This window comes from Gavia stellata, chromosome 12, assembly GCF_030936135.1.
Source record: "Gavia stellata isolate bGavSte3 chromosome 12, bGavSte3.hap2, whole genome shotgun sequence".
NCBI classification, from domain to species: Eukaryota; Metazoa; Chordata; class Aves; order Gaviiformes; family Gaviidae; genus Gavia; species Gavia stellata.
Genome location: NC_082605.1, coordinates 24,925,631 through 25,210,028, shown reverse-complemented (window position 1 = coordinate 25,210,028; position 284,398 = coordinate 24,925,631). Strand labels below are relative to the sequence as shown.

Here is a 284,398-nt window from a genome sequence, read left to right as displayed (position 1 = left end):
CAGTGAAATGAATGCTTCTGAGGAGGCCATGATTTCAGCATTACCAATTTTTAGTTCCAGAGTCATCTTTTGAAGGCATTTTGGAGATCTCTAAGCATCAGAACTAAGAAAGAAGAATTTTTACAGTGGAAATGCAGGTATTTCCAAGGCACAACACTATACCTCTACATCGAAGTTAGTCATGTCAGCTTTCCACTGGAAGTGCTCCTGCACAGCTCCGCCGAAGTCTCTTGCAGCCTCGTTTGATGTGAAACTGTGCTTGTCTCCTGCTCTATTGCACGTAACACGGAACTTCAACACCTTCGCCTCTCCTTCGCTTGTCTTGCCGTCGCTAGCCTTGGTCTCGCTCCCAGAACCCACCTGCAATTCGTCTTTAGCATCTGATTGTTCATTATCATCCTCCTCCTCCTCCCCGTTTCGGGATGCCACTCCTTGTGTCTTTTCTGTATCCTGGCTGCCAGCGGCTTCCACCCCTGCAGCATTTTGGGCACAGTCCTCCTGTTTACTAGCATCTTTTTGATCTGTTCTTTCCTCTTCTCCATCGTCATTCAACTTCTCTTTGCTTGCAGTGCTCTGCAGATTATGTTTTTTGCGTTTTGTCTTTTTCTTTTTTAAGCTGTTGTTCAGCTCCCAAACTTTCAACGGATCAGTCCAAGGCAGTTTTTTAACCAAATCTTCCAAATCCTTTAGAGCATCTTCCTTTAAAAAACAAAAAAAGTTGTGCTTTGAAGTAATTCCCTCCCTTTAAAAGCTACCCTTTTTTTAAGTCTCTCAAATTAGTTTCCTAAACATGTAACCCACTACACATTTAAGCAAAGCTTACAGCTTTTTGTGCAATTTTTGCCATAACTAAACTGAACTGCACTTTAAGTCACAGGACCCATAGTATTTCATCATTTATCTTGTCAAATAAACAGCTGACACTAAATTAAGTGACCGAAGCGATACTTTACTGTCCTGTGTCTAAGTGCGACCTACAAGCGTGGTACCAGCTCTCATCCTAGATTTTGCCTATGCAATGTATATAACTGAAAAAATTATGTCAGACAACACAACTGCACTTCCATTTTAAAAGCCAGCAAAGAGGAACCAGGATAGTATCACAAATAAAATAAAAAACCCTTGTTGATGAAACAGGAATACTTCCTGAGACTAATCTGAAATCAAAAAACCACTCCAGAACCCGTAACTGATTGAAAAATGAGAAGTAACTCACCTTGTTTTCTTTGAATTGATAGTCTTTGAACTCCCGAACAACAACAAATAAATTATCCACCGATCTTAGACGATGGACCTAGAGGAAATGAGAAGTCACAGCATTATGTTACTAACCGTGCATGGCTAGGGGATTGTGTTTATTGTAATTAGAATTTTGTCATCTTACATCTGGATTTCAGAAAGCACGTTTTTCCACTTTTTTTGTTTGTAAGGGGGTTATCGCTTCACACGCAAAGCCAGAAGAAAGAGTTCTTTGCACTGACTTAAGCTCTCCGTCTTTAACTTCATCTACCCTTGCACACGCAAAATACATCTGGATATAGCTCTTGAAACCAAGACAGCCGGAGCAGAATTTTGACCGTTTTTCGCGACGACTGCCTTTGAACGGAAGTGTTTCGCTCACGATGGGCTACTTTACTGTTATTCACATTAAAACCACCGCTAGCCTAGTCACGGCCACAGCCGCGAGGGCGGCGAGGCCGCCAGGCGCGGCCGGGCCGCTGCACCACAGCGGACACGACCGCCCCGGCGCCATCCACGGCCTCAGCCACGGCCCCGCCGGCGGGCGGGCGGGGGAGCGGGGCCGGCCGGGGAGCGGGCGGGGGAGCGGGGCCGGCCGGGGAGCGGGCGGGGGAGCGGGGCCGGCCGGGGCCGGCGGGGAGCGGGGCGGGGGCAGGGGCGGGCAGCCCGCGCGGACCTGCGGCAGGCCCCGGGCCGGGACCTCGAAGTAGATCTTCCCCCGGTCCCTGCTGATCCTGGAGGCCGAGCCCAGCTTCTCCTGCACCTCCTCGGCCGCCGTCAGCTCGAAGCCGGTGGGCACGGTGGCGCCGATAACGGCCGCGAGCTCCGCGCCCTCCTCGGCCGGGCTCGGGCTCTTGCTCGCCTCCGCTTCCGCCATGCCCCGCCGCCGAGGGACGCCGGCGGCCGATGACCGCCGGGGCCTCCCGCCGCCCGCCCGGCACCCGCAGCACCACGCGCCGCCGCCGCCCGCCCCTTCCGCTTCCGGGCCGAGCGCCACGCACCGCGCCTGCGCACTGCCGTCAGCGCAACAGCGCCACCTGCTGTCCCGCGGCGGGGCCCGCGACCCCGCTGCTCGCGGCGGGCGGGAGGCGGCGCCCCGGCCCCGCGCCCCGGGCGGTGAGGGGGGGGGGGCGCGGCCCCGCTCGGCCCCCCGGAGCGCGGAGCCAGCTGCGGCGGTGCGGAGGAGCCCGTCGCCATGGCCCCTCGCCGGCCGCTTCTCTCTGCCCAGGCTCAGGGAAGCGGCTGTCCCTGCGCCTGTCGCCCAGGAAAGGTCCCTGCCGGGCGCGGGCCGGTGTGTGACAGCAGGCCGCGGGAAAAGAGGGGGCCGGTCTGTGTCCCGGTGGGCCGCGGACAGGCAGCGGTAACCAAGACTTGCGGGGAAAGGAAGAAGGATCCGTGAAGGCCGTGGGTCTTCTGCTCTTCCGAGGGCTTATGTTTTCCGCGAGGGGCGTTAACAGAGCGGGGCAGCCGCAGGTCACGAACCCCGCAGCAGGCCCTGGTCACGAACCCCGCAGCAGGCCCTGGTCCCGGGGTGCGCGGGTGGCCGACGGCTCCCCTCGCCCCCCGAAGCCCCTCGGGACCTGGTGCTGTGCTCAGTGCCGGAACGTTCCTGCTGAGTGCGTTGGGCTGCACCGCGTCTCGGCGGAGCTGTCGACGTGCTCCGCCAGCCAAGCACCTACACGGCACGGGAGCCGCGGCTGCCGCGAGAGTTCATTTGCCTTTGGGTGGCAAACCATGGGTGGCCGTTTCCTTGTTTCTTCCTTGTTATAAAAAGTACTGAATTCCCTTGGTCTTCTGGTTACTGCCTTTGGCATGTTTCCAGCACTAGAATTGATTGTTAATTTGAAAAAAAACCAGAGCTACTAAATGTTTTTTCCGGAGGCACAGAAAGAAAGAGAGACAGGCCACCCTAAATATCTTCCATGACCATGACTGCGTCAGTGTGACAAAGCATGAACCGCATGAAGTCGCAGAGGCGCTATTTTCTCTCCTCCTCTCTTCTCCAAATCCCTTAGTCTTTACCTTTTCCCAGCATTGGATTTATACGTGTAAACACTGCTTGTCCCTGCAGCTTGTTCTTCCGCAGTTGCGGCGCGTACTGGCAACAGCACTGTTTGTTTTCATTTTCCTATGTACGTTCTGATTCCTCTGTGACATTTTAATAACAAGCAGGATGCCTGAAGCACTGCTCTTGCCATTAAGCCTTCTGAAGCATCGCTTTGCTTTCACATGAGAAGTATGTGTGTGAGAGTGTGTCTCAGAGAGGGAAGGTGTGGGTTTTATTCCATCAGTTTATTTTTAACTTGTGATTCAAGTCTGAAAATACAGAATTAAACCCATGGAATTTGGGTCATAAACATACTGGAGAAAGTTTCTGTGAAATGGTTTCTTTGATGAGATCTTAAAAATAAGCCAAAGCAGAGAGAACCGCTTGGGCACGTTTGCATCTTGTTCTAAACCACAGCTGGCACCGCGCAAGATCTTTTCAGTGCGGTGACAGTGCCGCGATGCGGGTTGTGATGGTGGCTGCACAAATGGCATATCCCCATGCCTTATGACCCTGGCGACTGCTGAAGCAGCCCGTGACACTACACCTTTACCGCAGTATTTTCTAAGTTGGGGCTAGTGTGGTTTGCTGCCTAGTGCAATACAGCTCATCCCGCTCACAGGCTCCATGCCTGCAGAGCAGCTTCAGCATGCTGTGCACAGCGCTGACCTGACTAGCGCAGCTCCCGGCAGCAGCAGGGAACCCAAGAAGGCCAGGTCCTGGGGTGTGTGTCTTGCTGCTCACCTTGATTTTACAGATTTTGCTTAGCTCTATGCTGCCACAACACCTATAGCAAGGGAGAGCTTTGTGATTCGAGTGAGATAACGAACTCATCTTGCTGAGCTACTTTAAATAGCAGAATTTTCAGCATATTTTGGTGAAGGTGTTTGCCAGACACTTAAATTAATTCCGTATGTCTGGCCTATCAGCAGCAGCTCTGACCTTTCCCAGTTGGTCTCAGATTGAAAGGTGAGAACTGGTAACCAGCTTGCTATGCTTCAGCTCTTGAAATCTGTCCAAGCACCACTTGCAGAATTATTTCCTGCCAGTGGCCAGGTCCCACAGTAGCTGAAGACATCTGTTTGTCTAATACCCATGCAAGACTGTTTTTTAGAATAATACCACACTTCGCTTGCAGCTTTCCTCCTAAAAACTCCTGGTATGCTCTGAAAATGTAGAGCCAAAGCATCTTTCAGTTAAATAGGTGGAGATGTTACTTTTATGAATGACAGAAGCAAAACCATTTAGACCAGCGCTGCATGGCACAATACGTGACAGTGGGTGTAAGGAGAAATTTTCGCCTAAGGATTCAGGACAAACCCTCCTATGTGGGAGGCACCCTGGCAGTGTAATACGTGTAACTGCGTTAACATCTTTGTTAAGATCTTATCTTGAGAAGGGTCCCATCCAGAGAGTTAGAGGATAGTCCTCCCATGTGATCTGAAAGGTGCAGACTCAGCCGTGTGAGTGTCTGAGTGTCCTTGGCTGCCACTGAAATCGCCGTATTTGTTGAACCCTTACGAGAATTTTTCAGTTGCTTTCGGTGGGAACATGGTGATGCACTGCGGTGATGGCATCTGCTCAGCACTTTATGGGACAGAAGAGAGCTGACCCTGGCAAAAATCAGAATGGTTTCCATGGAATCTAAGGATTTTAATTCTCATTCTTTGATCAACCCTTGATTATATAAAGCTCCTGTATGTTTCAAAGCCTTCTTGAGTGACTATGAGATTAAAAAAATGGTTTTCAACTATGTATTATCTCATTTCTATCTCTCTCTGTAGAAGCGGACCATAGATATGTTGGTAGTTGGTGCTGCATAAATACATAAGCTGGGACATAGTGTCGCAAATGTAGGTGGAAAAAGGAACTCTTGCCGTGTTATTCTGCGGGAGCCAGTGGATGTTGTCAGACTGGTAGTAGCATATGTATTCTCATTTATCCAAACAGCCAATATATTTTTCCATATAGTCAATATTGGACCTGTGTTTTGGTAGGAGAGAAAAAAAAAAAACAAACCTGTCTTCAAGAGGAAACCAGAGTTGTATTTTTGCATCCATTATGAATGCACTTTCCCAGAGCCAAGAAATTGAATTGGCTCCCAGAAGAAGAAATGTTCAGTTAAAGCAAGAAGGTACCTGTTGGGTAGATCTGTTAGACTTGTTTACAGGCAATAGCAGTTCCTGATGAGCTGGCAGCATCGATTTCATGGCTGGTTTAGTACATACCTGAAGAAGAACATTGTTGACCATTTGTCTGGAAGGTTTTGTACGCCAGGTGAATTGGGTCTGTCCATTTGGAAGGCATGCTTCAAATAGCAGGCTTTATCCCAAAGGATACTGTGTTTTTCTTCACTCTTGCTCTTCAGGGTTAATCAACAGAATGATGGAAATAGGAATCATCCAACTAAAGAAAGTGTCCTGATACTATCCTGGAGTAAATTATTTGTCTCATAATAATGGCACATAACTGAAGAACATTTACAATAAACTTAACTTACTAAAACCAGTAACTTATGCTATAATTAGGACTATAGGATGAATATAAAAAAAGAATAATCTGGATTTTGCATCATCATGTACCTCAGAATAGGCATATGACTGCACAGCAGCTATATGGTTAGTTTGCCACTGACTTGCAGTGTGACTTTGGAAGAGTCACTTAAACATAATTTGCAAATTAAAAAAAAAAAAAAAAGCATGGTTTGGATCACTATATGATGAATTGGTGTTTTCTTTTAATTTTTGTTACTAACTTTCCACATGAGAAAATTCTGGGTTTCTGGCTTTTTTGGGTGTTCGGGTTTTTTTGAAGGTGACGTGTTAGACAACGGGATAGATTCTTTCAGTTCATACATAAATAAGGCAACCTGGGTGACAAATCTTTCAGAAATGTACGATTTTCCAAATATGTCGTTTGACTATAGATAGCGAAGCAAGCAAACAAACAAAAAATCCAGAAGCCTCAAACAACTCAACCAAGTACTTTCCTTTCTCAAAAGTTCAGTTGCCACTTTCGGACTGGTTTTGTGCCACCATTCCCCTATTTTGCAGGATTAGAGTTTTCTCCAGAAAGTCTGTGGAGTCCTTTGGTGAACATTCCCGAATTTCAGAAGTAAAAATCAAGCAAATGAGTCCTGGGCTGGCTCCAGGACAATGTGAGAAGGGTGCACTGTGTTGGGACAAGGTGCACTGTGGCAAGTCAAATTTCAGCAAATCCCATGGGGCTGGAGGAGTTTTTAGCATGGGCTGTGATGCGCTGAAATAACTGTGTGTTTGCGAATGGCTGTCAGTCAGCTTGCAAGAGCAGGTTCCTCTCTGTGCCGGCGGTGAGGGGCAGGCATGCTTCAGTTTACCCTTGGAGCAGTTGGAACTGCAGTGCCAGCCTTCTAGCGAGCCAGAGAAGAGCCAGCTCTTGTGAACAGGAGTACTGGGCAGCGCGGCAGACAGAGCGATGGTCTGGGGTGTTGAGGCCTTGTGGCTTTTCTTCCTGTCAGAGGAGGCTGGTAGAGCAGTGGGTGGGGAGGCAGAACTGATAAGCCGTTCAGCAGCAGCGTTCTTCATGGCCATAGCCAGAAAAGGTGTGAACTGAGCCTAGCAGGTGATAAGCCAAGACAAATAGTAAACAACATAAAGTGAGAAATTGTACGGCAAACCCTTATTACTGTCGGTGTTTTGTTAACAAGGGGACCGTCCGCCTTTCCTGTCCCCAGCAGATTTTGCACATGAACAAATAAGCCACGATTAGCAACTTCTGTATGGGCAGCATGGGTGGTTGCAGAGCTGTGTGCTCTGGAATGTCAGGTGAGTGATAAGGCGATACAAGAATGAGAAGCTCATACTACAAAACGTAAAAGATGTGCTTAACATGTCAGACCAATCAAGCCATTCAGTACTGGGCCACGTACGTCTTGTCCCAGAGAAACCAAGCTTTGTCCTCTGTAAGGTTAATTAAATGAAAACTCTGCTGATGGAGCCTCATCTAGCAAGAAACCTAACGTGCACATAGAACTTTACACCACTAACAGTTTGATGAAAACAGCGAAAGGTGTTCAAAGATCTTGCTTAATTTGGACCAGAGTAACTGAAATTAATTTCTTGGATTGGTTTAATTAATTTGGTAGGGCATAAACAAGTTTAGAGATGGGATTTAATTTTCAATAATGAAGCACAAAGTTATGTCTGCACCTGCCTTGCCTGAAGAAACTGCTTATACTGAGTTAATTTCAGAACTGTAGAATTAATTTGGTGTGAACCGGTATGGTTTGTCTTGCAGTAACAGGGTTTGTCTTGCAGTATACAACAGTGTTGTATAAATCCCATCCAGCACTTGGTTTTGCGAGGGTTAAAGTTCTTTGAGCAAGGAAATATGTTTTCTTCCAAATCAGCCCCTCAACATACAGTTGCAAAGCCTGTGCCTCCTAGGGAGGAGCCTGGTCTTCATCAGGAGGAAAACACAAGTGGGGCTCCTCGGAGCAGCCCAGTTTTTTAAGAAAGCGTTAAGGAGTGCTGGGATCCCTAAATATTCAGGCCATCATGGAAAAGCTGGAGGATATGAAGATCTAATATCCATGATATATCATCCTAAGAAATCTGCATCAAAGAAAACCTTTGGAGTGAGACAGCTGATTTTTTTCAGTGTCTGGATTTTGCTTCACACCATCTCAGCTTTTACTTTGGACTGAAAAACATCACGATTAATCCAAATCCTTGGCATCAGCCTTCATAGCAACGTCCCATGTAAGCTGCCACGTGTCACTCCAGATGTGTTGGTCGTTCAGTCAAGCGAAAGCCTGTCTACATTAATGACGTGCAGCCAGCACTTCTCTGATGTCCCTTGTCCAAAGATCTCCTGGGCTTTATGTCGTAGCAGCAGCCTGTGTTGGGTCTGGCAGAGTGATCTGGGTGTTGCTCAGCTTTCATGGTCTCTGGGTTCACCTGTCCTTGAGTCCCGTCATGCTCTTGGAGGCTGTTGGGAAGGATGAAGTGGTCAGGGTTTTCCGGGTCCTGCCTGTGGGCAGCCTGGAGTGCCTGGTGGAAAAAACAAGCATCCTTGGTTCTGGGCATACTGCAGCTAACTTAATGAGTAGAGGAACTATTATCTTCACTCGTTTATTTGAGGTAGTTTGTGAAGACTTTATAAGTTAAACCTCAGGGCCACTGGAGTTGATTACCTGAAATGTCCTTGAATGGGAAGAAGCATTTCAACCATCCTAGAAAGGATTCTTGGGCAGAATGGCTGAGGAGGAACCACAGTAACAATGCCAATTAGACAGTGCAGAAGGAAAACATAAACAGATTAGAAGTACTGACTTCAGGTAGGATCAGGACTCTCAAAACAGTCATCACTCTTGTCTTTCTGGGAATTACCAGGTAACTGCAAATGACTTTTTTGTACCCTGTAGAAGAAGCATGCTAATCGACACTGCTAGCACTAGCACCACACTGTTGCCTTTATTCTGTGCTGTAGAGGAAGCTGAGTAGATCTTACCTGGATTCAGTACAAGTCTATTCTGCGTGGGTTTTTTCCTCCAACTTGGTGCTGCATGAGACCTTTTTTGTTTCTGGCAAGTCACAAATATTTAACATCTTCCAGCTGTCTCTCTGTCCTTGTACTAGCATGCCACGCTGCAGGACAGAGCAGGATTATCTCTTGGTTGTGGTGACAAAACATTTTAGGTCCGAATTTGTGAACAGCTAAAACACAGTTCCACACATTTTCTTGTGGATATGAAGAAAATCACACATTTATGTAAGAATGACTGGCTTTCTATATTCTGCTTATTTAGCCATAGCTTCTTCTAAAATACATATAAAAATAGTAGAGTGAATTAATTTCTGGGATCATCTCATTGGCTTCACTAGATACGTTTGAGGCTCATCTCAAGGTAATCCTGGGTTCACTGTGATAATCACAATCAGAAGAAACTCAAGAAATAGTAGTCTTTTGCTCTGTTTACATCTCTTCCTACATTCAAACAGCATTCTCCCTCTGGTGAGCTATCTTAGATCTCCATATCGGAGATCGTATCAGCTTACCGTTAATGAAAGCTAATGCACTGCAGACCACCAATGAAGCCCTATATATGGGTCTTGCGTGTGGACAGGGAATTACTGCACTGTGTGTGTGGCTGTTAAGAGAAATGCCAACAAAATTAATATTCATATAATGCTGAATGTTACTAAAAATGGGTTCCCAAGGTATTCCAGACTTGTGCAGATTTTTATAGACCATTGCTCCATTCAGCAGTGAGAGGGTTAAAAGGAGGGGTGGTTGAAAAGCTGTAGTCACAGGTAGCTGAAGCCTTATTTGATGACGGGTGAGCAAGATCCCATTATTGTTAAGTTTCCCTTTGATTTTGAATGAATATATATTTTAGAAAATTAAATTATTTGAAAAGCACATTCAGGAAAACAGTTGCCTGTTATTTCAGCTAATACAGATCTGGATTGTGTTTTTTGCTTTTGGCAAATGGATTGGGCTGGTCTTTGGTTCAGAGAAGAACAGGGCAGTGTTAACTCCCAGCTCCAGCCACGTGGTCTCAAAGTCCTGAGCAACCGTTTTCCTTCTCTGTGGATGTGTGCAAGTCCATTGTTAGGCATCCAAATCCAGTTGTCAGGTACCTCCAGCAACTGAAAAGTCTTGCCCAATCTTGTAGGTACCTAAAAGCCACGGATACCTCACGGCTGGCATTTAGGGCAAAGCGGCCGTGGGTATCTCCTGTGAACAGCCATGATTTCCGCGTGTCCTACCTTTCTGTGCAGCCCGAAGCTAAAAGCGAATCACCGGCACCTCAGCTGGACAACACTTGGAGCGTTTAAGTGAGCTCGTGCTCTCGCAGAGCCTTATATTAAAGCCTGGCGCCGTCTGAAGTCCTGCCCCAGGAGAGGCGTGCGCTGAGGGGAGGCACTGCGGGGTCACCCCTGCGCCCCTGCAGCGGTCCGACATCTCAGGAGGTGCCGAGGCTGTAGGGACACCCATCCCCATCCCCATCCCCATCCCCATTCCCATCCCCATCCCTGGGGTCTGCACTGGAGCAGTGGTGGTGGCACTTCCCTGTGCCCAGTGAGCTGTTCATCCACAGCTCCGCTAAGACGCAGCAATTAGGCTGATGTAATAGCCATCAGATGCTAATTGCTCCACTTATTCATCACTAAAGATCTGATGATTAGCAGGTGAAGAGCCCACTGAGATGAATTCAGCTTTGACAGGAGGAAGGATACTTCCTGCTTCCTTTAGGGAAAATTACACTAGCTGGTAATAGGACTGGATTTAATTGGATCAGGCTTGTTTTGTTGGGAATGGAAAGCAAACCAACACCAGTTAGAGAAGAAATTTCAGAATTGAAATGGGGTTTGATCAGCAGTTTCAAATGCGATTTAGTAGATTTCTTTTCCTAAAAGTTAATGCCAAACACTGTGTTCTGCTTCCTAGCAGTTTTTCCTTTCTTCCTACTGCAGGCAGCCTGCGTGCTCCTTGCCGTAAACCCGTGACCTGAGGAAGGATCTGAGCTGCTCTGGCTGTTGGTTTATGGGCTCAGTCCTCAACAAGCACAATAATTTAGAAGAACTTGGAGAAGGTGAGTTTGATTTCCAGCACTACCAAATCCATCTCTGAGGACTTGTAACCATTGGCCTCAGAGAGAGAATTTTCAGAAATATGGAGTAGATTGTCTGTGGCTTCGAATTTGTTCTCTTGAAGCCATATGTGATGTCTCAAAGGGCTGTCTCCTGGCTCCGGAGGGTGCTTTTTTAAAAATATGTTTATGTTTTAACAGCTTGAATCTATTTAAATAGGTAGTGTGAGCTGGGCTTTTCATTCTTTCAAAGCAACACCTACACTGGTCCATTACTGACGTCAGAAACTGGCACAGCGTGCTCCTCCTCAAACCACCTAATTGGGGCTCTTGCTAGCTAACTGGAAAGTAGGTGTTGAATTAGCATAGTGCTGGAAGGACAATTCAATGCATGGATGTAAGAGAATAGGTTCTTTCAGTTTGTATTCTGACAGAATAGATCCCTTAGCCATTTATCTTTATGTGATCCTTCGTGACACTGAGAATGAGAACCGTGTGGGATCTTTCAGACAAAAATCAAGTTCCTTCACTACTGAGATGAGATCCTGATATATTTTACAACTGTGTGGGTTTGGCATACTACATTAAAAACAATGTAAAATCCTTTGAACTTCAGTTTTAAGGACGGAGCCATTTTTGTGACTTCTGGTCAGGTCTGTTACATGAAGCTTTACTCAATAATTCCTGCATCCAGCCTGTATCTTCTATTTGCCTATAGCATAGTTTTGAAAAAATGACCTTTACATAAAGCGATCAACTGGTAGAGAATCCTTCATGTGCAAGTTAAACTGCTCCCATGATTAATTATTCTTACTGATTTTTTACAAGGAACCAGTATTTTATAGGTCTGTTAAACACAGTGCATGCCTGATGTTACTTTCCAGAGCTTTGGAGCCGAGTTCTTTCTTGTATCTTGCTGGGTAGAGTCCAAGTTGTCTCCTTGAGCAGTGATTTTATATAAAAAGGAGAATGTTCCAGCCAGAAAAGCCACCCCCTGGATTAAGACCGCAGAATTCCTGATACTGGATCAGGTTATTGGCCCTGATAAGTCAGATCTTTTATACAGAGGAACAGCTGATACAGCAGAATATTTGTTCTCATTCCCCGTATGACTATATCTCCAGGCCCTGACACGTGGCAGAGATTTCTTTCTTCCAGCTTCTGCAGCTGATCAGATTACAAGTTTAAACCTGAGGTAAAACTCGATTATTGCTTCACATCCACCAATGTTTCTAGTACTAGGGAACACTACTAGGCCAGTTTTGGAGAAGGACATTCTGGATGTTACTGGACTCTAGTTCCTTGTATTTCATGTAACCTGTCAGTGCCTTCCATCCATCCCTTCCTTGGCTGAGGAGAGCTTTGCTGTGCGTTCCGTCATTGTGATCAATAATTTTCACGTAGCTGCTTATTTGGAACAGGAAAGTTCTCTGCAGCAACAGCAATAGTAATAGTAATACCCACAATGAGACTGGGAGTGCGGAGGGGAGATGAAAATACGGAAGGGGACGTTCTGCACAGTGAGAAAGTCTGACATAGAAGTAATACTAATTAGGATATGAGAGAGCAGAAGTAACAAATTGGCAGCAGAGGACTGTTGGACCTCGTAGAGGACAATGGACAGACGTTTCCTTTGATTGATGTTTTGTGTAGTCGTATGTGGAGAGGCGACAGAGCGCTGCCATGCCGGTCTAGTGGAGATGTGTACAGTTTGCACTGCCTGTGACACGGAGGGAATCAAACAAGATAGGTCTTAAGAGTGAAAGCAGTGACTCACGGGCTAGTCACTTAACTTCCCTTGCGTTTGTAAATGCGAGTGATTCATTAGACCAAAACTTAAGCTTGAGTAATTGGTAGTAAAGAATGGCAGTTTTCTAAGATGAAATGGACAATGGTAGTATCTTCATTACTAAACAGAGGAGGGGAGAGTAGCAAAAAGCCCCAACACCATGCTCTGCTGGGACCAAGTTGAGATGTCCTAGTCTTCTTTTTGAAATAAGGTCTGTTTTTCTGAACAGGAAGACTGTGAAAGGAAATCAGAAGCTAAACTTTACTTGTAGCTTCTTGTACAGTAAGTTAGTAGCTAAATCAAAAGCTGTCTTTATTGCTATGACATTGATTTATTGATGTATAAACCAAAAACATTATTTCCCTCTTTCTTCCATTCCTTAATAGCTAAGATGTCTTCAAAAGAAGCAATCAAAGTCTTCAGAGTGTTCTAGGTCCCTTATTAGAAACTGCCTGGCTGGTCTCTGCATGTTGATGGATCAGAGTTGCCCCCAGGTCTTGGCCAAGGCTTGAGTGTTTCGAGACCTGCTGAAGATCATACAACATACCAACAACAAAGCTGAGAAAAGGACCCTGGAGTTGTGGCTTTCCCAGTTTCCTTGCTTGAATCACTTCAAATGTTCTCACTTGTATCCTTTCTGATGAATTTATTAAGTTGCAGTCTCTTTATGAGAAAGTTTTCATCAGTGGACAAGCCTCCCCAAAAAGGTTTTTACCTAGTTTGATTTGTATAGCAGTTCTAGGGCACCTAGAGAGTTATGCCAGCCTCCTGGAGGCAGCGTTCATGGTACGGATGCTCCTACTAGGAATGGCCAGGGGTGCAGATGTGTAGTTTCCTTAGGTGGGGAACTGCTCACCTAGAAAGGAGACCTTGAGACTCACAGATTAGTTTACTCAGATATGGTGATTAAATGCCTCTTTGTAAATGACAGTATGAAGGCTCCTTAAGAAGGCCTAGCACCATGGTTTTCTGACCTCTGGATCAGGTTTTTTGCTCCGATTGTTGCTTCTGGGGTATCGTGAATGACTGACAAGTGATAGGACAAGTGGAAATGGCCTCAGGTTGCACCAGGGGAGGTTCAGGCTGGATATTGGGAAAAATTTCTTTCCTGAGAGAGTGGTGAAGCACTGGAAGAGGCTGCCCAGGGAGGTGGTGGAGTCACCATCACTGGAGGTGTTCAAAAAACGTGTGGACGTGGCACTTCGGGACATGGTTTAATGGGCATGGTGGTGTTGGGTTGGTGGTTGGACTTGATGATCTTACAGGTCTTTTCCAACCTTAGTGATTCTGTGATTCGAGAATTAAATCCTGTATTAAACTTCCTGTCACTTCTTCACTCCCAGCCCTTTAATCACTGGTAGCGCACATCTCTGGTGGATCTTCAGTGGTTGCTCTGCTGTGGTGTGTGTGAGTTGCCAACTGCCTTTAGAAACAAGCTGGCTGAACAGCGCTGATCTATGCGCTGTCATTCTTTGTTGCTCTGATTCCTTCTGGAGTAGTAGCAAACTTGCCGGGCACCTGGTTTTGTATTTAAATTTTATATATATTTAAACATATGCATTGAGAAGTGAAATCAAAAGTTTGCTCTTCCAATATAAAAATGTTATGAGCAGTACAGAAAGCTTTTCGGTGAAAAATGCATGTGAGGGTGCAGGCTCCTTCCTTCTGTAACCACTTTAAGAAAGTACTGCTTTGAGGGGACTTTGGGTGACAGCTTTACCACTTCCTCTTCAAACGTCACTCTTGCTGCGTGCTTTTTGGTACTGGTTTTACTGCCTCTTCCGCGGTACTTCACTGCTACACAGAAAGTTGCCATGGAGGTGTGAGGGTTAAGTATTGGGATTTGTTCAGATAACCTTTTAACTTACAAGCGTCTACTTCCTAACTGACTGTCAAGTTAGAAAAGAGAAGATTCTTACACACACATAAATTAAAAAGAAGGCAAAGATGAAGTAGTTTACAATTCAAAAATTTTCATGGGATTTTAACCTCAAATGGTGCTGGTAAACATCTGAATGAAGTGTGGATAGAGAGCCTGTGGTGTAAGCTGCAAACCAGTCAGACAGGTCTAATGGGATCCATCCCTTTGTGCTGTCTCAGTGGCCGGTGTGGGGAAGAGAAGAAGTTGCAAAGTTGAGGAGCTCTTGCTCTTCCAGTCGGGGATACAACTGCATGGTCTTGAATCCGCTCTGACATTCAGAAAAGGGGATTTGCCAAAGTGCCTGCTGAGCTAGCATAAGCTTTAAGGATTGGAAAACTAATAATCCCTAAACTTATTTTTAACAGCTCTGGAAGCAAAACCACATGTGTTTTTAATATTTTCTGTCTTTGTACCTGGGCTTGCTTTCCTTGGGGAAGAGAAAGGGGGAAGGAAAGGTATACACGAATACATTTGTCTCTTGTGATAAGACACGCTGTGGTAGGATCTTTGAGTAAACAGGGTCATTCATACACCATCTTTCAAAACCCAATGCAGGTTTGTGCAATGTTCGATCCATCTGTTTTTGAAGTTGCCTTCACTGGACAACAGCTCTGATGGCTTCCCTGATGGCGATGATGCAGAATGAAAGTTCCTCTGCATAAATTACCATAAAACATACACAGGCTTCACTGTTGTCAGTAGAGGAGGTCATTAAATTACTGCAGTGGATCTGCCGTGCCACTGTCAGGACTTGCCTGTATTTATAAAACATCCTCTGTTAATGATAGAAGTTTGTCTCCTTAGGAGTTTTAATGGAAACAGCAAAGCGTCATCAGGTGGCTGCTACGAGAAGCAGTTCCTAGTTTTGCTGGGTTGTCACATCCTTCCATCAACAGTCAAAACTTCCCCGTATGACCAGGACACGTGGCTGGGAAAAAAACAGTATTTGAAATTGGTGCGTTCCTTTAAATGGCGTTACGCTAGCTACAGCATTGTCCACAGCACTCAGAATTTATTAAACATGCTGTGTAAATTTGCTGATGCTTTCATCAGGAGACTGTTGAAGTCTCCTGTTGGTGCTGGGTTTATGTGCTACTGGACTTGCGGCAAAGTCGTGGCTTTGTGCACCTGAGTGTGTGCAGGGTAGCAGCACGTCGCGGTGCAGAGGTGAAGGTGCGGTGCCGGTGCACAGAGCACATCCACGGGGCCTCGGTCAGAGATTCAGCCCAAAGTGCCGGACCCGGTGGCTCAGCCCACGCAGACCGTGGATATCACATCTTCCACTTCTCTCTGAATGGACAGACAGGTTCCCCCCACAGCGGGGCTGGGGGAATGCGCTCTCAGCACGCCGCCTCTGCTTCCACCAGAAGGTGATTTGGCCATACCGGCTAGCTGGTTTTCATTTCCATGTGTGGGAGTGCCTGTGTGGAGTAAAAAGTTGCCTCCTGCTGAGAGGCCTGAGTCAGAAGGACTTTCGCATCCTTCCTGCGGCTGAGGGTTTTTCGTGTGTTTCAGCTTCAGTCGGCATTTCAGGCGGAGCAGGCTGCGTTCGCGTGTTTTAAATAATGCCGCTTGATCAAGGAGACCACACGCAAGAGAAGGGCTGCAGAAAGAGGCCATTACCACCACGATGGATAATGTAAAGGAAACAAGTCTTCTGCTTTCTCTCTGCTACGTTAAGAAGGTTGTTTAATTGAAAGGGAATTGTAATACTGAGACCCTAAAATGGAGATGTGCCTGTCCCAGTCACCGCTGTTCAAATCGCAGCCTCTGGCTGTTGTAATGAATGTACTGTCACAGGATACGTACATTTCCGGAGCTGAAATCTGTTTAATTCTTTTATGAGGTGAAGTTTGAAGGCAAAATATTATCTTTTGGTCTAATCATAGCTGTAGTGGGAGGAGAGGGGAATAAACCCCATGGAAACTTTTTGTTCTGAATTTTATCCCCTGCCCCTTCTGCCCTCTAACGAAAGAAATCCTGCTAAACTTCAACCTTTACAGCTCCATCTTTCCTCCAACTTTACTGCTAGCTCTTCTGCGGCTTTCTGCAGCTCGGTGAGGATATGGTGTTTTGGCAGTTTGACGTTGTGGTTGCCTAAGCCATCGAAGGTGCTGTGTCAGGTGTGCCGCATGGGCGCAGGAGATAACCACGGGGCCGTGCAGCCCGTGTGAAGCGGCAGTCCCGGCACCCGGCCATCCTGCCTTCGCCCACTCTGGGGAAACAGAGGCACTGAAAGTTCTTCCCAGTGATGACGGACGTGTCTGCCTCTCCCAGGCTGTGCTGGCATAGCCAAGGCAGTGGAGCTGGACTGCCAGGCTCTCCCAGAGGAGACTGTTGTGTGTTTTTAGGAGAGAAATGAACTGTTTTGGGAAAACCCCCAAACAAACAGTTCCCTGGACGTCATAGCAAAGGTCTTTTCATGGATAGAAATGATTTGTGTCAGTGGTGGGTTAGGTATACCCGTTAGGGATATCTTTCCCCATCCTGAGTGAAATAACCTTATTCAAGTGTAAACCAAGCTTGGACGATTTCTCCTCACTGAAACAGTCTGGTCCTACGTGAACTTTCTGAATCGCTCAGTCACTGTAAACTTCTTTAGCGACCAGAACTGGATGATTCTGTAGCAGGCCAGGAAGCCTCACAGTTGTTACTGATTAGGTTGATTTCAGCCACAAAGCATGAAATTTAGTCTCTTTTTTAGCATCCACTTTTATTTTTCCTTCTGGTCTTTTTATTCCAATAAATTATTTTGAGTTTTGCTGAGATTTTTCTCCTCTGATGTCCTTTGACAATACTTTCCTCAGCCTGATTACATATTAAGGGGGTAGGGAGCACATTTTTTAATGGCTGTTGAAATTTACCACTATTATTATTTATTTATTTCTTATTTATTTGTTGCTTTTGTGGCTGCCAACATCACGAGCTTCTCTTCTGCCCATCATTGTCTCTGGAATGTTTTTTTAATATATTTTTGTAACATACCTTCTTTGTTTGCTGCTGAGGATAAACAGTCCCATTTTTGTCGGTTCTTCTAATCTCTCCTTGCCTCTTTCTGAGTCCCCCGACTCTTACGACGCTCCAGGAAACAAGCTGCCCCGAGCACGTGTGTTGCACTAGGTTCGTGTTCCTAACCTGTGACCCACAGGCGCGATCTGAACTCCTGAACACGTTACTTTGGCCTGAAACCTGCTCCTGGTTCTCCCATCCCCAGGGCGCTTCTGCTGCTCAGTGATCCCAGAGCAGGCGTCCCGCGTTACGGGATAAGAAATGCGAATGCTTTGTGTGTTGGTGTGGCTGGTGTAGCCTAATCCGGTGGCGAGGGCACTGTCCTTGTCTGTCCCGCGGTAGACACGTGAAAATCGCGTGGCCGGGGACGGGTTGTATTGTACGGGCACCAGCTACAGAGGCTACGTGACCCCGCACGGCTGCAGGGTGGGGATGCATACGTGAGGTTACTCCATCCATTTGTGTGATGACCCAGCGTAGCCTGCATCATTCTCCATCCCTGTTATGTGGCATCCCACAATCACACCCTTCTGCCTTGCTAGCTCTGTTCAGTATTTTCATTGATGGTTTGGGCGATAGACTAGAGAAAAGGCTTTACTAGGTTTGCAGATAACGCTGGGCTTGAAGGGATGCCAGGAGCATTGGAGGAGAGGACTAGGATTTGAAATGAACCGAACACCAGAACGCTGGTCAGCAGCGGTGAGCGCAAGGTGCGCTCTTCTTGAGTGAGGAAATACAGCCGCAGCAGCGCAGGATGCAGTCGCGGGCTAGCACTGCTGGAAGGAACCCGGGGACTAGAGCGGATCACAAGCTGGCTGCGAGTCAACAGTGTCGTGTTGTGAAAAAAGGCGGTCCTGAGGCTGGGGTGATGAACAGGAGGGTATGAGCTGCAAGCAGACGATGCAGTCTGCCGGCTCGTACCGGCTCTAACAGGGCATGGGCTGTTTCTAGTGTTGAGCATTGCACTTCCGAAAAATGGAGAGTATTCAAAAGGTGAAAGGAGCATGGTCTAAAAAGCATGGCTTCTAAGAGAATTTGACCAAACTGGAAGTGTCTTTTCTTAAAAAACATGGGAGAAGGAAATGAGGCAGGTGTGTGCAAGGATAACACAATTTAAAAATACTGTAAGGCTAAGAGCGAAGGAACCATCGTTTGCCTTTGTCCATGGCACAAAGGTCAAAACATTATTTCCTTTAAACTGCAGCTATGAATACTGAGGTTAAATGCCAGAAGTTTGTTCCCCACTCTTCAACCGTGCTAAGGCTAAAGGAGCATGGGATGGAGGAGACTTTCCTGACGGGCAGGTATTTAAACTCCTCTTGCTGACACAGGACCTGTGAAGCAGGAGGTCCCTACTAGTCCCATTCCTCATTCTTAATTCAGAATTCCATAACTGTCATAATTCAGAAGGCGGGGGGGGAGGGCGGATAATGTCATTGTGCCCCCGCAATGTGCACTGTAGTGTTTTCTGTTACACCTGACGTGTTAAATTAGTTCCTAACAGTGCAAAAGGATACTGATGCTACAAGAATGTACAATTTCTGTGTGATACCACGGATACTGATGAACATCTTCATAGTTTGCATTTGTGTTTTACCAATACCTTTCATGTGAAGCTTTGTTTTCCTAACAGCTAATTTATTAGCGAGTAAATTGAGGCTTTCATATTAAAAGACCTGCCAAATATCACTTAGGGGCTAGAATAGACTCTAATAGAATTATAAAGTATCCTTTTTTTTTTTTTTCCAGAAAAGCTATCTTATAAAGTCTTTATAATTATTCTCTAGGATGGAATCTTAGAAGATCTAGAATGTATTGCAATATCAAAAGAGTTCTATTCATTTACCTGCCGTTAAACTCCCTGTGACCCTGCTGCGGGGATGCAAGGATTCGTAAGACTCCTAGCTGTTGTTCTAATGTGTGTCATGTTAAACCATACATTCAAAAGATGTATTAGATGCTCAGCAGTCCTGCTATCTCTGATATTTTGAGCTGAGAAAAATCAGTTCCAGCCTCTTTTCTGTAGAACCAGGCTATTGTATTCAAAGTGGTGGCGGCACATATGTGCTTTGACCTCTTTCTCTGAAGTCATTGTAAAACAGTAAAAACTGTCCATACATGAAAGCTGTGGTTTCAGACCTTTGTTCATGGCTAGTGAATTGTTTCCAACTCATCGTTAGTCGTTTTGGTAGTAGAAAAGCAAAATTATTTTCGTGCATTTTGAATAGACTACACTGACGTTTGAGGTGATGAATGTATTAGTAAGTACTGTGTACTACGTATAGCGGCGTGCGTGGTGCAGTGAGGCTCCATTGGCTTTACTGGGAAGTTACAACTTCTTAAACAGCAGAAGCTGGCGAAAGTTTGAGTGTCCTTTGTGACACTGACCCTGCTGGGAATTATCTTAGCCTGCATATAACCTGTGTGGGCACTGCAGCTCAGTACAACTGTGAACAGTTTAGCTTAATCATAATGTGATTTCTTCAAATATGTCGTACATAGAAGATTTAAATTATGTTACTAAATGGAAATCCTTCTGTTAAGACTATTCAAAAGAAGACTGGCACACACTAACATACTTAAAAGACCCTTTGGGGAGCCTGGGGTTTTGTTTTTTCTTTTTTAAAGTCTATTAAACTGATCTAGTAGTAAAAATTCATTTCTATTTTAAACATAACTGCTTTTAAGTGGGAAGCTGGCACTGTCTTTTAACATGTGAAACAAACAGTTTAATCACCTTCCTGAATTTATTTTGCACAAAAATGTACCTTTGGAATCGTATCCCTGTGCTTTTGATTTCGCAGAGTAGAAGAACTGCTCAGAAGTGACCATGACAGGAGTTTGTGTTGACAGGAAGCTGGTCCTGCTGTGAGTCACTCGGAAGGGGGGTTTCCAGGAATGAAATGACTGAATCTTACTTACTTTTTGTGAGTCTATGTAACACACATAAAGAAACTAGATAACAACATTTGTAGTGCAAGATCTGTCCAAATTCATCTATGCCTTTCAATGGGATATGGCAAGTACTTAATTCGGTCCAGTGGACTATGTTCATTTGCCAACAGAGTTGTTTTCACCTCTAGCAGCACTAGCACGTACCAATCTGAAATCTCATTTAGAAAGGTGCATTTCAAGAGAAAACATCATCTGGACAGTGAGAGGTCTGAATGCTGCGGATGTGTGAAAGAGAGAACGTAACCAAGGTGTGAACAGCGTGCGATGAAAAGACTTGCATGAGGGTCCCATCACATCTGCATTAACTTGGAGCCGGCGTTCCTTTGTGCTTTGAGATTGCTGGATGAAAAAATTCATGTCTTCTTCACAAACAATTCAGGGTAGTGAAAGCTTTATCATGATTCAGGTGATGCTTCCATTTGCACTTCACTATTTGCACTTCACTATTATGTGGAGAGAATACTTGACTCCTGCACATGAAAAGACAATTGGAAGAGAGTAAGACGTGGAAAACCATCTGTGTGCTTCCCCTTCGCTAGGGAACGTGAGACGGAAGAAGAGGAACAGCATGTGGGGTTCTGAGGATTCAAAATGGTGATATTACAAGAAATTTCTGTTCTACATCTGGTCACAATAAAAAGAGGAGCTGGTAAGAGATTTAGCTGACTTTGTGACCGCTGCCAGGTGGGCAGAATGGAAACATGGGCACGAACTGCTGCAGTGTTTGGGCTGATTGAATGGGAGTGGCTCAATGGGCAACGAGCTTCTGCTGTCCAAGAGAAATAGGAAGAGTGGGGTTTCAGGTCATTTGTAAACCAAAGTGTTCTAATGCTGCCTGTTCATTAGATCTAGCTGGAAAATTTAGCACTTCTGAACAATTCTGAAAACATTCTGAAAAAAAAGGTTCAGTACCTTCACCCCCATTTTAAAGACAGAGAGAACAGGGGAAATTACCATTTTAAATAAAAAAAAAATAATTGTGATATCTTTCTTGGTTTTTTTTTAAAAAAAACACCACCCACACATGCGAATGGTTTTGGAGTCTGCCTGTGTTTGCTCTGAGTTTGACCACGTCTGTTACAGTGGTATTCCTCTTCTCGGCCACTGCTTCTACAGCAACACAAGGACTTTGCAACTGTGCTCTCTGCTTGTGTTTTTTATTAACAGCTTTGAATTACTGCTATGTAAATGTGGGCTTAAACCAATTAAAAAACCCAAAGAAGGAGTTCAGACCTCGATTGCCTCCTCCTGAGCGCTTGACCGTAAACAGAACAGACAGCCCGTCCGAGAGCCGGGCGCCCAGGACAGTTGCTGTTTAACCTCCTTGGGGCGGCCGGGGAGGAGGGAGGACGCAGCCCTTCTGCAGCGCGGGCTGGGGATCTGCCTGCCAGATGGGAGCTGCCCGCAAGGCCCAGCTGGAAAGCTTTTGGAGCAGTTGAGGAGAATCTGTGACTTTTTGTCCCCTCCCATTCCCTCTCCGCTGTGTTTATTCTACATTCTGGCAGTTGCTGCTTGAATCCGTGGCTTGACTCGTTGCACGTGCCTTGCCACCGGACTCTCCTCTCCCTCCCCGTGCAGGCTGAGTGACCTTTTTATCAATCCTGTGTTTAATACTGGTATCGGGAAGGTGCCCGCTTGCAATGTGGTCCCCTTCGCTTTTGGAAGTGTCGTGCAGGGAGCATCCTGATGAGAAACAGCAATGTGTAAACACTGCATTTTCTACTCTCCGTTCTTCTGCCAAACGCAGCAGTTCCTTCGGCCCTCGGTGCTTGCATAGTTCACGCGGTGACTTGTAGAGAATTATACGTGTTTCATATTTCTGTGGGTGCACAGACCTTCCTCTTCTAAGGAAAGAATTAAACCTGAATAACATGTATGCTTACAACTACACCCTCATCCTAAAGAATTTTAAAAAGATGGTGTAAGTAAGTAAGATGAAAACTCAGATTCACAATTAAGTTTCCATTCCAAACCGACAGTCGCCATCGGGGTCTCACGAAGCACCACCGAGCTGTACGAATTCTTCACACATTCATGTGCTCTTTTAGGCCAGAAACAAACCCCTTGCATGTTCTGGTTTACATATGAAATTTTCAGTATTATTGCACTGTGATGAATGTTCTTTTTAAGCAGATATCTGACTGATTACTTAGCAGCTTCTACAGCACTGCATTTTTAAGAGGCTGAGAGGAGATGCCTTCTGAGTTAGATATCGTTGAACTCAATCTGTGAAATCAACTGTGGAGAATCCAGACTTCATTTCAGCCCCAGCTATTGGCATTAATTTATGAAGGTATTTTAAAGTGAAACTGGGAAAGTTGCGCAACTCCGCAGGGAGCAGAGTCTAGAGCAAACCCCAGGTTTAAATTTTCTCACTGTTTTTCTGCAAGCTAGTGATTTGTTTGTTCTATATCCATGACTACGTAGCTGTTAGAAGCAGACTTTTTTCATCAAATGTGGCTCATATGAAATACTTGCAGTCGTCAGAGTAATTCCTAGTTCATTAGTCTCCTGGACGGTGGATACCAATCCTCTGGCAAGGCAGTCTTGCTTTCTAATGCTGCCCCACCAGCGTGCCTCGCCCTGTGCTTGGGGGAATCTCCTCAGCGCAAGATTTGTCTTAGCTACAAAACAATGAAGCCAGAGAATCAAGACTTGTTATTTTGGAATTCTGAAACATGACGGATCATCAAACTCGTTTCTTAGGGCCAGAGGTTGACCCTTTTGGAGAAATGAATGCAACTTACTGCTGATACAGGTCATTCGCCCAAATTCCTATCTGTAAGATTTTGTTTCGGAGGGCGTAAAAATCCCTCCGTAGAGTTACACCCGTTACCCATGTGTGTTCATTGCTTTTATAGTTTGCCTTGGTAGCAAGCTATACTTGTGACATCTTACATATGTTTTATTTAATGTATGTGTGTTAGTTTCCAGGGGACCAACTTACCTGCACTCTGGTGAAGTCTGCAGTGAAAAACCACCTGCAGTGTTACGCTACAGTATGTCAGATGTGGCTCCCGAAAGGGAGTGAAACGTGTTGTTCAATCAGTTGTGGGTTATTTTATGGGGTAAATCAGGATGTAGAAGGGAACTTCAGGAAGGCGCCAGTCTTGCCGAATTTGCAGCTTTCCTTGCACAGCGGCTCCCTATGCTTTCACGTCGCAGGAGAGTATGGAGGTGTCAGTCACTATTTCTGCTGACCTGGTTCTTCTTTTTTAACCTGGATACTCTGTGAACTGGAGCTGTTTTGGATGAGAAGTGGCAGCTGAGGGAACAGGGAGCAACAACTCTTCCCCCATGTTCACACCTGAACCGCACTTACGTAGCAAGCCATTTGTGGATTAGTGGTATTCAATTTTGTGCAGAATATGTTAAAGCAAAAATCTTGTAGTGTTAATGCAGGGCTTTTGTAGCATTTTTAAAACATTTGCAGTTGAAGGACTGCGGTGTTTTGCATGCTGTTCTTCTATGGCCTGGCTCAAGTTTGCTGGTTATGAAATGAGTGACATTGCTGGGTGATGTTCTCAGGAAATAGTGCTCCCTCTGCTCTGGCGCGGGTCTGTGCGTGTACAGCATATTCTCTTCTAGGCTGCAGCAGACTCTGCTGCTGGTGTCAGCTCAATTTCCTCCTCTTAAGTGCATGCCAAGGGCTAGATGCCAAAAGCTGGCAATGAAACAGCTCTGGGAAGAACCTAGAGCAGGAGCGAAAGGGGACGTGGGAAGGATGCCAAGGCTTACAGAAACAAGAGACAGCAACTGCCAGCGACTGAGAAAGGACCACATCTCCCAGCACTGTTTTCCTTAGTCCAGCAGAAGGGAAAGGAGCTGTTAATGCTAGAGACAACTTGTAGTCTTCTGTAAATATTTCTGGGCTATCTGCGTATCTGCCTGGGGAAAAAACTAACCAAAATCACAGACAAAACCTCGTGGAAACACCCTGTTCCACACATACTTGTAAGTGAAAAGAGAATAAGAAGATGAGCAAATATTAGATGAGAGGGTTGGTGGTTCTGTTCAGTGACTGTAGAACGGGGCTGCTGACGTGGTCGTGAGGATGCTGTGAGCTCCTGCATGGCTTGGGTCACGCTGCCCGGGAACAGGAGGCTTGAAACTTGTTTGTAAAGAGAAAAGGGGGGGGGATTGAACAGGTCCTTCAGCCTGTGACATGAAAAGAGCTATACAAGTAGCACTTTTTGAGTTATTTGAGAGAGTGAGAGTGAGTGAGTGTGTGTGAGAGAGGGTGGAAAAAACAATACCCTGGGTACAGGTAAATCAGCATCTTGTGACAAGAATGAGGTGTGGGCTTACATGTATGACTTGGTTGACATTTGATGTGTCATACAGAAAGTCAGGCTGCAAGCATTAGAAAATCAGGAGTTAGTCCTTGAAAACCGTGAGGCTTCCTTTAGAATAATGACATTACAATTAAAGCAACAGCAGCTCAGGATATTGCTTGTCTTTGACTTTTGAGCCTTTACTATGCTCTCGGATTATATTTTTCAGGATTTTTCTCTGCAGCTTTGAGGCAGGGGAGCTTAATTAAAAAGCGAAAGGAAAGATTAATTTGTTATCACTGACCGCCAAGGTCCGCCTCAGCCTTGGTCCCGGGGCCACCCGGCCGGAGGCCGGCGCGCTGTGCGGTGCCTGCTCTCCGCAGCGGGCAGCACCACGCTTTCCGCTGGCAGGTCGCCGCGTCTCGCTGTGTGTCCTGGGCGGTGCGAGGTGCCACCCGCTCCCTGGCCTGGCTGGTGCACCGAGCAGCTCCGCGCTAGCCACCGGTGAGGCCGCTGTGGAAGGCAGACTGGCCTGGCCTTCTAGCTGGTGTCTAAATAGGTGCAGATAAATCGGTGTACATGCCTTGTTCGACGCTTGCTGCCGTGCTGGGACTCAGTGGGCGAGCGCACGCCAAGTGCCGCCTGCCCCGGACAGCCTGAAGCGGGCGGTGTGGACGGGGGAGCAGGGGATCTGGGACCCGTTTGGGGCTGTGCTGGCGATGCTCTGTGTGATTTCTATTGAGTTTTTTGCCTTTGTTTCCTCCAACCTCATCCTGTCTGTTCTGATTTTCACTTTGTCAGGACAGGATTATCAGGATTATCTCTTTCTCAAGAGCTAAATGCCTCTTTGAAGTATTCTAAATTAAAAAAAGAAAGAGCTCTTCTCTCTTCACTCCAGCCTTTAAAGTAATTTAAAATTAAAATCTCCAAAATGTTGCCTCTCATTCAAATGATGCTGGCCTTGAGTCCCTGTGAGCAAGCAGGCTACGTTGTCATTTGTATTACTGTTGAGGTTTCCAGTCAGATCTGAGAGCAACATTTTGCACCGACTCTGGACAGCTGGCAGAGCGCTGGTGAATTCCTGCTTTACACATGTGGTTTACTCTTCAAATTTTGGAGCTGTTGCAGCCCATGCGCATCCCTGAAATGCCAGTGCTTTGGAACAGCTGCCCCAAGATGTGGGGTGATGTCCTTATGAAAAGGGATGTGGTTTTACAGTGAGAGCTAACTGGGTATCACACCTCTGCAGTGCTGTGAAATTCCAGTCCAAGAGGACATCGATCCTTCTTAAACCCGATGCAGGTAGTCAAGGTCACTGCCATGTCTTCTAGTAGTGAAATTAATAAAAAAGCCCATCTGGCTGTTGGAGAAATTGAAACCCAAAATATGTAGGCTGCATCTCCACTTTGCCTTTGGAGACAGTTAACTGGAGCTTTCTCTCTTGATTTTCAGAGAGGACAGCGCCTTGATTCCTGGGCTGTGTTTTTGGAGAGCCCTAAGTAAATGGAAGTTTTCCTTTTTAGAGGAGTGTAGTCCTGAGAGGTCTTCTGTGCCTTGGGAACACTGCCACTGGTGTACATACCTTGTTACTTCCCACTTCAGGGGATCTTTAACTTGGGGAATTAAAAAATTGCAGCACATTTTTGGGTGGGTTCAGTCCTCGGCCAGAGCAGCACGGTGAGCTGGGTCGCTGCGCTGCGCGTGGTGCCAGCTGGAGGAAGAGGATGGTGGGGAGGCCGCAGGGCACCTCGACCCTCTCGGCAGTGGTGTGATGGTAGGTTGCTTAAGCCCGGTGTGAAGCCATGCTGAGGGTCTGCTGGTTCCGGCAGCTCAGCCCCAAGCAGGGATTTGCTCACGTACATCTTGTTAAGTAACAGCACCTTTGTTTTGCCAGGGGAATAATTAACAGCGCTGTTCTGAGCCCCTGTGCTCCTGCACCCTGCTGTTCATCGCGGCAGGTCTGGCTCAGCTTTTCATTCGTCTAGGACTGCCTCTCTGACCATCATTTTGCTTGCTTTGGGAGGGTGGACTTCTTCCTTAAGACTGAAAGACACAGACGTTAAAAGTCCGCAGTAATATTTTTTAAATGTTCTAGTATTGTTTAACCAGTAGCTTTTCTTACACCATGTACTTTTTATTGTCTTGTGACAAAATATCTTTTGTCCCCTTTTCCTTCTTGAAGCATTTGAATCTAAGTACATTTAAGCATCTATGAATCTGTGTACATTTAAATAATAGCTAATGGATATGCCACTGTCACTATAATACAGATATTTCTTACTGCAGTGATTAGGGGGAGGGCAGGAAAGGGAAATAAAATGATTGGCACATGAGAAACTGGTGCCAAATCGGTGCCAACAGTGCAGCAATTAGTACAGCTTTTTCTCCGGAAAGCCGTCGTGGCTACACTTAGAACATGCCGGGACATTCCTGATCTTGTCTAAAACAAGGGCTTCGTACGCGCCTCATCAGCTGGCATCACAGGAGGAACTGGCCCGGTCTGGGTAGCGGGGGTGTGATGCCCCGCTCTGCGTGCGTTCAGAGGACTGCTGGAACAGACCGCTGGCGACAAAGGAGCCGCTTCTCTGCCCACCTTCAAGTCTCATAGAGCTGCAAAAGCAGCACAGCCAGTCAACACATGGTGAGTTTAAAAAAAGGGAAAGGAGAAACCAAACATCAGGGTGTAACTGAACAACAGCAGGGCTGCTATTTTTGTCAGCGCTCGTCGAGCCTTCCTGACAGTCCCACACAGTTGCAGCTCTAGCGAACACAGCGCTTCCTCTTCGCATAGTGCAGCTCTCCAACCAGAAGAACCTGCTCAAATACAATCGGGTGTACTGCTGTTGTTGAAAATCCCTGCTCTCCTGGGTCTCCCTGTTGTGAAAGCTTCCCCAGTTTATCAATAGAATATCCATCCGTTACGTGACACTTGTCTTACTCTGAAGCTCTGCCAGCCGCTGCTAGGCAGCATCTCATCGCACAGTAAATCTGCATTGGAACAAAAGCCTAATGTAGTGTGCAAAATAGGGAGAGGGAGACAAAAGTGATAAAAATCAAATTGGATTCACTATGCCCACATATTTTCAAACCCAAAGCGGAGTGATGCTGGGAATAAAGGGAAGAAAACAGAGCTGTAAAAACAAGGCATAAAAGCAGACTGCTGTCCTTGCTCCACTCTGCAGTCGCTTTGCATTCTGCAGGCACAGCCCGGGGAGACCACAGTCAGGGCTTAGGCAGATGTGCCTGCAGCTAATTACTGTGGCGGTTTAAAATACTACTCCCTTTCTTCACCAACTGGCTCTTCCCATTCCCTTGGCAGAAGCAGCGTCCCCGTGGTGGTGAGTGGAGTGGGGTCTGCAAGACCTTACTCTGTGCCGGTGCGGAGCCCCATAGCTTAGCCCCAGCTGCAGCGGCTGTGAGGGTGCCAGGCTTTACAGTGAAGTGCAAGGAGCATCGATGTCCTCACAGCTGAGATAGATAGGGTCCAGTGACCCTTGTCAGAGGGTGGTAGCACATGGCTTGGTGCCGTGGTTTAAGCCCAGCCGGCATCTAAGCACCACACAGCCGCTCGCTCACTCCCCCCCGCCCCAGCGGGATGGGGGAGAGAATTGGAAAAGTAAAAGTGAGAAAGCTCATGGGTTGAGATAAGAACAGTTTAATAAATGAAATAAAATAATAATAATAAATGGTAATAAAAAGGAAAATAACAACAAAAAAAAGAGAAATGAAACCCAAGAAAGACAAGTGATGCAAATGAAAACAATTGCTCACCACCCTCCGACCGATGTCCAGCCCAAGCAGCGGTCCCCCGGCCAGCTTTCCCCCTAGTTTATATGCTGATGAACTCCTCCTTTCAGTCCTAGTCCGGCTAGCAACAAGAGGTTCCTGCTATAGCAATTCCCGTAACACACAACTCAAATCATGGATTATTTTCACCCAGAATTAAATCACCTTGAGGTACACATCATGTCCTCCCCCTGGTCACACAGGAAGAACCACAGGGTCGCACGTGGTGTGCGCCACCGGTACCCTTTCCCTTGAACAGGAAAAGGCTGACTCTTAATAGCTGAGGTCTTGGGTGGAGTGCGTGAGGAATACCTACCCTTCTCGGCTTGCTCGAACATTTTTTGGGTCAGTCCCATACTGCCTACTATGAAGAAAATTAACTCTATCCCAGCCAAAACCAGCACACTTGGGCATGGTGGCACCTTACTGCTGTGGACATCTGCCCAAGCCCTTCTGCGGGCCCCGGGAGGGCGCTTGGCCAGTTACAGGCGTGCTGATACAGTATATATTAGCAAAGTGCTTGTGTTGCTTCAGCTGTTCCAGGAAAGTTGGATTTACGCTGCTACATTAAATAGCTTTTCTTCTTGATGGGAAGGTGCGTCTCTATCAGCACGACTCCGTGGGGTTCAGGCTTTCCGTCGGCGGGGCTGTGCCGCCAGGACACGGGGCAGAGCTAGCGGGCAGTAACCGTGTAGATTAACCCTGACTCTGCTTAAAGAGGGGGGTCAGCTGCTCTAGCCCCACAGTAGCAGCTTTATTAGGACAACGAAAAAACTTTGTGCTTTCTCAGGCCCCAGTGCTTGTGGTGCAGCTTTGCTGTAGCATCACGCCAGCGCCGCTTGCAGCAGAGGCCGTGGGTTGGGGAGGCATGCCAGCAGTACCTGCAGTCGGTTGTGCACGCTGGAAGGGAGCCTGGCTTTTCTTCAGCCAGAGCCAATACTTCTGGGCTGTAGGAGCGTGTTCGATTCTCAAAGGCCCTCCTCCAAATATGTCTGAAACTGACCCAAAGCCAACTGAAATCCGTGGGAGATGATCTATTGACTTCAGTGGCTTTTGATCCAGACTCCAGCGGTGCCCTAAATGCGCTTGTCCTTGCAGTCCCACCCTGCTGCGGTTCTGTGAAAGCGTCAAGTACACAGCCTGCTGCTGGCTGCAGGTCCAGGCTCTCGCTGCACTTTCATCCACTGCTCCTCTCACGGGCATCCTTGTGGATTTTCCAATCCGGTTTTGCAGCTGCTGACGCAGAAGTTGCGAGCTGTATTGGAAACAGCCGGGCTCTCCCAGGACTCGCACAGGTTTGGTTTGGGGATGATCAATCAACAGCTGCCATTGATCATGCGATATAATTAACATTGTCCAATCTTTGCTGCTAATCATATTTGCTTTCTGCTCCTTCACTAGTGCCGGGGGGAGTTTCACCCTCCTTGCAGCTTGTTTTCGCATGCAGCTGCCTTATCTGGGCAGAGCAGCAAATGCAGTTCTGTTTAATTGTGATGAAAACCTGTGCTCAGGCAATGCTGAGGAGGGGAGGGCGGAGGGAACTCCCCGGGGACCGCACCGTCCTGTGGCTGTTGTACTACGCCCAGCCGTGGTCCAGGCTTGGCATGGGCGCAGTTGCTGCCGCAGAGGCATTTCCTTGTTGGGCAGAAGCTCTCAGTAGCTGTTACCTGTGAATGCTGTTTATTGCCAACGAAGAGGGAGCGCTAAGAAGTTCGCAGCTCTGTGTTGCGCTCAGAAAACATTCCCGGTCTCCTCAATTTAATGTTCCCCCTTGCAGATTTGTCAGGCTGGCCGACGGTCACAGCTCCCGGTTGCACCTTCGGGGTGTGAAGGCGCCGATGTGTTAACGTCGGTCTGTTTTGCTCCAGGGATGGAGTCGCAGCCAAGTGGAAGGATTAGCAAAATGTGTTAACTGGGCCCTGTGTGGGAGTTCATCGTGAAAGGCGCAGTGAAGGCTCTGGTACACCCCTGGTTCACTCCTGTTGCACGAGGGTGTGCTTCCTGCTGCGGCTGGTGGTATACGCCTGCCTGTGCCGCAGCTGCACGCTGGCACAGATCGGGGCTGTTCTGCGTTCACCCTGTGAGCGGGGCCTGTGCTGGCAGGTTTGGAGAAAGTAGCAGGTTACTTTCTGCTTTACCTCTGCCTCTCTTTTCTTCATGTTTCTTGCATTACCTCTCCCATCCTTTTCCTTCAGTGTCTCTTCTCTTCTCTTCTCTTCTCTTCTCTTCTCTTCTCTTCTCTTCTCTTCTCTTCTCTTCTCTTCTCTTCTCTTCTCTTCTCTTCTCTTCTCTTCTCTTCTCTTCTCTTCTCTTCTCTTCTCTTCTCTTCTCTTCTCTTCTCTTCTCTTTCTTCTCTTCTCTTCCCTTCTCTTCCCTTCTCTTCTCTTCCCTTCTTTTTTTCTCTCCTCTCCTCTCCTCTCCTCTCCTCTCCTCTCCTCTCCTCTCCTCTCCTCTCCTCTCCTCTCCTCTCCTCTCCTCTCCTCTCCTCTCCTCTCCTCTCCTCTCCTCTCCTCTCCTCTCCTCTCCTCTCCTCTCCTCTCCTCTCCTCTCCTCTCCTCTCCTCTCCTCTCCTCTCCTCTCCTCTCCTCTCCTCTCCTCTCCTCCCCTCCCCTCCCCTCCCCTCCCCTCCCCTCCCCTCCCCTCCCCTCCCCTCTCCTCCCCTCCCCTCCCCTCCCCTCCCCTCCCTTCCCCTCCCCTCCCCTCCTCTCCAGCTTTCCCTCTTTTTCTTATCCATAAGAAGCCTAGCAATCATAATAGTGTTCATTCTGAGACCTCACTGTGTAATAACAGTAATAATTACAAGTGTTCTCCTTTTTTCGCCATGTAACAATACAGAAGCACGTGCAGCATTATATGCCTTGTACCAAGGGTTGGCTTTACCTTACAAGCAAGTCTGGGTGTAGTCTGGGCCTTAGCAGAAGGGAATGCCTGAGGAAGCAAAAACTGCTAGAAATAGCTTGTTGCAGTGGCACAGACTGAAGTCTGCCTTGCAATGAAACCTGGGAGAGCCAGCCCTTGAATGCGCAGGCCGTTTCCCTCTTCACGCTGGCCCTTCAGCTCGTGCAGCTGTAATTATCCTAAGCTACTTTGCATTCAACTGAGTTGGTGGAGGAAATCAGAAAATCCCTGTCTGACAAATTAATACTGAAGCCAAGAACTTGGGAAGCAACTTGTAATTGGGAGTGTTGGTGCTTTCTTGTATGTGCCCAGTGGCAGATAATCCATGGGACGAAACACTCATGAATAATGCGCTGAAGCCATTCCTCTGTGCCTAGCCTGAGTTCCTAAAAAAAGCTCGTACCTCCAGGTGGGCTGCTACTAAGCAAGCAAGACCGCAGATACTGTAGTCAAACCTTTCCGTCCCTTGGAGCTGCTGCGGTGCACGGGCGGGTTATCGGGTCTCTGTGCCGCTGCTCTGTGCCAGTGCGAAGGGCGCCCATGGCTGCTGCGGCTGCTCAGCCCCTGCGCACCCACTTACCTGTCGGCACCGACTAAGCAAAGCGTGGGGCAGTGGAGAAGCGAGCCTTTACCGTGCAGTCACACATGTCAGCTGTGAGTGAGGACTTTCCAGTGGGCAGTGCGAGGGGCCAGTGTGCCTTGATTTGCTCCAGGCGGTGGAAAGGATATTCCTCTGATCACGGAGCGTGAGTGTATCTGCGCTGCAGAGGGGCACAGGTGGGCTACCTCGGACACCGTTCATCATCATCATCAGACATCGGCACAGGCTGTAAAACCTGCCTGGGACTTAGCCAGACTTACTAGGCTCTTGCACGGCTGTTCCTTGGGTGCCTTTCAGCCGCACTGAGCTCGGTGCGCTGGCCCCACTCACGGCCAAGCTGCCGTTCGCACACCGGTAGCTTAGTGCTGCATTGCGAACTGTTGTGTGTAACAGCAGAGCAGTCGTGTCCCTTGGCACAGCTTGCATCCGAGCCTCTGGGACACCTGACGGTTTCCCAATTTGCTGTTGCTCCTGGATCCTGCTAACATCAAGTTTTCTGCAGAAACTCCACTCGCACGAACACATCTAGCAGCACAGTGCACTTTGCTACAAGGAAAAGAAACGAGTGAATGCTGAAAGGATGAACACTTGTGTTCCGTCGCCTCAGTGTGCAGCTGGCAGAGGGTTTTAAATGGTGGCACTGGTAAAGATGTTTCCCTGATTGAAGACAGGAGGAGAAGCCACCGCTCCCTTGGGAAGTTGCCAGAAGAGCCCCTTGCGGGACGGGGGGTTTAGCCCGCCCCGGCTGGGGAGCAGGTGGAGGCTGCTGGAGGGGGTGCGGGGTGCGGGATGGGGATGTGGGATGTGGGATGGGGATGTGGGATATGGGATGCAGGATGTTCAGGCTGGCCCAGCTCGCCACTCCCCGAGGGGGCTGCAGCGAGCCCCCAGCCCTGCCGCTCGCTGAGCGCCTGTGCCGGCCCCGGCCTGGGGCACCCGCGGTCCCTGCGCCGGGAGCTGCTGCCTGCCTCCTCCTGGTTAGGGTTCGTTGCCGTGCAGCGGCTCCGCGTCGCTTTGGCAGCCTCAGTGCTGGCTTAAGAGAGAGGTTTGAGGGGGACGGTGCTTGGCCCTGGGAGCAGCGGAGCAGATGCCGTGGAGGTGGGAGCGGAGCTGGGAGGTGATGTGCGGGCAGTTCGGGTAGGGCTCAGGCAGAGGAGAGGTGAGAGCGTTACGTGAACCTTGTGTGATCAGTTGTGTTAACACGCGTGTGTTTACCAACCTCTTACGGTGTTTAGGTGGACAATAACGCTGAAATTTCTCATTTTGATCTCTTTCTTCTCTTTGCTGCACTTTTCTTTCTCATGTTTTGCCCTTTATCAGTGGTTTTTGCTGTCCTAAGCAGCACCGAAACCATAACAAGAATATGGTGTCGTCTGTTTTAAGAGGTGAAATTATCGTAACAATAAACAGATAAGCGAGATCCTCTGTGATCAGTCTTTCTCAGAAGAAAAAAAAGCACTGACCGCTTTCCTTCCCTCCCTGCGCAGGTTTGGAGAGCTCTGCGGCTGAGCCGTGAAGGAGGGGAAGGGCTTCCTCCTCAGGCGCGTGTTACCGAGAAGGGGTGCTTGAAAAAAAAACCCCAAAACTTTCCACTCTGTGTTTCAGGAAATGACACTGTCGTGCTGGAATTTACAATGAAGTTGTGAATGTGGCTGGAGCCCGGGGCTTCTCCGCGAGAAGGCCCCTTTGGCCAGCTGTATTCAGCCCTAATGAGAGGGCTAAATTCTCCCTGAAAGGCGTGTTTTCCATTTGGCCCCTTTTCCTTCATCAATCGCTGTCACTTCAGACAGAAGGCCCCGCATGCAGCTTCCCTTCGTCTTGTGTGCCGCTCCGGGGCCGCGCTCCGCGGAGGACAGGCTGGCCTACTAAAATGCATCTCTGAGCCCCCCGAACAATAGCTCTTTGTGTGAGCGGCACAGTGCAGTCTCAGTTTCCCAGGCTTTTCCTTTTCTCCTCTCCCCTCTCCTGCTGGAAGCCCCCGGCGATGTGGGAGCGGGCAGAGGCTGCCGCCACCGGCTGCTGAACAAAGAGGCGAGGGGCTCGGGGGTCCCCGCGCAGCGTGGCGTTCCCTCCTCCCCGGCGCCGGGGTCCAGCTGCAGGTACTCGCAGATAATTTGCCTCAAGTACGACAGACCTGAGTAATGTCAGCAAGAAATACAAACCAGGGTGCAAGCAGGGCTGCAGCCATCGCTCCAATTTCACAGGCAGGCGGGGCGCCGGGCCCCTGGGGACAGAGGATGAAGGCAGCCTGGGCTCGCTTCAGCGCCGGCGGCGTGCGGGAGCGCTGCTTACGGTCCGCTCCGGTGAGCCGCAGCATGCTGGGTGCCCCGGCAGCCCGGCCGCTCGCTGCGAGAGGCCCCCATGGCTGCAGGTGTCTCTGCTCTCCTAATACTGGGATCTGCTACTCCGCAGCACTGTTCGGGACAGATCAAGATGCTGGAGCGAGGAGCAACAGGGTAAAATAAAAACAAGCCAAACCAAAACGAAATAGGCTGAATCCCTGCAGCAAGTCGACGGTGCTCGTTGATACAGGCGGGACAGGGCTGATACCTGGCCTGCACTCGAGCTTTGCATCAACAGGCATGAGAGTCCCCCCGGAAGAAAGCAGGAAGGCTGACTCTGTTTACAGATGAAGAAACAGGCGTAAGCCCAAGACCTTGGTGTCCCAGATCAGACCCCGCTTCTGGCCCAGTGGGCCCCGTGCCCACCCTGCCTTGTGCCCCTCGCTGCTGCCAAGCGACGGAGACTGCTGTTGGAAACGGCTGGCCCCGCTGGGGCGCGGGCTCTGAAGGGGGGATGTTTATCAGCCCTTATTTTTGTGCATCGCTGGCAAATAAAACCAAGCATCACATAAGGTGGATGTGCTGTGATGTGCAGTGACTGTGTTTTGTCGCAGGGTGTTCGGGGACCTTCGCGCCCAGGCTGGGAGGGTGCTGGTCCCGCTGGGCTGAGCCGGGGGGGTGAAGGGGCCATTTCACAGGGGCATGCAGGCAGGTGAGCCCCGTCCCCGGGCAAAGCTCCTGCGCAGCTGTCCTCCGACCGTGACCGAAGCGGGTCTGGGCTTCGGCCATCCTGCGCTTACAAGTTCTGGATCCCAAAGTGCCTAAAAATGCGATTAGTGCATTTCATATTGTAGATGGAGAAACAGAGATCACATGTGACTAAATTAATTGCAAATGATAAATAGCAGTGACCCAAATGTCAGAAAGCAAGTCAGTGCCTGACAGCCACTGACACGCTGGAGTGTTTCTTCGGCTTCAGCTGGACCCGACGCACACGGCTCTGGAGGGTCTCCCTTGTGGAATGCGCCCAGAAGCTGCTGCAGTCTGCTGCTCCGTGCCCTGTCCTCATGAGCGACTGTGCTGTCTGGATCATCTAGAAAGAAAGTGATAGGAAAAGATGTTTCTTATTTGTAGGATGCGTGGTCACAAGCAGTCCTCATCTGCAAGGTGCAAAGCCACTGGAGATGTAAATGGATTGAGGAATAGCTGCCTCTTGCATGTGATAAAAATGGGCTCAATCCTACAAAAGAGAATTGCCATCGTATAACCTACAGAGAGGGGCTGAAAACAGTTCTTTGTGTGATAGGCTAATATCTGCAGATTCTGGCCTCGTATCTGTAGTCATTGATACTGCTGGATGTGACTGATTGTTCATAAACAGCAATTCAGGGATGATAAAAAGACATTGTTAAAAGAGCAGCAAGCTCCTCCTCTAGTGCAAGTTCTTTTTTTGGTCTGTTGCTACAGCAACTCTCTACTAAGAACAAAGATGACAGCAAGATATTAAATTTTGCAGCAACTCAATTGGCTCTTGATTTGCCTTCTTTTTTGCCTTCAGTAACTGAATCCTACTCCACTAATTGCCTTAGATTTCAGATAGAAATCATGCTTTCCTGTGACAAGAATTCCTGCGTTGTTTTTTCCTCCTTCCCCTTAGAAACCAATTAAATCAAATTAACTTATTTCAAGCCAGTGGGTGATTATAAGCATTAGATTTCTTGGCTTTATTTCTTTTGCATGTGGACATGATGTATTTTAAGCCACGACTCATGTTCTGTACCAAAATCCCCAAAGCCTTAATATTCTTTATAAAGAAACAAACAACTCTTGGCAAGTTCAGTTTTGGCAAAGTTCAATTTATGCCAATGGTGTAGATTGGAAATGTATAATCTAAATTACAGTGATAGAGGTCATCAGACTTTATGAATGTTAAAACTCTTTTAAAGCAATACTGTGTTTCAGCTCCTTCTCCCCCACCCCACAGTCTATTTCTTGTAGGGCAGGCCGTGAGAAGGCCACTGAATCTGTATCTGTGGGTTCACTCCTGCACACGCAAAACCACCACATTATGGTGGAACACAATTTGACGAACGACCCTCATGGTCTTTGGCAGAATTGTCATCTTCAGAGCCCCAGCCCTCCTCTGTTGGAGCTCAAGAACTTCTGCATGAACCTTTGGAGCAAATGTTGCTCTGCGTTGGACGTACTCTCGTCTGTGTGCACCATGTGCGACGGGCATGGCTCCGGATAGGGTTAACTGCGCTCATCACTGCGACAAACGGGTGCAAGGGGAAGAAAGGCCAGTGAGGTTGGTCTTAGCGCACCGCTACTAAAACTGTGATGGACTCCTGGGAGCAGGTAACCAGGGGAGGACAGCACCGTCCCGTATGAGCAAAGCATAGGTCAAACCACACCCAAACTACAAATTCAACTGCATCAGCTTACATGGGTTTGTACGGAAGCCTTGAAGCCCATGGGAAGCCAGGCTGGCAGGCGGCATGGCTGTGCCCTGCGCGGTGGAAGCTGCCAGTGCCCTGCAGGCAGGCGAGGAGACGGTGACAGTGTGGGACCACGGTGACAGTGCGGGACCGCGCTACCGTGTGGAGCTGCTTCTCCTGGGGCGCAGGGTGGGGGAATCCTCGCCGGTGGGGAGGAAGAGAATGGGGGGAAATGGAGATGGAGAGCAACAATGACATACGGGGAAAGGGGGTTGACTGTCGCACGTGAAATGTAACATACTCAGCTTTACTCTTAATTAGCGGGAGTATAAATAACAGCATAGCTCTGGCAGCTTCAGCTTCAGCACGGCGTGTACAGGCGGGACTAGCCCAAGCATAAGTCTGGGCCGCTGTGGGTTTAGAACAAGATTAGATCTAAGGAAGTAGAGCAACGGAGTGAACCAGAAACAAGGTTCCTGTCGCTTTTCCCCGAAAGCTGTTGTGCTAAAGCACTTATTTGTGGGCTTAAGTAGTGCAGGGCAAAGGACTCCAACCTGTCCTATGGATAGGACTTAAACAGCTACTTGGATTTCGAATGCACACCTTGGATATTAATATGCAAACGACAGCGCTGTACAGATGATGTCCTTCACAGAGAGCCTGGGACAATAGACTCTCCCACCTTTTGCCGGGACAGCTGTGACTATCCCTCTCTGAGAGGAAGGATGAGGGTCTGTTTGGAGGCTCCCGTGCTGAAGAAGGGTGTCTTCAGCCACCTTCCACCACCATCTGCCTCCGGAGCGGGCGCTGGGTGCCCTTTCCCTGAAGCACCAGCAGAATCTAGATCGCAGCAGAGAAACGGAAGCGCAGCTTTGACCACACGGTCTTGGTAATCTCCCTGAGGAAGTAAGAAGTAACAGATCTTTAGCAGGAAACTGTTAGCAAGAGACCTTTCACAACTGCTTAAGCAACGTGGAGTGCAACTTTGGCCTTGCGTAGTTACGCCAAATTCTGAGTAGATTGTGACTCAAATGCCTTTTACAGGAGAATTATAGCTACTGGGAAGAACTGCTGTTGCCAAGTTGTTTATCATAATACCTTGTGCTTTTAGTAACAAGTAAATATTCCTATTTCTTACAGTGACTCGAATTATTGACCAGCGTAATGCGAAATTCTACCATTACTACAAAGACTTAAAAATGGTAACCGTGAAAAAGACAGGTATCCAGATGGGCTCATATTTTTAGAGTGCTCTTTTTCTTCTCTGAATATTAATTTCTTCAAAGATACTACACTCGTATTTTTTGAAGATATCCTTCCTCTTACGACTGAACTGTTGGAAGCACAAATAAAAGAAAAATAAAAAGCAGACTTCCGGGATGCTTTACCTGAAAAGGAACACATTGGCTCCCAAATTACATCCTCCTACGCGAACTGTTTGGGAGGCAAAGAAGCCCTCTTTGCTAAGAATTCCCAGTAAAAACAGGCTTGTTACCCATGGACATTAGTGAAGGTAAACTGCAAATAACCTGTAGAATAGATGGTGGAAGCTGCTTATAGTAAATTTGCAGCACCAAGTCTTGTTTTGTACTGTCCACAGCAGATCACGTTCCCAACGGACTCCCCACGCTGCTGTGCTGGCTCAAGGCTGTTGTTGCAGGACACACAGAGAACTCCAGCACAGACAGGACACCAGCGCTGACTCTGCCACCAGCTTTATCACCGCAGCTCGTGCTAAGCATCGCTTCCAGGGCTGCTAAAGGAGGGAGTCTGGGTCACCTCCCCTTATCCTTGTAGATCTGCATTGGAAAGCCTCTGTAGTGTAAGAAAGGCCATAGAGGGAAGCGACAGCAATTGCTTCTGCTTCCCTTTCATTCCCCTTACAATTGCAGCTTTTCTTCGTTCATCACCCCATGGAGACTGCTCTCTCCCTGCTGTTTGAAGTGTGCTCTGCCTCTCGAGGATTGTAATGACGCAGTTACAGGCTTTGGGTATTTTGCTGCTTACTGTGGGGCTGCTGTGAAGGGCTATTTCCAGTCTCCTGGTGGGAAAGGGGAAGAGAAGGAATCCACAGGTTATGCCGAGGAGTCAGAGCTTTAGTCAGTGATGCAGGTTCTGAGTGTAACAGGCAGGCTATCAAGATCCTGCTGCAGTTGCAACATGAAACATGGGCAGAAAGGGGCTGCTTTTTCCTAGATCTGCTCCCTAGTTTGTTCTTCCAGCTCTCTATCTGGTGAAGGAACCACACTAGTACTATCCTAGAGAAATGCGACACATTTTTCATGTGAGCATCTCAAATGGCTCAAGAATGTCTTAAGCCTTGCAGCCTCCCAGAGTTTTCACATGGAAAACCTAAGGCATACAGAAATCAAGATTCATCTTTGGATGCAGTTATTCTGGGTGCAAAGGCAGGATACACTGATATAGCTATGTTAGTGCCAAGTTACGAAGGCACTTCACACAGGTAAGAAAGGGCACAGAGGGAGAACTAGTTCTCTTACTTGTTAATATGACAACATAACAGCACTTTGCTGGCAGGAAAGAGTATGTAAGGTTCAAAAAACCAAAGGTGATATAGTGCAGCGCAAACAGCTTCCATATTACATGTCTCCCACCAGGTTATTCTTACATTGGGAAACGTGTATATGGAAGTCTTTTTCCAGCAGTCCAGCTATGTTAGTGCCCTGGAATATCTGCAGAGCAGACACCCATCAGGGCCGGATTCTGGTTCCCTAGCTCATATTTCGTAGATTTTATTCCACAGATGATCCCACTGAAGTTGAGCACTCTCCTGTGTGAAGAATCTCTCCGAGTCTGGCTGCTCTCAGTGGTTTGCTGCAGGTCACACGAGCCCAAGGAAGAGCTCACATCTCCTGGCAGCTCCCGCGCCTAAACTGGAATAGTTGCTATCACCAAGTAGGGGTCTACAGCAGCTTCCCAGGCAGGCTGCAAAGGGTTCTGCAACACATCAAAGGTAAAGGTTGTCCCCCTTCCCCAACTCCATCAAACCACGGTATGGCATAGGGAACTCTACCTTTCGAAGATCTCAGGAAGGTGGTAAGACCAAGGAAGATCTGGGGTCAAGTAGCAGGAGCTGCCTTGCTCTGGGATGGGTAACTGGCGGCACTGCTGCAGCTGTTAATACTTGTGTAAAGTTGTGAAGGGTTTTAACAAACAGCTCCATGTCCATATCCGTTGAGGCTTGGCATGCCCACCCGCCCTGCCTCCAGCCTGCCTTTTCAAAGCCTCACTGATGTGAGAATTGGTATGACCAGAGGGTCTGCCCGACTCGTGGCGATAGCATGCGAGTATCTCTCTGGAAGCAGTATTTGCATACTCTTCTAAGGCAGCTGTGTATATGTTAAGCATATCATGAAACACTTACAGTCTGAGGCTGGAAACAAAGAGTGCAAGACAGCTTCTGCCTAAAGAATTTTCCTTAATTTAGGAATTGCTTTAAGCAAACATTACCTCTGCTTCCTGAGCACGCACAAGGCTACTGCCCTAGAAATAATCTACATTAGCCTTACTGGAGTGACCACGTTGCCATAGTTACTGTGGGTTTCTCTAGACCTCAAGCTTGAAGTATTTATTATGATTAAATCCCGTCCCATCCTGTCCTTCATTTAAAAATTCTGTGTTGAAAGTGTCACAAAGTGAATTATAATATAATCCTTCCTTTTCAAAAGCTGTTTTAAGTAGAAATTCCACAGATTATAATCTTAGACATTGATATTTATTAAAGATCATTAATTAGTGATTTGATTATTTTCCTTCAGACATCGCTGCTTCTTTATTCTTAGTGATATCTGAATAGCAGAAAATCCTGATGCTATTATATAATTTCATGATTGTTTGGGGTTTTTTTCTTTCACCACCGTATTGCGGACCATTCTGATAAAAGATGTTTAACAGCCTCAGATTCTGAACTTTGACCTGAGAGGCAGCCACATGTTTGAACCTATCTGGCAAGAAAATCAAAATCTGTCCTAACAGCTTCTTATTAGAAAATTTTGGTACTTGCTCTCCTAATACCTGTGAATGTTACAAATAACTGCTGCTGGGATTAATCTATTATAAAATGGCCTGTGCTTCTCTTTTTCTGCATGTTTGTTTTTTTTTTTTTTTGTGGAGAGTGAGCTCCGAACTGTAAGGTCCCAACCATACTGGTCTTTGCTGCAAAGGAACACAACACCGTTATCCCCATGCATTACAAGCATGTAATTGTTACGTAAGTTAGCTTTCCTTGCTTTGGGAAATTATATACTGCAGTTGTATACGGCAGATCTTTTCACGTCCCAATGGCACCCTCTCCAGAGACCTAATATTCCTGGAGGATCATTCTTTGACACCTCTCAGCTTTCCTTGGCGTCCCCTCTCCAGCACCGCTCCAAGTACAGCCCCGAGCGGTCTTTTTTCCACGAGGCTAACCCCAGGCTTGGGCTGGGACTCACACGCGGCATCCCAGACCCTTCCCAGATTCCCCTGGCAGGGAGCGCAGTCGCGTTTGTTGTCCACAGAAAGTCAGGTGTCTGCTTGCGGGGGGATAGCACCCGAGGCAGCCCTCTGCCCTGATGTGCCTGTGGGGCGCCGGCCGGGAGCGAGGGGCTTCCAGCAGCACCGCTGTCGCACCCCACCAAGCCCGACAGCTGCAGGGCTGTCACTTGGCTTGCAGAATGCTTGTTATTATTCTTCTTTCCCACTAGAGTAGTTCTGCCAAAAACTGTGGGTTTATGTAGAGCAAGATTTACTACCAGCCTTGTGCTTTTGGAGCAGCAGATAAACACTTAGTGTGAATGGTGCAGAGGAGCAGCGCATTAATGGAGAGGATTGTGCGGATTCTCTGTAGCGGACTGAGGTTTATCTCCTGAACCTTTTGTTTGATAGGTGATTTATTACGGCCACTAAATGCTCAAGACACTCCCATTTTCTCCTTTCTTCAATTACAATGACCTACTGTTTTCGTGTTTTCATGCCTGCACCCGAACACCCTGGAATTAGATCCCAGCCCTGCTCAACCTGCTCCTCTCTTAAGGTCTGTTACACGTCTGATTTTCTGGACAGAATCCCTCTCAACGAAAAATCTTGCAATGTTCCCATTCCGTACAAATTTGTGTTATTTTTCTATTTTCCTTTTTCACTGCTGCTGGGAGCTTAATAGGTCTCTGACCTCTCTTCCATTTCCCCTTGTCAGCTGTTATATTGCCCACCACCAAAAATTCCCCACCCAGCCTAAGCAAAATTTTGGAGATAAGTTCATCTTCCAGCCATCTCCCTGCACACAGCATTTTGACTCGTTCTTGTCTGCCTTCTGCATCACCCATTCAACTGAACGATAATGTGCCGTACTGCTGGCTGGCTCATTTGTCCCATCCCACCGTTCTCAGCGCTGTGAAACTGCTCAGACCAAGCTAAACTGTGTTTCAAAGATACGTTGGCACAAAACGTTAAGGCTATTGGTGAGTGATGCAAACAAAACCAGAGGGAGAGGCAGGGGCAGCATGCTCCCCGCACTGCTGAGGGCTCACAGCTGGCGGATGGGCACATCTTCGGGTAGAGTGGGCACAACTTCATGGCTTCCCCATCCCAAATGAATAGCTTCCCCCCCTTTTCTTTGTCTCAGTTCAGCAATTGCTGTTTTTTCTTCCAGACTTCCTAGTTGTCCTTAACTGAGGTGTCAACACTCCTTTGCTGATGTTTCCCTAATCTCACCCCACCTTCCTTGCTGAGACCAGGGAAGCAGGTCCTGCACCCGGGTCCCTCCTGCATCCTTTCAGTGCACCCCCAGGATTACTCTTTCTTTCTCCACTTGTTTCGTCCCGCCTCTCTTGTGCTGGCTGCGCCCAACCCTCTCCTTGTCAGATCCTTCATTCTTACGCTTTCTCCCCACTTGGCTTCCTCTGTTCACCTGTGCCTGGCTCCATCAGATCGGGGGTTCGCAGACCGCACTGCTGCTTTACCAGGGTGTGCCCGGGGCTGCCCTGCGCCCTGCTCCTCCCAGCTCGCCCCTCTACTTCTGCAGCCACTGACCTGGGGACCCTGGTTGTTCTGCGGGTCTGCACACTGGCACAAAGAGAATCCCACAGAGCAGCTCCACCAAATCGCTTGCTTGTGTGTGTCCCTGTCACTTCATGCCTTGATGGCTGCTGTCCCTGCTTGCTCACCTCCCAGAGAGGTTTGCTCCTCCAAACCCTGGGCTGTTGGAGCAGCGCATTGCTCTGCTTCATGCACGCAGCACAGCTAGTCCTAGGGACTGTCGCTAGCTCTCCGGCTGCTTCTGCCTCTGCCACAAAAAGTTGACCCATGCTCATAGCCACCGTTCCAGTGCCCTTTCCTACCCCGTGGTCTCTGGGCTCTACCTCTCCCTGTGCCCAGCGGGTGTCTAAAGCAGCTTGCTGTCCTCCCTCTGCGAAAGGCTCTGAGCCCCTCAGCCCTGATGGGAGTCAGGGAGCGATGGCTGCTCAGCCCTGCAGCCCCGAGCCTCCGCGCTCTGCAAGGGCTGCCGCTTCCCCCGGCAGCGCTTTCTTTGTCTCCCTCCTCTCTGGGTCTTTTTATGGCTGCTGGAAATGCAGAATGCTCTTCTGTGTTGCCTGCTAGGGCTAGGTAAATTATTTGTTTAATAGGCTTGGTTTATTTTTTGTAAGCTGGCAGAATAACTGTGAATCATCAAATCTCCCTGAATTCACTCCACACAAGACACCAACAAAAGGATTCATTGTGCAGAGCAGTAATCGGAGTGTAGCTGGGGCCGGACAGAGAAACCATACAGTGGGTCCGGCTTCCCAAGAGGCTGGATACGCAGGCATTGCCAGCGCAAGAACTAGTATGCGCCGCGTTGAAAACTCATTGCTGACAGAAGCATGTGGGTTTTTTCATGACACTGGGTCCCAACTACTCTTTCCTACTGAACCAGAAAAACCCTGGAAAAGAGCCTTAAATAGTATTGCTGCTTCTGCTAGAATGAACATTTTTTCCTTTTTTCCTAATTGTTAACAAAAAATGACAAATCTGTTCAAGTGCAGCCCCTCTCTCAAAACAGCTTCCGGATGAATTTGGAGAACTCATTAGGATCAGACCCTTAGTTTGCAGAGGGGTTTTCTCTCCTGTCTACCCGCTCCCTGGTCCCTCTAAGTCACACCCGGATCTTGCAAGGGGCTCTGCAGTCGACGTTTGTGTTGCGGTCACGTGCAATGCTCTGTTTCTGCAGAAATGGTACCCACACAGGAGAGGAGATTTCCCAACTTTTATGCCCCTAATTTATCTGTCTTGGATGTGAGCTTTCGGCTCCCAGCCCAGAGGGAGGGGAGGCTGCTCCCGCGGGTGGTGGGGGCCCCTGAGCTGGTGCCTGCCCTGAGCGGGCGTCGCTGCCTGGCTCCTGCGGGCCCGCAGCACCGTCTCTGCTCACCCGGCCGAGGGCAGCGAGGGACGGGGCTGCCTGGGCACCCCCTCGAGCTGCTTCGCATCTTCACTTCGAAATCTGTACCTTCGGACAGCAGTTTGGTTGGATCCCATTTGGCTTGTGGTTAGTTCTGCCACCCTAGACCACCACCCTTCCAAACCTCAGGGCGGAAAACAGTGCTGGAAAGCAGGGTTTCCAGGGGAGGATTTAAGAGAAGCGGAAGCGCTATAGCGGTGCTTGGGGAGGCTGGTCCGAACAGAGGGCATTTACAGAGCCCAGCCTTGTGCATCATACGTTTTCCAACCATGATTTGCCTAAAATACATGTATTTCAGCGATTGACCAAGGAGCCAGGGCCAGGGTTAGTGTAATAATGGATTAACAGAAGGGAGAATGAACCGCTACCTCCGCAAGGCAGCCTACAGGACTACCTGAAGCAGGAGTTTCTCTCCTCAAAATGGCCTTTTACGTGTGCGCTGGGCCCGCTCCTGGGGCTGGAAAAGCAACAGCAAACTTTTGTTTGTTGCTCTGAACAACGGGGTTTGCTGTCTTTTGGGACCTGGAGCTTTCCCAATGCAGTTTTAAAAGACGGTGCCAGTCGGAAGATATTCCAGCTTCAGCTGAATAGCCTTTGAGTTAAATTGTGTGCCATAAACCTCTCTCATGCCGCCGTGTTCATGTTTATTATTGCTTTGTGTTGGTAAATCCATTGCGGCTGAATTGTTGGCCTGTAGGTACGGCTCAGACGTGCCTTTACGGAGGTGAGGGGGAGCTGTGTGGGGCGGAGAGGACATGGGTGCCACGGAGGAGGGGTGTGCTGCCATCCTGGAGGCAGGGCCCCAGGGAGCTCCTTTCTCGTCCCGAGGAGCACGTCACCTGGGTACCTCAGCTGCCAGCCCTGCTTCCATCTCGCAATAGCTGACACTTTTGCCTTAGAGGAGCCGCTTCTGGGTGGGTGCACTTCCGCAGTGCGGAAAGCTTTTAGGACAGCGTAGGCCTTTCGCCTTCGTAGCTGTGAAGGCTCCGGGCGGCTGGAGGACGAGGCGACCGCGCAGGACCCCAGCGGCGACGTGTGGGAAACGGGGTGATCTGGCAGCCGCTGTGCAGCGGCCAGTGCCGGGTTAGCGTCGCTGGGCTTCGCCACGGCGGTGCCGGGGAACACCACGCCTGGGGAGCGCCCGCGGCCCCCGCGGAGCGGCTGCGCAGCCGGTGACAGGACGGCTTGAAGGCGCAGAGCGGCGGGCGCCAAGCGAGCCGAGCCCAGCTCCGCTCCGCTCCGCTCCGCCGGGAGCGGGGGCCGAGGACGCGGCGGGCCGGGGCTGCGCCCAGCCGGCACCTCCCTGCCGCCCTCGGCGGGGCCGCCGCCGCCCCCCTTCCCACCCGTGCCCCCCGCCTCGCCCGGGCCGGGGCACCGCGGGGCCGCCCCCCGCCCGCAGGGCCCGGCCCCTCCCGCGGGCGGCGGAGGGGGAGGAGACGGGGCGCGAGGAGGCCCGCCCCGCCCCGCCCCGCCCCGCCCCTCACGGCGGCCCCGCCCCGCCCCGCGCGCAACCTGAGCGCGGGAGCGGCGCCAGGGCCCCGCCTCGGCTGGGCTCGGCTCGGCTGGGCTCGGCTCGGCTGGGCTCGGCGCGCTCTGCTCCGCGGCCGGTGGTGCGGCGGCTCCCGGCCAGGTCCGGGCGGTGCGCGGTGTCCCCGGCGCCGCCAATGAAGGCAGCCGCGGGCGGCGGCGGGGCCGCGGCCGGGTGAGGCGGCGGTGCGGAGCGGTGCGGAGCGGAGCGGAGCGGGTGTCCCGGCGCAGCCCGCGCCCTCCCGCAAGATGTCATCGCAGGGCAAGTTCAAGAAGGACAAGGAGATCATCGCCGACTACGAGGCGCAAGTCAAAGGTGCGGGCGGGCGGCGGGGCACGGCGGCGGTGCCCGCCTTTGTGTGCGGGGCGGGGTGGGGCGGGCGGGGGCCGGGCCGGCTCCGGCTGCGGGAGCCCGCGCCGCCGCTCCCCGCGCCGCTGCCCGCGGCGCCTTCCCCTCCCCGCGCCTCTTTCCGCGGGCGCTGCGGCGGCGGCGCCGCCGGGCGGGGAGCGGCCCCGGGGCCCCGGCGGCGGCTCCGCGGAGGTACCGGCGGCGGGAGCCGCGGCCCTCCCCGCCCGGGCGCTGCTGGTCCCGGGGGGGGCGCCGGCGCCGCGCGGGAGAGGCCCCTCGGGGCGGCTGGTGCTGCCGGCCGGGGGGCGGCGCGGGGCCTGGCCTGCGCCCACCTGGGCGGCGGCGGCGGCGGGAGGGTGCGCCGGGCCCGAGCATCCTAGGCGCGGCGGCCGGAGGGAGGGTCTGCGCTGGTCGGCCTTTCTGCACAGGGCGCTGCTCGCGGCCTCCCCGGCGAGGAGGCACGTTGACCTGGCAGGTCTTACGTAAGGAACTTTGCCGTGCACCAGGCCCGGCGATTTCAAGGGGCGTAATGGTTATTGTGCGAGTCCCAGTGTTGCAGGATGAAGGGCCTTCGAAGCGGCCCGCGTTATTCCTAAATATTAGAGAAGAATGTAATTAAAGGTTATGTCTGTTGAGACCACCAAGCATCAAATATCAGGCTCCAAATTAATTTTTATTACAGTTAGAGTTATTATAGAAAAGTTGGTACCCTCTGAAACATCGCGGATGTCTGCAGCCTAGTGAAAGACGGAGTATGTTAGGGAGCGTGCGGTCAGGCAGAAAAAAATTAGTCTGTGTAGCCATCTCTCTACTAGAAAAACAGGATTTTTAGTATCAGTAGCAAACTGTATTAACCGATATTTCTGGATAACTTCAGTTTGTCAATCTACTCATTATTGCGACAATTCCCAATTCTGTTAGTTGATGACAGTTCCTTTTCCCATTTTCAGCTGGAGGATACTTTACTGCTTACTTAATGCCTTCTTATTAAGTTGCCCACCTCAAGTCCTCCTGCTATTATAGAAAATTGGCTCCCATCTCCTTTTGGTTGTTTGTTTTATATAGGTATCTGTTCACCATTTTATTGTGTCTAAGTTTCTGGTTAAGACAGAGTTAATACAAAATAGCTTTTCTGCGAATTAACCCGTGAATGTGCAAACTAAACAGCTTTCCTATTTTCTCTAGAGGTCACTTAGCGCGTTGGATCTTGAGCTCGGCTGAGGGATGTCTTATCTGCACATACAGCGCTTTGAAAAAGTAGCTGCTTAAATGCTGCAGTGCAATGCCAGATGGAAGGATTTTGGGGAAGGGGCTGTCTGTTGATTCCGTGCCATTGTTTACTTTCTTGCATTTCAGTCTTTTGTAGTTGGCTTTGAAGAGTGATGTAACAGTCACAACATGCTCTGCTCAGTGCCAATTACCTTTCTGCTTGTGTGTAATTTGGGCAAATTGATGTTATTGCACCCTGCAGTTAAGCAGATGAAATATTCTTTTAGCCTGTGGTATTGTTCTGTTTTGCAGGAGGGGATTTGCATTTATTCACAGAGGCTGTCCCGCGTTTCCGTGCTGTTCTCGAAGATGTCCTGGGCCAGGTGGTTCCTTCCTCTCGGGGCTGCAGAGGGGTAGCTGGAGGCGGGACTGGGTCTGATCTGTTCCAAAAGCTTCGCTGCAGATATCTCCAGTATTTTTTCGTGTTGCTGTTTGTAACTGGAGTACTCATTTGCCGCGATCGTTCTTGGCCAGACTTCTGTAGCCTCATGGTTTCCATATGTTAGACAGTTAATGCTGGGGTTATATATAAGGGTGTTTTATTGCATCACAGTGATCACGTTTTGGGCTGCTTTTCTGGGCAGCTGTAATGCAGACAGGGTTTGCTGATGGGCCAGTAATAATTTCCTTGATGCTATTCTGTGCCTAATTACACCTTCAGAAACATCCATTTTCTGATTTAGGGTACTCGGTCTGTATTTTCATCTGAATAAAGGTTAATTTGGATGCAGTCAGGGTTTAACTGTGCCTGAAGCTGGGGCGAGGAGGGAAGAGTCAGATCCTGATGCCTGCGTGTGCTGCCTGCCCACTGCCTTTGAGGTGGTGGCAGCTCCATCCCTGAGACACGTCAGGTCCCTCGCAGGACCGAGGTGGTCTTGGGGTGACCTCGGTGAGGTGAAGGGGCTCCGGTGCTCACGGCTGTGTCCTGACAGCTGTCACTCTCGCTGTCACCTCCCTGCGGGGACCAGGATGGCTCTGACCTTCCCGCGTTGCTAAACTGTCTGAGGAGGATAAACATCCAACCCCAGAGGAGTCGGTGCAGAGGTCTGTTGTAGCCCGTGCTTCGTCGTTGAATAGCACCAGCGGAAGAAAATGTAGCTGGGCAGAAGGGTTTAGCGAAACGTCACTGGCTGGTCATTACAGTAGCAGGGACCTGAGGAGGACCGGCTGCCGAGGCCGCTCTGCGGAGGGAATGGGGCTTTTTCTTTGATTAGTCGTGTACCGCATGTGCAAACGCAACAGATCTGTGTGTCATCGGTGCCAGCAAAGCCTGACATTGGGGAGGGTTTGTCATCATTTAAACCTTCTTCCGAGGCCGTGACAGTGACCATAAGCACCCCCCTCCACTTCTGCTCCCCTTCTGCAAGGCCTGATCTCTCTTGGCTCGACCTAAGGACTTCATGTAGGCCACCTCGTTATCCCAGATACCCTGTTTATTTCCTTCAGGGATTTAGTCATTATTCTATTCTTACCTAAACCCCTGCTACTCTGGTGAAGGATACCCGAATCTCCACAGAGGGACTAAAATAGGAAAGAAACAGTGAGGGAGAAAGAAAAAGGGGAGTGGCAGTGAGGGAGACTAATGGAAACAGAGTGTTGGCACAGAACAGCTGACATATGTAGATGATAAAGGATGAAAATCTGAAGAAGTGATGTGTTGTTATGGAGGATGGGGCTGAAATCTGAACAAAGCACAGTGGTGGTCCCCATGGCATGGTCAAGGAAATAGCAGGGAGAGAGATGGAAAACCCCGCATGTGAACTCTGGGGAATGCATCGGCATCGGTGGAGGTGAAAGTAGTTCACAGCAGAGGTGCGTTTAACACGCATTTAAAAGATGGGTGTCACGCATTTAAAAGATGGGTGTCAGAGAGGATGGAAAATAGTCAGGGCGCTGGCCAGCGTGATCTGCCAGGCAGCCTGGAAGGTGTTAGGTGTCAGCCAGCGCTTGGGGCTCTCACAAGGCAGTAACCATCTAGCAGTACTGGTTTTTTTTGTGTGCATAAAAAAAACCTCTGTTGCCCAAATATTACTAGAGGAGCCTGACAGACAACTGGGAATAACATGGTGGGGAAAAAAAAAGAAATGTTGCTTAGACTGATTTTTAGAAAGTGTTGCTGAAAGCCCTCTTGCTCAGGCAGTTGGGAACTAGAGCACAGGCCCTGAATGGTTCGGGGACAGCTCGTCAATAACTGCAGCGCGGGAGCCGAGCCCTGCCCCGACCTCCTGTGCTCCGGGGTGCTGCGGCCTTGGTTAAAAAAATCGATGAGCCCACACTTTGTGTGGGGAGCATGATTGGCGTAAGTAGAGTTTAACTGATGAATAATCTTTGTGCACAGGGGTGATTTATCAGCCATAATGACTCTGTATCTTCTTTCCCTCCCTGGAGAATTGTGTCTGCTTTTCTCATGGTGGGAAGGAGTTGTCCCTGAAATGCTTTGAAAAGATAGAGGGTGTGCGCGGGGTGTGTGCCTGCGTCTGCGCGCAGGTCTGCGTGAGTGCTGTCTGCTGCGCCCACTCTTCTTGCTGGATGTTGCAGAGAGGGCTGGGGGGGCTGATAGCTGGGGCACGGTTACGTGGTGTTGGTAGTGATGCAGGGTGCCTGAGGCTTTGGGTCGGTGCTGCTCGGTTTTTAGGCGTGGAGATACCTAATTGTTGCTGTCCGTGGCTGCTGCAGCCTGGCTGTCCTTGCAGCGCTCTGCAGCATTTGCCACCTGCCCGTGCACGGGGACCTCTCTCTGTGACCTCTCCTGAACACAAGCACTGCTGACAGGCGCCTTCCCGTGCTGTGGTCTCTCCTGTCAGTTATCGTGCCGTGGGTCCATCCCTTCCTTCTGCTGCTGATCTGCATCCTTGTTCAGCTGTCAGGAGAGGAGAGAGCTGGCTCCAGAATTGGCAGCAGATGCTTGCTTGACTGTACCAGAAAGAAAATATTAAGGATACGTTTTAGGAGGCAGGTTTTTTCATTTGTCTTTCTTAGATTTGCAGACAGGAATGGTTGCATTAAAAATAAATGCCAATAAAGATACGGCTGCATATTTACATCTGCCACTTTAAAGCTACTTGGGGAATACAGAATACAATAGATCCTTAGACGCACAATTTAAAGTGAGAGTTTTCAGATGTACAATTTTAATTGGTCTATCTGGCCAGAAAGATAAATAAATATCTCTTCCTCATTACTGTCAAATGCATGATTTGTTGCTTTAATGCAGCAAAACTAACCAGTTTTAAATATGTAGATGCAACCATCTATGCTACAGCATTGTAAATCTTGCAGAAAATTGGGCTTCCTGTTGATTGGCTGTTTAATTTCCTATTGCTTCCTGAAGCTTTTCTTTAACCCCGGCAAAATTCAGGTCATTGTATGATCTATTTGGTTATTGTTGGCAGGAAGACTGCTGTGAGTCAATAGCATCTTCTTCTGTCACACGGCTGGCAGGTGAAAAGCATCCCTGGTGATCCTAAAGACAGTAGTCTTTAAACGGTGCATCTGGCTGCACGGTGGTAAAGGGATGATTTCTTGCACTTCTAGGACTCTTAGTTGCCATGTAAATTGATAATAGAACTAGAGTTTTGATGGATTTAGCGTATAAAAACAGTAAAGAGGCTTGCAAACCTGGGGCCAAAGAAAACCAAAGTGTTTTTTTCCATCTTCATGGGAGAAATGCAGCTTAGGTTAATTTATCATTGCTTGTTAGCTTCATTTTACTTTTTCTATTGCAGTAGCTGCATTCATTCTTTATGTCTGTTCTCATTTCCTACCTGTTGCTCTCCTTCCACTTTGCTCAGAAAATTTTGGGAAAATTCCCATACCAAATCATTTTCTGGGATTATGGCTTGCTCAGGAGGGAGCTTGATTCCCAATTGGAGGAGGCATTGAGGCATGAAGCTTGACAACCCATTTAGTAAAACGTTTCTGTGCAGAAGAGAAGAAAGTTCCATCCCTTTGGATGGGCTGGTAGGAAACTGCTAAATATTAATGACAGAAACAGATATAAAATTTCCATGGGTTTAATCATCTTGCTTAACAAAATGTGGGGAAGCGTGACTCGAGGGCCAGCTAGCATGCCTTGGTGTAGCTCCGTCGGCTTCAGTGGAGTTATCTGCAAGAGATGATAGCAGATCGTGATGAATCTGATCTAGTTTCTACTGTGAGACTTGTTCGGTTGGTTCCCATAGAGATTTATTTGTTGTTATCTTCCACTTAGCCTCTGTGTTTCCTCAGTGAGGTCTGGTAGCATGGTCCTGGCAGATGGGTTTTACGTGAGATCCCCATGCGCAGGAACTGGGAGGGCCACGTGCAGAGAAAAGCAGAGAATTATATATGTGATTTATAATAAGGATTAATTGGCAGTCTCTAATGGGAACAAGTTGCATCTATCGGAGATGTTTTCTTGCTAAGCTGAAATCCTGAGCACTTTGGCAGAGGCCAGGACACTTGGCCTGAATCAGCAAGCTCCTGCACGAGACTGACCACCAGCGGCTACGTATAGGTGCTGGTGGGATGGACCTTCCTAAAATGCCTTGGATTCGGGCCCCCCCTGGGGTCAGAGGGGAGAAGGAGCCGCCAGCTTGCGGTAACGGGCCAGAAATGTGTGTACACGTGTGCTTGGGTGCCTTGCTCTGGGTCAGATGCAGCCAGTATGTGGTCCAGCGCTCTCGCCGCCAGCTCTGCGTGCCTGCTGGGGCAGGAGTGCGGGTACGGCACTGGCCGCTGCCCTGCGGGGCCGGGCGGTTGGCCTCGTGGTGCTGGTGCAGACGGCAGAAGCGGAGTGTGTCAGGGCACCATGGCTGCTATTTCTTGTCAGGACATCGCTAAACCCAAAGACTCTCTAGGTGCAGGGCCCCATTTAGATGGGGAGCTGGATGGGGGCCTGAAAGCCTGTGTGCCGTGTGTGCTGGCCTTCTAGCAGAATGTGGCATGATATTTTAAAAAAAAAAAGACAGGTGACATCACTAAAGTGTTTTTTCCTCCTAAGACACAGCTTTTTGGCCCCAGCTGAAGCTGTTTAAGCAAACACAGCAGAGTGGAGGTCCCTCTGGCAGGATAAGCAGGAAAGCATTGCTTTCCTTCTAGAGATGGAGAAGCCAGCGAAGACACTGGCCAAGGGACAAGCCGTGAACCTTTTGCAGGACTGACTTCTGCTGCTATTTTCTTTCCTGATAGCTGGCAGGTACCTGGGTGCAGCAGGCATTACTTACCAATCTACCCTTCTTCCTGATAACAGTTAAAACCTCTTACAACACTTATTCATGGCCTGTAGCTAGTCCTGGTTCCAGGTGAAGAGTTTTAAGGGCTGTTAAGAGTGCAGCACCAAATGCGCTTCAGGTGCTTAACAGATATTTATAAGCTGCTGCAAGGTGTAGTATTTTAAGTTCTGTGTGCAGTTTCAGCACCTGTCAGGAGGAGGATTTACTCTCCCCTTCTGCTGGCCCATTAAAGGTGGGGGGAACCCTTCCCATTGAGCTCTTAAATTTTCTCTTGCCTGAGTTCGGCTTTGTTTCAGCAGCTGTTTGTCAAGCTACCACCCACAGCAGCAACAGCAATCACCTTCTGAAACAGATTTACCAGCTTCAGAGGTGTTCATGCTCCTGACAGGCAGCCGGTGGCGGCGCGGTTCCAGCAGGTAATGCCTGGTGTCAGGCTTGGGGCTGGAGAGGGGCGCAGCGGCGTGTGCAGTCGTGTCCCTCATGCCACTCTCCAGCAAAACTGGCATGAAGTAATCTCCTCTTTCTTACAACCTGGGTGGCTACTGAATCCCAAATGTTGATTTAATCCCAGGAGGCTTTTGCTAAGCTGCCAGCAAACCTTCCTCGTTAAAAAAGATGAATATTTCTTACTAATAACTATTGTGTTGTGCGTGCCCCACCTCTGTGTATTCTACTGGTATGTATCATAGCAGCAAGGGAGGACACAGAAATGAGTAAATAATGTGAGCCCATGCAGCAACGGGTAATAATGGTTTGTACCTGTCACTGGTGACCTCCTTCACACAGAATCACAGAATGATAGGGGTTGGAAGGGACCTCTGGAGATCATCTAGTCCAACCCCCCCACCAGTCCTGACTTCATTCTGCTGGGAACGACACGCAGAAGCAAAGATGACAAGCCCACCACCTTAGGGCTTCCAGTCCTCACCTGGTGCTCCTGCTTTGTGCTTGTGGTTGTTGGATGAACTTTAAGCTGTTCGTGTCTCCAAGAGCCTGATTCGTAAGCTTTTCTCTGAAAAGCTGGCCAAAGATGACTTATTTTGGTGTTCCTTTTCTCACCTTTAGAAGACAGCTGCAGTGGTTTGGGAAGAGGCAGCTGCTGAACAGCGTATTGCAACGTACAGTTTTAGGAGAGGAAGTGGAGTATCAAAATAAAATTAACTGAGGGAGTTTACGTAGTTGTAGTATGAGTCCCTGGGCTGGGATTGAGTTGGTGTGATAGGGCTGATGTGTTTCTCGCTTCCACAGTGCTGTGGGATTGTTTAATAAGCGTGAGTGGTCAGCAGCTTGGTTTTAAAGTTCATGTGAAGAATGGCACCATGAACAGCACAGCAGCCCTCACGTGCCCGCCTGGGGAATATACAGCCTTGTTATTTATCCCAGTGTTGTCATTACTCATCAATGAGGAGGCAGCTGTTAGGATCCCGTCCATGGCAGGGAGGGTGAGGTTTTAAATCATCCTCTTTGTTTTAAATCATCCCCTTTGTGTTAAATCATCCTCTTTATTTTAAATCTTTCCCTTTGTTTTAAAAACAAAGATATGTCAAAAGGTGTGGTGTTATAATTCCTGTGTGGAAATCGGTGCTTCCGTCCTAGCCTCTTCTAGAAGGTGGGTCCCCAGATTTAGCTCTGTGGGTGCAGCCTCGTCAGAGGGGAGCGACAGCAGTGCCTCTTGGCTGGTATTCACATGTTTGTTCCGACGTGGCTGTGGAGCAGTGTGTCTGTCTGTACTGGCGTGAGGTCCCCAGTTTGGGAACCCCTGGCTTGGGAGGGATTGGGAGACCAGGGAGCTGGAAACTGGGAGAAAGCTATGGTTGCGAGATTCTCTTGCTTATGCATCTTGTGCTATTGAGCTGCCTTAAAACAATGTGCCTCCCAGCATGACAAAACTGTTTCTGTTAGCTTCACTGATGTCCTTTCCTGACTGCTGAAGCCAATCTGACATTCAGGGGAGGTTCTCCATGAAGACATTTGGTGCTGCAGGCTGTTAGTCTGGGATCTGGAGAGTCTGGGAAAACTATGCAGCCTCTCTGTGTCCAACAGCTTTAGAAAAGAATTTGCATTAGTGTCTATCACTCGTCTTTCCTTTGGAGTTGAAGAATAGCTTTGAAGAGGGAGAAAAAAACAAACCAGGTTTTACTTTTTCACCTAGGCCTTTGGGAGGAACAGTCATATATGTGGCAACGGATTGCAGTCACTCTGCTTCGAGAAGCAAGATGCATTAGGTCTATAAAATATTGCTCCATCTTGCAGCAATGGCAGGTGTGCAGGAAAGCTCAGTAACTTTCTGTTAGAACGATTATAGACTTAAATTGTCTACAGTTTCTTGCTTATGTCTTTATCAGACAGATGAGAGAGGAGGTTGCTCCGTAGGTGAGCATCCCTGATTTTTTTAGCTCTGTCCCTCCTGGCCTCTGAGCCTCAGTGGCCTGTCTGTAAAACAAATAGGGAAGAGGGGATGCAGCTATTTGGGTGGCTGCGAATCCTGCTGCTCTTGGGAACGCTCGGGGCTACAGCTCTCTAGGGTGAGGATTTTATCCATATGGCTCTTGCTTTGGTTATTATCCAGATAGCAAAGGTAACTGTAGAGATTAGGTGAGACTTAGTGCTGTTCTACTATCTTGCTTGTAGTGTAAGAGTAAATATTTAAAAAGAAAACAGGATACAAACCCATGTAAATGACCAGAGATCAGGAGATAGAGGTTTGGCTTTAATGATTCCCATTAAGGGAAAAGGGAGCCCTGTTTTCCACTGCCTTTTTCTGTCTGAGGTCCAACTTTGTGGAACAGTATCATGCATTGGAGGACCACAGCAGAAGTCCCTGTCATGGAATTCATGAAACAGCGGCTTCCCCTTCACCATGGAAGAGCCCTAAAGATTGGTTTTCTCTTAGATGTTGTAGCGTTGATTAGCTTTGTTTGTTTGAAGAGTTATTTGTGGTCTTGAGGCTATTCTGTGGTGTGGTTAGAGCCTGAGGTGATGTTCTGCTACTTGGAACGGCTCGTTTAGAGAAGATGACTTGAACAGATTTCTTAGCTCAAGATGACCAGTTCGATAATTTTAGGTTGCTGGCCTTGTGTGTGTGCAACATTTTTGTCTGTTAAATGCACTGATTAATCAATAGCTGTTTCATGGGAATAAAAACCTTTGCTATGGAATGAAAATGCTTTCCCCTCCGCCCAAGGTGACTAGAATTCTGCCTTACTGTATGGTGGAAGCTGACATATCCAGATCGACTAAATGCTTTACAGAAAAGCTTCTGTCTGTGTAAGCTTGCAGCCTGCCGGCAGCTGAGATCTGAGGGAACTAACAGCCATGAGTTACTTCTGATATTGATGGTGATGTTTAAAGCTTCTGGCTCAAACAAGGTCCTACTGCAATAGGTAGGACTTGCTGTCCAACATTAGTGACATAATGGCTTTAAATGAAGTGGTTTTGGGGAAGAATTGCATTTGGATATCTTCCCCCCCCCTTTTTTTTTTTTTACTTCGTGGAAATTTAACTCTGTGATGACGCTATAATGTAATCATTGACATTACAGAAGAATTCATAAAAGAGTAAGAACTAGAGATCAACCTGTTGGTGTGGCAGTCTAATGCTTTTGTGTTGGTAAAGGCTCTAGAGAGAATTCAAGATTTCCTCTGTGTGAAAAAGGGTTAACTGGTATTTGGGAAGAGCCTAAAAGATGTTTCATTCAAGACAGCTTGTTAGTGTTTGAAATTTTAAAGATACAGACTTTTATCTGATCTGGAGAGAAAAAAAATCCAGCTGTCATTTCACAGTGTTGGCAGTGTAACAGTATTAAAGCTGCAAGAGAGCTTGAAGGTTGGAGTTGCATTGCTAGACAGCGGTGATCAGGAAGCGAAGCCTCGTGCAGACGAGTCCTGTTTGGGAACGTAGCCCTGGAGTGGGAATGCAGTGTGAAGCAGGGGGCTGTAGCTGAGGACAAGATGGAAACAGTGCTGTTGACCTTTTTGCAAACCGCTTTGTGGCCTTAATGGGAAGTGATACACTAAAGCTGCACAATAGTATTGAAAGACACTGTGTTTAGCTGGGCAGTTAGTGAAGGAAGGAATACTGTCTGCAAGATTATCCTGCCAAGAGCAGAGAGTATGTTTAGCTTTTTCTTAAACTCCCCCTCTTCTGTTCTTGTTTGCCCTCAGAAGCTGATTAGTTACTCCAGATTTATGCTGGTGTTGCAGCATGTGACCCATGGTCGTTGGGGAGTTGTGTCTCCGGACCTTGTGAGCTGGATGGGAATGTCTGTTCAATGGCGCCTGTGGAAGGATGCTGTGGACCACTTATCAGCAGTGACCTCCACTGGAAGGAGATACGCTGTTAGTTGATGAAGACATATTGGGCCTTCTAAGAAAATGTTATTGTAGGCAGCTGTTTTTGCCTCTGTTATTTGGGAGGAGATGCTAACTCCTCTGGAGGGACAGCATGCCATAAATGACCGTTAAGGGATGGGAAAGTCCTGCTCTGGCCAAAAGATAGAGAGTTTTGTTTGAAAATATGGCTCGGCTGCTGTTGAACGTGGGTTTGAAGCAAGTCCTCTTGAATGGGTGGGATATCTCCCATCGACTTTGGCGTGTGTGCTTCATGCCCTTGAGATATTGTGCCAAAATCCCTGCCTGCTTGAGGGGTCGCGCAATGTACGTTGCAAGGTTAGGAAAGAGTCACACTGAATCCTTCACCTTGCTTTTCATACGGCAGTGATTGAAACCTGTCTGCATCCACCCCTCCAAAACAGGCAGTGGTGGGAAGTCTGGTGAAGGTCTCCTCTGGTGTGTCTCTTCCTGCAGGTAAAAGACCTTGTTGGGTGTCACATTGAGTACTTCAGCAGTAGTGCAGTGTACAAGAGGGTGCTAACTGCTTACTGGGTAGTTGTTTGTACGTTGCTGCTCAATAGGGTTAAACTCTACCAAGTATAGGCTGGAATATTGTGATGTGTTTTTATTTTGCAGTGTTGCCTAATGATTGTTTCTCTTTGGAGATGGGCATATTTTCAAAAGGGCTGAGTACTTTTACAGTCAATATTATGTACAGTTAAGCATGCTGAGGTCAGCACAATCAAATATCATGCTTCAGGGTGGAATGTGATTGCTACAGAGATCAGAAAACAAATTCTATCCCCGTGTAGAGCATTACACAATTGGCTGGATACGTTATAGTTTCCCCTGCAGCATCAAAGCAATGCTCTGAGAGAGGCTATTGGATTAAATAACACTGGCATTTCTGTAAATACCCACATAATAATTTCAAAGTGTTTAAGAGTATTAATGATTTTATTTTCCCAGCACTTCTGAGAGGCAGGCAGGAGCGTTCTGCCTGTTCGGCTGACGGGGAGATGCAGAGGCCCGGAGACTCTGGCAAGAGGGCGGTAGTTAGGAGTAAGAACAGAAGTCAGGTTCTTGAACTCTGCGTCTTGCACAAAGACCAGAAACTGCCTGTGCACCGGCCGTTTGCTTCGGTTGGATGTGTCTTCTGCGCTGCCACAGCGACTGGGTAGCGTGCGCACTGCGTGATTCACCTTTAACCATCAGTTTGAAGCTTCGTTGTTTTGTGAGGTCTAGAAAACCGTCTGATCGGCTGATCTGTGGCGATAAGTCACGCTGAGGTCCCTGGCCACCTCTCGCCTGTTTGCTTGACTCAACTGCCGCTTCCTGTTTTCAAGTGAGGTTGCCGGCTCCTTGCGGCAGGATGAAGTGTTCTGCTGTCTGTGGTGCAGAAATAGGGGGATCTTCACTACCATGGTGCAAGTAGTGCATAACTTCACATTTTAGAGGTGTACTGCAGCTCCAGGAGAGAGCAAGCTGCAGCCTGCGCTTATATCCATCATGGGTAGGAAAATGTGAATTATTTAGGTGTTGTACAGAAATGCTGATAACTTGAGCCAGCTAGTCTTCCTCTGTAATGGAAACCAGTTTGTTTCACACCTTAGGGGAACTGAATGGTGTTTGGTGGCTAGGACTGTGTATGTACATCAGCCAGAGAGAGATGGAGAAGACAGACTTACTGTATAGGTCATTCTGCAGCAAACGGCTTGGAAGTGCACTGTGAAGGTCTATGTACGTTCAGTGTTGCACCCAGAGGAAACTGTAAGACCATTGACATCCCAGTCGGAGCTTTTTGAAGTGACTGTAACGGTCATATACAGAAACTCTGCAAGGTTAACCTTTTATTTTGCCAGATTTTCCTTTACCCTTCTTCATTTTACTTTCCACTGAATACAGCCAGTGTTTTGTAGGGACTTTTGTATTGCCCTATTCTTTTTTACCACCAAAATGAATGGGACTTCTGCTGTTGTAATAAATGAAACTGGAAATCAGGATCGCCACTGTAATTGCATTTTTCGGGTAGTTCGGGAAAAACCTGAGGAGGTGTGGCAAAAACTGAACAAAAATAAATAGCAGTGTTGAACCAATTTTAACCTGGAGTATATCAAGTGAGTTGGTAAGCAGGCTCTCAGCAGCAGATTCTTCCAAAGCATTTTTTGTTTCTCTTAACATCCTTGCTTGATGGTGTTCTGTGTGAGTCACATTTGTAAAAGCAGTTTTTCCTGTGCGGTGCTTCTATGCTCTTGACCTACTCTTGCTAAAATCCCTAAAGAAACAATAAGCAAACATGCTGTAAGTGAAAATGTCATATTACAAACCCCTGAAAGTGAAACCATAACAAAAAGAGTACTCATGTAGTCATTGTTCTTGGGGGATGGCAGTTTGAGATACGTGAAACAGATTATTGTTATTCCAGCACTGTAAGAGGTCAGCTCAAAACTAAGGGTGAGTGGGAAGAAGAGGAAAAAAGAAATGCACGTTGTTTGCCTCTCCTCCTAATCGCATGGCGTGTTCTCATACATCTCATGGATTGTGCTGTTGATGTAGTTCCCTACTGCTTTACAAATGCTTTTCAAATGTGTGTCAGATGGGAGAGGAACGTATAGCAGATGGTGTACCTCTCCTGAGGCAGCGGGTGGAAGGAGATAATTTTGCAGGTCACAAAAACCAGAGAATAACTTCTTCAGAATAAACTTTCATTGGGGGTTTAAAAAAAATATTCAAGAAGCTTTCTTGGAAACTACTCCACACTGATAGATAGCTACAGATGTTTGTTTGCCATTTTCCATTTCCAGACCCAAACGTGCTCCCAGTCTCCTCACAAGGTATACCACCGGAGCTCTGATGGCTCGTGGCAAATGTCCTGTTTTACTCTAGATTGAAGGTAACGTGTCCAGCTAGCATCTTACTGCATCCAAACACATCATCCCTCTGGGTGCCACAGAAGTGTGGAAACGTGGGGAGCAGTGGGCACGCCTGTGGTATCTCCTTGATGTTGGAGGGCACAACAGGGACCCAGGTCTGTGCTCCTGACTCCTGTGCCAGGCTTGAGTGGACTGGTACTGTGGCTTTGAGTGGTGAGGCTTCCTTGCACCAAAGTTTGTTCACCTGGGGAACGAGGTTAATGATGCCGTCTTGCTTGAGGACTTGAGGAATGGGTGACACCTGAGGGATTTCATGAAGAGGAGTAGCATTTTGAGTGTTTAAGGCAGTGTATTAAAGATGAGGCACGCTAGCAGAACTGGCTCTTTGGTTTGAACGTGGTGAAACGGCACCCTTGTTTATCAGCCGTAGAACGCTGTCGTGGAGGTGATCCAGCTGCTCTGACAGTTAGTTTGCACAAAACTGCAAGCTCCATGAGAGAGCAGTGGTTGGTCATGGGAATAGTTACAGGTCGTCTTAGGAGTCCCGTGAGTGTGCATGAGAGCCAGGCACAAACCCCGGCTACCCCGTTGGTTCCCAGCGCATGTAGTCTCGTCAACATGCCAAGAATTCCCGTGTAGGCTGGTCATGTTGTCACTGGTGAGTGGTTGCTGCAGGGTCCTTGTCCATGGTATACCTCACAATGACAATAAAAAAAGACATTTATGGCCACCAACTAACAATATGCCTTTGAAAGAAAGAATAAAAGTCTTCAATGACCTCTTCCTTAGCTTTTTTTGGGGGTCTTTACCAGACTGCACGCGTCCAGAGCTTGCTGGAAAGAACTTAACTCCTTGTCCCTAATAGCATCTTTGTGTGAAGACTCTCAAGGTTCCCAGTAGCTTAACTGTTCCTTGTAAGCGGGTCATCCAGATGACTTGCCAAGATGGAAGGACAGCTGATCTTTGCAGGTTTTGAATTGTCAAGGTGTTTGCTGTGGCTCCACTTGCGACTTGAACGGGCACTAGACATCTAGGAGGTGGCAGAGGCTCTGCTTTCCTCTGGAATCACCCTGACAGTGCTGCTGGGTTTTCCTGGTGGCATCATAAGGGCTGTCTCAGGATGAAGCCATTTGTGTATCGTTGGTAGCACTTCCATTGCTCTCCTCCGTTTTTGTCTCTCTCTTAAAACCTGTTCAGTGTTGCACACTGTGGGAGCTCTGTGCTCTTTAATTGTTGTTTGTCATAGTGGGACTTGCTTGTTCTAAAACCAATTACAACCTGACAAAACTGATATGCTTTATTTACAAATACATCCATCTGGTTGTGGACTGCCTGGTATCACTGCCAGAATAATATGAGGCCTCTATTGCTGCTGCTGAGTTATTGAAGGGTTCCCATGCCGGCATCGTCTGGAGCCTCACAATGGCTTACTGCATGTGTGCTCTTCCTAGGACAGAAGGAATTAATGTTTCAAGTAACAAATCCTATGTAAACCGAATAGAGATAAAACATCAGGGTGCTGTGCCTCGGCATCAGCTGGTGCGGAGCCTCACGGCATGTTTGGAGTGTGTGATACGATGGAGGATGCTAATGCAGCGGCTGCAGAGCAGCTCCTCTGGGTGCTGACGCCCGATGCATCCAGCACCACGCAAGCGGGTGGGTGAGCTCTTGGCCGTGCTCGGGTGGGGACAAAGTGCGGTTGTAGCTGTTGGTGTTAGGAGGAGCACGCATACGTGTGTGCAAGAGCTGGGAAGCTGAGGAACCTGAACTGTTTGGAAGGGGCCAGCAGTAGAAACCACTCTGGTGTGTATTCTGTGCCTTTTGGCTGCTGGAACCAGGATTGCGGGCCACCTGGGGCAGAGTCTGGCTGATTCCTCATCTTCCAGAAACTCATTTGGTGACTGAGGTAGGACTAGATTCCTCCTTGGAAGCTGCAGTCTCCTGATAGGTTTCATGTAGGAAATGGGCAAGAGAAATAGGCAGGCGTCTGGGGTGCGAGACTCCTATTTCTGTGTGTGTTCCTGGAACTCAATTTTGAAAAGGCTCAAAAAAGGAGAAAAATGGATGACTGGTGTCAGGACATTGGAACTTAAAACCCATCACAACTGGTAACCAAAACCATTTCAGACTATTTTCATTTTTCTATGAATGGTCAGTTGCAGCTTAAAAAAGATCTGAGGCATTATGAATCAGTACTGATTTCACCCTCAGGCCAGCAGTTCAAAGCTGAATATAGTGAATTTTAGAAGCATTCACTAAAAGCATCTATTCCTTGTTTACTATGTGTGTTATCCACAAAGGATAGAAACCAGAGACCTACGTATGTAAACAAATTTATCATGAGGGAAACAGGGAAGAATTGCCCCCTAAATTAAGTAATTAAAATTAGCATGGCTAGGTTTCAACATATAATCATTGTGAATAATATACATGATAAATTCAGGCCTATTTTTGTTTGCGATTTGTCTAGGAATGAACTTTAACTTTTATATTTATAAATAATCACTCAGTTTTTGCTGGCTGAATAACTGAAAATTCAAAATCGGTATGAACTGGAGGTACAGAATACTGCAATCTGCATATAAAAACCTGTGTTTACATGAATTTAAGGTTTTTTTTCTATTCCCCGTCACCATAGTAACTGAATATTTTCTATAATGGTGAACTAGTCTTGCAATGTGAGTGTGAGGTAGGACGCTTTCATTTTACCTCCAGGGGCTGAGATGGTGGGCCAGATTGTCCGGGTGCCTGGTACCTGCCAGTCCCTTGACAAGAGCTGTGAAAATCGGGTGTGTGGAGTCAAAGAGGGTATTTGGTGGCACCGCAGTGAGTTGAACCCAAATCCTGCTCATCATGGGCTGGTGCTTGGGACTGTCAGTGCAAGAAAATAATTTCCAGCTGGTCGGCCAGTTAAAGGTCTGTTTGAGAAGATACATTCCTGCCATCATTTTGTGGCAGAAATGCACTGTAATGTGGTCCAGGCCAGGCAGTGGCATGTCTGGGGTGGGTGGCTCGTGAGCCGCAGCCCCGCAGTGCTACTGACTCCTCTCCTGGCATGGTGGTCCTGGTACGGTGGTCCTGGTCCACTCCGTGCTCCCCAGCTTGCTTTTAAGTGGTGCAGAGTCGCTCTGTGGGTCCTTGGTGGCTGTATATCCAAAATGGTGAAGAACTGCCCCAAGCCGCAAGCATCTTGGTACTGGCCAGCAGTAGTCTGTGGCTCGAAGTGACCGGGTCAGCAGTTTTGGTGACAGATGTTCCCCAAACGGGTCGAAGCTGCTCCTGCCCGCGGCAGCTGCTGGAGCAGGATGGGAACGGCTGCTGTGCCTGCTCTTGTGCTGCCGTGCCCCGTGCTAGCAATAATGATGGTCGTCTTTGAACCCTCTGTTTTAGCTCAGATCTTTAATATCATATCACTGTGGGCTTTTGGTGCTGGGCTTTTTGAAATTGGTAACTGCTATTGTGCCAAAACTAGTGTTTGTGTTATAACCTGTGGTTTCCCCGTCATTCTGGTGCAGTGCCTGTTTCCTGTTGCTGGCAGGACTGTTAAGAGATTTTTAATAGAATTTTTCTGAAATTTGGTAGAGACAAATAACAGCCCTTTGATTCCCTCCCGCTCTTTTTTTTTTTCTCCCGTTTAACAGGCTGTAGTTTATTGCTGAAAAATGCAGATACGATGCTCCATGGGGAAAAATTTTTTCTTTGACAAAATGATTAATGTAAATACACATGGTTTACAGTTCAGAGTGACGGTTTGCTGGTAATCTGCTGGCAGGGGTATGTTCTGCAGTCCCTCAGCCTCTCTTTCGGTCCTTTATAAATATCAATCAAATAAGAACGTACCACTGAGTACAGAGGACAGCTAAAAGCAGGAGGAGGAAATGCAGAGAGAAAGGAGAATAGCAACACGAAAAGAGAACTCGTATCATCTCTTGTAACGTGAGCTTTCAGTATGCATCAGGGCTCAGCTCCTCTGGCCGTTGCAGCTGTAAACTAACACTGTGTTTTCTGTTCCTTCTCTCTTACGAGAATCAGCGTGCCGAAAGCGGCTGTGTCCTGCGGGCAGGGTGGATAACGCTGTAAGGTGGTTATGAAGATTTTGGCTAATGTCCTGTTTCTTGGTAGCTGATCAGCACGCGTTGGCTTCGGCTGAATCCCCGCAGCCCTGCCAACGAGTGCATCTGCTTGTGCGTCTCCTCTTAAAGCAGGCCAGAAATGGGGAGATGCTCAAAAGGAGACTGAGATTGTACATTGTTATTAGCACGGGGGATTGGTTTCGTTCACTAGCTTTAAATCCAAATATCTTCATGGAAGTACGATTTTTCTTTTCCTTAAAACATAATTATAGCTCTGTATAATACAGCTGTTTTTTATCCAGCAGTTAATAAAATATCCTAGCTGGAGGTAACTTACTGGACATAATTTATGTATAAAGGGATCTTGTGACACTTTCTAGTGGGAGAGAAAATAATCCATTAACACTTACAGTAAAATTCTTAGGATAAACCCCATGCATTTAAAAAAGTTCATTTGCTTATAAATATTAATGAAATCTATGGCTAAATTTACTTCAGTATTTGCACATCGCTTAGTTTGGACAATATAACAGGACTGGACAACTTCCCTACCTTGTTTTGTTCAGTTTCAGTGTTGGTTTGAGTCAAAGGCTCAAAAGGGAGATTTTTCACTGAATTCAGGAGTTTGGAATTAATTAATTGGAATTAACCCCTAATAAGATATAGTCACATAACATACAGACTGACATTATTTCAGGGAAATATTGATATGTAACCTTCCACCTTTTCACTGAGGTGATAGTATTTTTATTCATAATTTACATTTTAAAAGCTTTCAACAAAAGTGTAGATCTCGATTTTGATCTTAAAATTACTTTACCGGTGTTGTTAGAAAAATAAGATTATTTGTAAGGGTCTCAGATGTTTTCTTTCATGTGTTCTGCCTCCCCTGGTTGATCTGTCCCCAGCCTGCTGCCTTCCTCAGCTTCAGCATATTTTACTTAATTAGTTCCCTAAAGGCCATTATATGTGATTTTTCCCAAAAAGGGAGCGAGCACAAGGCCATCAAAATGATAAAGGCCTTGAGAGCTCTGGCTGCTGCTTTGTATGCTCAGATGAAGGAGACACCCCCCCGCCTCTCCTTCTGAGAGGCAGCATGCAACTCTTGGGAGAGGTTTCATGTTTATTTCACTAAAATATAATTAGCTGTACCCTTTTTGTACTAATAACTCTTATTTTCAGGTGTTTGTGCGGAGGGGTTTGCGGCCCGCCCCGCGCTAGCTGGAGGTTCGCCGCGGTAGGCCTGCCGACATGGCGGCCAGCGCCTGCCCCCGGGGTCAGGCCGGCCTGGGGAGGATGGGGAAGGCCTTGACTGTCCCCGGCCCTGTGGCAGGGGCTGCTTGGCCAAAAAGACTTTTCAACCCTCCTCCCTTCAAACTAACACTTTATCCATCGGCTTATTAAACTGTGTAGTATTTCCGCGAAAAAACGTCTCTCCCCTGTATCTTTAGATCTTCCTGGCAGCGTAGACATCTTTGACGGATGCTCATCTAATCTGTTGATAAAAACCTGCAGTGATGGGAGATGTGACATCGTTCCTGGTTAGTCGGTTAACTGTTTCTGATTAGACTGCTTTTTTCCCAGTACTTAAACTGAATTTTATTTTGTGAAGAGAAGCTGACTTGTTCGCATGTTTCCCTCGGTGCTTACGAAGACCGATTGATCGGCCACCCTCGCACAACAGCCCCTCATGCAGGGAAGACTGTTGCCATGTCTTCCTCCAGTCCTGTCTTTCCCAGGCTGAGCAAAACTTCCCTCTTGAAAGGAAGCCATGACGCCAGAGCTGCGTTTCCACCACGCTTTACTTCTACTGGTTAGGTACACGGTGGGTCCGAGCTAAACCTGTTCTCACTCTTCCTGTAAATCAGATTGGCATCTGTACGGCCATGTGCTAAACCAAGTAGACATCCTTTGTAAAACCGAATAGTTACACGGGCTGAAGTGTTATTACTTTGCTTAGCAAAGAATTTAGAAGGTGGCATAAATCTCCTTTTATACCCATTATTGCTCCGTGAATGAGAAAGGGAAATGTGAATTGCTTTTTCTGGACCTGATGAGTGGGTTTCAGTGTGATGGATGATGGGTGACGCTTTCACAACCCATCGTTCACGGAGGTGCACAAATGGGAACGCAGTGGTGCCTTGGCTCATCAGCATATGCGTTTATCATATTGTTTAAGGCAGCCTCATTAGCTGCATCGGCTGTTGTGCTCTGTGTGCTATGGTGACTTGGTAATAAGTGATGTATGGCCTGGCCTCCACAACCGGAAATTACATTATAAAGAAAAACTGTCAGCTCGTAGACTAAGCCTGAACTTGAGTAGAGGGAAGCACCAAGACTCTAAGGAGAAAATTGCTTCAGAGAAATCATAAAACTTTTCTTAGAGTCCAGTTGTATCCTAGGTGATGAAAGCAATCATTGCGGCAATCCTCCACCTGGAATATTTGACTGATGCTTTCAAGGAAGTTGCTGCGTGTTCTGAAGTGAGTGGTTGACAGACCAGAGGGTTGTGCTGCCTTTCAGAGGGTCCTCGTCAGGCAGGAGAGACAGGCGACAGGAGTCTCGTGAAGTCCGGTAAAGGGAAGTGCCGAGTGCTGCCCGTGGGGAGGAACAACCCCAGACACCAGCGCAGGCAGGGGACCGACTGGCTGGAAAACAGCTCTGCAGAGAAGGACCTGGGGGTCCTGGTGGACAAGGGGTTGAACATGAGCCAGCAATGCACCCTTGCAGGCCAACAGCGTCCTGGCTGCGTTAAGGTCTTGTCCAGCAGGTCAAGGGCAGTGATTGTGATCACAGAATCACTAAGGTTGGAAAAGACCTGTAAGATCATCAAGTCCAACCTACAAAAAAAAAAAAAAAACAACCCACACCACACAACAACAACAAACCACAACACACCAAAAACCAACCCACCCAACACCACACAGCACCATGCCCATCAAGCTACATCCCACAATGCCACATCCACACGCTCCTTGAATACCTCCAGGGAGGGTGACTCCACCACCTCCCTGGGCAGCCTATTCCACTGTGTTACCACTCTCTCAGGAAAGACATTTTTCCTAATATCCAGCCTGAACCTCCCCTGGCGCAACATGAGGCCATTTCCTCTAGTCCTGTCACTAGTCACTTGGGAGAAGAGACCAACACCCACCTCTCTGCAACCCCCTTTCAGGCAGTTGTAGAGAGCAATAAGGTCTCCCCTCAGCCTCCTCTTCTCCAGGCTAAACAACCCTCCGCTCAGCCCCGGTGAGACACGTCTGAAGTGCCAGGTCCAGTGGTGGGTTCCCCAGGCAAGAGGCACATGGACACACCAGTGCAAGTACAGCACAGGGCCACGAAGATGACCAAGGGACTGCAGCATCTGTCACATGAGGAGAGGCTGGGAGGGCTGGGAATGTTCAGGCAGGGGAAGAAGAGGTTCAGGGGGATCTTATCCATGTGCATAAATACCTGATGGGAGGGAGTAAAGATGACTGAGCCAGACTCATCAGTGGTATCCAATAAGAGGACAAGAGGCAGTGGGCAGAAGTTGAAATACAAATTCTGCTTAAACATACAGTAAAACTTCTTTTAAACTAAGATGCTTCTTGCTTGATTGGGTTTTTGTTTTTAAATGATGATCTAACACCAACGTAGGCTGCCCGCAGGGGTTGTAAAATCTCCATCCTTGGAGATGTGCAGCACCTGGCTGGGCGCTGTCCTGGGCAGCCTGCTCGAGCTGCCCCGGCCCCCAGCAGTGGGGCTGGGCTGGTGGAGGGTCTCCAGAAGTCCCTGCCAGCCTCAGCTTTTTGGTCATTCTGAAGGCCCATGAGGTGCTCCCAGCAAGGACTTGTCAGTCTAAATGGTTGCTTGATTTCCCCTCTGCCTTCCTCTTCTGAAGACTTACGGTGGATTTCCCCCTGATCCTGTGGCTCCTCGGTCACCACACCGCATCCCCCCTGCTGAGCCCTGACCTTGGCTTCCCCACCTCTGCCAGAGCTGATACGAACAGATGCCTTGGGTCATCCGGGCCCTTCTATTTGGATATTCTGCAACTTGCACAGCAGCCGTGGCTCCCTCTGGGCAGCCCCCTCTGGCATTTGATCTTTTAAAAACAACAGCCCAAGAAGCTTCCTTGGAGAAGGAGCTGCAGTGTCCTGCTGGGTGCTGTGGATCTCCCCCTAAGCAATGTACTGGCTTGGGTGGATACCAGCATCTTCTGGCCGCCTTCACCACTCTAGGTGAGACACGTCAAAATTATGTTAAGAAGTAGCTGTGAAATGCTTTAATGCAGCTTGGAGAAGAACTCATGCTTGTTTAAAAAAAAAAATAAAAAAATCCATGCACCAAGAATACTTTTAGCGTAATAAAACCAGAAGCATTGAATCTCTGAGTAGACATGCTTTAAGCTACAAATTTGGTTAAATATATGTGTAGGGCTATAGGTGGATCTCCCTGTATAGCAGAAAGCTGTATTTATGCCTGCCACTGATAATCAGTTGTTCTTTCCTAAAGGAAATAACTACGAATGTAAAACATACTGAAATTGACTTCCTGCTTGCAGGTTTATAGCCTGATTGAGATGGTGAGTGCAAATCAGTCTGCTCAGATTCAGACTCTAACTCGCACGCTTGCAGTTTTGTAGCAGAAGGTGTGTTTTCAGGAGCTGATGTTGGAGTCCCATAGGCGAGTGGATGCTCCAGGCAGCTTCTGAGACCTTGCGCTTAGAGAAGGTAAGTGCTGGATCTTAGGTTTTACGTGTTGTGGGGGAAGCGTCTGGGGAAGGGGGAGTGCTTATGTACATATCTGGGTCACAGAGACAGAAACATGAAAACGGAGAGCACTATCGAAGAGTTTCAGCCTCTAATAAATTTAGTAATTGCTGTCTGATTAAAAAAAACCTTATAGACGAACTTGAATCTTTTTTTTTCCATCCTGCTTCTTGCTAATTTGACTGCACCGTGTTTATAATTTTCTTTGACAAGGAGATATGCATAGACAGTGCAAATGTGGAGGTTATGTGTGTGGCTTTGAATTTCTTTTTTTTCAAAAGATGGGGAAATAGCCCTTTTAGATTCATTATACTGTTACATGTTAAACTTCTTAAAGAGCACTAATAAAATAATGGTGAGCTAGATTCCAGCTGGATTTAAAATGTTTCACATAATTCACTAATGTCTTTCCCATCATGATGCCGGAATGTCTGTCATGACTTTGAGGGGGTAGCAAATGCAGTTTGGAGAGAATTCTCAACTGTTACTTATTTTAAGCAGGATCTTCTTGTGGAGCTTCCTACCGTTGCTAAGAAGGCACTTAAATGTTTCTTCTTGTTCTTGTGTGCCGTTTAATCCAATTAGTGTGCTGGAGGTTCCTCTGAATAGTGCTGTGTGAAGCTATTCAGCTTAATAAAGTTTAATGGAAATTATAAATGTTAAATGCTTGCTTGGGGCAATGTGTGGGACTGGCTGTGCAGTGCGGTGATGGAATGATGTGCTGTGGAGCACAGCCTGCAGTGTCACCTTTGGTGGCAGTGCCCAAGCTGATTCAAGCAGTTCCTGCTCCTGGCCACTTGCCCTGGCCCTGCAGGGACGCAGTGCTCGCTGGCACCGAGCTCTGCGGGGCCACGGGCGGAGCAGGACAGTGAGAGCTAATGACTAATACCTCTATGAGTACAACCTTCCGTTCTCTTCCTCTTGTTGGCAATATCTTCTTTTTCTTGGTAGTACCTTTGTCTTCCTCTTCTTGGTAATACCTTCTTCCTCTTTTTGTAGTCTCACATATCTTTAATAATATAGATTCCTATAGGATTTTGCTAAGAGAAAAGCGGCCTTTCTTTGGTAAGAACATGCTTTAGACAAAAAGCAGGAGCTATGCTTCTGTCATTCTTTGCCGTCTAGAGTAACTCCTTACTCTTACAGTAAGGATGCAGCTATCCTCCCTGTTCCTTTGGCAGTGTTCAGTAGGTGCCCTTTTACTGGAGCAGGCGTCATGAACAAGAACTGTCAGTGCTGGTAAAACTTAGCATTTTGTCCTATTTTGCATTTATTAGCATGCACTAATTATTCATAGGAATAATTACCCTTTACCAATTCACATTAATTTAGATCGCTTTTGAAAAGCAATCAAGGGGAGCAGGGAATGATAATACATCAAAGTGAATAAGGATGTGGTGCAAAAGAAATATGGTGCATTTCTGTGTAAGAGATGATGTCAAGTCACTGTCAGCTTTTTCCTTCAAATTGCAATTATTTGAACTCAATCTGACGGTTGGTGCTAAAGGCCACCCGTTAAACGTGCTCCCCACCTCAAAAGTCCATTCATGCTCTTTATCTCACTTCTGCATCTCTTCAACAAGGAAGAACATTACCTTATGGGGCGACACTACGAAAACAGACAAAAAGACATGCTAGGTCATTCTACCATTAAAAAGTTGCTTGCCTGTTCCTGAACAGGTAGGTTTAAATTCTCAAGTGCTTTTATGATCAGGGAGCATATGAAGCTTAGGCATACAACAAATTCTTGCCTGCCTTTGACCACAGGGGTGGGCACTGAAGTCTCCTTCATTGCCATGGCCAGTGTGTTTCTTCTTCTGTAGGGGTGAAGGTTTTGACAGTACAGTCAGATCTGGGTGTTTGTTTAGAGGGTCACACATCTCTGCAGTGCTGTTAAATGTTACTGCCTCTAGATCACTGTTGGTCTTTCCTGACTTTGAACTAGGCAACGAAGATGAAAAACCTAGTGTCACATGAAGCATGTGGCCTAAAAATACTAAGTTTTTTGGAAAGCCAAATGTGATGTGATGAAATAAGAGTGCCTTGGTAGTCAAAGATATTGAGTGAGTAATCCTTAGAGAAGGGCAAGAAAAGGCAAGATTAAGTTTAGGTCAGAGGACAGAATGAGCAGTGGAGTGGAGATGGAGGCTTCAATGGTCATACGCATATTGGAAGAGAAGAATAATGACCTTATATTGGTTTAGCGCTTGCTATGCTTCAGCGGTTAAAACCTTGTTTTCTCAATTCAGTGAGATAAATCTCTTCTGTTTTTCCAATGAGCTCGAAACTGCTCCTGTGTGTGATTGCTGCCCGTGTTTGATCAGCTGGTGCTGTTCTGCAGGAACAGCCTAATAGCTTCGAGTGATACTGGTCAATATTGACTGTTTGTGGCTAGTACAAATCATCTTTTATTGTGAGTGTCTGAGAAAAGGAATGATTCTTGCACAAAAAACAAATACCAGTGAGTTGTATCATATATAATTCCTGGATTATTTTGCTGATGTTGACAAAATTTTAGTAACTGAGAAGAAATCTCCTTTCAGGAGTGTTTGTCAGGGTATTGGTTACACATTTCACGTGCAGGGAAGGGTGGGTGTCAGTTTGATTAGTCTCGGATAATGTGGTGTGTCGATAGATACGGAGCTGGGATGCTGCTCAGGTTGGTTTCGTGTATTCTGCTGCAAATCATTAATACGCTGTAGCATGTTCCACATTTGTTATTGACGGTTAAATAAGTGAGTTGCCTAAGTTCATTTGTTCACTGCTTCATCTTTGTGCTGTCAGATTCAAATAAGGACACGCTCTGAATTTGTGCGCTATATCAGGACTTGTTCGACCACAGAGGTTTGTGTTAAAGGAAAAACACAGTTACTGTATGATTGTAGACTTCTGTTTATTCCTAGCACTGATGGCAGGATGTAATAATAAAATTAGGAATTAATGTGAGGAACAGTCACAGCATGTTGCCACCTTTATTTGTTTAAGATTTTATATGTAAAAAAGTCTGTATACAGCATAAGGATATGAGGAAAATACAGTTTTCTATCAAAAGTGCTTCAGTACTTAATTTGATTTATAAGTGATTTGGTAAGCATAGACGTACAATAGCAAAGAATGAATTGAAACAAAAAGATTGTGAATGTTTTCCTTTACTTTGGGATCCAAACCCATGAGATCTGCTGTCTGGGGCCTCAGGAATTCTTCCAACCGTGCAGTGTTTCCCCCTTTCTAGCAGTAGGTGCAATTCCAGTGGGTATTTCAGTCCATAAAGTGCTATCAGACACTGATGGCAAGCTGTTCACGCTGGCAGATTTTGTCTGGCATTGCCAATCAGGAGCTAGAACGCTCTTTAAAATAAATATTGCATCAGGCAAGGAAAGGCTTGTCATTATTGCTTGGTGGATTCGAGTTTGGATCACACTTCTCCTGCAGCAGTGGAAGTAAGCTGGGGCTCTTCAGGCTCCCATCCTCACACACCTAAACCAGGAGGCAAGCAGCGTGCCCGCTGCAGGCAACCCGGAGCCTGGCTGGGAGGTGCTCCAGCTCAGGCTGTCTGCTGGCCGACGGAGCCGTGGGCAGGACCCTCCTCGCTCTCCAAGACTGTCGTTAGGCTTGCTTCTGAGCCCTTTGCAACACAGACATCACAGTATTACCTTTAATCTCATTCAGGAGGCATTGGGTAATGGGTGAGATGTGAACAAAACCCCATTCTCCGAGCTGCCTGCTCTACTGGTGTTTGATATACCACGAAAGAGACTTCTGGTAGTGGCGGGACAGGAGGTTGGACAGTGCCTTTAGGAGATGGTGAAGTGCGGGTTGTGGGTGGGGGTGTGCGGCACAGAACCAGGGCTGTAGGAACAGGAGCTCAGAATAGTGAAAAGTCATTTTCAATGCTGTGCTGCTGCTGTTAGGTACGTGTGGTGGATCCTGAGATGTCGGTGTCTCTTTGCATGATGGAGACTGACAGCCTGCGGCGCAGTGCGCCCATCTCTGGCTGGCAGTGGTGGCTGGCAGCATTGAGGGGTTGCTCTTGCCTTACTCTCCGTAGTGCTGGGAAGGGATTGCTGCCTTGCCGAAGATGCTGTATAGCTTGTGTTTCTGTCCCTCTTGCCAGTTGGCTTATAGTATACCACTTAACTGGGAGAAACCTTAGATTAACAGAAACAGATACAAAGCAATTGGGTCTAAAAGGGCAGGTGGCTGCTGCTGTTAGGGGGAAAAACTCCCAGACTTGATAATTTTGATGTTCAGTCCTGATCCTAGAGCCTGTGGTGCCTGCTTTTATCGTAATGCTTCAGTACCTTACAGCCGTGGGGTTATTTGAAATAAAGACTTTTCTCTTCAGCATCCTTGATGAGAACCCATGACATTTAGGGATAAGACTATGCAGGGCTGAATTTTAAAACCAGTGCCAATTAGGGTTTTTTAAAATTTTATTTTTGATTTAGCATTGCCATATTGATGGCTGTCAGAGAACGAGCTGAGGTAGGGTGCTCTGTGGTTGGACTGACAGATCTCTCTCCCCTGAGACTTTGAGATGCCTGCTCTTTCCTGATGCTGGTCTGACAGGTACCCCTAAGTTCAGAAGCATGCCTTTGCTGTTCCCATGTGGTGCCTTGTCCATCTTGCGTCTCAGTAATACTGAAAATACTTGGGATCTGTTAGCGGTGACTTGGGTGGGAAGTGCTCTGCCTGAGTAGGCGGGGAAGCAGCACGGGGACTGCTGAACTGCACGAAGCCCTGAAGGCAGAGGGCTGGGGTCAGTGGCGTTTTGTGATATGTTTATTAGAAGATGATGCAAACCACAGGAAGAATAGTGCAGTGGAGAAGGGAGTACACGCTCCCTGCATTGGGAGCTCCAGGTCTGTGCCGAAATGGAGAAGTGACAGTTTACAGGCAGGGAGGATACGTGTGTCCCCACCGCTGCTAATGGGGAGTCTGATCTGAATCCCAAACCTGCTGGTGCCATGTGAGAGGCTGCTCTGGGGGCCCGACTCCTGCCCCTGTGCACAACGAGAGGACAGACCCACACCCACCTTCCCACGCTGCCTTTTGTCCTCCTAGACAGCTGGTTAGCTTGTCTTGCTCAAGAGACAGTCGGAGGAGGCATTTTGTACAATAACTGAATGTTGAGTGGGGAGATGATGAGATCTAGGTTTTAGTTTAGGTCTAGCTGTTGAGTGAAGAGATGGTGCTAAAGAAATTTCAAAATCACATGAATTTGGGTACGTTGATGTATGGGAGCGCATGAGAATAACACATGGAGCAAAGCAAGGAAAGGATGGCCTTACGAGGAGCCTGAAGGACACCCATTTCTTAAGAGAGTTAATCCAAGCGAGTGGTGATTGGTATCTCAAGGGCAGAGGTTAAAGGTGCTACCGGACAAGCTGATGCACTTGCTGTGAGCACTGGGGCGACGTCCTTTGTAATGCCGTTCACCAGAATAAATGACGGCAAAATGATGCACGAAGGGATCTCTGCCCCAGGAGAGAGAGGAGATGTAAGGTAGAGCCTGATGGCGGGCAGCTGCTGGCTGGCCAGGGAGGAGCACTCAGAGAAGCTCTTGTGCTGAATTCTGAAGTTTTAAGATGAGTAAAATCATGGCGGCTGCCCTCAAAACAAAGAGACCAGTTAGAGCAGAAAAGAGAACGTGTGTTTGGAGTGCTACTGATGTATAACATATTGCATAAGTATTATATAGGCTTAGGGACTAATGTTTAAAGTAGCTGAGCCTACAGGCTACTTGGACAAAACAAATATTAAAAACATTAAGTTGTCATCTTGTTAAGCTTGACTTGCTGTTGTTATTAAGGTCATTTCATTGCGTGCTTTGATAACCATGAGTACTTGTCTAACAACTTTGTACTTCAAAAAAATTTTTTACTTTAGAAGGAAAACATTTTGCTAGACTTTCCGTCAAGCTGTCAGTGGGGGTGTCATACATGCAGCAACGATGGATAGACACTTTCCAAAGTTGTTTTACTTCTTTTTCACTCTTAGGCCGACAAATCAGGAGAAGCAGCTTTTCCCTGTCACGTAGGTCAGGCAGAGAAGGAGAATGGTTTTCAGAGGGGCTACAAATGTGCTGCTCTGTCAGGAGGCGAGAGCCTCTGATCAGTCACTGCTGGGAGTGGACGGGAGAGGGTCGCTTCCTTGTGTTTTTAGAAGGCTGTTCCAGCGTCAAACCCTGTCCTAAAAAATGTCCTAGAAATTGCCTGAGGATACTGACCCCTGGAGATGATCTTGGGGCCAAGGGAAGTTTAAGATACCTGCCCAGAGAAGCTCACTATTTCAAAAGTGGGTTCTGGGAGACCTCGGAAAAAAACCTCCATATGGAGTACAGACTCATACAATAATGCATTAAAAGATGATGCATGTAAGGGAGTGCTGCTACCTAAAACCTCTATGTTTTACCTAAGTATTAATACACATACGTTCTAAATTCTGAATGCCCAGCAGTTTCTTAATAGGTGCTAGTCTGTTAGGCAAAGGTCTTCCCCAAGGTTTGGGGATTGTGCTCCAGAAAAGGAGGGTGGGTGTTTCAATCTGAACAAGACTTGTGTTGAAGAAACATCATTTCTGAACAGGCATGATTTTTGTTACCATGAATACATGGGAAATATAAATACAGATTTAAAAGAAAAAGGTATTTATCAATCAGTTCTAATTGGCCAACCTGTGGAAAATCCCTCATCTCTCTTCGTAACACGTTTCCAGTTCTGTTTGCTTTCTTTAGTCTCTTTCCAATTAGCTTAAGTTAGTGTTGGCAATATTAGCATAGGGTGAATAAGCATCCTAAGAGCAGACGAAAAGACATACAGGGGAGAGGGTTGAAAAGAAGCTGTCCATTAGCTCAAAATAGACAACAGCAGCTCAGTGGCTTTTTGCATCTCTGCTCATAAATGCCCTCTGCGTCAAACCAGGCATGTTCAGAGTTGGCTGCACTATGTGATCTCACATCTCTTGCCAAACTGGTACTATTTCTAACAGATTTAGCCAGGTTCTGTTCCTTTGAACTTCTGAAGTGGGTAGGAGGAAAGAAAGTGCACCGCAAGGAAATACCCGATACCCCTACCTGTCCGCACAAAAAGAGGCAAAGGATGTCTCTTCTGTATCAGTTTTGGGAGGGCGAAGTGTCTGAATGACATGCTTGAGCGATAAATGTGGTATTGTCAAAAGCAAATTTAGTTAAAGCAGCTTCTAAATAAGCAAGAAACAATAGTGAATCATCAGAGAGAGGGGCTATAAATACCGTAGCTGATGCAGCAGCTGCAGCTGGGATGGCAGTTAGGGGAGAAGTGAGCTGGGAGGTTCTGGGACGTACTGAGAGATCTGCAGGGTGTTTTGAGAAGCTGTCAGCTAGAAGAGAACTAGAACTGGTAATTACAAGGTGCTCTCAAGACGCATAGTGTAGAGTTAAGTGGTTGATTTCCTTTAGGTCCTCTGTTGGATTCATGAAAAAACTGAAATGGTGACTCAGACTTGTACTTCAGTTCTGCAGGTGGTGGAAGGGAGATCGTGCAGATTCACCCTGGACTTCACATGCCCTGCTGCAATGATGCTGTTGCTTTTACATTTGTATTTCCAGCACTCTGGAGGAGAGTTCACAGCAGTAAATAAGCCCTTAATTTAACAGAGTTTTAAAACAGAAAATCTGTGGTAACTAGCTGTGTGTGCTGTTTTTGAGACATGCAAAGTTTGGGGTCTCACCACCTTCAGGATGTGCTCAGCTGCACCCATGCTCACCCAGATGACTAACACCTAACGAGCAAGGTAGCAGAGGTCCAGGTAACTGTGGAATTGAACAGGTGCCTACGGGGCTGCTCCCTACTGCAAGTCTAACCTGAGTAAATGAAATAGGATAGGGAATCTTTTAATTATTCCTGACAAACAGACGAGGGTAAACGGGAGAGAAGTCAGAGAAGACTCTGCTGGGTTCCGGTGAATGTTGTTCGCTCAGCAGGACTCACGCCAGGGCAGCAGTGCTTGCAGCAGAGCTGGCCATTGGGAAATGGAGGAGAATGCAGGAGGAAATGCCAAACAGGGACGGAGGGGAAAGAGCGGGGAAGGCTGAACTCCATTCTCAGCTGAAAGGGGAGGAACGGATGGGTTAAAGGCTTGATTCCTCAGTGTTGCTGTGCACAGAGAGCACTGACAAGGCTGCCCATGTGAGTAAAGGTGGCAGGGTCAAGAATTAGTTATCTGCGTCATTGCTGCAAGGTTCCTATGGAGAGCTGCATTTTGGTGCTCGCCCGCAGCCCCTGGCAGGTCACCTGTGCAGTGTGCTGTAGATTAGGCAACAGTGATGGGAAATGTACGCATGGAAAGGAAGCCTTAAAAAATAGGAATACTTAAGTAGGGGAGAGGATTGGGGGATCCCTGAAGGCAATCTTCCAAATAAAACACAGAGCAAAACAAGGAAGTATATGGAACATGAGATAAATGGGAGTATTTTTGGCTAATCCTTAAGGGTTGGGATTTGTGTTTGCACCAAGAAGGAGCGGGGAGAAAGGAAGCGAGCTGTCAGGTCTCCTGGAAAAAGGAAATCAGGGGAAGCTGGAGGCCGGGGATGAGGCATGGCACTGCTGGGATGTGTTCCGCAGCTGTGTTCTGGTGGCTGGAGCCCTGCCCTTGGGGACAGCTCAGATTTCTGCTGTAGCAGGCTGGGGAGGCATACAAATGCTGAAATGCCTGGGGTTTTTTGTTTGTTTGTCTTTTGGAAGTGTTACGTGGTCTTAAAAACAGTAATACATAGGGTCCGAACAGCAACAGGCTTCCTAATACTTGCCAGGATCAGGGCATTAGTGGTTTTAACATGAGCCATTCTTCCAGGGAGATCTGTGCTGGGGGAGGTCAGTGGCATGAAGGGTGCAGCTAATGCAGAGGTAGATAGCATTTTCCTCCTTGGTGTACTGAATGGTTTAATTTCTAAAAACTTACCTGGAGGAGACGCTTTTCTTTACGGTGAAAGCATCTACGTTGTTTATTCTTGTGTTGTTGATTTTTCACCAACTGAATTATTTAAGAGTTGGAAGTAAAAATGCCTTGTCCTTTTGTATGGGCAGGCAGAGGGAATTCACCCAGGCAGTGACACCGGGCAGGGTGAGTGTTGCTGGCGTTGTAGGTAAGGCACGACAGTCCTGCCCTGCCGTGGCATTGCCCCTTTGCTGTACAGGTGAACTGAGTTTAGCATGAATATTTGTCAGCTCTTCCATACGTGTGAGGTGGTGTGTATGTCCATCTGTGTGCCTGCTTACGCACGCAGCAAGTGTGTTTGCCATGACTGTGCAGTAATGAAGATGTTCAAGTGTGGGACCTGATTTATGCGTACAGTTGCTCTGTACTCACTGAAGGCATAGTGTATGGATACGACTGTGCATACTTTTTGTGTAGCAAATAATTAGGAAATAAAGGGCTTATGGCTTCACGCGTGAGTTTCCCCTACCTTGACACGACAGCGAGTCTCTGGTGCATGGGAGCATTACAGAGTTTAATGAGTGTGAAACATTTTGATCCTCCTGCAGAGAGGCAGATGGGGGAATTGGTGGTATTCTTGCCTTTGAAAGCAGAGTCAAAGCAGCAATGGCTGGCAGAGGCTTTGGAGCAGTGTGCCTTAGTGCAGAATGGTGGGTGTGCATTGAAATTGTCACAGTCACAGCGGACAATTCAGAAAGATTAAAGGGAAAATAGTCTTCAATAGCAAAAGCATATCAAAACACTATCTGGTGATAAAGTAATGAAATGTGTTATATGAGATGTTTATTTGCAGGGAGATTTGTTTATGTAATTGCTTCCTTTTGCTCCTCGGAGTGGACATCTGCAGTTGTATTTTTTTTAAATGAGTGGTAGAAACCAGGGACCGAGAGGTTTAATTCACCCCACTGCTGCGGGGTTGTGCCCATCCACACGCTTCCCTGTGCTTTCCCCAGTCTGGCTTGAATGATGCAGGGATGTGGTTTCTTGCGCTTCCTTTCAGTCTTTGTTTTCAGTACTTACTTTGGGTAAAAATCCATTGCTGTATTTGGAACAGTCCCCGTGTGTCCCCTGCTCGCCGCCTCGCCCCGTCCCCTGCTAGAGCACCCCAGAGTGCTGCTGCTGCAGGGTGGGCTCACGCCTGCTGCTGCCCGGGGGACTGAGCCCTGGCCCAGCGGTCACAGGGAATCGGCTCTGCCACCGCGGCTTCTGCCGGCCAGGCTGGAGGAGAACCGCAGACAGCTGCCTGCCTGCTCCGAGACCCTCCAGGCACACGCGGGCTCTGACACAAACAGGGTGTTCTGCTGACATGCTGAAATCTGTGAATTTTGAGCTCCGTATGGAGTTCCTCCCTTTGCTCCGTGCCGTGTTGTTGGGTGCCTGACGTTTCTCTGAACCTCTAAAATGGGATTGCATCTTAAGACGGAGGGGTGTCTGCAGGGGGTGGCAGTGGCATAGTGAGGGTTGCTGGCGGCTGACTTCATGTCTGTCTTCTCCTGTGTGGTTTGCTAAAGTTTGAATTTCAGGTGGGCGGGCAATTCATTAGTCTTTCTGCAACATCTATGCAGATTGCAGTCTAAGCTTATTTTAGAAGAGCACAAATCAGGAGCAATTAGCAATCTGTTTCAGGAGGAATCTATTAAAAAAGCAGACATCAGCTCTGTCGCATGCAAAGGACCGAGCTCTTCTCTAATATCCAGCCAGCGGTAGCCTATGGGGCTGTTTGGACGTATGTCAGTGTGACATTTACGTGCAAGCATCTCTGCTGACAGCCAGCAGTTGAAATAAATAATATGGGAGTTCCTGGGTTTGCTTTTTTCCTGATTTATTTTAGGTGTAAGGTGCAGGCTCACAGTCTGTGATACAAGAAGGGAAACGTGACTGTAATGCGCTACGGGAGAGGCAGATGTGTCCGTAGCCTGAAGTTCAAACAAGGCTACCAAATCCCGCAAAGGGCCCAGGCTGCCCGAGGATGTCCCGCAGCGCCTCGTTACCCATGCCAGCAGTGGACAGCTAAGGGGGCAGTGCTGGCTTACGGGGTGGGTCAGGCAGTGGCACATTCCGGTTGACGCTGTGTAGGAGTTCTGAAGAAAGGTTAGATCTGCTTCTAGGTAGGCAGAAGTTCAAATAAATAAACAAATGAAAATCCTTATTTGCTTCACTCTGCTAGGATGACATGTTTTGGTGGTTTTTTTTGGGGGGTAAGCGAATGTCATTATTGGTACCTCAGTCAGCCTGAAAGCCCCATATTTTTGCCTTTTATGAAGGGATATGAATTCAGAGAATTGGAGAATTCTGCATATCTGAATGTGAGCAGAAAAGAAGGCAGGCATTTTTTTTTTTAACAGTGCCTTAGCAGAAGGAATGCTTACATCCAGATCTTGTTTTCCTTGCATGTGTGATAAAGGGCAAGCATGGCAGGAGAGTCCTTCAGAGACAGCACTGCAGAAATCTTGGCTGTGTGCATACCAAGGGAATAAGGTAAAATATTTGAGGGATTATTTTCTAGAAGTGATGGACATCTGCAGAGACAGCTGATTTTAGCCAGAGCTGTAGCTCCTGGGGAGCACTTTCACTTCAGATGGTGCTTCGGGAAAAGACCACGTATACTGGTGTCCATCAATTGCATTTGCCTACTGAGTCGCTGCTTCTTGTGGGCTGCCCAAGTACCTTCGTAGCACTAATGCCCTTTCTTATTTTCTGGGTGGGTATTTAACACTCCTGTCCTATGACAGGCTGTTTTTGTGTTTTCATTTGTATTGTCTATCTATAGCCATCTGGTTCTGTGCCCACTAATAAATAAAGTCTGGGATGCTGGGGAAGATGGTGAGAGGAGACAATATGCTTTACACTGATTATCCTTCCTTTAGAAGGGGGTAATGTGATCACTTCATACCAGAGGATGTGATGACTCTCACAGAAATGAAGCAAGCAAGGGTGATTATCTCTATTTTGTGGGTGGCAGCTGCACAATCCAGTGATCCCAACACGATGCATATTATTAGCCTCAAGTTGAGCTGTTGGCAGCCTGAAGCATGCTCCAGGTCTGTTGTAGATGATGGATTCATGATTTTGTGAAGTATTTGGCTGGATCCTGTCTGGTATGGAAAGCCCTTTGGAGACTGTCTCCTCACAGCTCTTGGTTTCTCCGTTGCATGTTCTTTACCTTCTGAATATTCACATGGTCCTTTGGCAGTGCAATTGTAAGATACAGCAGGTCTTTCTTCACTCTGAAACTGAATTCAATTAAAAAAAGACCAGCGTATGAGAATGGGCACCCAAACCTGGCCCGATTTTAAGAGCAAAACCACCTCATCAAATATTAAACTACTCCAGAGTGCAGGTGCTGCAGTCTGTACTGACTGCTCATTCTGGAGGAAATTTTTCCCTTCATTTAAAGGGTCTGCTGACTTACATGACTGATGGCTTTTCTTGATCCATAAACTGCATCTCTGTGATAAAGGCTGTGATTGGCAGGCCTGCGGGCTCTATTTGGTGTACGAGATATCCTTTGCCTTGCCCCTGATGTGAACGGCTGCCCAGAGCTGCCGTCGAGGATAGGAAGGGTCTCCGCTTTCACGTGGCAGTCAAGGGGCTCGCCCTGGCTCCGGCAGGGAGAGGGGCTGCTGTCCTCCCTGCACCTGAACGTGTGATGTTCATGCATGGCTTTTGGACCTTCTGGGGATTGAGCGCCCCCGGGACGAGGATTTGAAGAGGTTGGGGCCCCAATCAAACCCACATTTCATTCAGTCTTACAAGGCCCAAAGCAGGTCTCTCCCCTCCCCTCTCTCCTGTGCCAGAGCTCCCTCTGCTCCTGCAGCCTGAGGCCGGGTTTGCAGATGTCCGTCCGGGAGGGTTGTGCTGGCTCTTGCCCCTCAGAAGCACCGAAAGGTGAAATTCCTCCCTGCCTTTACACTTCCTCTCTGCAGTTTCCAAGCTGCCTGGATCCAGGGACAGACAATGTACTTTCATTGGTCACGGCATAGTTTTCCCTTGCTATTCCAATATTATGCTTTTTCCAGGAAAGGAGGAGGAGTGAAGAGGAGTGTCAGCCTTGGGCTGACGGTTGCCTGATTGCTTCTGAGGCAGAGGCTTTGGAGGAAGCAGCACCATTCATTCCCTGGCAGCAGCTGAGGCTTTCCTTGGTCGTGTGCTGATGAAGGCAGCAGGCAGAGCACGCTGTGCTTGCCCTCAACCCGTCTCTTCCATGCTGGAATTGCAAATGCACAGTGGGGATAATTAACGAAGAGGACATGGAAAAGCAGTGTTTCTAGGTGATTAGGACATGCTTCAAGTGAAGCACAGTCAGCCCCTGGAAATGCCCAGGACACTTTCATCTGGAGGCATAATTTTCTTAAACGTGTCACTTGGCATCATCCCGTCCCTGGCTTTCCCTCTGCGAGGGTCTGTGCTCAGCAGTTACGCTTCTAGGTGAATTGGCTTTACCCTTTTCCTGAGAGATACACCCATTACCTTCATTTCTAATGAGTCTGTGTTACAAAGCCACTGATTCAGGCGTTTCAGTGGGAGGTTTCACATTTTAATTGTGATTCCCGTGTAGCAGAGGAGAGAAAACCACAACCACCACCTTTGGCTGAAGGAGGAGAGCATCGCTTTGTATTCAAAGTTATTACTCTTACCACTATGTTTCCTCCAGCACAGGGTCGTAGCTGGAGAGCCTCAGGGTGATCTGGCAGCTGCTGAGGATGGGCTGGTCCCATCCTTGGCATTGATCCTGCTGGTCTCTCCTCCCAGGTGCACGCAGGCAGGGTCCCCATGCCCCAGCAGGTTCAGGACATGAACTCAGCTGATCCCACACATTGCCTTCAGCCCTTCATGGGTCATGGGATGTCGAAACTTTAAATGGGGAAACGCTTTGGTGCCCTAAGGAAAAGTTGTAACAGTCTGTGGGATGTGGATGAGCTGTGAGCTAATGCACAAGGCATCCACGCTTGCCACAGACTTGAAAACAATTGGTCTCTTGTGCAATTTGGTTAGTATTTATAGAGATAGTGTATGCGGGGTGTTCGTATGTACTCTCACTCGCTCTTTCACTTATAATGGGAAGTGTTGGGCAGCCTTAAGTGTATGTGGTGCTCCACCCACTGAGAGTGAGGGATTGTATGGAGAGGCAAGTATATAGGATATATAAATCATCTTCCCAAGAATTTCTTGTACCAGGAATCTGGAGTGCTCTGGTGGTTGGTTACTCAGTCTGACAGTTATCCTTCTCCTGGGCAGCCTTTCTCAGGCTTCTCTACTCTTCAAGGTTGCTTGAACCTTCCCTCTAACATGGCTTGCATGTTGACTTCCCCTGCTTTTTTTCTCCCTCTTTTGCAGTGCGCTGTACTCGCCTCAACCTCTGCAATGGGACCGTCACATCCACGCAGAGCAGTAGGACCAGAGCACGGCTTTGTCTGTTACGCTGCAGTGCTCTCTCCTTCTCTTGCACAGCTTCGAGGCTATTGTCTGTGACTGTTTTTCTTTAAAACTAATAAGCCTGTGCCCTAGAGAGTAAAAGCAATTGATGCCCTGCCAAACGACTGGCCCCTGAACAAATGGTGCGTGAGCTGCTTGGTAGCCTGGGGATGCCTGCGGAGGGGCTGATGTGTGCTCTGGGCGGCCTTGCCCGCTGCTCCTCCGGTGCCTGCAGCAGCTGACTCTGCTGACCCTCCCGGGTGTAAATCTGTTCTGCAGTTCGAGGAGCTGCGCTGATTTGTGAGCTGAGGATCCCATCAGCAGAGACCAGCTTGCTGGCTGCAGTAACTATTAGCTGTGACACTCACCTTGAGCACATCCACCCTTGGGCTGTAACTCATGAAACCTCACAAGCCTTTCTTAGCTAGGATTGTCCTCTTCTTGACTAACTGTGTCTGGGACCAGCTGATCTTGCTTTGGTGGGGGCAGCAGAAGAGGTAAGGTGGGCAGTCATCCGAGGCTTGTTGGGACGGCGGTCTCCATCCGTGGCCGTAGGAGGGGATGTAGGTACGACGCTCGCTGGCATTGAGCTGGCCGTGCTGGTGCTGCTGCGGAGTGCCGCACGCGTCCGTGGCGGGTGCAGTCTCTAGGGACCCTGTTGCCCATGATATTTTTAGGAACATTAAATCAAGCAAATACAAGAAATTGGGCAACTGCTGTTGTCAGACATGCCGATTTCTACACGTTCCTAAATTTGAGTCTACTGTTTTGCAATTTGTTTTTACTTGTTATTTTTTTGTGTCCTTCGCAGTTTGACCTTAGAGTGAAGTCCAAGCTCGTTTCCGCTACAGAATGGAACAGTGGGGGACAGAACAGTGGCAGAGAAGTCCAAGGAAAGACTTTTTTTAACCTATCTGTAAAATCAGTGTGGTAATCCTTCCCTCTTTCTCAGGGATTTTGAGGCTTATATGATTACAATTTATAGGATGCTTTGAGATGTTAGATGAAAAGTTCTTTAGGGAATTATTATATATTTTTAATGCATGTAGAGGTGTAAAGCATTAGCCTGGAAGATAATTGGTTCAGTGGATCCACGAATGCACAGATTTTTCAGGCCAGAAGGCACTGCTGGATTATCTGATCTGTGTATAATATTTTATCCTGTTACTGCTGGATAAGGAGCCGGGTAGCCCGTATCTAGGTGGTTAGCCAAGGCTAACTCTAGTAACTGAGTGTAAAGCTCTGCTCTCTTAATGATCTGTGAAATCTTTCCGTGTCTGGATTAAGGAATGTGAGGTGCTGGAGTGAAGCATTTAATGAGCTTCTCCTTTATTCCATTTCAGTGACTCAGGGCGTGATTCACATTCTTGCACAGCTCTCTTTCTTTCTCCGAGTTTGAATACATTCTCCTTTGCATCTTAATAGCCCCAAAACACAGAGCTCTGGTTACGTCATGTAGGGGCATTCGGCGTGTAAAAGACTCTCTCCATCCGATCCCACAGAGACAATGCCCTGCTCTGAATGTGCTGTGGGTTTCGGAGGGAGCGGGCAGATGAAGCCTCTGAGCTGATGCAGCCTGCACCGGGGGCAGCCAGAATAGCTGTTTTGTCGGGGGGGGGGGGGGGACACAGCACCATCTGTTTTTGTGAGGCTTCCTTTTGTTCTTAAATCTTGAACAACCACAACAGCAGATCTGTTTGGCTCTTTCTTTTTGATGCTTTAACTGGTTCTTATGGATTTCTTGCATCTTTCTGGTATTCCCAACAAGGAGGAATAGAGGCGGCCCAAACCCAGTGAAGCCAGCTCTTTCACTCCCCCTCTTGCTCAGCCTGTTCTGCTGAGGAAGCAGGTGGGGACAGAGCTCACTTGGGCAGAGTTCCTGGCTGTGGTGCACAAGGTGCTGCTGGAGGCGGGGATCCCCCAGAAGACACGGGCAGCAGAGGATTGCCGGCAGTGCCCAGATGCAGGAGGCTTGGAAGGGACCCTTTCCCCCCAGAGCCGGCATCATTGGCCTGGTAGATGTTTGGCTTGTTTAAAAACAATGCAAACCAAAAAAACCACCCCAAAGTCTTGTGTTGCTAAGTATTTCCTTGGGCTTGTTCCACCTTCAGTCCTATAAATTATCCCTCCCAGTCTATCAGTGTCATCAATACAGGGCCATGTAGCCCAGACAACAGGATGGATCGGGGAGTAAATGAGATTTACTCCTCCTGCGGTGCATGGGCTTTGACTTGGTGCTTCATTTTGAGAGCAGCTGACTTCTTCCTCCTAGGTGACTCTCACTGAACAATTTCTTTTATGCAGTTGCACCATTTTAACCTTCCTCTTTGCAGTAACCATCAGTTGCAAAAACAGTGGTATCAGGGTTTTGTGTAGAGCATGACACCTCCGGGCTGCTGGAGACTGCTGCTTCTCCAAAGAGTTTCCTTATTTTGTGTTCAGATATGAATCTGGGGTTGAAAATGGAAAAAGTGGGGCAAGGGAGTTTTCTGTTCATTTCCGCGTGATACCATTTTGAGTATCTCTTTGGGCGTTGTGGCCAGTGATGCTGTTGGAGCTGCAGTCCCTGCGGTGGTTGCATGCCAAGGTGTGGTAGTAGAACTGCGGAAGCAATTGATGGGAAGAAGTTAGGGACAGTCTGGGAACCAAAATGTTTCACGGTTAAATCACTGGTGATGTGAAAGGATTATTATGAATAGTGATGGCAGATAGTACTTGCTGGTTTTATGTTAATTTGGTCTTCTCTTCCCTCAGAAGACTCTCCAAAGGAAAGAAATCATCTGCTGTTAAGAGTGAGGCTGTATGTTCATGGAGAAATCATGAAGTTCATCCTAAGTATCTATGCGTGCCTAATTTTTTTTTTAGCTTTGCAACAGCAGACCTGTTTCTTTTTGTTAAATACTGCTTATCTCTACATTCAGGGGAGATTGTATGTATGCTCTTGATCCTACTTTCTTTAAAAGAAAAAAATAAATCTGAAAGTCCTGCTCTGAGTTTCCACCTTCATCTCTTACATTTAGTGTCAGGGGTCAAGGTCCTTGTGTTCATTTTTACATTTTGCAATGAATTTTGTGCGAACTGTGGCCATGTTTTTCAATGAAAAGAGCCCGCGTTTCCATTTAATTGCTTTCCATCTTCCCTGCAGACACCTCTGTTTGAGATACGGTAAAATAAGCTTTTGAGGTTTACTGACAGTGATATTCTACCAAGCTTTATGTGGCCCTTTTAAAGTTGTTAATGTGGAATGAAGACTCTTTAGAAATCAAACAAATAGAAGAAGAGAAAGGTTTGAAAACTATACTTTATCTTTATAAAAAGATATTAAAATGCCTGAGTGGAGAGACCAGTCAAACTTGGCAGTCTGACAAATGTTTCATACCCTATTTATTTTTCCGGAGGGCTGCAGCCTGTCCAGGGGTGTGCATCTGATTCCGCTCTTCCACAGAGCCGTCCCAGCCTGGCGGGGATCTAGGAGGTGCCGTGACTTGTGCCTTTGCTTTAGGGAGAGTTTCCCCATTGTTTTACCAGGGTAAACCAGAGCAGGACGCAGTGAAAGCTTCCACGTTTAATCCTCCTCTGGCATGCCTCGCTCTGCTGGTTTTCCCATTTACCTACTGGTTTTTCATTTTAGGCTTTCTTAAAAGATCCTATGAAAGACTCCATGAAGAGAAAATTTATTCTTTTTGATTGTAATGGGAAAACTTAAACTAGTTAACTGCAACTATAAATAACTTCAAGAAATAGAATGATGCTAGAATTTCAGATTAATGATGCCAACTTTTGCTTCAGGTTTAATCAGAGATGTTACATACTGTTAGCATAGAAGAAACAGCAGTGAAGGTTTTGATGTTTGATAGCAGCTTTTTGTACAGACAACAGTGGCTGAAGGGAAAGGCAACAGCAAACACAATGTGGTTACATTTTCTGTGCCCCATTACAGCTCTTCTGGCGATACCAATGTTCTTCCTTTGATCCATTGTCCACAGTCCCGACTTTGGAATTGCTTCTTGAGCTCATTCGCTCCTCTGTTGCAGCTTTTCACAGCTGTTGTGTTTAGCCGTGCATCTGTGCTGCCTGGCCGCAGGCAGTGCTCTTGCGGGGAGGATGTGGAGGGTGTCCACGGTATTCCATGGTATTGCTGGGGTCAGTGTCCCCGTGTGTTACGCGGGCTTCACCAGGAGGAAAGCTTTGAGGCTGCCGGACCCCGTTCAGCAGCAGGCAGAGGTGGGATGGGCAAGGACCAGTCCGTTGACATGAGCTTTCCTTCAGCTAAAGCAGGCGAAAGTCAAATGAAGCAGTCAAAGGGCTAGGGCAGACATGGAGCTGCTGGTGCTCCCAGGCGGCGGGCCACGGATGAGCAGCACAACGTGCCTGTGGTTGCTGTGCTTTCTGTTGCCCTGCACTTGGCAGGCAGGCGTTTTTATCGCAGCCACGGGAGAGATCTCGGCTGAGGTTCATGGGTGAGGCACCCCAAGTGGAGTGGTGTCTGACTATAACCTGCATTCTTCAGAGAGCAGCAGCAAAGCTAATCCTGCTTCTGTCTGGTCTCCTCACAAAGCTGGAGAAAACATGAAAATATGCATTTTTTCCTGCCTAAATTTAGCCCCCAAAGCTCGTCTGGTCCCAGCGGCAACTCATGGTAAACCACGGCTTGAAAGTGAGGGTCAGCCACATCTCCAACATCTCTCTGACAAGGACGAGGGTAAATACCTGCTGCAGGGACTCTGGCTGCGCACATACTTCTATTCCTGGAGAGAGGAAGGGAACGCAACCAGTTTGGGTTAATTTGCTTCATTTCTGTGGTACAGAGTGACATAAAACAGACCCTGCGCTGAGTGCCGGGCAGCGCCAGGGGTTACCCCAGGCTGGGTCTGAGAAAGCTAGCTCAGATACCGCTGCTAAATAGCCCGAAAAGTGCAATGCTCTCCTGAAAAACCACTCTGTGGAAACAGGTTCTCCTCTGTTGCTGCAGATATTTTTTTTTTGGCCAGGGCGGGCTCCTCGGACCCGATCCCCTCTGACTGCGAACCGGGGCTGGCCGGGTGCCTCCTGGCCACACAGCCGCCCGAGCTGCCAGGGCATCGCTTCCAGCAGAGCTGCAATCCGCACAGAGCCCGTGGGTTTGCTCCAGCTTCTGCACGCCAGGGCTGATTTTGCTTCTTGTTCGGTTCCCTCTTGCCTTTGCCTGTTTCTGTTTAAACAGTCGCATCTCCGCTAACATATGTTCCATACTGCTCAGAGGCGGCTATAAAAAGTAGGTGTATTTTAAGAGACTGGTTAAATGTGCTCTTGCTGCAGTTCCTTTGGGCTGGATTATACCTTCAGCAGCACTGGAGTAATCCTGGAGTAACTCCTGGTGGTGGTTTTAGGTGGGCTATATCGCATTTTTCCTGATTCTAAATGTTAGAGCCTAGCTAGTTGAAGTGGTGAGTAAGGGACTCGGGGCACTGAATTACTTATAGTGTGATTTTTGGACCTTAATTTCTATTTTTAATGCTTTCTGCCACAGCTTGTACTGATGGTGTCTGTCAAGTTCGTTACCTGGGTCTTGTGTTTTCCTTGCTTCAAATGTGTCTCTCTGGCTGTTTCATCCACTGTTATCGCTGCTGTCCCTTGCACTGCTGTGAATCTTGTATATTTGAAACCAAAGCTTCTGGAGGAGGGGGCTCTGGGGCAGCAGTCCCTGCCTGTCCCTGCCTTTGCTGGGGCATCTCGAACCGTGCTCCCGCGTGCCCGCAGCGTGCTCCTGGCGGGCCATCAGATATGGCCGTTCTGCAGCGCTGCAAGCGCTGTCCTTTCTTGCTGCGGTGGATGCCCTTCCCCACCAGATCTGCCAATCCACTGTCTGTGCTTAGGCTGTAAACCTGGTCTGTGTGCTCCGTAGGGGTCGGATGTTCTGGCTTCCTATTCCCACCACTGGAAGAAGGGACACACACACACTCACATTCAGACTCACGTGAACACGCATTGACTCTCTCTCGCTCCTACTTGCTGCATTACAGTCTGGTTTTGAGACATGCTTTCAGTGCCAGAATTTTGTTGCAGAATCCTGCATAATTTCTGGTTGACTGACATGGCAATTTTTGTTAATAAAGAATGAAAATTATGCTCTGAAAAGGGGGAAGATTATTCTACTTGGGTAATTCAGTGTCCTGACCTGTTTTTTACGGTATCATGTGGTTGGGCTTTCTGTACTGCTCAAAAAACCTTTGGCCAAAGCTTGTTAGAGACTGAAATTGAAGAGGAGGCCTTATGGTGAAGGTAAACTCATGTTACCGTACAGATTTCCACTTCTCAGTTGCGGAAAATTGCTCTTGGAAGACCTAATCTGCAGCTGAACCAGGAAGCAGAAGTTCTGCCCATCAGCCCCAGTCTGTAGGTGAGACTAAGCGTGGTGGCACCTATGTCTAGAGCTGGGCTCGTGCTGAAGTCCACGGCTGTCTCCGTTTTCATTTCTGTGGCTCTGACCGATGTCTGGTCAGAGGAGATGTGGCTGCAATGGACTTCTTGGCAATCACATGCTGAGGAAGGGGCAGTGGGGCCAAGGACGAGAAGCAATGGCGTTCACGGTGAAGGTGTGCGCCATGGCTGAGCTGGGTAATAATGCTGCAACAACCCGCGGATCAGAGCGGAGCGCTTCAGGCTGGAGACCTAGTCTCCATGAATGGGAATAAAACATGAAAGCACACTGGCAGTTTGGCTGTCTCAGCGTACAAAGCTGTATTGCCTGAAAGGACGGTGTTACTGGCCGGTGGAAGCTGAAGGTGATGGGCACGGGATGCTGCTGCTGTGGGCTGGTCTCTGGGCTGGAAGTTCACCCCTTCCAGCAGTGACTGGGCAAATTCATGAAAACATAATCTATCAAGAGTTACTGAACCAATACAGGTCTGTGCCAAAGACACCCAAACAGGGAGGAGTCGGGAAGGTGGAATCAACGGCTCCTAAATTTTGCATGAGGTCGCTGTCCAGCCTGCACCTGGCCCTCGGCATCGCTGCTAACGTGGGACCGCTTGGTCTTTGGGGCGAAGCTCTGGGTAACGAGTCCCTGCTGGGGGCAGGACAAAACCAGTTCTTTCCTTGAGGGACCAGTGAAAACCGCAGGAATCCTGTCTTGGAACAACTCTGACCCCTAAACATTTCCAACAGGAGGTTTGGATTCAAATGTGTGGACTTGGTCATTCTTCCTGTCAGTCTTGCCTGTGTCATCGTCTTGCTTTTGAAGGAAATGTCCATGGTTATCTCAACGGGACTGGGATGTTTCTTCAGTTATTGCAAGACAGGGTATTAAATGACTAAATTCTCCTCTGTTTTTCCTCTCTTCTCTAATAATGCTGAACATCTTGCCAAGTTCTTTAGAAAACACTGTAGTCATCAGTGCATTGAATTCATTAGGGGTTGGCATTTAGACAGTGTGCAAGAGCTGCTTACGCCCCATGGAAAAATTTGCAATACCTACACTTGAGGACCAGTTTTGCTTATGGATTTATCTGAGTGGTTTTTGTCCACACTTGAATTTGTTTTTCTTATTAGGAAAAGATATTTTGAGCCTGGAGTTCAGCTTTTAAAATGTATTATTATTTTTTTAAGAAATAATTTCCCTTTGCTAGTTTTTATAGTCAGTAGGCAATATCAAGAGAGCTTTTTCTCTGTGATAAAGTGTAGCAACCAGGTAGCATGAGCTGTACTGCTCCTGGCACCTCTTCTGCTTTCCGTCTTGCTTCAACAGCATGGCAGCCTTTCCTCCTCCAAGTGGGGCCTTTCTCCTGGAAGTCGGTTTGTCTTCTCCTTGGTCTTGGAAAGGAAGGACCACAGCATCCTCTGACGACACCTTGTTTCACGTCGAGAGCACCTGGGGAGGCAGCCGCTCTCTGCTGCGGTTGGTGTTCCCAAAGCGTGGGGAAGCTGCAGCCGACGGCAGAAACGCCCGTCGGTGTCTGGTCCGGGTGCTCCCGCCAGTTGGCTCTCTTGGACGCCGGGCTTATGCTTTCCATCTGGCGCGTGTGTGTGGCTTGCAGTTCTGTTTTTAAATTTAACATAATTGCAGCACACCATTATATTTGTTGTCAGACAGTCTTTATCCATGGAAAGTTTTGGTGTTGAAGCTCAGCTGAAGTTAAGAATAAACACTGTTTGGGTGTTGGGGTTTTTTTTGCTGTGGGTTTTTTAACTTTTACTGCCCGAGGAACACAGGCTGTCCTAGCAGGACAGAGCTGTCTGACCATGGCAATGCTGCATGCAAATGAAAGAAAACTGGGTCCTTTGCTTCACCCAAAACACTTATTCTTCCCTGCTGCTGGGTAGTGCCTCTGCGTGAGCCAGGCTGGCCTTTTCCAGATTGCATCCAGAGTCAGTTTGTAAGGGAAATATGCTGTCAGTAACTTCTGTAGGTTTGGATTGCAAAAGCTCATGATGAATGCTGCCACCCCATCAGCTGAAGCGGCCGCTGTTCTGTGCGTGGGTCAGAAGGAGAGGAAACAGGAGTGTGTGAAGAGCAGTGTGCAAGATCTGCTGCTGCAGTGGCTCTTGGCAGGAGAGCTTTGGCTCCTTGTTAAGTGTTTACCCAGCTTATTTTTAATTATTTCAAGACTTTGTTGTTACCACCTCAGCTTTGGTCTTTGTTCTCAGACACCTAGAAGCTGCCCTCATCTTCCTTTGCTCCTTACGTAAAACAAGGGGCTGCTTTGTGTCTCGTGCGAGGAGGATCTCCCCAGGTGAACATGGGCTGAGCATCTCCAGCGTGTTTCAGATGTGCCTAAAAAGAAGCATCGGTCCTGCTGATGCTACTGGTAGAGTGCCGTCATGATGGGGAGGAGAGGCTGATGGAAATAATTCTGTTGTTTTTGAAGACTTCTTTCACCCTACGAGCTGGAGCGTGGAAGAAACTGGGCAGACTATCTCCAGGGGACCCAGAGGGGTCCAGTGACAGTGTCTGGTGAACGCTCAGCAAAATAGTTCAACCTTGGTCGTGCTGCGGCTCAGTCGCAGTACGTTGTTTTGAGCAGAACCTTGGTTTTTCAGGAGTGTTTCTACTTCCAAAGTGATAATGTTCTGGGTACATGAACCAGGCCAGTTCTGCTGTCAGTTATTACTACGTCTGGTGAGAGGGCTTGCAGCCGGCAATCATGGTTTAAGCTGTTTCATCGCAGCAGGCAGGGCACGTTGTGTGGGACCCACCTTGCTCCGTCTAGCCTGAGCTGGGATCACCGCGTGGACTTCAGGAGCGCAGCTCAGCCTGGTGCTGTACCCGGGGTGAGGAGGTGTGGGACTGGACAGCACTGCAGGGAGCTCTCCCCTGGCCGTGCTGCCTCATGGCTGCTTTGAAATGTTCCACGGGCTTATTTACAAAACCTTTTGGCCAAAGGAAGTGGATATTACATACGTCTTAAGCCAAATTCAGTGGTCTTGTAAGTGTTGTATCTGCTTAAACCAGGACTAACTTGATCTGAGAGGTTTCTTGGGGAAAAGGTTGATGCCGTGAAATTTCCAGTATGTAGGTTGGAAAAGTTGTCCTTGCATCGGTGTTGTGTTTTTTTTACCTTTTGTTCACTGCACCACAGACTAATTGAGAAGCCACTGATGATTTTGATTACAGGTCCTGTGTAACAGCAAATGCCGGGGCGAGAAAAACCGTGCGCATATACAGTCTCCTACAGTGGGAGCTTGTGCTGTTTTAGCAGTTGCATTTTGTCTTTAATTATTTCGTGGGAGTAGGCTTGTTTGTCATCTAGGAAGATATTTTATGACCTAGAAAGATACATGAATTCTGGTGTATTGTTTCTAGTCAGATGGAATTCCCCTCTTTGAAGTGCGGGTGAACAGTAAAATGGAAATACTATGTTAGCACTAACCAGAGCGTATTGGAAGATCATAACCTATTTCTGATTAGGCTTTTTCTACTACATCTGCTTTTCTCATGAAGGATGCCTTCCTAATTTGTGCTCTTAAAGTGTAAAAGCAAAAAATGATTCAGTTTGTTTTTGAAATTTTATGATTTTTTTCATTTGCATTTTGACTATCACTGTGGAAAAAAAAAAAAAATTACCAGTGTCTTTTTAAATCTGGCCTAACCTGTTGCGCTTGCTACAATGCTTTCCTGAGAAGAGTGCTGGATGCTGTGGGGTGACTTCTGTGATCCATTTAAAAAGAATACGTGGGGGTAAGAGTTTCATTCCTAGCTGCTGTGGAGCTGGGAGAGGCTGCAACGTTGCCTTCAGAGCAGAGCAGCCACGCAGCCCTGCGAGCTGGGAGAGCCCCCTTTGAAATGAGGCATTGCCATAAATCTCTGAATGGGGTGGCCTGACCCACCTCCATGGAAGGTTTCTTCTCTCTTAGGGTCCCATTTACGTGCTGTGTTAAGGCCTCGAGGAGCTGCACATTGTGTTGTATGGCTTGAATCCTCCCTGCAGGGGGGTTGTAGGCAGTGCTGGTGGAGGAGAGGAGGTGGGACCGCTCTTCCGCTCTGGCATCCACCTCCCTGTCTCTGCTCTTTCCACGCGGTTGCTTTCTGCCGTAAGCCCCAGCACAGACCCCGTGGCCTGGAGAGGAGGAGTGGGGAGCGAGGTGGCCACAAGCAACGACTGGTGCTTCCTCCAGCTCTTGACGTTTCTCCAGACCGCTGTGCTGGTGTCTGCTCTGGTCTCTGTGGGTTCGTGGTCTGGTTTCTGCAGACTGGGGGGGGTGTAGGAAGAAGAGGCTGACTTGGCTGGCAGGCCTTTCTCCGCTGATGGCGTTTCATGTTAGGGTGCCGCTGCTTGGGAGAGCTGGAGCATCGCGATGATGGACCCTTCGGCTTGCGTTGCTTTGCAGAAAGCTGCTGCGTGTTGTCCCTGTGCAAAGGCGTTGGCTTCTCTGCCAGGGAAAGCACAAATGCCTTGCTGAACCCTTCTGACCAGTCGTTACTGGTGGTGGTGTAAAGCTTGTTCGTATTGGATAAAGGAGCCAGCAGATTTAATGGAAAGGGTAACGCCTGCTGCCCTTGCCTCAGCTTCCCTGTGTTTGGCCGAGTTCCTGTGGGGTCAGGAGGCCCCCGGTCTGCTGGGATTGCACCAGGACGCTGTTTTGGGAATGCAGTGCGGTAGACAGGATTTACGCTCCATAGAGACGGCTAGAAATCCATTATAAACCCATTTTTACCCCCACTCCCCTTGAGTCTCCTAAAGGGGATGCATGCAGAGATGGTTCTTGCAGCCACTGATATGACGGGCTGACCACGGCATTAAAATGTTAATGGAAAAAGCCTGATGAAGGACAGTAAAACACTAGACAGCACACCCTGATATGCACCTGATTGCCCTACAGTCTGTGTGTACCTGTCTTGGCCAGGGCTGCTGCGCCCAGGGAGCGGGGCCGGCGGAGAACAGCTGAACCAAATTATTTACCTGTTCATTTTTTTGCGGGTGAGTTGGGTTTTCAGGGGATGCTCATTAGAAACAAAATGTGTAGGTAACTGGAGAGAGCAGGAGGGAGGAAACTAAGCTATGAGCGGTAGATAGCGTGTTTTGGCTGCGCCGCTGCCAAAGTCAGGGGGAGAAGGCGGTAACCTCCTGCCGGGCTGGTGCATTGCTGGGAGGAGAAGCTGCGAGGGTTTCACCTTCCCCTCCCGCTGTGGCGGTGGCACGGCCATGCGCGAAGCTGTTGGGGCAATAGGCGTTTGAGTAATGCACCGCTGGGATTACGACGTGAGCCCGATGGGGCGCACGACTCCGGGCACCTCCTTTCTGGTATAACTGCTCTCAAGGGTACCAGCACAACCTGTTCATTTCTATTGCGTTGTTTCGGTTGGAGTTAATTTGAAGGGAAGGATTGCTTGTTTAAAATGATTTATGCAAATATCCCTGTAGATATGGCATTTTTCTTCATGACTTGGCTGTTTTTTCCCTGCAGGCATGGTAGGAAGCCCATCATGTGCCGGGATGCGTGGTCCAGGCTTGCAGGAAGCCCCAGGACCTGGCCATGACCCTCCCCAGGAGCGAGGGGCGAGTCAGCAGGGGTTTGGGCAGGGTCCAGAAACCGGCTTGGTTAGCAGCAAAATGAAGGTGGCATTTTTCTAACCTGGGCTGCCCTGAGTGCTAGTCAGGGCTTCCAAACCCCATATCTCCTCCCGGGGGACACTGTCCCCAGGCCCCCCCGCACTCTGCCCCGACGTCCCTCCAAGGGCAGGGGCTTTCCCAGAAGGGAAGAAGTCACCCAGTTCAAGATCTAATTTCTTACACTTTCACTTCCTTTTTTAGTAGTGACAAATTAAGAGGTTACCTTACACCCCAGCAAGTAACGATGTAAGGGCTCAGTGTGGGTACGAAGGCAAAACCGGGGCTGTTTGGTGGAAGTGCCTTGGGTTTGGCGCTGTGTCCGGGAGCAGGCTGGCTCCTGAAGCGCTCCCTTAGACTGGGGATTAAAGAAATACATGAAAAAACTGTATGAAAAAAGCCAATGCCACATGAGTTGTTTTCAGACTTGAGAGAATTGTCTTTTTCTCTTCCTTTTTTTTTTTAAATCTGAAACTAGAAGTTTTGGATAAAAGGCTTGTCTCATTCTTTGTTTTACTAAGAGCCAAATCTCTTGTCTTTTTCTAGACAGGGTTATTAATAATGACATGTAAGGGAAGGAGGGAGGCTTGTTTGCTTGCTTTGGGCCGTTTGCTCTGTTCCTTCCCTGAAGCTTTCACATGCGTTCACCACCCCAAGGGTACTCTCAGGCTGGCGCTCGGGAGATCTGCGCGGCAGGAAGGAGAAAGCGTGGCTGGTAGCTCTGTGTTTGAGATGCTCCAGTCCGTGGTCCTTGTAGCTCCTTGGCTTTTTAAGCTGAATAGTGTCACTGCTGGGGCCTGCCGAAGCCTTGGCCTGGATTCAGCCCTGGCGAGACGGATGCTCCTCTGGCACCACGTCCCTCGATTCCCTGTGCTGCTGCTGCGGAACCGTGTTGACAGCAGGAGCCGGCTGCGGAGCGGGGCGAGATGGAAAGCACCGCACCAGGGAGCGGGAGTGTCCTGTGGGCACGTCGTCCCGTGTGGGCTGTCAGGGCTCTGCCCTGCCCATCTTCGTACACGCGTACCTGTCCACGGAAGTTGAGCCCCGGCTCGCCGAGCGCCGCACCTCGGGGGGCTTCTGGCCGCTGCCTGGGCCGCGCTGGCAGCTCCTGGCCTGGGGCAGGTGGGTTTGGTCGGTGTCGTGGCCTGCTTGGCATTTTAATAACGAATGCAGGCTAGCGGTGTGTTTAGATGTGTGTGTGAGGGCTCTCTCAAGGGAGATGTTGTGTACCAGTGAAAACCAGGATGACAGAGCACTAGACACACGTAAGAGGTAATTCTGTGGTGAGGAGGGCTGGGCTTTTAGCAAAGACGGCACGTGAATAGGCTGAAGGGGGAAATAAAAGAAACTGGGAGCCAAATGGCCTTCTTAGTGTGTTCCATATTTGTAGAATTGGATTCTCCTCAGAGTCCAACTCGCCATGCTATATTTGCAATAAACTATTGGGTCTAATCCCAGTTGTGAGGAAAATAATGTTTTTTGTTGCCAAGCATATTTTCTCACTTGTCAGAAATCAGTGGGGTGAAACATATGTTAGAGGAAAGGCTGTCCTAGGCTGCCCGTTCGGAAGATCAGCTGACGACACTGTTCTCCTGGACAGATAATTCGGCATCCCCAGAGCAGCCGCTCTTGGCCCAGCCAGGGGTGCTGGGTGGGCTGCACCCAAAGCCCCGGGCTGGAGACTGGCGGCGGCGGGGCTTGGTCCCGCTCTCCCAGCTGTGCCCGGCCCGTGGGAGCGTGCGGTACCGCCGGGTGAGGAGGAGGAGGTCTCCGAAAGCTTTCATCCCTGCCCGTTGCTAGAGAAACCCCCGCTTTTGTCTGTCCCTGTCTGAGCAGCCGGAGCCTGGCCCTGGCCCAGCGGGACCCCGCGGCGGGGGACTGGGCAGCGGCGGCGTGCCAAAACCGCCATCTCCCTGAGGAGGAGGGTGCTCGCCCTCCCGGCTGGCGAGGACGCTTGCAGGGGGCCCGGCCGTGGGCCGCTGCTGGTGGGGCTGGGCTGTGCGGGGCTGGGCAGGCTCCCAGGCGGATGGGGCATCGCTGCGTCCCCCGGGCTTCAGGCTTTCCTGCTCGCTGGCGCACGCTTGGCTCCTGTGCTCTCTCGTGTTTCAATTCAGGCTACGCACCTTCACAAGACTTAACCGTCCGGGTATTTCCACTGCCTGTTTTTCACCAGTTTTGGAAAAAACAGAATTGGGTTTATTTAATAAGCCCATCCTAAACTGCTCATGCATTGCCCGTATGTGAACTTTGCAACAGGTCCAGGGGCTGGTCCTGGGTCCTGTGCATGGTCTCACCTCTTCTGGCAACAGGCTCTGCTGGGACCCAACTGAATTTTTGCTACTGAAGTGTGCTAGTTGTTGCAAAACCATGGTGTCGGGCTGCGAGTGTCATGTTGAAGGTACAGCAGCACAAAGTGCCACTGTTCGTCTCATGCAGTGCTTTGACCTATGATGGGACAAGCAAAAGTAAATGTAGCTGTGAACTCTTGCACCTTCTGCCGCTTAGCTTGCGGTTGCTTTGCTCAAACTTATTTTGTTTTTTGTTTAAGATGTTTTACAGTTTATGAAGAAAGTAATTCCTAGGGTAGCAGTACACCACTAATCAGCACTGTACTTCTGCTGGTTTGGTTTCCACTGGCATCCACTGATGCCAGTTAAGAAGCTTGGCCCTTACCAGCATTTGGGGTAAGGAGTATTGGAGCCAGGGGTTATTGGAAGAGGGGAGACTTGCAAAATAACCGCCAGAGAACAAGATTGTCTCCCTTACTCCATGTACTGCCAAAGGATGAAATCCTAGCTCCATTGAAGCTGGTGGGAGTTTTGCCACTTTCTCAGCTGGGGCCGGGATTTCAACATGGTGTTTGTAAATGCTGAAACTCAGAGATTCTCCTGCCCAGGAGAATATGTGAGCTGTATGAGAACACAAGGAATAAGTGAATAATAATAAGGAATACCACTGGTAAAAGTTGCGTTGATCTAGTGGCATTCATCTAGAGTTTAATTGTTATATTTAAAAAATGAGACCATATGGAAAACATCCTTCAGCAAGCTGAGGGTGGGACTGGTTGAAGTAGCGGAGCAGCGTGTTAATAATGAACTGGAGCTGAGCGTGCTGTCTTCTTCTTGACCTCTCCACATAAGCATGTTACTACTAATATGAGTGCTCAAATTGGCCACGGTTTGTACCAAATAATTCTGTTCTTTGTAAAGCACTGCATCATCCCTGTTGTCAGAGGTATGCTATTTGGATGTGTGTAATCGCTCTCGGGCTCTGTGCATGGCTGCCAGCATTGTCCTCACTGGAGAATGGATGAGGTGAACAGCTTAGGAGAGGAAAAAATGAGACTTACTCCGATCTGCCCACTAAACCATGTCCCGCAGTGCCACGTCCACACCTTCCTTGAACACCTCCAGTGATGGAGACTCCACCACCTCCCTGGGCAGCCTCTTCCAGTGCTTCACCACTCTCTCAGGAAAGACATTTTTCCTAATATCCAGCCTGAACCTCCCCTGGCGCAACTTGAGGCCATTTCCTCTAGTCCTGTCACTAGTCACTTGGGAGAAGAGACCAACACCCACCTCCCCACAACCCCCTTTCAGGCAGTTGTAGAGAGAGATGAGGTCTCCCCTCAGCCTCCTCTTCTCCAGACTGAACAACCCCAGCTCCCTCAGCCGCTCCTCATCAGACTTGTGTTCCAGATGTCAACATCAACCCAAACAACACTTCTCTGAAGCCTTGAAAAGGTTTGGGGAAGTGCCTTCCCTCTGACACCGGCACACCAGTGACTCTCAGTTTCCAACCCCAATGCAGAGCTCCCTCAAGGTATGAGAGTTGGTCTTGCTGTGGTGGTGATCACGCAAACTTCAGCATTTTTGAAGGTCGGTGTTTTCAGAAGTTCAGCAGAAGTACCTCTGCCCTTCAGCTCGTCTCAGTACCCTGTGTGAGCCGCCTTTGGGGACACGCTTTGTGCCATAAGCCTGAGGTTTGCTCATCGTTCTGCTGCAGTCCCCTTGTGTGGTGGGGTAACGGCTCAGCCGCAGCCGGCAGGGCGGTGGGCATGCGGGACTGGGCACAGGGTCACTGTCTCCCGCTGGCGCAGAGAGCTGCGGGTGTCCAGGGCTGGTGATGATAGGACCATTTTGGAGATTAAGAAAAAACAATCAAAAAATACCTTTCCCTGGAGATCTTTCTGGCACTTTGTGCAACAGACTTCTCCGTTGACATCAAACACTGACTTCATGTGCTGATACCACGGAGGCTGATGTCCCTCAGAAAATGCCATTTGAGCGGCTATCAATCTTCTTGTATCAGAGGAGGAACAGCACCTAACGTTACAAAACCCATATGGAAAGGATTGCTTCCTCCGTGTATCTCTTCGCAGTTTGCTGCAGCAGCACACTGTTTTGCTGCAAAGAAGACACACAGAATTTGAGTCAGGCGCAGCGTTGTAGTTGGGTTGTAGTGACCATAAAGTCAAAGCGTGCTGCCTCTGAGCCCCCTGCCCAGCCATAGGCTCCCAGGGCCGTCAGGACCGGCTGCCCAGTCATCCCACCCAACCGTTGGCCATAAGCAGCACCGTGTTACCATCTTCACGGTGTTATTGACTGCCACTGCCAGAGTAGCTACGTCTTTTCCCATGCCTCCAGCTGGCTGACCCAGAATCTTACCGATTTTTAAAATTTCCCACCTAATTTTCTTCATGGCAAGTTTACACCTATTTATCTTATGCTGATACTTCAGTTTTAAATTGCTCCTTTCTTGGGTCTGCTCCCCCATAGAGAGCAACAGTATATGCTCTCAGCTGTCATTTTCCTGACCTGGCTTTGGAGTAGCTCTGTCAAGTTTTTGGGTGGGGTTTTTTGTTTTGCTTTTTTTAACGTTGCCGTTCATTTACAAACCTGCCAAAGGTTGAATGTAAAACATTTTTCTCATCTTGATGCTGTCTCTGTAACGCTTGCGTACCGCTTGGCTGTTGGTGGTGGGAGGCTGTTTGCAGGGGGTTTATCCCCGCTCAAGCACGTCAGCCTGTGCACAGTGCTCTGTCGTGGGGCTGGCCATAGTGGTCACGCTTGCTTTTCTTCTGCATCCCCTCTGTCGCGCTCGGAAGCCTTTCTCTGGTTTGTGGAGGGATGTGAGCATTCTTGGGGGTCTTTGACTGATGAGGGACTTCTGCTATATTTGGGATCTCAGTAGCATGGATTGACGGTGGGACCCATTGTTGGGGCTCTGCGGGGCCACGCTCTCCCGCGTTGGGCCATGTTAAATGTCCTGGAGGCTGCGGTGGTTGTCATCCCGCCCGCCGCCCCGGGGAGGCTGCCGGGCCCCAGGGCTGGAGTGCATCTCCTCCGGAAATCTGATTGCTTCTGACATCTCACGTGGTTACGTGCGTGGCCTAAGAATAACGAGCAGTCATCGACTGCGATATGGGCTAATTGATTGGAAAATATTCACAAAAACCAAATCCCCAGATCTTCTGATTACGGATGTTCCCTCTCCCGGCTGGATTAGCAGTCCCGCAGCCTGTCTTGAGCTTTGTTGCTCTCCTTTGTTTGCCAAGGAATTTTGTTTTCTCCAACATTCCTGCTGCTGTGTTTCAGAAGAGCTGAGGAAATCATATTTCTTGCATTTTCTACCTCTGATTCTGCATTTTAAGTAACAGGACTGCTCACGCTGGAAGCTCCTCTCTTATGAACAGAACCAAACACACTGGGAGGAAAAAAGCAGCAAATCTTGAAAGCCAGCTGTTCAGCAGAGTTCAAGGGGACTCAAGGAGCTTTTTAGCACTCTTGTTTGCAGAATGGCTCACTCTGTTATTCTCCTTTGGCACTGTTTGAGATTTCATATACTGTGAATTAAATCAATGGAGCATTTCAGACAAACTACTGTGGAAACGTGACCAGCTACACAATTTTATTTAATGTTTTGCTTTCTGCTTTTTGGCAAATGCTTTCAGCTTTTCCTAAAGCAGTTTGGTAGGTTTTTGTTTATTGATTTCTACTAAAAGTTCCTATAAATTCCAAGTTCAGAAACACAAATTGTGAGGTGGCTGTTTTCCTTGTGTGGACCTGCGGTGTTTGTGTTCGCATCCCGATGGTGCTGGGCAGAAGCCAGAGTTGGAGAGTTTTCCTAGTGAGGTTTGTTCTTCATGGCAAGGAGCTTATTTTTGATCTAGCAAGGAAAGCTCTGAAATGGGATGTTAAAAAACCATACGTACTAGTTGAACTGAGAAAGGGTCTGAGCCCAGTTTGGGTCATTTCTTTGAGAAACCTTTAGCTTTCACAGAATAACTTGTTACTGATGCTCTCGGAGGCATCCCATTTCCTTTTAGTTTGCCAAATTATTTTTCTGCAGTGTAAATAAGGACCTGCCAAGGTTATGTGAATTCCAGGAGTTACCAGCCTGCCACTGTATAACAGTGTCTCCGATACGTGTTTCTTGAACTGTGAGTAGCAGCAGTTCCCCTATTGCTGTGACTTCTTAGTAACAGTTAGGATGAAGCAGGAAACTGGGGAGATCAGGCTGACCACAGATCGCGTGGTCAGCCTGATAGATTATAACGGCTCGTTCCAAAGCTTTGGGGAAGAGGAGTGCAAATGAGAGCGTTTGCAGTCCAAACCTGGGCCTGGGTTGTCATTTCCAGCTGCTCCCTACTTCTCTCTAATGGCCAAAGCAACCCACTCTTCTCCAGGTGCCCTTTGGAGATGCTGCAGCGCTCCACCAGCCTGTAACGGCTGACTCTCGGATCACCCGGGATGAAACACGCTGCCGGGGGTTTCTCATTTCCAGTTATTTGAGAGACAAAGCGGCTGTTTGGCCCGGTAACAGCGGTGCGGAGGCACGGGTTGTGTCCAGCTCCCCTGGGACAGTGGGCAGACATGGGATCGCTCCTGGCTGTGGTGGTGCTTGGGGTGCCGGTTCCTGCGGTGCGGGAGCGGACATGGGATCGCTCCCAGCCACGGTGGTGCTCGGGGTGCTGGTTCCTGCTGTAGGGCGTGTTGGATGAGGGTCCCTCCGGTCCACCTGGGTGGTGGGTGTTTCGTGTCCCCACGCGAGGCTGTTGGTCTCCCTCCTGCACGCAGCCGCCTGGGTGCACCAGCGGTACAGGCAGCCCTGCCGGAAACCTTTGGCTGACAGCACACCCACTGCCGGAGAGCAGGAGTGAAGGGGTTAATCCTTGAGTGATGGTGGGTGCCCATCAGGTTTTTAACAGTTTAGCTCTTTCTTTGTAGACTTTACTGTAGCCCAAGGAAGGGTGAACTGTTCTGTTCCCAATTGCCTGTGCTTTGGGCTTGTCTCACTTGTCTTTCTAAAAGCCAGTTGTCCGTGAGGCACGTCAGTGGAGTGCCTGGAGATGACTCCCCTCCCTGCAATTACAGAAACACAATTAGTGATCTTTTCCCGTCAGTGTCCTCTGCTTTCTAGCTCTGTCTTCCAGAGTGTAAGGTTTTGGGGTCAGGCGCTGAAGAGATATTTGTCTAACATTGAAAAACGTTAATTGGCACTCAGCTGAAGGTTATAATTAAAGGCCTGTTAATCCTCCCATGACGGACAGGACTGATGCAGCTCATGCTGATGCTGCTGGCCAGAAAATTGCTCGCAGCCAGACTGCGCTGGTAAAGATGGGGCAGGCTTCAGTCTGGATTGTTAGCTGGCACCCATCACGGTGGCACCCTGGACGTTCGTAGATGCCTGTTGGGTTTGGGTCCGCTGGGGATCTGCTCTCTCCGTCTCCGGTGCATGAGCAGGCTGGGTTAGAGGGAGAGGGGGAGGATGGAGGGTGTTGGGATCAAACAGTAAATGGTGGCTGCTCCAGCCCCACCAATGGTCTCCAGCTCCGCTGCGCTGGCGGGAGAAAATGGATGTCCTCTGAGGGCTCCTGCCCGTTCCCTAGGCAGCAGGCATGAAGAGCGGAAAAAGGCTTTTCTGCCTGCCTGTATTTTTTCATGATTATCTGAAAAGGCTACTTAAGAGCAAGTTCATTTTAATTGAAAGGAGGGTGCCTCTTAAACGCAGCAGCAAAGTAACTATGGAAGCAGGGGAGCGACAATGCCGGCGCTGTCGGGGGCTGTGGTTGTGAGCAGCTGACTCAGAGACCTCCGGAGCACTGAGGAATGTAGTTTTCTCTGTTATCGCTTCTGTCTTGGCATTAATGATGCCAGCAGCCCTTAATTTTGTTTTCTGCCACAAACCTTTTCCATTTAACATGCAGCAACAGCTCCTGGGGTCAGCGGCCATCTCCATTTGTTTCTGTGACTGCTCATAGCTGAGTGGCTTCAGGGTCACGGCTGGCGGGCTCTCCATGTCTGCAGAGACTGCCCTTTGCCTCTGCGCGCTTAGATGGTGCTGGCCTGGCTGAACTTCTGCAGGGAACCTTGAAAGTGTCAAAGCAACGCATTACGGGGGTGGGGGAAACAAAGAAATCCTGTTGACGAAGGTCAAAATGTGCCTTGTTGATGCCTGGGTGCCCAAGAGCGTCCTTGCCTGCCGGTGGGACTGACGGACTGACGCGCCACCGTTGCGTCCTCCTTGGTACCAGGACTCTGGGGTGAGCCAGCGCACGTGGGACGATGCGGGAGAGGGTGCTGGGCCCTGCCTGGCTGGCTGGGACCGGCGCTGGGCTCACGAGCGTGCGGCGAGTGTGCGGGAGGCGGTGACCCTCACCGAGCTCGCGGTGGGGGCTGCTGGCTGTGGCTCCGATGGGCCCAGACTGCAAATTCCTGTTACTTGGAACAGGAGGTGGTGAAAGCTACAGGAGCTTTGGCGAGTCTCTGCATTTGTTGCTGCTGTCTGAACTGCCTTGAATGACCCCCTGAGAGTTAAGGAGGTATCTTCGTGTCAGATACAGAGATCAAACGAGCAGCAGTAGCTCAGAGCTGGGAAAAAATAGGAAGAGGTAGGAAATTGAAAAGATTGGAGAAACGGTATTGATATTCCTTGTATTTCTGTGCATTGTCAGGGTTGTTAAGAGCTGTTCTGGAGACCACCTCGGGTTGTAATCCACTATGAAAAGAGAACTAGAGATCAAATCTGTGGGGATTTTTTTTTTTTAAAATCTATATCAAACTTGCTCAGGAAAGCAGAGAGCTGTAAAGCAAGCCCTGTGTTGGCACCAGCAGGAGTGGGAATGTAAAATCCATATGGGATGTAATGAAATTTCCACTGACCCTGTGTGGGAAGGAAAAGCTTGTCAGCAGGGGAACATGAAGGTTTTAAAAATGTTTTGTTATGAAACCGGTACCTTTGTGTCCTGTAGGAATGTAGCAGTGGGGTTTTAGGAGGCTTAATTCAAAGGCGGTTAGTCTTTGCCACCCTTGGCTCCAGTGAATGCCATCGTTAACTGCAGAAGTTGTGTAACGGGGACACAACTTCAAAAGGGGGTGTGCATGAAGCAGCGCGGTAACGTAGCAGGCATGCCGTACCCCGGGAAGCCGTTCTGACAAGCTCAGTGGATGACAGCAGCAGCTTGCCATCTCGCATCCTGGCTCTGCTCGGGTGGAAAGCAAAGGAGCTGTCGGAAGCCATGGCTGCGTAGGTGGTCGTCTCCTGTTGATCCCATAAGGCATCGCAGCTCTTGCACAACACAGAGCCCCTGAAGAGCAGTCTTCCTGATGAAATCAAAGCTGCAGTTCTGCGTAGACATGATCTTTCTGTAAAGCCTAGGCTATTTTTCGGCAAATGCTGGAGTCTCAGCTACCAAGGACTGGACCAGCTTTCAGGTGCGATGATCGACTAATGCTTTCTGGAAGTCCACTCAGCTTCTCCAGGCGTCCTCGTGCATCTCTGTAGGCTAAATACCACTGTGTGGCATTAAAGCATCCTTCACCTCCCCCTGGAGCAAGTGCCATTGCAAGGGGAGCAAACCTATTTTTTGCATATGAGTGCAAATGTGAAGAAGAGGGGATGGAGAAGCAGTGCTGTTGGTGAGGCGTGCAGCTCTGTGTTTTGGCGTGGTGCTGCATACCATAGGAATAGGATGCTGCTTATTTTGATGCCTGAGTAAAGACTGAGGCGCTCTGACAGGAGTCATTTTGAGACCTCATTTGCAATGAGAATTTAATTTCTTCTCCGTTCTTTTAGCAGCCGTAATGTTTTTTTAGAAAGGGTATTTCTAGCTTTGCTAATATAGGGGAATTGCCTTTCGTTTCAGGGTGTTCTGCAGCTCAGCTGTGAATGAGGGCTGATGTTTGTGTGCAGCAGATGCCCCGAGTCACAGGGGAGCCCTGACCATGCAGCGCTGCCTGGGTGGAGGCAGCAGTTGTGCTGAGCGTCCCTGCGTGTCACCCTTCCTCCTCTGCCCGGGGCCTCGGCCCTTCTGGCTCCCGTGTCCAGCGTCCTCGTGTCTGCAGGTGGGATGGATGTAGGTCAGAAACGAGTTAGAGTGCTTTGGCTACCGCAGGGATGGTTACATGGTTATCCAGGCGGACTTCAGGAACGGAAAATGGCTTTGCTAGTGGCCAAGAGCAGTGTGTTGAGTTCCTCGCCAAGGCTGTGTTTTTGTGAACAGTTGTGCTACCCTCTCATAAAGTATCATCAGCATAAAGGAAGTGCTGTAAAAGCAGCGTCCTCTTCTCTAGCCCACATAGGTGACTGATTAACTTTGGAGTTTTCAGCATTTGTTATTTCCGAGGAGCTTTTGGTTTTTAGGTGACCTTCACACATCCTGCAGCCTCCAGTCCCATTACTGCCTTCGTTAAATTACCTAGTAATGAGATTGCTGCAGGTGTCCTTGTTCCTGCAGCTCTCCGAGTTCACCTGGTGGGCTGCGAGCGGCTCACACTCACACGATTGTTGTTACACCAGGAAATGTTGAAAAATACCAGATTGCCAGATTCTTATAATGGCAATTTGAACCTCCTCCACATGGGATCCTCAGAAATTTGAGCTTGAAATTGTCCATAAATCTTTTGTGATTTATTGAAATAAATAGCGTTAGTATAGAAAAGGAAAAATAGCGTTAGTACAGAAGAGAGGGAGTTGAATTGGTGGTGCCGCCACTACTGCTAGCGTTAGGCCAGCAGTGAATTGGCACATCCTTGGGAGCCAGGGAGGGGACAACGTGGGACGGGGGCTCTCTGAGGTGTCTTTGCATGCTGCCCTGTACCACTCTGGCCCCGTTGAGCCCCGAGGGTGCATACACGGCAAAGGGGGAAGGTGTGATGCTGCGTTCCCACTGCTGAGCTTCTCCGCTGGCTTTTTTGCTAGGTATGCTTTGCACATGCGTCCTGTCGGGGTGAGGGTCAGGACTGGAGAGCCGGTCTGTCTGCTGCTTGTGGGGTGCTCGGTCTCTGCAGGAGGCAGCAGGCACCCTGGCGATGCTGCGGCAGGGCTGCGGGCTGCTCCAGGCTTCCCTCTCCCTCCTCCGCACAGGCACCCTCCGGGCACCGCAGAGCCCCTCTTCGGCAAAGGCTGCGGGGTTGTAGTGCATCCGCCACAGTGTCTGAAGGTCCTTAGGAGGAAGAAAAAAACCTGGAACAGATGAGGTCTGTGGTGTTTTATGAGGTGGAGTTTGGAGGATCTCAAAGACTTTTTAAGCCCTTGAGCCAAAAGTGAGTTTGATTTGCCAGTTAAGGTGGCAGCTCTGGGGGGACGTGGGCGAGAGGAGTATGCACTTACAGTGCCAGCCTCCCTCACGTCATCGTCAGCTGTATCCAAATGATCGTTGGTCAAGAAATAGCATGTTAGTTTATAGGCAGAGAATTCAGGATTTCAGGTAATACTAGATAAATTGAAGTATCACTTTCTAGTTTCTGAAAGGCCATTGAAAAGCTCTCAGGGTGGGTCTCTGTGTACTTCTGCAGTTGTTTGTTTTGACAAAGAACAAGGTTTTAATGTGAGACCGGTGAATGAAATTCTTCAGCTCTCACTTGGGAAAAAAAAAAATCTGTTGGCTTTAGTAAGCCTTGAGTTAACCCTGAGGCTCGTGAGGGAGCCTGCTCCAGCAGTGTCTGTGCGATTTGCTCTGAGACAAGGAAAGACAACCCTCCTGGTCAGTGTTTGTTGCTGACGTTGTATTTTCTTCTTCTCCTTTCTTGTGTGCATGCAGAAATCCGAACTCAGCTGGTCGAGCAGTTCAAATGTCTGGAGCAGCAGTCGGAGTCGCGCCTGCAACTGCTGCAGGACCTGCAGGAGTTCTTCCGCAGGAAGGCTGAGATCGAGCTGGAGTACTCCAGGAGCCTGGAGAAACTGGCTGAACGATTCTCCTCCAAGATACGCAGCTCCAGAGAGCACCAGTTCAAGTAAGCAGGCGTTTCCAGGGGCCAAGTGGTGCAAAGTGATGGGCCAGAGACTGCCTCGAACACTAGATGTTTGTTTGTTTGTTTGTAGCTGCACAGTCCGAAAGTGGAGTAAACTAAATTGCATCAGTGGTGACCTTGTCTGTCTTATCACTGTGCAGGGCTCACAAAAAGAACTAGAAAGGTCTTTTTCCAAGACTTCACCACAGCGTTACTGGCCTGTGCTGCCCGAATTAGACTTCCTATGCACTTCTTTGAGCAGTACAATAAAAATAAGAATCGGGGACTAGGAAGGAGTCAAGCACCTTGATTTTTTTTTTTTTTTTAAAGAAGCTTGAATTCAGCCACTGATTTGACTGCACAAATAATGGTAGGCCCATTTTATAAACCCTGGTTTCTGCACGTAGTCCAATCCATAGATGTCAGAGTGCTTCACGTTGCACACAGATCTGCTTACAGGCTCGGACTTGGAAGCAGTTTCTGGAAATCTGATTTATCGCAGTTTTTCAAAATGAAGTATGCATGTTTTCTGTGTACACACCGGTACAGTGTTGAAGCTAGACAAATCCATAGTGGAAATATTGTGAAACAAAGCTTTGAAATAGGAAATATGAACTGGATGCTGGAATTGTGTGAAAATCAAACTGATGATGGAAACTGTAAAATCCGTGAATGCATGAATATGTGCCAGTTTTCAAAAGCAGCCTCTTTTCAGTTTAACCACACTCTCAAATGTGGCTAAACCAAAAAAGATCTGGGGCGGGGGGGGGGGGAAGAAACAAATTTGAGGCAGAATTTGTCTGGAGGTGACTGTGTTTTGTGGTGAGGATACGTACCTTGTGCTGTTACGCTGGCTGGTTGGTGGCCGTGACTTCAAGGCTCCTGTAAACGCCACCGTGCCGTCACTGTTGGAGGAGCTGGTCCCTGCTCTCTGGGTGCACTCGAGTGTGCCCGGTCGAGGTGTCAGGCTGGGCTCCACGGGGCGATGCTCAGTGTTTGCACGTGTGTGTTGGTAGCTGTCAGGGTTTCCCTCCGTGCTGCTCGTTGCGTTTCTTGCCATGACCAGCTCTCCCCGGCGGTTTCTCAGGGCGCGGGGTCTCGCTGGGCAGCGTGAGCGGCGCTGCCGAGCGGCAACCGGCAGGGTCTGCGCCCCGAGGGCCACGCAGCAGCGCCTGCGGCATGGAGGCGGGTACCCCTCCTGGCTGCGGCCCATGCAGCACGTCAGCTGAAGTTCCTCACCTTTGCCTTCCCTGGCCATAGCATCTGTCTCTGTCTCTTCTTCTGACAGCGGTGTCCATGAAATAGTCTCTCAGCTGGGATTATGCCCTTTGCTCAAGATGAAACTAGTGTCATTCAATTCAATGGCCAAAGACTACAGCCACTGTTTAGCTCCTTTCCCAGAAAATTGAGGGTTTTGCCCGTCCGACACACTTAGCCTGGCTAGCCCCTGGCTCTTTACAGTCTTTTTCTTTCTCTAACCCCTTGTCGGGTTTTTTTCCTGTTTCAGCTGCAAGAGCAGAGATTTCTGCTGTTACGTTACTAAATCCTATTTTTTCCATATTACTAAATCCCATTTAATCTGTTTACTCGTCTCTCTAGTGAGCAAGGCTTTACTGTTGTCTTATGCAAAAGTCTGCTGAAAACGAATTGCCATTCAAATGCTATCTGTTCTTTTTGCATCTCTCTGTTGCTTGTCAGTTGTGGGGTGCCAGGCTGGTGCTGCTGTATCATGTGTTGGGGATAACTGTCCTGGGGAAGGAACTGGCCAGTATGGGCTCGGGAAGGTGCTCTTGTTCAGAGCTGGAGCCCACGAAGGCTCGGGGCGGAGGGTGTGTGTGCGCCTCTCCCATCAGCTGAGAGCAGCATTATGGCACTGCCATTGCTTATTGTGCTTACAGAATTGGAAGGGTGCTGTTGTGCAGTATTGTCAGGTGACAATGGTTCTCCACCGTTATAAAACACCTGGGCACAAGTGCCTGGTGGCTTGTGATGGTACTGATAGTGCTAATAGGGTCAGCTTGATTTCAGCGCACGCTTCTGCTGAGTCCTCACTGTCTCACTCTGTGTTGAGAGAGACTCCCTTAATATATTTTTCTTCCAGACTGCTTTGTACCTGCCCTTTATTAGGTTCATCTGCGCTGCTTCCCCAGCTTGCTCATGAATGTCATTATTCTGACGAGGCTTTTGACACTCTTAAGAAATACGGTATCTTCAGCTCTTCCTTTGTCCCTGTGTAGCCATGTGCAGCAGGCTGTGCCCAGCCCTTAATGGTGGTAATTGCCGTGGTGCTGCTGCCGGGCTGTTCATGGTGATTCTGGGCTGACGGACTCATTCATGCTTTTATATGTGGTGGTTTTGTCTGTATGTGCATGCAGAGATTTTCTGGAGTCACCGTGCCTTCCTCTCCACGGGTTCAGTGGTGAGGTGGGCTGCACCAGCCCCGGTACCACGGGTGAGAAGATTTGGATGAGGAGGAGTACGTGTGCGAGGGCTGCGGCTGCACAGCGTAGCTGTAGCCAGTGCGGGCTAGCTTTCTGGTTGTGGGACTTCTTGGGAAGGACAGTCTTTGAGCCCAGGGGTCTGAGGCCCGTCTGCATCACGGCCGTGTTGCCAGTGCTGCCGGTGTGTGCAGGCTGCCGAGCGCAGGTGTGCAGCAGACCTGGCTCCCGTGTGGGCGAAGCAGCGGGCACTCCCCAGGCAGCTTGCACATGTCTTTAGGTGCTGGGGAGGGAGAAGCCTCTGGAGCTTGAACACGTCCATCAGGCACGGCTGTCGGCACATGGGGAGGCCTGCCCAGGCAGGATGGTGTCAGGGGAGGTCTCCACCGAAAGGGGCCGTTTCTCTGGAACTGGCGTGCCTTGTAGGAAAGCGTTGGGTTGACCAGGGAAAATGCTGTGGGTGAAACATTTGGAACAAATCACTTGGTTGCCTCATTTACAGGATCTCAGCTGGACAAAGTTAAGTGTTTTGTTTCAGTTGTTTAATTTCTGGAAATTTTGATTCTCTTTTCATTAATTTGCCTTCAGTTCTAAAAGCAGTACAGGGAGAACAGTCTTTCAGCGTTGAGATGGAACATGTCAAAATTAGTTAAGCTCCAATCAAGTGTGAAATGTTTTCTGAAATTTCCCTCAAAAGAGAGTTTTTCTGACCCCTCCTGGCTTCCAGGCGAGTCAGGGTTTTGGGATGCCCCTCGGCAGGGTCTCGCCCAGCTCTGAGGATGCTGCGTGGCTGCCGGGGCCACGATGCCTGCTGCCCCGACGCCTGCTGCCCCTCACGGCAATCTCTTTGCTGTCTGCAGCATGAGTTGCATTAAGACCGTTGTAAATATTCAGCATACATGAATCTAGTCATGTTTTGCACAGACACTTTGTGTTAACGTTGGATGCAAAACATTTTTCTCTAGTACTGTTTAGTGGACTAAATGCAATACAACAGATTGTGTGGCAAATGGGCTCTTTCTGAAGTGGAAGTGACAGCCGTATTAATAGCGCAAAGTGGAGAAAAGAAGCACCACTTCCAAGTTTCCCTTGCAAAGCATTGAAGGGATTGCCAGGGATGTCTCTTGTCCTGTACCGTCTTCCAGAGTACCCAGTTTGGGAAGGGTCTGGTTAAGGGTCTGATTTGGTAAATGTGCTTGTGTGCTGCTGGACATCCCTGCAGGGAAGTGCTTGAATGACTGAAAGGAACTCTTTTAGAGGTTCCTGGAAGCTGGAGCAGAGCCACAGATGGGTTCCCAGCCTGGCTTGAGTAGGGGACCAGCTCCACGTTGTCTCCGCCTGACTTGCACGTTTTCAAGTCCTTCAGGGCTGTTGCCTGGAGTATCTGCACTGTGTTACTGTAATATTGCTAACTGACCTGTTGTAGACCACACCTTTATAAAGCATAGCTATGGAGCAGCGGACCAGAATGCCCACTGGGTGCCCCAAGACGTCGAGGTAGGGCAGAAAAAACAAGATGTGTAGGGCAGGTTGTATACAAAGATCCATATATATGTGTGTGTTGAGTGAAGCACAGGGCTGTGCCCAGGGTCAGCACCAGAGCATCCATCTCCCCTGCACAGAAAGCCTCTGTCCTGCCACCGGCAGCTGTGGGAGGCTGGTAAATAAGGATGAAACTGCAGGAGAGAGCAGCCTGGGGCAAAGAATGGGAATTCCTTGGCTTGATTGAAACCATTGTGTATAACATTTAGACTGGGAGCTTCCGTGTTGGCAGAGATAGTTAAGCACCTTTCCTGCACCGAAGAGGAGGTGCTGCTGTGGTCAGCCGGCAGGCAGGCAGCCGTGTGTCTGAGCATGGGGTGTCTGCTGGGTCACCCCACCATCCCGGCGGGGGCAGCAGCGCTGGGCCAGCACCCAGTCCTGCACTGACGACCCCGCGGTGTCCACCAAAAGGACGTGGCTCTGAGCTGACGGAGAGTCCGTAGTGCGCTGGTCGTCTCCATCGCAGAGCTGCACCGCTGCCCCAGGTGGCTGCGGCCATGGGGAGGGGGAGGCGAGGGGTGGCAGCAGCAGGAGATGCTGCGGCCGGGCGTCCTCCCCGCAGGTCAGTGGGGACAGTGCTGTCAGGAGCAGTCCGGCAGGAGACAGCCATCGTGCTCGCAGCCGTGCTGCTGGTTTCTGGGGCGGGGAGGCAGCCAAGAGATGCTCACACACTTTTCTCCAGGGCGTGATGGATTCTAGCAGATGTATGCAGTGGAGGAAGGCAACGTTAATATGCTGACAGCATTAATTTGAAAATTACGTGCCTTTTTGACTTGTTTGCTTGACCTTTTTGACTTTTTTTACAATTCCCTAGGAAAGATCAGCACCTGCTTTCCCCTGTGAACTGCTGGTACCTGGTTCTGACGCAGACCCGGCGAGAGAGCAGAGATCATGCCACCCTGAATGACATCTTCATGAACAATGTCATCGTCCGGCTGTCGCAGATCAGTGAGGATGTCATCAGGCTCTTTAAAAAGGTAACCAAAGCAGTGATGGAGAGTTCTGCCCAGTGAGGATCCATCCTTGCATTTTAGTCTGAAAAGGAAGCTTATTGTGGACTTCTACACAACTGTGCGCCCCCAAAAGTCTAAAGAGGTACAAAAAAGCCAACATTGTTAAAAAGCAGGGAAAGGTAACAAGGCTTCCTAAGAAGCACATGTCACATCTTAATGAGAAAACTGGAGAGGAGTTTGAACTTTGGACAGTGAAAATGTAAAGCCGTAGTAAGGCAGGCCAAATAAAATTCTCAGAGACAGCTTGCTGAAGACATGAAGCTAACAAAACCTTCTCCAAAATCACAAGGAAGAAACCTGCCCCAGGGTGTCGAGGAGTATAGGTGGGTGAGGTGCAAAAAGGCTACGAGGTAACAGCCAAAGGCCAACTGGCTTCTTTAGCTTGGTACTCGTTATGGAAAAACTTGGACTAGAGATTTTCTTGGGGCAATGGTGGTGTTACCAGCCTGAGGAACCTTATCCAACTGAATTGTCATTAGATGTTGCAGAGCAAATTTGTACAAGGGACTGTCACTTATAAGTCTTTCCAGATAATATTTATGCAAGAATTTTAAATAAACTGAGACATAAAACTGTCAACTGACTAGCAGTGAGGTGTGACCTGATGCTTAAACTGGCGTCAGTGCCAGAGAAGTGAAAGGTGGAAAACATGATGACTTTTTTTAAAGACTCCTGGAGGGCTTCAGAGAACAGGTCAGCCGTCTGACGTTAAAAACAGACTTGTTGGGTGAAACCTTAGTAAAAAGCAGAATGACAGGCATGTAGGCAGATACAAGAGAGGAGTCAGCATGGCTTTCTTAAGAGAAGACTCGTGCTTCATAAATCTAGTGGAGGTATTTCCAGGAGCCAGCGATCATGTGAATAAGTTGGCACAGTACCTTCAGTGTCTTACTTCGGAAAAGGTCGCTCCCTGAAGTTCTTAAAGAAAAGAAGCTGATGAAGAATAAGGAGTGGTTGTTTTCTGGATTAATGACTGGTCGAAAGACAGGGAACAAAGGTAAGGAGAACTTCAGTGGAGTTCCTAATAAATCTTTTGGAGGAAAGGATGAATAGTAAGATGACAAAGTCTGCTGATGATACAGAATTATTAATGATAACCAAATTAAAAATGAGCAACAAAGACTTGCAGGGATCTCACAGTCAGGTGGACCTGGACTCTTCAGTTGAAAATGAAGGGGGAGTGTGGAATGTGGTAAGAGCATGAAAAGTCACAGGCGGTTTGCAGGAAGTGAGTAGGAACAAGGACATTGCTGTGCCTGCTAACGTAAGCCGTGGGTGGTCAGCAGGCACCGGGCAGAGAGAGAAGGTAAAAAGGGAAGACTTCCTAACATCGTTAATACTATATATATTATAGTACATTTGCAATATTATGGGTAGCGCTACATGTTTGTTGCCTCATACCATGTTTTTGAAAGCCAGACATGTAACCTGAGTCCTCAGGCAGTCAGACGGAGGTGAAGGAGTGTTCCCTATTTGTAGCTGCCTGGCCCTGCTGCCAGCGCAACTTCGGGCTTGGGAATCGCAGCCCTGCAGCTCGTCGCATTGTGAACATGCTTGGTGGCATCACTGGTCCTCTTCCTCCCTCCACTTCTCTTCCACGCGTTTGCTAATGGGTGCCCTCAGGGGTACCATGGTGGGCTAGGTGGCCCTTTCGCCTGTGTTTATGGCTCTTGTGTTTTTCTTACTTTTTATTGCTTGTTTTCAATAGGGGTAGCTGGAGAACTGCGGTTAGCGAGCAGCATGAGCCCGTTGGCATACTTGCCTCTCCAAACAGGAAAGGGGCTCTCAAATCAGTGGTCAACTTAGCCCAGCTGGAGGGTAAATTTAATGTGATATTTTTATGGCCAGTTTCCTCTAGTTTTTAGATCTGACCTAGAAATTAAACTGCAATGTCAGTTTTTGATTTGCTGATCTTATACAGGCCATCATCCCTTTTCCTGTCCTGGCCTCCAGAAATTGGAAAGACTTGGGATATTTCAGTTAGTTCACTTCTAAGTCGGTCTCAAAATCTCCCTCCCATTTACATTTTGCTCTGAACCCGGTTTTGAGATGTGTATTAAGTCTATCCTAGGTCTGTGAACAGTATATCTCATTTTGAACCATAGGACAAACCCAGTCAATGTTCAAACAAGGGCATAAATAGAGTGTTTGAAGTGTTTTTTTCTTGTTGTAAGTCAATCCTCAGCCAGGACAAGATGATAAAGTATTTCATCCCTGCAGCAGAATTATTCCTTTGTGTTTGCTTTTTCTGTCTCTCCCTCCCTCCTCTTTTTGAATTTAAATTTTAACTTATAGCACGCTTATATTCTGTAGAAATTGTTGCTCCTTGTTTCTCCCTCCCCTGTCTTCTGCCAGGGGAGGTGAAGTAGTAATGACTCCCATCTGCAGCCTGTCAAAGCCAGCACCTGCGTTTAATCAAAAGGATGCTTTACAGTGGAGTTGTGGGGATCTGTGATTTCACTCACATTTGTCCCTTGAGGTTTAAATTGTAGCAGGACTCGCGTGTCCCTGGAAGTAATGCTCAGCTGCATCGTGGAAAAGGGTTATTTTGTGTCATCATTTGCCCTTAATGTGGATAGGGAGGCTGACACTTTTGGGGATATTCAGGTTATTTATTTTTCTTAACCTATTGCCCACTGTGCCCAAAAGGGGAACCTGGGGCTGCGCTTCCCGCTTTGCAGCAGTGTTTGGTGAGAAGTCTTAGGCACGTGTGTGGGAATACGAGCATCCTTGTAAAAGGCTTTTTAAGACATCCAGTCCAGCCTTGCAGCTGGTACGAGATTGCTCAGAGGAGGTATCTTCCACTATTTCATCTGGTCTGGTTTTGAGTATGATGAGTAAAGTGCTTGAAGCACTCCTCCTGGGGAGACCGTACAGGACTGTTGGGCTAATAAACCGGCTCCAGAAGGGTTAAAGGCATCCGCAGTTGTGGTTCAGCTGTTTGGTTTTGTTGTAGATTGCTCTTTGATGGTAAATTAGGGTAACTTTTTTTTTCCAGAGATGTCGCTTTTAATTCCTCCCATCTAGAATTTATTAATCGGTTGTGACACGCTGCGGGTAGACGGAGGAGCTGGAAGGCTTTGTGTTTTGTGCTTTCGTTATGTGAATGTAAACAATCTCAGCAAAGAAGCAGGGACCTACTATCTGGAGTACGAGGATGCGCATAATTGAGAAGCAATTGATCAGTGCGGTGGTGATCTGCCAAGAAAGATGCCAGGTGCCAAGTGGCTTCTCCCCTCGGCTTCCCTGGCTACGCTTGGCAGCAGTGGGGGTCGTTCATCAGTACATTGGGGCACTGCGGTTTGTTCATCTCCACCGAAGTGCTTTGCCCTCCCGCTGACCGGCAGCGTACGGTCCCTGGCATTCGGCTGCGGCCACTCAGACACGCCGCTCACCATGGCCGGCCAGAGAGCCCTTTGGCTCACCCGGATCCAAGAGAGAGGGCAAGTAGGAGCTAGTGGGGATTGAGTTTTTAGTGTTTGAGTTGGAGATGTTTAACTGAGCCAACTCCAGGTCTGACCTCACCTCAGCTGAGGTTAGTGACGGCTTGCACTGGCCTCAGCAGCAGGGCTTACGGGAGGTATACGTTGGTTATCAAAGGCAGAGGAGAAGCTAGATGACATTTCTTGAATCGTGGGCAAACCTGTTTCTGCAGGCTGCGGTCCAGGCTGGGGTCCCTGCTGTGGCTGCATTTGACAGAACAGCTTTGCAGGGTGTTTGTGAGCCGCAGTTGCTCCTCTGGATCGCAGCGGCACCTCGGGGCTGGCTGTTCTGCTCCCGGGGAAGCTGTGCTCTCTCCAGAGCTGAGGAGCTCGTGGCTCACGGCTGCGGGGTGAGCTGAGGGTTGGTGGCTCAGCTAAGGCTGGCGACACTTGGGTCGGGCAGTTTGCCATCTTCTGCTTGTGGATCACTTCCTTTTTGGCTTAATTAGAGGCAACTTTGTTAGCTTTGAAAGTGAGGAGGAGGCCCTGTCGGGAGACATGCAACCCCTCCTCTCGTTGTCTGTTTCTTTTTAATATCACAGAGTATTGTGAAATGGGAAAAAAGCAGACTGCAGCCAGCGAGGAGTCGAGTTAAACTGCGAGGTGCAGAAGTCTGCAGAGGACTCGGCAAGGGCTAACTTCTCAGGGTGGTGATGATAGCATTTGGGGTTTTGATGAGGTTTGGTGTGGTGGAAATGAGATATTTTCTGTGGCCAGGATTTTAAACTCCTTCCTGACAATTTTAACATGAATCAAAGAGAATTTATAAAGCCAGAAATTATGTTGGTAAATCATTGTACATCACTGAACTCAGTGGACCCACTTTGGTTGTCCATAGGCACTGCAGGCAACATATATCCAGTGTCTGAGCCAATTGTTTGGCTCAGCATACCCAAAAAGGAGAAACTCTGTGTATTTAGGGAAATAGCATCTTACCTAAGAAACATTATTTACCCAAAGTGTGTATCTTTTGGGGGGGAAGGAGAGGTTGTTAGTAAAGTGGTCGTGATACGCAGAAATAGTTTGGAATCCCAGGAGAACAGAAAACTGGAGTAAGCTGAAAAAAAACTATTGAAAATGAAAAAATGAAGCTGTAGGCCCTAAGTCATAGCTAGAAAAACCCCAGCAAAGCCAAGAAAGGAAATGGGTAAAGCTTATAATGAAAATACAAAAAAGAGATGGAGATTGAATTCCTGAAATTGGCAGATAGAGGAATTAAATACAGAAGCAACAACTTTTAGCTAAGTGTGTGTTTGTATAAAATATATGCAACAGTGCCTTCAATGCACACACATGTATATGTATGTGCATATTGAGTATATTTTTGAGACTGTGTGCTACTAAGTAATTCAGTAATGAAGTGGTGCATAGAATCATATGTAGAAAAATGTTAACTGATGTATATAAGGAAAAGCAATTTTCCAACCTGGGTGCGTAAGGCTGGGTTTTGCACTAATTTTGGGATGGGATGGTGGGGTTAAAGCATCAGGCTCTGTGAGCGTGCCAGCTCAGCACTTGCTAGCAGTCAAAAAGGAAGTCAAAAGTTAGGAACTTCTGGGAACAGAGCAGAAGACATTGTTAATCCCCTGCAAATCCACGGCATGCCCGCATCTTGAATCCCGTTGTTTTACTTTCTGCTCCTTCCTTCCCAACACCGCGGCTGTGCTTGGTGGCATCAAGTGACAGAGTGTCTCTGTGTTGTGGCACTTGCATCAATACTTAACGAGGCACACGCGGTTGGGGGGGGTCAGGCAGCAGCAGCGGGTTTGCGGTGCAAGCCCAACACGAGGGGTCTGGCTGGCGAGACCAGGCCCCTGGGTGGGGGCACGGAAGGCACCTTCTAGGGATGGGAGCTGACAGGGGCTGCTGTGCTCCGTGACGGTGGCATGTCACCCAGGATTGTCGCAGGTAGCGTGGATTTGGGAGCAGAGACTTGGAGAACCCAAAGAGAAGAAACGTGCCTGTCTGCAGGAGACTCTATAGACGGTCTTGGCATCGCTTGTGTTTAAGCACGGTGATAGATGTCAGTTAGCAATCCACAGCCCTTTTGTTGGCCTTTCAGGTGTTTTTGAATCGCGTTCAAAGGAATCCCGATTATAACTGTGGAAACTTGTCTTCTTGAATACCTGCAGAAAAAACGTACTGTGGGATTCATCCAAAGGTGGTCTCGAGGCAGAGCAAAGAGATGCTTGTAATTGATATTTGTAAAGGCAGGAACCATTTACAAAATGAGAGTCAAATCTGGATTTGGACTTTGATATAGTTCTTTTGTTACGAAATGGGCAGTTGTTCCCATCCAGTGATTTGTTTTCTTTCTTCCCTTTCCTTTTTTGCCTTTCCCAGATGTAGAATCCAGGAATTCCTGGCTTTGGTGATCTGGCTCCCTGGGGGTATGATTTGGCTCACCCCCTGAACTCACGGTGTTCAGCTGAAGCCCTGCGCACTGAAGCTATGTGATTTTACACAAACCGACCCCCCCCGTATATTTTATCCCAGCAGTTAAACTAACTGTGCATCTTTCTTCTCCTGGCAGTGCGTCAGAATTCAGTATTTAACATACCGCTACAATTGAGAGCTCCAACTGCATCCCATCGGTGTGGCTGATGTGAGGGCAGGAACAGCGGTGTAGACTGAGTGTTTTCCTGGCCCTGCTTCTCTGACCCTCTGATCTGAAGCCACAATATATATATGGCAGTTTTTGTAGTGGGAGTTTGCTGGAGCCTAGAGACCCAAGACCAACGTCTTTCATTAGCGATACCGAGGCTGGGGGCTGTACTGCTGATGGCTGTTACAGTGAAGGAGGAGCCCACGGGGATATTAAATGCGTCTCAGGATCTTTATAAAAAGATCCAGTAATGATATCATTTACTTGTTGCACTGGCTGGTTATAGTTGCAGTGACAAAGGGCAATTGTCCTCTAGTGGGTATGGCTTCTTGCTGCACAGAAACTACCGTTCTCCAAAGCAGGGTAATAAATTTCTGCAGAGATTTTCAAGGCGGGCACAATGTCGTCTGGAGATCAGGAGCTGTGTATCCAGGCTGAAAGAGAAATACAGATGTTTGCCACAGAGGTGCCATGGTGTCGCTGGTTAAATGGTTGCAGGTGCCTTTGGGGTGGACAGTCAGCATGGTTAAAAACGGGCCAAGAAATCGTCATGTCTCCTACTTCGAATCTCTCAGTACCGAGACCTGAAAGATGGGATGCATCTTCTTCACCTTCAGACTTCTGCCGTGTATTTGAGTGGGTTCTCTGAACTCATGTGGAGAGATGGGCACGTCTGAAATGCCCTCTGGTCTGTGCTAATGCCTGCCCTGGGATGGGGTGAGTTTTGTCTGTCCTGGTTCTTTGCAGCACACATGGGTAGCTCAGCTGCAGGTGTGACATTGGAGATGCCAGACTGGTGCCAGTGAAGGCCATGAAAACCTTTGCTTTTTCTCTGATTTTGTTTACCTCGGCATGCTGGGTCTCGCAGTTGGTGCCCAAGATGTTTTCCATCAGAAGAGCATCCACAAGCGCCGGGAGTGGCAGACCAGGCTGGATGAGGCTTTCTGAGCTGAGTGCTTTGAAGAGCCCAGGGGCTGAATGCAGTTCAGAGCGGCTCTGGGCGGCTTCATTTCGGTGCTGGCTCAGCCTGCAGCTCCTCCTCGCAGTCTCCCCTGGTGTCACACGTGGCTCGAAAGGTGGGTGGTTTGGGTGGGGGGTACAGAGCTGCAGGAACTCAAGAGTGGAAATTGGGAAGAACCAGCTCTTCCTGGTTCTTCAGCACAGCTACCACCGGGACTGGCTACGGAGGTGGGCTGGGGTTTGAGGGATTTCCCCTGCTCGCTGCCAGCCCTTGACCCTGACATCGAGGTAGATGTGGTGGGGAGAGCTTGGGTTGCAAACACGAAATGCAGGGAGCATCTGCCCTCTCTGGTATCGTCTCGTCTTTCCCAACAGAAGCTTTCCTGGGAAACGTAGGACCTGGAGATGGAGTGCTGATCGCTTGGGGTGAGAAACAGTCTCCCATCAGTGAGTACCCTGGAGCTGCGCAGATATTTAAGCGTATCATGGAGCTCCTGCAAAGGGGTGCTGCAGGAGGGACCTGCAGGTAGGTCAGGGAGCTCCGCAGGCGGTGCGGAGGACCGGTGTCCTCTGTCCGAGCATCCCCGGCCTGCAGCTTAGCCTGTGCAATTGCCATGAACAGCCGGCCGCCCTGCCTGGTCCGGCAGACAGGCAAGCCCGCTAATGGGGAAAGTAGAGGAAGAAAACTCAACTGAGCCAATTTCCCTGGAGCTTCCAGTGTGAGTCACGTTCCTGGCGCAGGAGGAGATTATCAAGGCAAGTGTTAGTGTTGCTAATAGGCAGGCAATAAATGGAGATGCTAAGATATGTCGCTGCAGAGATCTGCCTTAATCTGTTGTCAGAGAGAGTCTCTGTCACCATGAAATCTCACAACGTGTCCTGGCAGAGGCAAGCCCTGGGTGAGGATCGCAACGCCGGCCCACTTGGCCAGGCAGGTGTTGTCTCCTCTTTTATCTCCTGCTGTGGCAGAAGGAAAGAAGTTTGCTGCTTCTTCCAAGTATAGAATACAGGAAATTATATGCTTGACACAGAGCATTGCTATGTCCGAAATAACCATGCTGCGTGATTCCCCAGTGTGAAATTTAATTATGTTTCATGACAGTGAATTTAATTATGCCCTATACTGCAGTGCCCTGGATGGAGATTTAATGAAAAAGTGGTGTCTGTCTGGAAGGGAGTTCTTTTCTTTGTCTTTAAAATAAGCATTCTTCGTTGCCAGTAGTCCATGTTGCTTCTTCCGCTTACTTTGTCTGCAGCAGCAGGAATCTTAATAAACCTGCTAAACTGAAGCCATTGCTATCCCAGCAAGCAACTGTGTTTTTTCAGTAGGAATGGAAGCCATAAAGCAAGCGGCTAAATTAGAGTTTGGGTTTTGTGGGTGGTGCCAGGGATTTGGAATGACATTTTGGCGTTGTCTCCCATAGACACACAAATGTAATTTCTCTGTTATAAAAAGGGGAGGCAGCAAACTCGGAGGAGACGCGAGTCCTTCAGCTTGTTGCCTGCCTGTGTTTGGAAGAGGCTTCAGCATCACGAGGTTGGATGCTGCCCTCTTGGATGTCGGGAAACTTTTGGCGATGCCAGAGACTGCTCTGGTCTCCAGCAACAGGATCCAGGGCGTTTGGTGTCTAGCATCTATAAGCAAAATGGGCTTCAAATGTAGTACCCACCTGTGGTCCCCCCGTGTCGGTGTGACTCATGGGAACAGCACACTGCTGACAGCTGAGCCATTTTTTGTTGCTCTATTTAGGAGGCTAAAATTAGGTTTGAAAATTACGGCTTTGCGGACTTCCCCTCCGCCGCACAGGAAATCTGGGGCAGAGGCAAGAGCTGCAGCTGACTTTGGGCCATTGCTCCTACCACGAGCCTGTCCTCCTCCGTTTACTTTGGGCAGGCTGGGGTCGGGGCGCGGGCTTTGGCTCACGACAGCAGGGTCAGCTGGAGGGGTTGCATGCGACTCTGAACTCCTGCAGAATTGGGGCTTCTGGGGTCCAAGGCCCCCCTTTGTAGACCCTGACTTAAATAATTCACATTCTGGATGTATCTGGGAGGGATGCATGATTTAAATAGCTCTGTTGCTTATTAGCAAGCCACAGTGAGATTTTTGAGACCAGCTAGTGGCTGCCTGTGTCGTCAGGAAGGGGAGAGGGACTGGGGTTTCCAGATGGCTGGGGGTACTCGGCACCTTCTGGTAACTGGCATCTTCTTGGCACCTCACGCACGTACCAATGGGAGCAGCATGCATCGGCCACGCTTCTGAAGATGGGACTCTTCCAAATACCCTGACGCTAATTCACAGATCAACTGTAATTACTGGATATTCACTGAATGCAGAGTGCTTTTATTCTTTAGATTCCTTGCTTCACTCTTTGCATTCAATTCTAACTTTTAATAATCTAAGGTTAAACTTTTCAAGTATGTAGGTTGTCCCGTTAGCTTTGAGTAGAAGACCTCTCTGTCATGGGCTTCTTTAGCCACCCAGCCAAGAAGCTGATGGGATGTTGTTTTCCCTGGCTGTGTGCACAAAAATGCATGGAGTTATTTGAGGAAATCTGAAAGAAACTGCTCGGGTTTTTTGTTTGGTTTTTTTTGGGGGTGGGGGGTGGGGTGGAGAAGGAGGTGTCTATACTTAGTTTAAACACATCTTCAAGCTATAATGAATGTTTCTTGGCCAAGAAGATTCCACAGAGAGATTTGGGGTGTAATTACAAGGGAGGTAGGAAAGCAGTGCATGCACATCTGCAGTAGCATCCAACCGCTGGATTTCTGAGTAGGAGTTGACTTGATCTGCAGCCAAGCTTAATGTTCAGCATCTCTCCAAGCTGTGGCCTCTCCCGTGAAATGCCGTGTTCATGCTGTAGGCGGTGGGTGACTGGATCTGCTTCATCCTGCTTGGCAAGAAAAGTGGAAATACAAACTGATAATAGGATTTCAGCAGACAGGGGGGTGGAGGGGGGAAGATGCCACGAGTTTCTACACTCGCAGTGAGCTTTCTCCTAAGCTTGCTGAACTTTGGCTGTTGTGGTTGTGAAATTGGAAACTTTATTATACAACTGTGGTGTAGCTATTTCGTGATGTAATGTCCTTTTTGAGAGAGACTTTGGTTCACTCAGGTCAGAATAGTGGAAATGAGCTACTGAAGACAAATTGGGGAGGGTGGGTCATGGTCAAGGTAAACCTAAAACCTGAAATGCCCGGGCTAGGAAATGCTTCGTTCTGAAATATCAAAGTTGATTGGAAATTGCAAGTCCAGCAGCAAGTGTCTTTAAGGAATCTGTCAAATCAAGATGGATTGACGGGTGATACTGTATGACTGGAGAACGCAAATCTAAGTGATTTGGGTACCCACAAATGTTTATTGTATAATTTAAGTTATACAGGGGAGTTAATGTAGCACTAACACACAGCCAGCTCAGTGTGGAGAATGCAACAGCCACTTACCCACATCCAGTAATGCAGGTTTTGTTGAAAAACAGGTGAAGTCAAGCTATAAAACACTTCTGGCTGTGGAGCAGGCGCAGCTTTTGTGCACTCTGCCAGGCTTAACATGAAGCAGGTCCCCAAAATGGGGGAGGACGTCATGTATTAGATCCACATGGTGAGTGACTGTGGGCTGGAGATAAATACTGCCAGTGGAAGGGCAAAGTGATGTTATCTGTAATTCTAGATTCATCCCTGTGTGTTTGCAGGATAAATAAATTATGTGTGATGTTCCTCATCATGGTCTCTGAAACCCAGATTGGGTGATCCATGGACAAACATTGACCTCGAATGAAAACACAGCAATTCTGAAATAGCGTGAGGATTTGCTGTACTGTATGTGATCATGTTTATAATCACACGTTTTATTTTGTTAAGGATTTGTAGAAAATTAAAGGAAATCAAAATGCTAGTTTACTTTTAAACTTCACTGTCACAGGCAGATTGGAGGAGGAGGCCATCTGTATTTTGGTTTTAACATTTAGAAATGGAAAAAACGGAGCCCAGATGTGGATTGGCAGCCCATTTAATGATGTCTTTTCAGCTCCCGGCGCAGGAAGGATATTAGGCAGGATTTCTGAAGTGGTGTAAATAAGGGCCCTGGCACGTTTCTCCATGCTGCAGAGCTGTTTAGTTTTTTTTTAAATAATATGTAGAATTAAAATGTACATGGTTTTATTAACTCCATTGCAAAGCAAAGAACGGCAAGTCTTGTGTTTGGCAGGGGAGCCCGCAGAGGGAAGATCTCTGAGGGGGCAGAAGGTATTTAAGATGGACGATACCAGAAGCCAGCTGTGCTGCCAAGGTCCACCCACCCCATTGTCAGCTGAAAGAAGGAAAGAAAAGCCCTACAGGCATGAGAGCGATGTGAAAAATGCAGCTAGATAGCGGCAGCATAAATAGGTTGCTGTGGTTTTGTTCTCTGTGGGATGGATGTGAAAGCCTTTGCTGGGGATTATCCGCCTGGGCACAGGGGTGGAAGGGCTGGGAACAAGTACTTCTGGCTTCGGCAGGATCAGGTTGGTCACTGGGTTTAAGAAAAGAGAAGAACTCCTCACTGCTTCCCTGTCCTTCCAGCTTGCCGGTATCCCCAGACTCTGTTCCTTCTGCTGGTGCCACAGTGTCCCGTACCAGTACTCCGGCAGCACTGGAGACCTTCTGCATACCCTTGGTCAGCTAGTCAGGGAAAAAACCTGTCACCTCATTTTTTGTCCTGTAGTATTTGGAAGTCATACAGTTTTACTTTTCCCCCCACAATGTATTTTCCTTTCAGAAATGCACGTTGTGAGTGTAACAGAGTCTCCACTCTTCTTTTTTGTCTTCCAGAGTAAGGAGATTGGCCTGCAGATGCATGAAGAACTCCTGAAAGTCACCAACGAGCTTTACACGGTGAGTAATGAGCTGATCCTACCCATGTCTAGCTTGTGCAGGGAGGGGAACGGAGGCAGTGTCATTTGTTAGAATAAAATGTCTGTCCAAGGTTTCAGTGACTTGAGGAGGCTCACTCTCTGCCATCCTGCGGTGCAGCCCGTTCGTTCCTCTTGCATTTGTTAGAAATGTTTCACTCTTCACTGATTTTGACGGCAGCAGAGGAAGATTTCCCAGCGGTCCTACCGTTAAGGGTTTCTGCGGCTGCATCAGGCAGCAGATCATGCCACATAACTGTTGCACTTAAGTGTAAATGGAGATGTTTTGGGCATGATCCAGTGCGATCCCTGGTATCCATAATGCTCTCACCTGCTGGGCCCTCTACACCCTGTTGCCTTTAGGCCCATTTCAGTTTTCTCTTGGTTGGTGATTTCTGCCCGGAGCTAATGGCTCAGAAGTTGTGCTCCGAGTTGGCAGTGCCAATTTGTGGCTGAAACCTGCCCTGCTCATGTGGTGGCCGGTGGCTGATGGCTGAACATGACCTTCTGCTGAGGAACGCATAAAACTTTTAGCTGGTGTGTGCTCAGCTTCATCTCCCTGTTCCAAGGAGCACTTTGGTGGTGGAGCTGTCTCTGTGCCTCCAGGTGAAATTGTATGCTGTTATTCAGGACATTGCTCTTCAAGCAGGATTTCATAGTAGGGCAGTAAAAGTCTTTGTGTTGCTTCTGCCTCTTGCCCTGTAGCGAGTGTATTTTCTTTATTTTATTTGTGGTGTAGAATCAACAAAGAAATATAAAGTCTGTCTTGTGTTGGAAAACTGAAACGGTATATTTGCTTTCTTTGGTTGTATCTGTTACTGGTACATAAATAACACTGCAGTAGGTTTACTCCTAAACAATCATTTTATTCCATCTTTTTGAAAAATAGGCCTAAACAACAGAGCATGAATGATATGATTTGAAATTTCTGTCATAAATGTTCTCTTAACAGGTTTGTTTGTGCATTGATTGTTGAAGGATTCAGTTTTTGTGAGACCTGCAGTGTGGGTGGACAGGCAGGTTGGATTAAAAAGCCTGTGTGAGGTTTGGGAGTGCGTTGTTGATGGTTGAATGTCACAAGCTGTGTTAGGGGTGGTGACTAATTAAGAATAATTACAACAGCAGCATGACAGATGCAAACCAAGGAAAGACTAATAAGGGTAGGGCTGACCTTAATACCTGTGGACCAGTGTACTCGGAACCCAAACACGGGACAGGAGCATCACCTCAGGAATGTGGTTAGGTCAGTTTGAGGATCAGAAGTGTGCTGAGGTCTGAAGTGCGTGCAGTTGGCCAAGGAAGAGCATAGAGAGTAATTTTGCTCCTGCTGAGTCTGCGGCAAAACTCATCTTGACTGGTGCTGAGATTTCCCCCCATTCACTGCTTTCCTCCCACATGCTGAGCAGAATGTGTTTGAATGGTGAAACAGACTGGAAGGGCTGGAGGAGCTTTGTGTTTTCCTTGAAATGACCTTGCTGCTAAGATAACAAACCAACTGTGTCATCTGGCTGGGAAGAAGCAGGGAAGAGACACGCTTATTTCAGAAATGATGGTGAAACATGAAGATTAAGCAGGCCCTGTCGGGCAAACAAGATCATCTTAAATCTGTTCAGTACAAACCAGCTCCCCTCCAGTCAGTAGTTTTCTGTCCTTGAGACACCAGGTAAAACAGGCTTAATTGTATACTTGTCTTGTGGGGTGATCCAGCGTGCTGGTGGTGTTTTGGGACATCTGCAGGACTGACCTGGAGTTGGCATGTTCACTGCAACATGTTGGGTACCCAAGAGCAGCACGTTCAATAACTGGCTGCTGACAAAGTCAGATACAGCATAAGGACTGCTGACTCAAAGCACACCAAGCTGCTTCTTGTAAAACGTCATTTGTCTCCTGTCAACGTAAGGAAGTCGTTTATCTTGCCTGTGGCCAAGCTTACGTCACGGTTTAACCCCAGCCAGCAACTAAGCACCACGCAGCCACTTGCTTACTCCCCAGGGTGGGATGGGGGAGAAAATCAGAAGGGTGAAAGTGAGAAAACATGTGGGTTGAGATAAAGACAGTTTAATAAGGAAAGCAAAAGCCTTGTGTGCAAGCAAAGCAAAATAAGGGATTCATTCACTACTTCCCATCGGCAGGCAGGTGTGCAGCCATCTCCAGGAAAGCAGGGCTCCATCACACATAACGGTTACTTGGGAAGACAAACGCCATCACTCCTAATGTCCCCTCCTCCTTCTTCCCCCAGCTTTATATGCTGACCATGACATCATATGGTCTGGAATATCCCTTTGGTCATTGGGGTCAGCTGTCCCGGCCGTGTCCCCTCCCAACTCCTCGTGCCCCCCCAGCCTACTCGCTGGTGGGATGGGGGGAGAAGCAGAAGAGGCCTTGACGCTGTGTAAGCACTGCTCAGCAGTAACTAAAACACCCCTGTATTATCAACACTGTTTTCAGCAGAAATCCGGAACACAGCCCCATACTAGCTGCTATGAAGAAAATTAACTCTATTCCAGCCAAAACCAGCACACGTTGTACCCATAGTACGTCTGTGCCCTGGCTAGGCTGCTTTTTAAGACTTTCAGAGGGGAATTCTGTGCTCTGTGTGGAAACTATATAATTTTTTTACAGGCTTCTCAGGCATTCACTGTCTCAAACTTAAGCTAAATTGATTTTAATTCAGCCTTGTTGCTGTTCTGATGCAAGTCACCATGTGGACTCTCTGTGTGGAAAGAACTAAACCCCAAAACCATGCTGATTTTAATTAAAAAGGAAGTAGATGACTTTCGTTCTGAAGTAGGAGTTGCTTGTGAACAGTTTTGCACAGAAATAACTTAGCTGTGAATTAAAGTCAGCTTCATCCTTTTGATTCCTGCTTACAGACTGCAGCAGACAGATAACAACTTGGAGTCCGTAAAGGTTGGAGGTTCTTTGTTCCTCTGCTCACAGGTCCCTTTCTGTATTGTATGCATGCCTATCTGAAGAAGTCAGGCCAAAATTAGGGTAAGAAAAAAAGTAACCCCAGAGCACCATTCTGGTAGTGTTTTCTGTAAGCTCCAGCAATGATGTGCCATTTGGTGTATGGAACTAGCAGTGGGCTATTTGATATATGGGCTTTGTGTGCCATAATGCAGGGACACGGCCATAGCTGAAGGCAGTGCGTTAAAGTCCATAAAGGACTGTGATGTGAACCAGTGCGATCCTTTGTCACAAGGTATGATGGAATAGAATTAATAACTGTGAAATGAATTATATTAGAATAATATCTACAGATACATTACCCAGATTAATAATAACAATAATAGTCATTCCCTGTGTGGCAGGACATGAATTGGCTGGAGGAAATTTTCCCTGTCCATTGGGAGCGCTGCGATGGGGGAGGCCGTACCTCCGTGGCTAGCGGGTGTTTTCTGCGAGTGCCACGCTGTTGAAGTCATTGACTGTACCACACGGTAGAAACACGTTGATACGTTGCTCTGTATCACACCGTAGAAATGCTCTGAAAAGGACATGTTTGCTTTCAGGCTCCCTTAAAAGACCAGGGAGATGGAGGTGAGCGTCCATCGGCCTGATGGGTTTGTCCCTTTCTCAGACCTTACGCCATGCGTGTCCCTTAGGTTGTGCCATAGGCTCCATCCAAAGAGGAGGGGGCTGGCGTCTTCGGCTGGCTTTCACCTATGGCCATGCACATCTCTGCTTCACCCTGGGCGCTGGGCTTGTGTTTTGTGCTTAACACGGGTCACCTGGTTTCTGATCTGGCTGCTCTGCTGGGTCAGAACCTTAATGGTGAGCTGTTTACAAATACAAAGCACTTCTAGCTGAAGACAGCAAATAGTGCCGTTCATGGCTGGTATTTTGGCAATGGCCTTTATCCAGAACTTGTTATTGATATTGGAAAACACAACTTGTGTTGTTAAATAACTAATGAACATTGGAACATATTTTTCTCCCTCCACTGCAGCTAATTAACTTATTTGCAGAAAAGATCCCAGGGACACAGCTGTGGCAGTTTTCTTTATGACACAATAGCATAAGACAGGGACAGCGTGACTCGATTGCAAGCGCTGAGAAGGCACAAGGGAATTGTGGATCAAAGGGCTGATTGCTGGAGTGCAGGTAGTCCCCATTCAAAATTAAGGCAGATATTAAAACAAACAGAAATATCCCCGGAATTTCCAAGTGCGAGCTGTGCTGCATGGCAGCTGATGAGGAACACAGTCAACACAGCGAGCTGTTGAAGGCATCTGTTTCAGCAACATGGATGCTGAAGGCTGGAGAAAATATTTCAACATGATCATGTTAGGTCCTTTGCACTTTTTAAAGAGACTTTTAGAGAAGTTTTAAACCCGATTCCCATGTTACCTTTTCAGGTTTAAGCAGGGATAAATTACAGAGGAGGAAAAAGCGCCTTTGTTAGGGAAAGTTTCTCTGGTGATTAGTAAATAAGTCAGTAAGAGCCTGTGCAAAGGTACTGGACCGCAGCGGGGCTTGGACTCCCCTTGCAGCACTCTGCGGTGGAGTCCTGCTTTTCCCTCCAGCTGCCGATGTTCCCCCTGCGGCCGCGGGAGCCGTTGGAGCCAATGGGCTACAGCAGCGTGTCCCCAGGCCCGCGGCAGAGCGGCGTAGCTGTGGGTGAACGGAGACAACCGATGAATTGCACTGAAGTTTTTCTGGTTAGGTAACCTTCTCATAACCTTTAGATTTCACAAATATCGTGCAGTTTGGACCACTGTTTAATTGTTGGGCTTTTCTGTTGCATTGCGTTATGGCCTCTCTGGGTACTGGGGAAACCTCTCTCATTACTGCCTGACTGTGCTGAAGTGCAGGACTTTTCTTTTTCACTTTCCTCTGAGTTTTTCCCAAGAAGATGGAGACAGTGAAGATAAGGAGGTCTCAGTGAAGCTCTCTAGTCTTTCTCCTTAGGAAGAACCCAGAAATTGTCTGGTTTGTGTGTGTCCTCTGATGTTCACTGCAGAAACTGCAGTTTGAAATACGTGGCTTGAATCTGTGTTAGAATTTGCAGGATTTAGAAATAAAGCAGCTCACAAACAAGGCACAAGCCTTTGCTTACTATTCCTTGCAGTTGCCTAAAATTGTAACTCCCAGCGATGGCACATTTGTGCAGGCTTCGATGCGGCATTTGGAGCTCGTTTGCAGCTGACGTTTGTGCTTGGCAAGAGGAGAGATCATATGTTTCAGCCTAACCTTGTCCAAGTTAAACACTCCTCGGTTCCTGCTGACAACCACAGCTGAGGAAAACTCTGTATTTTCTTCATTAAGGCTTGTGCAAAGCTACTCTGCTTTTGTAGGTTCCTGCTCCTTTTTAACTTGTGGGCCTCGAGGTGAGCCTGTCCCCGTGCCATTGCCAGCGGTGCCCAGGCACTTCGTGTGAGACTGATCTTCAGCGAGAAGTCAGGCATCTCGAGCCTTGTCAAGGCAATGTGAAATAAAACATCCAAATCCTGAAGGGAGATGATAAAAGGGGACAACGTGACTAAAGGCATAAAGAGAGAAGAGCAGATGTGTTCCTCTTGCCAGCTCCATTAAAATGATCACAATGTGCCCTTTGGGCTTTTGTATCGGAAAGGAAAGGCAGTGGTAGAAGTTTTGCCTGCAGGAGTTTTCCTGGCAGTAGATCAGCGTCATCTATCCAGAGTCACCGATGGCGATCTTGAATTTAAAGGACTAGGTGCTGCTGCAATCCACCCTGGTGCTGACTGAGCTTACTGGTGGCACCAAGAGGACAATTAAGCGGTGACAGGAGACAAACTCCATTTCTGCTTGGAAATTGCAGCTCCTTCACCTTGAAGATGGGATCTGCTGTCAGGATGTTAGGGGTTGCACTGGTGGGTTGGCTTCGCAAGCTCAAGTGTAGGAACAGAGGGGTTGGGTCAAAAGTGACTTCAGGTTGATTTTTGGCTTCCTCACAGTCTCTTGTCATGGAGACCCTTATCCCAGCAGCAGTGCACTGGAAGTTACTTCTCATTTCCCTGTAGGAAGATACACAGTGCTCTTTGAACAGAGCTGTGTGCTGGAGGCACACCTCAGCCCGATCCTGCAATGGGACCGAGTGGGGATAACGGTTCTTACACCAGCTCGGTGCCATTTTGAAACAGGGCTAGTGACGGGGTTAATTTTAGGGGCTTAATTCCTTCCCACTTTGTTCTTTGATGCCGTAGTGGCCTCAAACAGCCCTGGCACGGCTGAGACTGCTCCACGCTGCCCACGGCTGTCACCTTCTCGTGCACTCATGCTTCTTGCGGTCATGGGGCAGGAGACTCACAAACTTCTGTTTCCTCAGGTGATGAAGACCTACCACATGTATCATGCAGAAAGCATCAGCGCCGAGAGCAAGCTGAAGGAGGCAGAGAAGCAGGAGGAAAAGCAGTTCAACAAGTCAGGGGACATCAGCGTGAACCTGCTGCGGCACGAGGACAGGCCTCAGCGGCGGAGCTCCGTCAAGAAGATTGAGAAGATGAAGGAGAAGGTGGGTGAGAGGGAAGGACGGGGGAGCCAGGCTGGAGGCAGGGCTCCCGGCAGGGGGGAGGGTTTGGCTCCGGCCCTGTCCGTTTCCGTGCAGCCGTTCCTGTATCCCTGGCAAGGGGTTAGGGGGGATGTCGACTTGTGCGTGTGGTTTGCTGAAGGGCATTCTGAGGAGGCCATAATGAGTCTCTTTACCGCTTCCTGGCTGTGGAGAAGTGCCCAAACCAGCCGGCAGCGAGGATTTGCCCCAAAGTCGGGCTGGCACTGCTCAGCCAGCAGTGGGGACGGAGACACTGGGCAGTGCAGCCTTGGAGGGGTGGTGGACCTGCACGGGAGCCATGTGGCCACCCGTGCCATCTTCCAGCAGGGAGAGCTGAGAAGGGTGGCTGGGTGGGCCTCGGAGGCCGATGGCTCCGAGAGCACACGGCGGAGACGGGTGGAGGGAGGTGCTCGTACACCAGCTGCTCGGGCGGGGGCCTGTGGGTCTCGCTGGGGGCTTGACCGTGCCCCAGCTGGGACCTGAGAGGCTGCGCTGATGCCGAGGAGAGCAGAGCCCACCGCGGTGTGCCTGGCTTGGCACAGTGATGCTTTCTGATCCAGGCATGGGATGCTGCTGTGGCGGGCTGCGGTTTCTTCGTGTCTTGTTTTCAAAAACAGCGCTTTTAACAACGAACAATAGCTGTCCCAGGGTTCCTTCAGTCAGAGGCTTGGGGGGGCAGAAAAAGGGTTGGGTATATAAAAGAACCATGTTTCTTCCTCCGCAGACTGTCTGGGAATTAAAGCGCAGCATTCAGTTGGCTTTGCTAGTCAAAACGCTTAACTCCATTCCAGCTTCAGCAAATCCCCCCAGATCTCAGGATCTCCAAAACTGTTTAAATTTTCTGTTAATTTTTGAGAATAAGCAATAGCTTCCCTACCCAGGAAGCTTTTGCATGCATGTTGACCCAGCACTGGGACATTGTCTAGTGGCAAGCCTCTTTGAAGGGTTACTCTTTTGTGCTAAACCTTTAGACTAGTGATCTGCCTGAGCAAATGCCCCAAATTTGCGCACATCTGCTTTCCTACAAAGTTTCGAATTCTGGGTCCTGTTCTAATTTTTGTAGCTTGGGCCTCTGGGCCAGATTCCACTTTGATACAGCTGCATAAATCTGGAGCAAGTCCAAATGTATGTCAGTGTATCTGGGAGGATAATTTGGCCCTCTAATTTTGATTGATGCCAAAACCTCCACGAATGCACAGATAAAGGAAGAGCAGCTGTGCTCGGGATGCACTGGGTACATCTGAGCAGAATGCGCTCGTTGTGCGTTGGCTGATGGTACTGGGGATGTTCAGATATGATCTCCTCCGTCCTGGCAAGGGTGCTTGTTTTCATACCTGATACCAAATTTTATTAATTAACACGTCACACCCAGGCTGCAGGGTGCTGTGGGGCCCTGCAGCAAGAGAAGCTGTGAAAGTAGCATCCTATTTGTGCTCTGACATGCCGTTTTGCTTTTTCAGAGACAAGCCAAATATTCTGAAAACAAGCTGAAGTGTACTAAAGCCAGGAACGACTACCTGCTGAACCTGGCAGCCACCAACGCAGCTGTCAGTAAATACTACATCCACGACGTCTCTGACCTCATCGATGTAAGTGCTTCCTCCCCCTGCGTTCATCCTGCCTGTTTTCTACTGATGAGTGTACAGCTAAATCTTAAGCATGGTTTGGTCCTTAAATACACTCTCATGTGGTGGTAACGAAAGGGGTATTTGTTGGGGCTTTAAAATTTGCTTAACTGGGGCCTGAAAATGTGCCGTAAATTTGGATTATTTTTTTTTCCCTGTGGTGTTTTTTTTCCTCCCAGCTGCACACACGCATTTGATTTTTCCCCCAGTTGATGTAGGCATATATGAGCAGAACTAGAGCTGCCGTTATATGGGAGTCATAGAATCGTAGAATGGTTTGGGTTGGAAGGGACCTTTAAAGATCATCTAGTCCAACCCCCTGCTATGGGCAGGGACACCTTTCACTGCGTCAGGTTGCTCAAAGCCCCATCCAGCCTGACCTTGAACACTTCCAATGATTGGGCATCCACAACTTCTCTGGGCAACACCCAGAACCAGCCTCCTCCGAACTTTATGGTGGCCACATGATCACACAACAAAGTAATTGATTCATATTTATGCTACATATAAACTTCCTTGATCAGTGTCTGGAAAAAAAGATGGAGTTTTTCATTATAACTGCAGGGTATGAACCAGCCTGAACCAACCGCTTTCCTGAGCGCATGAGCAGGGGAGTCTGGACTGAACTCCGTGGTTCAGGCACATCTAATATACAGCTACAAACTAGAAATTGCTTGAATATTTTCTGCGCCTTTCACACCGTATCGCAAGCATGCAAAGGTCTGGTTGTCGGTATATGTTGACTCTGCCTTCAGAACCACGCAGATGCGGTGCTTTCCTTCACGTTAAAGCAACGGCTTCATCTGCTGTGACTCCCACACAGCAGGATGTCCTGCAGCTGGAGCTGCTCAAAGTCCAGAGCCTTTGGAGGAGAATTTGCCTTGGGGCAAGCCAGGTGAGCCTGAGGTTTCCTCCTGGCCCATCGATTAGTCTGCATTTGAAACGGATAAACTCTTCTGAAGATCAGATGCATCCTCATTTTTGTTGTTGAAACAGAAGATCTTTCTTTCTACTACATGCCTCTGCAGTTGCTATCAGTATGAGCAGGCACTTAGCTCTCCTCAACTTTGGCGGCAGTTGAGCACATGTGGAAGTGCTTTCCTAGCTAGGGAAAGTGCTTGCTGAGTTGTGTCTGAAGTGCTCATTGCACGAAATAGCCTTAGGGCAGGAACTGCTGGAAGCAGGTTTCATAGTGATGGTAGGACTTGAACGCACGTGTGTATCAGCAGCTCCTACGAAGTGCTTTTAAATGATTCAAAAGAAGGGATTTCCATTTCTTCCTTTAATAGGCATCTTCACAGTGGTATAGATTGCACTGCGCAGAGCTTCTTCCTGCTAGAGGTGCTTCAATGAGCACATAAATAACTGATCCATAAGTTCCAAGTTAGTCTTCTGGCTTCATCATTACCTAAATATATGATTTAAAAATGTGCTGGAGTGTTTATCTCCTTTACTAACCCACTAACATATATTTATTCTTCTAAGCATTAATTAAAGTAAGTCTGATGCAACCCCCCTGATGATTTCAAGATTTTGAGATAAGGTAAAATATTCTTAGTATGTCCTTTTTGTTCTCTTTGCTGTTTAAGATGTATTAAGCCATATTAAAAACCTAGTAACTTGATCATGGAGACATTTGAACAGCAAGGTATGATAATACCTTGATTTATCTGTGGGGTTTCTGATTTTTTGTTGTGTATATTCTCTCTCTTTTTCATTTATTTATTTTTTTAAGCAAGAATGACTTACTTTCCTGGAGTTTTAGGGACTTTGAATTCCTGGAGAGTTGCCAAGTTCCATTTTAGTTCTGGCTGTTTATATTATTCCTCCCAACTTTATTTCCTTGCTGACACTTCCACTGGAGTAAGCAGATGGCTTTTCTTCCGCACTCCAGGAATCCCTTCAGGGGACTTCAACTAAAGTATCCTCAACTCTGTGCAGCTAAATTCCCCTAACTATGTATTCTGTTCACCAAAGAAAACAAAATATCGGATGTGTGAGCTGTACACGGGTGCCCTAATTTTAAATCCCCAAAGGAAGGGCAGTTTATTTGAACAGACTTTTGTACAAATTCAATCTATTTTGCAAAAGCATGGCAAGACGGGTTTCAGCACGCCCCAGAAGAAGGGGATCCCATTCACTGTGTCCCACTAGTACTGAAAGTGGTTGAAAGAAAAGACAGCCGTCGGATCCAACAGCGCTGGGCCTTCCATAGGCGTGTAACCCATGTAAAGGAAAATGAAGAAACCAGATATTTTTAGATGTAGTTAGAAAGTTAGTGTTTTAATCTTAGTGCATTTAACAAGGATAAGAAGACGGCGCCTTTCACTCTCAGGAATGACAGTGCCGTTTGCAAACAGGGGGCCTGTACCACGGCCGGACGCGGGCCCTCTGCCCCTTGGGGCAGCCCTGCCATTCCCTGGGACGCAGCAGAGGGGCTCTGAGCACAGAAGGTGAATTTTGCCTTTGATCGAGAGCCCGCAGAGCCCTTGGCTGCAGCAGCGTGAGCAGAGCGGGGCGATGCAGGGCCCTGGGCATCGGTGCGGGGGGAGCTGTGCCTGACGGGGGGAGCGGGTCTGCAGGAAGAGAGCGAGCATGGAGGGCCTTCATGGCCAGAACAGAGTTTTGGTTTAGCTCAAAACCTGTCTGGCTGTGCTTTAATAGGATCCTCGCAGTGTCCGTGTATTGCAGTTATGCAAATTCTCCCGGCTCTTCCACCCTGTGTCACCAAGCGGGATGATTAACGATGTACCAAGCTGTCTTTCCGGGACATGGGAGGGGTGATGGGGGGCTCTCACACACCCTTCCTATCAACCGCAAATTGCCATGTGCAGTTTTTTGATTTGTACGCAAATCTGAACCGTCAGGACACTGGAGCAGCTAATTTAGCAGCGTTTCCCCCAAATCCCAGAAGGCTCAGTGTCATCTGTTAGGCACAGCCTTGACATTTCTTGTGCCCTCAGCATCACCTCAGAATGGTGACTTTTATAACAAAGCCGTTCTGCTAATCTCCCGCTGTGGCGAGAAGGAAGGTCCCAGCTGCTCTGGGAGAGGGCAGAGAGTCCTCCCAGGGCTGCGGGTTTAATGAGAAATGTAAAACTCAATCAGAGAAGCCGTGAAGTGGCACAGAGTGCGTCTATCCCTCCTTCTGTCTCTAGTGGCCTTTTTGTTTTTTCCTTTAGAAAGGAAGAGAAGAATACAGAGACAGATCAAATTAGACTTGGACTTCAAGTACACCGTTGTGCCTCTTCCCTTGAAAGAAGCATGTGTTTATATTAAAACGCCTGGGTTCGTCTCTCATTTCTGTCATTAACTACGTGACCAAGTTAATCTCTTTGGTCACGTATGTGAAGTGGAGATAAAGCTGCTTATCCATCCCTCTGGAGTTCTGTGTGAAATGGCTGCAAAATGTTTTGAAGTGGTCACATGAAAGATATCGCTAGATTTAGCAGAGTAAAACATAGCAGTCGGTGTCAATATGTACTGATCCACCCCAACTTGTTCAGCCTCCTGCAAATCCTTTTGAAACAGCAGCTTGCTTCTCTATGGACTGGTGTGTTTGCCATATCCGAGACAAACAAGGAAGTAAAGGAAGAGAATTCTGAGGAATTTAATATTACGAGTTACTGCCAAATTGTTCAATCCCTAGAAAACTTAGCGGATAGCATTGTCTTTTTTCACTCGGTCAAGTGATGCTTAGTCACTAGGAAACAAACAGCAGTCAAAATTGTTATGCCAGAAACTTCAGTTGGCTTTACTTACCTCACAGTAAAGCTCTAGGTTTTGCAGCAATGTCAAGAGAATAGAGGCCAGGAAATATGTGTATAAATGCATAATATATGTTTAAAGAAAGAGTAAAGAAGAAATGAGGAAAAAAGGGAACAGAGCAGAGCAAATGAGAACTCTCTGTTTCCAGCTAGTGCTGGCTACTGTGGAGGACGAGGAGTTAGGCTGCTGTTAGCTGGCAAGTAAAGTGATTGATGGCAGACTACCTGGGATGCTCAGGTTTTACTCTGGGATTTGCCGCTTGCTCGGGTGAGGCATGTGGTCCTGTGCTGTGCCGACAGCCTCGGCAGTGGGACTGGCTGTGCTGGGCTGTTGGACAACGTGGCTGTATTTCATGTGCGGGGTTCAGACTCCCGAAAGAGAGGGAGACTCAAAGGTGCTGAAGCCACAGACCACTTGATTAGGATCTATTTTTAGGCATCTCTTGCAGCTCATGTCATCATTGTTTCCATCAGTGGCTAATTGCCTGGGCACATCTGTGCCTGCAGAGCCGGCGCCGGCAGCAGCTTCGCTTTGTGCGGCGCTTTAATGAAAAGGTACTGATTTATACAAGCAAAGAATCTCTTTTGGGGGTTTGCTCTGTTGTTCGAAGCAATTTTTCCAGTATAAAGAGCCTTTCAGTTCCACAAAGGCACAGAGGTTCCTCCCATGCTGTCCTTTGAGTGGGCTTTCTGCCAGATACCAAGGTCCCGCCAGCCTAAAAGCCAGGTATGTTTTATCATGGAAACCATGCAAAGCACCGCTGTGACTGCACTGTCAGGCGGAGCAGCATCTGTAACTCAAAACTTGTGCTCTCCCAGGGAGGAGTGCCTGTACTTCAGCTTACCATGCGTTGCGCCTGCACCTAGGAGATCTGGCTTCAGGGTATTTCAAATAAAGTCAACAGTGCAGCAATAAAAAGAATAAATGGCTTCCATCAGGAGCAATTAGGCTGTTTCACGAGGCTCAGTGCTCTCTACTGCATGGCTGCTGTGTCCTTGTTACCCGGTTTCCTGCAGAGGCGGCAGTTTGGGAATGCCACCAGCATCCCGCAGCACCTGAGCCGGTCAGCTCTCCCTGCCACCGGGGAGGAGGCTCTGGGAAATAGAAAATATGTGGTTTTAGGAGGTGCGGACACTAACTTTGCAGGGAGCTGTGAGCTGAGGAACTAGAGGTGCCACACAGCCACCTGAGTGCAAGTGCTTTGCTGTGGGAGGCTGCAGTGGATGCTGGTGAGCGTCCGTGACGTACGGTGGCCCTCCCATACACGCGCAGGGGATGCAGGGCTCGCTGGGGTGCCCGAGTTCCTGTAGGGTCGTGAGTCGGTGAAGAGGGAAAAACCTCAGCTGCCGTGGATGCAGAGTGAACCCTCCAGCTTTAACGGTGGGTGCGACAAAACACGCCTGAGCTTGCAGGGGGCCCCAGGCAATAGTTCTGGCATGTTGAATTGCCTAGGCAGGGCAGAGATGATCAGTGGAAATGGGTGATAAAACCAGAAATATCCATATGCCGTTAAAAGCTTCATGCATTTTAAGAGAATAAATGGAAGAAAAAGGATTAGATTTGTATGAACTTTTTCAACACAGAGCTGCTGTGGATGAAGAGAGGAGGGGCAGGAGGTGCATTTGCTTGATTTCCTTTCAGAAATTTGACATCATTTTTTCGTATACCAGTACCCTGGTTTAGTAAACTTATGTAACTCTCCTTCTATATGCAGGTTATTACTAATAGCTACCTGTTTGTAAGCAGGAACCATAAATCATGATGCTCTAATAATAATAACAATTTTTACTAAGCTGTTCTTAGAGTACTATATTAAACTGGAAGAATCCAACCAATACACATTCCTTAAATTTTGCCAGTCCTGGCTTTAATAATACGGCAAAACTACGTTTTTTGCCAAAGTTTGTATGTAGTAAACCATTTATTCCTCACGTGGATACCACAGACATTGGAATTGGCTTGCTAAATTAATTAAGCACATGTGCTGATTGTTTTATGATTTAGAATTGTCATGCAGTCTGTAAGTTTTACTGCCTGAAGACCACGAGCAGTCTTTGTCTGATAGACCTTGTTAGCTTGGTACAAAAAAGCAACAGTACTTTCCTTTAGAAAAAAGAATTTCTTCTTGATACTTCTGGCTGCTTTTCCCAGTTGCTTGGAAGAATAGCCTCAAGGTCTTAATGTCCTTTAAAAGGTTAATTTACCAATGTATTCATCTTAACAAAACCAAACCAAAACACCACCCCCTAAAGAAACAGACAAAACCCCTGACAGACAAAAACCCAAACCACCAAACAACCAAAAAAAACTGTTAAAAAAGCCCTGAGAAAATATACATGGGGGAGGGAGTTGCTATAGAGAGGCTAAGGAGAAAAAGAAAATGTGGGTTAAAAATCCTCCAGAAAGAAACCTACTCCTTAGACCATAGAGTTCAATAGCTATAGCTAGATTTTGAAAAGGACTACATAATATTTGGGTCTGTAATATTTATAGTTAAGGAACCTTTGATTAGAAATACTCAAATCTCATGCGTCAGGGCGGGAGTTAATTACTGTGAGGGTCAGGGAGGATCCTGTCCTTCCCCTGCGCTATCCACACATTGCTGCCTGTTTGGCTAGAAATAAATCGGTTGTTCAGGAGTTTTTGTCGTGGTGGCTGCCTCAGGCAGAACCCTGAGCTTGGACCAAGACTGTTGCTTTGGAAGAGATGTATGGTAACAGTCGAGCACTGCAAGCCAGGCCGGGGTGTGCATGGGGGGCCCTTCGCGCAGTTCAGGAAACACTTTAAAAACACGTGCTTGCCCATGGGCGTAGGAGAAAGCCAGCCTGGAAGCACACATCAGATCCGCTTGGCGTTACGGCACGGGCTTCCCGATTCCTGGCCTCAGACCACAAAAACCTGACAGTCCCCCGTTTAACGCGTTATGACAGCTTTCGTACTCTGTTGTAACAAGAGGCATGGTTCTGCTGTGAGTCAAAACTACGGGAACTCGTGGAGGGAATCCAGGGCCGTTTGCTCCTGCACCGTCAGAGGTGCGGGTCGCAGCCTCGCCCTGCGCGGCCGTTCCCTCGCAGTGCCGACGCCTGGAGCATCAGCTGCGGCTGAGCCCGCCTCGGCCTGGGGGGTGTCCCTGGGGGTGATGCCAGCGTGGGCATTTCACGGGCGGAGGAAGGGTTTTGCCGGGTGCCGCTGGGCCGCAGCACACCTCTGCGCGGCAAGGGGACCTGCGTTCCGGTGGCTTTCAGACTCCCTCAGCGCCCTCTTCATCCGGCAGAGGAGCTGGCACATTAGGTTTGGATAGGCCTCGAATTGCTAAAGCTTAAAAGATGGGGTCAGTCTGGGGGGTGTTGCCTTTATATGTAAAATAGTGCACTTTCGAGGGCTACAGCCACTTTTCAGTGCTGAAAAGTTCAGCGACCCTCGACCCCCCCAAGTTGCGATGCAGTGAAGTGCCTCCATCGCTGCATCTCCTCATCTCAGCACTGCCGTGCGCCTCAGCGTCCCCGACAGCCGGCTCCCACCCGGCATCAGACTTGCCGGAGAGCACTGGGGGCAATGCTCATCAAAGGGAAACAGCCCTCGCATTTATTTGCTTTTTCCCGTCTTTTCTGAGCAATTATTTGTGGCTGCTGATGCATCGCAGCCCTTTCCTGCCTTCTCCTGGTGCGGTTTAATTTCCTTTGCTGCCTGGATCCACCTTGCAGCGTGCAGAGCCTGCTTGTTGTGGTGGAGCGTTGCTTTACAAGCATTTATCGTACCTTGGTTGGAATACCTTTTGTAACTGGGTTTTGTTTCGACGCTGTTTTGCTTTGAGGGAAGTGCAGTGGCTGCAGGCTCCAAAGGTGCGACTGTTTTGTTTTTGCATTTTTAATACATAATAAATAAACATTCTCCATAAAAATGGAAGAGAACAGAAGTAGTTTGTATTCTCTTCAAACACTCCTCCTAAGATCTGAAGATACTTTCAGGCATGAGTTAGGATCTCTCGTAGTACCCAGCATTGTTATGGCCAAGCGCAAACGTTATCCCGGTAAAACATTATTTCATGCTTTGCAACAGACAGGTTAAATATCTTTTAACTGTTGAACCAGTGAGGAAATAAGACAGATGCATCAGTAGTTTGGAAAGGATTTCCTTCTCTCTGAAGCCCAGTACTGTTGCAGCCTTGCCTATGTAAAATCCCTCGGCGTTTCTGCAGAGCTCCGTCATTTGTATTTAACCCCACCAGATTCCTCGGGACGCACCAGTCGCCATCCTCACTGCCGTCATCTCTCTTGTGAGGATGATGTCTAACTCGTGGGGCTTGGAGCAGTTGGCCTTGTGCATCGGGGAGAACTGCTGTCGACCTGCCGGAATGCGCGAGGAGGGCGACCGGAGCAGCGGAGTTGTGTGGGGACGTCTGTCTGTCCTGGGGGACGGGGCAGCTCTCTGCCTGCTGCTGAGGAATGACTGAAGGTCACTGCTGGAGTGCAGAGTCGTTCGGGCTTCCCTATTTTCCACCCACGGGATGTTGCTCTGTTCTTAAAATGTTTCTTGTTTTCCTGTGCTGGTGCAGTTTGGTGCCTCGGTTGCGATCGGTGGCACGGCTTGCTTACCGCCCCGTCGGTCTAGACCATCCCCGGCCTGATTTTCACAAGAGCTCACCCGCGGCTCGGCAGCGTGACCAGGTCCCACGGAAGAGATGGCTCTCCCTTAGCTGCCTGAGGGAAGACTTTGAGATGCTCGTGCGGGGTTGGAGACTCCTCAGCTTTCCTCCTGGCTGTGGATGAACCTTTCAATATCTCTCTGTTTCCACCCCTGTGTCTAAGATGGGGTTACTGGCACTGGGGTTAATGACCACCGGTCGTCTTCTGCAGCCCCTGGCCTCTCCGCTGGTGCAGCTCTGCGGTGCAGGGGTGGGAGACACACACACAGATTCGGCCGCTTCCATGGCATTTTGGCCAAAACCAGCTTGCTTAAGCTCTGGGGCGTTGGTTTATTTCTCAAGTTGAACACTGTAATATTTCCAGCCCTTGCAGGGGTGTTACCAGACTTAATGAATTAATATACGAAGAGCTTTGAGCTCTCCAGATGAAAGGCACTGTAGAAGGGCTAAGGATTATTATTTGTGGTTCTAATTTATTTTCCATCAAAGGGATAAGAGGGGTGAGAAAATACCATTTGTTCTGGAGCTGGGAGCAGGAGTTTGAAGTATTTTTTTTTTTTCCTCTTTCTTTTTCTTTTCCCCTCCCCTTTGTGTGTTTTTCTGAGAATTTCATGGGAGTCCCTGTTCTGTCTTTTCTTCTGTGGGCACCAGCGTGTGAAGCAGCCGGCACAGTGCTAATCACCAGAGACTTCAAGGGCTGTAGCGTGTTAGGAAGGTGCCTGCCCTGGTTTTCAGTAGCAACCAATTTCTGGGCATTGCAAAAAACTGCTAGCTTCAGTGTGAGTTCAGCATTCAAAGTAAAGGGAAGATTTCGCATGGAATTTTTTCTCAAAAGCATCTGGCAATACCCTGAGCCCCGTCTCCTCAGATTCTGTGGTATTCAGTGATTTTCCTTTGTAATAGCTCAGTTTTGGATGCTTTGGGAATTCCCACCCTTGAACATTGGCAGGTATTTTCTCCTGGTATTCTTCTTTGTAGTCAAGTAGCAATAATTTCCAAGGGGGTGGGAGAATGGCAGTGATGGGCTGGAAGGTGCACTGGGAACCGGATGCAATCCTGTTTCCAGGGCACAGAACGGCGGCTGGCTGGTTGCAGCGGGAGAGCGGGTCCTCCTCCAGCATCGGCACAGGGCTCTTGGCCCTGAACCCTGCTCCACCCACGTGGCAGCCCCCTCAGCGATGGCTTGCCAGCTGCCTGTGCCAAACCGGGCGGGTTGTGGGGTCAGATCTCCGCTGATGGTCCGAGCGCAGAGCTCACTTCTCGTCCCCCGCAGCTGCCAGGGATGCCACACGCCGCTGCTCCCACGGCTGGCCCCGCCAGGGCTGCCTGTCCCTGCCTGCCGGGCACTTGGGGTGCGCCGAAACACGGCTGGGAAGAGCAGGGCAGCTGTGGTGCTGCATCGTCTTGACTCATCGGTTTCTAGGTGCAGCACTGGAGCAGTCATACAGGACTTCATGCTAAAATCGTCTCGTGGGAGAGACTCGCAGCACTAAACAAGGTTTTGCCCCAAGTAGTGTATAGAAATTCTCCCCATTTCCTCATTTTTTGTGTAACTTGCTCGTTTATGAAGGCACAGCTATACCAGTCCTTGACTGCCCGTGTCTTCAACTAATAATTAGAAGCTAAATAGCAGCAGTAAATTATTATTATTAAGCAGTGGATTATGACCATTTGATAGTTCCTGCAAAAATCCTCGTTATTGCATATGTAGTTTCACTGCTTTAAAGACTCGATGGGGACAGGTATCTGTGAGCAGGAATCGGCCCGTTGTGGTTTTACTGCTGCTTTTAGCACAGACTAAACCACATACAACTCTGTGTGTGACTTGATCTGACCTGAGGGTTGTCTCTTCAGATCTGGGGAAAGCACGAGATGACTTCTTTGGTTGGAGCTGCTTGTGGCACCAGCTGAGTTTTCATATTTCAATTCGAGTTTATCAGTACTGGTGTTCTGATGCAGAATCACTTTCTGTGCCTTTTTGCATTGGTTCAGTAATGCCTGTGGATGCTGTAGAGCTGGAGAAGGTGCCTCTGAAATGCTAGCTCCTAACAAGGAGTTCTGCTGCTGTGGAAAAGTTGATCTCATTTTGGGTCATTGGGTCATTGTCACTAGCAATCTTTCTTTTCTTTTCTGTAGCTTTTCGTACCATGCTGGTCCTCATGGCAGTGATTTTGGTGGGGCTGCACTGGGGCTGAAGCCTGCTCACCGTACGCCTGCCCATGCTGTGCCGGGGTGGTTTCGATTACAGCTCGGACAATGAGGACTTCCTACTCGTTCTTTAATCTGTGTGGCAGCAAAGCGTCTTAACTTCTGTAATACAAATTGTCCTTTGGTAGTTTTCATGTAATAAGAGTAACTCATTGGCAATGGTTAGTTTGGTGCTATGTGCCATGGGAGGCGTTTCTCATGGGGACCCTCTGTTTCTCCCATGGGGGTGTCCCTGTGACCCACAGCCCTCCTGCGCCTGGGCGTATCTCTGCAGATCGCGGTGCTTGTGTGCAGAGATACCCGAACAGCTTCAGATGCCGAGGGTACCACTCTGCTAACTGCCTGTGCTGACCAGGGTGTGCCACGCCGTGCTGTGCCAGCAGACAGGAATGAGTGCACTGGGGACATAGGATTATGAAACTCCTCACAGAGGATAAAGCCATAATTATCTAACTTTATGTCCTCTATCAGGAACTCCATCCCTCTCATGTCCCCGAAAGAGACGTGCTTGAGTTTTGGACTGCAGCTCTTCTGTTTCACTGCACTCCCCTTACAGCCCCATGAGTGTGGCTCAGGCTGATGCGTTGTGCTCCTCCTGCTTCCAGCGTCCTCTCTGTTTTGCCTTTCCCCACAGAACAACATCTGTTGGCATCCAACTTTTGGGTGCTTCTTCGGTGCCCATCCTTGCCCCCCACTCCCAGGGCCGCCTGCTCGCAGCAGAGCCAGCCGCTCGGAGTGGAGCCCTGCAGAGGTTTGTGCTGTGTCAGGGCTCCCGTTGGGGACTGGGAGGAGAGTTGCGAAGAGTTGCTCCTTGCTCAGCTGTGATTAAGCGTTCATAGCAGCAAATCCCTATGCTGTTGCTATACTTAACATGCCAAACTCAATTATATTGAGAAGAGAGTTTAAAAACAGGCTTTTGTCTAATGTACAGTATTTTGGCAGCAATTAGCTCTGAGTTTTATCATTTTCCCCAAGGTGAACATGAGAACGATCAGTTATGCATGAGAAACTGCTCCGTCGTGAGAGAGGAAGGCAGCTTCCTAGCGACGATGAAAGGGTTTGCACTTACTGCAAGGCACGTTTTTCAGTGCCACTTTGCTTGAATGTCCATCTCTATTTGATAGCTTTGGGAAATGGTTTCTTTGTGTAAAAAGTGCGTGCAGGGCAGTTCACAAGGCGAGAAGGAAATCGCTGGGGACAAGAAGTGGCACAGGCCCTCTGGCCATTTCTTTGCTGGGGGCCACTGCAGGGCGCAGGTTTTGCCACCGGCGGGGCCCCTGCGGTCACGCTGGCCCCGGGGTGGTGCTGAGCAGGTAAGCGTGCAGAACCGTGCTTTTGGGTGATTTTTTTCTTTTGTCCTGTCTGAGATGATCCTGTGCCCTTCCCAGTAAAATGAAGGGTATTAAGCCCTGGTGCTGTGGCGAGGGTCCAGCGCAGGGTCACCGTACTATCTGGCTGTTTGCTCCCTGGTACCTGTTCTTCAGTCCTCTTTCCTTCTTGCCTTTTCATATGGTATTGCACTACACTGTTAAATATACCCTGATATGACAGGGCAGATGTTTCTCTGGGACATACAATGCTTTTTGGGTGTTTAATGTACACATGACCCTCCAGAACAAGGGTGGGAGTGTTTGTGTGACCAGGCCCTTCCTCAATGTTTCTCAGTGCTGTGACCTGGGATTCCACGCCAGCCTCGCTCGGACGTTCAGGACATACCTGTCTGCCGAGTACAACCTGGAAACCTCCCGCCATGAGGGCCTGGACATCATCGAGAATGCTGTGGACAACCTGGATGCACGGAGCGACAAGCACACCATCATGGACATGTGCAACCAGGTCTTCTGCCCTCCGCTGAAGTTTGAGTTCCAGCCTCACATGGGGGATGAGGTAGTGTACTCACCCGAGGGGCTGCAGAGCTGCCTCGCCGCCTGGCCTGGGCTGGCTTCCTCCTCTTCTTAACCATCACTGTTAAATTATTTCTGACTCCTTATCCCTCTGTGCTGTCTTCACACACTGCTATTCCTGTTTCCTTTCTTAATGAGACACTTGGCTCATTAGGGCTCCTCCTTTCAGTCTGCCTCTTGCTCTGTATCTCTCCCAATTAGCAAGCCTGTGGTTTGATTCTCAGCTGAACTGCCCAACAGGTTTGTAAAGTGGAGCTTTGATTTACCTGCTGTAATTGGAAGACTTCTGAGTGCAGCTTTCAAATGCTGGGTGGAAAATGCTTTGTGCTGGCCTGAGTCCAGGGCACTGCTGATTGCAAGCTGGGCGACGCAGCCTCGCTGGAGGCTGCGAGGAGCTTGCGGGTGCTGGAGAGAATCATTTAGGTATTTAAATGTGTATGTCTGGTCAGTGCGTGACCCACTGAATACTCTCCTGTCTCCCTCTGGCACTGCTTCTGTCTCAGGTGTGTCAGGTCAGCGCCCAGCAGCCTGTGCAGACCGAGTTGCTGATGCGGTACCACCAGCTGCAGTCGCGACTAGCCACCCTCAAGATAGAGAATGAAGAGGTAAGAAGTCGCTCTGGGTCTCATGTTTGGCCTCATAGGAAGCATTGCTCAGCCTTTTGCCTGTTGCGCAGAGGGTTTCCTGGTGTGCTCAGGTGTAGAGTCCTTCCAGTGACAGTGCTGAGAGCTGCCATTGACTGCAGCTAGCGCAAGAGCAAGCCCAGTACTAAGGAGCTGTCTGTTGGCGGGTGTTTGGGCTCAAGACATGTCACTTTCCCAGTCTGCTTCAAAACCATGCTGTCTTCTATTTCTGACAGGTACGAAAAACTCTGGATGCCACAATGCAGACTTTGCAGGACATGCTGACGGTGGAAGATTTTGATGTTTCAGACGCCTTCCAGCATAGTCGCTCCACTGAGTCAGTCAAGTCAGCTGCATCAGAGACCTACATGAGTAAAATAAACATCGCCAAGAGGAGAGCCAACCAGCAGGAAACTGAAATGTTCTACTTTACAGTGAGTCTCATCTCATGCGATGCAGGACACAAAGCATTAATTGCTAGGGCTGAGTCCCATTTTAAGTGCTCATTAGTGAAGAGCAAGAACCAATTCAGTCTCTTTAAGTATTTGTCTTCTGTCTGATTTGGGGTTGGAATGCGTTTCTCAGTGGCACAGTAGTGCATAGGGACTGACAATCCAGTGTTTGCCTTGTTCTTCTTTTTGAAGGAACAACTGGAGCAACCGGTTGTGACAGAAAACTTACAGAACTCAGTAGGAGTGGCTCAGAGCTGGGCAGCAGACCAGCCGGCATCACAGCGTGTCACTGTTCAGTGGCTGTTCCTGGAGGCCTTCACAATTTTGAACCATCCATCAAGCCTTCCTTTTCTGGCCTACACAGCTAAAATCTGCCCCTGGCCCATGGGATGAACTAAACAGCCATTTGCATCTCATGCAGGGTGTTGGAGGAAGCTGCGACAGCCTGGCTTTGCGACGCCTCGCTGTTGTGTGCGTGCTGGGTAGAGGCAGCTGTGCTGTGTCTCCCCTGCAGCCTTGCTCCCATCCTTCACTTCTAGGCAGATCTAAGGTTCTCCATGACAGTGCTTGAAATATAATTAGTTCAGCAGAAGTAGCCCTCATTTAAGCATGGGTAACAGGCTAAAGTTAATAGCATCTTGTGATATATTTCATATGCATAGAAAAGCTTCTACTTTCTCTTAACGGTATTATTATTCCAATTTGGGGGGAAAAAACTTGCAGCTCTCGTTTTGAATTGTGCTTGGGGTTTTTTTAATGCTTTTTGCAAGAATTTGATCTTTCCCATTCTCTGTCTTTCATTTTCCATCTCTCTCTCCCTCACTCCTCTTATCTGTAAATTGCTTGCTCGTGAGCGTGACCGGGTGTCAAACAGTCTCACAATGAAATGAGAAGTTGTGCTGCACAGTTAGTGTTGCCCGGTGCATAAAGCATCTGATGGTTCCTGACCTGGGAAGGTCTCATGCTCTAGGAGTTCTTGCTCTGCATCACTTGTTTGTACAAAGGCAAAGCGCCTGTCAGTGGAGGGAAAGCCTCTTTGATTTTCCAGGCCATTCCCAGAAGCCTGACAGAAGAAAGCTTGCTTTCAACTCGTTTCTTTGGAGCTCCTTGCATTCCCAGGCAGTAGCTGCAGCACCAAGGAGACCAGGCTAATAAGGTATCAGGACTGTGGCTGGAGCAGTGAGAAGTGATTAGACCATGCTCAGCCCTGCGGCGCATCAGATGTCTGGTTTGTTAGAGCCTGTCAGCCTCGCCGAGCCCCCCCCAGCAGCCCCCCAGGCAAAAGCGCGCCTCAATTACGGACTATTCTTGCCAAGAGTCTTAACCCACCTTGTTTTGTTTTATTTGTAATTCCAGAAATTTAAAGAGTATTTGAATGGCAGTAACCTTATCACGAAGCTGCAGGCTAAACACGACTTGCTGAAGCAGACTCTTGGAGAAGGTGAGTGGTGGGGTTCGGTCCAGGGAGGAACCTTCCATCACCAGAGGATTTTAAACCAGGCATTATCTTTCAGTCTTACCTGCTGTCTGTGTTTTCCTGAGTGAATGATGGCTTCTGTGGTTGGCTGCTACTACTAAGTTAAACTAGTGACACGCAAAATCATTATTTCCCTGGAGTATTAGTCTTATCCCGCCTTTCTTTGGAAAGGCACATAGAGGAATTTGTTTGAATCTTATACATGTGCCAAAGTGCTGTGCTACTTCTCCAACAGCAAACAGGTTCCCACCCACTCCAACCCTGTGCCTTTGTCCTTTCCCCCTTCTTCCCCTCTTAGTGCAGCCCTGAACACACGTATTTTCTTGTCCTTGATGCTGTGCTTCTGTGTTACAGATTTGCCAGCAGCCTTGCTGATTTAATAGGCCCTTTGTCCCCTGGCCATAGGTTTTTGATTTGCTCTGAACCAGAACTGGAAAATCATCCTTGTTTTTAAAACTAATTTTTTCCATAGCAGGCTTTTGTTACCCCAGATAACTTCACAAGTTTGGTTTGGAGCACATACACACAGGCTTCATACAACAGAGGGGGCAGTCGCTTCCGAGAGAGGCAGGAATGCGTGGCTCCAGGTGGGATCTGCCACTGCTGGGGTAGTGATGTGCCACCATGTCCTGAGGAGGAGATTTTAGCTCTTTTAAAGGGTTTTAAAAAATAGCATTATTTCTAGGTTAAAGAAGATGGAGGCGAGTTAGTGTCCTGATTTTCCAACAGGAGAGAATATATTTAAATTAAAATACACAAATGGTCCATGGTCTTGTTTTAACAATACAAAAATTGGACTCCTCATATCAGAGTAAAAAAAAAAAAAAAGCTTTTTGTTGGCTATTTTGCCAAACATATTTTCTCTGCCAAATTTATTTAGCCTTAAAATCCACCTTCTAGTTAGACCCTGTGGTATGTTCCACTTGGTGAACACAGAGCCAAGTCAAGGCACAAAGCGTAAACACAAGGAAAGCTGCAAGGGTAGATGCACAGGGCTCCATTAACGTATTTCTTTTCCCAGGAGTTTCAGTGCTCCCTGTAGCTGCCTTAACCCCTTATCACCCTGCAAGAGCAGGTTGGAGGCAGCCCTTTTGCACCCTCACCGAGGCAGTCCTGTATTCCACACCAGCGTGGCAGGGGTTGTGCGGGGCTGGGTGGGTTACTGTGCGTGGGGCAGGGCTCCCAGCCGCTGGCTCTGAATTCAGGCTTTGCCACAGGCAAGGGGAATGGAGCGTGCAGTTCACAGAAATCCGACCCATCTAAGCTCTTCCCAGAGATCACAGATCTTAATACAGGAAAGAGCTCTGTTTATTGGATACAGTGCTAAGACTCCTATAGATTGGAGCAAGGAGTCATGAGTCTGTTGAAGATTAATTTGATCACCACCCTGGTCTCTCACACCAGAGCCAAATTAATGCTGTACTGAGGAGGAGGAGTGCAGGGTCAGGCATTTTAATTCTCTAGAGTTGTGCAAAAGCAGCTGTGGAAGATTTTTCACAGGAAAACTTTCTGAATTTCTCCCAGGCCATGGGATGGTCCTGCTATATAAGTGTTCAGCAAATATTTAGCCCAGAAATGCCAAATGCTGCATTTCAGCATGAGCTGATTCTCATTAGGAAGAAGTCTGGGTTTGCAAAATACTCGTGTGGAATTCTTTGCTTTTTCTGTGAGGAATTGGCTGCAAGCTTGCTTTCCACAGGTGCCAAGGGAGAGCAGGAAGGAGACGTGCAGCCAAATGCTTCCTTTTATGTGCCTTAGAAAAAGGAAGAATAAATCAGCTTTCCTGGCCTTGGGAGAAAGGCAGAAACAGCATGTGAAATTAGTTTAGTTTTTTTCAGTGGCTTGACAAATACTTTAAAAAATGAACAGATCTTATCAGTGGTGATATGCTGCCATTTATATGAAATCCAAGCACTAAAAATACACGAAGGGAATGAGAATATTGACAGCTAGAATAGAGTCTTGCCTGATCGTGATTAGATGGGCTGTTATCTCACAGAAAAAGCTGGAGAACTGAATACTCCGCTGCATTCAGGTGCTATTAGTGGTCCTCCATGAGGCAGTTGGATAATCTCAGCGGCCTCCCCGGGGGCTTCAGCCCTTATCAGACTGCCCCTTTCCTGCTTGGGTTTGGCCAATCCCCAGCTAGTGTAAATGAGCACTTATTGCAGAGAACCAGCAGCGCATCTGGTTATTTACAAGATGGGCTTCGTATTGCAAATAAACCTCCAATATCAGTGGGAATTGAAGACGCTTTCCCTCTCTTGTGGCTGAGTCTTGGACTTCTGATATGTCTTTTAGTGGCAGGGGTTTGTATAGCCACCAGCTCGGCATCTCCCCAAGCTGCGGGGCCCTCGGGCACATTCAGCTTCTTTTTGCCAGAAGCCATTAACCCAGGGCTACAGAACCAGACGTGGGTGTGTGAGTGCCTGTGCGATTGTGTTTTAACAGTCGTTTGGTGGTGACTAATGTGGAGAGATGATAGAAACTTGTGTTTCTTCATAGGTGAAAGAGCTGAATGTGGAACAACCAGGTGAGCAGTTTCTTCCACTTCATCTGCTTTTGGGAAGGGCTCTGGCAGGAGGAGGGTGGCCGTGGGAAGGGTGGTTTGCTTTGCTACTGATACAGCTTGGCGGGGTTCAGATTTAACCACCTTCCAGACACCCTGTGCCGGCAGGCCAGAGGGCAGGCAATCCCAGGCTCCCCACATCACTGCCTTGCTTCTCAGCTGCATTGCCTGAAGTGGATTAATTAGGGTGATGACAAACAGGCCCTTGTTTCTGCTGCAGTGTAATTTCTAGCTGACTGTCTCTGAAGTGCCTGGAAGCGCTGGGTCAGCACGGTGTGGTGCAGTGCCTTGTAGTGCAGCTGAGGTTGGCTGTGTTCAGACAGTGCAACACAAGGGTGTCCACCTGCTCCCTACCGTGTCCGTTCAGTTGAGGACTTTGATATGCTCCCAGAAGCCTCTCCCAGCTCTGGCTTTTTTGCCTAGGAGTGCAGAGAATGCCTGTGTTCAGACTTCCCTCCCTCTACAGCAGGAGATAGTGCTAGGGGTGAATGTAACATGGAGGAGGCTTTGATCTGTGTCCAGTCCGTAAAGCATCTCCACAGAGCTCTGGTGGCTTGCTATGAGTGTGCTGGTTTTCTGACAGTAAGACACAGGCCAGCAAAGCCTCCAAACTTCTCCCCAGAACATGTACAACCTCTTTCTGTGTTACCTTTTTACAACCCTCTTTTGGTGTTCATTAAATTTGCAATACCAGCAAAAAAAAAAAACCCATTCCCTGTTAGAAATGCTGAAGCAGATGGTGAAGCTCGTGCTGCCTTTCCAAGCAGGAAAGAGGCTGCCTTAGCAGAGGGCAGCGCGGCGGCAGGGTGCCTTGCTCTCTCGCCTTCTGGCAGGAGGGGGACTGTGCTGCCGGTGCCAGGCTGAGTGGCGTCAGGGCTGGGCACCCACCAGGGCTGCAGGGCAGGGCAGCAAGGTGCCATCAGGACACAGAGGGGCCTTCCCTGCCTCGCACAGGCCAGAGAGCGGGGACTGCATCATGTATCACTGCACTGACATGCTCCAAGAAGCTGCTCTTGACCGTGCTCCCAGGTGCCCTTCGGATCAGCTATCACAGCAGCCGGTCCCCTGCTGCAATCGCCACCTCTCCCTCTCCAGCGGGTCCCGGGAGAGCTGCCCTGCAGCACCCTGACGCCCTCGGTGCCCCGGGTGTGTTTGCATGCACACGGCTGGTGGGGGCTACAGACACAGCCTCTGGGAGGTGAGCTCTGGCCCTTTGGGTGGGCCAGGCAGGGCTCTCTGCTGAGCTGGTCGAGGAAAGCACCCCAAACGCCTAGGTAAAATCACAGGGAGAATTTGCTCTTGAGTACTTTGTTTGTCAGGAGTGGGTGCCCGTGGGGCGGTGGTGTCGCTGGCCAAAACAATCAAAGGAATGAGTAACAGCCTCCTACATGAGGGATGATGGCACAGCTCCCTGCTGCTTCTGTTTGCTTTTGTTTCAGCAGTTGCTTTTACTTCACAAAGGAAAACAAACAAGAGACAATCTCCTTGTGCGAGGCAGCGCTGTAAGTGTAGGCAGATCAACCTTCCCACCAGATGCAGCTGGAGGCCAGGCTGCCCCGGCCGCCTCGCGCCAGAGCATCCCCCTGGGAAAGGAGAATACACGGCAGCAAACAGCACTGGGTCTCTAGTCTGCGGCACAGGGCTGCTCAGCTGAGAGTCAGGCGGGCACTTGAATGGACAGCAGGCATTCCTGCTCCTCAGTTACCAGCTGAAGGAGTGGTTAGAAGCTATAGGAGTGTAGAGTCAAATTGCTTAATAAAAGGCACGTGGTTAAGGAACCAGCGGATCACAACTGTCACCTTTGCATCATACCTCTGTGTAAATTGTACATGTCGATTCGGCTCTGCTTTGTGAGAACTTTTGCATGAAGGCTCCTAGCACTCATTTTTGTTTGCAGTTGTGATCTCTCCTCTACAGACAACAATATAGCCTGGGTGTAGAGGACGGATCAGAAATCGGTTAGAGATTTTATGCTATTTTTCTCCCTTTTCTAGATCTAGGCACTTGGGTCTTAATGTCCTTCATTATCAGAAGAAGAAATCAAAATGTGAATAGTGTTAATAAAAGCAGCCCTCCAAAGACCTGATCCCTGCACTAAAATAAGGCACATGTTTCCATGGCCTCATTTCCAGAAGCAGTAGGTGTCCGTTACCCTTGCTGAAGTCAACAAGGTCTTCACAGTCACTAGCTAGTAGCGGTAGGGTCATGTCACTTCCTAATGCGCATGCCTGCCTTTTCTGCTCTTATAGAGTTGCTGGTGGGTTTGCTCATGTGCGTTGACTGGGCTCACCTTCTTGTTTGGTGGTTTGACTCTTGGAAATGTCTGCCAGAAAGATGAGAAACCATCCACATCCCTGTGAATGTCTCCCAAACAGAAGTTAGCTACAGAGAGGTGGAAGTGGTCCCACTTTCCTCTTTCTGGCCATCTATGAGCAGAATGAGGTCCATTTAGGAATAAACAGGAGTTACCCCAGTGTTTTCCAGGGGTAGCTGTGGTTTATTTTCGATATATCAAGGAATCAGTTGAACGCTTCAGCTACTCTTGGTGCTTTTTCAGGCTGACAGAGTGCTGAACTGATGGAAGTAGGAGGCAGGTGTTAAAAATCCTACTGAGCACCAGTGCCTTTGTTTTACTTCTTAAATGTTATCATAGAATCATAGAATAGTTTGGGTTGGAAGGGACCTTTAAAGGTCATCTAGTCCAACCCCCTGCCATGGGCAGGGATGTCTTCAACTAGATCAGGTTGCTCAGAGCCCCGTCCAACCTGACCTTGAATGTTCCCAGGGATGGGGCATCCACCACCTCTCTGGGCAACCTGTGCAAGTGTTTCACCACCTTTATTGTAAAAACATTCTTCCTTATATCTAGTCTAAATCTACCCTCATCCCTGGTACTAGCAGAAACACTGAGCAGCAGTTTTGATATTTGGCATCTCAGAGAGGTTTGTATCTGCAGATCGTGGGTACCAAAGACAGTTGTGTAACCAGCTGTGTTTAGCAGCTTTATTACTCTCTGGCTTGAATGAAGCAAGTTCTGCATGAAGAGCGTTCCTGATCACCCATTGTTCATTCAAGCTGTGGTTGTTGGTATAGTTACTGCTCTGACACTGTCTGATTTCTGAAGTTGACTCTCGTTTACAGTAGAAACTAGGACTCTTCAAGAAGCCCATAGCAACAGATAATTAGATTTCTGTATGTGGCTGCAGCTGAGGTTAGAGTCTGTCTGATAGGGAAATACTGGAAGATTGTGGGAATGGAAAGTAATGGGTAGTTGGCTTATTGCTGTTAAATGTTTCTATTATCAAGATTAATTTGAATGTGTTACTTAAATAAAGGTTGCAGTCTTGACCTTGACTTGAAATTATGTGTGCAGCGTATAGTCAACAGCTCTGATTTTGCTGCAGGCTGCCTACAGGTTAGCTCTGCTGCGCGTTCAGTCGCCTGCCAGCTGCACCCGGGCTCAGCCTGGCCTCTGGGGCCCGCAGAAGCGAGGCCATTGCGGCGCTGGCTCCAAAATGAGTTGGCCAAGTTCGTGCTGGGGTAGCCTGCCCCAGGCTGCTGGAAAGGGCTTTGGAGTAAGCAGAGGGCACGTCCCCAGGAGCCGTGGGCGCTGTGCGCCATGCGGAGCTGAGCTCTTTGCAGGTGCCCCGGCTCCCGGCGGAGCGGTGTCCACGGGAGGGGGGACGCAGCATCAGGGAAGCTGAAGCATGAGCAGCTGCGGAGTGCGTGGAGCTGCGTGTTGAGTCCTCACAGAGGGATTTTTCTGTTTGATTTATTTCTTATTCTCAGTCATAACCTTTGAGATCTCACCCTGTCATTGCATTTATGTTGGTGTTTTGTTGATTTCTTTTGTTCCATTTTCTCCCAGGCCCCCATGTCTTCCCCCTAAGCCACAGAAAATGAGGAGACCTAGGCCTCTCTCAGTCTATAATCATAAACTCTTTAACGGCAATATGGAAACGTTCATTAAGGTACTCGCTGGCTGACAGTAAGAGTTTATGAACGCTGTGAATGTAATGGTGGCTTTCGTGTCCTAACTGCTGGCTGCTTTCCTTCCTCGGCGGGGTCTCTCCAGTCCGCTCTGCACCCGGTTGACGTGGCCAGCGTGCGCTTTGCCTCGGTGACGATTTCTCTCCATAGCTGTCCTTGCCCCTCGTGCGTTCCTTGCGTTACCCGTCCCGTCACCACCTGCGTGCCCTGGGGCGAGGGTAGCGGTGAGGACCCTCGGGGCTGGTGGCTGTCGGCTGGCCGTGCGGCACGAGGCGCTCTTGGCTGAGCGTCCCCGTCGTCCGGCACTGCTTCCACCCATCCTGGGAGGGAAGATCAGACAGCAAGGATAACCCAGCCCAGCACCCTCAAAGGATCAACAAATGCCCCCACCTTCCCTTTTTCTGCACATTTTTGGTGGTCATCTTCCCCCGTGGCTGAGGGGGAAGGTAAAATGACTCATAAGCTCCCAGAAAGTGTCTCCCAGTTGTAAGGGCTGGCAGCCTGGAATTGAAATACCGTGCGTATGGGTGGCTGCGTGGGAGGGTAGACGTGCTATCCTCATCCTTAAACAAAATACATTAATAATGACCGGCCCAGCTGGCTCGTCTCAGCGCCAACTGCTGATAGGTGGCTGAGGCCCTCTCGTACAGCTCAGTACTTACTGGGGATCTGAAGGCCCCTTCCCGCAGCCCAAACTGGAGGAGGGTTAACCTGCAGGGAGGACAGGCGAGAGCCACGTGTCAGTGCGGAGCCACGAGCCTCTCCCGTGGGAGGCCGTTACCTCTGAATGTGCCAGGAGAGGAGATGCTGCAGCTTGCACGCTGCCTGCGACCCGTGTGGGCACCCGTCCGTGCCCGGCAAGGGCCAGGACCGTGGGCCTGGCTTCCAGCGTTGGAGCAGAGTGATTCCTAAATGGCTGCTGAGCAGTTTCCTCCAAACCATCGCTGATAACATGCAGCGTGCGGTCTTCGTAAATGTGGGCCAAAGTATTTTCTTCATTTAAGCTGGGGTGAACTCAGATTAACTCAATTAATACTAGTGCAGTCCCAGTGGAAGAGGGCATTTGGCCCTGCTCAGCCCAAGAAATTACCCAGAAGGAGAGATTCGAGGAGAAAAATGAAGAAGTGTGAACGTGGGATTTGTCCCAAAGGATACCTCCAGCTATCAAGCTGCCGATCCTTCAAAATCCAGCACTTTGCTATTGCCTGGCTGCCAGAAGGATTTCCAAGGGAAGCGATGCCGTTCCCATTGCTAAGAGTGTTTAATCCTGCACTGAAGAAAGCGTTAGTGAAAACACTGTAGGAAGCAGTAATGACAAACTGTTGGATTAGGTAAACTAATAGGCATCATCCGGCTCCGATTTATTCTCTTAGGCTCTTTCAGTGCAACCATAAGCCTGAGGGCAGTGTTCATAAACAGTGCCCTGTCACAAGTAATACACAGACCCAACTGACAAAGCTGGTAATCTCTTTAATACTTGTAATTATTCCTTACTTAAACTGATTTTTAAAAAAGTAATGCTCATTAAAGTCCAGCCTGTTCAGCACTGTGGAGGAGGAATTAGCTGCAGTGGAAGTCTGTCTGAGAGGACGGGGTGTCCTGTGCCAGCGGAGAATCCTCGGGGGACAGTGCTGTGCTGCCGGGGTTGTCCTCGAGGCTGGGGACCGCGTGCAGCCATGGGAAGCGTGCGGCCCCGTGGGGCGCAGGGCTGCAGGCGGCTGCCCAGTGCCCCCGTGCCAGGGCGGCTCTCCCCGGAGCCTCGCCTGCGCCTGGGCAGGGGCTGGTGTTGGCCTTGGGCGCCTGCGAGTGCCGCAGGTTCAGGGAGGGAAGAAATCCGAGAGGCTTTTCCTGCCGGTCTCCGAGGCCGGGTGCAGTGTGCCAGGCGGGGTTTGGGAGGGAGGGTGGACAGCCTGAAGGCCTGGGTTGGACCTTGCTAAGCTGCCATTGCATTTGAGCGTTCATGGCCTCCGAAAGAGATGCTTACCTCTAACTGAACTTATCCTTGCTTAATCTTTTCTTTTTTTCCCGCTCTGCTGCTTTTTTGTGTTCTCAGAGGAAGGAGGAATGCGCGAACGAGAAATCAGGTATTTACTGGAGGCCTGTCTAGGAGATGGAGTAAATTAACCAGAGAGATGCAACTGTACTCTACTGGAAGAAACAACCAAACAAAGCCCCTAAGGAAAATAAACATCCACTTAGGCAGTCAGACACAGCTTACCTTCCTCCTTGAGCTCTTTCCACGGGGGCCCTGGAGAGAAGCGGCTTTGAAACAAAAGCCAAAACTCCTCACAGGTTCAGATACAGGCAGTTCATTTCACACGCTGTTGTGTTTTGGGTTTGTTTTTATTTTAGCATCTGCTGACACTAGCTCTTTCTTTAGGTGGAAATATTGTTGTAAGCTCTGTTACTGGAAGCTTATTTCATCAGACAGGTATAGCACAAGTTTTATTTAGGCTCAGCATTACACCTTTGAAATGGAATAGCTGTGATCCCATTGCATCGGTCCCCTGTCTCAACCAGATAGTGAGCAGCAGTCTTTCATGCACTTTAGTGAGAGCTTTTTTTGTGCATAATTGACTGCACATAGTATATTCAGCACTTTTTCATGGCTTGATGTGTGTCTAACGCCTCCTTTTCTTGCCTGTCTTCTTACTAAACTCAATGGCACTGATTTTCAAATCTCTGTTTTTGCAATCTTTAATGCATTTCCCATGCTTTGTTATCAATAAACCAGTAATTTTTTACTTTTTTCCTTTCCTTTCATGAAGGATTCAGGACAGGCTATTCCGCTTGTAGTAGAAAGCTGCATTCGTTACATCAATTTGTATGGTAAGTTGGTTCAGTAATATCAACAGAAACTTTCTGCAAAGGAATGAAATACTTGTAGTTAGCAGTGAAATACAGTAGAGATGCCTGCAGGCATCACTATATGGACTCTGGTTATAATTACAGTGGCATTGACTGTGATGTAGCATTGGATGACTGACAGATATTTAGGTCTTGTTAGCAATTATTCAGGTTAAATTGTTCGCTCAGGCCAATGGGAACCCTTTCAGTGCTTTGATGTGGGGGGCCTTGATTGGAGAATAGGAGCAGAAATGAATCGTAGCAGGCTGTCCCCTTCCTGCTCTCTGAGCCTTTCTCTCCAGGTGTGTTGACTCCTAGTTTCTGCTGTTCTTTTCCAGAAAGTACTGCGTAACAGTTACACAACTCTTCTCTAAAATGTTGTTCCTTTCCAGGCCTTCAGCAGCAGGGCATTTTCAGAGTTCCTGGCTCCCAGGTGGAAGTCAATGACATCAAGAATTCGTTTGAGAGAGGTGCGTGGGCAGGGTGTGCTGGGACGCCGTGTCCAGGCAGAGATCGTGGAGTTTCAATGTGTGCTGGGTGCATTAGACATGGTGTAAAGCCTGTGCTAAAGGCCTTTCTGCTACGAGACGCGAGCAGGTTTTCTCCCTGCCTAGGTACCGCAGTATTGCTTCTCCAGCAGTAGCGAAGAGTCGCTTAGGGAAAGAGTGTGAGAAGTAGGGGCTGGGGAAGAGATCTTTTCCACAGTCATTGGTTAAGAGCATGAAAGCCTCAGATGAAAGCCATAAAATAGTTTGTCAGGGATCCATTTTCTTTCTTCCTGCAGCAGTTTGTCAAGGGAGGAGCAGTATTGCCACGTGTACCTGGTGGCAGCGTTGGTTGTGGAGATGCCAGTGATGCTGTTGAGAAAACAACATCGCAGATGTAAGGCTGGCAAGACAGGGCAGAGCAATCCTGCTGTCACCGAGTGAAGGTGAAGCTGTGAAAGGGACAGTCTAGATGGGGGTAATTGTCTCCATGGCATTAATCTTTGAGCAGCATGGAGGGATCAGGGTGAAGGTAGCCAGGCCAGTGAATAAGGCAGTGGTGAGATTGTCAAGGCTGGAGGATTTGCACATCCTATTTAAGAGGAATCGGTATCTAAATCCCTTAGGTTTTGAAAGCCTTTCATAGATTTAAGTCGGTACAATGCTATCCAGAACCGTTCAGCCTATTCCAGAGGCGTAATTGCATCCTCCAGCCAAGCCTGTCTTCTCAGGCTTTCACCCACCGTCGTTTAGACCTTGCTCAGCTCTCTGAGCTGTTGCCTTAAATGCAAAAATGCACTGGGCTGGAAACTGCGAAGGAAAACCAATTAATAACATCCTCATCTTCAGGAAAGGTTTAAAACCTCCACAATAAACTGGGTTTTTGTATGTAGGGCTATAGCATGTCTCAGCATGATGCTGTGTAACAGAGTACCTTATTAAACTCTCCTCTTGCTGGCAAATGCTTAACATTACCATTCCACACACAGGAGGGTTTTCTGAACTGTGGGAAATTTTGGGTTTCCACTGAGTTAGTAAAAACCACTTGTTGTGTTAGTCCAACTTGATAGTAATGCTGGAAATAAAACCTCTTCTCTGGGTAGGTGAAGATCCTCTTGCTGATGATCAAAATGAACGTGACATTAATTCAGTGGCTGGAGTCTTGAAGCTGTATTTCCGAGGACTGGAAAACCCCCTCTTTCCTAAGGAAAGGTTTCAAGATTTGATATCTACTATAAGTAAGTATGCGTGACAGCTCTTCTCGGAGAATAGGGTGGGACAAAAGAAGTAATAAACGGGGGGCAGGTACCTCTGAGTTTTGCAAATAGCAGCTTATGTTGTAAGAAGGCCTATAGGTCTGCAATGGAAGTTGTTAGGAAAAGACATTAAGAGTGTGCATGGCAGCGCTGGAGGCAAGGGAGAGGTAAAACATCTTGCTATGGCTCTTTTAAATTCTTCCTGGCATCATGAGGATCACCAGAGAGTCATCTCCAAGCTTAGGCCAGCGGGCTGCACGTGCAGCAAGCCCATGTACGCATTTGCAGCTTGCATCAGGGGGCATTAGTTGCTTGAACAGGGTCGGCTGTTGTCCTGCCCGCACAGACCTCTGTGCGGCTGACGGCAGTTCCTGTGCCTGCCCATCACGTGTCAAGCAGAATGGGGCTCCTGCGACCCAAAGGGGTTTTGCTGCTTTAGCTCAGTATCTTCTACTAAATGTAGTGAAGGTCAGTAACTTCTGGCTGCTCACAAAGCTTCTCCGACCCCTGAGGTCTGCAGAATTGCTTTCAACCTCACTCGATCAGCTCTTCTCCAGGTGTTTGCTGTGTGCGTTTCCCGTCCCAAAGAAAACCAGAAAGTGCTTGGGGATGTGAGCAGAGGTAGAAGCTGAGGGTTTTTAATCATGGAGGGTCTGGCATTGATGTCAGGGAGAGCCTGGTTGCTTCTTGTTCTGTCCTGAATTCTCCTCCCAGCTCCACTTGTTCTGCGACTGAAGAAACAGATATCCCAGCTGGGGTGTATTTCTCTCAGTACCTTGTAGTGATGACATTTATTTATTGGCAAGTCATGGAAATTACTCCCCTGGGGGAAAGGAAGAAGGCAGAATGAATTTGATGTTTCAGAGATGATGGAGGAGCGTGTTGCACACTTTGGCTGCAGGATGACTTTATTTTACAGGAGAGGCGTCGGGGTTGTTCAGGGGTTCAAGTGTCTCGGTACGTGGGTAGGTTCAGGGGGACTGGCTGGTGAACATGTGCTGAAGTCCTTCATTTGGCTTTGGCTGCTCATGGCTCCTTCCCCCGTCCTTAATGTTAATCTGCATAACTGCTAGAGATTTAGTGATGTCAAGAAAGACAGATGATACCTAGAGGGGAATGACGCAGGGATGGCCTTGTTCCAGGAGGAGAAGAATTTCCTCTTATTTTTCAAGAACAGTTGTTTTATAGAGTAGCTTTAGGAAATCTGCTGTTGCCTTTCAGTTTTGATGTGTAAAACAGTGCAGCACACCTGTAACACAGCAAGGGAAGCTGTTTCTGCAGCAGTTTCATGCCCCGGACAGGGAGTTTTAGCCTGGCTTGCAGCACTCGCTCCGGCTGCCCTCCCGGAGGGGCTTGCAGCAGGCAGAGCAGGGAGCCTGAGAGGGCACAGCCCGCAGGAAAGGGGACGAGTCCCCTCCGGTGCCAGGAAATGTTCCCGGTGCTTGGTGATGTGACTGTGTGCTTGCACATAGGCTTGTGCTTTGGAACCATCCCTAATTAATGCCAATTTACACAATTTATTAAGCTTTTGGGAGCTTTTCATTGCAAACATCATCTGTTAATTTTCTGGATAGTGTTATCTTTTCTCTTTCTTTATTTTTTTCTCATTTTAGCAAGAATCTTCCTTTTCTTTATCTTCCCTTTCTTTTCCTGCTGCTGTGGCTACCTTTCGTTTAAGGGTAGATTTCAAATGAAGTGCCTTGTTCCCATTGAAAATCTGACCTTAAGTGCATCTGACTTTCTGCCACATAAATACAGGCTGGGTAATAGTTGTTCCAACCTGAACAGATTGAAAAACCTTCTTCCTCTGAGAACCACTGCTCAGTAAAATGCCACCCTTGCTGTAGGATGGTCTGTCTCATTTTGTAATTACGGCGGAAAGGTTAAACACAGCCGAGCGGTTTGGGCTTTCCACCGCAGCGCATCACAAAGCCACCTTGATTTCCCTTGGCTCCTGGTAAGGTATTCTGAGTGAGTTTTTTGCAGCAGATGCTGCCGCGCATGTCACAGGGCCTCTGCGTGGCCCTGGAAGCTGCAGAGCCACATCATTCCCTGCCGCTGCGATGGGGGAGCCAGGCTTGCTGGTGGCAGATGGAAGGCTGGCTTTTCTTTTTGTCTTATAGGGGACTGAGAGTTTACACAGAAGCGTTTCTCAGATGCACATGGGAAATAGATGGACAGAAAAGGCACTTTTGTTTGCAGAGGTTCATTCAGGGGTGTGCCTGTATTGTCAAGTGATTGATGATTACTCCATTAATTTCTCTGAATTGCAACCAGTTGAAACATTTCTGCTATGTGAAAAAAGGCAAGTGCTTCAAGAAAATGTGTTCCTCTGGGTTTCAGAGCAGATATTGTTGTAGGTTTTTATCCAGTTCTTATTTATTTGATTTTTTTTTCCCCACAAATGTCCTCTTAAGTGAAACCAAACTGAAGAAGTAGAGAACCCAGTAAGCAATAACAGGGGATAAATACATTCCTCAAAAGGAAAAATGTCCAAAATGAAAGACTATAAAGATTTCAATCGTTGGACTGAAGCCAAATTTTGCTCAGAATTTTTGAACAAATGGCAGCCCAGCTACATGTTGTCAGTGAATTTTATTATGATTAGCAAATGTCAAAGTTTGAGCCAGCATAATAAAGTAAGCATCTCTCCACTGGTGTGGCTTATTCCATGCACCTGAGGCTGACTGCTCTCGGGAAAGCTTTGGTACTCTTTGTCTGCTTTCTGTAAAATAAAAGCCACAGGATTAGCTATCTACATAATATATTGAGCAGATACTAGCTTAAAAAAAAGAGTAGCCTTGGGGCCTGGAATGTGCTGCCAGGGGCTGCAGGACGGTGCTGAGCCCCCTCGGCGGGTGGGTGCTGGAGCAGGGCTCCTGCAGCTCTGCAGGCGAAGGAGGCTGCTGCGCGGGGGCTTCTGCGCTGTCCTGGTGCGGGGCTGCGGTGCAGGGGTCCCCGGGCGAGTGAGCTGGCCCCGAAAGCAAGACAGCTCTCAGTCACTCTCCTTCCTACAGAAGGAAGCTGGTATCCGATAGCAGCTGGGGGCTTTGTGACTGCTGTGGAGAGAAGTGAATCTTAAAGTGCTGACTCGGAACCAGTTCAGAGTAAATTCCCGTTAAGCCCAGTGGGAGACTGGAGCAGAAGGGCTCAGAAGGACCTGATGGCTAACCTGTAAGAGTAATGGGAATAAAAACCTCATTTAAAAATTGGCACTAGAAAACAAAGGAGTGCTCCATTTTCCAGTGCCATATTGACTCAAGCTTTTGAGAAGTAGAGTAGTTGTTGAGGAATGAACAAAGTAATGCATAAACAGTTATTTTAAAAATAAAACCATGGAAATGTCTTTTTTTGGTGTTTGTACTGAATCTGAACATACAAATGAATTCACCAGTGGAAGAGCACTATGCCTGATTCTCTGCTTGCATTTTGGTGCCAAACCAGTGGATCAAATCTGGAAACGGACTGTTGTTGCATAGTGGGCTACTAGATCTGCAACAAGTCCCTCTGGTGCTGTGTTGTCTGGTCCTGAGAAGGTTTAAAGGTGTGCTTTCTATCTATGTGTTCCAGAAATCGAGAACCCCACCGAGAGAGTGCACCAGATCCAGCAAATCATCATCACTCTGCCCCGGGCTGTCATCGTTGTCATGAGATATCTTTTTGCTTTCCTTAATCAGTTGAGTCTTTTTTCCTCTTTCACTGAGTTTCTCCTTCCCCTCTTTTTTTTTTTCAGGGCTTCCCTGTCTTTGTTGCATGAGTCCTTTTTGGTATTGCCATGGAGAGTTGTATTTTGCTCCTTCCTCAGCCTTGCCTAGCCACGGCTGTGCGTTCAGGGAAGGTGTACAGCTCAGCGATGATTGCTTTCTTGGGTGGTGGGGGTTTGTTGGTGGGAGGCTTTTCTGAGCGAATGGGGAAAGTCAGCACCGCACCTCCCTAATGCTTGTGCTTGCAGCTTGTCGCAGTACAGCGATGAGAACATGATGGATCCCTACAACCTGGCCATCTGCTTTGGACCAACTCTGATGCACATTCCAGATGGGCAGGATCCGGTGTCCTGCCAAGCCCATGTCAATGAGGTCATCAAAACCATCATCATCAACCACGAGGGCATCTTCCCCAGCCACAGAGAGCTGGAAGGACCTGTCTACGAGAAGTGCATGACTGGAGGGGAGGAGTACTGGTAAGGAGAGGGGGCAGGACTTCATTGTTTGCAGAACTTAAAGCCAGATCCCCTTGTTAGGGTTATCTTCTGGCACTGTGCATTAAGAGTGAGCCTGTGACAAAACGCAGGGCTTTGGCTTGGTTCCTGGTAGACAGAGAATTGACCCCAGCTCACATGAGTGTGGGAGGAAGGGCTCCTGGGAGCCGATAGATCCCCGAGGGGATGGGGTGTGAGGAGAGCTTTGGGAAGTTCAGACTTAACATTCAGGGCAGCTGAGCACGGTGCTGGGGTGAATTTGCCCCTTTGCAGAAGGGGCATGCCTTTTTGCATGTATTCCTGCTGAATGTTATAAAATAGGTGTACAAGTGGTATACATTTGATATGCTTGTGCTGTTTTACACTGGTTAAGAATCTTACTCCGTACCAGGCTGTCTGCATGGTTCTTAGTTATAAATACCTTCATAAAACTGAGATGATTTTGCACACCTAACCAATTAGTCTCTACTTGTATACATCAGTTTTGTTTTTCATTTTAGCCTTGCCAGTAAAAACAGAGGCAGTGTCACTGAGTTTTTATTTTCATTTTTCTCATGCTGACTCAGCTTTACAAACCTCAGTAGAAACTTCAGGAGAAAATTGTTTCCAATATGAATATTAATATTTATAAAAATATCTTTTAGCTGCAGATTCACAGAAGTGTGTTCAGAGCACAACAGAATTTTAGGTCAATTCTAACCAAATTCCTCTTAGGTTGGAATTTTTCAGTAAAGTCCCATAGTTCCATCATAATTTGCTAGTTGGATGAAATCCCTTAGCCCGAAGTTAACCTGAACCTTCCAGTTCCTTTTGTTTTGTCAGCATTAGAAGACAGATGAGTTTGCGTTAGCCAGGGATGGGATCAGCCGTGTGCGATTGCATTGTGTTGTGTCTTTCTGGTGCACAATTCACCCTACTTGGTATACCCAGGACAGGAAAACCCCATAAACAAACTCCCACATTAGAAGTGTAAGTGATATTACACGTTTGTCTGGAGGATGCTGGAATTCTAAACTGACATTCAGATCTGAGTTTTAACAAACCAGTATTTATAACAGACTTGAACTGAGTTGTGTGCAAGTTTTATACATTTGGGACCTAATCTTCCCTGACACTGATCACCTGCCACCATTCTTACTGATGCAAGCGGAGGATAAAATACTAAAACTCATTGTGAATGAGTGAGTGGAACATTTTAACCTGGTATCCCTTTATATTTGTTTTGCCAAATACAAGTAAGATGCATGAGCAACAGAACGTGATGTTCTGGGCCTGAAGATCGTGGTGCGAATGTCTGCTGTTCTCAAAGCAAGTTCAGAGATCTGCTGTGATTTAAAATGACCGTCTCAGTCCTGTAAAAACTAAAATCATAACTCTTTCAAGTGTCACTGGGGCAGAATTTCCCTCAACAACTTACTTTTGCTAAGTGCCTCAGGAACAGAATCTCATTCTTTCTTTGAAAGCATGGTGTATTTTGTTTCAGTGACAGCCCGCACAGCGAGCCAGGCACCATCGATGAGGTTGACCATGACAACGGCACGGAGCCACACACCAGTGATGACGGTGAGTACAGATGTGAGCACAGACAGAAGATCGGGTCTGTGTTAGAAAAGCTGTGCATGCAGGAAAGCAGTGTGCACTTTGCTCCTAGTCAGATTAGGGGCTGGACTAGCATCTGGCACTTTAGTGGGGGACACTGTTTCTGTGTGCTTGGTAATGCATATGCATATTGGTAAGTGTTGCTTACAGGTTTTCGTCGTAGGATGTGCATGGACCTTCACAGTGGTCTGACTCCATGGCAGGGTACAGGGGTTGGTTTTTTGGAGCTGTTCTATGAGATTCCATTAATCCCATATGTGACTTCTTTTTTCCCGTTTCCTTGTCATCCTTGCTTACATGCAGCCATGCGATAATGAGGACATGCTGTGTGAAATGGCTCGCAAAAACAGGAGGGGAGACAGAGGGCTGACGTGGAGGGCGGACGGGCTCTGTTCACTCTGGGCCCTTGGGTGCACTGTGGGGAAAACAGTGAATGTCAGTGGCCCGTTGGGGGCCCTCTGGAGTGGGGGGGGCTCTTAGCAGATTCCATTATGCTGTGGATCATTCCCTGTCGAGCAGCCGTCTCCTTGGCAGAAACTAAATGTCCCTGTATTCGAACGAGCTGCAGCCTGTTCTGCTTCCTTTGGTGACCAAGTACCCGCCTGCTCATTTCTGCTCGTGTCGGGCCCATGGAGCTGGCCGGCTTCGGAGGGCAAAGCAGGACGTGTTGTGAGCCAGGACCATGCGGACGGGTGCCAGCCGGGTGTGAATCCCTTGCGACTGGGTGTGTCATCAGTGTTTCATAACGCGCTGGGGCAGGCTCAGGACCAGCTCTCTGTAAGCTCGTGTCTGCCTGCACTTCCGTGTAAACCAGCTTGGAGTATCACATGCGGGCTCTCAGTAAAAGCTTTGAAGCTCATAGCAATCACAAAGGCAGGCGTGGAAACGGGGGCACTGGCAGAGCTGGGCAAGAAGCATGTTTGCTCCGGGACGCGGTACCAAAGCAGGAGGAAGCACGGTGCTTTCCGTGCCCCGGAGGCACCGGCAGCTTGGACATGGGGCGAATCTGGGAGACCCCACTGGCACTGCTGAGGGGCGGTGGACATGCAACCCCACGATACTGTTTAATGGCAGGTCTGTGCCGTGTGGAAGGACGCCAGGGAGCTGAACACCTCTTCTTCTGCTTTCCTGATGGCCGCTGTTTCCTTGGATGTGTCCTGCCCTGACAAAACACTGTCGCCTTCCGAGGCTGGCGGGTGGTGGGAGGGCTTGCCCAGCTGGCGGGCACTGCGGGGAGGGGAAGGGTGCAGCTGGGCTGGACAGCTCAGGACCTGCTTTCAGCTCCACACAGGAGCCGACAGGACTAGAAGATGTAGGAGACCAAGCTGCCATTTAGCCAATTTTATGCTTGGATGGTTACATTAATAGCTCTGATTGGAGTTTCTGGGTGATTAACTGCGGTGCAAGTGTGGAAAAGAGGAGCAGCTTTATTTTGTGAATTTACGTATTCCTTCTTTGCCTCTCCCTCGCCCCATGCACCCTCCCTGCTGGGAAACAACATTTATGAGGGCTGTGAGAGCCCTCCTGGTTGCCTCCCCCACTATGTTTCCTCCAGAGTATTCCCCATTGATCCTGCTGTAGTGCTCCCAAACACCCTGCCACTCATATTGGTGCAGATGTGTATTTTAAGCTGGGGAAAATCAGTCTGCTGAAGCGACCTGTCCTGTCCCACGTGAGGCGGGGAATAGGGCAGGGGTCTGATGCAGCATCTCCCATGTCGTCCTCCGGTATCTCCTCCTCTGTGTGGGTTTTGTTGCTGAGTAGAGTGACGGGTCGCATCCTGATTGCTGCTGATGCCGAACCTGTGGTTAGTGATGAGGCAGACGGAGCAGAGCAAGTTTCCATGTTTTAATGACAATGTGACAGATCTGGAGGAACTGGGCGGATTTGCCCTGTTTAGCTTTGTCATTGCCCATCTGCCAGTCTCCAGGTGGGGTTTAAAATGATCCGGTGTCTCAAATAATCAAGGTACATTAACCGCTTGCTTGCTGGCTCAGATAGTGGCTAGAGGTGGTTGGGTGGTGGCAGCCTGCTTTTTCAGCCCTGTCTCAGAGTGAAGTGAGGCAGAGTGCAGGTTGCTCCTGCCAGTGTGGAGAGAAACACTGTCACAGCTTTGCAATTGCTGCAGTGGTTTCTCTGGGATTCAGTGCTCCCAGCTGGAAACAGATTTGCAGAAGAGCTGGGCTCCTCCACGGCTCCTCAGTGCCAGCCAGGCTCCTCTTCGGGTGCACCAGCAGCTCCCGCTGTGATGCACTTGGCCAGGGGCTCAAAGGTTCCTGGTGTGCTCACGACCTCCCAAAGTGAAGTCCTGCCTCAGCCCTCTTGAATTTCAGGCCCTGAGCTCCCAATTTGTGAGTCCCTGGTGTTTGGTAGAGCTTAAATGAGAAAAAGTGGAGAAGTGGCGAGGTAGAGTGCTGGAAGGTCTGCAGATGTGGGGGTGTGATGCAGAGCAGCTGCCTGGCCAGAGCCAGTATCACCGTTTCTGTGGGGATCCCCAAAGGGGGATTTGTTACTCATCAGTAATTCAAGCCAAACTGTCTCCGGGATAAGGAAAGGAAGAGAAGGTAAGCGGGGCTTTGATCACAGTATCTGACACAGCTTGACGAGATCCCGGTCTGGAGGATAATGGGGTTCTGTAACTGAAGAAATCACTTTATAGTTAGAAAATGGGAGTGTGGGTGACTATGCCATATGCACACAACTACTACCCATCTGGTTTGTAGCTTTTTGTAATTGCTGGTAGTTTGTGAGGCTGTGAGAAATTCCAGGAAGGCTGGAAGAACAAGAAGAATTGATCAGTCTAAAAATAAGATGGTAGGTACTCGGTGTAAGATGCTCTTGGGAAGCTAGGGCAGCAGCATTAGTGCTGTTCTGATGAGAGGCCTCTTTCTAGGGTTTATTGTGCCTTTGTGATTGTTGAACTGAGCTTTTCTCTATCTGTGCTTCTCTCCTTTGCAGAAGTGGAGCAGATTGAAGCCATAGCAAAGTTTGACTACATTGGACGATCTCCACGAGAGCTCTCCTTTAAGAAAGGGGCCTCGCTCCTCCTGTACCATCGGGCATCAGAAGACTGGTGGGAAGGGAGACATAACGGTGTGGATGGCCTCATACCCCACCAGTACATTGTGGTGCAAGACATGTGAGTAAAGTGGCGTGTGTTGATCTAGGTTGTTAAAATCCCATACTTACATGAGGTCCATCTTTAGCCACCTAAAATGGGTGGCCAGAGTTTCCCTGCTTTAATGACTTTGGTGAGAAATCTGGATCTGTTCACACATCCCTCTCCATTTATTGGCCCAGATTGTTTCTCGTTCAAGCTGATAAAGCCAAGCACTAAATGCTGTACTTCAGCGTGTCTGAACCCTGTCTGTCATTGACTCCTCGAAGTGGCATGACCCAGGCTTGGCCCACATTGGCCTGGCCCCTGTGTACGGTGACCTGGCATTGTTCAGTGCCCACCTGGCCTGTAGGCAGCTCCCAGGGTCCTTCGCAGATGCCACGTCTGTTACAAGTAGTGTACCTGGCTTCATTAAAATGGCAACTACAGTGCAGGGGGCTATGGAGACATGCTGGTCGCTTTTTCCAAGCTCTGGGTACTGTCTGAAGTGGTGGCCTTGGTCCAGCCCTTTGTTAACAAAGTCTGGAGCTGCTGGAGTGGTGATGTTCAGATCCACGTTGTGGCTGGGCCCTAGCCTCTCTCCTGGGGCAGAGAGCCCTGTTACTGATGGGGGTTGTCTTTTCCTAGGGACGATGCGTTCTCCGACAGCCTGAGCCAGAAGGCGGACAGTGAGGCAAGCAGCGGACCGCTGCTGGACGATAAAGCCTCCTCCAAGAACGACATCCAGTCTCCAACGGATCATATTGTGGACTATGGCTTTGGGGGAGTAATGGGCCGGTAGGAAAACTCTCATTTTCCTATGAACACAGAGGTGGTCGCTGTCCCGTGCGGGGAGAGTCAGTGTGGTGTAGGGCAAGACGGAAGGGAAGGCTTCAGTAAGCGCTGCAGAATAATATGAGCATGGAGGGGGTTTTCGTGTGCATTGTTAATGTAGATCTTAGCATTGTACCTTCTTTACTTGTTGTCCCTTTCTTGGCACTGGCTAAAATGTCTGTCTTCCCTCTCGCCTTAGTCTTCTGGAGCTGAAAGGCTCGAGTTTGGTTTGATCTGAACTCTCAGAGCTGAGCAATTGTCTTACAGCATGCAACCAGACGCTTTCGATCTGACGGACAGTGACCTAGTCTTGTGATGGATTCTTTTCAGAGTGAGATTGAGGTCTGACGGTGCAGCTATCCCTCGCCGTCGAAGCGGGGGGGACACCCACAGCCCGCCCCGAGGGATGGGTCCTGGCATAGACACTCCTCCTCGAGCAGCGGCCTGCCCTAGCAGCCCCCACAAAATACCTCTTAACAGGGGCAGGATTGAGAGTCCTGAAAAGCGCAGAATGGCGACATTCGGCAGTGCAGGCAGCATCAATTTCCCAGACAGGAAGGCCTTGTCTGATGGCCACCCGCTGAGATCAACCTGTGGATCGACTAGACACAGTAGTCTCGGAGATCAGAAATCTCTAGAAGCAGAAGCACTTGCTGAGGTAAGAGGGTCGTGAAGTGGCTCTCGGTGCCCAGGGATCGAGAGGCTGTAAAATAAAAGTCACTTGGGTAGTGCCACAGAACCCCTTCCATCTCAACACCCTTCAGAATTACCATGCTGTTGTAGCTGCCATGGTTTAAAGATAAAAAAGAGCAGCCAACACCTTGCCTGCTTTTCCAGCTGTATCGGTTGGTCTAATAAAAGATACTGCCTCCTTCCACAAACCTTGTTTCTTTGAAACAATAGACAGAAACATTCGATCCACCACCAAAATGCGCTGGCAGCTCTTACCTCCCACAGGGAGGGAAGCACATTATCTTCATCTGATGGTCCATAAGAAGCTTAGATGGAGAAAACTGGATTTGCCAAATCAGAATTTGCTGCTCAGTGTTTGGAGAAAAGTGCTTCAGGTTTGTTACTAGCTGTTTGTAGCTGGGACCTCAGAATGTTAGTCTAATCCCAGTATGACACCTCCAGCTACGTAACATCACTGGCATCACACTAGGCCGTTGGCTCCATGGTGCTCGTTAAGTTCATGTTGCCTCCAGCATAGCCTGCAGGTCTCCTCTCCCTACTGCTGGCAGGGGCCCCCAGCCAGGTATCAGTCAGGTTATACCAAACCTGTTTGCATCTCAGACAATGGTCCCTTCATGGAGCAGGCTGCAGAATTCTCCAGCCTCTCGGGGACTGCGTAGTTCAGGCACAGTCCCTGTGGACGTGTCCAAACAGCCATGGGTTGGGCTGGGAGCGCTGTGGGCAGGCTGTTCAGCGTCCCCTATTTCAGCAGTTTCCCGCGGTTTGCTTCGTGCCACCCTCCGGCAGGAGCAGCAGCTGTGGGACAGCCGGTGGTGCCCAGGCGGAGGGGTGCAGCTGCTGGGGAGACTGCTGGCCGTCGCCTGGCCGCAGTTCGTGTGCCACGGGGTTTGGCAGGCTGTTACATGTTGAATCAGCTGCTCTCAGTGGGATAATTCATGATGGTTGCAGAAAGGAAGAACTCTTACTCTCCTGTTTGCTTTTCCACCAGCCACGCTCCTTGTTCTCTTCTCTGCAGCACGCTACCCAGCTTCTCTGTCCGTCAAGAGCTTGCGTTTGGTGCGATCAGTTGACAAAGTTACGGTTGTAGTGCAGTGCGTGCCCTGGGCGATGGCTCCAGCTGGGGCACCACGTCCGCCTTGGGACAGGATAACAGCATGCACGATGTCCCTGGGCTGGGCTGATGGGCAGGAGCATGGCACCCCGCAGCAGTGCCCGGGGCTGCGTTCCCCCGGTGCAGTGCAGGGCTGTGGGGTCCGGGAACCTCCAGAGGGACCGGTGGGTGCTGAAGATGGAGCACGATGTGCACAATTTTCTTGGCTTTTGGGTTGTTTTTTTTTCTTTTTAAACCTTGGAAAAGATTCTCACTCAGCTGATGTAAATAAATACTTAGCTCGAAGCCTGTAGGACTCCTGGACTTAGTAGTCTGAGACTTAGCTCTGGGAGAATATTTTCACGCATTATCTGAACAGCTTAATAGAATTAATTGGAGCTAACTTGATAATTATTTCCCTTCTGCTGATCCTCTGAACATTATCTGAGGCTCACAGAGTGTTCTGTATGCATTATAAAATTAAGGACTCGTCTACACAAGGACAGCGAGGAGAGTTAACTAGAGCTACTTTTTAAACAATTGATTCAGTTGCCTTAAATCACTTTTCAGATGGTTTCTTTCTGAGTTAGTGGCCTTAATTCAGTTAAGGTGGATTTAAGTGAAGCCAAGCTAGGCCCCTCTGTTTCTGAATGAGATGGTCAGCACTACAGTTGTAGGCAATTCAGCTAATTTCCTTTAAATGGGCACTTTTAGTTGAACTGGGTTCACTTTCCGGAGGATCTCCTTGGAGGCACCCGTGGAGGCCATGCCTAGGAGACGTGACCTGAGGGAGGCAGGCGCTGAGGGACTGGGGCTGGTCTCGCCTCGGCTGCCTCCCCACGCGCAGGGAGAGGCCCTGTCGCTGCCTCTCTTTCATTGGCGAGCTGCCATCGTGCTGCTCACTCCGAATACATCCCTCTGCGGTTCTGCCCCCCCACCTGCCACTGCCCCGTAGGCACAGGGACAGCAGAGGTCCCGTACATCTGATGGAGGCTGCAGGGCGGCTGCTTTTGGGAAAAACCAGCCTCAGTGCTGTGGGAGGGTGTGGACATACCCTGTCTCGTTGGGGATGTGGATGGGCTGGTCTTCACCCCATCACTCGTGGTGCTTGGGGTTTGCTCCCTTTGGAGCTGGTGACTGAACCCCTGTTGACTTGGGAGACACGGGGTGCCTTTGTGCGGCCGGAGTTGGGGCTTTACATCTTCTCCTAAAGCTCCTGCTTTGCCTCGAGGCCCCATCTTAGGTCAGAGACCCTCACGCACCCTTACACATACCAGGGCAGGTGGCCTCTCCACGGGGTGGGGTGCAGGAGAGCGGGGTGATGCTGTGGCACGGTACTGACATCCGTTTTTTTGGTGGCGTTTGCAGGACATCGAGAAGACCATGAGCACGGCGCTGAACGAGCTGCGGGAGCTGGAGAGGCAGAACACAGCCAAGCAGGCCCCTGACGTGGTCCTGGACACGCTGGAGCCCATGAAGAACCCCCCGATGGGCGCCGCCAACTCGGAGCCCGCCAGTCCCCTCCACACCATCCTGATCCGGGACCCCGATGCTGCCATGCGGCGCAGCAGCAGCTCCACCACGGAGATGATGACCACCTTCAAGCCGGCCCTCTCAGCCCGCCTGGCCGGGGCTCAGCTGCGGCCCCCACCCATGCGGCCGGTGCGGCCGGTGGTGCAGCACCGCTCCAGCAGCAGCAGCAGCTCGGGGGTGGGCAGCCCCGCCGTCACCCCCACCGAGAAGCTCTTCCCCAGCAGCTCGGCGGATAAATCGGGCACCATGTAGGCTGGGACGCGGGGACGGCGGCAGGGAGAGCCAGCGCCTGGACAGTGGGAGCGGGGCCAGCAAATCAGCAAAGCCTCGCTTGGCCAAGCGGGAAGTCAAAACCGTGCTCAAGAGGAAACTCTCCAAAAGGGGAACAAGTGCGTAGCCTCGGCCTGGTGGGTGATTGTACATACGTGTGTGTGTGTATGTACATATGTGTGCACACACACCCCCGTCCATGCAGAAACACTTCCCAAGCTTGCAGTCCTATGGCAGGAGGAGACGGCGGATCTACGTGTTGGCACTGGAGAATATACGCTATATGTAGAAGTATATATTAAAAAAAATAAAAGTGTACAGAATTTGGTGACTTTTTAAAAAAAGTAGATTTACCTCAGAAACTGGCTCTGAAATACTCTCTCTAGAGATGTTGGATTGATTTGGGGTTTTTCCAGGCTATTTGTGTGCGTGTGTGTGCGTGGAGGTACGTAGCAGCTGTGCGTCGAGCAATACAAGGCCAATCCTGGAATTTATTTTCTGCATCTCTTGGCATTTAAAAAAAAAAGGGGGGGGAGATACAGTGGGTTTTGTTCACTGCTGGCCTACGGAGGAGAGCTGGAAATTCATAAAGGCCAGCGTGTGTCAGGCCGGCTGGAGTGTCTTTCCAAGCTGAACCCCGAGTCGCCTTCATGTGTGCCGTGACGCCCCAGCCAGTGGCACCCGGCAGGAGTGGGGACAGAAAATGAGGTGTGCTCCATCAGCTTCACGCAGGGAGGAGGACGTTACTGCTGCACCAGGGCACAGCCCTGCCTGCACCGTGGGGTCCACAGAACTCTGATTTTCTTGACGATTTCAGAATGAACAAGGACTAGTGACAAACCTGTGGTGAAGCATAAATAGAGTAACTTAAACAGTTTTGAGATGCTTCATTTCCCTTTCCCCACACACTTCCTTCTTTTTTTTTTTTTTTTTTTTTTTAAAACCCTAATGGTATCTTGACAGATGGGACCAAACAGGCGAGGAGGCTTTGGTACAGCAGCGTTCCTTTATTTGAAGTTGCACAGCAGTACATGAGGGTCTTGATTCAGATTGTGTCCTCTTGCATGAAAAGCATGAGCCATATTTGACCATATCAGATGCGGAACCGATCTGATGGGGTGATATTTTGCACTTTCTGTACTGTACTATATAATACAACAGTTTGAGTTTATGCAAAAGAATCTACATTTTGTTTTTCCTCTGAACATTTAACCCAGAGAAAAAATATGCAGAAAGAGCTGGGGATTGCATGGTACTTTGTCTGATAATGGAGTCTCTTCTGTAAGCGCTGAATTCGAGACACTCTGTGCTTCTCCTGCAGTTTTTTTTCTTCTTGTACAGATTTCCCTGCAATGACCCGTGGTTTAATTTGGTCAATTCCACATGATCACGTACAACCCCAGCGTGAAACGGGCCATCGCGAGTCTCTCAGCTGCGTAGAAAAGCTGCACTAATGGCTTCTCACTGTTCATCCTTTCTTCCTGCCATCTCTGATGTCTGCTGTTCTGTCTGTCCCTGGGCAAAGAAGCTAGTGAGCCCTCCTGCCTCATCCAGCAGCCACCGGCCCCTGCCCAGGGCTTTTTTTTGTTCCGCCCTTCATCTTCCTCTTCTCTCCAGCACTGCTGCAGACCCCAGCTCGCAGGTGGCTGGAGCAGCAGCCTGACTTCCAGAAGGCAGCGGAGGCGCCGGCCGGGGCGGCTGAGCCCATCGGTCCTGCCGCAGCTCACGTCTCGGCTGGGGGGCTCACCCGTGATGCACCCGCGCGCGTCGGCCGCCCTGCGCCCGTGCGAGGCAGCCTGTACCCCCGTGTGCCGCGTACAAACCCAGCGGGACCGGCCCGGTGGTTGTTCCCGTGTCCAGTGCCAAGCATGTGCCCCTTCCACACCCGCTCCTGCCTCTGCCGCTCTGTGTATATATTGCTGTACTTGCTTAATAAATGCTGGAAAGTAACTGTTAACATGTAAACTGTACAAAAAATAGGCTAAGATTAGATGAAAGCCAACGCCACTCACCAAATCTTTGCACTTAGTAGGTAGCTCAATGTAAAAATAAAACCCAATAGTAATAATAAAAAAAATAAAAAACCAAGCCGCAAAGCTAACCTTTCCGTGTACAGTGGGGGAGAAGTACTGTACGTAGTGATTCTGTCATTGGTCCTCCGTATAATGCTGTAAGGGGAAATGGTGTTTATGTCCTTGTCTATTAACATTGTCGACATTTGTAATTACCACAATTGGTTCATATCGATGTTTATTTTTCTTCATAATTTCCCCCCCTTTCCTAACGTAGGCTAACCCTGAGGTCGCTGCCTCTGTCATTACGGGCAGCAGATGTTCAAACAGTCTGTCGGTCTGGTCTAGTAATGAACCGGCAAATGTGCTTTTAGGGGGAGGGAAGAAACCCATTTGGCACCAGAGCTGTCTGTTTGTTGCCAGTAATTATTTTTATTTTTTTTCCATTTAGTTCCTGGAGAACATTCACTTCGCCAATCTTCTGGGTGTTTTAAGATTCTTTCAAAGATGACTTAATAGCAAACACATGTTTATTAGGGTGGGTTTTTTTCCTCCCTTCTTACTTTTGAAGATACAGTACAAGTTCCAGTGTCTTTCTGTTAAATTATTGCCTTTCGTTTTCCTTTGGTTTGTTTTGTTGTGGGTTTTTAATACAATTGTTTTCTTATCTTTAAGTGCCTTTTTGAGCACCAGAACAAATGCTTGGAGTTAATGTCCTAGGAGCTGTACACATCATGATTTCCTTCGTACGGTTGTGTTGTGCAGGGGGTGATTGCTTTTAAAGTCCTTTTTAGTGTGTTGTGTTTTTTTTTTTTTTAAAGAAAAGACAACCAAGATGTTTTCTTGGAGAATAAACTACCCCTTTTTAATATGGTATTCAAATTGTAGTTTTAACTACTATAAATTTAAGGGAAGAAATGTATTTTTCTGTAAGGTAACTTGGCACAAAATTGAAACATGTACATCGTAGGAGTATCGTAACTGGAACCTGCTCATGTTTCATGAGTAACTTTACCCTGATCCTCGATACCTCTCTAAAGGCGTAAAGACTGTACGTAGGCTTCAGAGAGTTCGCAGAGCTTTCACTGTGAAAACCTATGGCCGAGTAGTCGAGGTGAGCGGGTGGTGGGGCCCCGTCGGGCGAGGGTCCGGAGGGACCGGTGCGGCCGCAGCCCTCCTCAGGGACGTGGCAGCCAAGAGGAGGGCGTCTCACAGAGCAGTTGTTCCTCTGCTGTGCAGAGTAAGTGCCGATCTCCAGCTCGGCTCCTCAGACCCCGCCGGGTCCCCGTGGACCTGCCCCGTCCTGTCCGCCGGTGCCACAGCCGCATCCAGGAGAGGTAGCTTGGCGCTCGCCCACCCTCCCCGGGGCACCATCACCTCCCATGGTGCTGGCTCGAAAGCAACGGCACCCACGGCCCTCTCTTCTCTGTACAGACTCTTCAGCAACGCGTGCAAGTGTGTCAGTCCCCGGGGTGGCGATGACAGTGCGCTTTCTTCCTTAGGCTGAAGTACCCCTGGTAGGTCATTTTTGTAAACCCCGGGCTGTGTTATTTAACTAGCAGTGTTGTGGTTTTCACGGTGCGGCTGTAGATGTCCTGAGCCTGATCTGCTTCCGAGTGGCTGGGCTGCGTAGTCTGGTGGGGATGAGTTTGGTTACGCCGGGAAGCCGTAGGAAACCGCTGGCTGGCTGCCCTTTGTAACGGTCGTCCTCCTCCTCTGGTGTTGTCTCTGTACCGTGTGGTGAGATGCCGTTCAGCTGGAGTGTCTGAGTGGGTCCTCTGCCGTGTATGCTGATGATGCCATGTAGATGAAGCCACTGGCTGGGTGTGGACTCATCCCGTTGAATAAAACCGCTTAACTTTTCTCAAAAACACCGCCTGTGGTTTCAGAATATTTGCTGCCTCAGGGAGCCCCGTGGGCCGGCGCCCCTGCCCGCGCCCGCGCTTAAAGCTTCCTCGTCCCCTGCCCCCCTGGTCGGAGGCAGTGGCCAGGGTGCTCGGCCAGAGCCGCTGTGCAGCATCCCGCAGCACCTTCCCCGTGCCGGCGAGCAGCGGCGGTGCCACCGGCTGCGTCTCCTGCCTGCCACCCCCCGTAGCTGCCAGCCAGGCCCGCGGTTGCTCACCATGGCTGACTTCGTGTGTTCTGCTGTGTTTGTTTTGATGAGCCGCTGAGAGCACAGATGGGCTCTTTCCTCTCAGCCCTGGGCATATGGTGAAAATACACAGGAAAGAGAGATGTAGGCCAATAAAAAAAAAAGACCCACCGCCTCCAAGGGGGTGTAAATTTGCCCATTTCCATTGGTGTGGGAGGACCTGTGCTGATCGACACCAGCCGAGAGGTATCCCGCACTTCAGAGGTGTCGTTTCTTTAAAATTTTATTTAAAATGGATTTAGGTAAAACCAACAGGAATGTTCTTCCATTTTATTTTGAACAAATCTTTGCCTTGACACTCACTGCACTGAAACTGTGGTAATTAAAGGCTGAGGAAGATGCTGTATGAGTGTGTTAAACTCCTCCCGGGGCGAGGGCTGGCAGGGAAGGGCCACTCTGCGCTCCTCCAGCCCCTGGCGCAGGAATCTCTTCCAGCCCTGGGTGCCTGCGCCCGTCTTCAGACAATTAAATACCTTTGCCATCCTCCTGCTAGGCGAGAGCACCTTTGGGTGGTTCATCGCATGCCCACGGGGGAAGGCTGCCTCGGGTGGGGAGTCGGGGTAGGTGAGGACGGCAGCCAAGGCGCTGCACTCCACGTCTGCTCCACAGTGACCTCACCTTCGCCTCGGCCTGCCTGTACCTTAGGAGTGTCAGCTCCTTAAGGCCAGGGTGATGCTGAATGGAGGCAGCGGGACGGCAGCACTGCGGGGGCCAGCGCCTGCGGCAGGGCCGTGCCCCCCCTCGTGAGCCGCCTTCGTGCGGCGGGTAGGGGCGAATGCCCAGGGGGAGCTGGGCTGAGCGCCCTCGCTGCCTCCCCCCGCTCGCCCTTCGCGCGTTTGGGGGAATCAAGACTCAACCTCCTGTCACTGCTGCCTTCCTTTTCCCCAACCTTTCACGCCGTGAGCCCCTCTCAGCGGTTCAGCGCATTAGTGCTTGCCTGTGCCGAAGCATTAGGTTAGTATTGCTCTCGAAACGTGGAGGGCTGCTTTGGCAGTGAAGCACTGAAAAAGCAGGCTTGCTTTTCTTTTCGAAAGCTCATTACGCAGACACTAATTACCACTGGAGGGGCAGAGAGGGGGACCACGGCACAGTGCTCTCACGTCCTTTGCTGCATGAGCCTATTCATGCCTGTAGGCTCTCCAGGGACAGAGATCTGCGAGGGCTCCCTTATTCTCATGTCAAAGGGAGTTGTTCTTCAGGGGTTGTTCCTCCCCTCCATTACTGGTTCCCCCGAGCGGCTCTGCCCTGGAGGGGTTTACCTGCTGTCCCCCCCACCTGCAGACGTGGCTCCCTGGTGCAGCCCCTCCAGGACGGGGGGCCCTGTGCCTCCGGCCTCTGCCCACTGCTGTTAGCCCCCTCCCCACAAACAGCCGCTGTCAGCTGCCGAGCAGCCAGAGCTGCTTCACCGGGTCCACGAGCGGTCTGCTGGAAAACTGAATCCAAGTGTTCCCCCCGCTGCTGGCAGCCCCCCATGTGGGGGCCCCCCCGGCCCTACCACGGAGGATGTGTCGCACTCGGCTCCAGGAAGGGGACGCGTGCCTGCAATGCACAAGCGATGTCAGACAAAAGCAGATGTCAAAATGAGCTTAAAACAAAGATGGTTTAGTGCTCCCTCTGTGGCAAACAGGACAAGAGCGGTCATCTCCTTCCAAAGGGAAGGAGCGAGGGGGCTTAGGGGGCCACGCAAGCCAAGGAGACGAACAGAGGCCCTTCCTGCGGTGGTGGTGGATCCCCGCCAGGCACCACAGCCTTCGGGACTGGCCCGGCATTTGCTTTTAAAGAATTAACTACAGCCAGCTAAGTGGATATGAAAATCATGGCGAGTGCAGGAGGACGTCGTCCATCGCAGCCCACTATTGTGCTTGGCTCGGCCCGCGGTGCAGCTAGCATCCTGCCGTGGAGGTGCCCGGGTGGCACAGCCCTGCCAGCTCCCAGCATCGCTCACCGCCTCACCAGTGGCCCCCAGCCACGCTGGGTCACTCCTCACCCAGGGCTCTGCACTCAGTGTGCAGCACGGCCGTTTTAACCCGTGAGACTTATTACCAGATAAAGTAAAGCAAGGTAATTAAAGAGTTTTCCTAACGCACATGTGCTGCTGGTTTCATCAAAGGTCTGTCCTGCATCCAAATTATTCTTCTGCTGGGCTCTCTCTGAGTTGAGAAGGTCCCCACAGTAACACTGGTACTTAATGAGCCAAATGAAGCCTTTGAAAGTAAATGTCAACATTATCAGTAAATTGATAATTGATTTCCAATTAAAAGTCCCTGTTCCCCACCATGCCTAACAAATACAGGCTCATGTGAAGCTATTTATCCTTTCTTCTCCTGGCAACAAGGCTTTTAGTGCCGTAACTGGGATATTAAATGGGCACTGGGAGCTGTGTCCTTCGTCACTCGGCTCCGTAGCAGGAGCTGACCTCCAAGGCCAGAGTGTGTGCTGCCTTGCATTCGGCACCTAACAACTCATTTCACGCTGGGGAACAATGTATTTTTAATGAAAAATCGAGGGTAACATCCCTAAAGATAGCTCAGGAGAGAATCGGTATGATAGGATATAGCTGTGTCTCCTTACCCCTGGGGTGGCCATCTCGACCCAGTTCTGGTTAAACTTTGAATAGAAAAGGTTACAAATTTGGGGGGGGAAGAGAGACAGAGGCAATGCCCCGCGCTGCAGCAGCCGGACATTGCCTCTCCAGCCTGGGAGAGGCGTCACACCTCATTTTATTTATCGCTTTGGAAACCTACAGGAACCAGACTAAATACCTGGAGGAAGTTGGCTTTGCAGAGGGCTTCGGCTTAATGGTTGGAATGACAAGAACACACAGAAGAAAAAAAACCTCGCAAAACAGCAACCGCAGAGGCTGCTCGTTTGCAATGCAGCGGACCGACGGGGCCAGAGGGGAGGCTGGGTCCCGCCGCGGCGGTGCAGGGCGAGCTGGCAGTTGTGTGTGCTCGTCCCTGGGGAGGGGAGGAGGGAAGGGGAGCCCCTGGTTTCCTGGTACCATGAAATCACGTCCTTAAAACATCGGACATAATGCTTTAGAAGGGGCAAACGAGGCACCTTCTGAGCAACACGGGTTATATCAGAACTGGGGCATTGCCCAGTTGTCACGTCAGGCCGCTCCTGCTGCCAGCGCTGCGCGGTGGCACAGCAAACCGGCACCACTGGCCTTTTTGGAGCTCTTCCGAGCCCTTGCTGATTCACTGCCATTTGCGTTGCCTGATGCTATGGCTCCAGGTTTAAGGTTGGACTTCAGTTCCTGGGCCGAGGTTGTAGGCAGCTTTATAACCTTGTTAAGGCTGGTTTGGAGTAACGAACCTGCCGCCGCGGTGGGGCTCACCGCAGGCTGATTTACCCAGAGCTGCTGGCGCAGCGCTGGCAGATGGGGTTCACTCCTGGGTGCCGCTCTCTCTCGGGGCTGCCTCCCGCTGCAGTTACCGTGAAGCCGGGCAGCAGCTGGCGCTGCTCTAGCAGCCGTCGGCCTGGGCGCGATCCCTCAGCCGCGTGCTGCTGTGAGGAGCACCCGGCTGTGATGGCGTTACGCTGCGGTCTGGAGAGCCAGGAGTCATTTATTTAGCCTGTGGCTTGTCTTGCACTTATGTCTTGTATGGCCTTACTCAAGCGTGCTGCCGAAGAGAGATGAGCTTGAGTGATGAGTGGCTATTAATATTTAATTTCATCCCATCCGTGTACATTCTTAATTCAGTCCTTGCTATAATTCTCCCTGATTGATTGCCACTTTGCTGACCGCTGCCTCGCATCGTTCTGCAGACATTAAGTTTCAGCCTTCATCAGTGACCGCTGTGAGGCAGAGACCATCCCACTGCCAGGCTCGGGGAGCGGCAAGGTGGGGAAGAGTCACCCCAAAGCAAGCCATGCGGCAGCCTGGGGAGACGGGGGACCCTTGGCCGCTGTCGCCAGACTCGGCCCCTCCGCGCAGCCCCTCCGGGCTCCCAGCGCAGACTGTGGAGGTGCAAAGCACTCCTGTGCGGCCAGAGCTCCCTTCCCTGCCCCATGCAGTAACACAGCCTCCTGCCCCGGGACAGCCGGGGCTCTGGGTAGTGTTTCTAGCCGTTGAGTGGATAAAAAGCTCCATATCTAAACAAACAGCTCCAGTAAAGTCAGAGTGCACTTCGCAGCTGAGCTGATGAGAGGCTGTGGCTGGCAGTTTATCCAGAGGCTGTATTATGTTTCTTTCCACTGATTTTTTTTGCTGCTCGTTTGTGGCTTCACTTTCCTCCCCGTCCTGGCAGAGCGGAGGAGCAGAGACCTCCCTGATTTCCTCAACCCATCCCTGATTTCCTCAATCCATCCCTGATTTCCTCAACCCATCCCCGATTTCCTCAACCCATCCCTGACGCGTGGCAGCTGCAGAAGCAGAGCCGGCAATGTGCAGCAGAGGTTTGCGGGGACCTTGGCGGGCGAGGGCTGGCTGGGCCGCAGGTGGGACTCGGCCTGCATCTCCCCGGGGCAGCGCGCACCCGCCCGCCCTTCCTTAATTAGCGCGGCCTTGGCCGCCCGGGGGGCTCAGCCGGGGGCGCGGGGCTCGCTGCTCTTCCTCCGGGCGGGGGCCGCTCAGCCGCCCTCTCCCCGCGCGCCCGCAGTGGCTGTACGGAGCTGGGCCCAGCGCTGGCACTCGCCAAAGGGCGCCCTGTGCCGGGGCCCGGGCACCTCCCCGGGTACGCAAAGCCCCTGGGGCCTCGGCGGGGCCCTCGGCGGGGGGGGCCGGCAGCGGCAGCGCGCAGGGGTCCTGGGTGCCCGCCGGGCTCTCGGGCGGTCGAGCGGGTGCGACACGCGTGAGGCAGCCGCGCCCCTCGTGTGCCCGCCCGCGCGGGTGGGGGGGTGTCGGCCGCGGCCGAAGGCCCGTGCGAGGCGGAGACCGCGCTGCCGCTGCGCCCTCGCCTGCTCGGGCCGCTGAGTGCCCCGGCCCCGGCGCAGCGCCCGTGCGCGGCCGCCCCGCGCCGCCAGCAGGTGGCAGCAGCCCCCGGCAGCGGCTGGGCCGGCGCACCGCGGGGGAGCGGCCGCGTCCCGCCCCTGCGGGCCCTCGGGGGGACGAAGGAGCCCCCACGGCGCGGCCCTGCCGGCCCCCGGCCCGAACCCCGCGGCCCCGCCTGCCGCTCTGCAGCGGCTGCCCGTGGCTCCGGAGGAGGGTGCTGCGAGCGGCGTGGGTAACGGAGGGCTACGGGGCGGGCTGCCCTCGGGAGGGTCCGGGCCTCCCTCAATCGCTGTGTCGTCGGTCGCTGGATGACGCTCCTGAGCGTGAAGGTTTATGCTCTTCTCTGTGTAATGCACCTGCGGTCACTCTCTTTAATAATACATGCGTGACGCTAAGTGCTTCTTCGGCAGCGTGCCGTTCAGCTGGAGCAATAGGCTCTTTCCTGGCCCGACCCCTGTTTGCGGCTGCGACGTGGGGCCGTCGTTTCAGGGCACTGTGCGCTTGGGACCGCGTCGCGCCCCGGCCGGTGTCCGGTTTGCAGAAGGAGGGCTGATGCCGAGGCCGTCAGAGGAGACCGCCACGTTCCTTCCCCGCAGCTAAGCCGTGCGTGCGTGGGGCTGGTGCGCGGGGCGGGTGTTTGCATGGGCTCCTCGGACACCTGCCCTGTGTTTTAAGCGTTAGACACCTGCCTAAAAGGCCAAGTGGCCCCATCTGAGCATATTTCTGCTTGTCTGAAAATTAAGACCCAAGTCATTTCTCTCCAACAGGTCTAGTTAACTGGCTGAAGTGGTAATAATCATTAACTTTAAATATAAACAAGACATTGAGCGTATTTCTTAATTTCTATGGGCCAAATGCAGCATTTGCATTTAAATTAACTTTCCACACTACTGCACACTAACACATGTGTTGATTTCCATCTGAAGTTAAAAATACACATCAATATATGTAAGTACTTACCAGTTTAGTGTACCAGAGCAATTACTGGACAGAGCCACTATGTTCCTCCCACCACAGGAGCATGCCAGGTCTGGGATGGTGAAGCCCATCAGAACAACGTGGGGTTTGGGACCAGGAGGAACCTATGGCTTGAAGATGCCTGTGGTGCCCTGGAAGCAGACTCGGGTGCTGGACCAGGTTGGGGCGCGCCCAGTTGCTCTGTTCCACTTTGGCATTTTGCTGCTCAGTGCGATGCTCAGGGTGTGGAGCCGGGGGCTGCCGGGAGCCCGTCCGTCCCCTCCTGAGCCGGGAACTGAGCAGCAGCTCTCCCTGGAGCTCCTGGAGCTTGGAAGGGAGGGTGGTGTCTGAGGTGGCTGCGTGGTGGGTCTTGCTGATGCACCTTGCTGGAGGATGTCATGAGGCTTTGGAGACAAGCCGCCTGATGAAAAAGGAGGTGGAGGTAAAATGACGCATCCATGACTTCCTTTCTTGGCATTCAGGTAAAAAAGAGGTTTCTGCCAGAGCTCTGCTGCGTGTAGTTTTGTGGGTCAAAACTACAGCTGACAAAATACGTCTTTGGGGACTTTCCTCCTTCTCTCCAGGAGCAGGAACTCCAGAGAAGGTTGCTTGTCCTTGTTTTGATCCTTCATTCCTCCTGTGGACTCAAGCTGGAGGGGTGGCCGGACCCACAGGCTTTGGAGGGAGCACGAGAAATTAAAAATCCACTTTTACGTGTTTCTCTGCTCTCCTGATGCAGAGCTGGTGTGTGCAGAGCCTGGCCCAGCTGAAAACCCATACAGTCTCACGGCTGAACCGGTGCAAAAACTCAGCAGCGGCCGGGCTTGTGGCTGCTTCCCCGGTCGTGTTTCCTCCCTGGTCACGTCTTCCCCATCGCGGGCTGGTCTGGGCGCAGGGGGAGCTCGGAAAAGATGTTTGTGTGTGTGTGCGCAGGTCGCGGGGTGATGCTCCCCGCCGGGAGAGGGGACAGCAGAAAGCACCTTGGGAGGCTGGCACGTGGTGGCGGCAGGGGCTGGCTGGTGGGCTTCCCCACGCCCGTCCCTGGCCAAGCGCTGAGCCTCCGGAGCGGGTTCGCTCGCTGGGTCTCTGTGACGCGGCCGAGCCAGGGAAGCGTCTGTGTGTCCTCAGCGGTGCTGGAGGTGGTGGCTGGCGATGGAAATGGGTGCATCTGGGCTGCTCCATACTGGCTGTGCCAAAGGAAAGCTCCCTGCACGCTCTGGAGCTCTGGCTGAAGATTAGATTAGCCCCAGCAGAGATTTGTTAAAGATCAGTGGCTGAGGGCCGGGGAAGTATGTGGATGTGGCTGGTGGCCTGACTCTGTCCCCGCAGGACTTGTGCCTTCCATGAGAGAAGCGCTGAGAGCCGTGGTGGTGGGCGCACGGCTGCTGCTGTGGCTTCACCTGCGCTGATTCGCGTCTATTGTGCATTTTCCCTGGCACCAACTGGAGCAGCTTTCTGCAGCGTTACAGTGTCAAAGCTGCCTGTGTTAACCAGTTAGCACAGCTTATTGCTCCCGGAGGAAAACGGTCCCGAGCAAACCCTGGAGCAGGGCCATGTCGTCTTGAAGAACTGGCTGCTGCTTCGGTCTTCTGAAACCAATGAGAGCCTTGAATTGTCCCTGTGCAGAGACGCGTTCCTGTGCCCGGTGAGAGAGAAACGTAGATGTGGGCTGCTCTGGGCTGAGATCTTTATGGGAGGGCTGGGGAAAGGTGGAAAGGAAGAGGGGAGGTTTCTGTGCTAATAACTTAGACTGGTGTCGATGAGCCCAAAGGACACAGCCCGGCCTCTGCGGGGGCAGATGAAGCCAGAACAGGGACGCTCAAGTAGAACAAAGGACTACCCCACGCAGCACTTTGGGTGGTAGGAACAGCCGTCTGGGTAGCAGGGCACAAATCCCAACCAGGCACCGCCCAAAGTGTTTTAGCCCTCTGCTCCGGTGCATGGCTGAGCCCCGTCACCTGCCACCCCGGAGCGACGGCTGCTTCTGCCCTGCCTTCCCCAGCGCACACGGACATGGGTGTGCGGGAAAACACGACAAACCTCTCCAGCGCCCCGACCTCCCTGGGCAGAGGGGCCGAGTGCCCGGTGCCGGAGCCGTGGGAGTGGCGGGGGCCGACCGGAGGGCTCCCGGCTGGGGAGGAGGGCTATGCTGTGCCAGGGCACTGCGTTATTTTCAGTTGGTATTTTCGAACTTGAAGTTGGCTGAATCATCAGGGACCACTAAGGAAGAATTCACTGCATGTTTGGGAATGCATGGTGCAATCTTGCTCTTGACTGAAGCTGGTGACACTTTTATCTGATAGGCAAGGCTTTAGGTAAAGGTTTCAAAGTGCTTTATAAGTGAGCTATAGCTGGTTTTTTGAAAGATGGGTATTTTTGTCTGCCCTTATAACCGAGAGCTGTACAAAAGTGCTATAAGAGATTTTTCTCCACCAAGATTTCTGCCAGAAAAGAAAAGGAGGGAGAAAAGTGGAGGCAAACTCACCATTTGGGTATTAAATACCACTTGACTCTTGGTATTTAGAGTCCCAGTGTGCCTTTGACTTGGTTCACTACCTCACTAGTTACCAAAAAGGACGTTAAAATGTGTATTTATGGCCTATGCATTGCACTGTAATTACCTGCCGGGTCCACTTGAGCGCTGCCTCGTGAATCTAACAGTATATGCAAATCAAAGGAGAGATGATTTGCATGCTGATATGCATATGCATGCACAGTTCCGTTTCTGGATGCAGATTGCTTGACACACAGATGGATGTGATCCACATAGCCTGAATAGTGCCCTGGCTGCGGGGGGGTAAGGAGCAACCGTGGCCGTTTGCTGTGCCGCCCCGGCACCCCATGGGCTGGGGGTCCCTGCGCCCTGCTGGGGGGGCTCGGCTGCGACCAGCCCAGGCGGGGGACACATGGGGACAAATACCTCCTCCGAGACCACCCTGCAGCTCCAGCGCTGGCCCGTCGCTGGCGAGCTTCACGAGCAGCCAGCCACCTTTTGGTCCCGGGTGCGCCTGGGTCAGGGATGTGTGCGCGTGCCTCGCTGCCGTGACCCCGGAGCAGGGCGATGCTTGTTGCTGCACCTGCCTGAGAGTTTACATGCAAAATAATAGCGTTTTAAAAAAACACCTCGTTTGGCTATTTCCAAGTATTTTGCAGTGTGTTTTTGTCCTGATGCCAGGGACACTTATTGCATTGCCCAAGAACTAAACTTGCTCCAGAACTTTTCTCCCAGCATTTCTTAATCCTGAGATTTGAGTATTTTATTAGAAGAGAAAATCAGCAAAGAAAGAAGATACGAAGAGCATGATAGCGAACCAATGATTTCTAAATAATTTTTTCCTCCAGCTTGACTCTAAATCTTACCCTAGACAGTTATTACAGCTGAAACTAACTGTCCTTGTCCCCAAGATCAGAAGTTTGATGCATTTTCAGTGGAACTAACTCAAACAATGGTGTCAATGGAGGAATGAAGCTGATCTGTATCTGGGGGGGGAAGACGATGACTTAATATATTTATTCTTTTTTAAATAGGTTGCTCTAACTGGAGCAGCCTGTCTTTTGTGAAATATGTGCATCATGGCATATCACCTCTGCTGCGATATTTTTTTCATAGAAAATTCAATGACATTACTCTTGAGCAATAATGTGGAGAGGGGCCAGGGATCGTTGCTTGGCTGAGCAGGAGCAAATGCAGTTATTTCACGGCGCACATGTGGCAGTGCCTTTGATTTGCAGTGGGACCCATTTGTTTTTTAGACAATATTGACTGGGAACGCAGCTCCCATCGATTCCTCCTCGAGGACTCTTTTGTTTTCTTCTTTTCAATAAATGGTGTTGCCTTGTAAAGCACCGACTTTTCCTGAGATAAAATAGACCTGCCTGAGGTGGCAAATGGCAGGATGAATTGAGGTGTTTCTATCTGCAGCTAACGAAGTGGCACACGGACGTAGTGCCTGCTCCGCCGGGTCAGGGGCCAGCGGAGGGTCCGGCATTGTCACCCCATGTGCTGCCCCCGAGCTCCTCTGCGCCGTGGAGCCCCGGGGCTCCCTGTCCCCCCGGTCCCAGAGCACAGCAGCACCTCCTGTACAGGTGCCGAGGGGCATTTCTCATTATCATGAGGCTCTTCAAGACTGGGAGATACGAGGTGTTAGAGGTATCGGTGATCGCGCCGCGCCGCTCTGCAGTGTTTATCGTTACGAAGCCAGGACTGCAGGGCAGCTGCCTGTCTGTGGGGTCGTGCCGGGAAGGGTCTTGGGACAGAAGCTCACCCGAGGGTGTCAGAAGACACGTATCTTCTGTCAGACCAACTGACGTACAAATGAGCTGTTGGGTGCGTGATGAGGTGAACAGCTGGCTGGGGCAACCGGGAGATTAATTCCCGGCTTGCTGGTGGTACTACTCTTAGAGCCTGACCCCCCCGCGCCGCGGGAGAACAGGGACCCCGACCCTCCACAGCCTCTGACCCGGCGGGGGCTGCAGCGAAGCACCCAGTGCCCGGCTGGGAGCGGAGCCGCACACTGCCGGGAAGCGTTCCTGGGAACCAGCATGCGCTGAACTTGCTTTCAGTACGAGGGCGTCAAGGAATAAGGTCAGAATTACGTTTAAATGCGATGAGTACATGTGCGTCCTCACTGGTTTTAAGACGCCGTGTTCTCGCAGGGTGCTGGGAGGAACAGGATGGCTCCAAAGCCTGCCGGGCAGCGGCAGGGGCAGGGCCAGCCGGGCTGTCTTCTGTTCAGTTTTGTTCTTCCGCTATTGTAGTTTTTTACGCCTGCCCCATTGCTATGTGCTTTCCTTTTATGATAGGATCATCTGCAGCAAACAACAAAGTTGTTTACAGGTATGATGAAAGGAGCAGGAGATTTCCATTACACAGTAGAATAAATGCAGAAGAATTTGTGTCCCAGAGCATCTCTTTCTGCATTCTTCCAGTTGTTGCAATTGATGCTCCTGGCTTGCTTTTGCTTCTGGCATTCACCCCCCATCATCGTAATCACACCTCCTCACACGCAGGCGGGGAGGCAGCTCCCCAGCACCCGGAGGAGCCCTACCTTGCGAGGCAGTGTTTTGCTTTCAGCTGTGACTCCCAGGCCGTTTTTGCAGTGAGGGAGGGGGTTGGTGTTGGGAGGGGTCCCCTGGCCTCTCCCCAGGCTCCGGTGGGACCTGCCAGCATCCGCCAAAGCCGAGATGTGCCCGGCACAGCCCCTAGCACTCCCCGACACAGCGCGGCTTAGCCTAGGAGGCAAATTACCAAATCTCGTGGGGAAAAAACCCAGTGCTCATCGCACTGAATTAACAACACACGTACAATAATAGGGTGAGAGCAATTTGTGAAGGGATGTGGATAATGGCTCGCTGTGAAGCACTCGGATCTACCGCGGGGCGGGAGCTCGCAGCATCTGCAGCTGCCTTTTGTGCCCCTCAAACGCCAAAACTTGGTGTCCTCGCTGCCATTTGGAGTCTTTGCCTGGGGTGGGCTGTGACTTCCCTCTGCCCATCTGGTCTGCAGTAACCCCCTTTCTTTGGGAAAACCGAGATAAAAATATCTTTTTCACTTTCTGGAACTGCCTTGGGCTTGACCCCTTGCTCAGTGTCCGCACCCACTTCCCGCTCCCTCCCTGCGTCCCGTCAGCGCCTCTTTGGCTCTTCTTGTGCCGGTTCTGGTGCTGTTCAGACCCGCCGTGGTCCAGCACCCCCCCGGCATCCCGGTGCAGTAAGAGGTGTTTCTCTGCTGGGCGCCCGGCCAGGGCTGGGCAGTGGGGAGCAGCAGAGGTTGCGGCCGCTCAGTACGGTCCAGGGCACGCGCTGCCCTTCCCCGCCCCCCGCGACACCCCGATCGGCGCGGCTGGATGGCGGCACTGGCGAGATACAGCTGTACATCACAACCCGCCTTCAGGAGTGTCTTCTCCTGTTGCTGACAATTTACCTGTTGTTCACGCTTGTGCCTTGTCCAGGTGCTTGAGGCCGGGCTGGAGCGGGGCCAATCTCCACGGCTCGTACCTCTGAACCCCGCGGGAACGCTGCCGGGGCCCTGCAGGAGCCAGGCTTGGCTGTCCCGGAGCGATGCGCCTCGGCAAGGCCCGGCACCGCGGGGGATGCTGGTGCGATGCACCAAGCAGAGATCCCAGTCGCATCGCAGCCATCCTTCGTTCCCCGGTCTGCTTTTTAATGGGCTGAGAGCAGATAAACAACTTCTCATTAGAAAAAATTAAGTGCAAACCCAGAAGAAAATGGAGAGGGCTGGGTGGAAAACACTGAACTAACTGGCCCTGTTTTCCACTGGTGAAGAGAAATAGCACAGCACTTATATTTAACTTTGTGACTGCTTCTGGAAAGATTATGCTGGTGCTGAGAGTGCGGCAGTGCCCCAACTTCGCGTCTCGGCCTCGCCAAGGACCCGATAGTTTAACATGAGACCGCTCCGTAGTGCTGAAATGAAACCTTGGCCTCCTCCGATCATCTCTCATGTAATTAATTGCCAAGGAAATGCTCAGAGGGTAATTTGCCTTTTATTTAGGTGGATTCAATAATTCAATACTTAGATGGATCCAACAACCATTCACTGTATGTGCTTTAAAGATGCAACTAAGGGCAGTCACTTGTCATGCTTGTAGCTAATGAATGAAAAAATGACATAGAAATGAAATGTAAGGGAAATGGTAGCAGAATTTAGTCATTAATGCTTTGAACCTGGACTTGAAGTGCAGCAATGCTTTCAGTCTTGCTGACTGAATTAAATAATCCAAATTAGTAATACATTTTTCCCCCCCTGTGTAAAGACATTAAAGTGCTTTTAGCAAATTAAGGTAAAGATTTTCCGTCCGTGTTTAAAACAAAACTGGAGCAGTGTGCCGTGGCATGCCCAAAGCCTGCAGCAAGCTCGTGGCATGGGCCATGCATGGCCACCCCCCCCCTCCCATGCAGCCTCTCCGGTAGCGCCCGCGAGTCCGACTGCCCCAAATGGGGCTCAGTCGGCGCTACTGGTGACAGCGGTCGCCTGCATGCAGCCACGGGTCAGGCTGTGGAGCCAGCGTCGAACCTGGGGTGGTTGTCCATCCCTCGGACAGAGGAGCATCCCCTCCCAGTGAGAGCCGGGGCCCCGTGGGATGGTCTGGGGCCGGCTGGGGGGGCAATGGCTCACCCCGAGCATCCCCGTTCGGAGGGATTTTGCAGACCCTGCTGCTGCCTTCAGCTCAGGTGTGGCTGCGGGTCCCTTCGGGCAGTGACGAGCTGCCGGTCTCTGCTCCGACCTGCCCTGTCTTGCTAGCGGCTGACGGACGCTCGATTGCATTGGCTTTGTTGATAAGGTTATATATTAATTGCGCCCTCATCGCTTGTGGCCGGACTGCATCCGCCTTGGGTCAGTTGGTGTATTTTTTTCCTCCCTGATGCCCTCTATCCAGGGCTGTCCAGCAGCTATGGCCTCTGAGGGGCTTGCTGCTGCCGGGCAGAGCACCGGGAGCAAACGCAACCGGAGTCATGTGGCGGAGATTTTCCTGAGTGGATGCGCATGTGCTTTGGAGCCATTCCCTGTGAGCATATGTTTAATTTCCTGTGGAGAGGGGAAAGGATTTGCCAGATGAGATTGATTCCTGAAACTGGCAAAGCATTTTTTAAAAAGCATATTCCCCTGGGTCTGCCTGGCGATAGATAGTCAGCATGGGGGAATCTGGCACCAGTTAGTGCCGCTGTGGTACGTGCTGGGTGTTTCAGTGCATTCTGGTTTTAGTTTTAATTTTAATATTTTTCTTTGAATGTCTCCCTTCCTGCTCCAGCACGTAACCAGAACAATATCCCCCATCTCCCTGGAGCTGCAGCCCTTCCCTTGGCTCTCCAGTGCTGACGTGTGGCGGCTGCATCTCGCGGGCGCACTGGGGAGCCCCTCTGTGTGGCGGTGCTCCCGGTGCCGCCGGCGGAGCCCCCCGGCTGCCTCCACCCTCCCTGCCCACCGGCTGGGCTCCAGCGGGACGCGGCGGCGGTGCAGGACCAGCTCTGCGGTGCCTGCTCTGGTGGGTTAGCTGTCCGTCCTCCCGGCCGGAGCAAGGCATCTCTGGCAGCCATGAAATCCTCCTCCGCAGGGACGTCTGCAGGGCAGGAGGGGGTTTCGCAGAGCCAGCCCCCAGTGCAGGGTCCGCATGGCCAAGGTGCCTACAGGACAGGTTTCGATGCTGCAGCGCATCTGCTGAAGCCCTTGCAGCCAGGTCTGAGCTTGCCTGCTCCGGTGGGGAAGTTGTAGTGTGTGCTGTGCCTGAGCTGGCTGCTCTAGCACAGGGGAAAAGAAAACTATTACTTCCCCAACTTTTGTTAACTTTCCCCCCGCTAATATACACCTACAGGCTCACTCTCTAGAGAAACATTGGAAACCAGATTTTAGCAGGCCTTAGGGATTGCAGCATTATCCATCTTCTGTAAATACTGCAGAACTGCGTGGAGTTGGAAACCTTTTTATGATTGCAGCTCGGCTGAAAAACGGCACTGCATTCCTGCTGCGCTTCAGGATCGCTTCGCTTCTCAGCCGGGTGGAAGGCAACAGCTGTTGCAGCATTTTGGTTTAAGTGTTTCATGAGAGCAAAGTGCAGGAAATGGAATTCACTGAATTTTAAATACATCATCTCATGCATCAAGATCAAAGTAAGCGTTGCAGGTAAACCAGTATTGCTCTATACCATAGCGACACCACTTCTCTCCCCAGAAATCTTTCAGAGACTTAGACTTGGAGTACTTGATGCTACAAAATCAAGGGAGGTTTGTGTCTTGGAAATGAAGCTCCAGCACTGGAGCAAAACTTATCCAAGACCTTTAAATCTAGTCATGCCCGTTGTCAGCAGCCAAAGGCCAGACACCCTCCTGACAGCTCCTAATTCCACCCCGAGTGGCCATCAGTATGAATAAGGCATGTCTCTGAGGACATGCAGATGTGTTCGGTTCTATTTAACAAAGATAAATATCTTAATTAAGATAACCAACGCCTGGGGGATTTTGAAAATTAGATGCGCGTGGGCTCCACAGTGAGAGCTTGGCGCAGATGCTTTGGCTGCCCTTGCAGAAAGCTTGAGCAGTCGCTGACGAGCGTGATGGGCTCTGCAGCTCTCGCAAGGGCCCCGTGCCACCCGGCAGGCTCCCCGTGGTGAAGGGGTGTCGCTGATGCTGGCCACCAGCCCAAGCCTTCGTACCCGGGCTCAAAGCAAACGCGCTCAATTCCCACCCTGATCCGTCTCAGCCAGCAAGCAATAAATATTCCTGACAGAGCAGCTTTAACCATCCCCTTACGTGCTGCTGGTGAAGACTCACGCAACTCGGGATGAATTTCTGTCTTCAAACTGCTGTCGTATCCATTCCGTTCTTTTTCATCCCCTTCATGAAAGCCTTTTTAAAAATTATATTTTTAATAGTGACCGAACAAGTGCTGAAGCCCGCCGGAGCCCTGGCGTGGAGCTGGGGAAGCGCTGTGCAGCTCAAAGGCAGGAACCGCGCACCGGAGACCAAGAGCACCTCCGGAGCGGGGCAGCAGCGGAGCCCTTCGCAGCCTGAGGCTGCCTTCACGGAGCCTGGCCCCGGAGAGTGGCTCTGCTGCAGGGCGGGAGGGAAACACCAGTAGAAGAAAACAGCTGCAGAGCCAGCGCTAACGGCATTTATTAACATCCTTTGGTTTATTACTGGGCCTTCAGGCACTCCACGGGGCTTGCAAAGAAGAGTGCTGTGCCCGGGTGGTCCGGCGCGGTTGGGAGAGAGACACCGGTGTGCACCGGGGTGGAAGTCGCCTCCTTTTTGCTCTCCTCACCACTTCGAAATATGAAGTTGCTTTGTGCAACATAGCTGATGCACAGTTGCGGGGAGCCCCGGCGGGGCGCCGTGCACCTTTGAACGTGTCCATCACCTCCTGAGCCCAAACCAGGGCAGGCGTTGGATCGTCTCCAAAGCCTGGTCGGGGAGAGGCTCACAAGGGTCCCCGGAGCCAAGTGTGCTCAGTCACTAAAACACGGGCTTGCACTCCGTGGCTGTGGTTTAGAAAGCTCTGCACCTTCCCTCCAGAGCAGCTCACTGTGCAACTCAGCAAAAGAAATGGAATTAGTCCTTGCAGGAGCAGAGCCCCAGCTTAGCAGCTTTCTCTGCAGTCCCGGGGCTCCCTAACTGCCCAGCCCCTGAAATGACCGAGGGAGAGGGGGCTCTCAAGAAGCCCCCAGGGTGAGATGCAGCCTATTTTTCAAAAGAAAGAAAAAAAAAGTCTTACGTAAGTCAAAACATCTGCTAATGCATGACTAATGCCTTCCCTTCTCCCTCCTCCCCTGGCATGGCAACAGAAGTTCACAGCAATTATATAAATGATTGTTTCCTGTAAAAAGTTATGCATTGTTCATAGGTCTTTTGGGGACAAACCTCGCGTTCAGCAGTCCGTGACCTTGCAGCGTTTACTAACAGCTTTGGACCCAGCTGAGGAACGCGCCCTGCTGCCCCGCTGCATTTCTGAAATGAGCCGGTAACAGCAAAGTCCCAACCGATGGTTCCCGGCCTGGCTGGTGCGAGGGTGGCTTTATTCCTGCCAAAGCCCACTTAACTGGGGCAGTTAGCTATGTTTTCAAGCGGAGGTTATTGATGCATGGCGTTGACAGCTGCATTAGCTGGGCTGCGCCGGCGCGTAACGGCGCTGGGGTGTGCGCGGCACGGTGCCCGTCGGCGTGCCCGGGGCGGCAGCCTGGGGCGGCACTGCCCGCGCCCTCCCGGGCCACCCTGCCTGAGAGCGGGGGTATTGGTGCTTCCGCAGGGAAGCGCTGACTGGCAGCGAGTACAATGACAGAACTGAGGATATGCATCTTTTTGGTTAGGGACGTGCATTGGCAAGCTCCTGGAAAATCATGTTACGGTTTGTTTGTCCTATGAAAAGCGCAAGGAAACGTTTTAAAGAGCTGACAGCTAAACCGTCCTTGAGACATTATTTCACTCAAGCTGTACTTCCCCGTTCTGGCAGTATTTCCATGCAGAATCTTCCTAACTCCTTTGCTCGCTTGTTTGCCTCTTGCCAGTTTAAACCTTTGATGGGTCCTGCTGGCCTGTGCAGCCGGAGGGCAGCAACTGGGAGGGGATGAGGGGCTCCCTGCCCATCTCTGGGGGCCGGCAGCAGCCCCAGCACCCTGCTCTGCAGTGGGAAACCTGCAAAGCCTCGTGCGGGGCAAGTGCCCTCTGCCCAGCCGAAAGCTGCCAGGCTCCCCTGCCTCCCTTCCTGCATCCCAGTGGGAGCGCTGCTGCTGCTGCCGGTCTGCCCAGTACCACCCAGTGGGGAACTGGGCTGAGTCACTTTTATGCTAAATTTCTAATGATATGTCTTGCTTGAGTTTTGTTCTTGTTTTCCTGCATGGATCTCTCCATTCTGGACATTCTGGGTCTGTATCTCTGTTTAGACTAGTGTGAGTTCCCGTGTCGCGGCAGAAGGGCTTGGGGTGCCAGCAGGGATTCCTCAGTCTGAGGTTTCAGGGTCTTTTCTGAAAACGAGCTTCTTGGCACAAAAAGCTGAAGAAAGAGAGGTGTGTATATACTGACCACTGAACTTCTTTCAGAGACAGTGACTCCACAATCTGCGTTCAGCTAGGTGATGTGACAGGACGTTCAGGCCAGACCTTTCCGTCTGGCCCCAGCACGAGGCACACCAGCACTGCTGCTCCCCGTGCTGTGGGCCGCGGTGCCCCCCGGGAGGAGCAGCGCTGCCGGCTCCGGCGGAGACGAGCGCTCCTGGCAGAAGGAGCGGGTGCCTGAGCGCCCGCAGCTCCGGCTGTCCTGGGGGGGCTGGAGCGGGGACCCTGCTGCGGCCGGGTGCGGGCAGGGCTGGGGGAGCGGGGTTGGTTTGGTTTCTTGCAGCCGATGCTTTTCTCCTGAGCACTTGTCTTCCCTCGGCCGTGGCTGAAGCAGCTGAGTGGATGCACTGTGTCTCTCTGGTTTCCAAATATTGCACCGCCCCGGGGCGTGCTCTCGGTTTCTGCTTTTCTGTGGTCTGGGAGGTAAACCGCTGCTAGCGTTACTAATGGACTTCTGCTTTTAGCCTGAGTGCCGCAGGCTTCTGTACCAAGGTAGGGATCACGGAGTGAATTAGGTAATTACCTGGTGTTTCAGCTGTCAACGTACGAGGCTCTTTTTTTTTTACCGTTGGCGTCAAACCCTACATGCGTCTTACCCCAGACTCATCAGTGATAATACAGCCAAACCGCTCTGCCCTGCGGGTTCATGGTGGAGGCACGAGGCGATGCGAGGGAGCCGGGGCACCCTCCTGCCCTTCGGAGCTCGCCCCCCCCGTAGTTGGGCTTGAGAGGTGGCACGGGGCACCGTGCCCGTCACTGCCGGCTGACGGCACCCGGCCAGCCCCTGTCCCGGTGCTTTCTGACAGGTGCCTAGTGAGACCTGGCGCAGCAGGGCCGTGCTTGCTGCTGGCGTGGAGCATCATCCCTCGGGCGGCAGAGCTGTGTGGTTGTGATGGCCGGGAGAATTTAATGTTTCAGTCCACTTCTGGACTCTTCAGAAGCATTCTGAAGGCTTTAAATCCTGAGCGTTTCATCACCGTAACAGGCCACCACTCATCACGGCGCAGTTCTGACAGAGTCACCCAGCACTGCTCACGCAAATGCAAAGTACGAGTCCCGACACTGCCAATGCTTTGGCACATTCCCGATAGGACGAACGCATCGCTGCAGAGCCGCACGGTGGGCATCTTCATGCTGTGCTGGCCAGGAGAAGGGAGACCAGAAGCAGATGTCACAGCAGATCCTGGCTGTCTATCGCTGGGTTTGCTGTCTCCGCCGTACGGAGTAGCACGGGCGGATTCACGGTGCCCGGGCAGTGCTGCCCGCACAGAGCACGCACGGGGCGCAACTGGCCCCTGGAAAGGCAACACAAAGCACTGTCTGCACGGGGCAGGAAAGTGTGGGAAGGCTTCGGAAATCCAGGTGGGAGATTACGCTTTGGAAGCGTTAATCAAAGTACATTTTCTAACAAGCTATGAGTAGTTTGTACCTCTGGCTGAAAGGCCTGTGGCATTTCACCGTGCACAGGAGCTGCCTCTTTGCTGCCGGAGCATCTGCATCCCAGCCAGCGCTGCAGAGTCCCGAGCACAAACCCTGCTCCAGCTTTTACTTTCAAAGCATTGGGATGTGTTTACACTTCAGCAAAGGGAAACGTCTCCCTGCTGTACCAACAAAAATGGTTTCATGGTTTTGGTCTTTCTCCATAGAAAAAAGTCGATCTCCCAAGTCTCCCCAGCGTTGGCAGAAGCTGTCACCTCGATCCCCAGCCGACGTGCTGGCTTGTCTCCTCGATCCCGGCTGAGGAGCTGGCCTGGACCTGGTGAGGAGGCCCATCCACCAGCGTGCCAGGACCACTCCCACCCCCCAGCAGACAGTTTTTGGGAAGGTCTCTGTCCAAGCCTTGAGCCTCCCCACTGCTCCTCGACTCCGCAACCAGCCTGACCTCCTGGCGAACGGAGCCGGCAGGTGAGCGGTCACAGCCCTTCTGGGGAGGTTTCCACGGAACCTCTCACAGCAGGTGATGCGGGTGGAAGCGGTAGCGGCGGTTTCCTACAGAAATGGGGGGCACTCGCTGGGGTTTGCAGGCTGGTGCTAAAGTAGGAAGGTGACTTGGGACCATGGAAAATGCTGGGGAGTGGCTCCAAAAGAGAGAACGTTGAAGAACGTTATTTATTTTGGGGGGGGGGGGGGGGGAAAGGGCCAGTAACAAAAATACAGATCAAAAGCTTCTTTCCGCAGTTTTATACACATGCCCACACATGTATGTGGCCATTCAACTGATCACCCCACTGCAAGCGAGCAGGGTCTGTCTTGCGCCAGAGAACACACTCCCGGGTGTATTCAGGGAAAAGTGGGACAAACGTCTGTCTGCCAGGAAGGTCCAGTCTTCAGCTTGGTTAAATCATTTAATGAAATATTTACTGACTGCTTTTGAAGTCCTGGATCTGTCTGTGACAAGTGGCCAGTTTCTGCTGTTGGTTGCGCTCGCTCTTCGTGGCACCGAGCAGGTCCCGGCAGCGTCCGGCCCCGGGCCGGGGGTGGGCTCTGGCAGCCCCCGCGGCCACGGGCTTTGCCCCGCAGCGAAGCCCTGCAGCTGAGAGCGGCCCCCCAGGCGAAGGGGGCCATCAGCCTGCAAAACCACGGAGGGTTTATGCCTGTTGTAACTTGCAGTATGGCAAGGGCTGGTGGGGATTCCTCAGCCGAGGAATAACTTATTCCGCATGTAAAAGCCCATTCTGTACAAATAACAAAATGCCTTCAGCAGCTTCAGGATTTCCCCAGGCGGGCTCTGCCCCACACCCATGGGGTGCTCAGCCAAGTGTGGGACAGCAGCGCACTCGGTGACAACGTGCTCGTCCCCCAATGTGCCCGTGTTTGATCTGATTTATGGGAAACCAGCGGAGTCTGAGTCCTGCCGTGAAGCATTTCACCTTCTCCACTGTCTGACCTTCCCGTCAGGCGTGCTGAACTGAACTGAGAGCTGCTCAGCAAAGCGGGGGGTAAGCTGGCTCTTGCTGATAACAGGGTTTTATATCACTGCCTGACTGTAGCTGAAGCGTAGGGGCTTTAAATTGCAATATTCTTTACGGTTCTTCCTCTTTCAGAAGAGAAAAATGATCCATAGAGCGCCTAGCTCCCTCCTGCTGCTGCAGCCGGTGCTGGGTACCTGCGAAGTAAAACCAGCATCACAAGGTTGGTTTGCGTTTCCCAGGAGAGGAGCAGCCGGTGAACACTGCCTGCTCCGCACGCCGGAGCCGTCTAACGTGAGACACGACTTTGTGAAGGCTCAGCGGAGCTGGTGGGGTTAATTACGACCCTGGGTGCACCTCTACATTTTGGGAAGCAAACATCACTCACCCCTCCGACACCCTGCCCAGAGGCGCGGCGTGAGCCCACCCCCGGGTGCTGGACATACTCTGGTAACTGACGGTGCAAAACCGTTCTCTGGTAGTTTCAGTCCGTTTTAGCGCGTTACGCCGTAGCTGCAAGGGGAGAAAATCAAAGCTGGGGTCCCTGGAGCACGCAGGCTCGCCACGCTTCCACGCCGCTGCTGCGATGGCCTCCAGCAGCAGGGCGGCACTTGCCAGTCCCGGCCCGTGCCGAGCTGCCGGCGTGCCGGGGTGCGGGCGGGGGGCCCTGCCGGCAAACGGGGCAGGGGCTGCGGCCCCGCCCGCGGAACCGCTGGGGGTTTCTTTCTCCTTCGCGAGCTTGCGGAAGGATCACGTCATCAGGGGCCACCAAATCAATGTGCCGCTCCGGTTAATTGTATGGTAAAATAAAAATAAAAATAATTTATCTTGCACATATTCCTTTAAACTTTTCTGCGTTAAATATATTTAGTATAATTAATGAGGATAAAAGGAAAAACACAACTCTTGAATCTTGAAATTTGGTTTTTTTGGAAACACTTAGATTTTATTTGACTTAGACTTTTTCATGACATACTTTCTTAGAACTTTGCATGAGTTCCCCTGATTTCAACCAGAGTGTCTGTATTGAAAACTTGTCACGCTGTTATTTTTTTTTCAGTGAGGAATGACACCTGCTTTTTTTTTTTTTTGAGAATTTGGGCCAAATATTATTGTCCGTTATCTGTCTCCAGCTGGCTGTTCCATGTCCTTGAATATTGATCTTTGGGGATATTGCTCATCAGAACACGGCAGTACTTCTGTGGTTTACTGTAAAACTTTTCCTTTGCAAAGCAGCTTCATAGGAAAAAGTTTGGATCATGGAGCCTTGAGAACCAATACTGCTCTGTTAAATTAAGATCGGTCTGATTGATTAGTTTACCTTCGCAGCATCCCTGTGGTGCAGTCAAGTATGGTCATCCGCTTTACAGGCAGAGATTGGTGTCACGGCGAGATGACAACCTTCGAACAGCGTTACAGAGATGCAGCAGAACTGGGGACAGCAAGTATTATCTTGCAAATCCCAGGTGAGTGCCCTAGAGAGCCTTTCTCCTTTGGAAGCAGATCCTTAAAACTTACATCCATCCATCAATTTCTCTTTATAATTTATTTTTGTTCTACATATTTCTGTGAATATGATGTTCTGATCTTTTTTTTTAAGTCTCCTTTATGTTCTACATTTATTTCCAAGTTGCGGTCTAATCAGATTTTTTTAAATTGTTTTTATTATATTAGCTGAAAAATACAGACGAACTAGAAGGTTTGAGGTTTTTTAGAGTTTTAATTTTTTAATTGTTTAGTGAAAGCTGTAGAGTAATCTCCAAATTGTCTGGAGAACGAAATAAATGTAATTGTATGGGAATAACATACAGAAGGGGATTAGAAGATTGAAGACAATTGAGAAAACGTTTTCAAATTACAACATACAGTATCTGCACAAAGCACTATCAAATTCAGAGTTTGGTTCATACAGTTTTGATTACCTTCGACAGCATTTTTTTTCCAAAAAAAGGAGAAAGTGAAGCCGTTGCGGCCGTTAGCGAGCGGCGGGCAGTGGCGGATGGGAAGGGCAGCAGCTCTGAGCAGGGGAGCAGCAAGTCGCTGTTGGCTGCCGGTGCCTGTTCGCAGCCCGGGTGCCGGGGCTGGGGGGAGCTGGCGACAGCCCCTGAGTGTCTCTGGCGATGACCTGTGCCCGTGGCTTTGCTGGTGCCCGCCGTGCGGAATCAGAGGTTATTTCAGGGAGGAGAACAGCTTTTGTGCTGTGGCTGTGGGACAGTCGCGCTGCGTTTGGTTTGCATGGGCTGCGAGATGGGACCCTGGGGAATTAAGTCCCCTCTGCTTAGAAAGATGTATTGTAAATGAATAAATGTCATACTGTCCTGCTCCTGTTTTCTCTAGCTCTTATCAGAACGAGCGCTTGAGATGCATCTCTGCAAGCCGACTCATGCTGGGTGTTATTAAAATGTCTCCTTTTGACTTGCGTGCCTGTGGCGACGGAAGGCACACAAATGGCTTGCAGGCAGCAGAGCAGAAATGACAGCCTCTGTGCAGGCAGTGTAATTCCCAGAGCCTTCCCGTGTCAGAAAAGGCGCCACGGGATGCATGCTACCATCCAGCAGCGTAAATCCGTCCGTATGGAAGGGACTCCATCTTCCCCCACCCCCTCAGTGCTAACTTCAGTGAGCCTCTTTCCGTTTTTCTTCAGCGGCTGCTGCCTGCCATCCCGCTGCCTTTCTCCCCTTAAACCCTGGCCGGAGAACTGTGATTTACTCCAAGTGAAATTTTAGTAGCAAAAAGAATAGAGTCACTCTAATTGTTTTGTCCTTTGAAAGCGGGACAGTGAGCAATATTGTTTACCAGGCTCCAGTTAATTTGGCTGTTAGTCTATTTTGCAGTCATTCACCTGCATTTCTTAACTAGGTTGTTGACTGTAGTGTTCCCTGATGTCGACACAACCCCCTGCACACAAGGTCCCCCCCACCCCGCTTCCGCGCCCCCTCGGCACGTGCTGGTCTTTGGGTGAGTGCTATTGCTGAGCCGAGGGGCTTAAACCACAGTAGCGTAGTGTGGGCTGAGACCCTGATGTCGGGAAAGAGACTTTCAGCATTTTCTGGAACAGCTTAAAGAGACAAACTAGGTTTCCACAAAACCAGTCAAATGCACCACTTCTTCCTTGAAGTTATACGGAAGAAGAAAACATCAGTAAGTATTACTAAGGAGGAGGAACCTGATTTCCTCTTTTTTTTGTCTTAGTAGCTCGCTTCTCCAAAAGAGACTTTTGATACGATAGCAAAGCATTTTATAGCAAAGAACGTTTTCTGACTACTACCACTGAGCTGATGTATGAAAAAAGAAGTGCCAGTAGTGAGGTGGATTAGCCACAATAAATTATGCAATCTAGAAAACATGTCAGCCACTGCGCGTGCAGGATGTCTGACGGGCGGAAAATCTCATTACTGAGCCGGGGACAGCGGCCAGGCGCCGTCTTACTCAAAATACAAATGTGCAAATTAGCCACGATGAAAGGCCAAGCTGTCGGAAACACGAGCTGTTTACATCTTGTTGCAAATGTGAAAGAAGAGCCCATTTCATTATAAAAGATGTCACAGGCTGAGGATTTGTACTTGAAGACGGTCTTACTTTCCCAATGGGAAATCCAGGCTTGTGGCTGTGACATCCGAGAGCGGGGGCTTGGATCCGAACCCCTCCGAGCGCAGCCAGCCTCTGCAGAGCCGGGCTGAGCGGAGCCACGGGGGCCAACAGCAGCGCAAAGGGTTTTGCTGCAAAAGACTGTGCAGGAATTTTCCATGTTGGGGTGATAATTCCTCTCCTCTGGAGCTGGGGCTAATGGACTGGCTGAAACCACCTGGTTTGTCCTCGTTTCTGCTGACTCTGGCATCTGCAGTGGCCCTGGTATATTTAGAACCAGAGTTCAAGTACTTACTGAAGAAGCGTTAGAAAAACATACACGTAGGTTTTCTGGGATTGGGTCTTTTTAGCAAATAACAACTTCACCCAGAAACAGCTTTTATCAGCCCCAAATTAGTTGTGAATTCATTTCAAAGGACCTAGACGGCACTGGTTGGGAAAAAAATTATGAATTGGTCTGTGGGGATGGTCTTCGCTGATGCAGTGTTTGAGAGGCTTTGCGCAGGGCGCTGGACACTGTGCCCTGCTCCCTGCCCTGCCTCAGGGCTGCTGGGTCCTCCTCCTCCTCCTCCTCCTCCCCGAGACACGGGGCACCCGCTGCCCTTTGCCCACGGCTGCGGGGCCAAGGCGCTCCGCGGGCAGCAGAGCCTTCACCCAGACAGCGGTGCCCGGTCGGTTTGTGCACAGCGATGCACACCCCCCCTTCCCCTACTCCCGGTTTAAGCCAGCTTTACGCCTCTCGCTCCTTTTTGCGTGTGCGGTTGTTCGGCAGCTGACTAGAGAAGAGCTTTGTGAATCCCACTTGTCGCCACTCTTCCCGTGCATCCCAAGCTATTAAATACTCGTACACCACTTTTAAGCAGTTACTTTATTTCTCCCTGGAGTCAGCTGAATTTCAGAGCTAGGAGAAGGATGACTCCTATATAAAGTTTCCATATTCAGTTAAATTTAGCAAGGAAGCTTCTATATAAATGTAAATGATATCCAGCAGTAACGCAGGAGTTCCGTGCCCTCAGGTCTGCTCTACAGGAAGAAACCAAATGGTTTCTTGGAGGCTGGTGCAGTTCTCTGTTGTGGAGCAAACACAGGAATAGCTTTCCTTTTAGTGAGAGGCGCTGAGCAATATGGAGAAAACTGGTTTAAGTAAAAAATGCAATTTTTCTTACCCTGTATTCATGCAGAGAAGGAAACACAGTTTAGCAGCTGCAAATTTATGGTGAAATTATTAAACGAGCAAGAGAACTTGGGCACAACCTCTGTGACCATCTGCCACACTGAACTTCCACTGTTTATGCTTCCAATAGATTTTTAATTAATACCATTATTTCCTTTCTTTTCTCTTCAGTAATTATAAGCAGAGCATCAACTGGCATATCGCAGAGTGCCGTGACTGCGGGAGGAGCCGCACAGCCCAGCGAGTAGAGCTCTGGGATGGGGAACAAATGTGCGGTTTAGAGTTTATGGATGCAAAAGGTAATAACACAGCAAGGTAACAACGAGAAAGAAAGAATGCGAGAGCTAGCTGTGCTTAATGGCTGGCAATGACAACGACAAGCTTTTTTTGCCTGTTAGAAGATTTCTGGGAGTCCCAGACAACATGAGACCAGAGGAGAAAACGGATGATTCTGGGACTGTATCGAAATTTGTACTGGGAGACTTCATTTAAAAGGATCTGGCGAGCGTTTTGATGGGGAAAGCGGTGACAAAGCTCTCGCTCATACAGTTGCCCAGAAGATGCACAAATAAGCAGGGAATGAGCACCTGTTTATGGCGCCGTTAAATGTTTACAGTCTCTTTGCCAAAGCCTCCGAGGGACGATGCAATTCCCTTCACTTGTGCCTCTGACAGGACTGGTGTCAAGCAGGGAAACTGGGACGGGAACCCGGTCTCAAGGAGCAGCTTCCATGGAAAAGGAAATTTTGACCACAGCCGTGTCAACGCTGGACGCCTGCGTTGTGCCGCAAGGAGCGGCACCCGCGGGGAGCAGAACGGGAGCTTGCCGCCGTGTCCGACCTCGCACGTGTCTTTGTGTGCACCCGGAGAGGGCACTGACCGTGCTGCACTGGGAGGTGCAACAGGGGAGGTCACAGCCCCTCTGCTGAGCCGCACGGCAGGATCACGATTTCCAAATCACCTGCTCTAGCTGCATATACGGCAGCTGCTTTAAAGACTACTTAAAAATCATTTTTGTTTCTTTCACCTTCTCTGTTCATAACACTTCCTGAGGCTCAGAAATACAAACTTTCTACAATGTCTCTTTTCTTTTTTTTTTTTTTACCCCGCTTTCTCCCAGGAAGGCCGGTGGGTCCCAGTGATCCTGTGTTGAGGGGCGCCCGTCGAAGAGCTGGCTGGGCATGGGTGCCCTTGCGAGAGCAGAGCAGAAATACCAGGGCCACCCACGACTCATGGTTAATAAATTTAACAATTTATGGAAGAGTTTTTTCCTACAATTAGATAGCAGGACATAAAAGCCAGGGGACAGCCGTGTCAATCGTAGCACTTCACCATTAGGTCATATGTTAGGCTATGAATATATGTCCTGCTGCTTGTTAATGCATAGATAATTAATTAGCAGAGATGTCTGATTAAATTGCAAATTAAAGAAGGGCAAATATTACACAAGTTCATACTTCGTATACTCTGGTTTCTCTTCAGATCGTATTTCAATCCCATTGAATTTGGGTCTGGAAACAGTCTTGGAATGTCAGCTCTACCCTGGGCAGGAAAAGAGTTTTCTTTGCAGGCTGAGTTATTGACCTCTATTTATCACCATCCGGAAAATAGGCTCGCTTCTGCAGTGCAAGTACCACAAAGTGGCTGGAGCTGTTTTTTCTGCAGGTGCTCTGGTTATAAATTGCTCTTTCTTTCCCTGTTTAGTTTCACTGCTAATAAATAAATCCAGGCATAAAGAGGCTAAGTTGACCGGGAGCCAAAACTGCCTGTTCATAGTTCTCTTGTTCTAGCTACTTTGCAACCCGTTTATTTGATGAGCAGCAGTTAACCCAGTCAAACGAAGAGATAAATGCCCTGTAGATGACATATAGAGCAGCTTGAGGAGCAGCTAGAGTCTTTGCTGAGGCACAGTTAGCAAAGCCGTGATTCAGGGAAGTATATCTTCAGTGGCTGCTGGAGACTCATCAGCATCTTGGCGAGACGATGCTGAAAGCGCTGGGGACCACTGGTGTTTACCAACAAGCAGGCTTGCTGGGACAAACTGCTTCAACAGCATGGGCTGGCGGGAGGGGCAGGACGGATTCATGCCCTTGGGGAGCTCCAGGAAGAAAGTCCATGATCAGCTGGGCTTGATGGCAAAAATTGTATTCCTAATTAAACCAAAGTTGGAAAGTGCTTGAGGGGGCCAGAGCCCGCTGAAAAGATAGTCACCCCTTCTTGCACTTCTTAGTAATTAATGGTGGGAAAATAAATGAATGTGTTACGGAGCGGCGGCAGGTTTGGGGAATGATGTCTTACTCAAAGTGGCCTTGCTGTCGACTCCTCCCTGCCGGAGGTGGTGGGAGAGCAGCGGAGGGGAAAGGCGGTTGGCAACAGCCCTGGGTGTTTCTGTGCACGGCTGGTGCTTCTTTACGACTCTTTTAAACATCAAAATGGTTTTGACTGAATTTCTTAACTTCTCCTACTTCTGTTTCCAGGCGTATGAACGAAATTGGAGGAAGATTCTTATGCAGAATCACTGCTCAGACACCATTATTACCCAACTGCAAAATCCAGGTACAGTTTTGAAATATCCAAGAAGTGGGAGATTTTTTGTGTAAAACAGGCTTCATTCTTGAAGCTTGTAAAACAGCTTCTTTATCCACCACCCTTTGTTCTTTGGACTGCCTTCAAGGAAAGGGAAATATAAGCCCAGAAAGCTAGAGTAGCTTGTAAAAGATTTATGCAGAATAATTTGCAGATCTGGGAGGACCCCCTGACTTTCAGTCCCTGGTTGGAGTGTCAGGCGCGTGGCTGCCGTTATTTCATCCATTTGGAGGTTTGCTGGGTGATGAGCAGGGCCAGAGCTCGAGAGAGTGTTGCCGTGGAAGACTGCAAGATAAATCTTGTAGAAACCAAAAAAGTTGATCCATTTGCTTTATTACATTACAAAAACAAGAGGTTTACTGTTGAAGATCTCTTGATGAGGATGAAGAGATTTCTGGCTTATGTGGGGAAATGGCGAAAGAACCCTTTTCCCCACTGCCATAGCAAAGGAAGCTGGTCAGAGTTGCTGTGGTTAAACAGTCCAGAAAGATATGGCACAGAGCGTTGCCTTTTAAAATTATTACTTAAACAACTCTTTCAGGGAACTTAACTGTTCCTTAATCCCCCAAACACCTACTGAGCAGAAGAGATTGGGGCTAGAGGTTTGTTTAGATTTGATTTCAAGGCTTTTCCTTTCAAAGTCACGTATTTTACTTCACTTATCTTTTGAAGTTTTTCAGTTGTGTTAGAAAGGTGACTGCTTGGCCCCTTGGACGCCGAAGGAAACCAGGACACAGACACACAACTCACGACCCTCACCAAGTCAGTGAAATTAAAACAAGCCTCTCCCCAAGCCCCCTCTCCCTTTCTGCATCCCAGAAGCAATGCAGTCTTGTTCCCAGAACGGTGGCTCAGGGATGGCTTCCGTGCTGAGCACGTCCTGGCTGCGTCACTGAAGCGTGGGGCACTGTGACCCTTTCGTACTTTTGGCTCATGAAGAAGGAGGTGGAGGGAAGGCAAGAGCCCACCCGAAGCTCTTTACTCCCAGGGGAGGGACCCACCTTACCCCTCTCTGTGTGCTAATTGAGTGCGTTTTCAATTATCCAAATTGTTCTTTCTTCCTACATAAGCTCTTTTTAAGCAGGCACTGGCGATGCTGCTGCACCGGCATCCCTGGGTGTGAGCTCTTCAGCCCTTGGGCTTCTCCCTTCAGGTCCGCACAGAATTGCACAAAGCCCCTCCTGGCTACAGCTGGCACCTTCTGTGGAACGTAAATGCCAGCTCTTGCTGAGGTCAAGCGCAGGAAATAAGATTCTCTCCCCCTCTGGTACGTTCACCCAATACAGCATTTTAGACATTGTCTTGTCTTCCTATGGAGCATCTTATTTTGGCTACCGTAAGACTGAGCTAGATGCAATACTGCTCTGCTCTGATGCAATAGTTGCCGTGTTTTCAAGGCAGAGGGGGTGTTCTTGTGCTTGCTGTGAGTATTTAAAACATAGCTGCATGGTAGAGATTGATTTCCATGGATCTTACCTTAGGGATTTACAGGATCTTCAGTAAATCTGACCCCTGGGCACAGTTCTCCCCTCCCACTCACAGCGTAATACACCACCGCATTTGTTCCCTGCCCCTGCCTGCTGCTGCTCTTGGCGTCAGCGCGGGGACGCCTGCCCGGGGCTGGGGTGCAGCCCCCCCGGGCGCTGGAGATGGAGCAGAGGGAGCTGTGCCCAGCACTGCAAGGGCTGAGAACTGCCTAATATTAACGAACGGGGGAAGGTGTCAATGAAATGATAAATACAGCAGCAGAATAAACCAAACGTAATCTTTAGCAAAAGAAAAAAGTCCCAGAGATGAGCATTTCAGTGGCAGATCAGCAGACGTGTGGCACAAGAGGCTAGAAACAATTTGTACCCAAACTCTGCTCCCAAGTCCTTCAGCTGAAAAAGGCTAAATCTGTGCAGGAGAGCTGAAATATCAACTGAGAAACACTTAAATTAATGTACTGACATTTATGCCTTCGTATTTCACCTATTTTACTAATTTTTGCCTCTGCATGGGCATGCAAAATGTTGTTTCCTATTTGATAGCTGCTGTCTGTTACCTTAATCGCAGCTCTCGCTGGGGGTGAACACAGAGCACTGAATGTTGTGCACGCCCAGAGACATGGAATAACCACATAGGAAATCACTAAAAGAAATTTAGCACTGGAAAGTAAAGTAATCTCATGCTGAGAAACAAAGGGTCTTAGCGCTGCCTTTCCTGGTGCTTGGATGCTAATTATGGGGTCTTTTTGCTGGTACTATTTCTCAAAAGCACGCAGCATCCTTGCTTTTCTATAAGTAGCTGAATTAATTTTGTTCAGCTTTTTTTTGGGGGACAAAAAGGAATTGCACCCAGGCTGAAAACCAAGCAGCCAAACAGAGACTCTAAACCAAAAAGCTGGTGAAAGAATGAGCTGTTGGAGACGATCAAATAGGATGGAAAATATTACAGACCTACCAAATGCATCTAACTGTGCACAGCTTATCAGTTTGATAGTTTTTACATTGGAATAACTCAGAGCTAGTGAGATTACTCATGATTTTCGTAACATTTACTGGATCAGCATCAGTGTCCAAATGGGAGGTATCTGCATGTGCTAGAACAACGGCTCTCTAATGTCAACAAGCATCTGCTGTGGCAGAACACCAAAATCAGCAAAGGCTAATTCATCGATGGCTTATTATTTGAATTTGTGTCCCTGTCTTGAGTCAGGTCTGCGACGGGTTTGTCTGCTGCCTCCTCTCCCCGACTGCCCGTCAAGCAGTCACTGGCATTTCATGCTGCCCTTAGGTCAGGTCCAACTCGATCAGCATCCGTTTATTATGAAATGACCAGAGTCATTTTACTCATCATGCCTGTCTCAAAACAGTTCAAGAGAAAGTTTAAATATTATTTCTGGCTCCTTCAGCCGCTAACTCTAACAGCTTTTTCATGGAAGTTTCTATGCTGCTCTGTAAAACTGTAACTTTTTTTTCCCACCTATTTACATTGGCCTAAAAGCATAGAAGTAGACTAAAAAAGAAGAAGAAAGAATTTCATTTGTGCTTTCAAGGCACTTCTGCATGAAACAACCAGATACTCATGGACCGGTGGCACAGATAAATAGCAGAAGGGAGCTGACTGCAGTTCAGTGCGGTGTTACCTACCAGTGTAACCTCCGCCGGGGGTGATAAATACGTTTCAGCACACAGGCTGTGACCATTTGGACTAATGGAAGGTTATTAGCACTTCCCTGTTGTCTTTTGTGCTTGGAAGGCAGCGACTGAAGCTCTCGGTGTTGCGGGCTGCACTGCTGCGCGCAAGGCTGCTCGCCAAGAAAATGGTCCTGGGGTGGTGGGACCATCATTAAACTGGCGGCTTTTAGCCAACAGCTAATGACATGAAGAAAAAACCAGCACCTCTGAATCAGCCTCTGCTGTCTGTTGTCTTTGAATCTCACAGTGACTTACACATGTTCAAAAAAATGACAGACACTGCAGGGCTGACCCAGCACCCCCTCGTACAGGCGCCCTGATACTCCACCCCTGTGAAATCCTCCTCCGGCTGCTGTCATCCTGTGCCTGATTTTCTCTGGCAGAGGAACGGCAACAGCAGCCGGGAGGAGAGCTCGGGCCTCCAGCTCGTCCAGCCCCGCCGCCGCCTCCCCGCGAGGTCCCCTCCGCCCGAGGGCTGGGGCAGAGCCTGGGCACCTCCCGGCACAGGGCGCTGCGCCCTCCACGCCGCCCCGCTGCTGAGCGCGCGTGGCACAAGTAGGCGAACTGCAGAGACGGATTCAGACATAAAAGTTAAGCCCAGGCTTTGCGGGGAAGGTACTCTTTGTCTCACGGAAACTTATTTCATGGCTGCTGAGGTCTCTTTTTGTAATGGCTCTTCGAAGAGTTCCTGGTTTCCCTCTTCAGCAGATGCAGCCTTCCCTGGTCCATCAAAGCAAAGGTAAGGGTCGGCTGCAAACACCAGAGCCTAATTAACAGTGCCTTTAAATCCCATTTGCTAATGGATGCTTGGCCTGATGAAGTTCTGGGAGATCTGATGCTGTGCTGAGGTGAGCGGGATCTGCTCGCCCGGTTCGAGGAGGAGGAGGAGGAGTGAGCCTGAGGGTCCTTGTTTGTGTCATGGCGGCTCCAGCGGGGGCCGAGCATCTTCTGAGCTAGAAGAGGGAGAGAAGGAGAGCCAGCGGGACTGCTGAACAGGCCCGGGGGCAGGGAGGGCCCGGGGTGGAAACGTGGACTGTCAGCAGACACGGCTGCGGTCACTTGTGTTGGCAGAGCCATGGCAGGAGGGAGCAGGGGGGCAGCGGCGCTTCGGCTGCGCCCGCTGGCTTTGCGGAGGGCAGGCCGGGGCGGGCAGAGGCGATGGCAGCCCAGCGGGCAGCAATGCCAAGAGAGGGCGAGGTCCTGCTGCTGCAGCTCCCAGCGAGCCCGGACTGCCAGCCGCACGGCCTTCATGCCGTCATCTCGCTCCCTCAAATACTTCTAAACCATTGCGCGCTCCTCCCACGTGCGTGTGAAGGACGTGCGCGCCAGCGCGGCCACTCGAGGAAGGATCCTGCTGGTATCTACAGCGGCCGAGCAGCCTGCCTGAGCTCTGCTGCGGGCAGGTCCGTCCCCCGCTGCAGCTAACGGAAAACCTGCTGTGGAAGCAGGAGCGAGCCTGGCGAGGTGCATGGCTTGCTGCGGCTCCTCACCTCTTCAGAGCCCTGTGGCAGATGGCTGCTCCCCTCCCCGACCTCCCAGGCTAGCACAGCGAGGTCAGCCTGAACGCGCTGCCCACTCCCGCCAGCGTGGGCTGGGAAAGAGAGGAATTATCATTGCGTTACGATTTAATTTGTCTGTTTGTCCTGCAAAGGTGAGGTATAATTAAAAAGAACTTTCCTAGATTTTGGGCCCTTGTGCCCTATGCAGAGAAGGGATTCTGTGTGAGTGGACTATGATATGGATCATAATCCAAATACATAATTTGCTCCTTATCTCGACTTTGGCGATCATATTTTTGACTTTTCAAAGAGATGTTACAGCATTACAACAAATTTTATTCCTTTTGAAAATGAAAAATACACATCAGGAGAACTTTTCATGGGAGGGCAATGTATGAAACGTATAATGCAGCGGTTTTGTTCTGGTTGCACGTTCAGGCATGGCAAAAATGGCAATATAAATTGTAAACACTAAAGCAGGCATTCACATGCACAGCTGTAGATGTTAAAAGCTTTACAGCAGTCATGTGAAGCCCCTGATCAGCCTAATGGATAAGGAAAGTGAGGCGCAGGGGTGGTCCTTGCCTGAAGTTGAATGAGTGGGCTTTAGAGCTGGGAATAGACCCAAACTTTCCAGAGAGACAATGCTGAACAGGGCCAGCACTGTCATCTGCCGGGGAGCAAGGAGCCGAGCAACAAACAACAGCAGCGATGCTTCAGCGGCATCTGATGGGTGTGTGCTTCGGGTTGGGTGTCGAGCACGTTGAAGTAACGGGGGGAAGCAGAAGGTCCTGGTGTTGGCAGATGGAGCCGGGCCGGTGCGTGCGCAGGATGCCCCACGCTGCCAGCCGCCGGGGAGGGCCAGGAGATGCTAACGCACCAGCGCGTCGGTCTCTGTGCCGTCTGCAGCTCGAGCAGCAGAACAGGGTCATTGCTGCCAAGGGCTGCACAGAAACCCTGAGGAAGGGAATGAGGCTGTAAAGTGCATGAGCGTCTTATAGGGCCCCAGTGTCAGCTGGAAATGCCGATCATCGATTTGTAAACTGCCACTAAAGATGAATTGCAGTTTAAATTGGATTTTGTAAAAGCAGCCATAAAACATCTTGCCACGCAATGCCATCTCCTTTATAAAGTGCCTTGTTGTGCAAAATGCCCCCAACACTGTGTGCTTCAGACAAAGCGGTGTGGATCGTTGTTATCTGGTGATTCTGTTTGCTTGCGATGCTCTAACCTGCCCAGTTCACAGCTCTCCAAGGAAATGATGGGAACACAGAATAAAACGCCCTGGTGTCAGGGGTGCCCGGGCTCTGCTTGTGCAGTTCTCTGAGGACGGGGCATGCAGAACACAGTGATTTTTGGTCAGGTTAGTATGCTGAACCAAATCGCATCAAAGACGTAGGACAGAAGTATTTCCTGACAGCCACTGCAAGGAAACAAATCAGTAGCATTCACAAAGTTTAAATTTCCATTCGGCCCCATTACTTCAAAGCTTAATTCCATCATTTAGAGGACATCAGATCGATGGTAGGAGCAGACGGCAGCATTAGCTTACGCAGCAGAACAGCCCCTTCTCTGTCTCTGCCACACTAAAGCGCTTGTTTGGTCAATATCCCTTTTGCCAAGCAGGTGGTATAGGAAGAACTAAACTATTTAATCAACAGTTAGAGGCTGTAAACTTTCAGTGAAAAGGCTTGTAATGTTTTGGTCTAATATATTAACTCATTACAAGTCTTCTATTAATTTCAGGAGGCATTTCATATACTGCTTGTTAAAAAACAGGAGGTCCACATTGGAGAAATGCCTGCAGAGCGTTTCGTGTGTTTCATTCCCTTGCCCTTTGCTGGGCTGCCAGAAACACTGTTAATGGAAAATGTTCCTGGCTCTTTCCTCTCCAGCACAAATGACTCCTCTGAGGTGAACTTCCACCGCCACAGGTCTGACTCCCCCACGCCGTTCAGTCGGTCCCGGATTTGGCTGCTTGTGCCACTGTCGTGCTACAAGCCGGTGTTCTTTCCCAGGTGAAAAGCACCACATGAGCTCCTTTTCTGTTTGCTAAGGACAATGGACCTCAAATTCATGGTAATGTACATCAACCTCCGGATTTCCTATTTATGTATTTCTTACCTTTTTTTTTTGCCTTTGCTTTCTTTAAATTAAAAAGATTGAGCAGGGTCTTTTATACCAATGTAGGCAGATTTTATTCCATACTGTTCTTCGCTACATGCTGTTCTCAGCTAAAATACTCAACAATTAAATGGCACACACTGGACAGCGGGTCCTTTTCTTACGGTGCTGGCGAGCCAAGCGCTGCCCTAACGCCCACTGCCCAAGCTGACCCATTTCACGTGTGTTCTCTTCGTTGATCCTATGAGCTGCTAACGGCCGAGCAGTGCTTAGCATCACTGGTTGACTGACAATGTTTGGTCCAAGTACTAAAACCACATCATCTCACTGCCACGAAAAATCCTTGAAGCAGAAATGTTAAATTTCTTCAGTGCCTCCTGTCTCTGAAAAGGATATGACAGAAAACAATTCTGCATAATCTTTTTAGACTAATGCTATTATTTTTAATGAACTCTTTCAGATTGTGCCTTGAAGTAAGAAGGGGAAAAAGGATACAATTTCCTGCTTCTGATAGCTCTTTCTGTCTCAGAAAAGAGAACTTTGGCACAAGCACCAGACACTTACTAGGAATTAGATGCTGACAGTGAGCAACGGAATGTCCCAGTTTTCCTGCCTGTGAAAACAGAAAATGCTGTCTCTGTTGCAGGAATATTAAGAGGACAATTACATTGATATTAGCACAGTACTTCAAATATTTATGTCCTGGTCTTGCAAGATGTTAACGTGCTGTGGTCTGCACCAGATCCTGGGAAGGTCACAGGAAAGTGTTTGTACCCCTCGGGGATGTGTGAGAAGGAAGTTCCAAGCATCGCCACGCTTATGGGAGTTTTGTTCTTACCCCATTCCAGGCCAGTCCTAAGGCTGAGTACCCTCCCGTGGTATGTGAAAGGAGAGAGAGATTTAGCTTTGTAAAATAATACCATACTTCCAGAGTGAACTTCTCAGTAAAGTAATTTATATGTCTCATTTAAACTCAACTCTTCAGCATCATGCCTGAGAAGTCTGTCTGCATTTTTTTCTAATCATCAATAGGAGTTCTTAAATGACAATCTGGATAATAGTAACTATTATTAGAAGATTAAGGCAGCCAAATTGAGTACACTCTAGAGAGACTTTTGATCCCAGCTTTATGCATTTCTTCCCATATAAAACTCTAAGAGCAGACCTTTTAAGAAGTGCTGGTAGTGTGCTTCAAAAGGGGGGGTCTGACGTACCACTGCAGCTCTCAGCCAGTTACTCGGCTAACTCCTCCTGATTCTGACGCTGTAGTGTGGATAGGCGCTCCCCAAATACCATCACAAATGAGAAGATGAGCAGTGAGTCCCTCTCGTGCTTGGTTCACCCTGGGCTTGCTCCTGGGAGCTTTCCTGCAGCCCCTCAGCCTGCACCCGGCCCAGAGCGAGGGACCCCGCTCCCCACCTGGACAGGCTCTCTTGTCTTCCTGCTTCAAAAGGCTGCAGGGAGCATTTTATGGAGGAAGGGGAAACGATGTAATTTCTTTCGGTTCTGTTGTCCTGAAAGGTCTGATTTAAAGGGAAACAGACTGCAAACAGATTCCTGAAGGAAAAAAAAAAGTGCTTAGTGCTACCAGTTACTAACGCAATAAATGTCATGGCTAGATTACATTTTACTTGAAGCATAAAACTAGAAAATGCCTAGTCTGGTAGAAACATCTTACTGGACATTGAAAATATAGCCTCTACCTCCAGCAATGACTCTGTTTAAACCCCCTGTGTTTGAACCTTTGTGACTTGCTAAATGACAAAGGTTGTATCCATTGATTAAAATATGTATGTATGTATTTGTAGCTGAAAATCTTGACTGCTTACAAAACTTTGAAAGCAGAAACAAGCCAAAATGTAAATTACTGATAACGTTCAGGTGGTATTGTTTTTTAGCTAGAACTATTTATTACAAAAAGATGATGCCAGTTGATGTGGTAGCTATCACGTAACCAACTTTGACACTAAATAGTATGCTCACGCTGCGGAGCTAAGCCTTCTCCTGTGCCCATGACTTATCCAAGGGCTGTTACACGCTACGTCTTTGCCGTGTTGCTGCAGGCTTTTCACCAATGCTGTGCATTCAGTTCGGTCCAGGAAAGAATGAGTAAAGCTCCTGGGATGAGTGCTGGGTCTTAGCTATATTTCTGGGCCAAACCTTGTCTTCGTTAACTTGTGTTGGTCTGATGGGCTGTTCAGGCTATCTGCACTGGCAGATGCTAGATCTGAAATGCTGTTATTTTGGTTGGCATGGTGAATATTTAATTCAGATTGCTATTGAAAGGATTGCTTTGACAGGGACTTTGTATAGTCCCATCTCCAGAGTTAGTACTTCATGGTGTGATTTTTTTATTCTAAAATTCTCAACATCAGACTAAATTTAGTCACGTAGAAATCAATAAATTACTGCCAACTTTAACATAAGGGCAGAGTTAGGTCCATGTTAAATGTTTTTGAACAATCTTACTCATGGTATTCAGGCTTTCTCCTCTTTAGTTGGGAATGACATGACGAGAAACTTTCCACTGCTTTAAATGTTAAGGAATCTCTGAAAATATTTAGAAACAATTAGAAATGTTCCATGCTTTGGGTTTTGATTTTATTTTCTGAAGTACAGTATGTTCTTCTGCAGATTTTCATCCAATCTACATGCTCATGTCCCAGAGGCTTGTTTCCATGGTGCATTTGTATTTCTATCACAGAATATGTCCAGTGACACATACATATGAGAGGCAGAGCTTGGTGGAGTATTTTGTTTTAAGAGCAGCCTACTAAGGGCAGCTGAAGACGAGCCGTTTGTCTGTCAGAGCACGGAGAAAAGCAGCAGTTCTGCAAGCAGCGCTGAAGCTGGAGCACTATTCAGGAACAAGCACTTTTTCCATTATTAAGTTGTGCGCAACCAGCTGAGAACTATGTAAAACTCCACTTAAATATTTCCTTTGTCGCAACAGTACATATGAAAATAAGTAGCTTTTGGAGATTTGCTTCATGTCAGGCTACTCCATCTCCTACTAAGCTTTTCCATACATTTCTCTCTGCTAAGAGAACAGGGCAGTAAGCCTACAGAAATGCAGGTTGGTACCCACTGGGATTTTAATTTAAATGAGTATTTCAGGGGGTTGGGAGCAGGGTATATCTTCTCTGTTTTGGTGTTCTGTGTATAATAACAAGTTGTAACTTGGTAGTTCAGCAAAATAAACCAGTTTAATACTGCTACACCAAAGTCCAAAGTGCCAATAAAACAGCGGGAAGCACTCCTACGGAGGAGGATAACTGTCCTCACTCCGCAGGAGTGCTTGGGTTTAAATCTGCTCCCTGGGACCCGTCACGCTCAAGCAAGCTCCAGCCGAGCAGGCGGGAGCGTTTTGCCTGACCAAATCCTCCCGGCAGTCCGGTACGGCTGGAGGGGCGCAAGAGGCTTCCCAGTGCCTCTCCCTGCGGTGGGAGAGCTGCTGCGCGACAGCCCACAGGACTGTGCCTCACAGGGAAAACACTTGTAAATAAGCATGCTTTTTCAGCTGCCAAGGCTGGGGGGGCATCCATGGCTCTGCCAGACAGAGCTCCAACTAAAATGTCCTTTGCTGCTTCCGAACAACGAGTGCCCCTCTGTGGGGTGAGACCCTCGGGTGAGATGGCCCCCAGCTCCGTCCCTGCCACCCCACTCGTGTCTCTCCAGATCCCCCGGCACAGAGCCACCACAAACCAGAGGCACTGCAGGATGGCTCTGCCAAATGCTGCCCGTGAGACAGAGCAACCCACAGCCCTGAGCTTGCCCCCTCACTGCAGGCTAAGGGGACAATGAGGCCACACTGCCTAAGAAGGTGGATGCTCTCTGAGTCGTACAGTTTTTTTGGTATAATGGAGAAGGGTTCAGGTGAAAGCACAGGTTTTCCAGTTTTTTTTATAAGGTGCTTTAACGTGGAAATAGCTGCTTTTTATTCATTCAGTAGCAGCCTTTGTGGATGGTGCTCAGCTATAAACTCATTGCCCTTTGCTATTCATCAGTCTACCAAAATAAAAAATAAACATGCTGCTGTAGTAATGAAACCCTTGTGTCCGCTCCTGGGGAGGATGAGTTAATTGCCAACCAGTAAGCTCACGTCAGAAAGTGTGTGAAGTGCAGAGTGCGTGAGGAAAGAGAAAGAACAGAAAACTGAAAAAGAACCGTAAGAGATTGATACATTAATTTTTCACAGTTCACAGAGAAAGCAGAATGAATGGATTCCTTAAGGTGAAAAGAATGGACACTTAAATGGCAATGAAATTATTCCGTAAATTCTAGCACTTTTGGCAAGTGTCAGACAGTAATCAGATCCATTTGAACATAGAAATTCAGAGATTCATAACGCGTAAGGCCAGCAGAGACCATTATGATCATTTCTTCTGACCTTCTCCACCATGTGGGTCACGGAGTGCCTTCTATATATGTGTGTAAGAATTACTGAGTGCCAGTTCATGGAGCTTGACTTTATTTTATCTGATTCAAAAAATCAGTCTAGCACAAATCAGGAGTAAGACTGTGGAAATTACACTGCCACAAAAACTCCTAGGAGAAATCAGGCATGCATGTGCACATTTGAGTCACCAGCAGCTACAAAAGTGAAGTACTTAAATTGAACCTGTGAAATGAAGGAGGCAAAGTAAGGCATTATTGTTCTGCAGACTAATATATAAAATAGTTAAATATGCATTATGTGTGCGTGTGTGTAAAAACCTCTGCTACAACAAACATAATCAACAGGAATATTTGTAACAGTGTGCAGTGTGAAGTGTATCAGTGTATTGCAGTGGCGTATCTGCAAGGGGACTGACGTCGTTCCCCTTCAGTGAGCACCATGTGCGACGAGCACGCCATGAGCACCGGCGGCATAGCCTTGGTGCAGGCCTTGGTAAATGGCTGGCTTCTGAAATGTGAATTGCACCAAGGCAGTGCAATTTGTTTTGCAATTTTAGCCTACGTGACTTTGGCAATGTGCTATGTTCCCCCAAACTCCCAGACAATTATTAAACCTTCTGAAAGCACGTCGGCAGTACTCGGCCATGATCATCGCTACCTGCCCTTTTCTTGTTTTTCATCCATAAGGCCATGTATTTTTAGCCTGGGTTTTGCGATGTCCCCTCTGCGGAATTCGAAGAGCCAGATCTGGCCATGCCCAGGACAGAGGTGATGGTGATGATGCCCATTTCCATGGCAACCCAGCACAGCCCTGTGCACGTCTCTGCAGAAGGTCGTTCCCATAGCAAAGGGCTGACGCACACCTGGACGGAGAAACGTAAACTGAAAACAGGACTGATTGTGAGGTGGTGGAGCAGGTTAACTGCGGAAGGGGAGTTAGGTAGGGGACCGTCTTTCCAAATCTCATTGACACAGTGTCTTAGATGTTTTTTAAATGAACATCTCCTGGAAGATATGGGTGAAGATGCTCACATCGAGCTTATGGGATCACTCAATGACACATTCATTTGTCACCCGAGTAAACAACTTATCACAGTGGTTGAGAATTGTATCGCATCCATAAGCTGTCCATGGGCGTTCAGTGAACATGACAAACACATAGAAATCAGTGCCATTATTTTAGCTCCTTTGGGGATGTCTGTGTTACGAGGTAACTTCCACAGGTGCAGTAGAAAGGGGAGAGGAAAGTATTGAAAACGCCCGGTAGATCACAGAATCACAGATGATGCGTTTGGTGCTGAAAAATTACTTCAGTAATAGTCATCCATAGGATTTTAAGATTTCCCAAGTAGATGTTTAATTAAACATCATTAGAAAGTGTGAATGTACATCATTAGAATGTATTCTAGCTGTGACGTGAGAAGTTTACAGGTTCGAAAGGCTACTCAGAGGCTCAGCACTGCGCTGCTGCCACGCCTGGGGGTGCGGGCCGGCACCTCTCCCAGGCCCCCGCTCTCCAAAGCCGGGGACACTGCTTCAGTCACCCCTACGGCGGGACGCCTGTTCGGCGGCGGAGGCCGAGCCCGGCAGCGCCTCACCGCCGGTGCAGGTTTTGTGTCGACACCTTCGTTTTCCACCCTTCCCCCTGCGAGCGAGGAGCTGCGGCCGGCGCGGGCCGAGCGAGCCCAGGGCTCAGGCTCGGGCTCGGGCTCGGGCTCGGGCTCGGGCCGCCCCGCCGGGCGGGGCCCGGGCTGCCCGCACAGCTGTGCGGGGAGAGGCCCTGGGAGGGCGGTGGCTGGATCTGGGGCTGGAGCGTATTGAGATTAACCAAAAGGGACTGGGGGCGCGTTGATGAGCAAGCGGCACCGGTGCAGACGGGGCAGAGGCGCCACGGGCTCCGCCGCGGCCCAGTGAGGCGCCCCGGCCCGTTCCCGGCCCGTTCCCGGCGGGGCCGCCGGACTACAGCTCCCGGCAGCCGCGGCGCCGCCGGAAGCGCGGCCCGGTGGCGGCGCGCAGGGCTTAGCGCGGGGGATTTGGACTCGCTGCCGGCCGGGCCGGGGAGGGCGTCAGGCGAGGGTCGGGGGGGCCGCGCTGCGCCGCGCCGCCATGGCCCTGGCGCTGCCGGTGCCCGAGCCGCTGTGGCCGGCGAGCCTGTCCCCGCTGAAGGTGCGTGAGGCGCGGCAGGGCCTGCTGCCGGCGCGGCGGGAGGGAGGACGGGCGAGATGGCGGCCGGGGTGTCAGCGCGGCGGCCGGGGAGCGTCCCGCGGGGTGGCCCGGCCTCAGGCGGAGCCGCGCCGGCACCGCACCCCGCCCTGCACTGCGAGGCGCGCGGCGGGCGGGGCGGGGGGGCCCCCCCTGGCTCTCCCCGGCGCGGGGCCGAGCGCCGGCCCTCAGCGGGCCCGAGCTCGGCGCGGCCCAGCCGCGGGGCAGCCTGCCGTAACGCCCTGCCGCTGAATCCGCCCTCGCCTGATGCAGGCGGTCTACCTTAACCTGTACTGCGTGAGAACATACAGCGCAAGAGTGCGTGGCTGGAAGCGTGGCTCGCCAGCGTGCCGTGCGCCTACCGTGCCCCGCCGCCAGCTATTCGGTGACCTCGGCTTTTCGTTGCAGGCGGTGGATGACTTGTTGCGCTGTGGGATATGCTTCGATTACTTCAGCATTGCGATGATCATCCCACAGTGTTCGCATAACTGTAAGTGCGGCGCAAGGAGCACGGTTACTTCTCGCGCTGGAAGTGCTGCGTGTAAATGTCTTGCTCTTGCGGGACTCATCCCACCCTACTGTCTCGAGTACCGACGCAAAACTGTTACTTCCCGTCCATTGTAAATCTCTGCCTCCTGTCCTGGGACTAACGTATTTCATGGAGGGTCAATTAATACATCACTGTTGACTTGGTGGTTGCAGTTTAAAGTTACTTGAGTTTTACCAAAAATTGCACCAAAACAGCAGTTTTAATAAAAATTGCTCGAGTAGGAGCCAAGGTAAATGAGGCATTTGTAGCAAGTCAATAAAGGGGCAGTGAGGTCATTCTCCCCTCTATCCTGTGACTTTGTGGAATTTAGAATTAACGTATTTCATGTAAGCGCACCTTGCCATACATTCCAGGGAGTACAGGGGTGGCTGGGATGGGAGCGTGTCTTGGCCCCATCACTCCATTTAAGCCTGACTTGTCATTCAGTTGACAGATTAAGGCAGACAGGTAGGGCTGAAGAAGGTGTACTCAGAGAAATTTTGAATGAGTGGTTTGGTCTTCATATATCTTTCCCAGGAAACACAAGAGTGGAGAATGACTTTGTGGGCCCTATGGGCTGGCAAAATCCTCTTGCACCTTGGCCAAGTGATAGAAAACTACTGAAAAATGTCCTCAGAAAAGAGTTTTTTCCTTTAGAGTTTTGGAGACAAGTCATCATTTGACTATTTATTATTTACTGGCATGTAGAGCAGATACGATCGGTCCTTTACTTCCTTTAGAAAACATGTAGCTCTTCTACTTGTGGCTTAGCCAGCAAGGACGTTTGGCTCTGAGGAGCTCTTTTGGATGAAAGCTGTGAAGCAGCCAGCAACCTTTGTCCGTGCAGTTACGGTTGCAACCGTAAAACACAAACACATGTCATCTGGATTAATGCACTTAAACACCACCTATTCCTACAATTCTTCATTTAAATATCTTTCATAACATCTTGAGGGTGGAACAAAATGCAAAGCTGTATGGCATAGAGCATTAAGTGTTATGAGCTAAAATTTTCCGTGCTGCTCTGTCTGCCTCAGGTTGATATCTGTTGGAACGTGGTAGCGAAGTGGTTTGCTGAAAGTCAGATTAGGGGAAAGTACATTGCCTTTTCTCACATTAAAATAAATGCTTATAATTGTTTTGTTCAGAAACTATAGCACTTCCTCTTCCTTACATGAAGGAGGACATTATAGTTTGGCAATGGAATTTAGTTTAGCTTGGCAAAACTATCACCATTGAAAACAGCATATTTATGGTGGGGAGCACTGGAAATTCTCTACAGTAGCTGGTGTTACAGCCTGCCTGTGACACAGCTGGGTTCAGAGGCCCTTAACTTCAGAAAGAATCTGTCTCCCTTCTTTTTTCACTGATTACACATTGAATTTCTGCCTGCAAATTGCAGCAAGCCTAAGTTTTCTACAATAAATCAAGATTTCTTGAAGTACTTTCTACTCGGTTGTCTCTGTATAATCTCTCCAGTCCTCTGAGATTGTACAATTGGAGCAAGTAGCTCTCTGCCATTAATGAGTAATTATTTGTGAATAGATGAAAATGAAATACTTTTGCTTGCAAAATTTTTTTCTGTTTCTCTTAATGATCTATTACAGGGCTTCTAGACGTCTCTATAATCAGTTTGCACCTATAGCCACTTGAAATTCCTCCTCTGCTTGTTCTTGGGTGACTGAGAGCATTCAATAGCTCTCTTGAACAGTAGTTGTTTAACTTCTGCAGTGCTTTGGATTGTGTCTTAGTGACAGAATGGGTGTGCCATTCGTATTTCTTTCACATCATAAAAGCGGCTGAAGATGGACATCTTCTGTAATACGGACATCTCACCAGGGGCAGAGTGAATTGTGGCCTTGAGATTTCTTATGCTTTCAGTCCAAGAGGACAAACTCAGTCAATTCAAGCTGAGGTGGTTAAGAGGTTATCAGTGCCAGGTCTCCTTCTTGCTGCCTGGTGGGCATGATCGTGGGCTCAGGGTTCTTAAAATGTGCTGCTCTCCTGAGGAGCCCAGGCAGCTGGAACCAGCCAGGGGATGGTGGCAGTGGTGGTTGAGGATAACTCAGCTTTGCGTTCTGCTGCTGCCTCGGTCAGGGCCCCGCCCTCCAGCAAGGGATGAAGCTGGTGCTGGGAGCTGGTGCTGGGAGCAGCCGCCGGCCCCCGTCAATCTGCAGTGTGCCGAAGTCAGAGCCTTTATCCCAAGCAGAGCTCAGTGAGAGTGCAGCCATGCAGCCCTGTCCTGGGGCCAGCGTAGCTTGGAATGTGGGCAGGGGAACCTGGGGCTGTTTGACTTACTCTTATAGAAGTGGCTATAGCTGTTGGAGGGAGCTCTTTTTTGTCATCCAGGGTTTTCCTTTCTTTAAATCTGTATTGAATTACTACTATGCTTCCAGCTAAGCAGGCTTCAGAATTGCTTGCTCACTTAAAAAAACACTTATGGTCTTCGATGTGTGGTGTGTAAATTGTGGCTTTACTGACTTTTCTCATGCCAGGCTTCTGTTATTCCTCTTTCTTCTCACAATCTTGCTACTTCCAGTTTAAACTCAATAGAGATTGTTATTTGCTGGCAGTGACTTGTATACTTCCACTCTGTCGTTACCATTAAGCATCCAGTGATAGTTGTCAGATTAAATTCATACTTTGGGATTCTCTTCTGTATACTGAAATACATTGCTGTGGCTGAGTCTTAAAATTAGTTTGGTAGATGCAGTTTTACAGGTGGGTTTTGTCTGTCGGTGCAAATGGAAGTGAACTTCGTGGCACCGTTTAATTCTTGGTGTGTGTGCTGTCTACAGCAGCCAGAGACCTATTTTGTTTCCCCAGGAATGGCAGGCTGAGACCTGAGCCGTGGTGGGATTAATTCTCCCGTAGGAAGAGGAGGCGAGTGGGAGAGAAGGGATGGGGACTGGGAATTGTGACGCTGTTGTCTTCTCTGCACGGGCCCAGACCCAGCCCTAGGCACAAACGTTAAGACTAAGAGCTTATGTGATTTATTATCCTCAAACATGCTTCAGCTACACTGGCTATGAGCAGTGATGGTTGCAAACATAGGTCAGTTCCATTGCTTACTGAAGGTGACTGGTTGTCGGATGTTGGCAGGCTGGATCTGTAAGTTGGTTCATATTCATTCAGTTAAAGTTCATGTCTTTTTTTCATGGATTCCTCCCCCCATATCACATCTTACTGTATAATGTAATTTTTGAGTATTCAGATGGATTTGTGGTTTTCAGTGTTGAATTAGTGCATTAATGCTCCTGCTGCTTTTCGGACTCCTTCACAGAGGGTCTTTGAAATATATCTGCGTAGGTGGCTGTTGCTAAGTGTGTTAAGTGCTGAGACTCTGACCAGTAATGATCTAGGACGTGAATGTCTGTTTTGCTGGAGAGTGATGAAAGTTTTTACTTGAAGTGGTTATGAAAGCTCATAGATAAGTAGAGAAAGTAGAATAATTTCAGGAATCTACTGCAACAAAATTAAGCTTATGCCATATTTCACCAAAGAGTCTATTGAAGCATCCTGTGATGATGATACGACTTGCTTTTCCTGGGAAACGTTTAAGCCGTCACTCAGTTAGCGTTCCAGTGCTGTTTCCCATGCTTTTTAGCCTTCTCCCTCAACAACAGGTTGGTGTTGTTTTGGAAAGGGGAAGAAACACCTGGGAAAAACAGGGGATAGAGAGTTTGTCTGGGGCCATGCAGGAAGATGAAAGTGATCCGACATTAGTCATGTCAAAAAAAAAAAAAAAAAGCGGTGGTGGGGGAGTGAGCAGCACAAACACACTGCTTTTAGTGGTGGTAGCAGACCAAGGTTTTCTTGTCCTGCATTAAAGAAACAAAAGTAAACATCTGCTTTTGACAGAGGGACTGAGGTTAAATGTTGAAAGATGCTTGCATAAAATACGGATTTTTTTTTTTTTGCTACAACGGTAATCTTAAGTCTGTGGGAAAATGGTGTATTTTCAATATTGATGTATTGTGGAATAGTTTGCCTGTATTGTAGAAAAAGAAAATATACTAGTAAGGATGTTGAATTGCATTTGGAAGAGCGCATGTTTAAAAATTATGCATTTCCTTTTTCCAGATTGTTCCCTTTGTATACGCAAGTTTTTGTCCTACAAAACTCAGTGTCCAACATGCTGTGTGGTAAGTGTTTTTATTTTCCTTGGCTTGTTTTTTATTTATTTTTCTGTGAATCTCAGGAGCTTTTCCCTTTGGACTATGCTAAATAATTAATTCTGGTCATATATTACCACCTTTCCTTTTGGTGAGCAGCTCTTTGGGCAAAGTGTGGTGCTCTTACAACTGGAATTCTCCTGCTTTAGAGCTATTCTTCTTGCCAGCATAGGCAGAAGTAGATGGAGCATCAAACCTGGGTTTTGGCTCACGGCTCTGTATACGATCTGTTGCGAAACATTTAACATTACTTCCTAATTTGTTAAAATACACCATCATTTAAAACATGAGTGCTGAAATTTAGCACTTAAATTTTCTGTGATTGAGTGGCCTCGCTTCCTGTTTCAAGGAATTTTTAGAGTGTCCACAGACCACATAGACCTAAAACTCACTGACTACTGCGTAGCCTCTTTGGGGATGAGAAGACTACGTGACGCACCCAGGAGAGGAGGTGTTTGCCATGAGAATTTGGTTAAATGTAAAAGGCACTAGAGGCGGGTTTGGCCTGTTCTGCAGGTGGGTGATTATTACGATCTGACTTGAAGGCCTTTTTTGATTAAAGAACACAGAATGCAATTTATTCTAGGCCTTAATCTAACTTTTCATCTTAAGCCAGCTGGGCTTTATTGAACTCCTAAAAATGGTGGCCTGCTTAAAAACAATGAATGGCGCTTCAGGAATATTGGCAAAATAGAAGTAATTTTCTTCTGTGTTCCTAAAGCATGACCCAGACTAGACTTTTCAAGACTGGGGAATGGATCTATCTGTAGCTTTGCCAGGTTTTAAACATTCAGAAAGTGCAGACTGCTTGATGTATGTTTCTGAGGAGTATATTGTACTACCACCTTCTTAAAAATCACGGGTATTGATATGAGCAAGACTAATAAAAGCTTTGTAAAAAAGAAGAGCAGAGAGAGACAGCCAGAGAGATAAAAATCAGAAATTGTTTAAAAAGAATGTATTGAATGCACAAGGCCATCTCATAATTCATATTTTCATTCCAAAATCACTCAAAAGATTAGTATTTCCCTTCATCAGTTTTCATGCCTTGTTGCTTAACGTTCTTATCACATTCATGGGATCCTTGGTTTGGTTTTCAGAATAATTAGAACCGGGCCACAATAAAGCATTTTTGGAGACTGGGTACACTGGATTTTGTTGCTTTAGCTTTATGCTTCATTTTTATCTATTACCTATTATTTCCCAGACTACAGTTCTTAAGCACTTACTTTAGTTTGGGATATTTTTCAGGAAAAAAATGTTTACACTTTATGCATCTTCATTCACATAGCAATTTGGGGGGGGGGGGGGTGGTTGAGGCATAGATCCAAGAAACAAATTATTGATCACTTCAACATTTTCTGGGTACCTGTTGTTTTCACTGCATTTGAATGTTTGGGGTTTTTTATTTTCCCCTTTTTCTTTCTTTCTTTCTTTCTTTCTTTTTTTTCTTTTAATAGGCAGTCTCGGAATCTGACCTGAAAAATAACCGGACATTAGATGAACTAGTAAAGAGCTTTAATTCTGCAAGGTATACTGTAATTTTATTAATACAATCTCTGGTTTGGCAGCTGGAAAGGCATGTGTGACTTTGTGTGACCAGGCCCGGAGTCCTTGTAGAGGAGCAGAGCGAGGAGCAGTGTGAGGATGGAGTGAAAAAATTGTGGTGTGACAGAAACGCTGTCAAAGACAAATGTTTATGCTTTTGGAAAAATCCTACAGTTTTCTGGCTGAAGGTTACTGTCCACTCAGGTGATGTGTTGGGGTTATTTTGGTTTTGCTTCTGGTTAGCTGCTGTGTAAGTTACAGTCTCTTCCAACATGTAGGAAGTCAAGCAGATGTGCCGGGATTCTACAGGGAAAATAATGGTAATAAAGATTTTCTAAGATTCTTCCTATGTGTGCAGGGGAAATTCTGAATAGAAAGATTTTGTCCAGTGGTAGTGGTCAACTTGCAAGAGAATTCTCTTGGTGAAGTCATTGGATGGGAAAAATGTAGGTATTGAGGGACCACAAATGTGAGTTTTCCTGGATAAGAAAAGTAATGGAGTATTGGGCTTTCACCTGGATTTCTTATCTACTTTTCTGTTCATTTTTAATTCATTTTTGATCGCCTCGTGCCTTTGAAAGACAGGAACAACAGAATAAGCACCACTTGGTGAATGTAGATACATGAGACTTCTTATATTATGTCTCTTTTCTTTTGGTTAAAAGCAACCAAGTCTCTGTGACTTGCTAGGTATTTTGTAGGTGTTCCTGTGTCTATGGGAGACAAATACATGATCATCTTTTTCTCTGAAATGAACTTGGAGCTTGAAGTCAATGAGATTCTTGTCTTCATAAGCGATAGGAAGCACAGTTCAGTTTATGGCTTTGTTTCTTGAGAGAGTTTCTCTGTGATGAAGATCAAATCTTCTGTATGACCACTATTAGATTGAATTGATTTTATTTGAAGAATTGAAATTGTACAGTTTCATTATTTTAGCCTGAACTCTATCTTTGCTGCTTCCTAGTGATAAACGGATTACTATTTTTTTTGTTTTTTGGCAATGTCTAATTTTGTAGGGAACAAGTAGTGCTGACTTGGATCCATTATGGTATTGAATCTAAAATGTTAATTTGTTTTGACTCCTTTAATGGATCAGTATAAATCTTACCAGTCAGAGTAGTTTAATAATCTTTCCTTTTGTGACTTGGAGTTCAATCAATTTCTCAACATGAAGTTAGATCAGTAAGACAATAACTGTAGTGTCCTGTTCTGCACTGGGTGGGGAGTGAGGTGGGAGAGAGCCAGTGCTGGCTTCTTTCTGGATCTCGGTGAGGAAGGCGCAACAACAAATGGCTTACTAAGATAACTGCTTTAATAAGACAGACTCATAAGAGGAATATAGATAGTGAGTAAATCTTGCGTCACTTCAGATGCTGGGCACCCCGTGTTCATGCCTCTTAGCTTGGGATCGTGTTTACTCTGCAGATGGTCCTCAGTTTGAGGGAGCACTACTTGCCTGGAGAGTCTTACGTGATACGAGTATCATTAAAGCATAAGAGCATTGCTGGTTTCCGCCCCAGCGATGTTGGTAGAGGACAGATCTTCTGTTTCCCCATCTCCTTTCCCATCTGCTTTGTTTCCTTTTTGCCCTCCCCGACACAAACACAAAGTCCAGGGGTTGATTTTTGAAACCTGCTAAGCTCTTCCAGTCCATCCTGACTTGACTTTTGAGCCTCAGGTAGTTTAGTGTTCATGAAAATTAGGCCTTAAATCTTTTCAGTATTTCACCAAATGCAAACACATTTCTTAAGTCAGGCCTGCAGGGAAAGAAAATGTTAATGTTGGTAGTACTTAGCAAAGTAAAAGCTGTGCTCCAAGGTCAGTGTGTGCATGGAATGGAAATAATTCTAAATAGACTGGAGTGCTGATCCCATTTATACTTCTGCTCAATATTTAGCTCATGCACGAGTGTGCAGAATTGGAGCCTTCATGATAATTTATGCTCAGTGTTGCCTTGGGAATCCTGCTTTCTCCCCGTAGAAGTGGTGGACTCTGATGTTTCCCAGTAGAAGTGAAGGTGTTGTGTCATTCATTACAGCCCATTAATGTTACATTCTGTGTGAAAGGGTAGAGGAGCAGTTTTGAATAGGCTTTAATAAGTCTGAATTCCCGTTGTCTGCCCTTGTGTTCTGGTGCACACGAAGATCCTGAGCAGTGGAGGAGTTAAGGGAGCGCATTGCTCGGATCAGTCGCGCTCATGTCAGGGTGAGAGCAACCTTTGCTCAGCTTTCTCTCTGCTGCTGTGCTGTACTTTGTAGGCAGAATTCATCGCTCTGACCAGGTCAGGAGAGCAAGATGGGGAGTGCTGTCTGTGCCATCTTTCCTTTACGAACAACATTTTTATCAGTTGCAGTGAGGCCACTGTCTTCCAAAATAGTAAGTGTAAAGCTTTGGGGTTGTTTTGAAATTAATTTCATTGTCCTCTAATAAAGAGATTATTTTGATAAAAATGGTCAGTTTCTGCGTCACCTAGTTAGAAAATTTAGCAATGGAAATTAGAATTCTACTTGCATAAGCAGAAAACTAGTCCTTGCTGAAAATGATCTGTGGTTTTTTTCATACGTAGGGAAGAAAAATATGTTTTTACTTTCACAATTATACCTTAGTTTCCTAATCAGGGTTACCTGACAGCTAGTGAGTCAGAGGTATAAACACGTCCGCTCTGAGTTCTTGAGAGAGCAGGTACTGTCATTTCTAATACACTGACTAAACTTCCAGGAGGACTGCAGAAGGAATCTCAAGGAGAGAGACTGTCCTTTAGTACAGTTGGGAGTGTCCTGTGTGAGCTGTTCCTTGGAAGATTCACAAACCCATCTCTTCCCCGGTATTTATTTATGTGGAAGCATTAGATTCCCACCTGCTTTCTCTGCTTCGTAGCTGCTTTGGCAAGGGAGAAGTAAACGGACCATAATATGGGAGCCAGGATCTCGATGAAGGAGGACACTGCAATTCTTTTTGCAGGTCTTGCAGATCTGAAGAAAAAAAATTTTGCAAGATGTTTATACTGTTATTAAAGCACACCTGGCAGAGAGAGTGTGCTGTATACAGCATATTAACACGACTGTCCATTTTTAGTTAAAGAAGCGTAACTCCCTGTCCTAACCTGAGCCAGCGACTAAAGACGATGGGTCTCGGAGGATTTGTGTAGTGGTTATAACAGTGCATGTTAGAACTTGCTAACATCTTGTTGATTCATCTTTCAGCCTTTAAAGGGTGCCTGTGCTCTTAAACTGAGGTTTTTCAGCTGTAATGCATTTACTGCTTTTGTGCCAGGAAGGTAAAATTGTATCTGCTAAAGCCTTTCGGAACTGATAGTAGTCTGTGTTAAATTCTTAAGAGTATAATAGAAAATGTTGAAAACTGCATGCAAATCACAGAGCTTTTTGAAAATTGTGTTGTCCTGAGGTTTACCAGTAGAATCAGTTTCTAGGTGAGCCAGCCAGTCTGGCAATGATAGAGGGTGGACTTCTCCATCACCTGCATGCCTTCTCTTGACTCTGCTGTCCGTCTCTGAGTGACGGATGAATCTTCCACTCTAGTCATGCCTGTCCGAATCGCTCCAATAACAACTATCAGAATTCCTGTGAATAATGAGAAATTTGAGTAATTTGCTCTGGTCTTGAGGCAGGGGAGTGGCAGTTGATAAAGGTACTGTCGGAGAGCCCAGGGCTGTGCAAGGGGTGCCGGCGGTGCTCCAGCTCTTCCATCCCTGGGGTGCCTGGCTTTGGGGTGCCTGGCTTTGGGGTGCCTGGCTTTGGGGTGCCGGTTGGCGGGGCGCAGGTCCGGCAGGGCCACTAGATGTCATCACACGCCGGTGAAGCTGCTCAGCGGGCCCAAAATTCCGTGTTCTGGGAAAAGCCAGTCTGGGACTTCTCTCCTCTTTTGAATTTAGTACTAGCATTTTCTGTATTTTCCTGCCAGAAAAAAAAAAGCATACAGAGATTTCATGTGTGTTTTGGCAAACAAGTTTTCATATTCTAGTCCTAGTGTTCTTTCCATTGATTCTGTGCCAAGATAAGATCCCTTTGGAAAGTCTATTCAGAAGTCTTTATCCTTCAATATGAGGAAAAACTCTGTATGATTATTTGTAGACCAATGGTGTAATTAAAGCAACCTTTATTATGAACTTAGTGTTAGGATAGGTTTTGGTTTTTTGTATTGTTTTTCCAGTTTTCTCTCTCTGTTTTATACCAGACCATATTTTATTGAGACAGCTGTTACTACAGAATCTGAAATTTATGTTCAGAAAATGTCTCTATTTTGGCTGTCTTCATGCAAATATTAACAAGTTGCATTTGAAATGAGATGGTCTTTCATCTGAGTAGTCTGTCTTGTCAACTCTGGAGCGACTCTCCTGAGTTCAGAAGTCTATCCTTTTGTACAGGACTCATTGTAAAAATGCCGAGCTTTGTGCTCTGAGCCTTTTGCTGTGTGTCTGCTGCCTGCTTCCGCGGCCTTCCTCCCTCCAGCTCTACCTTCAGCCTTTATCGGGCTTGCTCACCTGCCCCTTGCTGGGGTTTGCAGCCTGTCTCGGGTCCAGGCCCACCTCCAAACATGCGTTTTGGCCTGATAGCCTTCCTGAGGGATAAATCAGACTACTGAAGTCTCTCCTTCGGAGAATTTGAGGTACTATAAGCTGTACTATTGTGATACTTCCTGAGAAAGGAATGTTGAGGAAAAGATATACAAAACACTCTTCAGTCTGGTGAAAAGATAAACTGATGTGATATTTGACTTCTAGGAGTGTTGTCAGCTAATGGGAACACATTGGGAAATACACTTTAGCTAGTGAATACCTGTTGTGGAAAAGTAAACAGACATAACTGGTGCTTACAAATAGTAGAATGTCTTACTTTGACAAGAGGAGGAGCTCTCAGCAATAGAAAATGCACTGAAAAGATGAGGGAGATCAGCTGCACTCTCTATATGAAGACAGTGAATATAGGCAACTGGCTAATTGTTCAGATATTTTTGCCTTTTAGGGCTGTATCGTTTTTTATTTTATGGGAAAATTAAACTGATACGATGCCAAATTACTGCATTTATGGATCTATTTTATGTTAACTGAGTCATGCAGAATTTAGCTTGCTGTAGCATAGGATGCTGGGCTTTTGTGTAAAAATGGTTGCTTAACAGCCAAAAGAATAATATGATAAGACTATGTTTTGACTTTGATTAGCTACTTTAATGGTAGGCTGCCTGTATGAAAAGCTGGGGGAGCCTGAAGAAATAGACCTTTTTTACATAACCGAAAGATAAATTCCGTGTTCAAAAAGGGGAGAAAAAAGTTTAAAAAAAAGTACATCTGTGGTAGAACACCCAGCTGCATCCTTTTGAGGATTAAACTTTGCCTAAGTGTATTAGGAATAAAAAGCAACTAATTTGTTTGCTTTTGAACCTGATAGTAGCATAAACCATTTGTGATGTGACGAGTCTTCTGAGGCTATAGTTTGTTACCTTTAAGTTGAAGAATACTGTGCATTTATCTGCAGTAAGATGAGATACTTTGTCTGCCAGTTATTGCTGCTAATGGCTGTGTTGAGCAGCGATACATCGTCAGACCTTTCTGATGCTTCTGGATGAAATATACCCCTTGTAAACAGCAAATGTGAAGCAGGAGTGGGACTGGGCTGCGTGAAGGCACTCTATTTATGTTCCTATTAACTGGCTCCTGAGTTCCCCGTGAAGTTGATCCTGCGCCAACAGTAGCTAGACCATTCTGTGTCTGTGTCAGCTGGGGAATTAACCTCCTTAAAAACTTCCAGTCCATATCTAGGCATAAGCAGGCAGAAAAACATAGTTTTGCTGCCACACTTAATTGCACTTGTTTGCACTGCAGAAAGTTAGAGTGTCTTGGGACAGATGTGAATTGCCACTGACAGATGTGGTCATTATATCCAGTAATCCAGGAAACTTAAACTCCAACTTGGGCTTCTGAATCTGGCTTGAATATAACCAGTGCAAAAGCGTTCAGTGTGCTGAGCTGGTTGTTCTGGTTGTTCACCAGGAACCTAACTTAAACTAGTATAATTGTGGGGTCACCTGGTGACGTATGTATCTTTTAAAAACATGTTTATATATACAGACAGTTCCTAATTAGTTGCCCTTCTCAGACGTGAAAAATCTTTATCTTAAAAAACTGAAAAGTCTTCCAAGTAGTTACCCAATGCTGAACTGTCTTCAGCGCAGTATGGATTGGGGAGGTGGAGGCACAGGGGCACGTGACGTATACCGTGCCTTTTGGTGTGGGGGCTCTTAGACTCCTCAGCATCCTCAAAAGGTATCCCTGTTCCCATCCTTTCCTCTTTGTGTTATTCTGCTATAAAGAGAAGCGAAAGGGAGGTCGTCCCTACCCTGCTTAGCAAGTGGGGACAGAGTATCTCTAAGAGGTGAACCCATCTCCTCCAGTTGCTATTAGATGCTTCATTTCCTTTAAGATTTTCCATTTTTTGTAAGCTGTCCCAGTTTGTCAGAGCTTGTAGATGGTAAAGCTTTTTTTGTAATTGCCTTTTTTTTTGGGTAGGACTTCTGAGGATGCAGCAGGCTGGGGCTTGGCAGGGGGTGGTTGTGAGAATGGCAGCAAGTCAGGAAGAAAGCTAACAAACACCTGGGCAGCTGTGCAGGCTTTGCACTCTTGGAGAGCTCAAGTGAATGGTGTGCAGGTTGCCAAGGGCTGATGGAGTAGTGAATTAAAGAGGAATAGGTTAATGACTGCATGTGTACTTCTGCTGGCTGTTTTTTGGCTGGATGATATGAACTTTGTTGTGACCCTCAGATTGTGGAGGACTCTTGTCAAAATAGTAGTGGGTAAGAGTGGGACATGTGGTTTGTCCATCGTTGACGTTAGCTGGGAAAGCCTTCCCTCCACCTGTGATGATACAGGAGTGAAAGTGAACCACAAGGTATGCGGGCAGTCTAGACAGCTGCATTGCTATGCTGTCTCCCTGCCAAGGATGCAGTCTCTGGCTTAATGTATCTTAGCTCGAGCTGTATAAAATACATGGTAAAATAAACAGGATTCTGCAAAAACCCCTGGGGCAGGGGTAGGAATAAAACATGTCTTTAAGATCTTACGCAATTGCCTGAGTAGGACAACCGTGACTTTGTAATTCTTTGTATTGCCTCAAAGCTAAAAGTACTAGTGAGACAGACAGGAGAATGAGCCTTCTGCTGCTACCGTGTTCCTACCAATAAAATACAAGTTTATTTCTTTGAAAAGAGACTTCTGTTTAACTCACATCTTGACATTTGCTAGCCCTGAGGAGGGTAGGGAGTGCAAGTTGGGGGTTAAAGCATATGTAGATGGGTGGTAAACGTTCTGGTGGAGACTGAGGTGGGCTGTTCTTGAGGGCGGTTATGTTTTTCCCTGTACCTTATATTAGCAAAGAATGGAAGGTTTGCGCTCTTTGGCTGATCATCGATGAAATGTGACCGAAATAGTTTGGATTACCTGACACAAAATCTCAAGAGCTGACAAGCATGCAGTTATCTCTTGGTGGGGTTCTGCTCAGCTGGGTAGGCAGTGAGTGGCTGTACTAAGGACACCCACAGTAAGGAGGGACAGAAGGAATATGACAACGCTTTCTGCTCAGCTCGTTGGTTTCAGGAGCCTCTGTCACAGCTATGTGATGCAGTGCTTGAAGTATGGTCATCTGTCATCTTCAAGTAAGGGGGAAAACTTTTTGTTCTTTATTGTGTTCCATGTGATGTTTTGAGAGACGTTTTATTACGTTTGCAAAATGTAATTTATTTTGTTTGAAAATCGGGAAGATAATTCTTAGATTCTGCAGAGCGTGATGAGGCTTAGCTGGCATGCTCCTGCTCCTGGTTTGCGTGGGCTAGCCAGTTCCCAAGTGCTGCATGCAAGCAAGGGGGAGAGGGAGGAAGGAAGGGAGGAAAAGCTCCATCTGTTTTCATTCTGGTTTCTTCTCAAAGAAAAAGCTAATGCTGTCCAATGTCGCTAACGGCATGTTGTCTTCTGGATGCTTCTAGACAACAGCTGTTCCAGTTGGTCTTGGATACTCCACTGATTTCATCTCCATTGGCCTGTAGCAGGCATTCAGCTGGCAAAAGCCACGTTAGGAGTCCTGCTTCTTGGCCAGTTTTAAAAGAAGAGGTGCCAGTGATTGACAGTTTCTTGAGAGAGGAAAAAGTTTGCACCTCGACAAATGCAGATGGCCTGGCAGGAACAGATCAGAAGATTTTCAAAACTGAGGAACACCATGATGTTTACAGCAGTTCTGCAGAGGTTGATGGTAAAGCCAATGAAGTGGGATCACGAGAGAGTTCTGAGTGCACCAAAAGTCATGAAAAGCCTTCTACATCTGTGGTAAAAGTAGTCAAGAAAGGTGAGATGCTTAATTTTTGTTTTTGTCCTGTTCTCTTCCCGAAGTCCGTGGCTATGTTTGGCTGTATGCATTAGAGCACCTTCAGTACGTGGCATTCATCTCATTTCTCTGCATTGTTCGGATCTGCGTTGGCATGTTCAGATGCTTCCCGTTTAACTGGACTATGCTTCATTCAGATTACTGCTTATGTGGGACAGCTCTGCTACAAGCATATTCTCAATGAGGAATTTTGGGCTGATGCCGAGTAATTAAATGGAGTTCAACGCTTACAGATTCCTTTGCTTTGAGTAACAACTCTGAAACACAATACTTGCACAACAGACTTACTCAGTAAAAAATGAAGTAATTTTCTCTTCTCCTTCCCCTTAATGACTAAACAGACAACATCGACATTCATTCTGCTCTCATAGCCTTAAGTAATCAGAAGCAAGATATTTTATAATGTGTTTGTTATTTGAGGGGTACACCCACAATCAAAATTATCATGGTTTCGGTTTTCTTAATATTCCTATTCATACAACCTCCAGAAGAAAGTAATCTGCTTTATTCTTCTGTAATTCTACAGTGTTAAAATTTAATTTATTTTGAAGCATGAAAATGCCCATTTATATGAATCAACTACAATAAAATGACAGAATCCTCTTAGGATGGCTGCCATCATGTCAAAACTATTGACCTAATTAAAAACCTAAATTAAAATAAAAGACCATGTAGGAGTAAAACAGTGATTCTTATTAGTTCCTATTTATGTGTTCTTTTGTTTAACAATTTATTCAGCTGGAACTCTGAAGTTCATATTTATTCATTAGCTGGGTAAATACTGCTTAAAGAGGTAATACAGCCAGAAAAGTAGCCATATGAAAATGGCATCAATTTAGCCAGAAGTTACATTTCCTAGTTTTATGCATCAAACTTGCTTGCATTAGTAATTTAAAACTCATATGAAATTTTACTGCTCATTTATTTTTGAGCAATTGGGACTTTCACTTGCTTACCATTTTATGACCTTATTAAATCCTCGAGCATGCGTTACATTGAAATTATTTCCACAAATGCAAAATAGTTGGTCAAACAATATAAATGAAAGACTTGAAATGAGGCAATGCTGAAGTGGTTTTAGTAAGTATTGTTTGTTCCTGTGTTAAGAATTGAAATGTTAACTTCAAATACAATAATAGACTGCTCGGAACTATTGTGGTATGTTACTGTCCCAACTTTTTTTAGCCTTTGACTAGAATATGATGTCATGGGAGTCAGGAATTGCAAAGCAGTGTTACCAGATAACTCTCTCTCAATTCCCACAACATTTCAGTGTTTCTCATAGGTTGGTTTTTTTGTCTTTTAAATCAAAACCTACTTCCTTCATACTAATACAGAAAATGTCAGTTAAAGAATCTCTTTGTCATACTGTTCATTTAGAGTTAGCCTTTTGTTTTTGACATAATGTGATTGCTAAAGACAAATACTTTAAGTCTGTGTTTTTTGACTGTCTTTACAGGTAATGTTTGTAGGTGCTTCTTGAAAACATGATGCAAGAAGATTTCTGGGTTGGGTGGGACCATGCTATGGGGCGTTCGTGAGCCTCTGAGCCCAAGTCACAAAATCTAGTTATCTGTACTAAGAAATGAGTATGAGGCATGGTTGGATCATAGGATTCCTGTGAGGCTGAGTTAACTCATGTATTGACAGTCCTGTTGAGAGCCATAGACTGGGAACACTATGTTAATATGAATAAAGTTTGTGCTATATTGTTTTATCAACATGAAGCAGCTTCCTTTATTTAGGAGTGGAATACTGCAAAAGTGAAAGACATTAGCACGGAAATATGCTTATTGTTTATATTAGCCCCTAGGTTTCTGTGGAGTATGTCTGTTATTCTGGATTTTTATTAAGAGATTTCATTCCATCTGTCTGCAGGGAAGATGAGAGCCATTCTGACATTACATAGAGAGGGAAATAAGTGTTCTGGAATGAAAATGAGAGTGAAAAATGAAGATTCTGGATAGACACACCAGATCTTTTTTAAAAAAATAAATCTGGAATTCTGGATTTTCATTTTCTTCAATCAAAAATTAGTTTTTCAGATGAAAACATTTGCTTTTTGCTATAATATATATGTTAGTAAATTCCTTCTTCCTTTCTTTCAGTGGATTGTCCTGTTTGTGAGGTTGCTATTCCAGAGCAATATATAAACAAACATCTGGATAGCTGCTTGACAAGAGAAGAGAAGAAGGACAGCCTCAGAAGGTAAGAAACAACTCTAAGAACTTTTATATGCATGTAGCCATTTTTCTGCACTGCTGAAATAAGAAATATTAGTTGATGAATTATAATACAGTGGATTGTGTTTTTCTTGGTTACCCGCTGTATAGATCACTCTAAAATCACTGTATAAATATGATAGTGGTGATTTTCCTCTCTCAAGAAAGTATGTGGATTGCCAGCAGAACTCCTTTTTGGCTTTTAGTGGCAAGAAAACACTGGACAATGTTTTAAAGAACTCAACACAGGGAGTAAAACTTAGTCTGTACATTATTCTTGTCGCGTTTCTGCTCACTAGCATTAAAATTCTATTCAGATAACACTCACTACTATTTTTCACTTGGTGAATGAATTGCTTACCTCAATTCAGATGGGCCACAAGACAGTTGTTTCACCAGCTGTCAAGTTAAAAAATAAAAATTACACCTTACTCTGCTCACTGTGGTTCTTTTCAAGTTGCCCCAGTCAAGGTTGTTTCTTTGAGATCTCAATTTCCGTAAGATTAATGCATGCCTTTGACTTTATTCCTCCGCCCTAGAATTTGTGACGGTCGCCACATTCACATCAGAAGTGTAGATTTCAGTTTATTTTACTTACTAGCATAAATTTAGGCCATTATTATTTCTAACTGATCAGACTTAGGAACTGTGAGGGATGTTTGCTGCATGTGGTTTTACTGCATGTTTGTATTTCCAACTCCTCTGAACCTTGAATTAGAAAGTAAATTTATGTTAAAGCTCTTATTTTGCCCAGTCATTCTTAGAGTGTGATCTATAAGCTAAAGGGCTTTTGAAGATGAATAAATGGTAAATTAATACTGAAATCTGATGTTACATTTTAATTTTCATTTGGGATGTTTTCAGTGTTTTCTCTGTTCTTAATGAATGGAAATAAAAGGCAGATCTTTCTTTGGTGTCAAGCCCGTGTCCCTAACAGAATTTTAAATTTTGCTTACTCTATCTAGACTGCTTGGATCTTAAAGTATCACGCAAGATACTTCTCCTTAGGGACTGGCTATTATGTATTAAATGCTGGCTTTTTGTCAATGTACTTATTTTACGGCAGTGTTGTTTGGGTTTCAGTAACAGCACATCTCTAGTTCTTTTCTGAGGAATTTTAGCTCTGTTTATTCTCAAATTAGGAGCACATGGCATGCTATGTTAACAGTTGAGCAGTGTTTCAGCGGAACTGATAATTTAGTCCCCAAAACCTGCACAGGAGTAATTAGAACAGGTAATTGTATGTTCACAAAGAACACCACATTTCTCAACGATGGGGAAAAAAACCTCACCAACATTAAGATTCGAAACTGTTGTGAGTTGTTTTCATGTAGCTGTCTGCTCGCAAATCTGTCATCACTCTTGTAAGTCATGCTGCTTGTGAATTACAATACATACAAAGCTTTTTCAGGACTTTCAAAGGTTTAATTATTCAATGAAAATTTTTATATTTCCCAAAAGAATCTGAAAAGAGTCTTTTTCCGAGAAGTGTGTTGTGGTAATGCATCTTTTTTTGCCAGCTAGGCTACAGCGCCTATCTGAGAGTAAATGAATTAATGACAATTTTTGTGTAAGCCTTTTTTATTATTTTTTTTTTAGCTTTGAAATTTATTTTCAATGTGATAAGTTGAAAATGCTGAATACAGTTTTCAAATAAGTCTCTTGCTTTCACAATGGAAAGCTGATAACTTCTCTGTAATTCAGAGCAGTGCAGCTGAACTTTATTTTGCTGCAGGAAGAAAAGTGTCTCTAAATGCTGTTCTTCTATAACTAATAAATTATTTAAGTTGAAGATGAGCGAGGCAGTGGATGGATTTTGGTACCTTTGTTGGCTCGTTTGAGTGTATTTCACTAGGAGGTGTAGGGAAGACTGAGCTAATTTGTGCAGAAGGAAAATGTTCTGCTAATTTTAGGTGACAAAAGTTGTAGTAGGACTTGAATTTTCTATGGCATTTTCCTGTAATTAAGAGGTTTTCCCTAGTTATGCCAGGAACGTTGAGTTCTTCTGACATAAGGCAGTGTGAAGGAGTAAATTTTGGTTTTAGATGTTGCTCATCTGAGAGCACTATTAATTCCCTTTAATGTCACTTTCTGTATTACCAAATTACCCTTCTGTTAGATGGGAACTACAGATTTGCTTTCAGGTGCATGACTGTATCTTTTTCAAAGTAATTTTCCTAGAAAACTGAAAAATCTCCTAATTCAAGTTTTGGCTTGCAGTTTTAATGCTTTTAAAACTTCATCAACCGATTTAGGTAAGACAAGGCCAGTACTTAGGTGGAAAACCTGTGTTTCAGCAGTCTGAATCCAGTACACTTCCTTTTGAGTTCAGAGTGAATGGAGGCTTGAGCCTGATGAAGACGAACAATACTGTGTTTGCTGATGTGATTTCGAAGCCTTTGCTGTAGATACTAAAAATGGAGCTGCAGTACTTGTTACATGAGCAGTGTTTGTATTATTTCCTAAAGAAAATCAGACTAGACCTATTGCTTTCTGCATGTTTGAAATTTTCTTTGTGGTAGATGGAAAAAGTGTTCTGGCTTCCTCGAGCTGTTGCTGTTGCATCTGTGATACCCTGTGTAATTGGTTGTGTGCCTGTCATGGCTGAAATTACTCTTTCAGGTTTTTCTTACCCCGAGTGGGTGAAATACCCTGTAAAAATGTGTGTCAGTATTTTGATTTTCATAGGAGTATTAATTAAAAACAGTTTGTTTCCTTTTCCTTTTGCAGTTCTGCTCACAAAAGGAAGCCTATGTCTAAAGTTGTTTACAACTTGCTCTCTGATCGTGATTTGAAGAAGAAACTAAAGGAACATGGTCTGTCTACCCACGGGACTCGACAACAGCTCATTAAAAGACACCAAGAATTTGTGCACATGTATAATGCTCAATGTGATTCTCTAAATCCCAAATCAGGTAAGTTAGAAATTCTAGGAAAGTTGTTACCATTGCAAACTATTTGTATGCATTTCTCCTTCTCTTAATTCTCAGGGTAGGCATAAGGCTGGTTTGAATATTTGGGCAAACTGGAGCTGGAAGAATTTATCTTATATAAATAAAGATTAATGCAAAAAAAGGAAATTTAATGAAAACCAGAAATGTGTTGCTATACTCTGCAAGTATCCAGCAAGGATGTAAATTTGTGTCGAAATTCTTTGATACTTCCTGGCTTACTAACCCTGTTCTGAAAAATGTTCTCTGTTTTTATTGACTTTGCTTTTTAACGAATGCCTCCAAATTAGACTCCGAGGCTTTTAGTAAAAAAATTGGAAATACCTGAGGTTCGTAGTAAGTGAAGGGATTATTAATTTATCTTTTGCTCTGAATTTGTTCTCTTTCTCCTATACTCTGAGACTTTTATATTTTTATTGGATTTAATTTCAAAATCTCCTTTTGGAGATGATAGGTAGAGGTAGAATGAATTAATAAGAAAGTGTTAATGTTTTGCTGGAGTTTATATCAATTTAGGTGTTTCGCAGCAATTTGTACAATTAAACTCAGACTATATATAGCATTGAACAGCTGTATGGGATAAGGAGAATATTGTGTTTTAGTCTCTAATGTGAGTGCCAGATACACTTCTTTCAACAGCAGTCTATTGTTTGCATGTGCTCAGTCTGGATGCTTGGAAAATGCCAGGGCTGGAACCGGGAGGATGAGATCCCAGTGGGGTATTTGTGCTGCCTAGTTTTGTGTGGCCATTTTTTAAATTTTGAATAGCACGTATGAGCTGGAGGGAGAATTGTCCCAGCTCATCTTGTTATATTCTATTTTATACAAGATGAAAACATGCATCTTTTTTATAGATGTCATTTGTCATCTCTCAATTCAATTCTGCAAGTGATACAAGTAACAGCACAACTACACTGGCATGTGTGGGTGAGAGATAGACATCAGATTTATAGTTATTCTTTATTTGATTAGAAGCTTATAGCAAACAGTCCTTTTAAAGGAATTTCTAACAGGATCATGTTCTGATACTACTCTCCTGGGAGCTGCACAGCTGTTAGTGTCCTGGAAATTCTCATCTAGCTGGTATTGTATTTTCTGCACTGGTTTCAGGATGTAGCTTGCTGTCTGCTAGGTCTGTAGCGTAGGTCAGTCCTGCTGCTGGCAAGAGCTGGTCTCAGTTACTTCAGAGGTAGAGAGATGAGAAATATTGTTTCTCACCCTCAGTTTGATCTCTTTAATCTTCATGTTTACAGAGAGACTTAAGTCCGGAAGCACAAGCTCACTATTTATTCCAGAAATTGTAAACAATTCTGAATATTTTTGTGTGTATTGAAGGGCTCAGAAACTATTTGGACCAGTTAAATTTTTGGTCTTGCTGGCAGCGGGGCTGTCGGGAACTGAATGTGCGGGCAGGGCAGGGCAGCGCAGGGCATTGAGCTGGGTGCTGAGGAGCTGCTCGTGCAGAGCTGGGTTCAGCATCTCTGTGGGTCAGACAGCATGCATACCGCTGCAGGCGCACAGCGAAACTTTACAGCTAAACTTCTCATTTGCTGTTTGTTCCTTATGTATAACGTGATACTTTGGGGCCGAGAGTGAGAAGTACCCTTTGAGAAGGCTGCCAAATTTAAACACAGTAAAAACCACTTCATTTTTCAGTTATCACTTAACAAGTTTGACAGTATAGGGGAGTATTTATTTCAAGTGAATATTAAAAGCTCATATGTTAACTGCATGCACACGTGGTTTTATGTGTGATCAGACAGTTGGAAATACTGAATATCCACAACTTCTACTGTGGCATTTCAAAAATAAAGTATGTTTTTGGTGTTCACCTCCTTTATTAAACAGGCAGTACCACCAGCTGTGGTGCTTTTTGAAAAATAAAGTCAGTCACTGAGGACTATAAATATGAATTTAGCAGCCAAACTTTAGGCTTCTGCTTTTTGAAATCTTGATTTTCCCTTGCCAGCTCTTGGCTTGGATTGTGGGAGCAAGTGTATGAGAAAAGCGAGTTTGCAACCAACACTATTTGCTTTTTCATTTTGCTCCTTTAACCGTTTTAAGAACTTGACTAAGAAGGTTAAGTGCCTAAGTGATTTAGGTGCCAAGTGTCACCGCTTAGTTTGTGCCTAAGAACTTTGGAAAATAAACAGATGCTTTCAAAATTTGTTCTCTAGGACTTCAGAAAGTTTCTGGGATGAGGACCGGCACACAGTTAAGATCGTGTTTGACTTCAGCAACGATAGCGGTTTAGGAAGTTTGTTGTTTAAGTCTGCAAGAACAGTGCTGGCATCAGAATTTCACTCATGCTATGATTTACGTTAACGTTGGAAATTTACGTTAACGTTGGAAATTTACGTTAACGTTGGAAATTTACGTTAACGTTGGAAATTTAATTAAATGCTCTCAAGGCTTCTTTCTGAGTTCCCTCAGCAGCAGGAGCAGACATAAAGCTGCTGTAGGTCATGGAGGTAGGCTGTTGTCTTATGGCTAAACAGCAGCGGAGCAGTTTTGAAGTAAAGTGAGGAGTGGGCTGGTCAGGAGCTGTGGGTGCTCCGGATGAGGGCGAAGGAAGGGTCGCAGGGTTGGGCGTGCACTGCTGCCCTTACGTGTGAGAAGTGGATGCTGGTTCGACTGGAGCCTCATGTCTGCTCAAGGCGTGCTAGAACTGATGCTGTGCAGAACAGGTGGTTCTCTGTTACCCTTTAAAGTGCTGGGAGGTACTTGGCTGTCAGAGCGATTCTTCACTTGATGCTTATGAAGTAGCACCAAGTCGCTGCCTGCGTTGTTCATTCAAGCTAGCTAAATGAAGAGTTTCAGTGTGCTGCAGTGTACTTTTAGCTAGTCTGCCCTAAATACTGCAAAACTTCTATTGAGTTCTGGCTCAACACCTATTTATAAAGGGTGAATTATTAAACTAGCACTTAAGATGCAGACATGCATTTTCAGCGGTGGCAGTGAACCTAAGGTCGCTATATAATACTAATAGCTGAGCTTCTGAGGAAGCACAGGTGCCAAATTCCTGGGTTTTGCTTAAACCAGTTTTGAACCGGTTTTATTCCTTCACAGCCTAATAAGCTGCTTGTTCTCTGCCTACTTTACTGTCTAGTGAAAGTGTTTGTTTTAATAAATACCCATAGCTACCTAGTAGCTCTGTGAAAATGGTAAGTGCAGAAACAGATTTGTAAATGTCAAAATAAACCTGCATTGCTGTAGTTCTAGTTAAAACGTTAGCAAACACAGTTATGTCTGTTTATATGCTTTTGAGGTGTCTGACTTAATCGTTAGAGTAGGTTGTAATTCATCTTTGGAGTATGGGTTTTGGATATAAGCCTGCAGACAGTTCTGTGTTGCCTTGGAAGGTAGTCCTTGGAGGTAAAAGTAAGATAAACAGTAGATGTCATTATTTTCTCTTCCGTTTAAATATACATTATAAAATGGAAACTCTTTTTTATAAAAGATATGCCTGTGTGCCACAGAAACACTATAGTATGCTAATATGGTTTGAAAAGACTGCATTTTCCCATGAATTTAATGCAAAGGAAATGAGAGCATCGGCCCAGGAGGTGGCTGAGAGCCAGCTGCCGGCAAGCACCGCGGGGCTGCTGCAAGGCGCCTCGGCCAAGGCCCACGGCGCCCGGCCCTGCCTCCTGGTCCCGAGTCTCGGGCACTACCTCTGCTGCTTGGCCGCTGCAGATGGGAGCAGTTCCTCTGCATGAGCAAACACCCGCTGAGCAGTGGTGTAAAACCATGCCACTTGGATTTGCTGGGGATTGGAGTCTGAGTTTTCACTGTTGGCGAGCTAATGCCAGTTTGTCTCCTTGTGATTTTAATTCGTGGTAGTTTTGTTCAGTGCTGTTACATCTTTTTATTTAACAGCTCCTGTTTTAGTGAACTCTTTCTTGTATTTTCAAACAGTTGCAGAGGTTGTTAAAGAGCTGGAAAAGAACGAGAAGATTCGGGTTCAGCTTGAATTTAATAAAACTGGTGAAAATGTAAGCTAATTATCTTTGTTCTCAAAGGGGGGATGGCTAGGAGAAATTGCAGAGTGGGCACTGAACATGTTTGTCTATCACTTTACTACGGGAATTCCCAGGTTGCATGTTGGAATTTGTGTATACTGTCTTATAATCAACATGATCTTCTCATAACCACTCATTTGTCATGGGCAGTTCTTCGCGTACTGCTGATGTTTCTATGTCCAAACCATTTAAGTAGGAGCATCTTTTTGATTGCAATAAAAATTCTTGAGAAATGTTCTCCTTGGTCATATTGGAGGATTCTGACCCTCCATGGCAGTGTGGGGAATATATTGCTTCCTAGAATTCTCTAGGATTTAGCTAGCAAATTCCTTGCTTCCATATCAGCAATAGTGCCTGTTCTTTTCCCATGACATATGATACTTTTGTGACTTTTGGAGCATGTTTGTTGCACAGTATTAGGAAATATTTTTATGGTCCACACATGCTGGGCGTTATATGGGGTGGCTTGGCTTAGTCCTGTTGACTTTGTGAAGGCAAAGCAAGACAGCATGTGTACGTACTTTAAATATATATTACTGTCTGTGAATGAGATAGTAAGAGGTGGTGGGGGAAAAACAGATGGCTGATCCTTCTACCAGTTTTAAGTCTCTACTTTTAAAGTATGCAGCTTTATCATCCTTTTGTTTCAGTAAATAAACATTTGTGTGATTTCTGTAGAGCTTGACCTTCACAAAGGACCAGACAGAGGAAGAAATAGATGAGATCCACACTGATTATCGTAAGTAATATGCAAGTTTCACTTCATTTTGCTTTTAAATTCCCCTTCTTTTCCTTTGTACTAAAATATACTCACAAAAGTGATGCTTTTCATGTGTGTGTGCTTCCCCCGCCCCCCATTTAATAAATCAAAGCTGGAAGTTCTCAGTCTCTGTTAAGCACTGATGTTTGACGAAACTCACTGCCAGGGCTGGATAAGATTGAGATGGAAGCTGATTGCCTCCGTAGCAGATCTCTGTTTGTGCACTTTCTACTTACCTCATTAATGGTCCTCTTATGTTTGTTGGACATACAGAATAGCAGAGTTTTTCTGTCTCCTGTGCTGGGTGTGCGATGCGTAGTTGTACGATTTCACAGGGAACCCTCAGGTGGAAAGCAGGACCAGAACTTCTCTGAAAGGACTCCCTGAGACCCCAGCAGTGCTGGGCGTGCGTGCCGGCCATATCCCGTCGAGCTGCCTGGGCTGCTGGCTGTCATGTGGAGGGGGAGCTCTGTTTCAGTGTCCTGCTATGTGTGAGATTCTCCATGCAATTCTTATGATGCTGGTTTTGAACAGAAGTGCAGTTGTGACTGCGGTGAAAGCTGATTGTACTTTGCTTGTGAGATTTCACCCTTCCTTGCCCTGGATTTTTTGGCATGTTCTGTGATAATAATCTGAATTACTCAGAGGTTCGTGTAAATTGATTAATTAGTTTGCCAGTCCTATATTTCATTAAAACTTGGGCTTGCAGCATATGAATCTGCGTGTATTAAGTCACTCGCTGATTGTTAAACAAGCAAACAAAATAACCCAAGCCTGTGAACAACGAGATGCACTCCTGAGTATTTTTATACATACAGAATTTTCTCAGCTTCAGGTTTGATATTGTTTTCTCCCTTTTTGAGGTTCTGGGCACTGTATGATTTCTGCTCTGCAGGCAGCTCTGCTGGCTGCGAGCCCTCCAGGAGCACCAGCCTGGCTCAGGCATTGCTGGACCACTCCAGAGGGAGGCATCTCTGCCGACAAGGAGTGTGTGGACCTGGCAAGGTGGGGTGAATGCTGGCTGTCTTGGCCCTGTACTCACCAGCATACCCAGTAATGCAGATACTGAGTTTTTCCATTACTCAGGATATTCCCTCCTCCCCTCTACTCTTAACGATTGGACACTGGCTTTATTTAAAATGTGCCTGCATTCTGGGTGGTTGTTGGTCTTCCCGAGTCCTCTAACTTATCCTGTAGCAGATAAGTTTGTATAAATTTACTCTTTCTATATGTTATTTTTCTAGGTTTGCTGTCCAGTGCGGAGTGATATTAACTGACAAGCAATGTAACCACAGTAGTTTATATTTAATATGGCATTTCCAAAATACTTTATGGCTGCATGTTTCTTCAACCGTGTGTTTTTTTACACTTCTACAGTTGTCAAACAAAGGGGCCCTTACTGCTAAAAAGTATGTTTTAACTGAGCCAAAAATGCTTTTTCCGTATTTTATTTGTATACTGTGATCCTCAAATTATCCAGGGTTTCAGTGCTCCTTGCATTCGCTCCCTTCCTTCATACCCCTGTCCGCAAGCACTCGCGCATTCCTGTCTCCTTCCTGCATCCTCTTCTACTTTCCCCTCCTGTCCAGCTCTGTGATTTTGAAGTGATCTTTTAAAAAGAATACTCTCCTCATTTGCTGACCTCTTCCCCTCTATCCTGTGCCGGCAACTGGGATTCAGTGCAAACTGGGTGATTTTTTTTTTTTCTGTTTTTGTTGTTACTGTTTGTTTCATTTTTTACAGTGAGTCCCCTCTGTTTGTGCAAGAGGCTGGTGCCTGTGTTGGTTATTAAATCTGCTTCTGCCCTGACAGAATAACAGCATTTGTTTTGGGACGTGTAACTGGAATAAATATTTAAAGGAAAGAAGAGAAGAGACAAAAAATAAGAAAAATATCACAGGGAGAGCTCTAGTTCAATGATACAATTTTGTTTGGGTTTTTTGGTGTGTTTTCTGGGTTTTTTTGGTGTGTTTGTTTTTCAACAGAGAACTGATTCCTGCTTAACTTGACCCTGGGAAAGCACAGTATTTTAAACTGTCTTTCTCCTTACTGTGTGCTTAAAGTTGAGAATAGTGTTTTCTCTCTCCATGGAACCATCCAACCATCTTTATGGTTAGTTTAGAAGCAAACGTTCTTGTGAGAGTTAAAGATTGCGGGACTTGCATCCTGTTGTAGTAATTTAGTACAGAAATGGCTAATGTAGACTGATTTTTACAGATGATTTCCTGACCCTTCTGCGTGTGTTTGTACATCAGGTTTTAAATAGCATTACTTTGTACTTAGCTCCCTAGTGGTGTTTTATTATTCCCAATTTCTTTCCTGTTGTTTCCCACTCATTTCGCTTCACCTGTGCTCTGCTTGCACACTCAAACATGGTAGTTAGCCCTGTAATGCTGAAACAATAGTCAATGAACACTGAACTTCTCTGCTTTCAGCCACAGAGGAGCAAAGCGATGAAGGGACAGCTTGTTCTGATTATACTTAAGGGTGTATTTAAATCTGCAATATGGTCATATTTCCTGTGTTTCCTTGCGTTGCTTCAGGCATATCAATTATTCCATAATGCAGCTAGATTTAGCCTTGTTGATTTTAGTTGGGTTTCTGTGAAGGCTAAATAAGGCCCTAAATCTTTAGCAAATTTTTCCCTTGCTTTTTGTTTCTGTTCCTGAGAGTATATATTTTTTTAAGTGTAATGCACTGTTTGTGGTTTTGAATATTAAGCGTTCTTCTCTAATTCCAAGTAACTGGTTAATAATTACTCTCTTGCCATGCAGAAATCTCTAGCAATACAATGCAGCAAAAAATAAAAAGTAAAGTAATTTAAAAAGTATTAATCACAAATTGGGTATTTTCCCTCACAAGGCTTTAGTATCTCTGTAAAGAACAAATCCAAAGTTCAGGAGGGCCCCCAGAGCAGAGCAAATGCCTTGTAACTAGCCGTTAGTGCTCTGCTCGTTAGCGTTCTGCTAGACGTGGACAGTGAGTCTGAACAAAAGCTGTCCGAGGAAGGTACCTGAATTCAGTCAGCTGTAAGCGTGTTCACCCCGATCCTTATCCCCGCAGACGGGGAATGTTTGGGGGTGGCAGGGCTGGCATGGAGTAACCCAGGAGCGAAGGGCTGCTGAGGGCATGTGCCACTCCGGTGCGGTGCCCGCACAGCTCTTTGTAGCGGGGTGCTGTCACCAGAGAACTGAGCCTATGCTAGAAACCCACTTAACTCGCTTGTTTTAGATTTTGGATGTGCACAAATTCCTTGTAAAGCTGGATCCCGGGTTGCGTTCGCGTTGCAACCTTGCCAACAGTTGTACTGCATGACTGGGGTGGGGTGTGGAAACTGCCAGTTCTGCGCCAGGCTGCTGCGTGCTGCTGGCGGTGGCCACAGGGGACTGGCACTGCCGGTCCTTCCTTTTATTGTCTCAATCTGTGGTACATGTTTTAGAACAAGAAGATATTAAATGCCATCTTAATTTTCCAAAACCAGGTATTTTATTGAGTTTATATTGTTAAAAGGGTATGGTTCGAAATTATCAAGATCACCAAGTGAATAAATCAGCCTCAGGCAGCTTAATTGAACATTTAAAAGTCCTAAAACAAAAAAAGTGAGAGAGGAAAAAAGATTAAAAAAATATTTTAATGGGAACATATGGCTTTAAAATTAATAAAAAGTGATGACCGAAGAGGTAAATGTTAACTAGTGTCAGCAAATTATTTCTCATAAAAGCAATAGGGAAGAAATCATAAGCATGAAAAAAGAATTGTACATTAAAATAAGAGGACTGTTAGAGATTAAAAGAACTTTCATCAAATGCCTTTTTTTCACTGTAGCACAGGTGGACTTTAAAAAGCTTTATTATACAGTGAAGGTGTTTTCCTTTTGATTTACAACATTTGCACCCTAGGTCCCTATTTCATAGCTGAATTAATGAATTAATTAACTCTGGCATAAGTTCTGAATAAAAAAACCCAACCATATACTTTTTGTTCCGTATTTCGATATGACACACAACACAGTGGAGCTATGTAACAGCCTTGTTGAAAAGTAAGATAAACCAGCTGTGATTAAAACCCTTTTTTTTTTCTTCTTACGTTCTTCACAATTTCCTATGCTCTTGGCAAATTGAAAATTACACTGTTAGTATTTTTTTTGCTTTTTTTGTGTGAAGTGTTTTTGAAATACCAGTTAATATTTTGGCTTGATGAACCTGAGGCTGGTTCTAGCTGGAAGCTCTGCTTGAGCAGCCGCCAGAGTCTGTGCCTGGGAGGTGCAATTAAATACACTGTCCCCTGCAGTAGCTTCCGTCTGCTCCTCGGGAACTCGGTGATACCCTCAACCTGGTGTCAACCTCATTCTGCTTTTTTCATGGTCAGGCCTTTATTTAAAGAGTTAAAAAAAATCTACAGGGGAAAAAGTACATTTGTTCAAAAAATTTTATTCTGTCGCTCTTTCTTTTTATAAATCTTTTAACTTGCAATGTTATTCAGAGGCCTACCGATTTTTGGTTTGTGTTTTAAATACTTGTAATTATATCTGCGGTTGTTTTATTATTGAAGTGCCTGTAGTTTTATGAAATGTGCATGGTATGTTGTTTCAGCACAGTGGTGATTTACAGTGTATCCGAATAGTGCCTTGCTTTGCCAGGACATTTCTTTTTTAGTTGAGAAGCTTTGTAGTTACACCATAAAACAAAACAACAAAAAATAGTACTACTGGAAAAACTGAATCGCCAAAGGAATTACGTAATGAATGTGCAGCGGCTCAAACACAAGCATCTGGACAAGAACTTTCTTTTTATTAAAGGAGTTGTTGACCTTATGTGGCGTTTTCAGCTACGCAGGGAGAGGGAGTTGGTTTTAAATCTGTTTCCTTCTGTGCAGCAGAACTTGATATGATTTTATCTTGGCTTTTCCCCCCTCCTGTCACTGCAGCAGGACGTACATCTGGGTTAGGTGCAGCGATGACTTGAACGTGCCGTACCCCATGCAGTGCTCAGCAAGGGGTGTCCATTCCTTGAGGTGCTGGACCACCCTGTCTCCACCGCCGCACGCGTCCTGGGCTGGTGTCGGGTGCCCTGGTCATGCCGAGCGGGATGCCGAGGCCAAGCGGTGCTGTGAGAAGATGTGTCGTGGTTGAGGAGGAGGTCTGGGCTGTTCACGGGGGAAGCCAGACCCCACCATCGACCCAGGACCGGGAGGGATGGGGGAGTGTGGGGAGCAGGAAGGGAAGAAGATGGAGAGCCACTGGTGCATGCAGAGGAGCGTGGGGTGATGGGGAGATGTGGGTTGGAAACCCGGGGACTGCCCGCGCTGCCCCCGCAGCTGTGGGGAAGGTCGGGGTTGTTCCTGCCTCTCCCCCTCCCTACCCCACGGAGGAAAAAGAAGGTAATTCAGAGACTGATTTGAAAAAAGAAAACAAAAGAAACACAAAGCAGAAAAGTTATGAGGGAGTTCTGTGTTTCAGCTGGGCTCGAAGTTGATTTCTAAGTACCGCGGTTCACCAGGACATTTGCTTTGCTGTCATGAGTTAGTGCTCTCGGGACTTGTGTGTGAGGCTTGAGCGTGCACCCCCAGTGCAAGGGGGTGCTGGGGGGGTTGGCTGCACGCGGCAGGACAGGCCAGGTCTGCAGTGCCAGCAGGCTGGGCGGCAGGTGGCCCGGTTTGCCCATCACTAGCCCTCGGCTCTCGTTTGTCCTGAGGATTCCCGTTCGCTTTTCTGCCCATCCTCTGTGCTGGGGTTTGTCTTAGTCTTTCCTGCAAGTGTAACTTGGGCAGCGTGTGGCTTTTACAGAGCAGAGACTTTGAACAACATGCAGTTCTGTGTGTGCAAAGAGAGAAAAAAGGCTGCGTGTGCGCAGTGGTGTGTGTGAGACAAGGTGCACTCTTGTCTCAGGAGCTGCTTTATTTAGTCTGTCGCTATATTGCGATTGCTGGGAAACTTCCCTTGCAGATGGCGTGCACGCGCTGCCAGCCTTCCGCTGTCGGCAGAGGAGGGAGCGTGGTGGTCCCCTGCCGCTGCGCAGAGTCCTGCTCCCTGCAAGGATGGATCGGAAAATACTCTGGCTGGGAGCTGGGATTTTGTTGCATGTGGGACCTCTGAAGTCTCCACGAGCTGTTTGTCCGGACACTGTTGGGAGAGGCAGTACGGAGCCCAGAGGAAGGGTTGTGGGTGCTTCACCTTCTCATGCTGTTACAAATGGTTGCTTTGCCCCGGGGACATTACGGATGTACATCGAGCCTTCCTTCCTCTGACACAGAAAACATTTTGAATGCTTTTTCTGTAGGCTAAAAATTAGGCTAAAGGTTTTAGCTGCAATACTTTATTTGTCTCAAAAGGACAAATCTGTTTCTGAGAGTGACTTTTTGTTGAATGTCCTTCCATATAAAGGAAATTCATGTTTGCTGCCTTCACTGTAACACATCAATATAAGGCCATGTGTATGGACTGATAGGCTTTCATGCTGTGCTAACTGTGGGTGGCTGCACCAAACATGCTGTTTCAGTAGAAGTTGGTGCATTCTGTAGGGAAAAACACCGTGTTCCCTTCATACCCAGCGAGGGTTAGGTAATCCGCATCGTCTGTCTGAGGAGACCGGGTATTTTCCCAGCCTCTGAGTAAAGAATTTGAAGTATCTAGATTAAAAAACAACGTTGCTTTGACTGAATATCAGAGGATTGCTTAAAGCATACTAAGTGATTGAAAGTGCAAAGAGTGTGCCAAAGAGCAATTAACTGTGATTTAGAGAATCTGGATTAAAACACTATAATAAGCGTGACACAAAGGCTTTCGACATTGCTTTACTGCAGAAGTGGGGGGGAAAACGCAAGGCAACATTAAAGCAATTTGCAGACTAGGCGTGAGATTTTACTCTTTCTCTCTAGCAGTGTGCTCCTTGCAGGACTACTTAGAATGAAACCGCAGGACTACCTAGAATGAAACCATATGACTAAGAGCATCGTGGAGATGCTTCTTGAACTCTGACAGGCTTGGTGCCGTGGCTACTATATTAAACGTTGTCACAATGGTAGTTGCAATGCTTAACAAGTTTAGGGTAAAAAAAGACGTAATATAAAGAAGAAACAAGCACAGTTCTTCTGTGCAAAAATGAAGTTTTCATCTGTGCAAGTGTTCTTGACTACTGGGTAACTCTGTAAAAGCATAGACACAGATTTGGATCGTTAATAGAATATGGAACATATTGCAGTGACGAGTTGGCTTTCATTTGCTGTAACAAAAATGTTTTTAGTTCAGTATTTTGTGTTCGTTTCTGTTCACATCCTTTTTACTTTTTATGGCGTACATTAAGAGTCCTGTGGCAATGATCAGTAATACACTGTTACATTTCAGGAAACAAACACAGAAGTGAATTTCAATTTTTGGTGGATCAAGTAAATAATCGGTGGAAGAAAAGTGGTAAGAAGAAAACAGAAAGTGCTCAAAACAAAGAAGAAATCAGTGTCAAAGAATTGCCAGCGGCCACAGGTTAGTAATGTTGCTTAATATAGTCCTCCTCTTCAAGCCGCAGTAATAAGTGGGGGGTTTCCCAAAGAAATGTTCTTTCCTCCCATTGTTCTTCTCCTACTGTCCTTAAGGGGGAAAAGCAGCGTAAAAATCAAACAGACCCTAAAAAGATTGACTGCCATTGATTTTAGTGTGATACATAAGCATGACCCGTAATAAATATAAGATTTGCTTGATTTTAGTGGGATTGCGTATAGATGTGCTTCATTTCGGTGCCTGTTTGAATTAGCTGGTTGAAATGGGATCTTAGGTTCCAATCCAAATCTACTGAAGTTGCCGAGAGTGGGCATCTGACAATCTGTGTCCTTGAAATAAAGGTGATCATGGGTATTGCTTGCTGGGTTTCAGCTTTTCTGTATCATTAATACGATAGGGAGTTGGTAACTGGGAACTCCAAAGACGTTTGTGTGGATTGGAACAAGTATTTATTTGTCCTGAGGTTGAAGCAATAAAAAACAACTTCTTTTAGACTGTTTATACAGTATGTTGCCTCTCTTTTTTTAATTTGCTTCATTATGTGTTTCTATACTTCAACACAGTGAAAAGTGGGAACGCACAACTGCAGTTACTCAGTCCTTTATGAGTTAGGAACAACATCCAGCACATGTTTGTTATCCTCACTACCCACAAGATCAAAGAAATACTCATGTGTGCTTTTAACTAGTTCCCTACTAGCTTGTTCAGTTTCGTTTGGTTTATGTTACTGGTTGCTTTGGCAGTGCACATACATCTTTGAATGCGTGATTTAGAAGAGCATTCCTCAACCTAATATAACTTGTGGAGTTATAATCTATTCAAGATACTGAATTTTGGAGAGAATGCCATTGACCAGAATTGGATGCGCTGTTGTCTGTATCCTTGGGAAAACATGGCAGTTTAGTTTGCATCAGCTCTCACAAATCCCTGCTCTCTTGAGTCGAGCTGAACTAATCTTTGGCTGTCTCTTGCGCTGTCTCCTCTAGCAGAGCTCTCAAGAATAAAAATAAGTGAAAATACCAACATAATGGTATGAATTTTATTCTTATCGTTTCATGCAGACCTTGATGCAGTGCAAAATCCTTTCCATGTGAAGGGTAAAAATTAAGGAATCTCGGGGATAAAGTTTATCTTGTTTGACATAACTTACAGTGATGTTCCTCTTCTGTAGCAGAGACAGAAGCAATGTGTTATTAGATAATGGATCACAGACTTTGAAATACTAATTTCTAGCTATGCTCTGTGGACAGATTGGCTACTGTGGATTACTGGGTTTCTATCTTCTGTGTAAGCTTTTTCTTTGTGCGCTGGACCGCAGACTTTGAGAAGCTGAAGTAAGGCCATATAGTTTTTCCAAAAGAGTGCTCAGGTAGAAAATAACTTATATCAGGTGTATCAACCTGTATCGTGTTGACCTAAGTATATGATACCACCTCGTCTGGTTCTGACAAACCTGCAAAATATTCACTATGCTTTTTGTGCACTGAGCATTCAATAATCTTTGACATTTCAGTTTCTAGTTTTATGCCAAACATCTGCACCTGGTTGACTGTTTGTAAACCATCTAAAAAACAAAACAAAGAATATTTATGGGTGAAGGAACAAATGCCTAAAGCCTGTTTTCTGGGTGTTCTTATAAACAGCAATTACCTTTTTATAAAACTGGAGATTATAATATGTGAAAGGAAGAACACCAGCAGTGGTCTGATGACTTGCCATTTGAAAGCATAACTGCTGAGAAGAGCAAAGGCTTTGTGTGCATTCCTTACCCACTTTATTCAGGTTCTCATGGAAGTAGTGGAATTGTACAGAATTAAAACATACTTTCTTTTTAAAAAACCCAAACCCTTCATATCTCCCATTGTCCTCTACTGTAGTATTGGTTGATGTAACTTAAACCTCTCTGAAAACTCCCTCTGTTTTTGGTGGTTTTAATCATCCCTTCCTGTTTTACATCGTCTTGTTTTGTGTCTTTAAACTCAATGTTTGATTTCCAGCCTTTATATTTTATAACTTTTAAAACATAGGTTTTTGCTTTGCCTAAGGGGAAGGGTGGTAAGAATTTGATAAATATTTGTGATACACCTCTTCTGGGTTGCCTTATTGCACAGGGTCTTTTGCTATTTTTAACCTGTTAATTTCAGAGTTATGTTTCATTAGTTGGACAACTGACTCACTGTAATCTGCTGGTTGTTTTCAACAGACAAAAATATGCTCCTGATATTTAATTTTAGCAGAAGGGAAAGGGCAAACTGTAGCCAAATTCAAACATCATGTAGCTCTTCCACACTCTAATTACCGTTCTGTATGGTCATTTCTGTCAAAATCACTTCTGGAGGCGTAGAAAAGTCGAAGTGGTTTGAGCAGGGGTATAGCTTGGTTCACGAGGGTGGACAGAACACTTCTGTGAATGGCCATAATAAGGATGATTAATGAGATGAGTTTCAGTATGGCTCTAATGTCCCATGCAACTTTCTAGTTAAATAACTCATTTGAAAATATTTGTGGGTATGGCATAAGAGTAGTTTATCTTCACATACCGTACTTTCTAGTCTATATTTGCTTTCTCTTTAGAGAGGTAGAAGGTATCTTTTGAGATAACTGTTAATCTTTTTATAGATAGAAACATTTAACACAAAAATAATGGAATGGTTTTACAATTTGTGTCTGATACGTTTTGTCTAGAAATGATTTTTCCTATTAAAAAAAGGAAATGTCAATTATCTAGATTGACATTGTCTTTCTTAAATGCATAAGGAAATAAATCGTAATGCTTCTCTTATTGAAAACAAGCATATTAACTCGATCTGTAAAACTTCAAAGCTATCAAGCTGTCTCATGCAGTGGATGAAGTGAATTGGTAGCAAGAAGCAGAGAACCACGCTGTCTGATTAAGTGTTTGCTAATTTCTGAAATAAAGTTTCATCGTATGAAATGTGACAAATATCCTTACCCTTTATTTCTCTCCTTGTTTGTGTTTGAAACTCATAACAACGTAACGTTCCTGTTTCAGTCTCTGGTTCCTAGAGAGTGGGGTTTTTTTACTGTGCAGGAAAAGAAATTAAACCTTTGAAACTGTGAGAGTTTCGAGAAGCAAGTAAGCGGGAATGAGGTGGTGGTATTTAACTATTTTGAAACTGTTATTTCTTAAAAATCTATCTCTAAGTTGCAAAAATTTAAACAATAGTATTTTGCTTTGTCATTCTTGCTAATCTCTGCCTTTCTTCATGGTAGAACATACAGAAGAGCATCACACAGCTATTGTCCTTGGAAAAGCCCAGATACTCAAAACACAAACTCCTGATGGCCAAAGAAGTGAATCTCATTCCTTGGAGGAAGTCCAGAGATCCGTCTCTCCTGCATTCTCACTGTCATCTGGATCAACAAGCAGGTTAGTGAAGAAGAGTCTCTTCTCGCTGGTTTGTACCAGATTAGATCAAACATGGAAAATCTTTGCCAGTAACCTCGAGCAATATATCTATATCTATCTCCTACTTCACAGGATAGGTTCCTAAACTGTGGTTACTGATTCATTCTCCTCCATGTTTCTGGCTGCTCAGTTCCTCGAGGGATGGAGCTGAAATACATTTAGAATTCACTTAATAGTTTTGTAATGACTTGATGGGTGGGTGACAGGGTAAATGTTCCTTCTGATACAGAAACAGTGAGCTGTGGAACGAGGAGAACGTTTGGTGTTTCTCTTCCACTGCATCATCTTCCCTTCTGTTTGAGGTTTTATTCAGAGAGGTCCAAAAATTGATATAGCCTGAGTCTGTTAATAGCTTTTTAAGTATTGCTGTGAGAAACAGAATTTAAATGACCCATTATTTGCAGTCAGTGGGTGGTAGGATGCCACTGAACCTTGAAGTCCTGGCAGCCGTTCACTTTCTTCAGGCATTTAGTTTTGCTTCCTGAATTTGCCTTATTTGTTTTCAGAAAATGAAGGATCAAGGAAGGCTTTATAAATATTGTTAGATTTTATGCTTTTGATAGTTCGATGATAATTTTATTGGAAGGAGACTCAGCTGTTTTTGCTGATAAGATCTATCTAGTTTTTGAAGGTAGAGTTTGTATCTGTTGAAGATATTTACTTCATGGATCATAATTTGCTATCTACTACTGATCAATTGTCAAAGATGACAACGATGAATACTTAGATAAATATCCTATTGCAATACTGATTGCTGTGGCCCCAGTTTCTGGAGGAGAGGTGAAAAAGTCATTGAAAACAAATACAGAATAACTGGTTTTTGATATGCGTCTAAAAGCAGGAGAGCTAATCTTTATAATAATCTTGCTGTCTTGTTGGTAACAGAAAGGAGAGGAGAAGGCACCCTTTGGAGGTCTGCGTTACTAGGAAGAAAAAGGCTTCCTATGTTTAGAAGTGGGAGATAATCAGAGGAAGTAGCTGAAGGTCAGGCAGCAGATCAACAGCTGAGCTAGGAGTAACATTTCTTAGTTTTCCACCCACTACACCCATAGTATGTGTCTCTTCCTCCTTGTTTTGCAAATATTAACAATAATGTAGTGCTTGGCTTCATCATCATTTATTAAAAGAACAACTTAGTTGTTGAAAAGTTTAACAGAAACAAATTTTTCTAAATTAATGTTGGTTCACAAAGCGTTTTTGGAAGTCAGCATGGGCATTAAAGATGCTGCCTTTCAGAGAGGTAAATATTAAATGGTGAGTGAAAGCCTAGCAAGACATAGGAAAGAGGAGATCAACTCCAGGGGATTAGAGAGCATCAAATGTTAAATGTCTTTGTTTTTGTATGGTCAGGTTTTGCTGCCTGTTTCCATTTACTTGATCTAAATGGGAGCACATAGAAAATGTTTGTCTGTAAACAGCAATATGCTGGCTGGGCAGACCACTTACGTGGAGGCAGAAAGGGTCTTTGTTGCTGTTTCGAAATATCATTACATTTTTGTTTGGCTTCAAACTTGCATTATATACCAATAAAGACATTCCCCTCCCGGTGGCCTTTCCCCTCTTTAGTGTATGTGTCTTCCTGCCTGAATTGTTACTGTAAAATTGATAAACGTAGCATATCATTGTACTTGCTATTTAATGTGTAACAAACCTATTAAGATTACTGATGTACTAGTTTTATCTAAGTTTTGCAGATTGTCATGCAAATGAAGATAGTTTTTCCTTCCCTGTGATGCAGGTAACTGTTGTCTTGGTAATTTCTTTACTTTTAAAATAGGCTCCAGTGCCCTGGACTCATGATGAGACTTGCACATTGTAATACCCAATATTTGAGTATCTTATTTTCAGGTCTGTGGTCTTCAGAGCAGAATCCACAGATCTCAGTAGGACATGATGAATCAGAGAGGCTGGGCCACTCTCCGGAGATCGTGTAGTCCAACCCTGCGCAGAGGAGGGTCAGCTGGAGCAGGCTGCTCAGGGCCTTGTCCAGTCGGGTTTTGATATATCCAGGGATGGAGACTCCATACCCTCTCTGGGCAACCCGCTGCAGGGTTTGACCGCCCCCATAGTACAAAGGCTTTTTGTTATGTTTTGAGGGAATTTCCTGTGTTTCAGGTTGTGCCCGTTGTCTCTTGTTCCGTCACTGGGTACCACTGAGAATAGACTGTCGTCTTCACTCCCTCTCATCAGGTATTGCTACATATTGTTAAGATTCCCTTGAGCCTTCTCTTCTGGAGGCTAAACAGTCCCACCTCTCTCAGCCTCTCCTCTTAAATCTCAGAAGAATGAAGAGTTAAGAATTAAGGGCTTCAGAATTAGTTTTGTGTGAAGCAGCGTGCTGAGCGGTGAGTTGTAAGAACTTACCAGTGGACAGCACAGGTCAGAGTGTCTTTGAAGTCGGCCGTTGGCAGCGTGCAGATGCCTGGCTTAGCAGTGTTGCCTTGTGATTCACAGCCGGAGCCCTCCTGATTTTAAACACTGAAGCCCTTTTAGAAATGGACCAAGAACTAAGCCCTAAACTGGAGGGGGAGATGTGCCCCCTAAAAGGCCCTTGCAGGCTTGCACTGTTCTGGGTTGTGACCGTCTCTTCTTGAAGCTGCTCCACTCAGGGTCTGTACTGAAAGATGAAGTGGGCCAGGGAAGACAACTCTTCAGCACTCACTTAGGGAAGAAACTGGCCCTGTGGCTTTGTTCCAGAGACTGGTTTTATGTGCCTGAAGCCTCAGCTTTCCAGTTTTCATCTTGGGCCACGGCTGCTCTGCTGCTGACAGGCAGTTCTGGGGAAGCGTGTGGCAGCAAGAACCTGATGTTTGGTTTGTGTAGCGGTGGCAGGCAGGAACCCAGGCAGAGGCTCTCCCCCAGGGCTCATGCAAGGCCAACTCTGGCAGATTTGTACACGATGTCACTTTTGACAGGTGTGCAGATGATAGATGGAGCTGCTTCATCCTCACTGTGCCTGCTGTTGCAGTTGCCCTAGAGCTCTGATTGTTATTTTAGTTCCACAAAGTAAATGCCTTCAGCTTGGCTCTTCATCCAGAATTTAAATGAGGTGTTCCTGTTCTTCCCTATTTTATTTAATTATTTTTTTTATTACAAATTAACCTTTTGGCCTTAAGGACCTTGGAAAATTTGGAATTTTAATCTTACAGAGTGAGTTCTTGGGAGGTATAATGGGCTTGTATTAGCTTATCCAAGGTATCATGAAATCTCTGTTTCACTGCCAATTTGGTGTGTGAATTGATGTTATGAATGATTCTCCCCATGGCCTTTGATGTAAAAGTTAAACTTTTATTCTTTACCTTTTTCTGTCTGCAGGCTTGTATATATCAACTTAAAGTCTGGATGAAAGTATGTCTAAGAGACTGTAAGAAAGTTTGCTAAAGGATATTAGCATGTGGCAGTTACTAATGATCTGAATGTGCTTTCATGAACAAGTTGGCAGATTTTGTTGGAAAGTGTGCATTTGTTTGCATTATGTCTGGCTCAAGGCAGAGTTGTTTATTCCTTCTTTTTATGCATTCAGTCTTTCCAAATGAAATATTTCCATAGACTTCTTGAGTGAGACACAGAATCTCTCAGTTGCACAGACCAGTAGGTATGCATCACAGATATTTGGACCTTCTTCTAAAAAAACATGCTTAATAGCTCCCTGTGGTTTACTCTTAAATTCAGCTCCTGTGGAACAGGAACAGAATTACTAAGAGTCTGCACAGAACTGTTTTTTCAGAATCTCTCTGGGAGTTTCTCTTCACTTTCCTACTTTGTGCATAACCCCTGTTTTGTATGTGTGGTGTGTTTTTTATTTATTTTTCTTTAAATATAGGAGAGTTTGCTTAACCTTAAAAGCTAGCTACTGCACTGGTCAAGAAGTTCAACCAAGTGGTGGGTAGTTTTGTTGTTTGGTTTTTTGTTCTTCCCACCCCCATTAGGTCATGTATTAAACTCAACTGCTTGGCAGTTGGGCTCTGGAGTGTGCTGTAGGGCATTACACACTGTAGTTTCTCATCCTTTACATCCAAACTCCCATTTTTAAACTCTGCTCAAAAAGAGGCAAAACCAGCAATAATAACACTAAGTGCTACACCGCTTAGACACCCACAAGTCTATGGGACCAGATGGGATCCACCCAAGGGTACTGAGGGAGCTGGCGGAAGCGCTCACCAAACCACTTTCCATCATTTACCAGCAGTCCTGGCTAACCGGGGAGGTCCCAGTTGACCGGAGGTTAGCAAATGTGACGCCCATCTTCAAGAAGGGCTGGAAGGAGGATCCGGGGAGCTACAGGCCTCGGTGCTGGGAAAGATTATGGAGCAGATCATATTGAGTGCCATCACGTGGCATGTACAGGACAACCAGGTGATCAGGGCCAGTCAACATGGGTTTATGAAAGGCAGGTCCTGCCTGACTAACCTGGTTCCTTCTATGACAAGGTGACCCGCTTAGTGGATGAGGGAGAGGCTGTGGATGTAGTCTACCTGGACTTTAGTAAAGCCTTTGACACCGTTCCCCACAGCATTCTCCTGGAGAAACTGATTGCTCGTGGCTTGGATGAGTGCAGTCTTCGCTGGCTGGGTGGCCGGGCCCAAAGGGTTGTGGTGAATGGAGTTAAATCCAGTTGGCGGCCGGTCACAAGCGGTGCTCCCCAGGGCTCAGTACTGGGACTGGTCTTGTTTGATATCTTTATCAACGATCTGGATGAGAGGATTGAGTGCACCCTCAGCAAGTCTGCAGATGACATAAAGTTGGGCGGGAGTGTTGATCTGCTGGAGGGTCGGAAGGCTCTGCAGAGGGATCTGGCCAGGCTGGATCAATGGGCTGAGGGCAATTGTGTGAGGTTCAACAAGGCCAAGTGCCGGGTCCTGCACTTGGGTCACAACATGCAATGCTACAGGCTTGGGGACGAGTGGCTGGAAAGCTGCCCGGCGGAAAAGGACCTGGGGGTGTTGGTCGACAGCCGGCTGAATATGAGCCAGCAGTGTGCCCAGGTGGCCAAGAAGGCCAACGGCATCCTGGCCTGTATCAGAAATGGTGTGGCAGCAGGAGTAGGGAGGTGATCGTGCCCCTGTACTCAGCGTTGGTGAGGCCACACCTCGAATGCTGTGTTCAGTTTTGGTCCCCTCACTCCAAGAAGGACATTGAGGTGCTGGAGCGTGTCCAGAGAAGGGTGACGGAGCTGGTGGGGGGTCTGGAGCACAAGTCTGATGAGGAGCGGCTGAGGGAGCTGGGGGTGTTCAGTCTGGAGAAGAGGAGGCTGAGGGGAGACCTCATCGCTCTCTACAACTGCCTGAAAGGGGGTTGTGGGGAGGTGGGTGTTGGTCTCTTCTCCCAAGTGACTAGCGATAGGACAAGAGGAAATGGCCTCAAGTTGCACCAGGGGAGGTTTAGGCTGGATATTAGGAAAAATTTCTTTCCTGAGAGAGTGGTGAAGCACTGGAAGAGGCTGCCCAGGGAGGTGGTGGAGTCACCATCGCTGGGGGTATTTAAAAGATGTATGGATGAGGCGCTTTGGGACATGGTTTAGGGATGGACTTAGCAGGGTTAGGGTTACAGTTGGACTTGATTATCTTACAGGTGTTTTCCAACCTAAATGATTCTATGAATACAGTGAAAGCTTAGCTAAAGTGACACATGATGCCTTGTGATGCATGGAGGGCCGCTCTCATTTGACTGCAATGTTCCTCGTGCCAAACCGTACCTTTCTGAAGAACACTCCGGTGTGTTTTTCTGGTGTTTTTGGGGAAACAAACAAAGGTTACACGGATCACCCCTCTCCAAATACTGATGGGGGGAACACTTATCAAAAAAAATTAAATGTGCTTTTTGTCCTTACTGTTTCTGTTCCTGATACCTACTCTGAAAAAACAGCAGGTCTGATGTGCCGGTGCAATACCCAGGTCTTTGTTTGGCCCTTGGAGACATCTCAGGTTCTGCAGGCTAGCTTTGGACTACAGGTTTCTGGCCTCTCTCTTTCGGTTTGCCAGGTATCAGGGAGGTATAAAAGTGCCAGGTGTATGTTGAGCTGTGGCTTATGTTCCCAGTACACTGCTTCCACATTTCTGGTAATTAAAATGGACCTGAATTATGGCAAGGTTTTCAGAGATTGTAGAAAGTAGGTCTAGTCATATAAACTGCATGAAATAAAGTGATATATTTTGTCACTCTCTGGTTACCGTGGGGTTAATGTTTTGTGCCATATTTATTTCACTACACTTAAAACAAAAAGGAATGATTTAGATTTTGAGGCTTTAAGTAGCATTGTGCTATTGTACCAAGTCATGGTTTTCTGAGGCTTGCATTTTATTTCTGATAATAAGAGGATATCCTTTGACAAGGGTAAATGTTTTTCACATTGAAATGTCAAAACTTGAAATATGTTTGGAAGTCCAAATCTGCATGCTGTGTTGTTATGAAGAGAACACTTCTAAATGGAGGGCTGATATTATGATAGATTAAAAGAAAATTAGGATTTTGAGCAGCGTATAGAATATAACAAAGCAATCTTGGAGAGTTGAAATGTTTGCTCTGTAAAAAGATGCTGCAAGTAAATTAATGATTTTTTACGTTTTCTCCTTCATAAGAACATCTGCCTTCTGTCAATCTGATATCAGTATTTGCTAAGGGAGCAGTTGGTCAATACTAGAAATTCATACACTGTACAAGAATCACTGGTGTACTGATATTATTCAGAAGTTGATACTTCAGTTGAGGAAAATAAAAATTTTACACCTGCTGGAAAAAAGATATAGGCCATGCATGGAGGTTATAGCATTGACCCGAACATGTTTGGTCTTTCCAGAAATTGATGATCCCACCAAGAGAGCAAAATGTGCATATCATAAACACCAAAACAAAGGATTACTTTTAAAGGATAATTTTTCAAAGCTATGAAGTCATACATAAAGCTTTCACAGAACTTTAATACTCCATATAAATAGTCCCATTGCGTTCTTTTACTTTCTGGGACTGAAGCCAAATTTTATGCAACTACTTAAACAATAGGAAAATTAGAAAAGAAACTAGGTGGGACAATGATAAGCCAGTTAATGAACTATGTAGAGGAAATACTCTATTAAAAGTATTTTATATAATGGGGATAATAATCAGTTATTTAAACAAATTATTTCTCTTTAAAACTTCATGTTAGAAGAAAATGTCAGTTCGTGATGACTAGATTGAAAGACTTGCAACAGCAGACAATATATATTGTTGGCCTCATCTGAGATATTAAGGTGTACACTGAAACACAGTGACTCAATTTTGAAATCCTGGTGGAAAAGTGCTATATCTGCAGCTTGCATAAATCTCTCTGCCATTGGAATACACGGGGTGACTGCAGTGTCTGCCAGGTGAGAGTTGTGCCCAAGCAAGGGGCCTCATTTGCAGTAAGTGGGGCTTTTTGGCATTAGGTTTAGGAGCTATTTATCAGGATCCAAGATCTGGATTTAGCTGGTCACTTATTCTTGGATTTATGTGCTTTGCAGGATTTGGGCTTTAATTCATCAGCTAAAGCAGGGGTAGAAATGGGGAGCTGTGCTTCAGTTAGTCTGGAGTTCACTGGATGGCAGCAATCCTCTGAAAACCTCTCAGACATGAGTTTGTCAAAGAGACTGTTGACAGGATGGAACGGCTGAAAAAGATGTCTAAGCTCTTCCCTGGCAGTTGCTTCAGTCCGAGTTTAAAGAAAGCGTTGGCCTGATCCCTAGGCTGGCCCTTGCTGTCACAGCAGAGAAGTATATGAAAATGTGTTGATCGGAGGAATAACTGCCTTTTTCAGTTATTTAGTACATTTTTGACATAATAAATTTTGAACTACTTTGGCTCAGAGATGATGTGTATTACAATGTTAGATAGGAGCATTTTATCTTTGATTTTTGACCTCAAATATGGGTTCATTGTGGAAGGATGATGATACTTCTCTGCTATGTTGTTGATTCATACCTTTCTTCCAAAAAGTGTGCGCCATAACAAATGGCTAAGAACTGTGAGGCATGGTGGACAGAGTCCCAGAGAAGGCATTTCAAACAGTAACAGCTGATGACCTCAGATGTATATGGGGGAAAGTGATTATATGCAGCATGTATGCAGAAGGACATCAGTCCCTAGTCTACAGCCATGGGGTTTGGACATCTTTGAGCCCTGAAAGCAGAAGTGATAGTACACCAGTGCTCGCTAGTGCTTCAGCCCGTGTGATGTCCCAGCTGTGGCCAGACTCCTAAGGAAAGCAGTTAAGATAGATCCAGCAGATCTTTTCCGTTTCTGAAGGCAGAGCCTCAAAGGCATGTTCTCGAGCTGCAGAGGAGGCCACTGAAAGCCAAGAAAGCCTGGGAAGATTAAAGAAAAACAGTGAAACAGTGGAACCTGTGGAAGGTGTAGTATAGACGAGAGCCCTCCGTGGGGAGTCCTGGGGAAGGTTCAAGGCTGGCGAACCTGCTGTCCTCCAAAGATGGAAGATGAAGCCATGCTCCGTGGTGCCAGCGGTGCGTGGTTTGAAGAGGAGGTACTGGGAAGCCAGGGAAAACTTTGTGGTAAACAGTTAATCCTGGATGTTATGCAGGACTTATGGCCACTCCAGCAGCATGCTCATACTATTTATCACAGGCAGGTCAAAGTGGAAGCAGGATTGCAAGGTGGAGAAAAGCATTTTCCCTCACTCCTTGTGACTGGGCATTCACCTTCAAATGACATTGGTAAAGTGAGACAGCCTGTAGCTCATTTCTCATGCCAGCACTGAGGAAAAAAAAATGCACAACACACGTGCCAGAGCGAAGTACATAATGCACAGCAAGATGGACTGATTAAAGGACACTGGCTGTTCACCGTGAAGCCAAGAAGGAACTTAATCTGCCTTAAAATAAATAAATTCAAAGAGACATTTGCTCCTTTCATTTTTAGAACAAGACATGTTATTCACACTTACGTCAGCTTTTTTCTCTCTCGCTATTTTAAGGTGGTGTGTTTATCAAAAAAAAAAAAAAAAAAAGCCGAGGGGGTGGGGAGTAAAATCCAAATGATGGTCAAGAAAGGCATAGTTTACTCTTGGTTGATTAGTTTCTTCTGGGCACTTATAGATAATCCTGCAGAAAAGTGAGGCAGAGTTGGGGAATTGCCCGACTCACTGGAGCTGCACTTTCCTCAGCCCGCAGACATGAATAAGCCCAGGAAATGAAACCTCTTCACACCTTGTCCGTTGCATCTTGAGCAGTTAAGTCTCAGAACTTTAATGGTTTTGCTATAAAAACTTACTCATCTGGAACTGATATGCAAAATCTTAGGATAGAATAATGGCCTTTATGAAAGAAAAGGACAGAAAACCTCTCGTGGGAAATTGTCTTGCATTTGGAGTCTGAATAAAGTCTGAAGATGTGTTTTGCTTTGTCTGGCCCCAGTATAGGTGGGTATCTGTGGTGTATTGAAAAGGCAGAAGATACTGAAGGAATGAGCAAAACTATTTTAAATTCTGTGATCTCTTTGGGCCCCCTCGGCTAAAATTATAGAAACAACATATGTAATGAAGTAGCTGTTTCTTTTTTATTTAATTCACTTTCTTCAGTTTAAGTGAATTCATTCAGTGATAGGAAGAGCTTAGGAGTTTTCTTCAGGGGAAAAAAAAGAATTATTTTAAAATATGAATTCAGTTGGTGGTCAAAATTTCTTTTGCCTAGTTGAAAGTGTTTTTTGATAATTGTTTTTCAACTGTCTGGTATATTTAAGGAGGTTTTTTTTAATTTGAAAACAGTTTTTTTTCCCCTGCATGTGGAAAAAAGGTATCTAATTACTTCAACTCAAAATCAAGCAATTGCTCAGTCTTTGTAAAAGAAATTGATGTTTAAGAGAGACTAGATGCAGAGAAATATTTCATTGAGTGACTGGCTTGGAACAATGGATTGTTTGAAGAAATCTGAAACAAAGGGCTCTTTAGCTACAGCTGGAAGGTTCACAACCCTGCAGCTTGGTTTTGTACAGTTATGTGCATAAATCCTTGGTCTCTCAATGCAATTATAGTGTAAGAGTTGATTTGATTTGCTGGGGGGCTCTGATTACTCTTGAGCTGATAGTCTGTTCACATCTACGTGTATAGGCTAAGGTGGTAACTCGCTCTAGTACATTTTGTGCTCAGTTTTAAAATAATTTGGTAGGCATGGACTGTATTACACATGCAAATTATGAACTTGCATTATTGTTCTCAGCGTTAGCCAAATTTTTTCACTTTTATTGTTTTGCTTGTGGCAAACACAGTTGGTGATAAATGATAATAACACTACATTTTTTGAGGCAAGGAAGTACATCATGTTCAGGCATCAAACCTGTTCTTTTTCTATTTTAGGGGACTGAAAGCACACAAATAGCCCCTTGTCCTGTCCCCCCCTTTTTTTTAAAGTGTAACTGGAACATTGGGATAGGATTTAGAATTATGATAATAACTCTTTCCTTGGGCATCCAGTTTGTGTACCAGTATGAGTTCTTGATGGACTTACAATTTTGAGAGTAAAAAAGCAAAAGCTGGACTTCAAAACTTTCCCCATCCACCATTGTTTTTACAGCGAGTTTTACCGTGTTTTTCATTTGAACACTTCATGTTAGATTTGGTGCTGAAATAAGAAATTTAAACGGTTGTCTGAGCCCAGGCTATGGGAAGAGGCAAGGAGTGCAGTTAATTGTAACGGATCCAGTAGACAATTGCGTTACCAAGACGTAGCCCTATTTAGCTCATGCTTTGAGGAGCAACTGGGAAGATACCGTGACCCTCTTCCTTCCATTGACTGTTTCCCAGGGCTTCCTTGCCTCCACTCGGGCACTCGTGCGGGGGGCTGGGGTTTGGGCTGTGCCTGCTCCTCTTCCAGTTAACTGTGAGCAGTGGTATTGATAATTGGTCCAGGGATAAAACATTTTGCCCTGTAAATGCAGTCACTGCTTTTAATTTCAGGTGACTTTGTTTCTGTATTAAAACTGCTCTGTTGGGTAATGTTTGTAATTCGACAGATTTATTCAGCAGTTCATAGAAGTTCCTGGGGAATCATTGAAGAGTTTCTAAAATTGCACGCAAAACTTTTAAATCCATTTTGTTTCAAAATAATTTTCTCCATATGGCGCCAGTACTTTGTGTATATTTTTGGTATCTTTTTTCCTTTTTATGTTTATGACTAAATGTGCATGTGTTTCTCTAAGCTAATCTGGTGTTGTTTTTCTCCCATGAAATCCTGTTGGTGGTTCTATACTTACCGCCACACTAACATCTGATGAATCTCACTTCAGAGGGGAGAACAGGCAACAGGAGGAGACAAAATGGTAATGGATGAAAGAAATCCTGCCACCTTGTAAAAGTTGCATGCAATTTATTAATTTATTTAAGAAAAGCTTAAAAAAAAAAAAAAAGTATGTTTGCATGTGATTCCCAGTCTCCCAGTGTGTCCTAGGAGCTGGTGTTTTCTACTGCATTACGCTGAGGGTGTGGAGACCTCTGCGGCTGAATCCTAGCTCAATTTAGGGCATGCTCAGATGGTGGAAGTGATGCTCTGTGTTCCTGCTGTGAGGACACCCTGGCTTCTGTCTCTGGGAGAGATCCAGGCTGATGAGAGGGACTGGGGTTAAGCCATGGGCACGGAGAACCCGCAGTGCGGGCTGTGCTGGCGCAGTGGGCAGGGGGACCGGGAGCCACCGAGAGCATGTGCCGGGTCAGGAGAGCCCAGGGTGACAGTGAAAAACTGTATGGCTGAGCAGGAGCAGCCCAGCAATGCGCTGCTCTGCTGCCTGCCTAAAATAGATGCTGTACCCACAGGGCTCTCTGTGAATGATCGGGGTGTGCCCAAATCATTCCTGGTGTGCCCTGAGCCTTGTCAGCTGCCCGATGACATTGTTTGGGTTTAAATGCCTTCTCCTGTTTGAATTATTATCTTCTCTCTAATGATGCAGTATGTTATGAGTATTAAGTGTTCCAGTGAACTTCTGACTCCTGTGAACCAAGTAATGAGCTAAGATGTTCGCCTTCGGTCCTGCACCTGGGGTATGGAAGTGGTGTACAAAATGGTTCTTGCTTTTTAATTTGTAACTCTCCAACAGAGACAGTGCCAAGATAGTCATCTGTACTTCTTGGTAAGGAGTGCTGTTTACCATATATTTGCACAAAGTGGTCTTCGTTCAGCAAAAATGATACTGAAAAGGTACAAGCAGGCAGCAGAGCGTGGTACCTGCACTGGGAGGTGTGCTGGGGCTGAGACAGGCAGCGAGCAGCTTTCACCTTCCGCCCTCCCAGGGACTGGAAATGTGGCTCCACCTTTGAAAAGTGCCCAGTAAAATCACTGCATGGGTCTTCCATACAAAGGCGATGACACCTCTAGTATCGGACATGTTTGTTAAAAGGTTTTTTTGGCAGAAATTCCATTTGTAAACTTCAGCAATTGTCCGTATCATCAGGACTCTGCTAGCCATGCTGGAATCTGTCCTGTGAGAATGAGTATTTCTGGGCTGTTCTCCTTAATGTGTGTTTTGACCAAACATGTAAACGTGCCGATATCTGTGTATGAAGTTGTGACTTTGGGGATGTATTTTTACAATTTAGGTCTGCTGCCTTCTAAAAGACAGGATTAAATTGTAAAAGCTTTAAAGTAAATCCAAGAGAACTGGTATCCAACTGCTGCCCCATGGTTTACACTAAAATCTCCCAACTGTTTGTGTAACATATTGCAGAAATCACATAACAAACTAAGGTACAGAATGTTTGAGCTGCCAGGCATCTTTTGGAAAGATAGTTTCCAGAAAACAATGTTTTCCAACTATTTAGTTGATTTCTGCATCCCTGCAATTTGGCATATACTTGAGAACTTTGCAATAGTTTATATCACCGAGCCTGAATATGCAATAAAAATTATTTATCAATAATTGACCAGACTATTGGGTTCCCTTAACTCAGATTTTATTGAAATTTGACAAAATTTTCTTATTATTTAAAATACAGGCTGAAATAATCTGTGTAGTTGTTTGTTTTTTTTTTTTTAAACTTTGAGCATGTGAAGAGGTCTGACTGATGTCACCAAGTTCATACTTATAGTTAATTAAATACGCGGGGGGGGGGGTATGTAAATGTGCACATATATCTACACAGGCATGGATTGTTCGAATGTTGATGCAATAGTGATAGCTGAATTTAATAACACCCTGATTTAAGTAGCCACTGTGACTACTGTAAAATGCATACAAACGTAGGAAGCAAGATTCTGCTCCATCGTTGTTGAGGGCACGGCTGGTAAGCAACCGTGTCATGTTGGTGCCTGAAGGAGATCCGTTAGACGGGTTCCTTTAGGAGCTGACGTGAACCCCTGATTTCTGCAGTGGGAGCCATTCTTCAGCTTTGCAGGTGGGTGCTTAGCCTCTGGGCCAGTGAGCATTGTATAACTTTTGCTACCAGAGAAGCTTTAGAAATACATTTAAACTTTATATAGGCCTAGGTGTTTAAAAGAAACAAAATAACCATAAAGATGTCATGCATTTATGTGCTTGCTCGTACAAAAGCAGTCTGGGGTGACATTTTGGGCTCTTATTACTGCAACAGCTTGAAGGCTTGCTGAGCACTGACAGGAGTTGCTTGATTCCGTGTTAGCCAGGTTGGTAGCTTATTGCCATAAAACTCATGATGTAGGGTGGGTTTTATTTATTTATTTAGAGTTACCATCTTAAATCCTTTACATTGAAGCTTCTCACCTGTCCAGCACTGGTACTGAGTTTGACCTGTTGTGTTCTGTATTGTAAGTATATAAATACTGACTTAGAAAAGAAATATTTTCCTTGTCATGTTAGAATGTAACATTATGTGTGAAGATGAAAAACTAAATAATCTTTTCAAGCAGGTTTTTTTAAAAAAGAGTTGTGATGCATCTAGTTTGATGCAATCCTTGTTCACCTCAATTTGCATTATCCAAGGCAGACATGCTTTTTTTTTCTTTGTCTAAGAAAAGCATCCATTAAAGTTTTAAATTAATTATTTTAACTAAGAAATAAATAGCTTTATGAGTTACGTCTTTCAATGGTCAGTTGTATTCTTTTCAGAATATGTCATCAAAGCACAGAGCAAACATTTTACTTCAGGGGCAGATAACAGCTGAAGGTTGTTATGACCCCATGTAGCATATGCTTTTGTCTCTCTTCTAGATTGTGCCTTTTCCTCGGAAGGTAGGTGTGACAAGGAAAACTTGCTTCAAGCAGCTCAAAATGAGCCACCTTGATTTGTGTGATGAGTTACTGTGGTGGCTGGCAGAGCACGTTTCACTTGGCTTTTATCTGGATGTGCTGATGGTCTTGGCAGTTTGGATTTTTGTCACTAACAATTTCAAAGTTAAGGTTTTTTCTTTGATGTTGGTTCTTTTTTTTTTTTTTTTTTTTTTTGTTATGTTCAAAATGTAAGCTTACACCTAAGCTTTGAGGTTTGAGGTTGAAAGCACCTTTACTCTTTTACTCTTTGAAATGTTGTACTTCACCCACGGAAGTATTTTGCAAATCCTCTCCAGAGAAACTGTCTGGTGCCTGTGAATATAAAGCTATTGTAGTTACCAACAAGCAGACGTGAACAGAGAGAATGTTCTTGTATGTTAAATAATGAAAATGAGACCCAGTAATAACTCTGAAAATGACGTGAGGCAGAGCCAGAACTTTCTGGACTGTGCTGTTAGCTGAAATTTCTTCTTGTTGGTTGGTTGGTTGAAATTACTTCTCGTTGCCAGTGCTGTGTGGAGGGGTCTGTCTCATCTACAGATACTACTGCCTTTGCTAAGTAGAGCCCTGCTTTGCTGTAGGTGTTGCTAAAATAATTTACATCTGTTTTATTTTCCCCTTCAGCTCCAGTTCAGACATTTTGAGAGATCTGCAAGGGCTTGAGACATGTTCAGCGTCCTCTGACAAGTAAGTAGAATATATGGGTGGAAAAGTCCTTGCGACTGATTTAGGTCAGTAGTTTCCCGTTTGTGGAATCCTATGCATTTTCTGCAGGAGAGGCAAACGTCTCTAAAAAGTCAGCTTCTTGGTGAATCTCCACAGTTGTGGAAGATACAATTTGGTCACTGTTTTTGGATCCTTGGAAAATAAGACCTGGGTGCTCCAAGGATCTGCAGATGACCAGTTGAAAATCGTTGTTCAAAGGTATATTTGAGTATGAACATATATTTAAAAAAAGAAAAAAATAAAAAAAAGAGGGAATGGATTTTTATGGAAAATTAGGGGAATCTGATCTTCTATTGTATTTAAAGTTACATTGTTGTCAGTCTCACCTATATCTCTGTCAATTTGAACATACTGGAATTGCAGCATCTGTTTCGATTTACTTTTGTTCAAAGAGAGAAGAGCACTTTCTTGTTTTTAAAATCTTAACATCTTATGTCTTTAAAGCAAAGGTCTCCATCTATTATATAGTGATAATATTTAAAATTCGGGTCTAGCTGTGCAAGGTGGTGTATAAAGAAATACTAAGAAACCTTCCAAGGGTTCCTGAAGTAATCAAATAAAATATGTGAAGGTGGAGAGGAAATATAGGGACATATGGGGGCCTTGAAGGTGTGCAGTTATAGTGAAATTCTAAATAGCGTAGTGTTAGATCAGATGAAAAGCTCTGTAGTTATTATACAAATAAATAGGAATGAAGACTGGTGGAGCCTGCAAAAGTAGCACAGTTTACCCTTGCAGTTGAAATTGGCTTGATCTGGGATCTCTCTTCAGATATCACGTCCGCTTTGGTAGTTGGTCTTAGGGGCGTGATGCAAACATTGGCATAAAAATGTACCCATTTTTGTGAGTAAAGGTAAAGTTCACCTTTTGAGTATGTAAAGTGGCTGCTCTGGCATGGTGGTGGAGGATGGGGCTGGAAGTCCTACCCCGTGGATGTTGTGGTGCTCCGTGCCGTCAGGGCTCCGCTGCTTTCTGCGAGAGCTCAGGAGCTGGCCAAGAGATAACAGCCATGGAGTGAATAGTTCTGCAACAGCACCAGCATGAAGAATGGTAACAAGAGGTATATATTTTTAAAACAAACTTGCACTTAATGGTGGAACTGTATTTAATTACCATGGGGAACTGTGTACTTCCTCAGTATTTTCTGTAAGAATTCATTGCACCATCTTTTACTGAGGGAGAACTTAAGTTTTGATGATTCTGTGCTTCCTGTGGGAGAATATTTAATATACTTCTCGTGGTATTTTAATTGTCTATGTAATGACTGGAGTATATGGCTTTTATATATTACATCTAGCTTTAATCTTGTAGGTAGTAGCTAGTCTACCATATATGTTAAAAACATCCAGTTTAAAAGTATTTTTGAGAAATTTTGTAAAAGTGAACGGCAAGACTAACAGTCTTCACCTTCCCAGTCCTATTTTTCATATCCTTGGAGACTGCTATCTCCAAACTTGCAGATGGTGGACTATAGTTTCTTGATCAGCAGGCAGTGACTTGCAATTAATTTTGGGGATGGTACAATCGAATTATTGTCTATTCTTTCTTTTGTGCTCCCTGAACTCCATTCTGAAGATGCCAGTTGGCAGAACTGTTTTCTGCGGTACTGGAGATAATATGCTGTGGCTTAAGGGTTTGGCATCTGTGGCGTCTTGTGTGAGTTGGAAAAACATGTTCCTTAGTGGAAGAAGAAATGGGAATGTCAATAATGAAAACAGTACTAGAGTTCGTTAATGGAGTTTTTCTACCTAGCAGTAATGGATGTTAACATTAGTTATGATACGTATCCATAGCAAAATCATTTGTTCCTTTGATAATTTCCTTCACCTAGGAAACTTCTCGGTCATTTGGTGGGTTTAAGTCAAGTGGTAATAAAGTTTGGCCAGGTTGACAAGTGCAGAAGAATGTTAAGTAAAGCAGATCTGCAACTTTCGTTGAAGTTGTTCTGTTCATTGCAGAACTGTATCCTGAAGGATGCTGCGTGGCACGGTATGTCAAATGAGGGCTTGGCTTTGGCAAACTTACCATGGGAAGGCACAGGCCAGCATACCAAAGAACAGACAGATGGTACATTACATTACCAGCCCAGATTTTTTGAAAGTGGAGTTATGCCAGAAAGATATAATCTCTCGAAACTTTTTTTTTTAAGAGTTAATAATCAGATATTTGCAAAACAAGAGAACCAAGTGATATAGAAACTCCATTTTTGGCTTTGCATTTTAATATACTTCTGAACATAAGGTAGTTACCATTCTGTTGTGGAAGAATGTAGGCATCAAAGCTAGAAACTGGCAGAATATAAAACAGTAAAGCTAGCCTTAAACTAAATGAGATTTCTGCTTCATTCTGTGTCCTAATTTGTTTTTGCAAATTCTCGAAAACAAACAAACAAAAAAAAACAAAAATGGGAGGGAGGGTGCAACTGCTGGTGGATGCTCTTTGTAAAGTGAGACATTAGCAAAATGGAGAGTTTGAATGTTGTTTCTCTTTGCCATACGTTGTGTTATAGTTTAGCCTTCCAGATACTTAAAACTATGGGCTTTGACTTACATTGCTGTCTTGCCTCTGGAGTATATTAAATGTTTGCCAGTGGGTGAGTATTATCAGAAGCAAGGTTTTCCCATGTAGAACAAAACCCTGTAGCTAATGGCCAGTTTGAATTCCTGGACTAGATATGCCTTTTCATTAGCTGTTTGAAGTTTCTCGCTGAAGCTTGAAAGGTGTAGTGATGGTCTGTGCGTAGCTTAGGCTCAAGTGCACGTTTTGTACTGATGAGAATAATTTTACATAGTCCATATTCAGACTTCTACATCTTTTAATACCTGGAAATCCCAAATGACATTATTTGATATTAGGGCATGAAGACTGAACATTTTGAAGTGTTACTGTGTGCTGCCCTACAGAATCTCACTTTCGAGGTAAGCACGTACCCGCCTGTTGGTGACAGGTCTAGTTATGAAACTCGCTGAGCCTCTCTGCAGAGCAAGACCAAGGAAAAGGGTCTTCATTTCGATACGGCTGTGATCGGGGAGAATGCATTTCTTTATACTTTCTTAGTATTTTAGATGCAAATCCTTATTATTGCTTTTACTGTTACATACTAAAAGACAAGCCAATATTGCTCCAGAGTATGATCCTTAAAAGCAGGTTGTTTTTTTAACTGAAATGGAGAAAATTATTTTTCTTTATGTAAATGACTTCTTTTTGTCAAATGTGATTTTAAGTCCTTCTTAAAAATACCTTCTATTTTATGCTTTTCCACAGTTTGGATTTGGGGTTTCTTATGTCTCTGGAAGGGAGAAATTCAAGCTAAAGCTTCAGTGGCAGAAATATGAACAGCCTGCTCTTTGCTCAGCAGTGGAAGCATGGCTCAGTAATGTTAACTTACTTCATTCAAGGAGTTCCTGGGAGCGGCAAAGATCACTGCTTTATACCTCCGCTCCTTACTCCCCAGCGGGAGCAGGGAGCTGGCGTCCTCTGCGGCGTGTCCAGATGATGCGCGGATGCCAGGCAAGTAGGGCACTTGCAGTGGGAAAGTTCCGTTCAGTAGTCCCGTCTGTAACCTGGTATGGTCTCTTGCGGTGCTGTGCTGGGGGGACACGAGCAGCACTGGAGCTTTCCACTGCCTGTTTTGTGACCGTTTTCTTTGTAGTATTTGCCAGTGTTCTTAGCAGGAGAGTTACAGGTTTTGTACAATTTCAGACTGAGGGCCTCTGAAAGGGAATTAGACCATGTAAAACAGGCTTAAAACTCGTGCTCACCCTTTATTTTCCCTGAGCGGATGAAAAAAATGGCAAAAGTGAGATGGAATGGCTGGGTCTCAATTGAAAACTAGAGCTTCGGTTTCTGAAAGCAGCCTTCTCGTCTGTTCAGGTGTTAAGCTGAAGTTGGTCTGGCCGTAACAGCTTCTCTAGGTGCAGTTATGTCTTAGTGAGAGACTCGTGTGAACAGATGAAGTCCTGAACCAGGATATTGTGCCTTTTCCAGTGGGAACAGTGATTTGTTGAGCATTTTCATTTACATGACAGATCCAATAAAGAAGCACTAAGCATTCATATTCTGCATTTTGAATAAATAGTCTATTTTTTAAGGTTTTAATGAAAATTGAGACATTATATGAATTCCCTAGAGTCTTTTTTCATTTCTACTAATTTTCTTGTTTTGACACAAAGAGATTAGAAGACAGTACTCAAAAATAAACCCAAGTATTTGTATATGACATCCTTGCTATTTATTTGTAAAAGTGCACAAATGGAGCAGTGGAGGGATATTTTAGTGGCAGTTTGGAGTATATTTTTAGCAAAATTTCATTCCTTTCCGGAAACTTACTTAAGCACAATTTCAGTGTTCTCTGAGCTTTCAAAAGCATTTTTTTCCTTGCTTGTCTCATCTGTTAAGTAACAAATCCAGTGGCTGTGGAGTAATATAATTGGGATGACATAAGTTCGTATTGCTCTGTTATCTGATGAAATTGAGGCAGCATTTCAGGCTCTCAGTATCCTCTTGGTGAGCACTTACTGAAAGTCTCACGGTCCTCTGATGCAGATGTCAAATAGGTTATTGATGATGCCAACTTAACTGCAGGTTTGGGTCAGTTCCTTGGGCAGTATCAGATCTGAATGCCTAAAAATTAATGTGGGGTTTGATGAAAGGCTTTTATAGTGACTTTGCCGTTCAGTCATAGCTCAGTTTCGCTCCTAAATATGGTTGCAGCTTTTCTGTAGAGCTTTTAATGAAATTCCAAAAATGACACGTGGTGGATATATTTCCTATATGACTTTGTTGTGTGGAGAAAATAAAAAAAAAAAAGGGACAAAAAGGACAATCAGTCATTAATTGTTCACTGTTGCAATTCAAGATCCCTACCTACCTCAAAGTGTAGCTTGGTGTTGTGAGAAACAAGTTCACTTCATCCCTAAGGTAAGGTAGGGTGCTAGAAATGTCATTGCAACGGGTCTATACCTGACTTGACCTGAGATGGGGATAAAAAACTGTGTAGTATGTAGTCAGGATCTTCTCCCTGGACAAGCAAACCTCATTATTACAAAATGCACTCTAAGATATGGGAAGGGATCTGACTTACCAAAATACTAACATTTGCACATTTCTGTAGAAGGTCAACTACGTTTGTTTTGCATTTTTAATATTGGTGGCACTGTGCCATGCGACCAGTGGCTCGAAGTCTAAGAGTACAAAAATGTTCTTATCCTAATTAAAATGAATGTAAACCGTGCAGAGTTTGGAAGACTTTCGAATACTGCCTCAATTCTTAAAAAGAAAACTCTCAGATATGGAAAGCGTATCAAAGATCAGAATGCGTTCATTTTTGTCCTAGTTCAGCGTGTCTTTTCAGACATGCAGTGGAGAGATATTTTTTTCCACATGCTTTTAAAATGTTCAACTCTAAGACAGTTTGGAGTTAAATGCTCCTTTGCTTTTCTGTGGTTAGTTATTAAAATAGGCAAATTCCTTTTTCTTTGGGCAAAGAACATACCTAACTCAGTCAAAATCACCTTTAACTCTTAGTTTTCTGGAGTCTATTTAAGCGGCAGTCCCACATTAGCAAGATACTGTGTATTAACCAGCTTCATTTCAGGAAGACAATCTGTGGCTGACAGTTGGCTCACTGCTTTCAGAGGAACGCGTTTACTTCAGCCCTGTCTGGCTCCACAAACCAAGTCCTTTAGCCATTGCAACCAAGTCTTTTTTTTCCTATGGTCTCTGCCTGCCACTCCCTGAGTTGGATAGGTATACCCAAATCATTGCCTATTTTTCCCCCATGAACCACAATTATTTATTAGTCTATGCTGTTGGCAACTTAATTTTTATTTATAGAATTATTGGCAGACAAGTGGTTTTAAATTCAAGTTCAGAAATAGAGTAAGGTTTTAATCCTTCAAATATAAATTAATTTCCTGATCTTGAGCAAACATCTTTGTGCAGGTGTTAATAGGCGAGGCATAAAAATTTGCATCACATGTGACCTGCTTCTGGAAACAGTTACATATCCGAATAGCTCTGTTGGCTTTGGTGGTTGCTGGCATGTAGGATTATACAAATGCCTAAGACCTTGCAGGTTCATGGCTTGATAAGCATTTAGTATTACACTGACATGGACCCTGCGTTCAGAAATTGCCTTATTAAACAAAACCTCCAGGCAACTATTGCTTGTTTAACCCGTTTTTGTGTCTGCAGATGACAGTATCAGTCTGCTTAGTGATCTTGTGGGGAGAAATGCAAATCTCTGACTCACACTTTTGTGAATGTGATTACATATTCTGTAAGCAAAAGAGATTATTTTTTTTTTAGTGAATTTTGTGTTTTCTCTCGTACCCTTTACACTCCAGGAGAGTGAGTCAAGTCACAGGGTTCAAAAAGTTGCTGCTCCCTAGGAAGGGCCCTCCGCTCCGCACGGAGCAGTGGAGGAGGCTGCCTGCCAAAGGAGCTGTGGCAACAAGATGAGTGCATGTCTGCAGTGCGCAGCCATCGTCCTCCGCTTCTGGAGTGGAGAACGTATAGAGAAAACTAGCTGGAGATTGATTTTTGGAAGACAAAGATAAAATAAATTTTCTGTGTCACATTGGGGTCTGTATTTATGCCTTCTAGAGTAGCTGGGATTGGCAATACCACTTGTTTTTTCCCAGACTTTTAGGATATGTGCGTTCTTGTCAAAAGGTGTTAGCTGACATCTAGCACACTTAGGCTCAGGTCAGGACAAACCCACAGAGGTGTCAGATGAATAAGAAAATATTTTTCTCTCTGAAGTTTTGCAGGTGCAGTCATTTGTATTCCTTGTAACTATAGTAAAAATAATATCAGTCGGAGTTTGGAACCTCAAATGGGCTTTGTTAAATTACAAAGCTTCCAGTCATTTGTCTGGTGTCTCCATAAATCCCGTACTTGCGATGACAGGAAAGGGGCTGCCGGGTCTTTATGTAATGGGTTGAGGTAGATGTCCAGTGGTGAGGATTCCACAGTTTCCTAGTGTTAATTTGCTTAACTATTGCCATCATTAAAAGGGTGGTTATTTCTTTGCTGAAAAGTGAGTGATACATACAGGCCTGGTAAGAAGAGAAGTGGAATTTTTAAGCTTTGGAAGACTATTACCATTTCTCCTCGGTCCTCTGTTTTCCAGAGGAAACATCCAGTTTCTGTAACCTTTCCTTATAAGTTGTGTTCCCTACACCTCTAATCCCTCTAGTCGTTTTTCTTTTCTAGCCTCCTTTAGAGGACAAGGGAGTGATGGGGGGGGAGGCCGGTGTGCCATATACATACTGTTCCAGCTGAGACATTGCTATAGCTGACCCTCTTGGGGGCATTACATGAAAAACAAATGTTTTGGTCTGGTTTGTGCCCCTCTGCCCCCCCTCCCCATATTTCCCCTTTTCAGCCTTTTGGGTATCTTGCATCCTCCACAAGTTCCCCATAGTACAGTGGAACCTCATTAACCAGTGTATTTTTGGATGTTATTACCTTTCTCTCTAGTGAAATGTCAAACTGCTTCAGTGGAGTGATTCCCATGCAGGTATGTGTTCTCTCAGATACGTTACTGGTTGGGTTTTATTCTGTATTGGCATTTGAGGTGCAAAGTGGTCACCAGTCCTGGTACTGGGTGCAGATTCTGTCTCTTTGACCAACTTAAACTGTTGCTTACCAAGAATTCGTTATTTGTGTATTTCTGAAAGGCTCGATAAGTATGAAAACTGTGATGAAGTACGTACTGACAGTGACACTGAGGTGTCCCGATGGTATCTGGCTAGAGTGGTGTGACGTTTGGGTGTTCGAGTGAGTTGCAGAGGTGGTGCAGCTGTGTCGCTGTTTGTACCTTGCAGCCTTTTCGGGCTCCAGTATTACACAGGCATCCTATTTAAGTGCTCTCCGAACTTACATAAGCGGCTATAAATCATGTGAGCAGTCCTAGATAAGACAAAGGGCATAGTATTTGCAGGGTGGGTCTTTAGATTGACTTTAATCGGTTGGAATAGATTTCTGTGACCAGTATCTTCTCTGGCTTAGTGGTAGTTACAAAGCTTTAGATTACTAAAAGTTGTAATTAACTTCCCCATTTTTTTCAGTTTCCTTTTTTTTTTATTTTTTATTGGCATGGAAAATAATTGATTAATTCCTCATTTAATTAAATGTTAATTTTCTGGTAATGTTTGCATCCTATCTTAAATTCAGCAAAACAAAGGTAGAAAATGTGAGCTACTTCATTATAGAACAAAATCTGGATGCAATAAAAGGATGGTAGAAAGTGATAGCTGTAAGGTCATCTATAAAGTGGATGAAATACTTATAAATAGTTGCAGGATTGTAGAAGTATTTATGGAAGTGAAAGTAAAATCAGTTGTCCTCAAGCACTTTAAAGTCAAATAAATATAATTATTTTGTCAGTGGGATATTTGGTATGAGATGAAGGCTGCTACAGAGAGTTTACTTTGCCATCATAAGCTACAAGGACATTTGGAAATACTTTGAGATAATATCCTCTGGCTTCAAATAGGTAATCAAGTTTAGGGTTTTATTTACTGGAGGAGGGAGAATACTGATCCAAGACAGAGAACAGTGCTATGCAAAGCAAACGTAAAACAGTACAAATGAATGCAACGCTGATTTTCATTCTGCAGCTTCAGAACATGCCATACAAACCCATCGGGTTTAGGATACTTGGCTGCGAGTGCCTGGGCTGTCATCTGCCTCCGCTGCGCACACCAGCACTGTCGTTGCCTGGCGTGCCTGCGAGTGCTCCCTGTGGTCCGGCTCCTTCCTCAGAACACACGGCAGTGAAGAGATCATTATATTAATGACTGCTTATCATGACATAGCTATCCGAGTTCTGCAGAGCATCATTTAGTATGCTTTTCTGTGCCATAACCGAGTCCTTGTGAAGGCGCTATCGCACAGTGCTGTGGAAGGCAGCACAGCAGGGTTAGTCACTGTCGAACCCGCGCTCTGCAGTGCACGCAGCATCCCTGTGAAGAAAATGCAAAACAACACCGAGAAGTTTGAAGGGCAACAGTGAATAGCAAATTAGATGAGCCCCTAAACAGTCTTTCTCTATATTAATTATATAATCATATTTGAAATCATTTACCGAATCTCAAGAATTACTTCTTACCAGTTTTCTGTCAACCTATAGGCAGAATATTTCAAGCTAGACCTCAACAATTCATTAGTAAGTAACCAGTGCAATTCTTCCCAAACTGTGACAGTGTGCCAATTGTATCTGACAAGAAGGTCTCAGATAAAAAAATAAAAATTGATAAGAACCCCCCCTTTATCACAGGCTTTTCAGTGTATATATTTTTTGCTCTTTATAGCCAAATAACGTCTGGGCAAGTGCAGAAATTAATTTTACAGTTTTTAATTTTAGTGTTTAATGTATTTTTAGCTTTTAATGCAGTTAATTTTTGGAGAAGACCCCTTACGTTGTTTTGTCAGGCTAGTCTCGCTATCGGGAAGGCGAACAGCATCCTGGCCTGTATCAGAAGCAGTGTGGGCAGCAGGAGTAGGGAGGTGATGGTGCCCCTGTACTCAGCGCTGGTGAGGCCACACCTCGAATACTGTGTTCAGTGTTGGGCCCCTCACTACGAGAAGGATATTGAGGTGCTGGAGCGTGTCCAGAGAAGGGCGATGGAGCTGGTGAGGGGTCTGGAGCACAAGTCTGATGAGGAGCGGGTGAGGGAGCTGGGGGTGTTCAGTCTGGAGAAGAGGAGGTGAGGGGAGACCTCATCGCTCTCTACAACTGCCTGAAAGGGGGTTGTGGGGAGGTGGGTGCTGGTCTCTTCTCCCAAGTGACAAGTGATAGGACGAGAGGAAATGGCCTCAAGTTGCGCCAGGGGAGGTTCAGGCTGGATATTAGGAAAAATGTCTTTCCTGAGAGAGTGGTGAAGCACTGGAAGAGGCTGCCCAGGGAGGTGGTGGAGTCCCCATCACTGGAGGTGTTCAAGGAATGTGGACGTGGCACTGTGGGACATGGTTTAGTGGGCATGGTGGGGTTGGGGTGATGGTTGGACTTGATGGTCTTCCAGGTCTTTTCCAACCTTAGTGATTCTGTGATTCTGTGAAGTGCTTTGCTGACCATTGGGAACTACTTTTATTCACGAATTAATTCGCTAGCTGTGGCCACTGGGAGTGGTACCTCTGGCAGTGTGGGGCCAGGGCGATAGTCTTGTTGGTGGGAAACTCCATGTCAAGGCCATGGCTCCTTGGTACCAAATGGGTGCAGCTGAAAGGCTCCGGCTGGCTTGGAGAACTGTGAGACTGCTCTGTGCCCATGAGCTAGCAATGCGCCCTCGGATGGGAAAAGCAAAGGAGATTAATAGGCAATACACTGCGTCGGACACAGCTCGGGATCCTTCATCCGTCAATGGCCAAAGCCATGTGCTCTGGAGGAGGGTTAGTGTATCACTTCCATGTCCTGTCCCTAAAGAGTGTGCTGCTCCAGTGTCATTCATCAGAAGCTCATTATGACCTAACCGCCAAAGTTAATTATCCTTTGCTCTGTTGTACAACTGTAGAGCTGGATGGAGAGAGGCAAATTCTCCTTGGCCTAGAATGGAAGATATGGCCGACGTACAAGAGTTGGGTATTGCAGATACAAAGAGCAACAGCTTCCCTGGGTTTGGTTGAAGACAGCTGCTTTAGAGCTTAATTTAAAGGAAAAGGGTAATTTGTATCATGGCACTCTTAAAACATCTGTGTATCCATTTATGAATACTGTCATCAGTTAGCCTGTGCATTTTAGTTCGGTGTGGGACTGCCTTTGGCAATGCATTACTGTACTGCGAGGTTTCACAAAACTCAGCCTGAGCATTTGCATTGAATTTAAATAATGCAAAATTGTGAACTGCAGCAGAGAAAAAGGTGGCTTATGTAAAGAGGTTTTGTTAATATCTAATTTCACTAACTTTTAAAACCTTAGCTGCTGCTAGGTTAAAATGAGTGATCCTCTCCACTGAATGAATGCAGGGGATGGAAATCAGGGAGTGCAGGGTGCAGCTGGGAGGGAAAGGCCTTCGCCTTCGGTCTGCATGCATTACAGAAATCACACTGGTAGCGTTTGTAGCGCTGAGGATTGGGGAGGGTTGGGTAGGGTTATGCATGTGCATCGTCTCTTTCTGTGCTCTGCAGGTATGTCCGTTTAATCACACTGCCGTCTCCAGAGGCACAGGCTAAATCTTAGTGTGCTGGGATTCGTGCTGATCTTCCTGGACATGGTTAATGGTCTCAGATGCAGAAATTCTGTTTCCATTGTGGTGCTGAACTGAGCTCTGAAATACGAGTTGTTCCTGTTCATCTCTTTTCATATATATCTTGTGGCAGTCAACAGAGACATGGACTTTGGCATTTGAGAGTTTTCCGTTGTTATTTTCAGTTGTGAATTCCCAGTTTAAGCCAAATGAATAGTCCCTGCAGGATGGATTCATCCTAGCAAATGGTAAAAAAAAGAGTGCATTTGTAAGGAACGTTAGATTAGTAATAGCTATTGATGGATGAGTGATATCTTTCATGTCAACACTATGTGGAATTTTAAGCTCTGAGGCTGAATGATGGAAATTAGCTGCTTAATTTAAATATGGCTTTTTTCTTTAAAATTAACTCTGTGACTAAAAAGAAAACACTTCTTTTGAGTTTCCAGTGGAAAATTCTTTGTCCATAAATGAGAAGAGCATCTGGCAAAGAGCCTGTTTAAAGATGGGAATCCCACGCACTTTCCTTCTTGGGTAACTGTGACCAAAACCACTGGTCCTTTTCCTTGGTGGCTGTGCCACTGAGGATGACTCTGTTTTAAGTTGACCTTTTCTGATACAACATAATCATGGCTTCGTCAGCGCCAGGGGCTCTTCTCATGTATGGACAAGGAATCTGAAAGGTTGCTGCTGCTCCTTCCTCTTCCAAACTGGTCTCTGGTGACGGGAGGAGAGGCACACCACTCCCTTGTCCCTGCGTGCTCAGGGTGAACAGGATGGTTCGTGGGTGCTGTCATCTTTGAACAAGAAGACAGAGCAGTGTATGTCTTCACCCTCACCAGTAACACATACATGTGTGTGTGCCCGCGTACTGCTTACAGCACTTTAATACAGCCTTCAGTATTTGTTGCGTTTAGAGCATCTTCAAAACCATATTTTCTTTTTTTTTTTTTCAGCAGCAGTTTTCTGGGTCTGAAAGTTAACAAAAGAAAGTCGCGTCGGCCCCAAATGGCAGAAAACGATCAACTGCTTCCCAAGACTAAGCGGAAGAAGAGCTAGCACTGCAGTGGTGTGAAGCTTAAAACCGTGCAGAAGGCTTAATGCTGAGAAATACTACTTAGCTTTTTCCAGTTTTCAGTGTATCTGGGTACTTAATAAAATTTTCGCATAACTGTCATTCAAACTGCCTTAAAATAACCAGACTGGTGTGCTGATGTTTTTTGTTTACAGCACTGTGGGCCATCTAACTCTGAGATAGGGCATAAAGTACCGGAGTGCTGCTGGAGACTCGAGCTGTGTTTTCCGCCGCGCGGCAGCGTCGCTGCTGAAGGATGTGGGTCTGCGCGTTGCCGCAGCTCCTGCCCGCATCCCGCAGAAGCTTGCTCTGGCCTCATGGAAGTGATCGTGGGACAGCATTTTGCTTGCGGTCGGGCAGATGCTGATGCTCCAGTTACCTGGCTCAGCTGGGGGAGAGGCGTGGGGGGAGCTGAGGGACAGGGCAGACTTCTGTTCTACAGAAATGTGCTTTTTTTTTTTAATATGTCCATGTAAACAAGTGTCATTATTTCAGTTTAAAGTCATTAAATTTGAAAGAAATTGGAAGGTTGTTGGACATTAAGTATTCTAGCTTTAAAATAAATACTAGCATCAAAAAGTCATTTCTTAGAAGATGATGGAGTTTTGTAATGAAATAAAGCAATGCAAGAAAATTAACCTGAGCAACAAGGTAGATTTTTAACAATACAGCTTGTAAGCAAAATACATACCATGCAAGATATTCAAAGATGTTCTTACTGAGCCCTGAAGCTTTGGTCATAGCCTTTTGTTGGGAACTCTGCAGAGAAAGCACAAAATCTGTTGAAGATCGAGGGTCGTGTGTCTTGACTTTGGGCTATAGCTGTAATTGGGACTGGATGTTTTGCTTTTAAAAATATTCCTCCTCAAACCATGGCAGCAAGCAGTATTTTTGTTTAGAACAGGCTAAATCTGCGGTGAATATGAACTGTAACAACTCCATTGAGGTAAGTAGAGGCAGAGGAAAAACAGGAAGCTGATTTTGTTTGGTTTTTTCTAAAAGCAAACCTTTTGAAAGAGAGTAATTATTGACTTCTGCTTTTATGTCTGCCTTTTAATCATAGTAATTAATAGAAGAGAGATTTAAATTTTGTGCAGTTAACCAGAGAAGTATAAAAATGTTTGGGCACGTAATGGTCAATGTGTCTGACATTCATGGCATGTAGGTCAGTTTAGATCAGGTGCTCAGCATCCTTTGGAGATTTTTGCTTGTTGCGTTTTAATGATATCTGAGTTATCAGCAGTTTGTTTTCCTTAATACGGTAATGATATCCACTGTCATACCCAGAAAACAGCCTCAAAAAACTCTGTCGATACTGTTAGAACATGAAACGTGAGCTCTAGCTGTAAAGAGGAATGTGCCTAGACCTCTAATAAAACTCGTGGCGGTGGCCTTTCTGCTTTGCTCGGTCTACCCCGGTTGTGACTGAGCAGCGTTGGTGCGCTGTAGCTGGGGCGAGTCACAAACCAGCCCGCACTGGGCGGCAGCCGCTGTCCGAGACTGCGCTTTAAACCTGAGACAGCGCTTCTGCAATTGCACCTGTAAGCAGGGGGCCGTAATGCCCTTGACGGGCTGATTCATTGCAGGATGGCCAACTCGCTCAAGGCCAACCTGGAAATCGTAGCCCAGGTGCCACATATCGCGTGAGGTCGTTAACTCTGCTGGGTCGGCAGGAAAATTCGGATCCTGCTGTACTTAACCACCTGGGAGCTTTCCTTTTTAATATAATGAATGGTCTATACACGTGTTGTATCAACAGCAGATACTTCTTGTGTAGCTTTGGAACCAGATGCCACTTGCAGAGTTAAATTTGTAGTGAATGGCAATAACTGCTGGTGTGAGATGAAAATGTATTTCAATACCCAACAAGGGGAAACACTAATTTGTTAAGTAAGTATGGGCTAGAAAGTCCTTAGAAAAAATCCATATAGAAGGTGAATAAAACCGTATGAAATGTGAAGTACGTGCTCCGCCTGTATTAGTGCCGAAAAGACTGGTGCGAGCCCTTGTGAGCGTGGTCCCGGGTGGCTGGAGGCTGGCAAGAGGTTTTGTAACCCTCCGGAGCAGAGCAAGGGGGAAACTGCTGCCAGAGCCGTGGAGGTCCCGGGCAGCAGTGGCACGGTCCTGACCGTCGCGGTGACTTCAGAATGTGTCCCCTGACACTTGAAGAATACGGGGAAAAAGTGTTGCCCTTGAAGCTATGCTCTTTAACGTATAAAAAGCCGTAAGCTTTGGAAATGACGGTTTTCCTGCTGTTCATTCACTCAAATCGTTATTTCTCCAAGCAGAAAGCCAGAGCTTGGGCCCTCTTTGGTGTGTGTTTCGAAGGGTTCCCTTCCTGTCAGCCTGGGCAGAAAGTGAGGAGGCATTAACTTTCCTAACAATGTCTTAATCTGTTGCAAACGCTTTGAATATAAACCCGTCTGTTGTCATTTGCAGTGAACCACGGAGTGACCTGTTGTCTTGGATCTGTGGCGGGCTTCCCCCAAAGAGCTGTTTTCAGTGAAAATGGAAACCAAAATATTTATTGCTTATGCACATCTGCTTTGTTCTTTGCGAATAGAGGCCTTGGATGTTTATTTTTTAATACTGATTTTGGCATTTATTGCTGCCCTTGCTTGCATCGTCAGCGTGGCCGCTGAGCTGGTGCCTGCGGCGTGCTGTACCACGCTGGATGCCAAATCTGAAATTCGCATCTGCGGCTGCGTGCCAGGCTGTTGCCCGTCACCTCTGGGGACCCACAGAGATGGGACAGAGCAAATCCCTGCACTTTCGGTTCGGCTGCCATAGGTTGCATTGGCTTCAGCGGGGGCTAAGGCAGCGGGCGCGCCAGGCAGCCCTCTTCGTAGCCGCTTCTCCAGGGTGGGAATATGTTCCGGGCCACGTTGAACAGCTGCGCGGGGATTGAGGTATGGGGAATCTAAGGAAACGATTCTCAAGGCTATGTAGGCTGTACTGTTTTTATAATTTGTTTTTCTTGTATTTGTTTTCACGTAATTAAGCGACTGAGTCAAGCGTAATGCTCCTGCCCCTTCCTCCCACAAGGCGCGGTGACTCTCCCCGGTGCTGCGCATCGGGAGGACAAGTAGAAAGGAGGAACTCCGAGGATGCACCCTCTCCTTTACTGGAAGAGCAAAATCTTGAGTGGAGAAATGGTACCAAGCACAAACCGTGGCCCTCTCATCCCCACAAATGTCTTAGACCTTCACGTGAAGAGCAAGGCAAGTCGCCAAGGGCTCTGCAGGCACGGGCGGGGTTTTGGAAAGGCTTTGCTGTTCTTTGGGAGCAGCATGGGAACAGAGGCATTGGCGTGTGCAGCACTCTGCCCTCAAAAGTGCCGCAGCAGAATCTGGTGATGCTGGAAACGCCGTGAGATGGGGGGGGAGCGCGCTGAGGGGGCTGGGGAGGGTTGGTGCAGAGCCCGACCCCTCCGCTCCTGGACAGCGAGGGCTGCCCGGCTGGGATTTCCGTCCTGCCTTCGAGAGCTGCGTGGTTTAATAGACGGAATGAAACTAACCCATCCAATCTCCTGCTTGCAATAAGCAGAATTTAATGAGGATTTCACTTTCTTTAGCCATTTTATTTGTCAAAGCTCATTATTCAGGGAGAACACTGAAGGGCAATATTCCTTTCCCTAAGAAAACTTCTTCACTTTCCGGTATAGGCAGCTTTAAATAAATTAATTTAATGATCAGCTAAAATACAATATCATGTTTAAATTCCAGGTTATTAACTTCTGGTGAGTGAGAGACTCCTTTGTGAGATGATCGTCCTGGAAGTCTGATTTTACTTTATTTTTATTTCCTCTGTGAATTCTGTTATTTTAGGTGGGCGTTAGGATGATAAAGCAACGAGAACCGTTTCTGGGCTTCTGTTGACCCGTCCACCACAAAACCAAACCATTTTTTTGCCTCGAGTTAAGGCGCGCGTCCTGGTTTGCATTTACAGCTGACATCTGCGGGTTAGCGCGACACGTCTTGGCCTCCCTTTGCAGTTCGTAAAGTGCCTTCTGGTAACGAAGATCTGGGTGGCATTGCAGACGAAATGCCAGCTTGCGAACACTGAAAACGAGACAGGAGCGTGCTGCCAACGTTTCATTTGGAAATGGGGCTGCTGTGGTTTTGGGAGGGTTTGGATCAGCGTTTGGAGCGACTGCGGAGCTGTTCCAGAGCCGTCGCTTCAGGCGCGCGATGGCTGCGGAGGGCGGCTGCAGCCCGATGCCGCCGGTCCCGGCTGCTGTAGCTGCGTTGGCCGCTGTACATCCACGACGTGTTGCGGTGCTGGCTGTCCAGCCGCCGTGGTGTGTCCAGGATCGCGGTGCGTAATGGGGTACTGAGGTGCAATAACCTGGCTATTGTTTGGGTTTAGTGGGCTCCCAAATACTCCCTTGTTGGTGTTTTTGCTGTTCTGTTTGCAAAAAGCCATTACTAATTTCAGTCTCTGTTTTAGTAAATCACAGCCTGTGTTTGCACTGCGTATTTAGACTGATGTGGAACCAGATATGGCCACATCATAC

General features: G+C 47.5%; 3 protein-coding genes across 5 annotated transcripts in view; 2 read left to right on the top strand and 1 right to left on the bottom strand.

The window, feature by feature from the left end:
* Positions 1–2,116, bottom strand: part of THUMPD3 (THUMP domain containing 3) — a 5,441-nt gene extending 3,325 nt beyond the window's left edge. The window contains exons 1-3 of the mRNA XM_059823496.1: positions 1,916–2,116; positions 1,217–1,294; positions 163–699 (exon numbers count right to left, since the gene is read on the bottom strand). Of these exons, the coding sequence (XP_059679479.1) occupies positions 163–699; positions 1,217–1,294; positions 1,916–2,116 (816 nt within the window). The remainder of the gene's footprint in view (positions 1–162; positions 700–1,216; positions 1,295–1,915) is intronic.
* A 43,910-nt stretch (positions 2,117–46,026) lies between these two features.
* SRGAP3 (SLIT-ROBO Rho GTPase activating protein 3) lies at positions 46,027–171,878 on the top strand. Of its 2 annotated transcripts, none has more exons than XM_059823573.1 (22): positions 46,027–46,093; positions 107,100–107,292; positions 112,084–112,246; positions 124,136–124,198; positions 130,508–130,693; positions 132,190–132,318; positions 144,641–144,862; positions 145,383–145,484; positions 145,739–145,936; positions 147,311–147,395; positions 149,937–149,964; positions 156,044–156,074; positions 156,759–156,819; positions 157,230–157,307; positions 158,426–158,560; positions 162,149–162,254; positions 162,531–162,758; positions 164,260–164,339; positions 167,334–167,514; positions 168,121–168,270; positions 168,637–168,964; positions 171,458–171,878. In XM_059823573.1, the coding sequence occupies exons 1-22, from the start codon at positions 46,027–46,029 to the stop codon at positions 171,872–171,874; spliced, it is 3,231 nt and encodes a 1,076-aa protein (XP_059679556.1). In that variant the 3' UTR covers positions 171,875–171,878. The 2 variants fall into 2 exon arrangements, with proteins under 2 accessions (XP_059679556.1, XP_059679555.1); XM_059823572.1 differs by lacking the exon at positions 156,044–156,074 and adding an exon at positions 153,869–153,971.
* Positions 171,879–217,075: 45,197 nt separating this feature from the next.
* RAD18 (RAD18 E3 ubiquitin protein ligase) lies at positions 217,076–280,055 on the top strand. Of its 2 annotated transcripts, none has more exons than XM_059823341.1 (13): positions 217,076–217,135; positions 217,580–217,661; positions 221,784–221,845; positions 223,336–223,406; positions 231,416–231,771; positions 233,919–234,018; positions 236,763–236,947; positions 240,827–240,978; positions 241,684–241,744; positions 249,108–249,242; positions 252,492–252,648; positions 267,514–267,576; positions 279,764–280,055. In XM_059823341.1, exons 1-13 carry the CDS (start codon positions 217,076–217,078, stop codon positions 279,864–279,866), a joined length of 1,587 nt encoding a protein of 528 aa, XP_059679324.1. In that variant the 3' UTR covers positions 279,867–280,055. The 2 variants fall into 2 exon arrangements, with proteins under 2 accessions (XP_059679324.1, XP_059679325.1); XM_059823342.1 differs by lacking the exon at positions 217,076–217,135 and adding an exon at positions 266,830–266,850 and having other exon boundaries at positions 217,600–217,661; positions 240,902–240,978; positions 279,767–280,055.
* Positions 280,056–284,398: the final 4,343 nt, after the last annotated feature.

Excerpts from the sequence above, each read along its gene's own strand:
- SRGAP3 (XM_059823572.1), top strand. The coding sequence starts at position 46,027 with ATGTCATCGCAGGGCAAGTTCAAGAAGGACAAGGAGATCATCGCCGAC. Across the intron at positions 156,820-157,229 it reads TCGTTACATCAATTTGTATG|GCCTTCAGCAGCAGGGCATT; the intron begins GTAAGTTGGTTC and ends GTTCCTTTCCAG. Across the intron at positions 168,965-171,457 it reads AAGCAGAAGCACTTGCTGAG|GACATCGAGAAGACCATGAG; the intron begins GTAAGAGGGTCG and ends TGGCGTTTGCAG.
- RAD18 (XM_059823341.1), top strand. The coding sequence starts at position 217,076 with ATGGCCCTGGCGCTGCCGGTGCCCGAGCCGCTGTGGCCGGCGAGCCTG. Across the intron at positions 217,136-217,579 it reads CGAGCCTGTCCCCGCTGAAG|GCGGTGGATGACTTGTTGCG; the intron begins GTGCGTGAGGCG and ends TTTTCGTTGCAG. Across the intron at positions 267,577-279,763 it reads TGTTCAGCGTCCTCTGACAA|CAGCAGTTTTCTGGGTCTGA; the intron begins GTAAGTAGAATA and ends TTTTTTTTTCAG.